Raw genomic sequence first — 272,904 nt, forward strand, 5'->3', positions numbered from 1 at the left:
GTGAGGGAAGCCTGGTTCCCCAGTGCCTGCCAGTGGCTGGAGGGAAACCCGGGTCTCAGGTGCCAGAGGGAAGCCAGTGCTGGCAGCTGGGGCAAGGAAGGCCAACTTTTGCACAAATTTTGTGCATCGGGCCTCTAGTATATACATGTTTATTCAGGCAGGTTGTGGCAGGACATTGGGGGGAACGTTCCCCCTCTTTGGGTGGCTCCATATTTGTCTATCTCACATTGCTTCTTATGCTCACATTTGCCTAAATAAATAAAAATGGAGAAGGAATAAAAATGTAATTAATAATATAAATTTGGTTAATTTACATATTGAATTCTGTAATCAGAAAACAAAAATCAACCACAGGACATCTGTCATGGAGGAGGCGGAGGGGAGGCGAAGGTGAGCACAGGCTGGCTCTGCCCCCAGGTGCATAACAGAAGCCCAGCTCAGAGCAAACACTGGGAAGTCCGAAGGCATGACCGCCTTCAGGCGTGGCTGGATCTAGGGGCCCAGGTGTTGCCTTGGCTTCACCTCCAGTTCGACTCCTCTTGGATGTGACTTTACTCCCAGGTGGGCTTCCTCCGGGGAAAGGTGACCACTAGCAGCCCCAAGCCTCCTTCCTTTCAACACCTGTGGACACAGTCAAAAGTAATGGCTTTTTAAAAGCTATTCATAGGGCCCTAGCTGGTTTGGCCTCAGTGGATTGAACGATAGTCTTGGACTAAAGAGTCATGGGTTCAATTCTGGTCAAGGGTAAGTACTTGATCCTTGGCCAGCCCCAGTAGGGAGGGAACCAATCGATGTGTCTCTTTCACCTCAGTGTTTGTCTCTCCTCCTCCCTTCCATGCTCTCTAAAAATCAAGGGGAAAATATCTTCAGGTGAGGATTAACAAAAAAAGCTATTCATGGGATATCAAAAAATTGACTGTATATAAAACCACATAGAAATTATAAAACATCCCCAAAGTAAAAATAATATAAAATAGCATACTTTGAACAGAAAGCAATATATTAGATATTGATTACAAAACCAGAAAACAAAAGGCTGCTACTCAGAAATCTTAAATTACCTCTTAAACACTTTTGTATCAATGAGGAAAACAAAACAAAATTTAAAAATCTATAGAAAAAAATCCCATAGTTAAGAATCTATAAGGTATAAATAAAGCAGAGAATTCATGATCTTAAGTGCTTATATTAATAAATAGAAAAAATGTATTAAGCATCCAAATCAAGAAGTTAATAAAGAATAACAAACACATTTAAAGAAAGCATGAGGATGAAATTAGTGAAGCTAGAAGCCACATTAGTGAGTGAGTGAAATAACATGTACAGAAGCCAGATTGGGTGATGGAGTGAGCTGCAGGTGAGGGGGTGTGGGGGAGTGCAGACAGATGTGTAAAAACTTCCCAAAGCTCAGCTGTGAAAGGGAAGAAAGACACTGGGCAGCAGCTAAAAATGGGTGAGACTTCGATAGGGAAACACTAACTATTTGTGAGAAGGCTGGGTGCCAATACACGTCAAATTTATAGGAATGAGTAGGAAGCTGAGAGATCACAGCTGGAAATTGTGTTTTTCCTGAAAATAATGAGTAGGGAGGAAGAGGTATCTGAGATTTGAGGTGAGAACCAACAGCAAATGGAACACAAAGACTAGGGAAATACAGAATTATTAGGTATTTTCAAAGGCCCAGATAACTTCTCCCTGGAAGTGTGGTTTTCTCCAGCATGCTTAAAAGTCTGAGTGCAGGAGAAGTGAAGATAGTGGATTGATGTGATGTTGGGATTTTCCTGAGTGAGTGGAACAGAAGGTAAATGGCCAACAAAGGTATAAGAGACAGTGTCTATTTAATTATTCAAAATGCATTCATTGAGCACCTATTATGGAAGGTAATATATTAAAATTTAGGAGCATAGACTCTCCAGCCAAACTGCCTACATTCGAAATATAGCTCCACCATTTATAGATATGTCTTTGGAAAAGTTATTTATTTATGGCCTCCATTGTTTATCTGGGACTCATGTGGATAATAACCTGCCCTCACAGAGTTATTGAGAGGATTACTTCAAAGAAAGATTTTAGAATAGAAATGTCACTTATGGTCATTGTGGAGTAACAAATACTGGGATTGCCTTTCACCATAAACAACTGTAAACCTGAACAAAGACTATGACACAACTGTTTCTAGGTATGGGACCACAGGCAGTGCACTGCAATCTCTGAGAGAAGGAAGCATATAAAGCAAGCCCAGCATTCACTCGCTGAAGACAGCTTCCTGATTATAGCGTAGGTAGGTGGAGCCCAGGAAGAATCTAGCAATCCCACTGAGCTGAGAAAACAAAGACCAGAGTTTGGAGCTATGAAAGCAAATGGAACTCATGGGGTTGGCTGCAGGGAGAAGGGAATCATATAGTGGGGACCCCAAAAGTCTATGTGGACATATATTCATTTTCTAGGGCTGCTGTAGCAAAGTACCACAAACTGGGTGGCTTAAATAACAGAAGTATATTCTGTCACAGTTCTGGAGGCTGGAAGTCTGAGATCAAGGTATCAGCAGGGTTGGTTTGTTTTGAGAGCTGGGAGGGAGAATCTGTTCCATGCCTCTTCCCTGGCATCTGGTGGTTTGCTGTCAATCTTTGACATTCCTTTGCTTATAGATGTATCACCTTGATCTCTCCCTTCATCTTCACATGGCATTCTCTCTGTGATAATGTCTTTGGGTCCAATTTTCCCTTTTTGTAAGGATACAAGTTATACTGGTTTAGGTTAGCTGAATGACCTAATTTTATTTTAAAGACCCAATTTCCATATAAAGGTCACATTTTGAATTAGTAGGGATTAAGACCTCAAAATATATTTAAGGGGAACACAATTTAACCCATAACAGAAGTTTCCTATTGGTGTTTGGTCAAGAACTGGATTGTATAGGTACAGTCTCAACCTTGTAAGATATTGCTTGCTAGCAGAATGTAAATACAAGAGGTTGCCCAGTGCCAATAGTCCCTTCCAGCCAAAGCAGAGAAATCTTATTGGCACAGCACATATTATCTCAGCATTCAGCTGAGAAACCAGAAAAGTTAGGCTTTGGGAAGAAGGATCATGTCCTAGATAAAGGCTACTTTAGACTCATCCTAAGAAGCCTAAAACCGAGATTCCAAAATGGTGGCTACACTGTAAGTGGAAGCTACACTGACACGCTCCCAGGACCAAACTAGAAATACAACTAAAATAAAGAAGAACCACTCTGAAAAATCAACTGAAGACTAGCCGGAGAGAACCCTGATAACCAAGAATGCAAAGTGGAGACCACATAGAGACTGGTAGGCAGTGCAGAGGCACGAGAGGGCTAGCTGGGCTCCCATAGTCAGCAGCTAAAGTTCTGGATGAATATCTCAGCCATGGGGTCTTCCCACTGAGAACTCTGGGGTCTTACTAAACCCCAATCTGGGCTCCCCAGCCCAGAGCACCAGAACTGAGAAAGGTGCACACATAACATCTAGCTGTGAAAAGCAGCAGAGTTGTTATCTGCAAGCAAGAGGTGAATGGAAATGCGGGCACCCTGTTAAAAGGCCAATTCACAAAATTTGATGTGCAGCCACTCACCTTGGGCTTTGGCAGAGGGAAGGCAGAGTGGACTGGAACTGTATGAGCAGAAGCCATGATTGGAGGGTCTGGGGTTAGAGTTTGGAGGGCAGCCACCCTGGTTTCCTGTGCTGAGCCACTCCCTCACTCTGTGGAGGAAATCTTTCTCTGGTGACAAAACTTTGCTATCCAGATGGTTTTTGTCTGGGAGGAAGGCAGTTGTCCCACCCTATTGGAAGACCTCTCACCCCACCCTGTGGTCAATAGCCTGAGGCTATTCAAGTCTGAGTGTCAGTGGGACTACAGGCAGAGGCAGGTCTCTGGAGGCTTTGAGTTTTTGCCTAATCCTGGGAACAGGGCTGGAAAAAGCAGACCCTGGTACACATCTTGGTCCTTTCCCCCAGCCCCAGCAGAGGGAGCCACAAGCTGTGGATTGCTGATAGCTCCAAACAGGGCACTCAGGGCCAGTAGCAAACAGCATCTGACATTCTCCTACACTAGAGATTGAGAGTCAAAGGATATCTACCTAAAACACAGACACAAACTCAATCAGGCAGCCAAAATTGGGAGACAAAAAAAAAACAAGCCCCAATGGAAAGAACAAGAGAATTATCTAGAAGAAGAGATAAATGAAATGGAGATAGAAAATTTATCAGACATAGAGTTTAGAATAATGGCAAAGATGCTCAATAGCATGAGAAAAGATATAGTAACTATGAAGAATGACATGGCACTAATAAAGAACACAGTGGAAGGAATATACCGCAGATTAGTGGAAGCCAAGGATCGGATCAGTGAATTAGAAGGCAGGGTACAAAAAAAAAATCACTCTATCAGAGAACAAAAAGAAAAAACAGGAGGACAGCTTAAGGGAGCTGTGGACAACATGAAAGGTAACAATATTGGCATAACAGGTGTGCCAGAAAGGGAAGAAAGTGAGCAAGGGATAGAGAATGTGTTTGAAGAAATAGTGTTAAAAAACTTCCCTAACCTTGAAGAAGTCATACAAATTCAAGAGGCACAGAGAATCCCAAGAAAGAAGAACCCAAACAGGCCCATGCCCAGACACATCATAATTTAAATGCCAAAAATTAAAGACAAAGAATCTTAAAGGCAGCTAGAGAAAAGCAATGTGTTACATAAAAAGGAGTTCCCATAAGGCTCTCAGCTGATTTCTCATCAGAAACTCTACAGGCCATAAGGGAATGGCATGGAGTATTCAAGGTAATAAAAAGCAAGGATCTGAAACCAAGATTAATATATCCATCATTCAAAATAGATGTTGAAATAAAGAGCTTCCTAGACAAAACAGACTAAAGGAGTTTATCACCACCAAACCAGCACTGCAAGAAAAGCTAAAGGGACTGCTGTAATGAGAAGAATAAATATATAGAGAGAAACCTAAGTATACAGAATTAAAATGGCAATAAATAAGTACTTATCAATAATAACCTTAAATGTAAATGGATTAAATGGTCCAATCAAAAGACAGGGTAGCTAAATGGATGAGAAAACATGAGCCAACTATATGCTGTCTACAAGAGACCCACTTCAGAATAAAAGACTCACAGAGGATGAGAGTGAAGGGATGAAAAAAAAATTGCCATGCAAATGGAAACAAAAATAAGCTGGGATGCCAATATTCATATCTGACAAAATAGACTTCAAAATGAAGGCCATTACAAGAGACAATAAAGGTTACTACATAATACTAAAGGGATCAATCCAACAAGAGGCAATAACTCTGGTAAACATATATGCACCCAAATGTATAGGAGCATCTAAATGTATAAGAAAACTTCCAGAGGATTTTAAGGGAAAAATCAACAGCAATACAGTCATAGTAGGGGACTTTAACACCCTGCTGACTTCACTGGATACATCTTCCAGACAAAAACTTAACAAGGAAATAAAGACTCTAAATAACACACTAGATCAGATGGATTTAATTGACATTTATAGAACATTTCACCCCAAAGCTGCAGAATATACATTCTTCTCAAGCGCACTTGGGTCATTCTCAAAGATAGACCACATGTTAGGACACAAAACAAGTCTCTACAAATTCAAGAAAATTGAAATCATATCAAGCAATTTCAGATCACAATGGAATGAAATTATAAATCAACTGCAGCAATATCACTCAAAAACACTCAAACACATGGAGGCAAAATAGCATATTAATAAACAATGAATGGGTTAGGAGATCAAGAAAGAAATAAAAAATTTTCTAGAAACAAATGAAAATGGACACACCATAACTCAAAATCTCTGGGACCCAGCAAAAGCAGTCCCGAGAGGGAAGTTCATAGCACTATAGGCCTACCTCAAAAAACAAGAAAAATTAATAATAAACTATTTAATGCTACAACTTAAATAGTTAAAAGGATAACAAAGAGAAAACCCAGAATAAGTAGAAGGAAGGAAATAATAAAGATTAGAAGAGAAATAAATTACAGAGGCTAAAAAAAAAAAAAAATCAATGAAATCAAGAGTTGGTTCTTTGAAAAGATAAACAAGATTGATGAACTACTAGGCAGACTCATCAAGAAACAAAGAGAGAGGACACAAATAAGTAAAATCAGAAAGAAAAGCAGTGAAGTAACAACTGACACCACAGAAATACAAAGGATTGTAAGAAAATACTATGAACAACTATATGCCAACAAGCTGGACAATGTGGAAGACATGGAAAAATTCCTTAAAAAATACAATCTTTCAAAACTAAATCAGGAAGAATCAGAAAACCTGAACAAGCCAATAACAACTGATGAAATAGAAGTAGTAATAAAAAAACTGGCAAACAACAGTCCTGGTCTGGACAGCTTCACAGTGCAGTTTTACCAAACCTGAAAAGAACAACTAACACCTATCCTCCTCAAATGATTCCAAAAATCCAAGAGAAAGGAACACCTCCAAGCTCTTTTTATGAGGCCAGCATTATCCTAATTCCAAAACCAGATAAGAATACTACAAAGAAAGAGAAGTACAGGCCAATATCCCTGATGAACATAGATGCTAAAGTCCTCAACAAAATATTAGCAAATCGCATCCAGAAATATATTAAAAAGATCATACACCATGACCAAGTGGGATTTACTCCAGAGAGACAAGGCTGGTACAATATTCACAAATCAATAAACATGATACATCACAGAAAAAAATTGAAATACGAAAATCACCTGATCATATCAAAAGATGCAGAAAAAGCATTTGACAAAATACAATGCCCATTTTTGATTTAAAAAATAAATCTCAGCAAAGTAGGAAAGAGGGATCATATCTCAACATGAAAAAGGCCATATATGACAAAACTACAGTGAACATTATATTTAGTTTCTATGCGCAGAAACTAAAAGCATTTCCCCTAAGAAAAGGAACAAGACAGGGATGTCTGCTTTTACCATTCTTATTCAACATAGCACTGGAAGTCCTAGCCACAGTGATCAGACACAAAGAAGAAATAAAAGGCATCCAAATTGGAAATGAGGAAGTAAAACTCTCACTATTTACAGATGACATGATATTGTACATAGAAAACCCTAAAGACTCCATCAAAAACTACTAGATTTAATAAAGAAATTCGACAATGTAGCAGGGTATAAAACTAATACTCAGAAATCAATGTTCTTTTTATACTCATCTAGAGTCCCGGTGCACGAAAATTCATGCACTGGAGGGGGGGTCCCTCAGCCCAGCCTGCACCCTCTCACAGTCCGGGAGCCCTCAGGGGTGGGAGGCAACGTGGTGATCAGGGGAAGGTGATGCCCCATCACACCTCTGCTGCTGCCACTGCTGGCAGCGCAAGCCTCAGTCAGCCCTGGTTACCTGAGCATCAGGTGGCCCTGGGCTGCTGGGCAGCCACCATCTCAGGCTTGCCAGCACCTCGGGCTGGTCTTGGGCGGCTGGGGGCTGAGGGGACTGGGCACCACCATCTTGTGGCTGTGGGTAACACCATCTTTGAGGGTGGGGCAGTCACTTAGCATATTCCCTCCTTATTGGCTGTGGGCACCGCCATCTTTGAGGGTGTGGCAGTCAATTAGCATATTCCCTCCTTATTGGCTGTGGGCGCCGCCATCTTTGCAACAGCGTGAGGGTTAATTAGCATATTCCCTCTTTATTAGATAGGATAATGAATTCCCAGAAAGAGAAGCTAAACAAACAATCCTATATACCATTGCAAGAAAAAAAAATTTGAGATACTTAGGAATAAACTTAATCAAGGAGGTAAAGTCTTATACTCAGAAAACTACAGGACATTGAAGAAAGAGACAGAGGAAGATATAAACAAGTGGAAGAATATACTGTGTTCACAGGTTGGTAAAATTAACATCATTAAAATTTCCATACTACCCACAGCAATCTACAGGTCCAATGCAATCCCTATTAAAATTCCAATAGCATATTTCACAGAACTAGAAAAGATATGCCAAAAATTTATATGGAACCCCAAAAGACCCTGAATAGCCGCAGCAATGTTGAGAAAAAAGAACAAAGTTGGAGGGTTCACAATTTCAGATATCAAGTAATACTCCAAAGCCACTGTAATGAAAAAAAAAAACCAAACCCTGGCACTGGCACAATAATAGGCATGTAGATCAATGAAACAGAACAGAGACCCCAGAAATCAACCCAAGCCATTACACTCAATATTTGACCAAGGAGGCAAGAACATAAAGTGGAATCAAGACAGTCTCTTCAGTAAATAGTGTTGGGAAAATTGGAAAGATACATGAAAAAACAAAACAAAACAAAAAACGAAACTAAACTACCAACTTACACCACACACAAGAATAAACTCAAAATGAATAAAAGCCTTAAATGTAAGCTGTGAAACCATAAAAATCCTAGAATAAACCATAAGCAGCAAAATCTCAGACATCTCTTGTAGCAATATGTTTATGGATACATTTCCTAAGGCAAAGGAAACTAAGGAGAAAATAAACAAATGGGACTACATCAAAATAAAAACTTCTGCACAGCAAAAGAAGCCATCAACAAAATGAAAAGTGAGCCCACTGTATTGGAGAACATATTTGACAATGACATATCTGATAAAGGGTTAATATCCAAAATACATAAGGAACTCATATAAGTTAACAAAAGAAAGACAATCCAATTAAAAAATGGGTAAGGGACCTAAATAGACACTTCTCCAAAGCAAACATACAGAAAGCCAAGGCATATGAAAAAATGCTCAAAGTCATGATCATCAGAGAGATGCAAATTAAAATAGCATATGAAAAATGCTCAAAGTCATGATCATCAGAGAGATGCAAATTAAAACAGCAATGAGGTATTATCTCACACCTGTCAGAATAGCTACCATCAAATGACAAGTGTTGGTGAGGATGTGGAGAAAAGGGAACCCTAATACCCTGCTAGTAGGAAAGCAGACTGGTGCAGCTATCATGAAAAACAGTATGGCGTTTCCTCAAAAAATTAAATAGGGAACTGCCATTTGACCTAGTGATCCCACTTCTAGGAATATATCCTAAGAAAACCAAAACACCAATCAGAAAGAATGTATGCACCCCTATGTTCATAGCAGCACAATTTATAATAGCTAAGATCTGGAAACAGTCCAAGTACCCATCAGTAGAGGAGTGGATAAAGAAGCTTTTGTACATTTATACCATGGAATTCTATGCAGCAGTAAAAAAGAAGGATCTCTTACCTTTGAGACAGCATGGAAGGACCTGGATAGTATTATGCCACTTAGCTTATATCACTTATGAAATAAATGGGTAGGTGGGACGAGTTCAACCAAGGAACTTGTATGCATATATGCATAACTCATGGACACAGACAATAGAGTGGTGAAGACCTGGGGTGGGGGATAGGGCTGGGCTATGAGGGACCAATGGGAGAAAATAGGGGACATATATAATACTTTCAACAACAAAGATTTAATTTAAAAAAAAGAAGAAGAAGCCTAAAACCAAGCCTTGACAGGGGCAAGGAAACACTGTGATAGATTAATTGACTGCCAAAACAAAACAAAACAAAACAAAACAAAACAAAACACTCTGTAAAGGAAAACAACATGATCCAGACTCCTTTTGATACGCCACTCACAATATCTAGCCTACAATAAAAAATTACTGAGCCCTAACTGATTTGGCTCAGTGGATAGAGCATCAGCCTGTGGACTGAAGGGTCCTAGGTTCAATTCTGGTCAAGGGCATGTACCTTGGTTGCGGGCACATCCCCAATAGGGTGTGTGCAGGAGGCAGCTGATCGATGTTTCTCTCTCATTGATTTTTCTAACTCTCTATCCCTCTCCCTTCCTCTCTGTAAAAAAATCAATAAAATATATTTTTTTCAAAAATTACTAAATATTCCAAGAAGCAGGAAAATGTTACCCATAAAAAAAAGTTATCAACAGATACAGATGCTGAGCTCATCTAGATGTTGAAATTAACAGATGAGGACCTTTTTTATTTATTTATTGCCATTTTATTGTTCATATTATATATGTTAGTCCTCACCTAAGGATATTTTTTCCATTGGTTTTTAGAGAGTGGAAGGTATGGGGAGAGACACAGAGAGAGAAACATTGATGTGAGAGAGACATATATCACTTGGTTGCCTCCCTCACACACACCATTTATATTTTTGAATAGAGCTTATTGTTCATAATTTTTCTTGTTCTTGTTCTTCTTGTTCTTGTTCTTGTTCTTGTTCTTCTTCTTCTTCTTCCTCTTCTTCTTCTTCTTCTTCTTCTTCTTCAAGAAGACCAACATTTCATGTAATACTGGTTTGGTGGTGATGAATTCCTTTAGCTTTTTCTTATCTGTGAAGCTCTTTATCTGACCTTCAATTCTAAATGATAGCTTTGCTCGGTAAAGTAATCTTGGTTGTAGATCCTTGCTTTTCATCACTGAATATTTACCTGGCCTGCAAAGTTTCTGTTGAGAAATCAACTGACAGTTGTATGGGCACTTCCTTGTAGGTAACTACCTGCTTTTCTCTTGCTGCTTTTAAGATTCTCTCTTTGTATTTAACCTTTGGAAGTTTAATTATGAGGTGTCTTGGTGTGGGCCTCTTTGGGTTCACCTTGTTTGGGATTCTCTGCACTTCCTGGATTTGTAAGTTTATTTCTTTCACCAGGAAGGGAATAGGTTTTCAATTTCTTGCTTCCTTTCTTCTCCTTCTGGCACACTTGAAGTTGTCCAGAGGCTCCTTACACTATCTTCATAGTTCTGGATAATTTTGTCTTTTTGCTCTTCTGGTTGGGTGTTTTTTACTTCCTCATATTCCAAATCACTGATTTGATTCTCAGCATCCTCTACTCTACTATTTGTTACCTGTAAATTGTTCTTCATTTTAGTTAGTATATCCTGAATTTCTGACTGGTCCTTTTGCATGTCTTTGATGGTCTTACTGGTACTAAGTTCATTGAAATTCTCATTAAGTTCCTTGACAATCTCACTAAGTTCCTTGAAGCTCTCGTTAAGTTCCTTGGGCAAGCTTATAACCATTGTTTTAAACTCTGTATCTAATAGTTTGCTTGATTTCATTTCATTAGTTCTTTTTCTGGAGATTTCTTCTGTTCATTCATTTGTGACATGTTTCTTTGTCTCTGCATTTTGGCTATTTCCCTGTGTTTGTTTCTATGTATTAGGTAGAGCTGCTATATCTCTTGGAATGGTAGAGTGGCTTTGTGTAGTAGGTGTCCTGTAGGGCCCAGTGGATTGGCCTCTCTAGTCACCTGAGCTGGGCACACCCTGTGTGGGCTGTGGCAACTGTCTTGTTGTAGTTGAGCCTTGATTGTTGTTGGCCTCACTGGGAGGAATTGACCTCTAGGCCAGTTGGCTGTGAGGACCAGCTGTGACTACAGTGGAAGAGCTGCTGTGCAAGAGCTGACCCAATGGAGTAGAACTTGCTTCAGTGCAACTTTGGTGCTCACTGAGTCTGCCCCTTGAGTGTGTTGCTCATGGATGTGTAGAGTTGTAATCTGGCATGGTCTGAAACTGTCTTCCAGGTGCACTGGCTCTGGGGCCTTGGGGATATGCAAAGCCAGCCACTACCTGTACCCTGCCTGGGGCCACCCAGTACCAGCTACAGAGTGATCTGCAGATGGCTGCTACTTGTGTTGGACTTGGAGATGCTCAGGAGAGGCCAAGCTGTGAACCTTGGCAAAATGCTGCTAGTACTGGGCCTAGGGCCACTTATTGAGAGGTATGGGGCATGCTGACACCAGCTGCTGCTTGTTTGAGAGATTTTAGAAAAGTCTGAAGCCTGAGCCAGGATAGGCCATTCATATGGAAAAGCCACCACAAACAGCTTGGGTAGGGCTGCAAATTGGGTGGGGCAGGTCTCAGAGAATCACCAGGGTGGGATGACTGTGTAGACCCTGTTGACAGAGACTCAGATATGGCTGCCAGTCAGTTCTGTTGAGGGGAAGTCCCAGCACTCTGATCTGGGAGAAAGCTGCCCCTGAATTCTTGCCCTGAAGCCAGACAACTTAGTTCCTCCTTGTATGTCCCTGGATCCTTTCAAACTGCTGCCTCAGTGGTGGAGCTCAGAGGGAGTGAGTTCAAGTAAGTCTGTGTGCAGGCCCTTTAAGGGGAATTGCCTGGGACTCCAGCAGCCTCTGTGTCACTCAGCCACAAACCCCACTGTTTTTTACAGCCCAAAGTTATGGAGACTTCTCTCCCTGGCACTGGAACCCTGGGCTGACAGTTCTGGAGTGGAGCTAGGACCTCTTGTTTCTCACAGGAGGCCTCCTCAGAAGACTAGGATATATCTCTTCAGATTAAAAACATGACACACGTGGTGTCAGACCAGCCCAGTCCAAGCCCCCGCCCCTCCTACTAGTCTCAATGTGCTTTCTTCTTTACTTCTCATTGTAGGACTTCCATTCAGCCAGATTTCAGGCAGTTCTGAACGATAGTTGTTCTGTATTCTAGTTGTAATTTTGATGTGGTTGTGGGAGGATGTGAGTACCAGCATTTATTTATGCTGCCTCAGCAGACTAGGACTTTAAAGCAGTTATAATAAGTATGTGTGAGTTAAAAAAATATTAACAAATATTTTTATTGATTTTAGAGAGAGAGAGAAAGAGGGAGAGAGAGAGAGAGAAAAAAAAATGTTGTTCCACTTATTTATGCATTCATTGTTTGATTTTTCTATATGCCCTGACCAGGTATTAAACCCACAACCTTGGCGACCTGGCCTGGGCCAAGAAACATATATTTTTTAATGAGCAGCAAGCAGAAAATCTTAACAGAAAAATGAAAACTATCTTTAAAAGGAAATTCTAGACTGAAAATACAATGTCTGAAGTGAAGAATTCACTGGATGGTTTTTACAGCTGGTTGGAGATGGAGGAAGTAAGGATCCATGAATTGAAGACAAAACCATAAAAATTATCCAATCTGAAGAACAGAGAGAAAAAGGATTGAAACAAAATAAACAGAACTTCAGTAACTTGTAGGAAAATATAAAGCTGTCTAACATATATGTAATTAGAATCCCTGAAGGAATTCTAATTACATATATAATTATATATATAATTCTAATTACATAGAAAAGTCTGAGTATGGTTGTGATGACATTAAGGGGCCATTGCTCATTCTGAAAGGTGTATGAGTGCCTTGAAATTATAGAAACATTCATTTAAAATGCACATATTAAAGTATGGATGGCATGAGGCCTGGGATTCTTTAAAATATTTCACCAAAAACAAAGGAAAGAGAAATGAAAGAAAAAGAAGGAAGAAAAGAAAGAATAGATGAAGCAAGTGTGGCAAAATCTTGATAATGTTGAATCTGGGTGATAGATTTTATGAGTTTATCATATTCTTTTTTTTTTCAAGAAAAATGATTTTAAATATAATAATGTTACATGCAATAAACATTAATATTTCAAGTATCATATTCTACTTTTGTGTATCTTTGAAATTTTTTATTTCAAAAAGTTTCCAACAAAGAACTAAAGTTGTGCCGGGTACACGGCATTATACAGGTACCAGCACATTGTCATAATGACTGTGTAGCAAGTAGCTGCCACCAAGACACAGTTGCAAACAAGACCAAAGGACTGTGCTCACAAAAGTTCCATGCACAGGGAATGGGACCCAGGCCACCACAGGTAACAAATAAAGAAGACAGAATCAGGTGGCAGTAAATGCTATGAAAAAAATAAACGAGATGGGACATCTGGGGGAGGCCATGTTTGAGTGGAATTATATGTGAAGGGGGATCCAGGCAAAGGTTTAGAGTCGAAGAGCTGTAGGCAGAGGGACCAGCACCTGCAAGGCCTGTCTTGTCTGGGAGCAGGTGGAAGGCTGAGGCTGGTATAGAGGCAGAAGTGGGTGGAAGGAGGTGGGTCAGAGAAGTGGGCAGTGGCCACATTACTTAGGACATTTGCTGGCAGCAAGGAGTGCTTGGCTAGAAAAACGGAGTCCCAGGGTAGGCAGGAATAACACATTTAGGAAAACTCTTGCAATACCTTGAAAAGCAGACCAAGTGTCCACTGGGCCATAGCTCTATGAGAAACCGGGAAAGAACCAGAATGTTAGTGTATGTTGGTTGTTCTCCAGCGTCTATAGGAAGATATTATTAGTAAGAGATGAACCCTGGCCGGGTGGCTCAGTTGGTTGGAGCGTCACCCCATACACCAAAAGGTCTTGGGTTCAATTCCGGGTCAGGGCACATACCCAGGTTTTGGGTTCAATTCCCGCTGGGACATGTATGGGAGGAAACTGACCGAAGTTTCTCTCTCTCTCTTTCCCACTCTCTTTCTCTCCCTTCTTCTAAAATTAATTTTAAAACCTTTATTTTTAAAAAAGAGGTAAGTTCAGGGGGAAAACGACAAGTTTCCAAGAAGAAGTGAAAGAAAATAGGGGAATCTAGACATTTGTGTTTCCGTGGATATAGGAAAGCTAACTGCTTCTATGCCCTAAATTACAGGAAGTAAGACTGAAAAGCCTTCAGACAATATCCATAAAGGGATTCAGTCCTGTGGCAAACATCTAATTAAAAGAGTTGCATTTCCTATTTAAGCTCCTTCAGATGGCCCCAAGGTAAGCAAGAGGAAGATGACAAGGAGGCTTGGATTTGAGGAAGAAAAAGTCAACAACAATAACAATAATAAAAATAGGTCTGACAACTGTGTCCAGGAAGGAACTTTAGCTTTGGTTATGAGAATGAGGAATGGATTGGAAGCAAATAGATCCAAAGGCTGTTTTAGAAGAAGGGAATTGCCAAAAGACCCACGCACGTGACCGAATAAAGCCCTGGGCTATTGGAGCCTAAAGGCACACTCAGTACCCCCAACTTGCCCAAGTAGGAATCAGGCTAACGGTGGAAGCTGTGCAGTCCCAAGGGAGGCCCCACCCCCAGGATGTGGCCAGGCTAGATGACAAGCAAGAAACTATTTCCTAGGACTGGAGCTGGGACTTCAGAGGACAATAGATAAGAAATTCCTCCAAGACAGAAAGAGTCTAATTAAATTACTTTCTCCACTACCATGCACAGGTCCTCACAAACACCTCAGGACCATCGTGTAGACTAGAGACTCTTACATGTGCCCCATTCTTCCCATTGCCAGAGGAGGATTTTTATTGTAAAGGGAGCTTTAGTATATTGGATAGTGTCTCCCAAAAATTCATGTCGGCTGTAACCTCAGAATCTGACCTTACTGGAAATGGGGCCTTTGCAGGTGTGATTAAGGTAAGGACTAAGATGAGAGCATGCTGGATTGTGGTAGGCCCTTTATGAATGAGTGTCCTTAAAAGAGACAGAAAACAACATACACAGACACGCAAGGAAGGCCAAGTAAAGGCAGAGACAGATGCTGCCACAGCAGGAAAGCCAGGAGCCACCAGAAGCTGGAAGAGACAAGAAAAAATCCTTACCGAGTCTCCAGAGGGAATGTGGTCCTACCAAACCGTGGTTTGGGATTGCTGGTTTCCACAACTGGAAAAGAATCAATTTCTGCTTCAAGTCACCAACTAGTGGTAATTTGCCATGGCAGCCTTAAGAAACCATGCGGGAGTATGCTGCCTCTTAAAGCCTCTGCCCACCAATGATACACATGATTCCTGCTCACGTGTGATTGTTAGAGAGCAGTTCTTGGCCACTCTTAACTGCAAGGAAAAGAATCTTAATTTGTCCCAAAAGAGAAGAGGAAACCACTGCAGAAAGATGTTTTGTGAAATGGTTCACCATTGCATAGCATGGGCCGTCAATCATTTCAGTCGTTTACCCAGTGGATGGGCGGAGGGTGCAGATAACTTGCTCTTAGTTCACAGAGCTGATGAGGGGCTGTGTATCACCCGGATAGCCTACATTTTGGAAAGGATGCAATGACAGGGTAGAATTTGGGTTGGTTCTCTTTGGGAGTAGGCGTGTTCTATATATCAGAAGAAGAGTGTTAACAAGTATCTGGTGACTAGAAGGACAGATTGTGGCAGAAACTGCTAGCTCTTTACCAAAAGTCAATTATCTTCATCCTCTGAACATAGCTGGAATACATTTCCCAGCCTCCCTTGCAGTTAGGCGTGGCCACATGACTAAGTACAGTCCAATTAAATGAAAGCAAGAAAGATGTCATTACTGGCCCCCGGTTTTTAAAAAGCAGGCAAGCCCCCTTCAAACTCTCTCTCCCCTTCTTCTGGAGAGATGAAGACGACGATGAAAAGGCCTCCAGGGATGGCAGAAACACAGGATGCAGAGAAGAGCCACCTGCCAACCACACGCGCTCACCTCGGACAGTGAAAGGAGAAAACAACTTCCATTACATTTGAGCCGCTGCCTATTTCGAATCTGTTCTAGCAGCTGGAATTATCCTGTGTGCCCAGTCGAAGTGATAGGCATGGATATATGTGGAAACGGCTTCTGATAAGGGCATGTTTAGTTGAAAATGCCTGTTAGACATTAAAATACATGTGTCAACTAAGCAGCTGAGTCAGGAACTCAGTGGAAAACTCAAGACTGGAGTAAAACATTGTGAGTCATCAGCACGTAGTAAAAGCCACAGAAGTAGATGAGACACCAAAGTGGGGAGCAGGTAGACAGGGAAAGAGGGTCACAGACACGTTCAGAGACCATCGAAATAATATCTGAAGTTCCAGCTGAGGAAGACGAAGGAGCCAGGCAGGGAGACTGGGCAGCAGCACGTGGCTAGGAGACACCAGGAGAGTAAGTATCTCCACAGGAGCCAGTTATGTGGAAGCTGCTGGGAGATCAGGTGAGACAGCAAAGCAGCCAGTGTTCTGGAGGACAGAGCCATGCCGAGCTTGACAAGACAGTTTCAATCGGGTAAAAGAGATAAAACTCGGGCCGGAAACTGCTGTAAGGAACATGAAGAAGACGGTGCCGATACACAGCTCTGCCTAGAATTTTGCTGTTCCAAGGAGAAGGGTTTGGATGGTAACTAAAGGGGGATGTAGGGCCAGGGAAAGGTTTGTAAAATAGATGTTTGTGTGCTGATGGGAATAATCAGGTTGAGAGGGAAAAACGGATGCAGCAGAGAGAAGAGAAAAGTGCAGGAGCAAAGAGCTAAGACACAGAGGGTGAGACCCAGAGCCCAAGAGACCTTCGGTAGGAGGAAGGCCACGGAATTCATCAGACACTGTCTCCGTGGGTCTCACTTCCTGCACTGGTTGGGATGACAGATGGCCTCTGTTTCTGGAAGGCAGGCAGAGACCGGCTGCTGTTCTGTTGTTCTTGCTGCGGGTTTTCATTTGTCATCCTTGATACCAGAGAAAGTGACTTCCAGTGTCCCAGCCTGCTCTCAGCTGTGCTCTGGGGAATTAGGGAAAGGTCAAGGACTGGTGCTTGGGCTAGGACAGTGGTAGGCAAACTGCGGCTCGCGAGCCACATGGTTTGCCACTCTGTTGACTAATGAGTTTGCCGACCACTGACCTAGACTCTCGATTCCAATAATTACAGGCTGTTGTTCCTTGGGATTAAGCCCCTATCCCAGTGGTCAGCAAACTCATTAGTCAACAGAGCAGCAAACCACGGCCCGCAGTTTGCCAACCACTGGGATAGGATGTTAACGAGGAATGCTAATTGGCAAGAGACATCTGAGAATAAGGTGAATATCAGTCAAGTCAAATTTGTGAGGTCCAGCCCCTCCCACCCCCTACTCTGCTCTGGCCACCTCCTGACTTCCTCCCTTCCCAAATGGGGGTTTATCCTTCCTCTGACCATGAGATCAACCTTCATTCTTGCATTCCCCTTTCTCACCACCCGGTGTCATCAGAAGCCCACTCTAAGGAGCAGACCATGCTGCTCCAGGAGGGTCAGACAGCGACTCACTGCTTTTTTAAAGAAGCGTTAGCAGGTGATATGGAGCCAGAGGTACCCCTTTGCTCTGAGGATCTTTACAGTTGGCAAGAGTAAGAATCTTAGACGTTCATTGTTGAGAAGGGTCTTCCAAACCATCGAGTTGCATCCATTTGAAATGGCTGGAGGTGCCAAGGGGCAAGGAGAGAGACAAAATGATCCTTCCTAAAACCATTTCCAACCAAACAACCCTTAGACCAGGGGTGGGCAAACTTTTTGACTCGAGGGCCACAATGGGTTCTTAAACCGGACCGGAGGGCCGGAACAAAAGCATGGATGGAGTGTTTGTGTGAACTAATATAAATTCAAAGTAAAGGAGTGGAGTGGAGAGCAAGAGAACCGGATAGAACAGCCAGATCCGGCCCGCAGGCCGTAGTTTGCCCAAGGCTGCCTTAGACCCTCTGCCCACTAGATGGGGAGTCCACTGTCTCCCGGAGAACTCAGTGTTAGCTTGAGCATCCCGTATGAGCAGCCAGAGTGGGGCTGTGGGAGGCTTAGGGACAGGCACGAGGCTCACACCCTACATTAGAAGGGTAGTTCTATTTTAGAGGCAGGAACTGGCTTTAGCAACCGTCCACTGTGGCTGTCCCAGGCTCTCAGATGTTTCTCAGGAGGAAAGAGATGCTCCATGGCCTCTGGACCCTAGGGTCACCTCTCAGGCCCCCATGAGCCAGACTGGAGTGCTCTGTGTGACCCTTCCCCCATGGGCCTGCTTCTCTCCCAGTGACAACACTTTCGAGGGGCTGGGTTCCATCTGAGGTTGGTCTCCCCTCAGGAAGATGAGGCCCAGGGATCCCTGGGGTGCGGCCTGGCTGACAGCAACCTCCAACCCAGCCTTGGGGGACCAGAGAAGCTGCATTTGACCGGGCCAGTTAGCCCGTGGGGGGAAAGGCGGGAGAAAAGGGTCAGGATAGAAATAATACCTAACTCAGGAGAACTTATAGAAAGTCCGACTGAACTTTCTGTCATGTAGTTTAAGATGTTTCTTCTCCGGCATCAATCTGGACCACCTTTTCCTCTTACTCACTCGCCTGGTGCAGCAGGGACCCGAAAGGAAGCTGTGCTTTCGCACTTCCAGACCCAGCTGAGTAGCAGAAGCATCTGCAGCCAGTGCCCACCAGGTGGCGACAGAGTCCCGGCGATGCCAGCAGAGTCCCCGTCCACTCCAGACCCCAGGTTCCTGGGTCCTGGCGGAGGGGCTCTTGCCCTGGAAATAAGTGTCTAGGCCACCACCTCCTCTCCCTGGCCACCCCTGAGTCGGCCGCCATTGGTAACTTCCATTTTTACAGCAGCGTGGTGCTTAGAAAGCCGATTCTTGTGCCTTATATTTCAGTTGGTGGATGTCCTGAGGGTAGGGGGCAGGCATTCCTGCACCCATTTTACAGTTGAGGAAATAGAACCTGAGAGCGATTTTGAGATGTAGTCAAGGCCACACAGTAAATGCAGAGCTGACTCAGACCAAGGTCATCTGGATTCTGAACCCCAGGTTTTCTCTGCCAGACCCCACTGCCCCCTTTCCTTAGGAGTCACTCGTGCTATTTCAAATAGAGCACAACCTGGGTGCTTGATCCCATAAATCCATCCGTGGCACCCTTGATGGGGCCCATCTGGTCTTCAGAATGCTGCCACGCCCTCAGGGCAGGGCCCAGCTCTGCCATGGGGCATAGGACGCTGAGAAGGAGGCAGTGCCTGGTGTGGGCATGCATGTCCCCTGGAATAAGAGCATAGGCAGGACCCTATCGCCAGGAAGAGGGAGGTGGGGGTGTGGCTAAGGCTGGACTTGGGTCTGCCCTGGGAAAGGCTGCTGAGCATAAAGGAAACGCTCCAGTACCTGAATTTCCAGCAAATTCTAGCAAGCATGTAAGTAAGGCAGACAAAGCTGGGAGATAGAGGTTTTGCTTCAACACAGGACCTCTTCCTGGCACAGAGCAGAAGCTATGAGAACATACAACTAGAAGGCAGTCGGCAGACCTGGGTGGGTGGGACCAGGAGAGGGGAGACAGCTCCTGGGCAGGCAGTGTGCAGAGAGGACAGACAGAGCTGTTGAAATTCAGTCTCGGCTGCAAGTCTCACCGTCAGCACTAACAGCTCCGGAGTCCCAGCCCCAATATCCCAGTCTGTAAGAGGTGTCAGGTGCGCACCCCTCAGAGAAGCTGTGGGCGCCAAAGGGCGCTGCGGAATGTATGCAGCTAGATCATCCTGGCTGGCGGGCAGGCGAGCTAGCAGAGAAGGAGCCCCCTCCCTCTGGTCTGGAGTCCGTGTGGACAAAGGCAATGATTTTCTCATTGTTCTCAGGCCCCAGGGACTCTGGGAGGGTGGCAGATTTGGGGGCTCTGTGCCAGGCTGCATCTCTGCACCCCATCTCCCTGGGAAGATGCAGAGGAACGGGGTGCAGCCAGCCGGCACACAGTCGGGAGCAGCTGAAAGCAGCGGCTTTGCTATTAATGTAGTCGGTAAATAAGTAAAGGAGGGCTTAAGCTTCGTGCACTGCAGTCAGCTTAGAACCACAGGGCAATTAGCGCAGCAGGGCTGCGGGCTGCCAGGCAGGTTGAAATGAGTGAGTTCACTTTCACTAAGGCACCCCGGAGCGCAGAAAACACAGCCCAGAGCGGAGCCCGCCCTCCTGCAGCCCAGGAGGGCCATGGCCTGGGAGTGGGGATGGTGGGCCCAGAACTGCTGAGACCATCATGGCAGGGGACCAGGTGTCTGCATGCACACGTGTGCACGTGCACGCATGCGTACACATACACACACAGCAATGCCCAGGGAGCACCCTGCCTGCGATGATCAGTGTCCTGTTCTGGCTGATCCTCCCTTTGCACATGGCAAACGCCGTTCAGATGTCTCTGTGCACTGACATGACACATGTGAGGGAAGCAGGAGTGCCTCCGCTGTGGCCTCTGCAGCCGGGGACGTGCATGCACAAGGCCTGGGCGGACCCATCGTGCACACGGAGTATCCGGTTTCACCATCCTTGGCCACTGCAACCTCAGCCCTGGATGCGCATTGCCTCTCTCCTTTCCTCCCTCTCCACCCTTCTTCCATTTGTTTATTCAACAGAGAGTCATTGCGTGTGTGCCATGCACCAGACAGCGTTAGGCTCTGAGCACAGGAAGACGTGCAAGACACAATGCTTGCCTGCGGGAAGCTTCAAGCCAGGCAATGACAACAGCTAAGAAAGCAGGTGACTGCGTACACAATGGCAGGTGCAGCCTGGAGGCACCATCCAGCTCAGGCCAGCGAAGGTTTCCCCGAGAGAAAGGTGTGAGCTGCGACCTGAGTAATGAGAGGTTGAGGTGGCCAGGCGGAAGGGAGGTGTATGCGTTGGCGCCGTTCCCCCCAGAGGACACAGTATGTGCAAGGTCCACGGGAGGCGGATCTCCGCGTCTTCAGAATCATCTGTGGTCCAGCTGTCCAGAGCAGAGCAGGGGGTGGCCAAGGGCCATGCGGGTGATTCTGAGACAAGGCGGGGCAGTGAGCACAGGGCCCTATCACCAAGGGTCTCGCCAGCCTCGTGAGGAGTTCAGATTCCATCCTGAGCGATGAGGAGCCACCCGGGCCTTTAGCCCAAGGACTGACACGATGCTGTTTGCATTTTTGGATGATCCCTCTGGCTGCTCAGAGGAAGCAGAGGCTGGGACAGGGGCAGGCAGAGCAGTGCGGCCAGTGCTCCTGCCTGCTCTCCTCCTGGTGGGGGCCAGGGGAGCCTGGCAATGTTGAGCTGGATGGAGAAGGCCGTGGCAGTCGCTCAGGCCTTCAGCAAGTCTGCTGGCTCCCGGTTTTGGGCAGAGGGGAGCCTGTCAGAACGGCTGGAAGGAGGGCTGTTAAGGCTGACAGGATGCGACCCTAGGGCCCACCTGAACCCAATCAGCCTTGGCCAGAGGGACATTGTGCGGAGGGGGCTCCCACTTAATATCCTTGGAGACACATTCAGGAGGAATGTGGCCCCTCCCCCAGCTGCCTGACCCCTCCTCTGACCCCAGCAGAGTGCCCTTCTGGCAAGTCCTGTCCGGGAGGAGGCTGCCCAGGGCTTGGGGCTGGGGCAGAGGGCAGCTGGGCCAGGGCTCTGGGGGAGGGAGAAGGATGGAGCGGGGCCACGGAGCATTCTCAGGCTGGCCCCGCCAGGGCCCCTTTCTCTCCATGAGATCATATCTGGGTCAAAGAGCATGTAAAGCAGGCAGACCCTGGCAGCCACACAAAGCCCATTCAGCCAGGGCCTATTCACGCACCTCCTCTCCCCCAGAGCCTGCACCGCAGCGACCCCAGCGCAGTGCCTAAGCCCCAGCTTTGATGTCCAAGAACAGAAAACGGCGATTAAATGTTGTTTTAAAGAGGCAGTGCTCACTCCCTCCCATCTGTCAGGAGAAAGCTGAGGCCTAAGTAGGGAAGAGTGTGGGGGAGGGACAGGAGCCTGCGGGGGGGGGGGGGGGGAGGGGGAGGGAGACCCCAGGAGGGGTGAGGCCTGGGGAGTGCCCAGGACCAGAGAAGAAAGGGATGGATGGATGGCTTGGAGGAGTGGAGACAGGGGCTCAAAATCAAACCCAATATATTTTTGGCAAAGAATTGTTTCCAAGGTGAGAAATATGGGGAGAGGGAATGAATGTGAGACAGAGACACAAAAGCAAAAACAAAAAAAGAACAACAAAAACACACACACAAGAGAAAGGAGGAGTGGAGACAGAAGAAAGATTAGGTGAAAGGAAAAAAGAGATGAAGGGAAGGGAAGATGAGAGAGAGGAGCAGAGAGAAAAGAGAAGGAAGTAGACAGACAGATAAGTCACGGGCTGGAGGGCTGGAGAGAGCCCTGCTGTGTTGTGTCTGGGAAGGGTGTCCAGCCAGTGTGTTCTCAATTCGGTTCCCTCTGCCCCTCGGACAAAGGGGATGGAAGGCCCCTCTTCCAGTCCATGCCCAAGCAGGCAGGTGAGGCAAAGGACAGGGCCCCTCACAGGCTGCGGTGCCGGAGGGTGCAGGGCAATGGCTCCCAGTGACCCCCAGTAATGCAGGTTAGGTGGGCCCCGAGGACTGGTTCCCCACCGGAAGGCGCTGTGTCCTGGGTTGTAGTGAGGAGATGGGTTACTTTGGTCGGAGCAGGGCAGGCAGAAGGCTTTGGGCAGAGGCACTGAGCCAGCAGGTCTAGGACTGGGCAGAACTGGTTTCCTAGCTCGACAACCAGGGCAAAGCTCCCAGCCCCAGGGAGGGGAAAGGAAGGCCTCGAGAGGACACCTTGGCCCAGAGACAGGGAGAGGAGGCGGGAGGGTGCCCCCGGAGTTTGGTGGGAATGCTTTATTTATTCTGCTGGTGGTGATGCTGGGCTTGCACCCCACCTCTCACCTGTGCCTTTCCCTCTGGTCCAATCTCCTTTCTCCATGGGGCTTGGCTGCCACAGACCCAGGGGCCTTAAAAATTGGGTGGCAGCTTCTTGCTGAGAAATTTCTGACGCTTGCTGAAGCTAAGACGTAAAAATGTCTCTATTAATGAAGACCAGACAGAAGACACCCTGCCTCTAGAGTCCCAGAGAGACAAACCTAATTTGGTATCAGGAGATGTGGAAGCAAGTTCTGACTCCGCTACTCATCAGCTGTGTGATCCGGAGCAAGCTGTGCCAACACAAGCCCAGGGAGCCTCGGCGGCCCACCAGGCCAGCTCCCCAGGGCAGCGCACTGGCGCTGCCAGCGCTGCTCCCGGCCTCCCACAGCCACCGGGCCAGGCGCCTCCCGCAGCACAGGGCCAGGCGGCCAGGACTGCCCGGCTGAAGGAACGATGAGCCCGTGCCTACTTCACACGCTGCACCACGGGTCGTGATAGCACCGTCGTGCCCAGTTTTCTTTACAAGTATTAGAAAAATACGTCATGGAGTAGGTCTGTGCCTGGTAAATGGGACATCAAACTGACGCATGAATATGGCTGAATGTGGAGTCCAGAGCTTTCTCTTCCCTCCGCAGATGGAAATCTCAGTTCCTCTATGTCCCCCACCCAAGAAAAGGCAGAGAAGACAAACCAGTTTTTACAAACAGGGACACTTCATGCCAGAGACAACTGAATTAACTTTATTCTCTTCTAACTGCAGATTCAAGGTATACAACTGAACATTGCTATTTTTCTTATGAGACTTATAAATAAAAATACAAAAAAATGTTCACTACAAAAAAATCTACTGTTAGTAGGATGTAAAAAATATTCTCTTTGCTATAGAAGGCACAACTTCACTTAGTGACACATGGAGAAACCTGCAGCAGTAAATTCATTTTTTCCTTTAAATGTTGTCAGAACACTGGAATTACAAAGAAACGCATCCATCTACACGAAACGAAGGCAAAGGCGCAGAGCTCACCCAGGACCGCACAACTGGGAGGGGACGGCTTCGGGGCTGGGCAGATGGGACTGGCAAGCAAACCTGGGGTCACCAGGCTGGGGCTGGGACAGGGGCGGCGGGGGGGAGTGAAACAAACCAACAGAAATGAAAGGGGGTAAGGGGGAAGAGGGACAGAGCAGCGGAAGGGAGAGAGGAGAGAGAGAAAGATTTGTACAAAAAGTAACCAGTATAATTGAAGAAACAAAATTGGGCAACCTCCTAAAATTAGGCTAAGAGGAGGTGCTGAGGTAGACATGAACTAGAACAGCAATTAATTAAAACACTATCTGTAACACAGCGATCGGACTGGCACTTGTGCTGTCACGACAAAAGACGAGCCACAAAAACAAACAAACAACGAAACAAAACATAACACCCAAACCAAAGGCTGGGCTTTGCTTGGTCCAGCAGGGCCGCGGGGCCCCCAGTGCTTTACTTTACATACATATATGTATATATTTATATATATTTATCTTTATATAGATGGGTCGGATGTCACGGTGCACCACCACGGCGCCGTCACCTTACACAGATCATGCATAACGCTAAGTGAACAAGTTCTAGGACACACGCCAGGGGGCAGGTACCCTGTCTGCAAAGCGGGCACCAGGGACTTGGGGAGCAGGGCTGCTGGCTAACAGGCCGGTGGGGCCTGCACCCCTGTCCCCAGCCTATCTCCTGGCCCTCTCCTGGCTGGCTCTGCCTCCCGCCCTCCCCGCCCCCATCCGTTTCCGTGGAGCGTTCGTCTGGCTGTTGACCTCCCGCTGAAATGTCAAGGCAGGTGCTGCCATGAAGCTCCCCAAAGGAGGAAACAAGATGGGAGGGGAGAGCAACGTACCACAGCCTAGAAAAACGAACAGACGGCTTCTTCTTTTTCTGCTTCTGTCTTACATCCCGTGCTTTCACTCCTGCTGGGCTGGCAGGGACCGGGCCACAGATCTGCCCCCTGCCGCTCACTCCCCTGATGGAGGGAGCCCAAAGGCCCTTTCCCTCCCGGGCCTCCACCCGCAGCTGCTGCACCAGCAGCACCCCGAAGGGTGCCACGCACCTTGAGAAAAACTGCAGCAGGTTTTTTTCCTTTTCTTTTTTCTAAACATGGAAAACTCTTCAGGCACCAATATTAAACAAGCCTACATTGCATCCCTGGATTGTACTGAATCACTGGGTCCCCCAGCCTCCTTCCCCACCCCCTCACCCCAGATCCACCTTCCTCACATCCGTGGCCTCCTCCAGAGCAGCAGTGATAGTTACTATTTATATCTCTCTTGCTATATATCTCTCTATATATATCTGTCTGTCCTATACACGTAGGATCTTAATGCTTCGAGCAAGTGAAGGAGGGACTGGGGAAAGAGCACGCGTGAGGGCAATGTCACTGGAAGCATCGGGGACACGCCTGTAGGAGTGAGCCCAGGGAAGGGACTGGGACCAACCTGGACTCTGCAGACTGGAGAGCGTGAGATGCTGGACAAGGCAGCAGCGAGCAGGGTGTCCGCCGTCCACAGCCAAAAGCAGAAGGTGGCCACGGGCCAGATGGCAGAGAGAAGAGGGGAGTAAAGCCACTCAGACCTCACCTGAGGGGGAGCAGCCTTGCCCCTCCTAGTCTCCAAGCCCCCTCTATCTAGACACAGCAAAATCTCCAGATGATTCCTGGCCCTCACCTTGCCCTTAGGCCTGGCCACGACGGCCTTGGCAAGATCAGAATTCTCATCTTCGTGAGCAGGAACGAAAAGGAGGCATGCTGGCCTCTGTCCAGGGTGTCTGAGGCTTTGTGGAGGCCGAGGGGGAATAAAGCAAGCTACAGGTCTTTCACCCAGCGCCCTTCAGAAACTGCAGTCTGGGCCCCTCTCCCTGCCTCCCTACTGGGGTTCCCTGGGGCCCGAGGGGCACAGGTCCGACTTAGTACCGTCCAGTGCTGTGCCAGCAGATGCCACACTGCCTGACCTCACATCGTACACAAGCAGCACACGCACACGCACACACACACACAAAGGGACATTTTGGTGGTGGTGTTTTTTTTTGTCTTTTTTTTTTTTTCCTATGCACATTACAAAAGGAAAGGGCAAGGGCCTGTAGAACTGGCGAAGGAACTAACAAACATTACAAAAATATTACAATTTGTAAGATTAGCTCCACCCTCTTAGCTTTTATGCAAAGGGGAGGAGACCCCGGCTGCTGGGTGGTGGGGCCAGTGAGAGTGTCAGCCAGGTCTATGGAATAGTTTGATTTCTTTTCCTTCCCCACCAAAGTTCGATGACATCTTGCTGTTAAAACACTGTCTCCTGGGACTAACAGATCCCGGGGCCAGCCAGTCCCCCTTTCTTCCCAGACTGGGGGAGGAAGCCATAGTGCACAATGAATTTCTACAGACTGCTCCTCCCCAAAGATTTCCCTCTTCACATTATAAACACAACTGCTCTAGTCACGGATTTCAAGTTTAGCTTTTTCCTTTCCCAAGCACTAACTCATTATTATAATTGCAAAGTAGCATCCTCCCTATTTATCATCTCTAATCAACAGTCCAGCGACATGCCCCCGCCCCCAATACTATACCCCCAACAGTTTTTAAGGCCTTCAAATTGGGTGGGCAAGACTGGAGGGATGGGGCCAAGGGACAGGGGGTGGTCACAGCAGCACCCATCCCTCCGACTTCCCTATACTCCTCACAATGCTTCTCCCCCAACTGCTTCCCTAAACCACTTTTTAAAACCTAAGATAAAAATGCAGCCACAACTTTCTCAAAGAGAGAAAGGAAAGAAAATAACTTTTAGAAATAAAGCATGAGATGAAACAGAGGGCCCATCCCACAGTGAACACAAACATGGCAAATGTGCTTTCCTAAGCTCGGGGCGGAGGCTGGGGAGAGCGGGCAGCACGCCGCAGACCAGCAGGAGGGGACAAAGGAACGGGACGAACATAAGAGGTAGCTTTCAGAAAACAACACCCCACCCAGCGCAGCAGAACCATGACTGGCACATCCCTCGCAGCCAGGAAACAGACCAATTTTGGCAATGATAATGCACACAGAGGCGCGTCGCGCACAGAGGTGGGGTCGCACACAGAGGCGGGGTTGCGCAGATGCAAGGATCTGAATAACACAAGCCCTCAGACCCAGCAAACTGTAAGAAAGGCGGGGATTGTGTCCAGAGTGTTTTAGGCTGAACCGATGTGGGGCATGATGAGCTCATGCTCTGGGCAGAGCCAACAGTGACTCCAAAGGCCCCCAATACACCTCCCCCTCTGCCCACCTTCCGAGGACCCAGCCCCCACACCCAGGTCCCAAGGACTCCATCCTTCTGTGCAGCTCCTTCCAGCTGGAAGATGGTTGCTCCGGGATGGGGGCCTTGGCCAGCTAACAGGTACTAAGCCAACTATTAATTTACACAAGAAACAGAAAAGGACTCCCTCCCCATTCTTCCAACCCCAACCAAAAAGAGAGATGCAGGGGTTACAAAAGCTCACGAGGTCACAAAAAACTGAGGTAATTCAAGCACAATGTGCTAACAGGGGAACCGGGACACACAAAAGAAGTAACACAAGGCCGAAGCGCTTTCAACAACTCCTCTTCCTGTGGCCTGGGCGGTGGGTGGGAGGGAGGCGGGGGGGGGGGGTGAGCCAGGAATTCCGTGCCCTCTCTGGACCTGGGGTTCCCACTGTGCTCACCAGGTCTGGGGTGTTTAAAAGGTCCCCAGAATGACTCAACAGCACCCCCCTTGGCCAGCACCCTGACTCCCGGCAGGTGTCCCCTTCTCCGGGGGAGGGCACACCTGGAGGACATCCACAGCCTCCCCTGGGACAGCAGCCCTCTCACAGATTCCTTCTCCCAGGGACTGAAGGAGGGTGGCAGGGAACCCTGTCCAGGTGTTGGGGGACTCATGTATTTGTATGTATTTAGCTGTTTTTCCATCTGGGAGGCAAATCTCTCAGGACAGGGCTTTCTGAGGGTGGGTCTTCCATTTGCTTTGTGTTCTCAGAGGCTAAGGGTGGGAGTGGGGCTCTGGATCGGACACAGATTCTCCACTAAGGAGCTGAGGCGGGGAGCGGGGGGAGGCTGGGCACTCCCTGAACTGGAGGACAGGAGGCAGGGGGAGGTGGGGACCAGGTCTGGGGGAAGGGCAAGAGCCTTGAGGCTCCTGAAGACCATGAGGGACATGCAGATCTGCAGAGCAGAGGGAAGCAACAGGTGAAATGAGTGATGGGAGGGGAAGAAGCACCCTTCCCCACCCCAATCTGCCCCCAGCAAACCAGCTGCCACTCTGAGTGTCAGCCAGCGACCCCACCATCTGCAGATCCCCTCTGACCCCCTCAGAGCCTCCATCTTCTGAGAAGGCTGAGGATGGCAGGCAGAGACTGGCTCTGACCCGAACACCCCTCACCTTCTTCCCAGACTCCATTTCTGGACATAAAAGAGGGTCTGAGCATAACAAAACCCCCTCCCCCCCCCCCCGACCCAAAAAATTAGGCCAACCTCCAGCAAGGAGAGGAGGGATGGAGGCCCGGGAAGGGGCCATGGCCGGGCATCCTGGTCAACTGGAGCCCCAGAGAGACTCCAAGGCCAGACAGCTATCAGGTTTCCTTTTTCTTCCTTTTTCCCTTATATATAGACATGTATTTTTTGCACAATCCTTCCTCGACTCCATCCTGCTCTAACTCCTCCTCTCGCTCCTGCTCCTCTGACCCCGCCCGGCCTGGCTTCACACGTAGCACAGGTACAGGTACGTCTTCTCTATCCTCCAGTCGGGTGGGATCTCCTCGGGCTTGTGGCCCTTCATGTGCTTCTGCATGGAGGACAGGCTGGGGCAGTACTCGGTGCAGATGGTGCACTGGTAGGGGGAGGCACCGTTGTGCGTCCTCAGGTGCTTGATCATGGCCGAGTAGTCCCGGGAGCGCTGGTGGCACAGCTTACACTCGAAGGGCTTCTCACCTGTGGAAGGAGGGCAGAGGGAGAGCTGTGAGCACCTCCCCTGGGGCGCACTGGGCCCTCGCCCACCCTGGTCACACTTCCCAGCACGGTGGATGCACCTGGCATGGTAGCCGTAGTCATACATGGCAGCTGAGCGCCTGAAATATGCCAGCAACCGGGGCCTAGTCTTCATGGTATTTCCTGTCACTAATTGAACAGCTGCATGCAGCCAGTGGCGGCGGTATGCAGCACAGCCCTAGTCCCTAGCCTTCCTCTTCTTCACTCTCCCACAGGAGGGACATGGGGGTCTGGAAAGGGGGCGGGGAGGCCCAGAACTTCCTTGGGGATGGCCCTTCAGCAGTCCCGTCCAGGGTAACGGGGCTACAGATGGTGGGGAGTAGGGGTGCGGTGAGATGAGAGACCTTGTCCTTCAAACATCTGCATCTGGGCTTGCGTATCGTCACAGGCTCTTAGAACCTGCACTGGCCCCCGCCTTCCCTCTGGGGCTGAATTGGGGGACAGAACGGCTAGAGGCCTCCTGTTGGAGTCCCCTGGAGCTGAGCTGAGGAGTGAGGGAACCTTGTTCCGATACAGTAATTAACTGGCCAGCCATCTCACTATCAATACTCCTCCATGCAGAGGGCCCAGCAGATAATGAAGTAATGAACAGCCAAAGTGATCTAACTATCGACCTGCTATTTACAATAGTCACTGCCAATGCATTTAATGATCCACCTGCCAGGCCACATCCCCAACAAGGGCTAAAGAGGCCCAGGCCTCTGGGGAATCTCTAGGTCACTCTAGTGGCCAGCAGCGGGTACCCCATCCTCGCCTGTGGCCAATGCAAGAAAGCAGAGCGATGACGACACGAGTCCTTTGCTTACTGTCCCTTCTGCCCTCCTCTGAAAAGGGCAGCTACCTCCCCTTGTCACAGGAGGCTTCCCAGGTGGCGAGACTTCGTTCTACTGCATCTTATTCTCAGAGGAAGTCCTTCTGAGGAGCGACCTTCCCCCCACCAGTGGTGGGCTGGTGAAGGAATCTGCAACAAGCGGTTCCCTGCAAGCCCGGATGTGTAGCACTTGCCAGGGCCGCGCTGTGACTACTCCCACCATGGCCAATGCTAAGCAACCAAGGTGACGCCACTGAACTCGCAGTTGGGAAGAGATGAGCAAAACGGGCTTCCACCAGCAGGTGCCCCAGCACCCACTGCCCCCAGCTGGCAGTCCTGGGCACTGGGACGCTTCTGCTGGTCTGCCGACAGGCCCCAGGGAAAAGTGTAACTCATGTTTCTATTATGTAAAAAGGAACGTGAAGTCCCTTTGAAATGGCAAAACATTCTACACTTGGGTTTTTTAAATGTATCTGCTCCTCCAATCTCAGAACCTAACTCTAACTTATGACTTCTCAACCCGCATCGTAACCTAACTCAATGCCCTCTAATTCCTACTTTGTCAAGTAAAAAACTACCCTAACCTTCACATTTCAGCTATTTGGGGAAACCTAATTCGGGATTCACAGACAGACATCATCCTGCATGATCTGGGAGCCACTGGTTAGGGCTGCCTGGAGGGCAGGTCTGGGCTCCTGGGAAGGGCTGTGGCTGATTAGCAATGCCTACCTCAGTCTTGCAAGGGCTAGTAGCACGCAGGTCAACACACAACCCTTAGCAGAACCTGCCCTACTCTTTTGTTCAGCCCTGGCTTCTCTGGGAGCCACCTGCCCGCCACCCCGCGCAGGTTCCAGAGCCAGCTCAGGGCCGTTCTGGCCCTCGGTACCTGTGTGCACCCTGTAGTGCGTCTCCAGCTGGTGCTTGAGGCTGAACTTCTTGCCACAGCCATTGCACTCGTAGGGCTTCTCGCCCGTGTGGATGCGCTTGTGACTTTTGAGTGTGCTCTCATCCCGGAAGCAGCTGCCACAGAACTCACACTCGTACGGGTGGTCGCCTGTGGGGACAAGGGGCTGGTTCAGGGCTTTGCCTATCCCGCTTTAGGGGACAGCAGGAGGATGAGTGCCTGCATTCACCACCTGCAAACACCACTGAAGGTCAGACCCCAACCTCTGCCAGCCCCCAGGGCATCAACAGGGAGCCCCCAATGGTCACCCACGGGCCACGGGCCAGTCCCAGGAAAAGAGAACCCATTTGCTTGAGATACACAGCAGTCCCCAGAGAGCAGGCCCCCTCGAGGCTAGAGCAGGCGTGGGGGCTCTGAGACCTGGCCTTGCAGCTTCTCAGCTGCCTGCCCTTCCTTTCCTCTAGGTCAGGGGCAAAAGCCACTCCAGCCTGAGGACCTACCCTTAAGAAGTTCCTCCAATTTGGGAACAATGAGAAAGTTCTTCCAAAGTGCCTCCTGTCCCTCCCCTCCCCCACAGTTTCACACAACCTTCTCTCCTTGATTTTCTCCTCTCTCCAGTGAACTCCTACTCACCCTTCAAAGCTCAGCTCAAAAATCACCTGTTTGGAAGCTTCTCTTTAGCCCCCCCAACCCCACACCGCCCCGGCAAAATGAGGTTACACTTTCTTCTCTGTCCCAAAAGAGAAAAAACAGTCCAGCATTTTGTTCTTTTAGCAGCAGTGGTATAATTTTTATGGCACTTTCTGATGAAAATGGCCCACATTTTTCAGTGCTCACTACTGTATGAAAAACTTCACATGGCTCCTATCACGTAATCACTGCAAGAACATTACAAGAAAGGTATTACTCTTCCTCTCTTTTTACAGATGAGAAAACCGAGATGCTTAGAGATGCTTAAACATGGTCCTCAAGATCAAAGAGCTAGTAAGTAGCTAAGTCAGGGGTCAGATTCTGGTCTGTTTTAGTCTGGACATGGGACCATCTCAGATTGCTCACTGACAGGCTGTACTGACTCCAGTGTCACGCCCACCAGCTTCTAAATGGAAGCACGTCAAGGTAAAGGGGAGCTCCGTTCACCCTGGAGCCTCAGGACGCCTCTGAGGACCACCCAGAGTGGCCCTCGGAAACGCTGGGCGCATGAACCTCGGGGAGAACTGCTTCTCCTTGCCTGGAATCCACGGCCATCAGCTTCCTTTCTGTGCATCCCAGTGTCCCCTGGAAGGTGAGAGGTTGGGGTCGGGTTGTGGGGGTTAACGACTTCTCGTTTTGTACCTAAAGTGGGGGCTTTGGGGCTGCAAGGTGAAGACTTCAGCTACTTATTTATTACAGGAGCGAAGGCACAGACAATAAAGATAGATTGATCACCCCAGACTTTGTTCATGAATATTTAAATATCGCTGATTCGTCTTGTCACTGTAATTACAATTTCTCTGGGCTGCATCTCCAACAACCACAGTTTATGGTAAAGAATGGCCCACTGTATTTCACTTGTCCCCCTGCAGATGTGCGGGGCTGCCAACCGTGTAATGTCCTCTGCATTTCATACATTTTCTTCAGCTGCTGAAGGTTTAAGTCATCCACAATGACCTACGTTTTTTCATTATCCCCATGTCAAACTGTGTGCGTGCCTGGGCATAAATTGTCCCTCTCGTTATAGACTCGCATGCCTGTGCCTTCACTTCCTCTTTAAAATTATATTTTACTCTCTTCCCTCTCTCCCCTCCTCAGGCTGCTACCCCAAGCTCCCCCGTCTTGATGCAGGCCCCTGTACCCACATAAATTCTCATCAGTTCTGATGGCTCTGAAGGGTTTTTTAATGCTCTATGGGGAGTGGATGCTGGGGTCTGCCCACTGGTGGGCTCTCTCATGGGTGAAAGATTTGCAAGAAGCCCCCAGGGCACAGAGGGGTTGGGGGGAGAAACTCCACCGAGGGGTCGAATTGGAAAAGCTCAGGGAGCACAGCCAGCATATGGGGCATGCAGACCTGGGGGGTTCTCAGCACCTGCCTATCACCAGCCGCCAGCCGCATCTGACCCAAGGGGAGGGCATGCCCACCCAGACCCTGGTCCTCCTTAGCTGTGTGAGGTCAGTCAGTGCCCGTGCCCGCGTGCCACTTTCTGTGCAGACGCTGCACACACAGCCCGTTTGACATCCAACTGCCCCTCCTTACCGAATCAGCAATGATTACGACTTTAATCAAGGATTCAGAATCCTCATCAAGATATAAATAAATAAATAAAGCCAGGGCCACATGAGACTTCAGCCAGAGCTGGTAATTAAAACGTACACCACAGCCACCCGGCTGGGAAGCCAGCATCTGAGCCTTCCCCTGCAGGGGGGGCCCTACGAGTTTAAAAACACAGGACGAAGACAGAGAGGCTTGTTTGATCAGATTTTTATGAATTTAATTATGAAGTGGATCACATGTTAAATAAGTTTAAATAGGAAATCTCCAGAGGTAGCCAGGGAAAAGAATAAGAAAAACTTAGAAGACACACACACACACACACACACACACACACACACCCCTTTGGAAACACGGCAAGGACCTGGTCCAAAATCCTTACCCTGAGAGTTAACTGTGTCAGTGTTGCTGTAATGTACACAAAACTGGCTGCACAACTCCAAATCCAATTTGTGGTATATGTTGATTAACTCTGTAGCCTCTTTAATGAGCTTGACATTAAGTACAGGACAAATGAGACTAATTAGGGCCTCCTCTGGCCCGCCCAGCGCACCTGTGACCCCAGTGGCCTGTCCTCACCTGCGGTTTCCCCGGCACTGGCAGGCCCGGCGTCATCCTCCCCATCCCAGCCCCAGCCCATCGGCTCCTCCGGCCCCTCCACGCAGCACAGCTGAGAGCTTATTATATGATGAGCCGCATGAATCAGGGATCCATCAATGCCAAGAGCGCGGCTGGACTAACTTACCAAACACAGCTGCGGATGCTAAACACCAGGCCCCAGCAGCAAATGGGCCAAGAACAACAGAATATTAATGAGGCATTGTGTGGGGTGTGCTTCGCCTGTGTGTGGCTGTGTGTACAGGGCCTCGCTGGTGGCCATCACTGAATCTGTGCGTGTGCACAGGCGGGGCTCATGTGCCATGCTTCCGAGATTAAGCAAGTGCTTCTCCCAAATGATGCCTACTCCCCACAGGTCTGAGCCCCCAACAACACAGAAGCCTGCGACAGCTGACAGCCGAACTCTCTGAAGGGGCCTGAGCAGAGCAGGGCGTAACCTGGGTAGACTTAGTGGAGCTGGATCATTCAGTCCCAGGAGGCTCGTGGCTGAAGGTGACTGGCCATCTTGGAGAAGGCTGAACGTGGGACCGCAGTGGGGGTGGTGTTGACGGGAAGGTGCATGGGCCTGCGAGGGATGCTTACGAGGCACTGCAGAGACAGTCCTGCCGGCATTCCTTCTGCCTGAGCCCTTCTCGCCAGGCCCCGCTCTCTGGGACCTCCCCTGTCCTGTGCCAGCAATTCTAAAGAGCTCTCAGCAAATGTGGTGATGCTCAGGCCACATGCTCCCCTGAACGGAGTGGCATCCAGAAGTGAGAGCCCAGGCAGGCTCTTTGGTGAGCATGCCCACGGCTGGCAGGAGTGGCTACTCAGTCCACAATAAAGAAAGCCCCGCCCTTGCTCCCCTGAGCCTGTCACCTGTGGAAGGCCTGGGCTGCACATGTAGTCCCGGAGCTGTGACAAGACTCAAGGGTGAGGAGAGACAGTGCCCAACTACCTGTCTGTACACAGTTTTTGTGCCCTGTCCAACAGACAGGAACGTACACCCTGTCACAAACCAGATAGAGAGCCCGCCTGCCTGTCGCCCTGGCCCCGCCCTCTCATCCCAAACCCAGCATAGAACACACACAGCAGAGGCGTGGGCAGTCCTTTATCCAGGAGAGTCAGCAGGGACCCGATTTTGTCTTAGAGAAAGGAAAGGATTTAAGTCATCCATCCCCTTACAATGGGATCTGGGCCGGTTGCAAGGAAGCAGACGCTCTTGGCCCTCAGGGACCAAGCGTGCCACCCCCAAATCTACAGTGTGGTGGCACCTGATCTAGCCTCACTGGCGCACAGCCCCTCTCCTCCCTGGCGTCTAGAACTGGCTAAGCAGAGACATGTCATAGCTCATCGTTTACTCCCCTAAACAAGGTGAAGGCCCCAGGATAGAAATGGCTTCTGTTACTGTGGAGCAATTGGGACCACTTCTGCAACATTCCCCTTGGAGCCCAAGGCTGACTTGGGGAACATGTGTCCATGGGGTGGGGGCCAGGGAGAGCAAAGGGGTGTGTGGTAGAGAGAACCAGAGACCAAGCAGTAGGTTTTTCTCCAAATCTGTTTTGGGTCCACCTGCCTCAGAATCCCTTGGGAATATTTATTAACAACGTTGAAGTCTTGCATCGCAGCCCGTATGCAACAAATCAAAGTTTCTGAGAGGGGGACCCAAGACTGCATCTCTAATGAGCACCCACCCTGTTGAGCAAAGAGAGATGGAGAACTCAAGTTCCCCAAGGTGGATGGGAGAACCATCAACATTTACCTGCACTGCCCAATCCTTGAGTCAAGAGCTGAGGGCTAATTCTGCCCAGCACCCCCACTTTATGTGTTTGGAGGTAAATCCAGACACTGGTTCCCAGAGACCCTGACCCACCCATCACGTGTTGGCCTACCTGTGTGTGAGCGCAGGTGGCGCTTGAGGGCGGTGTGGCTGGGGAAGGTGCGGTTGCACTCACTGCAGATGTAGCTGCGCACGCCTGCATGGACCTCCATGTGCTGCTGGAGGGCACTTTGCGCCTGGAAACGCTTCCCACACAGCAGACAGAAGACAGCCATGTCTGTGCCTGTGGGAGACAGAGCCGGGAGAGCCTCAGGAAGCTGGAACGCAAGACCATTCTTTACCCATCCAGGCTAGGGCAAGGGTCCGCATCAGGACTGGTGCCCTCAAGCCCCCACTCTCAGGGGCAAAACCAGAGTGGCCCAGGACAAGCAATGTTGATGTGATCCAGTGGGACCATGGTACCACAAAACCCAAAGTCTAGTGGAGAAAGGGAAGCATTGATAAAACACGTCACAGTAGCAAATGGGAGTCGGCAGTTGTACAGAGTGCTGTGGAGGGTGGCCTCTGTGAGGATAACAACAATGGAGATAACATCTGCCAGCCATTGTTCAGCTGTAACTAACTTAAAATCACATCACCAAACCGTAGGTGTTCCATCCTCACCCTTCAGATAAGGAAAGCGAGAGTGAAGCGCTTGCCCAAGTTCCATGGAGTTCCTGAGCAGCAGAGCCGGTGCACCCAGCGCCGGGAGGGGGTCCCCTTCCGATGCTGCTTCTATCAGACCCGACGCTCCAGTCATTAAAGCACGTATCTTAAGGGTCCATTCACTCAACGAAGACTATTTCAGTGCAGTCTGCAAGCAGGACCCTCTTTTTAGCACTGGGGCTGTCACCTTGGAAAAGGATCCAAGCCCCTGCTCTCATCACAGATGCTACCCGGCACATGGGGAGGGCGGAGACCATTCCCGGAGGATGGAACAGTAGCTGTGAACACTCCAGGCTGGAGAGAAGCACGCAGGCCGGAGGACCAGACAGAAGAACGGGGCAGCTGGGAGGCAAGGCAGAGGGGAGGGAGCCAGAGCAGCAGGCAGGGCCAGGCCGTGTGGGGTCTTGAAAACCGTATTAAGAGCTTTAGGTTTCATCCCAAGACCAAAGGGCAATTTTCAAAGGATTTAAGCTAATGAGGAACATGAGATGTTCATTTAACTCAGTCCAGCCGTCCTGTGCTGACCTGGGGCACAGCTAGGTAGGCACCCACGGTGCCCTCCAAGACTGGCCGCCACTTCCTGTGTGTTTGAGCCCCTGCCCAGTGCTGCTCTGAGCCACGGCCTCTCTGGGTGCAGCAGCCTGAGGAAGCTACGACCCCCGTCTGGGTCCTAACTGGTGGCTCGTTGCCCACCATTTTGGATTCTGTTTCCATAAGCACATGAGCTCCCCCAGCAAGCCCATCTGCTCGCTTCCCTCTGCTGGCATCTGGGCAATATCACCCGTGCTCAGCCCCGTGTGAGGGACAGAGTGGGAAAGGTGGGCAGGCCTGGCATCTGTCCACCCAGCCCCAGGGGAGGAAGGGGCAGAGCTTTGGCTGCCAGGGGCTGTGGCCTGCTCAGTGTGGAATCGGGGCTCCTGGTGGAAAGTGGGATGGGGAAGGGTCGCATAAAGAGCCTGGCTGCCTCTCCGGTCCACCAACGGGGACGGCAAGCAGGAGGTCTGTTCTCCTGCCTCAGTCACATTTGTGGCTGGTTTGGGGATGGATTAGTGGGAAGGCAAGACCTCTCACTCCTCATAGTCCTCCACTCCTCACAGCCACCTGTGTAGACACTCAGAGACGAGGCACCTGCAGCCATGCTCAACTCATGCTGCCTGCACCCAGGACCAGGCCAGGCTGAGCAGGGAGACAGCAAGTCCCCGGCCTCAACGAGCAGAGGGCAGGGAACTGATCGGGCACTGCGCAAGGGCTTCATCTGTGTTGTCGTCTCATTAACACTCGCTGCTCTCCACCGCAGGCATTCGCATCCCTTTTTACAAATGGGAAAACAGAGATGAAATAACTTGCCTAAGGCCACACAGTGAGAAAGAGGTAGAGCTGAGGTTTAAAAATGCCGAGGTCTGTCTGGTGTCAGAAACCACAGAGCTGGGCCCATGTCTACCTCTGGGGCTGCCACCTGTCTGCCTAGACTTCTCCAGGAAGACAAAGCAACACCAGCAACAGCCAGCGCCAGCCGCGGGTCCAGGAACTCCATGTGCCCAGTGCTCGCCTAGCAATGCTCAGGACCTGGGCGGGAGGGGAGGCTGGGACCGAGTCATGAGCATGGCTCTCTGAAGGCTTCCGAACCCCGGCAGTAGCCAGATCTGAGAGGCAGGGGCACTCGGCTCCCTGATGGAGGGGGCACACCAGGGGGAGTGGGCTATCCATGCAGAAGCCGACCAGCGTTGAGTCCCCAGGGTCCAGTCCATCCTGGCCAGTGCACCCAGGAATTGAGTCCATCCACATGTCCTGTGACACAGCAGCCCTGGCTGCTTCATCCTAAGGCCCCAAAACCAGCAGCCCCTCTCTGCCCCCAACGTCACCCCACAGAGAACCTGATTAAGCCAGATATCAAACAACTGCTTCAAGTCAGTTAAGATGGAGCGGGCCTGCGGGGTGAGCCATGCCCAGGTTTTTCCTCAGGCAGCCCCTGGAGTCGCCAGGGTGGAGGGGCCTGGGTCAGAGGGAACACATGAACGAAATTCCCAGTGGGACACCCTGAGCCTAAAAAGCCAGGCCCAGAGGAGCTCTGAGGGCGGGCACCACCTGGCACGCAGCACTCTGCCCCTTCGGCCTTCCCGTGGCCTGGGAAGCTGCCCCATGATGCCACCCCCCCTTCTTGGAGGTCTGAACCCGCCTGGGGTCCACTAAGCTGACAGTGAATGTGACCAGGGAGATGCTGAGATCAACTAGAGAACGAGGCTCCCAGTCAACAACCACCCGAGGACAAGGCAGGGCGGCTTCAAGAGGCTTTGAGACAATCTGAGAGACTTTCTCAATGGCTCTGAACAATGAAGAGTACTGAGAAGTGAGGACTAGGAGGTGGGGCACTGGACTTGGGCTAAGGAAACACCACAAGGAAATTTCAGAGCAGGCGGGGACAGAGGACAGGCCCAGGGAGAGAGAAAAGCAGGGAAGGTTCCTGGGGGCCCGATGGCACAGGGCCTTACTGGGGTTGGGACAGATTAGACTTCATTCTGAGGCAACGCAGTGCCACGAAGGCTGGGGGTGCTGGCATGATCCTTCTAGTATGTGAGGGCAATTACCCCGGGGGCAGGCTGGGGCCCAACAGCAGAAGCAGGTGGCTGGAGGCAGGGAGAGAGCTGAGGGCTTTTGTGCCCCCACTAGAGAAGGGTGGGAACCAGACCAGGGCAGGGGCTGCAAGGACAGGAGTGGAAGAATGACACCCAGGAGGTGGCATGGCAGGACCTGGGGCCCGGGCTCGAGTCAGGAAGCACCGTGGTCATAGGTTTAACATTAGACAGCCGCCACTCAGGAAGAAAACTCAGCGAGTCCCTCCCAGCGCCTCCCCCTCCCCGCTTCCTGGGACATCCAGCAAGGTGCGGGGCTCTCTCTGGCCACTGACACACTGCTCTAGGCCCAGAGACACAGACCAGGGGGCTCTCAGGCCCTGCATCCACTCTCCTCAGCCTTGTGTCTGGACACCAATAGCTGAAAGAATGAAAAAATATTTTAAAAGAAAAAAGGGCAGGGAAGATGTGGAGGGGACACCAGGAAAGCTGTCGGGCAGCAAGTTAAAAATCGAGACCAGATCCGAGTTATTAACCAATTTGCTACAGTTTCTGCCTAGCTGATTGTCCGCATGTATGATGAGTCAGGGCAGATTCTATTGCACTGGGAGATTAAGCAAATAAATGCTGGCTTTTGGAAACACATTGAAATGTGGGACTATGAAAATAAAATTATCTAGAAAATTATATTAGCAATTCATTAGCTGCAGTGAGATGTACGGCGGGGGCAGCGTCAGAATACGGCTCCAGTCCACGCAGGAGACAAAGGGAGCACAGGCCTCCTGGCTCTGTCACATCCTTGCCCTGTACCCTCAGCAAGTCACTGCACTCCTCTGGGCCAGAGTGTGCCCATCGCTTGCCCTACTGCCTGTGGTTGTTGAGAGCATCCAATGAGATGCCCGTGTGAAAAAGCTTTACAGCTATAAAGTGGTGGCAGACAGGTGCCAGCCCAGATGACGCCTCTGTCTGAATTAGCAAATTGTGTCTCTTGCTCTGGGCAGACACGGATCCTCGCTTGCCTGGGCGCACAGCTCCCGAGCAAAGCGGGCTAAATTCCAGCTGCCACCCCCTCAGCCCGGCGTCCTCAGGCCGCGGACCACCTGGCCACGGCTCACAGCAGCCTGCACAACACACAAGCCCAAGTTGTTTTATCGACTCCGGGCCGCTTCTTCCAGGAAGCTGACCCTGCAGAAGGCATCTTGGCTGAGTGGCACCACTTAGTACTCAGTGCCAAGAACATCTTCCTCTGAGCCCTGGCGCTTACAGCACGTAAAAACCCCGGGTCACATTTATTTCTGACATGAGGCTCTGCCTGCTCGATTGTAAGCCCTCTAAAGCATGAACTATTCTCTTTATCTTTACAGAGCACAGGGCCTGGCAGAGCAGGCACTCACTGCGTGCCAGGAGCAGTAAAGAGTGAGGAGCTGTGGGGCGATCACAAAGGGCAGAGGGACCGGGCGGGAAGCATGGCACAGAGGCAGCCGGCTTGAGCTGGGGAAAGTGCAGACCCACTGCCGAGAGCTTCCAACCAGACCCTCCGTGAAATGAGTAATGCAAAGCGACCCACAGGCGCTGACCTCTGTGGGCCCCTCATGTCTGTGTGGGTAGGACACCCCAGTTCTGGCTCCCTGTCTGACTCTACTGCTCAGACCACAGAAGGATGGGTTTTCCACATCACACAGTAAGGCAGTGAGAAGCCCCTGGTTCCGGTCCAGGGGTGGCCCTCCCTGGCTCCATGCAGCTGCTGCTGGGCCTCCCATCCTGGTCGAGGAAACAGCGTTCATAACTCGCCTGCTCTTTCCAGCACCAACTACACCGTGCTGTGACGAGGCAACTGATGGGCGTTTCTGAGCCCGCCAATCCTAGAAATGTGTTGTTTCCCATCAATCTGTAAATTTTCATGTAAATCAGATACATAAGTTAGCCTTGGCCCAAGGAAACCATTTACCAGGTCAAACCATAGCACTTCCTGCGTGGGACTCCAAGGCTGTCTGCCAGGAGGGAAGTAGGACGAGGAAGAGGGAATGGGTGAGGCAGGCTGAATCAGGGGGGCTCTAAGGGAGGTGGGCAGGGTCCTGCCAACGCCCGCCCTGTTTGCTTCAGTTCCAGCTCTGGAGAGGGTGGCCACCGTACCCGCTCCACCTCCACGGGCAGCAAGCACAGCCAGCGTTGGCGGCACGGCATGTACGGCTCACAGACTCGCAATTTAAAACGAGTTTAATTTTAGCAAAAAAATGGGAGAAAGCCAAGGCCAGGGTGGAACAGGAGGCAGGAGGGGTGACATAGACCCAGGGTGCTTATTTCACCCAGGTGACGACTGGGTCTGAAATTGTGAGACACAAACACACTCGTGTTTATACACCTGTACGATTTCCATACCAATTAGCTCTCTCCCAGGAAGGAAGGAGCGGGAGCAGAGGCACACAGCTGGGGAGAGGCTCAGGTGCCTCACCTTGCAGCAAGGCTCTTATTATCTCCAGCTATAAGCAGTTTCTTAATCAAAAGAGCAGAGGAATCTAAATATACTCCGGCTTTTTTCGGTAAGCCGGCAGTGACAGTGGCATGTGCCGGAGCGTGTGCGTGTCCATGCACGTGGACCACAATGGGCTTCCACGTCCGACCCCCCGACCATCCCCACCAAAGGAAGAGCTGCTTCCCCGCCACCCCAGGGGCTTCTTCTCCCAGAGGAAGAAAGTATCAAATTTAGGGATGTGTGAAAGCCTCGATTCACACTGCCCCCACTTCCCGCACTGTTGTTAAAGATGAAGTCAAGACGCAGGCATCGTCCACTGTGTTGGGGGAAAGAGACAGACACAGACAAGCAGCCTGGGGCTGACTCACACTGAAGGCAGGGAGGCTCTGTCTGCATCTCAAGAGGATGGGGAGGACTAGCGGTGTGTGTGTTGGGGGGGGGGGGCGGGCAGGGAGGAGACAAAAGGAACCAAACACCCAGCCCATGACGCTGGCAGAGGCGTCTGCTGCTTTTGGCTCCCCCTGTGTCATCACGTAGGGACCACCGGAGAAAGGGCCAAGAGCGCCCCCTCTGGTTTTCCTCTTGGGCATAAGCTGCAGGACCCTTTGGGACGTGCTCCTGCACGTCCTCAGCAAGCTAGCTGCGTGCAGTGAGGGCCCAGACTGCCCAGCCCAAGAAGGTATCCTCCCACTGACCCCTGGAGTGGCAGCTGCTAGAGTTCAAGCCAATCCCGCTGTCTCTTTTACTGCCCACTGCCTCCCTCCCGGGAGGGGTAGAGAGGCCGAGCAAACACCTTGGGAGCTTGCCTCAAACCAGCTTAGCTGTAAGCCTGTGCGTGGGTTCGTGTCTCCTGCATACAGTCACTTACTGCTGGGCACTTTCCCATACCCACCCTGACCAGGGCTCACACCTGCAATATGGGTGTGCCCCTGACCGGGAATGGAACCCAAGACCTTTCGGTGTACAGGATGACACCAACCAACGAAGCCACACTGGCCAGGGCTGCGGGCACATTTAACCACATGCTCAGTTACATCTTTCCAAACCAAGCAAAGAGCTAAAAACCTGAACATTTATCCTTCTTGACAATTTCAGCCTTGTCGATGCCAGTCTCTTTACCCAACCCTCCCTACCCCTTTTCCTTTCATTCTTATCTGCTTAGAATCTTGGAAGGCACCCTATACATGTACATAACCTATTTCCTCAAGGGAGAGGGGGTGGGAATGTTATGGTTTCCTAAGCAGAGAACTCTTAACGAATAGCCCAAAAGGGGAGGAGTTGGAACAGCTGATTCAAATTTGTTTTAATACTAAGCCATGGATGGGTGTGTGATTACGTCTCAAAGCACACATATGTAGGCATGTAGGCAGGCATGCACACACACCCGTGCATGCACACACACCCCTCAGTCTCTAGGGAATGTGGGCTCATCCTCAGGCAGCAGCTAGCGACTGGCTCCCAGAGACTGCGTTTGTTTAGCGGCGAGCTGCAGGCACCAGCACTTTCATTACTCGGCACCTCCAGCTACAGTAAACAAATCTGTCAGCTCACCAGCTCATTACGGTGAACCCGGGCACGCGGGATTTATTGAGACCTGCACAATAAAATAACATGAATGGATTTGCTAATTTTGTCAATCACTCCAACAAGCCAGCCAGGAGGGGAAGAAACTGGGGGAGGGGACAAGGAATGGGGTGGGAGTAAAGGAAAGGAAGTAAAAGGAGGGAAAGTGGAGTTTGTTTGCAAGAGAGAGTAAACAGTTAAGATGGAGCCAGGTCTAGGCTTCACTGCCTGGTTACAAGACCATCTCCACCTACTTCCAGCCAGGACACCTTTTTTAGGGTGCAGGCACCGCTGGCTGCAAAGGGGCCAAGGGCAAATTCAATTGGGAGATGCCACGCCCTGGCCTGGCTCCCGGCAGGCCTCACTGATGGGACAAGCTCATTGTTCCTCCCGCTGCGTGGGGTGAGGACTAAGGAATCAAGGGTGGGAAGCCTACCACCCCCCCCCGGCCCCGAGGGAAACAGCAGGTCCTCCACATGAGGAGAGACTACCAGGGGTCCTCAAACTACGGCCTGCGGGCCACATGCGGCCCGCTGAGGACATTTATCCGGCCCGCCGGGTGCCGCTGCCTGTCCTGCTTAGCAGCCGACTCGTCCCGGGCCCGCAGTGCGCATAGGAATTTGTTCATAGTTTTTTTTTTAAACTATAGTCTGGCCCTCCAACGGTCTGAGTGACAGTGAACTGGCCCCCTGTTTAAAAAGTTTGAGGACCCCTGGACTAGCCCCTCTTGGTACCTCCCACAGCTGCTTCCGGACACATTCCAGAATGAATCCAAATTTCTACCACAAGAGCAAGGAAGGAAAAGGGAGTGAGCACATGCATGTGTGTGTGTGTTTGTGTGTGTGTGCGTGCGTGTGTGTGTGCATGTGCGTGCGTGTGTGCATGTGTTGGAGGGGCCGGGGTGGGAAGTAAATCCGGAAAAGTATGCAGGCCTATGGTCTGTAACTTTCAAAATGACAGCAGGACTGGGGCAAAGGTCACGAGGTCCCAGGCCTTAAGCACCTCCGCCAGCTGTAGCGGTGTGGCCAGGAGCCTGCAGGACGTCTGCCTGGATAAATCAGCAGCACGCAGCACCCGCTGGGGATGAGGACAATGGGCCCACTGGGGTTGGGAGGCAGGACAATGGGGCCCAGTCAGTGCGCAGGCCTGGAACAAATGTGCCCTGGCACCACAGGGCCCCCATTTGTGAAACTAATTGGCCCACGATTGAAAAATTGGACCAACTTCAGCAGGTCTGGGAGCAGAGGGCGCCCGCAGTCACCTAACCTGGCCCGTCCTGGGGGACCTGCAACAGCTGCTGCTCTCAGGTAACTCCCTGTGCGGAGGGGTCGGTGCCTTTGAGCCGAAGCCAGTCTGGGAGAAGATGGCTGGGGGGTGGGCATCCTGCTATATTGGGGGACCCACTTCTCCTCCCAAGATGGAGAAGAGAACTACCTTCCTCAGGGTCTCTACGCTGCTTGCTCTGCGGGAATCAAGTTCAGAGGAGACAGACCTGTCTACTCTCTGGGTTCCCAAGCCAATGGGCTCTGCTTCCCTCATTTGGGGGAGGGGGGTTGGGAGGAGCAAACAGAGCTACAGTGGGTTCCTTCCTCAGTGCCCCTCCCTGGTGTGTGCCCAGCTCCGCCTGCGGAGGGTGGAGGCCCACAGCCGGACTGTAAGGAACTGGGGTCCCTCGGTCTCAGACTCATCTGGCCCCCAGGCTTCTGGGCAAAGAACCCTGAGTGTGAGGTGGGTAGTCAGTCTGGCAGGTGAAAGGACCAGCGAGGAAAGTCATCCCGTTGCTGTCCTCTTCCCTGTCCTTTCCTGTGACCTTTCACTACAGGCTCCAGCTGAAGGGGGTGAGAAGAGTAGAAAGCACTGAAGTCTTCAGCTGGAGACCTGCCTTCGAGTCCTGGTTCAGTGACTAGCTTGCTGTGCATTCTTGGGCAGGTTACTAAACCTCTCTGAGCCTGCGTGTCCTCACTGGAAAAATAAAGGTGAAGTAAATTCTTCTTAAAGGGCCTCCACCAGACACACTCCAGCAGCCAGTGGTTCTCAGCCTACTGAAGAGGGCGCTGAAGACGGAAAGGTCCTTTATCCCACTGAGTAGTCTGCCTCAACATCCTTCCTTTAAAGAGACTCTCAAGGCTTGAGTGGGAGCCACCGTCAGGCTCCCAGAGGAACCGTCATAGGCAAGGCAAAGGAAGATCGAACTGCACTGAGCGTCTGCTAGGGGCCAGTGGGGCCTCTCACTCCGCCCCTTCTTGGCAGCCCTGTGAGACGGGTTTCGGGAAGATGGAGAAAGCAAGACTGACAGAACCTGCCATGCCCTCTCTCTCAAGGAACCACCTGTTACCTGCTAGTACCTACAAGAACTGGCCATACACCCAGAAGGACAATCCTTGAGTCTTGGGGTCTGAGGGTACTTCCTAACCTCCCTGTGCAGGGGCAGGGCCTGGCCTGGCTGCAGGGGTAGAGATGAGGAGTAGGGCTTTCTCTCTCATAGCCCCAACACCGGGGTGACAGACAGGACACCCAATGACCTGGCATAGAGAGTGAGCCGAGAACCGGCCCCTCTGAATCCAGTGTTAGGTCTTTAGCACAGTGCCCGGCGCTTAGTAGGCACTTACGTTCTGAGTGGTGGGAGGGCACAGGGGGTCCCCCTGAAGGTGAGCTTCAATTTCCTTATTTGCACACTAAGTACCAGCAGGTCGCTTTCATCTCTGGTTCTGTGCACAGGGCATTTTCTATAGGCACTCGCTGTCTCTGGTTCCAGCCACCCACAGTCAGCCTGAGGCCCCTGGGGAGGAACTGGGACCCAGAAGAGGAGTCTTTTGGGGGAAAAATGAGGCTGTGGTCTTACTTAAGATTTCTTGTAACCCCCAGTGTGTTCCCGGGACTGTGAGGTGAAGGCAGAGGGGGGGCACATAGAAGAGAAGGGACAGATGAGTACAGACAGAGGCAAGACAAAGACCCTGAGACAGAATAGGGTGGGGTTGGGGAGATGGAAATTCAAAATAAAATGAAATACTGATTTCAGAGCCATTTAAAGATCTGACAAACATTGGGCAATGAAAAGAAAACCTGCCCCCTATAAACATAACACAACCAAACCAAAAAACAGAGAAGGGCGTATTCATTTTACTGACATTTTAATGGTTCCTCTCCTTCCCCCCAAGAAGATGATTACAAATTAAGCAGCATTTAAACGTTTTTTACTGTCAACAATTAAAAGCAGGGCGGTGAGCCTGAGAGTGTGGTGGCCATTCATTCCCACGGTAACCAGGCTATCAGAAGCACCGCCAGACCTTCCTGTACTGTACTGCACACAATGGCCAAATGGGGAAAAGTGTGCACTCTGCTAATTTTGCAGGACCTTCAGAGCAAATTAAAATATGAAAAGCTCCCTCCCGCACAAAGGTTGATACCAAGAGTGAGGGCAGGGCAGGTCAAGCTCAGCAGAGTTCAAGCCTTAGAAGCCCCGGCATTTAAGCACAACCTGACCATACCTGTGGAGAGAGGGAGAGGGAGAGAGAGGGAGAGGGAGAGGGAGAGGGAGAGGGAGAGGGAGAGGGAGAGGGAGAGGGAGAGGGAGAGGGAGAGGGAGAGGGAGAGGGAAAGGGAGAGGGAGGGAGAGGGAGGGAGAGGGAGGGAGAGGGAGAGAGGGAGAGAGGGAGAGAGGGAGAGAGGGAGAGAGGGAGAGAGGGAGAGAGAGAGAGAGAGAGAGAGAGAGAGAGGAAGGAGAGAGCTCTAGGCCTGACCCCCGACCTCAAAACTGGCCAGGGAGTGGGGAGGAGGAGAGACACACCGGACACCGGCTGCCCCATCCTGGGCTTCAACTGTGGGCACCAGTCCAGCAACACCCACCCAGGTCCACCCTGCCAGTAGCTATTTCATGGCCTTCCTGCTGGGCCACAGGTCAAAGCCAGGTGATTTTAATGTCACTCTGCTCAGAGGAAAGGATTTCATTGTAGGGTGGACCAAAGGAACAAATTTAATTTTTCAGAAATCAACTGTTTTTTCACTGTCTACACTGTCACTACCAATTCAAGCTCAACCCTGCCCAATAGCACCAATCCTCATGTCTTTCTGAAAGAAAGATGTAACAGCACCCAGTCCTGTTACATCCCAGTACATTTTATTGCTAGAACTTTCTGTTAGCCAGCTCAATATGGATTCTAAGGAACCAAATCATCGAAGGTACCTTTTAGAACAATGGAATTATGAAATCTCACCCCCAGATAGAGGGGGGAAAAGGATTGAAAAGGAAAAGGAGTGGAGAGGGTGCCTATGTGGTGTAGCTACCAGTTTCCTTTCCAGTTCTTCAGAGGGGAAGGTGGAAAGCGACAGAAGCGAGCCGGCTACCAGGTGGAGAGGGAGAGGCTGGGCTTAGAAGCAGCGGGTGCATTTCTACGCCGTAAAGTTTAATATGCAGGAGGGACGACAGAGGAATAAAAGAGACACGTCCCCTTTAAAAGGAAATATAATTTACAGTGTGCAGCCAGGCAGCCCATAGTTTCAATCTCGTTTACTATAGAGAAAACTCTGCTAGCTGTTCTCTATCCCACAAATCCGATTTAATCAGACAAGCCAGCCAGCGTGGCTTGGAGTAAAAACGGATAATTAGTAAACAGAGAGCTACTCCAGTGCTTCATTGGCATTCGAGTTGGGCTACTGTGTCGCATTTAAAATGCAGTCTGATGAAGTTTACAAAATCAAACCATTTGTTACTCCTATTGAAGAGGCTTCAGGCCACTTGCAATTAAATTGGAATTAGTGCTCAGAATGAGACACAGCAAATTCATACTAAAAAGGGGTCTGACTTTGAGACATTCGACTTCAACAGTTTTCTGTGTGTGTGTGGGTGTTCCTAAAAGACTCCTTGCTCATCCTGACTCGGCAGGGCTCCCCGACTTGGTGAGCTTGGCCCCCACAACCTTCCATCTCTGGGCTGGCTGTGGGGGAGGAGGCAGCGGGGAGGGGAGGCCAGCTGACTGGGGAGCCAGGCCTGCATCTCCCCGGGAAGAGACTGTACCCGGGAGAATGTGTTCCACAAAGGACCATATGGCTTCCTTCTGCACGGAGCCTTTGGACAAGGGGGTGGGAGGGGAACGGGAAGCTGCCAGAAGGCACCCTTCCAGGGGGCACTGGCCCTGCCCCCCTCAGACAGCAGGCTGGCAGCTGGGGAAGAACAGGGGCACCTTCCCCCTGTCAGGGGCGGGGGAGGGGGGAAGTTCCTGCGATGCTCCTGCCTCCCCTCCCTCCACAGCCTGTGCACAGGGAGGGTTTGTGTCACCGCGTCCTACTCCCCAGGGCACTCCTGGCCCCACACGCTGTCCTCCCAGCAGAAAGGGTGGGGAAGCTCTGCCCTGGGGGACTTGTTAACCCAGAGTCCACACACCTCCTGCCTGCCCAGGGTTAGGATCCAGAATGGCGGTGAACTCGAAGGAGAAATCATCACATCTTCATTCCCACCCACCTCTAACCGAGATTTAGGAGTTTCTTCAATGGGGAATGAAAGCAACAAACCAGTCATATAGCCTGTACTTGTGACTTGGCCATCGATATTTTCATACTGCATTGGCAATGTTGCAAATTATCCCAAAATATTTATGCACACCACAGACATCCGAGGAGCTATTAACAGGATCGCACATACTCATTACACATGAAAAGATATGTTGGTACCTGTAGTTAAGCTCTCCATTGCTGATCACATGCCACAAACCCTGGTCTCCATGACACAACCTGCTACAAACCCCTGGTCTGGGGGCTGGGGGTGAGGGGTTCTTGTTTAATGGGTACAAAGTTTGGGAAGATAAAAAAAAGTTCTGTGGATGGACGGTGGTGATGGTGACGTGATTGTACTTAATACTACTGAACTATACTCTTAAATATGGTAAAATTGTAAATTATATGATACATATATTTTACCAAATTAAAAAAAAAAAAGACTCCTTAGTCTGGTCAAAAGTTACTTGTTCCTCTCCCACCCCTCTGCTGCCCACAAGTGTGTAGACTGGAATGGTATTTCATCTGTCTCAGCCTTTTGGCCTGCAGGGGGACAGCACTGAAGGCTGGGGCTCCCAGAAGCGGGCGGGGGCTGTCCTGCGTGGGTCCTGCGGCAGGAGGCTGGGGGAAGTCCAGGCTCGCCTCGAATCTGAACCACCAGCCTTGGGAGAGAGAGTCGCTCACTTGGAGGTCAGCGGTTATGGTCTCCTCCTCCTTCAACATGAAAGCCACCTGAGAGCAGGGACCACATTTCTTTCCTAAACCCCGTATTGTGTGGATCCGACAGGTGTTTGGTGAGTATTTGCCAGATGGAAGAAGCTCAAATGGGCAGATGAAGGACTCAGTAAAGGATTTTCTCTCTTTAGACCCCAATCTCATCTGTAACATAAAGAGGGGAGGCTCTGTGATCCTTTAAAACTCCCTCAGCCCTCAGGGGCTCGCCATGCTCTGCCGCTGCCACCCCTGTCCCCCAGAACTAGACAGTGGGTGGGTATACACAGGTGGGGGACAGGCTGACTGAGGAATCCTGAGGGTGGGGCCATGTTCCTCAGCCCAGGACTTGCCTGTGGACCTTAGGGGTGCCTGCACTGGCTCATAGGCCTCATCCCTGCCACCCTGGAGGGTAAGCTGGGGGTGGTACCGGGACAAGGACAGTGAACGTAGATGCGCTGAGCGCACAAGCAAGGAGAGGCGGCCACGTGATGCTTTCACGTGGCGTCAGGGAGGGGGTAGAGCAGGGGTGGGCAAACTTTTTGACTCGAGGGCCACAATGGGTTCTTAAACCGGACCGGAGGGCTGGAACAAAAGCATGGATGGAGTGTTTGTGTGAACTAATATAAATTCAAAGTAAAGGAGCGGAGGGGAGAGCAAGAGAACCGGATAGAACAGCCAGATCCGGCCCGTGGGCCGTAGTTTGCCCAAGGCTGGGGTAGAGGAATCTAAGGCAGATTAAAACCAAAGGGCACTCTGTCTACCAGCCTTTCCCATTTCCCCCAAATCTGAACCTTTCCCAGGAAAGGAGATGGGGCATCTGACAGGCTTGCCACAAGGCCATGCAGGTGGGTGTGTGCCCTGACCAGTGAAGGGCACTGGCCCTCCCCACCATGCCTCACATGCACACGCGTGCACACCCCCCTTACATTCTCTAGGAAAGCATGAGTGAAGCCCCAGCCTCAGGTTCTAAAAATAAGCTAAATGTCACTTAATGGTTTGGGTTCTTCTTTCCTCCCATGTAGGTTTGGGTTCCTAAGTACCTCCCCTTTCAGTTCCTCCTCTGGAGTGTCTGGGCTGCAGCCAAGATTGGCCCCAGAGCAGATGGGAAACCTTACGGTTCACTCTCTCATGCCACATCTAGGCACCCCGTACCCTGGCCATAGACAGTAGCCAGATGATATATCTCTGTTCTCTCTCCCCAAAACTAGCATCACTTGATTGTAGAACCTTCCGGTTCTGTTCTTCCCCTTCCACTGACCTCCATTCCTCTCTCTGGGGGGCAGTACTTTTACTTCCCTTGGGAGATAGTACGGGAATTGCTTGTAGCATCACTCCTCACTCACTCACTCACTCACTCACTCACTCACTCACTCATTTATGCACCTATCATTTCTTGAGTTCCAATTCTTCGCAGGCATCAAATGCCTTAAGAAGACACTTCTTCCCCTAAGAAGCTTATAGTTTAAAAAATATAGAGCAAAAAGCCAGGACTTTGAAGCCAGACAAAACTGGGTTCAGATCCTGGCTCTGCCATTTATTTACTAGCTATAGAACCAGATGCAAATTTCCTACTATTAGTCATAATATCCAACAGGCAAGGTTGCTGGGAAGATTATAGGTAATATATGAAAAATGTCTACCACAGTGCCAGATGGCAGGGAATCGAGAAATGGCAGCCATTTTTAACTTTTTTCATCTCAGGACACATATAAACTAATTACTAAAATTCTGCGGCACACCGAAAATTTTCTTTTTTGTGGATCTGACAAAAATGGGTATGATTTTGATTTATTCACACCAGACGGCTATTGTAGTGTTGGCTGTTGTCATTTCTTTAAATTTGACAGTCTAAGGGAAAAGAGGTCAGTGCCCTTGACTAAACAGGGATTGCATGTTGTGAAGATTCTTGGGGCACACTGGCTGAAAATCGCTGATTCGGTGGAGTCAGGCATGTAAGGGACCGTGGTACTTGAACGCAGGTGCCATGAACTAAACAGCCCCCTCCAGGAGGTGCTTCTAGAGAACACTCTGCCTTTCACCAGTAAGAGCAGCTCCTCTTCAGCATTAAATTTAAACCTCCTCCCCACCCTTCAACTCCTCCCATCCAGTTACTCTCACCAGAACCATTCCTGGATTTCCTAACATCCCTTGCAGGCCCTTCCCTCCCTTCCTTTCTCCATTCAGTCCACAGTTCAAGGCCCATGTTTCAACCGCCAGCTGCCGCCTTGCGGATTCCTGAACTTTCTTGCCCATTATCCTTCCAATGCTCCCATCCATCCTGCCAAACCCTAGCTTCCCACACATGTAGCCTCTGCTTCCCAAGCATGTATCCACTCCTCTGCCTTCCATGACCTCATTCCTGCTTCCATCATTCCTCCAAGACCACAGCTATTTGCTCCGATAACCAACGATGCCCATGTCACCAAAACCAATGAACATTTTCTAGTGTTCCTCTTGGAAGACTTCGCAAAGCATTAAGACTTTTTCGTTCTGAAACCTCTTCCTTTAGCTTCCATGACCCCATAGTCCTCTCTTTCCTCCAGGGACCCCTTCTCCTTCTCCACTGTGGGTTGTGATTGTTCTAGGGGTGGGGGGAATGGGCAGAATATGTTGGGGTTCCTCTGAACTCTGTTCTAAGCTCTCTTCTCTTTCTACACCCTCTTGTTTTGCAAACTCACCCACTTCCAGGGCTTCAAGGATCATTGATAAGCTGATGATTCTGAAACAAATACATCCAGCGATAGTCTTCTGAATCTTAGACATAACTGCACATCCACATGCCTCCTGACTCACTCCTCACCGATGCACACACACCTCATTGTGGCCATGGCAGGACTGCTCCTTATCTTAGCAGCGACAGTAAGAAAGTTCTGCCTCTCTTGTTCCCACTCCAGGAAAGAGTACCTCCGTCACCCAAATACCCAGGCAAGTGAAGGGGCCATCAGCTTGAGTCCTTTTTCCCTCACCCCTCAGAACAGATCACCAGATTTCTTCAGCTCGTAAATGTCTTGAATCCCTTCCACTTCCTCCCCATCCCCACGGCAACTACGCTGCTTCGAGCTACCATCACTTCCTACCTAGATTATGGCAATATTGTTCTAACTCATCTCCCTGCCTTCAGTTTAAACCCCTCCAGTCTATTCACAACCAAATAGTAAAAGTTATTTTTCTAAAATATAATCTGATGCCACTCCCCTAAGACTGTGCATGGCTCCCCACTGCCCTCAGGAAAAAGAACTACTTCCTGTGGTTGTCAGGCCTTTCGCAGCAAGGCCGTTTCCCTCTCCAGTCCCAGGTCTTGGCCCGCTCCCCCACTCCCGTTTTCAGTGCCATGACCTTGCCTTAAACTCTCCCAGCTCGACATTCACCCGTGCTGAGCTCAGCCGGCATTCTTCCTTTTTTCTCCATGACACTGCACTCTGCACTTAGCAACTTTTTCTCATCCTTCAGATGACAACTTAGATGATACCACCTCCAGGAAGGCCTTCCATTCCCTGTCCAAGGCAGAGGCCTCCTGTGGGCTCTTGTCACATCTGACACCTCCAACACAACAATACTTGTCCTGTGTGTGACTTTTCTACTTACGTGTGTGTCTCCCTGTAAGGCATAAGCTCCATGAGAACAGGGGTTCTGATTTGCTCACCATTGTATTCCCGAAGTCTAATATACTACTGGGTATGTAATGGGTATTCAATAAGTATTTCCTGAATGGATAAATAAGTAAATAAATAAATACTTAAAAATTTAACCTATTAATACCTTTGGCAAGTTATGCTTTCTAGAGCCCAAGACATTAATATTTGACTCTTACCAACTCCAAGTAAACACAACTCTTTGCCTTCTCCAGCCATCCACCACCAGCCCACCTTCCCTGTGAGCGGCAGGCGTCTGGGCCCACAGGTTCCTGTACCCTTACCACGCGTGACTATGAGGTGTGCACCAGTATCCACATGCTCTAGAACCAGGGCGTGGCTCACCTGAGCTCAGTTTCTGCTCCCAACCTGGAAGTGCTGGTTCATGTGTGTGGAACCACCCAGACACGTCTCCATGATGGGGAGTCATCCACACCAACAGGAGGGTTTCAGAGTGCAGTCAACCAAACATCACTCCGTGGCCAAGCTGTGAGCTGGCAGCCAGCAAGCACCTACAGGCTGGTGCCCAAAGTCAAACCTGGCCCCCTCCTGGCCACTGGCACAACAGGGCCAGGCTGCAGGTGCCTCTGTGGCACACGTCCTACCCCGTTCTCCTCCAAGACCACAGCAGGCCCTCAGCTCTTCCTGCAGCGCCCCTGAGCTGCCCCCAGGCACACAGGCTAGCCCAGCACCAGAGCCCTCTATGCCCGGGAAATGGCTCCCTAAAAAAATCACACTCTTGGTGGGTTTTCACCCCTTTCCAGGTAGTGATTATGTATAACAGACTATTCAGAGATTCAATTTCTACAGCAGATGGAAAACCTCTAAAACAGAGCTGCTTCTGGAAATGCCCAAAGCCACGTCACTAACATGCACGTAAATTGTGTCCTCCATCCATCCTACTAGGAAAATAAAGATTGCTTTTTCTTAAGGAGTTGAACAGGCTTTTGTAAGATTTGGGTCCAGTGTTGTTCTCAGCCCTGGCCAGAGACCCTACCCAGTTCTCCCAGATTTGGGGATGAACTGTCAGGGGTGAATGCAGTGCAAATGTGACAGGACCAGCAGCCCCAGACATACTAGCTCCCATGCAAAGGCGTCCCCACCCTGCCCATGTCCATTTAGGTCCCTTCCTTTGTCCAAACACCAGGCTCACGCCTACTTCCCGATTCCCCATCTCCCAAGTCAAAGAACCTTTAAAAATGAGAAAGGTAAGCAGTGTCTTCTCAATCATCTTTATGCCTCTTTCCTACCTTGCTTTTTGGAGGGGAGGGAGCCGTGATTTTTGTTTAGACTAGTACAAGGGGACATAGAGAATTAGAGAACATTGATGGTACTTCCTGTTCATTCTGGTTGGAGTAATTGGGTATTTTGTAGTGATTGGGGGATTTTGAAAAAAAGTCAAGAAAGAAGTAGGAAATCTTCAAAATGTTCCTGTTTGAGCCCAGATGGAAGCACTGTGGAGTTTTTGAAGCCTCTAGAGAATCAGTGTCAAACAAAGGGAAGCAAGAAGGACCCTATCCTTGAGAAGACGTCTCCCTCAGCACGGCTGCCACTACCCCTCCCCACACCGGGATGTTTCCTGAGTGTTTCCCATGCAGGGAGCATCAGCTACAACCCGCACACACAGCCTGTGGTCACGGCCACTTTTCATAACATGAGTCTGCCCTTGGCACCAGTTCCTATTCTCCTCAGCTCCTCCATCCTCCAAGCACTCCCCAGGACACAATTCACCTCTCCCGCCTTCCCCTGTCGCTCTTCCTCCTCGTGTCACTCACTGCCATTGTTTTTCTGAAACAATGTCTGTCCAGAGAAGACTGGTTTCCTCCTAATCCCAGCGTGGTCAGAGAACGCTAAGGCCACCTACCTCTTCGCTGGAGGGGCCTGGAGGACCGAGCATGAGGAAAGGCCATGAGGACAGAACAACCCCCAAGTCTCCCCACTGGTACGCTCAAGCCTGGGTCTTCCGAAACACAGGGAGGGCGGCAGAGTCCTTTGTTTAGTATGCACTTAATTTTAGAAAAATCAACTTATTATTATTATTTTAGTTTCACCCAGGGACATTTTCCCATTGTTTTTTTAGAGAGAGTAGAAAGGAGGGGGGGAGGGAGGAAAACATAGGTGTGAAAGAGACATATCAATCGCTGTTGTCTCCTGCACGTGCAACCCAAGCACGTGCCCTTGACCGGGAACCGAATCTATGACCCTTCAGTGTATGGGCCAGTGCTCTAACCACTGAGAAACACTGGCCAGAGCAAAATCAACTTATTTACTCTGAACAGCAGAGTCTGACTTGATTCCCCTAAAGAAGCTCATGGTCCCAAGGATCAAGACCCAACAAGGGATCGGCAGCCTCGTACAATCTGTGCAGAAAGGACAGGGCGTTCATATTAATTAACATCTTCATAGAAAGTAAACTGTCTCCAGGGAGGATCTGCGTGCTTACTCTTATTTACTCAGTGAGCCTAAGTGGCTTCTGCGAAGGAAAAGGAAACCATGCAGCGCTGGACAGAGGCTTGAGGGCAAGGAGAGAGGCCTGGGCCGCCCGCTGCCTGGGCCGCCCTGCACAAAGGCTGCCCGAGCACTGTGACCATCACATCTGCGGTCCTAGGTGCATTGCAACCTGCACCCAGGGGACGGGGCTACCCCTGCCAGGAAACGCTGGAGAGAAAGCCCTGCACCACCCCAACTTTCTAAGTAGTTGTGGTGGGGGTCCCTACCTCATCTCATTCGATCCTCCTAACTGTCCCCAGATGGGAACCCTCTGAGGAATACCTGGACTCTTAGTTGATTTACTTGTGTACTAATTAATTATTAGTTTAATGAATGAATGGGCGGTTACCACACGGCAATAAAAAATTAAAATGTTGCTAGAGCTTTCCTGTCATTGATGTTTACTAAATAAGCACCTTTAGGAACCGGCCGCTGAGCAGCAATGTGGACCGGGGGTACACGGGTGACTCAGACAGGCACAGGCCCTGCCCTCAGAGCTTCCCACCCCTCAGAGGAGACAGACTTAAACAAGCGACTGCCTGTAAGAATCTCCAGCCCGAAGCTAAAGTAGAGAAGGGATGAGGCCTAAGCTTCCCTCACAGCGCAAACCCTCGTACACTCTTCTGGAAGAATCGGAGGCTATAAAATGACATGTTTACATGCACGCACACGCCATCCCCAGTTCCATTACACACAGGAGGGAGATGAAGGGCTGCCATCCGGGGCGGGGCCCTGGCTATGTCCCTGTAGAACAGCGGGCAAGCAGTGGCTCCAACCTCCTTGTCCTGGAAGTCTTCTCCTGACTGAGCTGATTTATTCCGAGGACCATCTGGGCACGGAGAACAATGCGCTCTCCTATCTGAATGACCGGCCGTATTAGTCATACCCTCTTAACGCGACCCCTCCGTCCCCTAATCTTCACATTTTCCTTCATTCCCTTTGACGGAGGCCACAACTGGCTTTCTCGCCTCTCCCTGGGCTGGAGAAGTTCGCCCGGGACAAAGAGCTCTGTCCCCATGCCTGTGGGTCCAGCAGTCAAACTGGGACAGGCGGCATGAAAGGGACTTGTGGCCCTCGACCCCCACCCCACCCCAACGGCCCTGACTGCCCTGGTTGGACATGGGGATAAATTCCCCTGACATGCTCACCCTAGCTTCCAGGCCCCAAGCGGGTGGACTCGAGAATTAGCTTAAGACAGTTCACATCCCAAAAGCTCTCCCTGAACTGGTGACACTCCTTGGGAATAACCCCACCCTCGCTAGCACTTCTGCGGATGGCTCATACACCTCCACACCCCTATTCACACCCGCTTCCCCCTGTCTTCCAGCTGTTTAACAACAGGGAGCCTCATATCTGTTTTATCTTCAAGCTACAGTTCCTCCAGAGCAGGGAAGAAAAATGAACTTCCACTTTTATCTCCCGCACGGCCTAGCATGTAGCTGGGCCCAACGTCCCACTTGATTTTTGCAGGAGGAGTTAATGACCCAGGACAGAAACCTGGAATCTCTGGCTGCACTAGAGACTAGGATCCTGCTGCACCCACCCCCAGCACTCTCCCAAAAGGCCGGGCTTTCTCGGGGGTGGGGAGGAGCAGCACCTCCTCAGACCCCTCGTCCAGCATCATGCACCTGCTCTGGAAGTTCCTTTGTAGAATTTCACTTGGATGCTATAAGTGGCCACTTATGTTGATGACCCAGGGGTTTTGCTGTTGCTTTGTTTTTAAGGCTAAACTACAAAGAGTGAAGAAAAAAGAGAATTCTGATTCATGGGGATGGACCAGTCTTCAACCCTTCCTTCCCCACCCAGGCTCCCAAGAGATGCACCCCCTGTTGTCTCCACCATTCCAATGAGGTGGGTCTCAGTGCATTTGCCACTCTGCCCCAACCTACTGTGCGTACGTGTACACACACACACACACACACACACACACACACACACGGCTTTCACTTTATGCCTTGCCTCGTGCGCCAAGACAGAATTGATGGTGATGAGCGAAGGAGATGGGGAAAAACTCAAGCGGACGATTAGCTGTTAGGTTTATGGCAACAGGCAGCAAACATTCATTTCATGTTTTGCAGAATATAAAAGCGCTAAAACATTTTAATTTTAAATTCTTATCATTGAATTTACTGCTTTTCTCTCGCCATGATTTGTGTTGCTTTTTAATTTTTACAGTCTCCACAGAAGCCAGATGCGACTGCCTAAGGACAAAATAATAAAAGCCTACTGCAGCCATGAGTTACAAAACAAAAAAGAAACAGGCAGTTGACAGAAGTTAATATCTCAATTTAACAGCGCTGCTTTGCTAATGATCCTTTGATATGTGTTTATTTAGAAAGGTCTGATCTTGACCTTGAAGGCAAACTCAACCACAAAGTCTTTATGAGAAAAGAAAAAGACTTTATTTATAGATTGGCTTTATGTCAATCATTCTGGCAGCTGGTCCCAAAATGCCAGGCCCCTGGAAGAGGGCGCAGAGGAGGGTGGGGCACGAGTCCCGGATGAAGTGCTGGTGTGGGATCAGTGTGGGAGAGGGAGAGTGGAAGAAGGGCTTTTAGGGAAAGGGGCGTCCGAGTGGGGCAGGGTCCAGAGGCACTGCTCTCTCTTCCTTTGGAGGAGACGGTGTGCTTATACCCCCTCCAGAAAGTAAGGCGGAACCGGTGCGCTTACCCGCAGGAAGGAGACACGCATGCAAAGGGCTGGTGTGCGAGTCCACGGGGCCCACGGGAAGTCACCTAGGCGTGTCTTTCAGTAAGGTCCTTCTCTAAGAACTTTCCGGGACTGCATGGACGACTGCCCATCCAGTCCCCGAGAAGCAGGAGGGTCGACTGGTAAGCCCTGAAGATCCCAGCAGCCCTGAGGTTGTTCCTTCACCTGCCAGCTTCTTTCCTCCCACCCCAGGCCTGGCCCTGGCCTAGGGAGGTCCCTGGGGTTTGAGGCTGCCCAGAGCTGGGCCATCAGAGCACCTCTCGCCCCGCAGAGGCCCCACCTGTCTGAGGGCGTCCCTGCAGCAGGCCATGCCTTCAGGTTCTTCTGAAAAAGCCCTCTGCACCAGAGGCCAGCGCTTCTGTCTGTGAAGTTGGAGGGCCTGACACGCTGAGGCCCGTCTCTGCTGAACAGGGCCCCATGCCCCCACAGCATCCTGCCCTCTCTACTCCCACCCCATCTGTCCCGGGTGACCTCTATTCTCAGGGTCTCAGGGACCATTTCAAGGCTAACACCACACTTCCAGCCCAGACTGCTCTTTTGAGCCCCAAATCCATAAGCCCAAGTGTCCCTGGATATTCCACAGGCCCCTTAAGCTCAATGTGTCCAAACCCAAAACCACATCTTCTGCTCCCAAACCTGCTCCCCTTCCTGGATCTTTGTCTGTTATTAGCACCCACATCCACTCTGTCGCCCAAGCCAGATGCCTGTGTCACCCCAGAGGCCCAGCTCCTCCTCCTCCTATTTCAATCCAGCTCATCTTTTATTATCTAAGTTCTTTCCCTTCCTCCTCATTCCGGAAAGGTGCTGCCACGTCCAAGCCACCAGCATCCTCACTGGGATTCCTGCAAGAGGCTCCCAGACACAGCCCAGCCCTTCAGGTGACCCGCACACAACCACCAGGGTGGCTGGTTGGAAACTGATCTGACCTCTTAACTGCCTTTCAAAGGCTTCTCTAGACTCCCCATCACTAAGAACGAAATCTAGGGGCCTTCCGATGGCCTAACAAGACTCTGTGGTCTGGGCCTGCCCACCCCTCCACCCTCATCCTCCGCATCTGCCTCAGATGTGATGCGTACGCCATCACCACCGCTTTGAGCACACGGTTCCATTTCTGCTGCTGAGGTCTCCCTTCATTTGGCTAGTTTCCGTTCTTCTTTAAAAACCTCATGTTGTCTTCTCCAGGAGGCTCAGCGTTCCCTGGGTGTCTGCTATGTACCACCTTCCTTTGGGTCCCCACATACCCTGTGGACAAATCTCACCACCACTGCACTCAGTGTTGTACATTATAATCCCTGCCTATGTGTTTGTCTTCCCAACTCTGAGTTCCCTGAATCAAGACACCAGGCTTCATTCATCTTTGTACACCTGGCATTTAAGCACCTAGCAGGCATGCAATGAATGTTGAATGAATGAATGGCCAGTTATCTTGGTTCTTCTGAAAAGAATAGGAGTGGGGGTCATTTAGTGACATGCCAGCTCAGTGAGATTCGGATTTGGGGTGTGTGTGTGGGGGGGAGAAGGAGGCTTCTTATTCCCCTCCATCTGCCTTTCGTAAGCCTAGGAAATGTGTGTGCTCCAGGCTGCCTTCAGTGTAGATATTTTGAGGCTGATAGCACCAAGTTTTGTCAGGTTTTTCTGGGGCCCAAGTAGATTTTTCCAAACTAGCTGAGTCCATCAGTCTCCAAATGCCAGGCTACACCAATAGTCATTCTCTCTGTCCTTGTCACCCAGCCGCCTCTGACCACAGATAATGGCCAAGTCAGAGCCCCTATCGACTAACACCAATTCATTAGCCAGTGAGGGTGGGACAAGGGAGAGAAGGCCCGCCCGCCAGCCAGCCCAGCACAAGGCCAGCTGGGGCAAGACGCACATCAGGGCAACAAAAGTCCCAGCCCACCCCCAGCTCTGCTAGGAAGTATGGCACCCACTCAGACACACGTCTGCACTACCCCCACGACCCCTCCACCAACGCTGCCTTTCCAGGAACAGGTGTGTTCGAGGGAGGAAGGGGCCTGGGAAGGGAGAGAATGGGGTGTCCACATCTCCTCCTCTCAGCTCAGCAGCCCCATGCAAAGGTTCAGGCAGGGCTGCAGGGCCTGTTCTTAGCCAAGGTAAACAGGGGAAGGGATGACAAGCGGATGCCACAGCCTCATCCTGGCCTTCCTTCACTGACGCCCCCTACACCCACCTGCTGCTCTGTTCAAGGGCTTCCCTCTGCCAAAGCCCTTCCACTCCCGGGTTGCTACAGGGGTGGGGGACTGCCCCCTGCCTCTGACTCCCAGGTGGGAGGAGCCAGCCTTTCTTAACCTGAATTCATGGAAGATGCTTACGTTTTATGTCCATCTATTACTTTTAAGATCTACAATCACAAAGTCATTCAAATCCCACTTTTAAAAAATAAAAGACGACGAAAATCTGTAAAAGCAAAGGGTGCAAGGATGTTTACATGCTCAACAGAAGCAGCTCCAGAGCTGAAGGCTCCTGTCTCAGGGATAGCTTTGTATTAGTAATTCTCAGCAGCATCTAACCTGAGCTGCTCCCCCCGCCCCTCTCTCTCTGGCTCACTCACTGCCTCTTGTTGTGGGGCACAGATAAAACGAGTTCCTTCTCACATCCCTGCACATATTCCTCTGCATTTCTATTCTCTTCCCAGCACAGCCAGCAACATCGAGGTAGGATCAGTTACCTGCAGAGAGAGACTGAAATGAGCCCCGTGTCCTCCTCCCCCATCTGGGGAGAGCTCATCTGAGAGATGAGTCCTTGGCATCCTGGGTGGGCAGGCCAGGTGGCCCACCCCCTAACCCCCAGAGTGAGGCCGGGACCTTCCTCCACCAGAGGAGACAGGCGAGGGGAAGCACTACACCCGGGCCACTCCTGAAGAACAAGACGGCAACTTTAAACAAGTCTTCACCGCAGGCAGCCAGCAGCGGGCCAGACTGAGTTACGAGTTCTTTGTGTTGAACTACTACTAGTTATCAGGTAAGTCATAAAGATCATTCATAAAACTAGATTTACCACTTGTTTTTATAGCACTCATTAAGGGACATAAAAGACTGTTCTTTCCACAGCATTTGGGTGCTGAATTATCAATTCAATGAACTGGACACGGTTAACATCATAGACCCAGAAATCCTTATATAAAGAGGCAGCTCCCGACCACAAGCAGAAAACCAAGGACACTCGGCCCTGGCACTCCAGGTCCCTGGCCCACATGCACGGCCTGCAGCCTTGCTCACTCCTGCGTTCCTCCCTTTCACCTGGGCCTTCTCCTCTGCTTCGGGAAAGCAAGTAGGGTTTGAAACCAGGGAAAAGTAAAAGGCTTTGAAAACTTGGGCATGAAACAGAGCCTCCCCGTTTACTCTGGGGGAATAACAGCCATGGGACTGTTGCAAGGGCTAAACACAGCCCAAGGTATACACCTACTGAATACTGACACCGGTCAGCACAAAATGAAGGGAGAGAGTTTTCAACATCATTTTCCTCAAACTTACATTCAGTTCAACCCCATCTTCCCCACTAAACCTCCCCAGTAGTTAGACCAGCATTACGGGGACATCTCATGTGTACTTGGCCCTGGGAATGGAGAGAGGAATGAGGACCCGGGCCCTTACTGCGGCTTCCAGATGTGAGACTCCACACTGTCCTCGTGAGCCTGTCCCTCCTCTGAATACCTCCCCACGCGCCACCTCGGCTGCCACCTGGTTACACAATGACCTTCTGCTGGCCACTGGCTGATTTATATGTGTCTCTGTGTGGCCCCAGCACGCTGATGTGAGGATAGTGGGAGAAGACCACAATGTGAGTGCTGGCATTACAAAGCCTTGGGTCCCAGCCCAGCTCTGAAACCTCGAGGCAGAGTGTAACATAGTTAAAGTGTGAACTGTGCAACCGTTCACTGTGGCTCAAATCCAGCTGGGCCACTTACTACTGCTGTGTGACCTCAGGCAAGTTACGTAACTCCTCTGTGCCAGTTTCATCCTCTGTAAAACCATGATAATAACAGTACCTATCTCATTGGGGTTTTACGTGAATTCAAAGAGATTAACACGGCTTATCATAAGGAAATGTTCAGTACATATTCGCTATAATGGTTACACATACTCCATCTTCTTTACCTGGAACTAGAATGTTCACCTTGCAAAGCTGGTATACGGACTAAAATGATCTCAGTGAAGCATGGGCGCAGTGCATAGCACTCAGCGAATTCTGTAAGAACTCAGCACACATGGGGCTCCCCACTCATGAGCAAGAACCAGCTCTCACACAACTTCAGCATCTTCCTCACAGCAGTGCCTCATCAGTCCAATGAGCATTCACTAGCTTAATGTGAAAGGGAACGGAAGGGACAGAACGGACTTAGGATTTCTAAACATATCCTTCAGGAGAGGACTCTTTGTTGTTGTTTTTTAATTTTTTTTTTTAGTGGGAAAGTTGGGGAGGCCAAAATCAGGAATACAGGGAGCATGAGTTCCACGTGACTCCAGCAAATAAGTCTGTCTAGGCAACTCATTTCTCCTCCTGGTTTCCACCCATTTGATGAGCTGAGCACCAGGGCAGAGTCCCCCATCTGGGTCTCACTTTGCTATCCTGGGACACCACCCGGGAAGGAGGAGCCTCGGTGGGGTTTTCAAGGATAAATACTCCCTGGCGGCAAAGGGGGCGGTGGGGAGCAGCACTGAAGAATGAAGTGTCCTGGCCTGTCCCAGCTCTGGACTGTCCCCTACCGGTGACCAGAGAGAGGGGTCCCACTCAGCCACGACTGAGCCGCAGGAGGTAACTGAGTTAACTGTCCAGGACATCCAGACGCTCAAAGCGACGGGATTTGGGCATAGGGTACTGGTATTTCCTACAAGCAGAGGGCTCAAGCCCCCTCTCTCTGTGGATGGGGGCACAGAGCAAGTCCCCTGGGACCCATGAGCTAGGACGGCCTGCTCGGGCAGGGGGATGAGCTGGGTGGTCCCTCAAGAGTGGTTCCCAAGTCTCCAATACCGAGGGCCTAAAATCAACAACAGCCACAGCACGTTTATCTTCACTTGGCGTCCTAGCCTTGGGACACAACTCAGTGTGCACGACGGAGCACAAGAAGGCAGAGGAGGTCAGATTCCGGCCCCGACTTGGCCACCAACTGGCCGCCTGACTCCGGGACAGTCTTTTCGCCTGTTAGGGGCACGTTTCTTCATCTGCAATAAGCAAGAGTTAGACCAGAGGGACCGAGGTCCCTTTCTGAATGTTATGTCTACACCACCATGAAGGACAGCCTCTTTCCTCGCGCTCCCCTGAGCCGGGGCCACACTCAGGCTCCGGGGAACTTTGAAGATGTCTGGGGAGGGGGCAAGACTCAACAAAAACCCTTACACTCTTTTTCTGAAAGCCACTCCCAGCTTCTTGGGACACAAAAGTATCTGTTAAGGTAAGTTAACCCTTCTCAAGATGAATTTTCCTTCTACTTTTAATTAAAAGTTCTTCAGAATTAAAAGGACACTATTCAGAAAAGGTTGAAAAAAAATTTCATTGACACGCCCCCCACCCCTCCCTCTTTTCCCGAGGCAAAGAAAAAGCTGTTTTGTGCACAGCTCGCCTGTCCACACTGTACAAAAGGAGGTGGACTGGCGGCAAGACACATGAGATGACCCTTTGACCCTGAACCGCTGACAAGTCCTCAATGGCATAAATACCAGATAATCAATCACATGCCAAGAGGGCGCGTCCCCCTGCCCTGGCCAGGGCGGGTTTATGAGAGATACACTGTAAATAGACACTGGCTTCTTAAGAGGCCCCCGGCATTCCAGGGCCGCCATAATCCTGGGGCTGGCCAGCCGGATCCTTGACCATCTCGCTTTACAGCTTTCATCACGAGCTTATAAAGCGCTTCCCTCCCAGTCCCCACTGCAAGTTGGGCTCCTGGTAGGAAATGAAGCCAGCTTTCCTCCCCCTCCTGCATCCACGAGGAGACTCCAAAAACGACTGTAAGGGAAGCTGGGGAAGGAAGGGGCAGGTGATGGGACAGGCCACCAACAAAGGCCCACAGGGTGGGGTCTCATAGGATGAATGCATGAGGCAGGAGCCAGCCCGGACCCGGAGGGCGAGGAGAAATCAATAATGATGATACTGATGACCACAAAAATAATGACAAGAGTAGCTAACAGGTGCTAAACATGGAGTAAGTGCCAAGTGCCCTTCTAAGCGCTTCATGTGTATCCTGATACCAATCCTGGGAAAGCACTCTAAGAGGTGGGCACCATTATTATTAGGCCCATCTTACGGATGAGTAAGCTGCAGCTCAGGTTTCCAATGATCTGCCCGAAGGCAAAATGAGGAAATGACAGGGAGGATGGGATTTAAACCCAGAGAAATGACCCAGGTCCGGATACACCTCCACTCGACCCCCAACCTACAGATCCCTGCAGAGCAAACAGTCCTTTTGGGCCACGCAGCAGCCGGGTGGAAGGATGCATTAAAGAAAGTTCTGATGAATAAATATCACTCCAGCCTCTGAATAGACTCCAGTTTCCAACACAGCCAAGAAGAGCGTTTTAAAATCCAGTCCATAAATTCCAGCCCCACTGCAGGGCCAGATTCTGCCTCTGCCCCCGCCCACCTTGGACCAGCCCGAAGTCTCTGTGCTTCTGGACCCAGACTCTTACTCAGAAGAAGTTCACCAAGATGCTAAACCAGCCCCAGCCAACAGGGACATGGGGGCGGGGAGAGGAAGACAGAGCCTCTTGGTGACTAATTTTGATAATGCTTTTGTGTTGGGGTCAAAGGTTAAATGTGGCCATACTAATCCGCTTCTTCCAGAATTAAAACACCAGGTAGACTTTCTGTAGCTTAGCAAGAGGGCTTTTGCGTATTGCTGGGGAAATGGTACCGACCAGGTCCGCGACCGGGGACTCCTGGCTGTGGAGACACACACTCGGTTCATCTGGACCAAACATCCCAGTTCCAGGTCGTGCAGTTCGAGTTATTTATTATTAGGGCCAAGGCAAAAGGAATGCCAAGTGGCACTTTAAAAATGTAAGAGTCCCTCCATCACCTCTCACCCTCTTCTGAATAATGCTTCCTGAAATGCATTAGGAAAAAGAACGGAGAAGAGAATGCTTGGCAAGCCCACACTCAGAAATGGTGGGCTCACACACAAGACACAGTCTCGGCTCTGGGAGAAACAAGCCATACGTGTGCACCACCGTGCAAAGGGCTGGCGTTCACAGCCATTCAAGAGTTTACTGTGGTCCCATGAGGTCAATGTAGGTTTTTAACCCCATTCTGCCAAAGGGGACTGAATGTCTCACAGGGCAAGTGGCCTGCCCGAAGTCTTGCCCCTAACAAGTAGCAGTGCCAGGGCTGGCGATCATCTCTGCTCCTGTGGCTGCAGGAGACAAGAGACAGGCATCCTCCCTGGAGACACACAGGCTCCCAGGAGAACATGAGACCCTCCCCAAGCTGGGAGGAACTCCGGGCCAGAAATGTGCCCCTGAACTCATCTTCCCCAAGCTGACCCCTGGGGAGGGTGCACTTCTCTGAGCTGACAGGTGAGAGGAGTGAACTGTGGAGAACACTGGGGAAGCTGCCTGGGGGGCCGAGACTAAGGAGCCCCCTCCTGTCCTCCCACTCTGGCCCAGAGCTAATTTCCCTCCTCCCTCACCACCCCCCTCCCCTCCTGGCTGGGGGAACAGTCACTACCCCAAGCCAGAGAGGGAGGCAGTTGCCTTGCAAGAAATGATTGTCCAAGTGTCAACAACCTGCTGCTTCCCAGAGCCCTGGGGTCAGAGGCCAGGATGGCGCACAATGGCCTTCTGGAGCTGAAGGGTCCAGGGAGAGGGGCCCCTGGGGGGTCTCTGGAATGTGGAGGCTCTGAGTCCAAGCACCGGAGTCTCCTGTCTTGCCCTTTTATATCCTCCCTCCCTCCCTCCCTCCCTCCACAAAGCCAGGCACCACTAGCCCAGAAACAGGAACCCAAGAAAGGAAGGGGATTAGTAACACACAAAGGTTCCTTCTACAAGACGCATGGAGCAAAGCATTCACCACCCCCACAAAATAAGTGCACCCCAAAGCAGGAGAGACAAAGGTGAGAAGAAAGTTCTGTTTGAGCCTCCCCTTTGGCCTCCAAGTCTTCCTGCCCACTGCCCCCATCAGGGCTGGGTACCTGCCTCCCTGCATGCTACCAGGGCACGCCTCTGTCACAGCCCTCTTCCAAGCCCGGGGGTGGGGCAGGCTATTTTGGATGCTGGCACCGATGCCCTCGGTGGGTGCTCTAATCCTCGCTGATGAATGAGGAAAGAGTGATCATCTAGGGAATCTCTTCCTTCTGAAACCTTCTCCATACTAGAGGTTATGGAGGTGGAATGGCTTGCAGGTGGAGTCTGTCTCACTGTCCTACTCCGACCACATTTAGTCAAACATCCTAGGATACTGCTCCTCCAAACTTCTGCCCCTCGGGTGACTGAATAGTTAACTACTGAATGGACCAGCCTGCTTTCCTGTTTATTTTCTCTGTAATTAAAAATATGCTATAATGCTTTCATATAGCAATCCTTGTACGTGCAGGAGAGCACGGCAGGTGCAACAGGGGAAGCCAGAGAAGGGGAGGGCCTGAGAGGGCAGGGATGGGAGGCGGTGCAGAGGGCACAGGCTGGGGACACTGGCATAGTAGGGCATCCTGAAGTCACAACCCCGAGGGTAGAAAGAGACATCACAATTATAACAACACCTTCAATGTGAATTGTACTTTACACCTTGCAAAGGTGTTACTTCTGTCCAAGATCATTCTGGCCTCACACCCACCTTTGGGGTCTATAGATAAAGTGTGGTGCTCTAATGCTTCAGACAAGGAATGTGAACCTTGCAAATGTTGAGCGAGTTGTCCAGGACCACACAGCTGGCCAGTAAAGAGCAAAACTTGGAATTCAGACGAGAACAGATTCCACTTTCTGGCTTCCAACCAGGAAGCTCCCTTTACTGCTTTTGGTTAAACACACAATAGGTATTTACTGAGTGACTACTTATTCTAACACAGCACAAGGGCTCAGGGACCAATGCTCTAGACCCCAAGTCATGGAGCAGCAAGATGGCCCCGTGCAGGAGACCAAAGGAGGAAACCCTTTCGCTGCTTAGTTGGGGGAAGAGTGTGACAGAGAAGGACACGGTCTTGCTCTGCTCCAGCTGCTGTAACAAACACCATGATGGTGGCTTAACCAACAGGCCTTTCTCTCTCCCAGTTCTGGGGGTTGGAAGTCTGAGATCTGGGGGCCAGCATGGTTGGGTTCTCGGTGAGGCTCTCCTCCTGGCTTACAGACAACCACGTTCCGGCTGTGCCTCGCATGGCGGAGAGAGCGCGCTTTAGGCTCTTCCTCTTCATATAAGAGCACTAATCCACTGAGGGGGCTCCCCCGCCATGACCTCATCTCCATCTGTCTAAAGGCCCCACCCCTGCAAATCCATCCCATTGGAGATTAGGGTTCAACATGAATCGAGGGGAGGGAGTGCAAACATCAGTCCGTCATGGAAACATCTGAGCTACGAATAGGGCAGGCAGACCAGACATGTGAGAGTGTGGGGTAGGGAAGACATGGAGGAGACAACAGATAATAATAGCAGAGAATGGGAAATTGTACATGGCTCTTTATGAACACACTGTAGGGGACGACAGAGGTAAGGCCCAACTCTGATTGTGACACACTTTCGAGGCCACAGTGGCCTCCGATCTCCCCCATCCGGAAGTTCTCACCTTGGCCAGATGCCCTGGGATCTCCTGGGAGCTGTGAAACACCACCTCTCACCTAAGGCCAGATTCTGACTTAACAGGTTTGGAGTGGGAGCCCTTGGTTGTTTTTTCAAAGCTTCCCCAAATGATTTCAATGTGCAGCTGGGATAAGACAGTGAGGGTATTTTGAAGGATACGCATAGGAGAGGCAACATTGGGTGGGCACATAAGATGCCAACGACATCTGTACCTAGAATCTAGGGCACGAGGCCAAGCACTCACCCTGCCTGGGCCCACTGAGTCGGCATCCACCCCCCTATGCCACCTCAGTCTGGTGGGAATGAAGTGGGAATTGGAGACGATGGGCATTGCACGCCACAGCCTGGGGTCTTAAATGTCAAATAAACCTGTCATCTGGGGTCCTTTCCAGAGTCAGCTGCCTTCAGACCAAGGCTGCAGCCATCCAATGGCAGGTGCTTAGGTGATCGGCAGAGATGCCAGGTGGGCAAACGTGGAACCAGGGGTTTCGGGCGGCAGAAGGAAGGATCTCAGGTTGACAAAGGGACGTGTCCCACTACACACACTACACTAACCCCCAGCGCACGCCATGTTTGGCTGCCCTGCAGCATTAATTATCTTTTTAGGTACATTTGTGTTTTCCTCCCTAGCATTGGTTAGCAGTCTGAAGGCAGGATTTGGGTCTGATTTTCCTATTTTGAAATATTTTAGAGTGCTCAGAACAGCACGGCTGGTAGACAGAGGAAGTCTGAGGCGGTTGAGAGTGTCAGCACTGGGCTCGCTCTGGGCCCTGGCGGCTCTCCCTGGGGGCAGACCCTGACTAACGGGTTGCCAAGGAGACCACAAGGGACAGCATCTCCTACTCTGGAGATTTCCAGGAAAGATGAGGATTATTGTCTGGGGGATAGGCGGGGTGGTCCAAGACCAAGACTCCTGGGATCCAGTGCACAGTGTGTCTCTCGAACGTGCCATGTGACTCTGGAAAAGTCCCTGGACCTCACTGAGGCTCAGGGTCACCCTCCCTGTGCCCTCTGCTCTAGCTGTGAAGTCTAGGAGCCTCCCCATGTTAGAAGCCTAGCCCTAGACCATGATTTAGTTTTTCCCAACCTGGGCCTGGTATATGGACATGATCCTTCCAGGCTCTACTTTTGGAAGGTGGATTAGGCAAGTCCTCTGAGTAGCACCAGGCCCCCTCTTGGCATGCAGGAGCATAAAATGGGAGCCCAAAAGCATTCCAGAACGAGAATGCAAGCTAGGGGGCCTGCTGAAGTCAGGCCCAGACCCCGCCTTCTGGAGCCACCTCTCTGGAGCCAGAGCCGGAGCCATTTCAAAATAGAAAAACACTTGGCACTCATTCATTTGTCAAAAACCTCAAGTGTGCTTCCCAGAGGAGAGACGTCCCAGTGACTCCAGGGCCCAGGGGGCAGCTTTCAGATGCAAAGTCTCCCCCTTTTCAATTCCTGTAACTAAAATGAATATGGAAAAGATAATTACCTTTAAAACATACTTAATACTCCAACACATTATCTCTACCTGCAGAAAAAGAATGTTATCTGATGGGATCTTCCCCATAAGCTTAATCAAATTGCTATCTTAAAACTCTCTGGAGTCCTGTGAAACAGTAATAGAAAATTCGAGCCGGGGCTGGAACATGTTATATTTGTTTGGTTGAGGGGAATGAGCATCCCATCTGACAATGGGCACTTAGAGACAAAGCCATTTCCAATCTGAAATGGATCTTCTCCTAGTGGGGAGCAGGGAACATTGCGTCTGACCCAAACCTGCAACCCTCCGTTAAGTTACTTTTCCGACTGTTCAGAGAAGGAAATTCGGAAAGAAAAGCCCTTTCCTGACACCTGTTGAGGTGTCCTGCAGGAGAGCTCCCCTGGTTGAGCCTGGGACACTTAACATATGTAGATGCTTAACTTGGTACTTAACTCTGGGTTTTAACTTGGCAAAGACATCGATGGGCGCACTGCCATTCCTTAACTTAGCAGAGGAGATGAAATTACCTGCCCAGGTCCTGCCCAGGCGAGTGGCCATTTGCAAGGCTAGAAAACCAAAGGGGAACAGCTTCTGTGAAGATGGAATGGGAGGACCGGGGACATTCCCAGCACCTCCAGCTTGCCTAGAATGGCCGAGTGAACGCTGCCTCTAGTGCGCCTGGCCAGCTCAGGTTGTCTTGTGGACAGAGCAGAGCAGTGGCAGATAAGAAGAGGTGGTATCCTTCTGCCTCTGTCAGTTTCCGCTCCTGCCTGCAGTCCCTGGAAGGTCCTTCAGACATGAGGCCTGGCCCAACCCACCCAACCCCCCCAAAAAAAGCATGGAGGGCAAAGGGGCGTCCCAGCACTCAAGCCAGCACTCCAGGCCTACAGAAAAAGGTGAACGGGGCTGGGGAGACTGCTAGGAAACCACGAAAATACACCAGCAAGACACAGGTTTGCTGGCACTCGAGGAACAGATTACGAAACAGCGATCACCTGAGTATTGTTTACGAAAAAACTGAAAAAGATGGTGAGACTTCAGGGGACACATTTCTTTTGTTTGCATATATTTTCTACGTTCTCTACACTAAACACATGTTACTTGGCTGAGTGATTCTTTTCTTAAAACTGGCTCAGGCTGTCCCATCCTGCCTTTGGCCAGAGCGCTCCACCACGCGTGAGGAAGGCTGGCTTTTCTCTGAGACCTACACGGAAGGCAGCTCCCTGCCCCCTGGCTTTGCGGACGTCGGAGGCACATCCTTCTCCCATCGATGGTCCTGACCCGATTCTCTCCTTCTTCCCAGTTCTGAAAAATGGAGGACTGGGGTACCTGAGCCACCCTACTTCTTGCTGCCTGCGAGGACAGACTGGTTCCAAAGGCCTCACACTGGCTGGAAGGTCGCCCACCGGTATACAAACCGCCCCCGTTCAGAAAGGCCTGTGGTGCAGCAGCGTTAGGGTTAGGGTCAGGCTCGTGCTGAGGCTGTGAAATCCAACAAATACCTGAATCTGTTTCTTCATTTTAGTTGAAATATAATTCACTAATCATAAAATCCACCTTTTTAAGTATATGGTTCAATGGCTTTGAATGTACTCACCAAGTTGTACAAACACCAGCAACACTATCTAATTCCAGTTGTCACTCTCCATTCTCCCCTCCCCTCCACCCTAGTGACTACTAATGTGCTTAATCTCTAGAGGTTTGCCTACTCTGAACATCTCATACACATGGAATCACACGGTACGTAGCCTTCTGTGCTCAGCTTCTTCCATGTTGGTTTCAACATTCATCATGTTGTAACATGTATCGGTACTGAGCTCCTTTTTATGGCTGAACTAGAGGCCCGGTGCACGACATTTGAGCACTGGGGGGGAGGGAGGGTCCCCTCAGCCAGGCCTGCACTCTCTCACAGTCCGGGACCCCTCAGGGGATGTCCACCTGCGGGGAGCGGGCCTAAGCTGGCAGGTGGACATCCCTTGAGGGGTCCTTAGTGCTGCCGTGGAGGCAGGCAAGGCTCCAGCTACTGCCGCTGCGCTCGCCAGCCGTGAGCCCAACTTTCGGCTGAGCAGCGCTCCCCCTGTGGTCAGTGCGTGTCATAGGGACTGGTCATTCCGCAGTTCGGTCAATTTGCATATTAGCCTAGCATAATATTCCATTGTGTGGATAGAACACATTTGTTTATCTGCTCATCAGTTGATGGACATTTGAATAGTTTCTTTTTTTTTTTTTTGTCTATTATGAACCTATGAACACTCAGGTATAAGTTTTTATGTGGAAATATGGTCTCAATTCCCTTGGGTTGGAAGTTGCTTTTTAAAAATAAAATCTTGTTATTAGGTTGTCATTTGTGTCTCACATTAAAGAAAAATACAGGGTATTTAACAATGCTTTAAAAAATCTGAGACTTCCAACTACGTGGGTTCCCAGTAACTGAGAGTTGCCTGTCTTTGTTGCACCCCAATCTCATACACATACTTTTACTGCAAAGTATTATTCTACTGCAAAGTTTTCCACTCCTCTGCCCCTCTACCTGGGCTCTACCGCATCCCCACCTTCCCCCACGGGCCTCACCAGTCTCCTGTTCATCCACTAAGCAGGAATCTGAGCTGCAGCATATGAAATATTTAAGCTGCTTTTCTAAATATAAGCATATTTAGCTTACAGTCTATAAAATATTCACCTTGTTGCCCCTTACAGACCCAAACACCTGCATTATTTACAGTACAATCATGGAAACGGTACGCCTTGCTCCTGGACTTGCGCATTTTCCCGTTCCTGTGTGTCCCTGGTGTGCACCAGCCATGAGAAGCAATTAGTGAGTTCTCTTTGTCCAAGTCACAGAACAGGCCCTGGGACGCAGGAGAGAGCATGGTGTTCACAGCCAGACAGACAGCCCGCAGCCACACCTGCCACCCACATGGGGCCAGGGGACATACACCACAGAATTTCTGGGGGGTCGTTTTAGATGTCAAGCTCCATGACATTTAGCTGCTCCCAGAATTCCCCATTCTGAGGAGTGGGAGCTCACTGCTATTTATCCCGAGCCTGTCACCCATCCAGGTGTGACCTGTCCTCACTGAGGTGTAAGGACAGCCTCTGCTACCCACTCCCTCTGCCAGGCCCTCGGTGAGCTGGGACAGCTGCTGGGACCTGGGAGTGCTGGCATGGGCCCATTCCCAGGGTACTGAGTTCTCCCTCTGGCATTTACCTGTCCTCACAGTGGGAAACTGAGGCACCTGCCAGTGTAACTGAGATATTAATGTGCTGGATCTCTCTAGTTGCACTTGTAGCCTTTTGTTTTAAGAAGTCCTTCTCCATGGAAAAAATGAGACTCAAGGGTGATATTTTTCTTATTTATAGTGTGAAGTTACTTTTTAAATTTATATAAATGATATATGCCTGTAACTAATGATTGTATAATAAATAAAAATAAATAACTATTATTATTTTTTGGTGATTTTTTTTTTAATCCCACCGGAGGGTATTTTTTCCATTGATTTCTAGAGAGAATGAAAGGGAGGGAGGAGAGGGAGAAAGAGAAGCATCCATGTGAGAGAGAAACATTGATTAGTTGCCTCCCACAAGGGCTGGAGAACCTACAACTGAGGTACGTGGCCTTGATCAGGAATCAAGCCTGAGACCCTTTGATCCGTGGGCTGACAGTCTAACCCAGCCGTGGGCAAACTACGGCCCGCGGGCCGGATCCAGCCCGTTCGGCTGTTCTATCCAGCCCGCGGAGCCAAAAGAGCGGAGAGTTCTCTTGCTCTCCCCTCCGCTCCTTTACTTTGAATTTATATTAGTTCACACAAACACTCCATCCATGCTTTTGTTCCGGCCCTCCGGTCCAGTTTAAGAACCCATTGTGGCCCTCGAGTCAAAAAGTTTGCCCACCCCTGGTCTAACCACTGAGCAAAACTGGCCAGGGCAATACTAATAATTATTATTCAGAAGTAGATAAAGCAAAGTAAAACCCTCTTTGCTCTGTAATTCCATTCTCTAAAGATAATCACTGTTAATAGATAGAGCCTTCCATAATCTTACAGGAAGGCTCCATATTTCATATTAAATGGGATCACACTATATAACCATTTTCTCTAACCAGCTTTTATCACCCAAACACCATGGACATCTTTCTAACTCAGGTACCATAATCAACAGATTCCTTACCTTTGGACATGTGGGCTGTTCTCCATGTGTTGTAATTACATATCATGCTGTACTCAGCATCCCTAAGGGAAGCTAGAAAATTGGTCTTTGGTACCTGAAGGCCAACTCTGGGAATGAGAGGACCACCAAGGGTTTCAGAGCACCTGCCACGCGGGCCCCGGGGCTGGCACAGCTCTGCAGCGCACACCTTAACTCAGACGCCCCCGTGCAACGCCAAGAGTGAAAGCAACCCTCACCTCCTGTGGTTTAACTCAGGAGGGGTTCCCCTCCTCCTCCCCTGCCTCCTCCCGCCACCTCCACCACTCTGGTACCTCTACTTACCCTGCTTCTGTTTTGAGTCTCTAAAATGATGTGACAAGTTAATGATGGTACAATTATCTAAATGTTTAACAGACATGTTATCTAAGTGAGTGGGAGCGAGATTCCATCCCGCCGACAATAAACATCAATGGCGGAGCAGAAAGCGATAGGCAAATTATAGCAAACCCTGCAATTTCAATGCCATTAAATTTGGAGGAATAACAGCCTTGAGGCCTGTAAACTCTGAATAAAATAGGCCCTTGTGTTTGTCCAACTATTAAATCAAAATGCTACCAACATCCTAGAAAAAACAAGGCGATTTATGGGTTTTCAAGTTTCGGTTACACATTGGTTTTTATTAACTCCTTTCTGTCACGGGGCAGCAGTGGTGTCTCGAGGGAGAAGGGGGGCAGCGGGGAGGAAGGGGCAGGAGCTGGAAGGCAGCAGAGAATGGAGACAGGAGAGCTGTGGGGCCGGTGTGGGCACGGAGAGCTGAGTGGGTGCAGAGGGCTGAGTGGGCGCGGAGGGCTGAGTGGGCATGGAGGGGTGAGTGGGCATGGGGGGCGCGGAGAGCTGAGTGGGCTGGCGTTGGGCCTGAGGACAGGCGGGAGCTGGAGCGAGGACAATGCTGCGAGGGAAGGAGCAGCTCTGGACAGTGAGGACACTGGGTGCCCAGAAAGTCCCACTGGACTTACCACTGTCCCCAAACCGGGATCCCAGTCCTTCCGTGGAACGAGACGTTAAGCCTCTCTGAGCCCCATTCCTGCCAGCCAGGTAGTGACCCGCCCTGGGAGGTGTAGCGACAACGGCTGCCTCAGACCGTCTCCAACAGGCAGAAGTCTAGGCACAGTCCCACCCCCAAGCAACAGTCCTCAGGTCACATTCTGTCATTCCCCTCAAATTCTAGAATAGGTTTAAAAGGCAAAAGACAGCCCAGCTGGCGTGGCTCAGTGGTTGAGTGTCAACCTAGGAACCAGGAGGTCACAGTTCGATTCCCGGTCAGGGCATGTGCCCGGGTTGGGGGCTCAATTCCCAATAGGGGGTGCGCAGGAGGCAGCCGATCCATGATTCTCTCTCATCATTGATGTTTCTCTCCCCCTTCCTCTCTGAAGTCAATAAAAATATATAAAAAATAAAAGGCAAAAGATCATCTTTAGTCCCTTCGTCACACACAGTGTGCACTTCAATTTTTACTGAAAAAGCTTCTAAATACAATGAAGCACTTACTTACCTGTTGAGGAGGGACAGAGATTGTAGACAGTTGAGGAGGGACAGAGACTGAGACATTAAAAGTAATGACCGAGCAGCTGCACTGAAGGCAGGTGCGCTGCCTCCCAGCCACGGGCTGAGCTCTGTCCACACGTTATTTAACTCAGTCCTTATGACAGCACATATTGTTAACATGTTTTATAAATGTGAAAACCAAGGCTGAGAAAACTGCAGACCATCATACAAGGTCAGAATCTCAGGCTGTGCTTCGAACTGCAAAACCCCCAAACAGCACTTCCCCCTAATTCCTACACCCAACAGTTGAGAGGCAGAAAAACAAAGGATTTTGTCCCACATCATAAAGCAGGCCTGTGACAGGGCCAGGGTAAGAACTCGGTTCTCCTCTTTCTCCTACTTCATCATTGTTTCCAAACGCCGCGCTGTCCCCACGACAATGCTCGTGCCATTTCCGCTGCGAAGGGTGTTGGTGAGGGTGTGGCTGCTGGACCTCTGACCGCCCAGCACACGTCTGGCACAAAGCAGACACTCGTTTCTACGAGTGCATGCGTTACAACCTTTTCTTAACCAAACCCACCTGGGGCCAGTTTTCCTCCTCAAACCTCAAGATCAGCGAATCACCAATGCCCAAAGCAGTGACGCGTCACATAAAAACCACTGGGGTGTGAACAGAGCAAGGAGGGTTTTTAGGACAGCCAAGCTATTCTGTAGGATGCAACTATGGCGGGTACAAGACGAAACCATAATGTAAACTATTGACTTTGAGGGGTGGTGATGTGCTCCTCGGGGGAGGATGCTGATGGCGGGGAGGCTGGGCAGGAGTGGGGCGGAGGCCTGAGGACTCGGCACCTTCTGCTCAGTTTTAGTTTCCCATACAGGAGCAAACTTAAAATTGCCCTAAAAATAGTTTATTCACTTAACAACAGCACTAGGGACACATCCAGAAGGTGGCTAGAAGGGCCCGGGAGCCACTAGGGTGAACAGCAGAGAAGAAGGTCTTGTCTGGGCCAGCAGGTGACAGCTGGGCTGTCCTGCCCTACCCCACAGCAAGCAGCTCAGCAGAGCCGAGCACCCTGTGCTGGGAAATAAAAGTCTATATTAGGCATGAAGCATACCTTTATGGTAACAGCATCAAACGAGGTCAAGACTGGGTCTATGGCGCACACTGTTGGCAGCACACGACTCTCCCTCCCAAAGCGCCTCTGACGTCCCGCGGCCGCCCCCGAGCTCCGGCTTTCTCAGGTTCAATTTCTTGGCACACCACATGAAACGCTATACAAATCACCCTTGATATTTAGAAAAGTCAAATGCTATTATGTTTTCAATGAGGAGGTCACGCCGACCTGCATGGAGCCCACGTGTCTATGGATGACCTTGCCCTCTGGCACGGGCAGGGGAAGCCCGCCCTGCCTTTTTCTCCATGTAAAGTTTTAAGTAGATTAACTTGTTTCTCATCAGCTGGCCCCTCTCCCTTCCCCAGCTTTTCTGGGACCAGGCACCAGGAGGATGACCTTGGGAGGAGAGGCCGGAACAGTTGCTGGTTTTCCTACTGCTGTGGGACCGGGGCCAGCCAACCTGAAGCAGTCGCTCAGTGCCAGGGCTGCCCCTCATTACAGAGCCTGGGCAGGAGAGGAGCAAAGCTGGCAGCCACCCCGAGGGAAGGAATGCTACTGCTACCCTTTAGGTCCCCTCCCTGCCTGTTGCTCCTGCCACACCTCCCACGCTCACCTGCCACAGAAAGTCCTCCAGACAAGGACTTCACGTTCCACTCTGGAGTTCGGAGCCAGAGACTGACCCCGAAGCTTTTCTGAAGCATTGTTAACATGTCAGGAGAGAGAGAGGGGTAAGCAGGTAGCATACCAGAGTGGGGTGCAGCTCTGCACCTTCCACGGGGTGGTCACACAGCTATGGAGTGTGTGCCTCGCCGCCTCCTCCTTCCAATGCTGCAGTAAGGTGCCTCCTAGCCTCCCTCGCAGGGGAAGCGTGAGGGCCCTGGGCAGAGCTCCCTCCAGCCCCTGCTCCCTGCCCGAGGGGCAGCAGATCACACAGCATAGCTGCTGGCCCTCGCCAGGTGTGTTAGCTGTTTCTGGTCTGCAGGACCCTCTTGCAGCCAACATAGAGAGGGGAGAACCAGCATCTCAACATTTGCATCTGCCTGAATGGCTTCCTGTGTGACACAGGATTGTGGGAACTCAGCAACCTTTTCTAGGCCAGTAAAAGAAAGCCCTTACTTTGTAGTCAGGGTGGAGAGAATCTTGGACTGGGAGAACTCATGGGTCCCAACTCTTGCTTGGCTTGTTTGTTCTTAACTGACCCCTTTTGCAAATATGGGCTTCTGAGCCCTGGTTCCCTAGGCTGTTGGCCGGGCAGAGTTGACCCCCTGGTCTGCACATTAGGTTCAACGCTCACACCCCATGGGGAGGGATAACACGGGCTCTGGGGTGCAAGAGCCCGAGGCCCACTTTCTAGCTCCCTCCTGGGCTGGCCTTCCTTAACATGTCCAGGCGTGTTTTCTGTAGTGAAGAATAGGGAGAAAAGAGTGTCTATGTTTTAGGGCTGCCGTGAGGCCTTAATAAATCGTAACTCCTTAGTGTCCATGAGAGTACAGCTATGCACTATCTGTTCCCAAGGCAGGTTCACCCTGCACATTCATTTCTCTCACCGCATTGTAACCCTCAGAAAGGCAGCTTTGTTCACCATTAGGTACTGGGTTTACCAAGGCCCTTCACATAGTAGGTACTTTGAAACTTGGGAAGTGAATGAGAAATAATGAAATGAACCAGCTGCATAGAGTACTCTGATCGGCAGCAAATCCAGGTCACTAACTGCGGGCCAATGGAGCAAGTGAGGGGCTGGAGGAAAGAGTGGAACTGCTTTGGGGCAAGTCTAGAGATCCAGTTCAACCCAGTGTCCAGGGACTCCAAGGCTTCCCTGAAGATTCCTAGCCCCAGAACTCTTAACCTACGGTGACTTTAGCCATCTGCCTCTTTTCCTCTTCTCCTTACCTGGGCACTAGGAGGGCCCTGAATACAGAAGGCAGAAGCTCCCGAATACCCAGGTTCCTGACGGTCATAGACAGGGGCCAGGGCACCAGTAGAGACACAGGATGCGTGAGCCTTCCAGGGCACCAACCGAGGAGGCCTCCTGTGAGATGTTCTTCCGGGGAGCAGACACCTCCTCAGTGCTGTGCTGATCCCAGCTCTGCAGCGTGTCTGACCTGGGTGTCTATGTCATCTGTTTGGGTATTGGTAAGGGATGGTCCCCCTGGGCATTCCATGCACCAGAGCCTTAAAATAAGAATCTGCTCTGTGAGGTTGTTCAACATGTAGAAGAACTTCATTCTGCCCTCACCTCTCCCAACTGCACGTGGATGGGCCCGGTGGCTGTTAGGTCTGTGGGCACAGGGGACATGGCCCAGTCAGAGGACAAGTCAGAAATCCTGGGAGATCCCACCGATCCTGTTCCTCCACCACCATTGCCACCAACCTGGCCCTTCACTGCTCCCGTCTGGTGGTGGGGAACGGGTGCCCTCCACGGCCGCCAATGAAGCATGATGATGATACCACCACACCAGTGTTTACTCTGCACCAGGCCTACACTGAATTATCAAGTTAATCCTCACAATATGCCTTAAGGACAGACGCCATCATTGCCCACACGACGAAGAGGAAACCAGGGCTTAGAGAAGTTAAGCAACCTCCCCAAGATCATACACCAAGAAAGTGATGGGGCTAGCATTTGCCTAAATGAAGTACAAGCTCCCAAGTTCGGGTGTCACCATGCACAGAAAATCTGAACTTCACACTCTGACATCAGCTCCTGGGTCCCTCTTCCCTGAAGCCTGCAAGACAAACCTGCTCTGCTCTGTTAGGGTCCAAACTTGTCTGGGATCAAAGCGCTCTAGAGACCATCCAATCCACTCCCTTCCTTTGGGCAGGTCCATTGTCCCCCAGGAGCCATGTGCACACCTGCCTCTCTTCCTCCATGGGCGCTGGCCCAGCCTACCACCAGCACTGGCCCATCTCCCCACGTTCAGGTCACAGGAAGGGTGGACGCTCTGAGTCCCCTACATAATGGATTAAAAGAGTTGAAGGCTCCTACAGGTCACCCCCAAGGCCTCCTCGCTGACCCCCCTCCCCCACTCCACAGGGCATGCTGAAGACTGCTCCAGCCCCTCACGTTCACTCAGCTGCCCTCTAATTCATGCCACCCAGTCCATCTGCTGCCTCCAGGTCTGTTCAAGTCCCCCATGGGGATATACAGTGGCCCAGACAACGTTATGATTTGTAAAAACCACTCCTCATTAGTTTGACTTTGAATAAAGAGGGTAATTATTTTTAAATTTATTAACTGCTGCCTGGCCAGAGAAGTTTCCAGATCAAATGACATGGGGAAGCTATTTCTGTGCAGTGATGCAGCAATTTATATTACTGATCGGTCATTAAAACCTCTGGCACAAACCCACTTGTGTTTCCTGAGCCAAGATAGTGTCCATGTGTCAAATTTCAAACCTGGAGTATAAATTAAACCATTAATGCTATTTATCAGTTTATCTGCACTTAAAGAACTCCTTCCTAATTTAAGACCTTCCTGATATAGAATCTAAGTGGTGCGCTGGGCGTGTGTGTGTGTGTGTGTGTGTGTGTGTGTGTGTGTGTGTGTGCTTTCTCACTTTTTATTTTGCTGGAAAGTGTAAAAAAGTTCTGATGTGTGAATGAAGTACAAGCATCTCGGGAGCGGCGTAGCTGCTAATTCCTCACTGCTCTGCCACCCAAACATTTTGGAAGCAGCAGTGTTTTGCAATATGTATTTGTCATAATATAAAAGGTGTAAAGTGATCTCTGTTTATCTCCTCAATGTCTTCCCTGTACCAAAACAGAAAACTGAAGTGTGGCAACAAAGCCTGAGCCCAGCCCAACCACAGTGTGGCCTCCCAGGGCCCCAGCTTGAGCTCACCAAGATCTTGGAGGGAGGGGACAGGTGGGGTCACACACACCATGACAGATATCCAGGCTAAGTGGCATCAAAAGGGTCAGATGTTGGCCCTGGCCGGTTTGGCTCAGTGGATAGAGTGTCGGCCCTCAGACTGAAGGGTCCTGGGTTCAATTCTGATCAAGGGCACATACCCTGGTTGCAGGCTCAATCTCTGGGGCCGCCTGCGGGATGCAACCAGTTGATATGTTTCTCTCTGTCTCTCCCTCTCCCTTCCACTCTCTCTAAATATCAATGGAAAAAAATATCCTTGGGTGAGAATTAACAACAACAACAAAAGGGTCAAAAGATGACAGTCTTTTGGCTAAAATGTAAAAGGAAATACTTTTTACTAAGTTCACTTTCCAGTGTCAAGAATACCTATACGGCCCACCATCACCCATCTGACACAATGCTACGCTAGCTCTGTGAATTCCCCCACAGCGGCCTTAGGCAGGGAACTCCAGACCCAGTCTGTTTCAGGGAAATTGTATCCTCTCAGGAGGGGGACTTGGGCATCAGGGTGCTGAAGATTCTTTTTTATTTTTTTTTTGAATCCTCACCCCAGGATATTTTTCATTGATTTTTTTAGAGAGAGTGGAAGAGGGAGGGAAAGACAGAGAGAAACATCGATGTGAGAGAAACATTGATTGGTTGCCTCCTGCACACACCCCAACCAAGGCCCGGGCCAGGGAGGAGCCTACAACCGAGGTATGTGCCCTTGACGAGAATCAAACCCAGGACCCTTCGGGCTGCAGGCTGACGACACTGTATCCACTAAGCCAAACCGGCTAGGGCATGTTGAGGATTCTTAATCAAACGGATCAGAGATCAATGAGCTAAATGGTCTCTGACATGCTCTCTTTAAACAGTAAATCAATGTGCAGGCAGCTGAGGAGTCGTGGAAGAGCACTTAAGTTGGAGTTGGGTCAAGTTCCAGCTCTCCACCTCCTAGTGGGTGGCTTCTAGACCTTCGTTTTCTCATCTGTTAAATGGGTATACTACAGGAAAGAGTTTTATAAACTAAGGTATCAGAAGTATAAGGTGGCACTACCATTACTTTACTCTCTGGGGTCTCGATTCCTCCTCCTTTTCAGAGCTCTCCCTGCTCTCTTGTTGGCTCTCCACAGCCCGGGCACCCGCTGGCTTCCCCAGCACTCCTACCAGCATTCCTCACCATCAGGCCTCTCCCCGTCCTGGGGTCCCTTTTTGAGAACAGAGATGATAACCGGATTTTAAGTTGTGTTCATCCAATGACTGGTTATAGAGAAGTCTGAAGCCGTGTGGGTTCCGTGGAAACGGCGCTAGAAGTGACACGCGAGCTCTGCCACGTGCCAGGAAGAGCCGCCTGGGTGCCAACCCTCCGCTGAGGATAAGGCCGCTGTTGCACCTCTGCCCAGGAGAGCCCAGCCCGGTGGCACTAGGAGGCGCTCCTCTCCCCTGGGGGAGCGTGCCCACACTCACACCCAGGCGGGGAGGGCGCCTTTCTCAAAGCACCCACCTTGGTCTCTCGTCCTTAATTGGGATTCAACTGTTTCCCCTTTCACGAGCTCCAAGTACTCAGCTTGGAGGAGAAGCAAAAGCAAGGCTGAGTGGGCTGGGCCTACCTGTGCCACAGGAGGGATCCGCACTAGACTCCTTTCGCAGGTGAGGGGACTTGAAGGGCAGAAAGACAAGCAACAAGGCAAGGTTACTCACCTACCAGGTAGCGGAGTTAAAGCCCCATCCCAGGCTTCTGACTCCAAATCCAGGCTCTTTCCAATCATCTCTCTTTAAACAGTAAATCACCCTTTTCTGGAAAGGGCTGACCTCTCTCAGGTTCTTGTTATGTCATCAATCCTAGAAAGTCACTGGTTGGAGGACACGTGCTAACTTTCAAAGACAATGCAAAGCCCAAACTCTGAAAACAGGCTGGGGTCATTAGTTAAAAACGGTTAAAATGGCGAATTTATGTTACAGATGTTTCACCACTGCCTTAAAAATTAACAGAGTAATATACCAAAACCACTGAACTGTACACTTTAAACAGGTGAGCTGTACGGTGAGTTATATCTCAAGAAAGCTGTTGGGGGGAGGGGGGGAGGTGTCTGTGTTGGTCACTGTCATGTCCCTAGTGAGTGCCAGGCCGGAAAGTGTGGGGTCTGCTTGCGAACAGATTCCCCTCTGCTCCCACCGCGGGACTGTGCCTCTTCCCCAGGCCTGGCTGAGCGGCAGCTTGCTCCCTGCTCTGCACATGAACCTGATGGACAGAATGCGCTACCTGGCACACTGGCCCGCATGCAGTCTCCCAGCCCCAGAGCACTTCCAGAGTGGGATCCTCAGTGACGTGAGATCTAGAAACTGGCTGGGCCGGGAAGACCTGGGTCCTCCTCTGGCTTTCAAGATAAGCAGTTCTGGGACCCTGAGCAAAAATCATCTGGTCCAGTCACTGTCTCCACCGGAGCCAGGCAGGCCCGGCAGGAGTACTAGCCCGCCTAGAAGGCTCTCCTCCCACTGCCACAGGCCAAGGCCCATGGCACCAGCCCACTCAGGAGAGCAGACCTGGTGAGGAGGCAGGACAAGGATGTACTTGCAACAATAACTGTAATGGCAGCAGCTCACTGGGCTCCCCTCTTCCACTGCAGTCCGCCCCCTGCCCCCATGGTGGCTCAGCCCTGAGTCCAGAGACGACTGCCATTGGTTCCTCTCCGTCTGCCTGCCATCCCTCTGAGAAGGGACTCTCGTCATCCGCCCGGAACTTGGGCTGACCTGTGCCTGCTGTAATCACTAAAGCAAGGCGGAGCGATCCTGCGTCCCCGCCCAGCTTTAGGAGGGCTGCCTGGTGCTGTCATGAAGTCCAGGCTACTCGGCTCTGGAGGGCACATGGGGGAGCACCAATAGCCTGTGAGGGGCTGAGGAGGCCACTGGACACCCAGGCTGGCCGAGTCTGCACAATACCCCAGGCAGACACTCCCTGATTGCAACCCCACCCACGCGAGACCCCAGGTGAAAAGTGCCCGGCTGACCACAGTCAACCCACAGAACTGCCCAAGATAAAAGACACTGTTGCTTCAATCAACGGCTGTACAGCAGCTGACAACGGAAACCCTCCTGTGGTCCCCATCGACCCAGGGGCCAGGGCGCTCTCCCAGACACATAAATCGAGTCATGCCACCCTCCCATTCTAGCCCTGTGGTAAGCTACTGTCTCCTTCTCTATATATGTGTGTGCACGTGTGTGTGGTATGCATGTGTATGCAGCATTACCGAGATGTAATTCATGTACCAAACAATGTACAATTCATGCTTTTAAAGCACAGCTAACCTTTGACCAATGGGGGATTAGGGGCGCTGACCTTCCATTGCAGTTGAAAATCCGTGTATAACTTTTGACTCCCCAAAACTTAGTTGTCCCTCAGGACCCACGATCCTTAGGTCCCCTATATAAAATGGCATAGATCAATGCATACTGCCAGCCCTCCGTATCCGCGGACTCCCAACCACAGAGCACAAACAGTACAGCTATTTCCTGAAAAAGATCTGTGTGTGAGTGGACACGCAGTTCCAACCCGTATTAAGAGTGACTGTATGCAGTTCAATAGTTTCTAATACATTCAGAGATGTGTAACCATCACAGTTTTAGAACATTTTCACTTGAAAAGGAACCCCCATTTCCTTTCTGTCTATGGACTTGCCTCTTCTGGGTGTTTCACATAAATGAAATCGGACACCATGTGGCCTTTGTGTCTGGCTTCTTTCACAGAGCGTGATGTTTTTAAGGTTCACCTGTGCTGTGGAATGTATCAGTACCGCATTGCGTTTCGTAGCCAAATAATATTCCATGATATGTTCATCCATTCATCAGTGGTCAGACACTGGGTTAGTGCTACCTTCTGACGACCATGAATAATGCTGCTTTAAATGTGTGATCAAGTTCTTGTGTAGCTGTGTGTGTTTGTTTCTCTTGGGTGCATCCCTAGGAGTGGCACTGCCCTGTCATACCGTGACTGTGTTTAACCTTTTAAGGAGCTACAGACTGTTTCCCAAAGCGCCCGCAACATTCCGCACTCCCATCAGCAGCATGGGATTCTGACTTCACATCCTCGCCAACCCTCCTCGCCGTCGTATTTTTGTAATAGCCACTTCCTGCCCCTTGGGAAGCAGGACCTCTCTGAGATTTTGATCTATATTTTCTGACGCTGACGGTGCCGAGCATCCCTCCCTGTGCTATTTGTCTATTTTTGGAGAAATGTCTATCAGATCCTTAGTCCATTTTTAATGTTGGTTATTTGTATTTTTATTACTGAGACATAAGAGTTCTTTATATTTTATAACTACAAGTCTCTGATCAGCTTGCGGTCTGCAAGCATTTGAAAGCTCTGTGCAGCTCTCTCCCTCCCTTTACGACTCTGCTCAGATGCCACCTTCTCAGAGAGGCCTTCCCTGACCATTTGATTAAAACACCGCTTTCCCCCCATCGCTCTCTACCCGTATCCTGCTTTATGTGTTCTTACTGGCACTTATGATAACGTGGCAAGGTATTAGACACCTATTTGCCTGTACGCTCGCCAGAGTGCCATGAGAAGCGCTGCCTGTCACTTATGTTACTATCCCTAAATGGCCCAACAGTGCCAGGAATGTTGTAGGGACACAACACATACTTATTAAATACATCTACTATTATGAATTGAATGCTTACTAAGAGCCAAACATTCTGCAAAGCACCCCAAATGAAACATCTTATTTAATCCCTACAACTCTCTAAGCTGTGAGGCAGGGACTATCATTACTCCACTTTTCTAACAGGTGAGGAAACCAAAATTGAGGGAGTTTAAGTAACTTTCCCATGGTCCTGCAAACACAAAGTGGCAGAGCTAAAAGATTAGCTGGGTTTAATCCCAGGCGGTCTAAGCTGTACAACTCAAGTCCTCACTCACTCAGGCAAGTCACCTTCTGTCCTCTGAGCTTCAGTTTCCTCATCTCTGACCTGGGAGTCGCCTCCGACCTTACACGTTTACTGAGAGACTGGCAAGGTGAGGTCAGGGACACTGAGACCAGTGCCTGGCACCTCAGGAGTGTCCAGTGAGCGGGAGGCACACCGATGACAAGGACAGTGCTGGTCACAGAGATGAGATGAGGCTGATGCTGTGAAATCAATGCTTTGAAGTCCAATAACGTGATACCGTTGCTTGTTCACCCTGTGTGCAGACTGCTTTCTCGTAGACCATGACTCTACCCTCGCAGATGGGGGACCAGCCACTGGGCCACGCAAGGGTGTCAGAGTTGGTCACAGGGGATAAAGGGTTTCCTGACCCTTCAGTGGAAGGGGATGCTTAGACAACATCACGGACTTTCAAAGATCCTAACGAGAGTACAAGAGGTCTCTGAGAAGACGGAGCTCAGTGGCCTGTTAGAGACAGAGATTTGGGCTTAATCCAGGGCAATGCTCTTAGGGGGCAAAGTCACATCTGCCCAGCCACCCCCACTGGTCCCCAGGAGATGACTGGATATCACCTTGCTGAAAGTGGGTGTGGCCGAGATGCCTCACCTCCATGTGCTATCACACTGTGGAGGAGCTGGAGAATGGGGATCGAAGTCAACTCACCTGTATGTGTCTGCCTGTGTGTCTCCAGGGCATCCTCCTTCGAGAACTGGGCACCGCACTGATCACAGACAAAGGCTTTGGCGCCCGCTGAAAGAAAGGGGAGGCGGTTACTAATTTCCAAGAATGACATTCCATTAGGAGGTAGGGTCCTGGGCCCAAACCGTGCAGGTGGACCTGGGGCAGGGCGTGAATACCTGTGACGTGTCAGGGGGGATCCAAGGCCCCAGCAGCTAGCCCAGCTCAGCCCTCCTTCAAGATGTAACCACCACCCACATGAACTCCGAATGCCCTGTCCAGGGCCCTCCCAGCGAGAAGAGGGAACAAAATCAGAATGACCAAGACAAACAGAGACGAGCTCCCGATGAGATGCCCCGGTAAGAAGAGACTTGGGGGCTGCTCCAGGTGCGGGATGGAAAGGAGTGAGTGATGCGTGCTCTGCTCCCTAGATTATACTTTAAGGGAATTACTGACATACCTCTACTTGGATAAACCCCTACCTCCGTGTGTCCAAAACTAAACCCACAGCTCCCCCAGCCACCTCCTACAGCTGACCACTTAAAAACCGGAATGACTCCCTAGTGTCTTCTGGGTAAAGTCCAACAGCCTCCTGATAGCTCACAAAGTGCTTCTTTTTTTTGTTTGTTTGTCTGTTAATCTTCACCCAGGGACATCCTTCCCCTTGATTTTTTTAAAGAGTGGAAAGCAAAGAAGGAGGAGGGGAGAGAGCAACATTGATGTGAGAGAGACCCATCAATTGGTTGCCTCCCGCCCGTGCCCTGACCGGGGCCAGGATCGAAGCCACAACCCAGTCACGTGCCCCTGACTGGGAATCAAACCAAGTGACCTTTCGGTGCTGGGGCCAGCGCTTTAACCACTGAGCACCGGCCAGGGCACAAAGTGCTTCTTGGTGTGCTTTGCTTTCCTGCTTCATCTCTGCTTCCTCACTCTGCTCTCCAGGCTCCAGCCCTGTGAGGAGCTGCTCCAGCTGCGGGAGGAGCTGTGTCCTCCTCATCACAAGGTCCCTGCACACCCTCTGCACCCCTGTCTCTGACATTCTCACCCCTCGCCCTGGCCCCTCGGTACAACAGTCTCTACTCCTCATTCACCCATCAGCTTCCCTACCCTTGTCCCACTGTCTGGGGGAGGGAGCCCTTTTTTCTGCTCCGATTCACCCCGTACGGTTCAGTTCCCAGCCGCACATGCTCCTTTACCAATGCCTGTGGGCCCTTCTCTGTCTCCGGACACCTGGCTCCTGAGGGAGGGAGCACAGCATCTGCTCCACCCCCAGGGGGACCTATGACTGTACATACTTGTGGAAGAAACTCATCGATTCAGTGCAATTCAATTTGGTAAACTTGTTTGGAACCACTATTCAGAAGGCTCCAAGCAAAAGTGTCACAATGTAAAGTTAAACAGGACTTTTTACCACTTGCTCATTGTCCTCAGATGTTATCTCATCCAGGGAGCACCTGTGTGAGCCTTGGCAGTTGTCTTTCAAATGTCTGCTAGATGCCTCTCTTCCTCTGCATGTCCATCATCACTGTCCCAACCAGGCCCTTGTGGGGCCGTGCCCAGGACACCCAAGACTCAGAGTGGCCGCCATACCACCACCAGCTGCCCTTGGAGCCAACCAGCAGATGCAGGCCCCTTGAAGGTCACGTGACTCCTCACACTTCCTTGCTCAAGAAGATCCAGTGGCCCTCACTGATTCTCAATTCCTCTCCTCGGCTTCCCGGCCTCCGCAGGGAGCTGTCCTCACTGGCCCAAGTGCACCACTCAACCCTCCCTGAGTATCTGGGCTTGAGTGACGCCTGGTCTCACTCCTCTTCTATTCCAGGCCCTTTCTATTTTCAAAACTGGAGAAAGCACACACGGAGCACCCCGCCCTTGCTGCTCTGCCCTCCCCTGCTGCTGCCTTTGCTCCCCTCGGCATGACTTAGCAGCTCCTTAAGGATGCCTGTGCTTCAGTTTTCTATCAGGGTTCATAAGAGGCAGAATGCTGTAGCAGAAACAATCCAGTGCGTTTTCAAAGCATCTCAGATTTCCCGAGACTTTATCATACACTGCAGGATGCTAAGTCCTTAGGACATACCATTTCATTTGATCCTAAAACCTTCTAAAGTGCATACCATTACTACCCCCTTTAGCAGATGAGAACCTCAAGCTCAGGCAGGTTAAGCAGCTGGCCCCGGGTCCCACAGGAGCAGCAGAGGTGGAGCCGAAGCTGGCAGCTGATGTCAGAGCCTCTGCTCTGCAGCCCATGCCCTCCAGCCTCCTGGTGCCACCCGCAGACATGCCTCCTAGGTAGGGAGGTGAGCTCTGGGCTGCCTTCTCTCAAATCAAAGAAGTGAAAATCCAACTTACCCCTTGACTATATCAAGGTTCTGTGTAAAATTCTATTTGGAAAAATGGTTCTACTGCTCTTTAAAAGTTTAAAACCAGGAGTATTAGCACACCCTTAAGGACTAGAACTCAGAATGTAAGTTGTGCTATCAGTCCTAAATTAAACACCAGAAACCAGTTCTCACCAGGGAAGGGGATAAGGAGCCCGAGGAGATCTGGACTGTCAGGCCCTATAGGGCACTGACCTTCAGCAGGTGCTCAGTAGATATTAGTTGACTGACAGAATGAGCACGTGATAAAGTGCCCCAGGAACGATATGAAGGAACTTTTCCTTAAGTGCTTTAAAAGCAAGCATTGCATCTGTTCTAGGTGGCCGGAGCGAGTTCTGCAGGAGGCAGGGAGAACAGCATGACTCCTCTGGCTTTCCCTTCAAGCTGGAGGGCATCCCTGGGCCCCAGGACCCAGGAGGGGCTTACAGAGCTTTGAAGAAAGCCGGGAAGCCTGATGTCCACCAGCCACCCTGTGTCACAGAGGTGGCAGACTTTGACCCTGGAGATGCAGTGTGAGCCTCAAAGAGGAGACGGGCCAGAGCGGGAAGACCGGGGCGGGGCTGCCCCAGCCCTTCTCAAAGAAGCTGCCCCAGCCCCAAATCGTTAGCCAGGATGCTTTTCCGTGGGTCTGTAAGGGATCTGATTTTAATTGTATTTCTTTCTTTGGTTCTATCAGTTCTCATGGCTCCCTAGAGAAGGGGAAGGGGCCTGAAGAGGGAAGTGGGGACTAGAAAGAAAGGGCTCCCTGTGGGGCCGGGAAGCCCCAGGAAGCCAGAGCTCCGCTTCAAAGGGATGAGGTAAGAGGATTTCCTAGAAGACAGCCCTGGATGTGGTGTCTGGGCTGCTTTAATGACCGAGAGAAGGGAAGGAGGCAGGTAGGACATCAAGGGCCGGATGTGTGCACCAGACAGTGCAGAGGAAGGCAGCACATCAGCACTCACTGCCGAGGCAGCCGCTGGCTTGGCTCAACCTGACCACAGCTGGGCGTCCTCCAAGCCCTCCCCCTCCAAGCCTGTCTTGCTGGAGTCACAAAATTGAGCTGAGTGTGTGCAAGTTCCTGTCCTCAGCCACTCAGTCAGAGCCTTCCTCACACATGGATGCCCTGGACATCAGCTCCCATTCATCGAGCCCAGCACACCCCACCCCAACGCCAACTCCCCCCAGAGTAGCCCAACAGCTCAGGCAGGCAGTCCCAGGACACACAGGCCAGCAGAGAGAGGCAGTAACCCCCTCTCCCAGGGAGGCCAGCACCTTTAAATTGTCTCTGTAATGGCTGGCTCAGAGGCAGAAATATTTGGCATCCCTGAAATTAAAAGTGATAAATGTCCTCGGCAAGCTCTGATCAATAATAGAGGCCTCATCTGTTAATCAATAACAGTCTCTGCCTGTTTACTGTGCACATGCTGTTCGCTGCTCCTTCCGTATAATGTCAGGTTTGCATTCAGAGCAACTCAAGTGTGTATGAACCACATGACAATTCCAAAAATGCATCACGGTGACATCACTCAGCCACTAGTGCACGGATACAGCCTCACTGTGAGGGTGCCGGGGGAAGGGAGGAGGTGGTGCCCGTACCACACAGTGGGTTCATATGGACACATCAGCAGCATTCACCCCCACAGCACTGCCGGGGGCTCCTCCTGGAGTGGGAGAACTCCCAGGCACAGCTCAGGGATGCCCACTCCTGGCCACATCCTCCCTATAAGCAGGCGATGTGTCTTGGGGTCCATTAAATCTATGCCAAAGGGGAATTGCAGTCAGGAACTCAGAGGCAAATCCCTGTCTGCAAGGAGCTTACATTCTAGAGAGGAAGGCACATTTTTTAAAGTAAAAGAAACATAACATAGGTGGTGACGAGTGATAAAAAGAGAAATAAATTAAGTGAAGAGGGACCGAGAGTGCCGGGGTGCCACTTCACACGGCGTGGCCAGGAGCGTGTGAGCTGACGGTGATGGAGAAGTGCAGGCAAGGGACACGGATGCACGCCACTACGTGGGAAAGCCCATCACAGCACAGGAAGGGCGAGGAGGCTGCTGGTGGGAATGGAGCCCCTGGAGAGTGAGCGACGGGGTCAAGTCAGGGATGGGCTGCAGAGAGATAAGTTAAATAGCAAGGAGGGAGAAGCACAGGATGAGGTGGGCTAGACCTCTCCTCCCTGGCAATCGCAGATCTTAGTGAACTAAAGGAGATGACAGCAAGTTCTGGGTGGGGAGGGCCGGGTCCCAGGACCGGCTCAGCTGCACGCTGCTGTGGACACCACACTGGTCATCACACTTCGATGAACTAGCTCCGTCTGTAAGATGGGATGGCCGTACCTGCCTGCCCCACTCATAACTGGTGCAAGGATGGAAGGAGATCATGGACATTAATAAACATACCACGCGGTTCCTCCCCACGCACTCGAAGATATAAGAGCCCTGATGTCATTTCTACCCCAGGAAGCAGCAGAGTCTGGCTAAGAGCTCAGATTCGGGTCAGACAGATCAGAGTTCAAATCCCAGCCAAGCTCATCACCAGTGTGACCCTCAGCAAGGGGCCTAATCTCCAAGGGCCTGTTGCTTCACCTGGGATGTGGGAGCAGCAGGAATCCCAGAGGGCAGTGCGAGGTGGGAAAGGGCCGGCCTGCCTGAGGGCAGAGGCACAGAGCCAGGAGCAGCAGCCCCTCGGCACTGCCAGGGCCACGGCTCCTGGAAGAACGCCTGCGTGCAGAGCACGGCTGCTTCACAGACGCTCGGTGTACAGTTATCTGGGGGTCGTTTATCTTTTGTGAGGTGAGGCTCACATTTGTAAAGACATATTTCACTATAATCTCTCTCACACACCTTGTCCTCTGACTTAAAGGTGAGTGGCTGTCTTGTTGAGGGAGCAGGATTATCTGTCACAGGACCAACCTGCCAGCACTGGCAGCTCCTTAGCACCTGGCCACGAGCAGCGCCGAGCCTGGGAGCCCCTCTGCTGTCCTGCCTGTTGGGCTCCGCTCCACCCCCCGGCAGACGGCAAACTCCCTGAGAGGCCTGGCCCATCTTGTTCGCTCTCTATCCCCCGTGCCCTGCTCCATGCCGGACGCAGTTTCTGTCCACTAAGTGCCTGATAAACCCTCAGCCAGGCTCCTGGGATCAGAACCGATCTGGGAAGGGACAGTGGCCATTCCGGGCACTGCCAGGCTGTCCCCTAGGGGGTGGCAGAGTCCTTCTTCTACACACTCTCCTGGGTTCTCTACTGCCCCCTTTTTACAGCTCAAGGTCTACAGTCTCTGGCTGGAACCCAGGCCACTAAGGGGAGAAGAAAGGAGAGGCTTGGAAGTGGGGCCGTCTGCCTCCTCTGGAGCAAGATCTCCCTCTCATCAGCCCTCGGCCCCCCGCCCCGTTGCCCAGGACTCATGCCCTTGCAGCAAAGAAGCAACACCTCCCTCCAGTCCACGCAGGAGCCACCTGGCCAAGGAGCCCTCCTGCAGCCAGAGTGGACCCTCACCGGGTGGACAGGGGGCTGCGTGACCTCCACTCCCAGCCCAGGCGCTGAGTTTATCTGAGAGTCAGTGTTCAGAGACAGGCATGTGGCTCAGTTGGATGGAGTGTTGTTCTGAGCACCTAAAGGTTGCAGGTTCCATGCCCAGTCAGGGCATGTATGGGAGGCAACCGATCAAAGTTTCTCTCTTCCCACTCTCTCTCTAAAAATCAACAAAACATATCCTCAGGTGACTTTTAAAAAAGAGACAGACAGGCAGACATGTTTGCCCCTGCCAGCCTCCCAGGTGAGGGCTCAAGGATGTCTTAAGCACTACACTGGGGGGAGCAGGCACCGCCTGACCCAAGTGCATTTCCTAGGCCTCTACGTCTCCCTTGACTTCCTGATGCTTCCAGAAAGCTAGACAGGGGCTAGAGGAAGGAGGGGGTTCAAGCAGGTGAAGAGGAAGGAGGCGGTCGCTGCAGCCCACAGGGAGGCTGGAGCTGGTCTAAGGCCTCCTTGTGTGGCAGCCGCGTTCACGCCGGGCTAAGGATCACCCGACTCACAGGAATCAGAGGGGCATGCCAGGAAAGCACTTTCAAAGCCATAAAGCTTTCTCTAAATGGCCAGCATTCCAAGGGCAACAGAGCTGAAATCCAGCAGAAGGCGGGGCGTCGAGCTCCCCGCACTCCCTCCCCGAATACCTCTGGCCTCCCCTTCTTGGCAAAGGACAAGGGCCCTCCTCCTGCTTGCTTCCCCACCAGAACCGGTGGGGAAGCAAGCAGGAGGGGGGCGGTCCCCAAGCATCTAGGAAGGGAGAAGATGCTGAACACCAGCAGATGTGGGCCGGTGTCTCTCTATAATAAATAAGGCAGAAGCCAATGAGAGAAGAAAAAAGCTCGAAACCCCTCCCTTTCCACCCCCCCCAATAAAAAGGGGCGGGGGAACCAGTGAAAAAAACACCCAAGGTCTGCCAGCATCTAATGTTGAGTAATGTGTCCTTTTTCTTTTAATTCCTTGAGATTTTAAAATAAACATCTTGAATGTTCTGATGAGATATGCATGCCTGCTTACATAAGGAAGTACAGAGTGTACCAAAACAGCAGACCCAAAAAAAGCATAAGCTGTCAGAACAATGAGTACAGACCCGGGCACTCAGCGGCGGGCCGTGGCGTACAGTTTTATTTACAGTACCTCTTATCAGACAGAACACACGCTGGCTGCCAGCTCCAGCGAGGCCGGCACTGCGTGTTCTTTCACGCGGGGAGACGCGTGCCCCGGGAGGAGCTGGGAGGCATGCTCTCCCCGACACTCTCCTTTAACAGCAAAACAAAAACTGATTCGGAACCAGAGCCTCCATAAGGTACACACATTCGGGGGACAGGGAGGAGGGAGGCAAGCGGGCAGATGAGGGCTGAGTGGAAAACAGCCGGCCCTGTCAATAGGCCCAGGATATGGTTGACAACAGAGTGGGAAACAGGCCTGCGCCTGGCCTCACTGCGGGACGGAGAGTGACAGCGCTCAGGTGCAGGGCCTCCATCAGAGGCAGGACTGAGAAAGCCGCCTGGACAGGCTCGGCCGGGCAGCAGAGATAGGGAGTCACCGGGGCTGCAGGCGGCAGGGTTTCAGATCTCTAGAATCGCATTCCCATCAGGGAACTGGTAAGTGGCTGGACACCTCACCCTGGGCAGAATGTCCATTCTGTAGAAGATAAGCCCTTGGAATGGATCAAAAGACAACAGCTCTAGTGTGAGAGAACACTTCTTACCACCCTAATAACGCTCGTTCTACCTGGAGGTTCCGTGCTGCCTTGGGGCCGCTGGCTTTCACTGGGATCCTGGGGTTCTGCTCTCCTGTCCCACAGAGAAAACAGAGGTCCACCTTGTCCCTTATTCATGCACTCAGTTCTCAGCCCAGAGAGCCTTGGGCAGCTCCTCTGTTCCCACTGCCAGCACCAGCAGTAACCCAATAGGCTTGGGGACACAGCCCTGTCAGCGCGCCCTCTCCAGCCGCATGCAGGAAGCTGCGAATCCTTCACTCAAACAAACCTGGGCTCAGGCGCTGGGTCTACCATTTCTACTACCGGCCTGAGCAAGTGAATTCCCTTCTCTGGGCCATTCTTCCCCTGTAAAACCGGCGCACAGTAGGTACTTCCCAGGGTTGAGTAATGATGAATTTCAATAGCACGTGTAGAGTCCTTACCACCGCGCCCATCACGCAATACTGCTCAGTAAGTGCTAGTTGTCATGAAGATCATCATTACCATTACTCTCTCCCCAACGCCGATGCCTGAGACCCTCGTGGCCATAAATGCACGCAATAAACACAGCATGTAAAATATTCCTACCACCCCAGCCAAAGCACAAGGGAAAAAGAGGGGAGGAAAGCCACCCAAGCTGGACACGTCTTCGGCAGGTTTTCTCCAGGGGGTGGAAGATAAAGCAAGGCAGATGACACTAACAACTGGCACCTCCAAGACACCTGTCCACAAACCAACAATGCACAAGTAAAGACGGGCCCGCTCACCCTGCCCTGGGAGGAGATCAAAGACATGACACCTCTCCAGCCAGCACCCAACACTCATGGCCAAGTTCTGATGGCATTATCCTCCTCCTACTGAGATGAGTATAAACCTACCTAAGGTGAATTATGTTAAATAAAATATAAGTAGGATGGTGAATTTGTTGCAGTGAAAACAACAACTTACAGCCCAGCCAGTGTGGCTCAGGTGGTTGGTGTCGTCTCAGGCACCAGGAGGTTGCCAGTTTGATTCCCAGTCAGGGCGCATGCCCGGGTTTCAGGCTCCATCCCCAGTAGGGGGTATGCAGGAGGCAGCGATTGATGTTTCTCATGTTTCTCTGTCATCGATGTTTCTATCTCTCTCTCCCTCTCCCTTCCTCTCTCTGAAATCAATAAAAACATTAAAGACAGGGAGAGAGAGAGAGAGAGAGAGAGAGAGAACAACATACAAATCTTCCTGAGGTCTGAGCACTGATTTGGAGGGTCTTCTTACCACTGCCTATACCCATTTCTTCCCCAGCTACTTCCGTGACTGGCTAATCATGGCACTGTGGTGATCAATGCCATGGAACAAAACCTCTTACAATGAGATGAGCCCTGCCATGATGGACTCGGCTGGCTCCCAGACACTCTGGCCAACTTGGAGACCTCCCCGAGAGGAAGTCCTACAGCGGCTTGGGCTTCTGCCACGGTGGTATGGCACTGGCACCAACTTTGTAGTCTCATGTCCCTTCTTAAAATGGGGTTATGAATCCTCAGACAGTTTAAACAAGAACCTATATGAAGTTCCCAGCACATACTGGGCACCTGAATAGTGACTATGAAATTATTTTACTTCATCAAGTTGATAAGCTCTAGGAGGCCAGCCTCCAGCTTGAGCCTTCGAGAACTCCAGCCCATAATATCCCTGCCCCACAGTTCCTGGGGAAAGGTCCCCCTGCAGTGAGTAAATGGCCTAGGGAGGCAGGAGTGCCCGCTCCAGGGCTCCTGTACCCGTGTTATTCAGCTGTTTGGGATGACAGAGGGGTCACTGTCAGAGGAGGGAGGTGGACACCTGGCTCAAGGAGGGCTCTGTTGCTCAGGAGCACCCAAGAGTTCCTGAAGCACCAAAGGGCTCAGTGCCCCAACTCCCTCCCCCCACCCCCCGCCCCTGCCTGAGTGTGTGGCCTTGGCTGAGTCACTTCACCTCTTCATCTCTAAATGACAAGTTTTAAGTCGGGACAACTCTAAACAAAAGATGAACGGTGTTGTGTAAGAAGAAGCTGGAAGCAGGCGACAAAGACAGTACAGTGGCTGTACAGAAGCTCAGGGGCTCACAACTGGATGATGGGAAGGTGCTGGCTGGACAGCAGGGGCTGGGCTCTGGTTCAGCCAGGGATTCCTCTCAGGCAGGCAGAGTGGAACAGCGAGTCCAGATGCTGGGGATCCTCAGCCAGATGAGCCACGCTGAGCCCAGGAGCCTGAGGCAGAGGCTGACCCTGAGTTCCAGGGAGTGGTGACAATCTCTGGTCTTCACAGCTTTGCATTGTTTAAAAAAGGTAGTGCTTGGCATTTGAAAGGAGACTAGGTTAAAGGGCCAGGGAAGTCCCAGGGGGGCTTCTGCCATGATTTAGTGGGACATCCCCTCAACCCGTGGGCACCAACAATCCTCTTCCTCCAGGTCCCTCCTTGGGGATTCTCGGGTGAGAGGTTCAGCATGTAGCAGTCTCAAAGCTGTTTGTTACCTGAGCCTCTGGCCTTCTCCTCTCCACCTCACTTTCCCTGCTCCTTTCTCCCCAGCACCTCCAAGTTCTCTGTCACAGGCCTTCCCTGGAATTGGGGGGCGGGGGCTCCCACATGAATATTGAACACTGGAGAAAAGCAAAACCAGGCTGCTGTTGGGGGGGGGGGTGGCGGTATTGGAGGGGGAAAGGCCAGAATCAAAACGCTGCCAAACCCACACATTTCAAGCTAATGTCTGCCACTGCCTGGCCCCTAACATTCCCCAACCCACTTGCCAATTGTTTTCACTCGAGGCATCTTCTGAGGGAGGGGGCCAGCCCTTCCTCGGCCTACCTGCACTCTGGACCTCCCTTTCTCCTGGCAGGAACCTCCTCCCCGACCCCCCCGGCTCACTAACCAAAAGTGTGCCAAGTCTTCTCCCAACACTGGGATCTCTTTGGGGTCCCTGTAGTGACAATTCCCTCCTCCCCTCTTCTCAGAACCTCCTGCTCTCTCCCTAATCCTAGCACATCTCTTTAATTCCACTTCCAACCATGGGTGTGTGTACTTTGTTTTTAAGTTGAATCACCATAGGTAACCATATTTCTTTTTCATTTTTAAATGTTAGTTTTCAATTAATTGGACAAAATTTTATGTTAGTTTCAGGTGTGCAGCATGGTGGTTAGACATTTATATAATTCACAGAGTGACCCCCGATTCTAGTATCCACATCACTTTTCAACAAGTGACAAGGAGCCAAGCGTTTCAGGGGCCTCAATGCTGTCGCAGGTGTGATGACCAGGGCACCTCCTGGAAACTGGGAGCAGGGGTCTGCATGCTGTCTGTTGACCATTCCTTTGGCTGTGAGCAGATGGGAGCTCCTCTGCCAGCTCCCCCGGGAAGCCACACGCGGCCCCCCTCCCAGACACACAGGCCAAGCTGCTGGCAAGAGGAAGGGCTCTGTCAGCAGAGGAGCCTCACAGTCAAGCCCATCCCTGGCTCTGATGTCAACAGATCCAAGCTTTCAGCTAAGATACCCACCAGCTACATCAAGAGCATGAGCAATCTAACCTCTCTGAGCCTCCGTTTCCTCACCTGTAAAGAGGTAATGATACATTTCTCCTATCCTCCAAGTGGGACTTTGAAGTTGCACAACTCCAGGGACCATCACTCACTCAGAAACGAGGCCACAGGTTGACAGGGGGTTTAAACGAGGTGCTGCACATGAAGGTGCCTTACAATGGGAACTGGCACTGGGCAACTGCACCCTAACACTTCCCTTCCGAGGGTCCTAGGGGTCCCACAAGGGCTGCCCTGTGATGAGGATCAATGCTGCTGCTGCTGCTGCTGCTGCATCGACAGTAATAATATGAGTATTAATAATATGTATTGAGCATTTATTATGAAATGAGAACTGCAATGCTTTACACACGGTATGCTATTTAATTCTCCCATTAATTCTAAGGTTATGCTTATTTTATATATGTGAAAATTGCTTTTGGAAAAGCTTGGTTCACTTGTCCAAGGTGTCATAGATAGTAAGAGTCAACAGTAAAGAAACTAACTCAAGCAGGTGGTAGCAGGGGAAGCCCAGCTAACTAGAAGGCCCTTTAATTATATAAAAGGTTAAAGAGTAAGAAGTTCATAGTAAGGGGAGTAGAAAAAGGTCCCAAAGGCAGTGTGCCCGAGTCCTCTGCTCTTCTCTACTCTCGGGCTCACTCCTTGGAGCTAGGGGATCATTCCCTAGGACCTGAGGCCACCCTCCTCAGTGTGTACCCTCTTCTCTGAGCACTTCACTATTCAGAACTCTCGTCTCTTGGTCCAGGAATATAACATCACTGTCCATGAGAGAGGGTCTGGACTGGAAGCCAGCAGCACAGGGTCTAGATCTGGCTCTGCTGTGCACTTCGGTGTCTTCCAGAATCCTGCTTCATTGGCCTCCATTTATCCATCTGTAAATTGGCCATCATTTTCCTAGCCACTTCCTACCACCTAAAGCTGTTATGGAGAGGAATGAGTTCCAGGACATGAAAACAAGTAGGGCTTTACAGAAGAAAAGACACAGTCAATCTTCAAAACTGACTTACATCACTCTCAACAGTAGATAGATAATCCAAACAGAGAATCAATAAGGAAACAGCAGATCTGAACAACACTATATAGATCAAATGAACCTAATAGACATAAATAGAACATTCTATCCAACAACAGCAGAATACACATTCTTCTCAAGCACACATGCAATATTTTCTAAGACAGACCCTATGTCAGGCCATAAAACAAGTCTCAACAAATTCAAGACTGAAATCATACCACAAATCTTCTCTGACCATGATGGCATGAAACTAGAAATCAATAAGAGGAAAACTGAAAAATTCACAAACACATGGAAATTACACGACACTCTTATGGACGACCAATGAATAAAAAAAGAAATTAGAAGGGAAAACAAAGTTTCTTGAAACAAACAAAAATAGAAAAGCAACACTGCAGCAAAATTATGGGATGCAGCAAAAGCAGTTCTAAGAGAAAAATTCATAGCAATACATGCCTATATTAAAAAACAAGAAAGATCTCAAATAAACAACCTAACTCTATGCCTGAAGGAGCTAGAAAAAAAAACAAGCCCAAAGTTGGCAGAAGAAAGGCAGTAATAAATATTAGAGCAGAAATAAATGAAATATAGAATAGAAAAGATTAACCAAATTAAGAGTTGGGTCTTTGAACATAAACAAAATTGAAAAACCCTTAGCTAGACCAAGGAAAAAAGAGAGAAGACTCAAATCAACAAAATTGTAAGTGTAAGAGGAGACATGACAACTGATAACACAGGAATGCAAATGATCATAAGAGGGTACTGAAGTAACTATATGCCAACATATTGAACAACCTAGAAGAAATGAAAAAATTCTTAGGAACATACAACTTACCAAGATTGAATCAGAAAGAAATAGAAAATCTGAATACACCAATTACTATAAGTGGATTGAATCAATAATAAAAAATCTCCCAATGAAGAAAAGTCCAGGACCAGATGGTTTCACTGGTGAATTTTACCAAACATTTAAAGAAAAATTAACATCACTCTTTATCAAACTTCCAAATATTTGAAGAGGAGGAAAAATTCCAAAACCCATTTTACAAGGCCACTATTCTGATACCAAAGCCAGAAAAGGACACTACTAGAAAAGAAACTACTGGCCAATATCCCTGATAATATAGATGCAAAATTTCTCAATAAAATACTAACAAACTGAATACCACAGCACATTAAAAAGATCATTTGCCATCATCAAGTGAGATTTATTCCTGAGATGCAAGGATGATCAACATATACAAATCAATCAATCTGATACATCAAATAAATAGAATAAAAAGAATCATATGATCATCTTAATAGATGCAGAAAAAGCATTTGACAAAATTCAACATCCATTCTTGATGAAAACTCTTAACAAATTAGGCATAGAAAGAACATATCTTAACATAATAAAGGCCATATATGATAAGCCCAAGCTAATATCATATCAACAGTGAAAGGTTGAAAGCTTTCCTTATCAAGATCAGAAACAAGACAAGGGCACCCTCTCATCATTCCTATTCAACATAGAACTGGAAGACCTAGCTAGAGCAATTAGTAGAGAAGAATAAAGGGTATCAGAAATGGAAAGAAAGAAGTAAAATTGTCTCTATTTGCAGATGGCATATAAAACCAATAAGATACTTAGAAATAAAGTTCACCAAGGTGAAAGATCTCTCCTCTAAAAACTGTTAAACACTGATGAAAGAAACTGAAGACACAAATAAATGAAAAGATACCCTGTGTTCATGGATTGGAAGAATTATATTGCTAAAAGTCAATACTACAAAGCCATCTAGATATTCAATGCAATCCCTATCAAGATTCCAATGGCAACTTTCACAGAAGTAGGAAAAAACACTCCTAAAATTTATATGGACCACAAAAGACCCAAATAGCCAAAGAATTTCTGAAAAAGAGCAAAACAGGAGGCATTGCATTCCACAAAAAGACAAATAGATCATAGGAACAGAACTGAGAGCCCAGAAATAAACCCAGGCATATATGGTCAACTAGGATTTGACAAGGGAGCCAATAATACTCAATGAAAAAAAGACAGACTCGCCAATAAGTGGTGCTGAGATCATTGAATATTCACATGTGAAAAAAATGAAACCAGACCCCTGTCTTACACCATTCACAAAAATTAACTCAAAATGGTTTAAAAACCAGTAAGACCTGAAACCATGAAAAAAACAAAACAGGAATAAAGCTCCATGACATGGGCCTTGGAAATAATTTTTTGATATGACACCTAAAGCACAAGCAAAAAAATCATAAACAAACACTTGGGACTACATCAAACTAAAAAGCCTCTGTACAGCAAAATAAACCAGCAACAAAGTGAAAAACAACCTACAGAATGAAAAAAATTATTTGCACACCATAGCTCTAATAAGGGATTAGTACTAAAATATATAAAGAACTCATACAACTCAGTAGCAAAAACAAAACAAAACAAAAAAACCACCCAATTTAAAAATGGGCAAAGGACCTAAGTGGACATTTTTCCAGAGAAGAGATATGAAAGGTCACAAATACATGAAAAGATGTTCAACATCACTAGTCATTATGGAAATGCAAATTAAAACCAGAATGAGGTATCGCCTCATGCCAGTTAGAATGGCCATCATCACAATGATAAGAGGTAAAAATGCCGGAGAAAGGGAACTCCCTGGGCACTACTGGTGGACTGTAACATGGTGCAGCCCCTATGGAGAACAACAGTATGGAGGTTCCTAAAAAAATTAAAAATAGAACTACTATCTGATCCAGCGCTCCAACTCCCGACGATATATCCAAAGGGAACAAAAGCACTAACTTGAAAGATATCGGCGCTCCCATGTTCACTGCAGCATTATTTACCACAGCCAAGAGATGGAAACAGCCTAAGTGTCCACCAGTGAATGAGTGGATAAGTGAGTGGGCTGTGGTACACATACACACTTACACACACACACAGAACACACACACACACACACACACACACACACACACACACACACACACACACTGGAATAACCACTCAGCCATAAAAATAAGAAAATCCTACCATTCTCGGCAACATGGATGGAACTTGAAGGCATTATGAAATGTGAAGCAAGTCAGGCAGACAAAGACAAATGCTGTATGATCTCACTTCTATGTGGAATCTCGTAGAAAAAGAGCTTAGACTTGTGGTTACCAGAGGCGGAGGGTGGGGGAAGGGGAAACTGGAGGAAGGTAGTCAAAAGGTACAAATTTCCAGTTATATGATAAATAAGTAGTAGGGACGGCATGTACAACATAATGACTAAAGTTCACACTGCTGTGTGGTGTACAGGAAAGTTGTTAAGAGAGTTCTCGGCACAATAAGAAATTTATTTTATTTTCTTCTTCCATCTCTTTATATCGAACCTTTATGAGATGATGGATGTTAGCTGAAGCTATTGTGATCATCGTTTTGCAACATATGTACATCAAACCATCATGCTGGCCCTGGCTGGCGGCTCAGCTGGTTGGAGCATCGTCCCATCCTCGGAAATGTTGCGGGTTTGATTCCTGGTCGGGGAGCATATGGAATCATGTTTCTCTCTTACATCAGTGTCTGATGTTGCTCTCTCTTTTTTCCTCTTGAGTATTAAAAAAAAAACAACACAAAAAAAAACACCACATCGTGCTGTATGCCTTAAACTTATACAGTGACATGTGTCAATTATTTATCAATAAAACTGGAAAAAATATACTTCCAAAGCAAAATACAATGAATTCTTTTTGCTCAAACACATACAAAGACTGACTTACAACAAAACCCCAATTAAGAACACCCTTCCATGACTGGCTCTCCTCCTGAGCATTCTCCTTTTGACTTCTAAGCAAGCATCTATCATAAAAAACTATCAACTGTATTCACTTAAAGTAGAAAAAAATGGACCCTCATATTGATGAATGACAGCAGACCTCAAGACTGAAACAGACAAGATTCTTGGTTAACCTTCAGTTAACCAAAAAGTCCCCCTATCCCCTCTCCTGGAGCATCCTAGCTAACCATGGTTTGCAGAACAGATGCTCACCGGGCTCTAAGGGTCTCCTCCCTTCCCCACCTCACTCTGTAAAGACCCCTTATAACTGGCCTTTACTCACTGCCCAAATTGGACCCCTCTCCCCAAGAACAGCAAGTAAATATAGTAACTTAGGGGTGAATATGTAAATTTTAGGCTGAGGTGTCCATCCTAGTCTATTGCCTTCTCAGTTACTTTAAATTCATTAATACACACACATTCAAACTAAGGCAGAAGCGACCCATCCATAGCTTCCACTGACACTCCATTCTTGATGACAGCTGTGAAAGACACCCGTCACCTGGCTCGCTGTCACATCGACCAATCACCCCACCTCCCTCAGACTCAGGGGACTGCCACCTCCCTCCCCTCCTCAGTGGCACCTCAAGGCTTCTGATCGCTCCAGGCCTGCTGTGGCTTTCTGAAAACAGCATTTCTATTTTTAGCCCTTCTCAGCCCAATAATGCTCCCCACACCCATTCAGCTTAATCACTTTATTGAGGACAAGCAGCAGGCTCTGCAGCCTGGGTGCTTCTGATGTTAGGAAGTAGTAAAATGTTCAAACTGGTTAAAAATGACACTCATTGGCTTGCCTTTGGTGTTTCTGAAACCGTAATTGTGGCTCAGGCTGTGGATCTAAAGAACCTTGCAGGTTTCAGGGCCTCTCTTTCCTATCCCTGCACCGTAATTGAGGTGTTACATTACAACTACAGCACTGACATTTTCAGGCTCAAATTTCAGAAGCATTAAGGACTCTACACTTTTCAAAACAGAAATACTGCCTGTCACGTGTAATGCCCACTCTTAGCATGAACCATCCTGTCCTTGGAAAACAAAACAAACAAACAAAAAAAAACTGATCTTTTCTGGCTGACCTCAAGCAAAAGACTTTCCCATGTTAAGTGTTATTAAAGTGCATCTAACAACTAAAATGACATTGGATAGCTGCTCGGGTACAGGAAGGTTTGTCTGGCGTAATTACGGGACCTGAGAACAGGTGTGTGCAGAAGGTAGCCCATGAGCAGGTCTTCTGCACGCACCTTTGAGGCATAACTTCCAAAGCTTTCAGGTGAGTGTCTGCAAATGTGCACTCTGCCTGAACTCTGCGGAGAGAGTGGGCTTCCTGCAAAGGGATGGAAGCAACTCTGCCTCGGGGCGAAGACCAAGGGCTTTGGAGGCAGGCAGCCCAACTCTGCCTCTTACTCGTTGAGAGATCTGGGCCAAATAAACTCAGTTTCCTCATCTGTCAAATGGACACAATAACACCAACCTTACAGAGGTCTCATGGGGATCAAATGAGACCATGGGGTACAGCGGCTGGCACCTGTTGGCACTCAGCAGGTGTTAACTGCAGTTGTGATTGTTCTCTTTGGTCTTCTTTCTGCATGGAAGCCTTCTGAGGCAGAGAGTTTAGTCTTCAGCCTTACACAAGACAAAAGAGGAATTTGAGGCGCGCATTGCCAACCACAGCCAGTTGCGTGCAGCCTCAAGATGTCCTTGGACCTGGGGAAGGAGCTCCTATGGATTCAAAGTGGCTGATGGAGGCTGAAAGCAGAAGCTCGGAGGGGGTGACTCCAGCTAAGCAGCAGGCCACAGTGGTCCCAGGCCTGTGGACTCCCCTGCACGGAGCTCTTCCTCATGCCTGGCCACTCCCTCTGGTCCTCTCCCCCGTCTCAGGCACGGTGCTCGGAGCACCTTCATAAACTCCCGCTCTGTGGAAGGCAGAGGCAGGATGCCTCATTAACTTCCCCAGCTAATTTTACAATTTAACCAAACACCACATTCCCGCCTCAATGCAGCCAGCCTCTGACTGTGACAAACTTTTATAGTTGTGAGATGGAGGTAGAAGATGGCCTGGCAGAGTCTTGAAGATGAAAGTGGGAGGTGGAGAAGATTAAAAAATAAAAGGGTCAAAACCAGCTCTCCGTGTGTTTCAGAGCAGAGTCCTGGCTGTGCCGGGCGGAGAAGTGAGGAAGGAAGCTGTGCGGGGTGTGAGGCGGCAGAAAGATGGAGTGCTCCCTGACAATGACTCCTCTTGTCACCTGGGCCTGGGGCTATATCTGGAAGCACAGTTACATGCTGTCCTCAAGAGGCATGATTCAATGCTGATGGGCGGCAGGCCAGAGGCCAGGCAGGGCCACCCAGAGGACATGTTGGCTTGGCAAGTCCCTAGGGCCCCTGCCAGAGGGCGCTGAGAAGCCCTTGCCCAGCCCACTTAGCCCAGGACCTCCCCCGCACCTCCCCATGGCAAGTTCAGGCTCCCGTCTCCTGATTATATGCTGGGGGGGGGGGGGGGGCGGGTAGGAGGAGGATAGCGTGTTTAAGGGAGTGTCACCATAAAGAATCCTCTGGGATAGGAAGGAGCCCCAGGAATTGTCCTGGTCCCATTTTCAGGCCCACGCCTCACCCACCCAGGACAGACAGATCCCAATGGAGACAGAGCAGGTGATTCTGGCCTTGTTACCTGTGGTCAGGCCTTGCTCTCAGCGTGTTGGTCAAATATGATGACACTGGCCTGAGAGTCTCCCTGCCCCTGGTCAGTTGTCTCCAGGCTTCCAACGGCTGCACCTGTCCCTCTCCATCCTATATTCCAGAGCATCTGACTCAGGATTCCAAATCTCAATCAATGCAAAAGCAGTCCAGCAGGGCTCTCCCAGATGGCTGGGTTGTTCCCATCAGGCCCTAACAGAGGGAGCAGGAGATCTGGGCTGTTCAGGCAGAAGGCCCTGATGGACAGCAGCCTCCTGAAAGGCCTGGTCTCTGGGCCTTTGTCCTGGGCTCATATTAACGAGACAACTGAGGAAGACTCCATCCAGCAAATCCAGAGTTTCAGGGAGTTTTCTCTGTACCTGGAGTTACCTTGTTACTGCAAACGACTGTGGCCTTGCATAATTACTCCAGCAAAATGTTCATTGCAGCCGCCAATGAGCTCGCGGTGCTCAATTAGCTTGAAATAGTAAGAGCTGCGGAGGTTTCATCCAACTACCCCAGAAGACTTCTTATTCCAACTACCTAATGGAAAGTGTAGGACTTGCTTTCTTTTTTCTCTTCCCTGGCAAGTGAAAGAATCCCAATAAAAGTGTGTGTGTGTGCAGGGGGAGAGCATGTTAACAATAGGGGAAAAGTCTACAAGACGCGTCCTTGTCAGGTTGAATCAAGGAGAGTCCAGGAAGGGAGTCCCTAACTATAGAAGCACCCACCCCTCTCCCTGGCTTCCCACCTACAGGGAAGGTCCTTCATGAAAGACAGACCTAGGGGCTCCATTCGTGTGGTCCAAGAACATGGGCCGGGGCCCTGGGTGTGTCAGCCCTCCTGCCCCTGCATTTCCCTCCAGAACAGCCAAGTCCCAGGCCTCAGCCTCACCAAGGTGCTTCCCTCAACCTGGCTTCGGGGAGCCCTGAGCATAATGACATATCTTGGGGTTCATCAAGTCATGGATGAGAATGGCTAATACTCGGATCTACATCCAATTTTAAGCCTCACTTTCACAACTGTTTGTCTTGTGGACACCTCACAGGGAAGGGCCAGCTGCAGGCTGCTGTTCACGCTTAGGCAGTGTTTCTGAACCTGCAGGCAAGGAGGGTCGGACCTTCTAGAGCTCTGAGGACTCAGACACTGGGCTCTGCGTGGGCAGAGGAACAGGAGCAGCGAGCAGATGCCTGCCTGGCTGACTCCAGCTCAAAGAAGCCCTTGCTTCCTCATGTCCAGGAAATCAGGTCCTTTTCCCACCACAAAGCTCCACCTGGACATTCTGGCCGGAAAGAGTCCATCAAAATCCCATGAAGCTCCAGGCCCTCATCACCCGTCCCAGAAGTTCCTCTTCCCTATGAACTCTGCTGCACTCACTCCTTCCCCTATGAGGATGGTGAGCTCACCCAGCCTTGTCTGTTTCTCCCCTCACTGGGGGCTCACATCACCCACTCAACCTGACCACAGCCCCCGGCAGGCGAGGGCCCTGGCTGGCCGCAGCCCATCTGTCCTGCCTGGCTTTGCCTGCCACTGGCCCTCAGTTCATAACTCAGTTCATAACTGCTAACTGATGAATTCATTCATAGACAGTTTTCCCCCAAGAGAGCCATGGAGTGACCCAGAACAATCATCGAGGCTGCTTTGCTGCCCGACCTTCCCCATCTGGCTCCCATTTGATGGATAACTTGGTCCCCAGAGAAGGCTCCAGCATCCCCAGCACTTGTCTGGGAAGATGCGGTGGTTGGAGAACAGACATGTGAGCCTCATGCCAAGTAGTCCACCTTCACTGGGCAGCATCCACCAGGTCAGCAAGGCCGCGATCCTTCTGACGTGTCCCACTCAGAGGCACTAGAAGTCTTGAAGCTAGTGACAATCCAAGTCGTCCCAGTCCCACATTCCTGGGACACGGCAGCCCCTTTCCCTCTTGACTCAGCACCACAGACACCCCTTCCCACTGAAGCAGAGCACCCAGATGGGTCACCAGGCAGGAGGGACCACGGACAGCATCTGGTCCTGCCCCTCCTCTCTCAGGGACAATGATGGGGAGCAGGAGTGGGGAAAGGACACAGCCAAGCTCTTGCCAGGGTGAGAGGGCCAGATACTCACCCACAGACCCTCAAGCAAAGCTCCCAGAACCATCCTACCCCGGCCCTAGAAGGCGGAGGGGTGCTCAATGACCACGATGTGAGTTGTAAGTGAGCACCTGGGACTCCGGCAGAGCAGGAGAGGCTAAAACGTATGCACCTGCTCCTGGTGGCCCAGGTGCAATGCCCTGAGCATCAGCCAAGTGCTGTGCTGCCCCACCCTGCCCCAAGACCTTCTCAGTTCTCCCTCCCTCAGCTCCCCAGTCTCTGAGACATTAGTTATCTCTACATTAGGAAGAGCAAGCATTCGGGCCAGGTTCAGCAGTATGGCATACCAGAAAAGCAAGAGTGTGGGGGCAGAGAACCCTGGCTATGAGCTTAAGGAAGCTTCAATTCCTTAAGTCCAGTGTCCTCACTTGCAAAATGAAATCAGCATATCTGCCTCCTAAGGTCAATGTCAGATTAGGTTAGTTCAGACATGCGGAGTGCCAAGCACCGTGCCTGGAACACAGGAGGCATCCCAGTAAATGTAAGGGCACCTCCCTCCTTCCCTATCCCTACTGTCCACCCCGAGCCATTCATTCCTTTCACAGATATTCCCTGAGAGCCTGCTATGTGCTAGGCTGTGGGGATGCACCGGAGCACGCTGCCAGTAAGGCCCTGCCTCTGATCCCAGTCTTCTCAGCCGACTACTGACGCCCGGGGCTGGAAGGAAGCAGGGGAGGGCTTCAGGGCTAGTACCTACCAGGCGCCTATCCACACACTCACCCACTCATCCACTAGTTTATTCAAAAAATGACTGAGTTATAACCACCTTGCAGGTTACTCTATTATGGGGGAGGTGGGAATAAGCCACGTGTTCTGACGAAGCTTAGACCTAGTAGGCAAAAAAGGACAAGCAAATAAACAGCCATGACACAAAGGTGACAGGTGCCATAAGAGCAGGTAGATAAATGGCTATGAGCCATCAGCTGGGGGCGGCCTCTTTTTCTGCCCAGACAAATGCATCCATGGTGAGCCAGTCGACTTTAAAAAGAGAAAAAGGAGCCCTCACGGGGGCGCCCGCCCTAGCATGGGAATCGGGCGGGGATCTATTTAGACCGACTAGAGCAGGGGTGGGCAAACTTTTTGACTCAAGGGCCACAATGGGTTCTTAAACTGGACCGGAGGGCCGGAACAAAAGCATGGATGGAGTGTTTGTGTGAACTAATATAAATTCAAAGTAAAGGAGCGGAGGGGAGAGCAAGAGAACCGGATAGAACAGCCCGCGGGCCGTAGTTTGCCCAAGGCTGGACTAGAGGCACCTTTCCTGGCAGTTCCCCGAACTCGTGCTTTCTTGAGCTGACTGGGTAGCTGGGCAGAACCAATCCTGTCCAAGTCCTACAGATCCGGATAAAAGAGGCCGGCATTCAAAGGGTCCGGTCCACACTGGGAGTAAGCAGGGCTGGTGGGGCAGAGGAGGAGGACTCTGGGAAAAATGGGAAATGCCCCGAAAAATGAATGAGGGCAACAAGCAAAGAAAATGTCTGGTATGCATTGTAGTTGCTTTACTAGCTAATTAATTCAGTAATTTCAAAAACAATTTTATTTATCTTCCATTTACCACATCAAAAGTTAAAAAAAAAAATCGTACTGATGCTAAAATAATACCTCAAGGCATCTATTTATAATCGGTTTGAAAAAGGGGGTGGGGTGAAAAAAAGCAGCCCTGGTTTCTATACAACCTCTCCTGGGCAGACCACCAACCCCAGAGAGAGGGAGAGCGAGCACAGCCAAGCCTCTCAGAGCGAGCGAGAGCCTTCCTGGCTGCTGAAAACCGAGCTTGTCAAAAAAAACAAATCCATAATGGCCCGAGGCTCCTCTCCAATCTATTTTCTGCTCAGCTGGTTTTAAATGAAGTTATTATGAGTCATTAAAACACCCGCAAGCCAGTGGAAGTCAGCCAATTACAATTTTAAATTTAGCCTGTTCTCTGCCCCATTCTCTTGTTTTCTTCCTTTGCCCACAGAATGCTGCTGCTATTTCTTCGCTCCCTTCCTTTACCCAAAGTGGAAGAGACAGCTATGAAAATGCAGAGTACTGCACAGAACACAGGATCATTCATGGGAAACTCAAATCACTAAATTAAAAAATGCAAAACTTCAGCCCCCTCCAGAGTCAACCTGTGTCCACCTCTGCGCACTGGACTCCCTGGGAACTCCAGGCACAGCCCTAGAGGTCACGGGGCTATTTTTAAAATGAAAAGGTTCTTCTGTGGGGTCCTGTTGAAAACATTCCCATCCATCACACAAAAATCAACATGTTCATGGTCGAATCCAATAAGGGGAATTGCACCTCCAATATCTGAGAATTAATAACAATGAAGTTGAAATTCAAAGGTAACATGGGCTTTGCAATCAAGCATGAATGTCGGTGGAAGTCGCTAGATATGATGAGCTCATTTAGTTTTAAATCTGCAAGGTAATGGTCTGTGCGGGGCCATTACCACAAGGAACAATTCTGAGTACTTCATGTAAATGCTTCTTCACAATCTCTTTTTCTCATGCATGCATACACCAACATGCCCTCGCACGCACATGGCGGCCCCTCAGTTCTAGGAACATAAATCTCAGCTTTTCCGCACCTTCTAGGGACTAAGTAGCATCCTTCCCAAAGAAGTGTCCAATCCTGCTTCCTCCGCTGACTCATTAACAGATGAGTCTGAATCTGGAAGCTCCAAAGAACAGACCCTTAGAAGTCTACGCACACTTCCCATCACCTCCAGGACCCCTCGCTCTCAGGGCTCCTCTCCAAGACACACGCACGCAACCACGTGCATACACACATGCACACAGGTGCGCGCGCACACACACACGCATGCACGTGCACATACCAGGAGACCAGTGCTCTGCCCCCATCAGACACAACTTGACTGCCCACAGACCCAGGCAAGGGGAGCACCTAGGAGAGGGGTGGATGTTGAGTCGGTTCACGGAGAGTCACTGAAGGCCAGTGTGGAGGCCCAGATGCTGCCATGTGTCTCTATCCGCTGGTGGCTCTGAGGTAGATGGGGCCTGGGGTCTACCCGTACCAGCCAGCTTTGCTGAGAAGAGTGTGTAAGACACAGAGGCTTCCAGGTCCACTGGGAGTTTCCCACAGCGGGTGGCTTGTCCTGGCCCCGGTAGAAAGCAGGCCTGAGGCCTGTGAACGGGCCTGCCCCACACTCTGAGGGCCCTGCAGTGAGCAGATATCCCTATCACATCCTTATCCTTGACTCCCCACTTGGTTGCTCCAGCTGCGGGGCCTGCACTGGCAGCTCCTCAGGTGGCTCACAAAGGCCTGTTCTCCCTGAAGTTATCCCAGTTGGGGTTCCAGGTCCCGCCCTTACACCAGCCCACTTCCTGGGAGGGGCTCTAATGCTGGATAGCCATCTTCTTTTTCTGAGAGAGGGCACCCGAAATTGTTTAAGTCTCTGAGCCGACCACAGTATGATGTGCCCTGAGCGCAAACACTTCAGTAAAAGGTACTTCACTTAGTCAACAAAAACGTACCAAAGAGCCTCTGTGTGCCAGGCACCGTGCCAGGCATGGAATGTGAAGGTGAAGAAAGCACATGGTGCCAGCAGGCTCGGCACTCTGCTTGGTATAGACCTCCTCGAACAAGCGCCACAAGACGTGCTTTTTAGTGGCAAAGGCCGACAGGACCTTGCAGACCTGAATCCTGCTCATCCACATGACCACATTCAGCTCAACTTAAGGAAAGTAGGGACCTAGAGCCAAGCCAGCGAGCCCCGCTCTGGTCCCTGAGAGGCAGGGAACAGAGCACAGAGGCCACAGGTGCTGGGAGCTCTCGGGTGTTTGCTCAACAATGCCCGCCCCCCCAGGCCTTCTGACATTTCGTTCCCCATCTCAATCCCCACGCAACTTCCAAGAGAAGAATTAGAGAGGGGTGAGAGGGGAGAAGACCAACGGTGACGATGGAGACTAAGACACATGAAGACCTAAGCAGGACGGTGGGAAATACACAGGGGCATAAGAAAAGGCCGAGGTTCACCAGATAGGGGCGAAGGACAGGGGTGAAGAGCTGGAGTAGGTGACAGTAGAGAAGAGCAAAACTGAAAATGAGCCCCTGCCACCACAGAGCCCAGAGGGTACCGAGGATGACAGCCCGCCAGCGGCGCGGCGGCCCGTGGGTGGCTGGATCTGGTCTCTGGGGCACAGCCCTGCACACTGGGGCCCAGGCACGGCCTGGTCAGGGGGCCAGCGCATGCGGGCTGAGGAGAGAAAAGGATGACCAGCAAAGAGTCGTGGTGGGTGCATGTCTGGGAAGCAAAAGGAAGGTGAAAGGCCCTGGAGATAGGAAAATGACCCTGCCTTTGGGCAGGTCCCACACAAACATCCCCACCTAGAGCCTCAGAAAACACAAGAGCAGCAAAGTGGCCAGAACTGGGGAGAATGGGGAGGCCAGTGGAGAGGAAAGGGGAGAGAGGAGAAGAAGCAGCAGCTACACGGAGCCAATTTCTCTAGAGCCAATCATTTCCTGATAATAATGTCATCATCCAGCTCCACAAAATCATATGGTGGAATGACGGGGTGAGGATAGAAGAATCAAAGGAGGAGAGAGGCGCACACACACACAGAGGGAGACACACAGAGAAACAGAGAGAGAGGCAGGGAGACAGAGAGAAGAGAAGGTTATTACATAATTTCCACTTTCTTCTCTCCACCCTTAAAGTAATGTTCTATCAGAGAGACAGGCTCCTCTCCGAGGGGGGAAAATGACAAATCCAATCCAAAATTCAACAGCCTGTGTTCTGTTCAGAGAGCACACAGTGTACTGTACAGCCCATAAAACTCCAAACAGCCTCCAGACACTGCCGCAATCGTCCTCCATCAAAACACTTTGTCTTGCATACAAAAATAAGATCCAGCGCTGAACAGAATACGAAATCAGCCCATTACAGTACAGGGAGACTGCTACTTAGCAACGAGGGGGCTCTAAAGCCTCGATGCTCTACAGGAAGCAAAATCTGTCGAGCCTGTTGGGCAAATGATAAACATTAGCAGTATTAAAAAACACAAGAGCCATGTAAATGGATAGACATAATGTGGAAACGAATTTATAGAATAAATGGGGATGGGGGACTTGAGTGTAGGGGGAAAGGCTGGGATCCAGAGGGGCCGAGGCAACGAGCTTCCCAAACTCCTGCTAGGGCACCAGATGGAGGTAGAGACGTGTATTTGGGGGAGGAAGCTATGTGAACCCCTCTTCACACAGAGGTTGTATGTGAAGGGGTAGGAGGGAAGTGATGGAAACACTGTTTAATACAATGACCTGCCATGAACTTTCCAAACTTTCTCTGCTCAGCTGGCCTGACGGGAGTGGAATCTTCAGGGTGGGGGCCAGGGGCGGGCACACACCTCCAGCAGAGAAGCAGGGGAGGGGTGCCTTCTACCCTGGGTGGGCATCACACCCCACACCAGCACAGAACCTGTCCCTTGCTGTAAACAAAACCCCTGGCCAAGAAAGAAAAGTTAAAAAAATAAAAACCCAGATAACAAAACCAGAACCACCCCATCTGGGCTGGAAAAATCAGCGTATTTCATCAGGTAAAGGGGAAAACTACCCTGGCTGTGCACCAGCAGCAGGGGTCCGGATCCGAGCCAGAACAGGAGCGAAAAAGCAAAACCGTGGCCTCCTGGTCTCCATTTAGGTTCTGGAGGCAGAGAGTGCGAAGGGAGGGGTAGGGGCGGTGAGCAGGGTGGGGGGAGGGGGAAGAATGTATTTTTCATCAGCCAGTGTATAATTTATAAACAGCATTAAACAGTTTTTGTTTTCCTTCTCCTCTCCTGCGGATGGGCTTGGACAGCAGTCAAGCCTGCATTAATTTCTGCTCTGGGTACAGTGTGTTCTTGGAGGCACATCTGCAAGTGATCATAAACTCTCTGGAATGCTGGCAGAACATCCAGACCTGCCGGCAGGCCAGTGACGACACCGCTCTGGGAAAAAGTTCGGGAAGCGGGCCAAAGTCAAAGCAGGGAGGGGAGAGGGAGAGAGCTCCACACGAGCCCAGGAGAGTGGCTTCTCCTCGCTGTGTCCCCTTGCCACACCTGGCATCCACACGGAACAAAGGGGAGGTGGTGGGGGCTCTGAGCCACGCACCACACCGCACCGCACACTGGCCTTCTCCATCATGCCCAACCCCCCATCGTGCCCCCTGAAGGCGTGCAGCGGAGTGAAAGGGCCTGAGGAAGGTTCCTCCTGGCTCCCTCCTGGCTCTGCCCTGAGAGGAAAGCTAACCAGAAGGGACCAGTGACATTCCCTGGACAGAAGGCATGAAGTGATCGTGGGCTTGGGTCTGTCTGGACAGCCCCCAATCTCTCACTCTCAGGAGACACCTCATCTGGGAGAAGAGAGGTGAATGAGAGAAGGAAGCTGCAGGTCCTGAGAGCCTCCATGCACCCTAAGGGGCTTCTCCCAGTTCATTTCCTCACCCGCGCAGTCCCAGGGACTCCTCCAGCTATTCTGCCTGCCCCCACCTTCCTTGACTTTGGAAAGAAGAACCCTGAACCCTAAATCTACGTGTTCTGAAAACAAGAAAAAAGGGAACAAGTGCAATCCACACATATTTAACATTTTGTAATTTTCTTTCCAATCAGAACAGGGGAAAGCAATCTGGTTTTTGGCCCCAACCCCTCCTAATCCTTCCTGCCTGATGGATGATGACCTAGGCCCCAGGTGATGTGCCCTGGCCACCCCACACTGCAGCTGGCATCAGACAATCATCACCCAACTCCATATTCTTCTGTCCCAGTGGCTCTGACTATGAGAAGGGGGTATCAAGGGAGATTTCTCAATGGCCATGGTTGCTTACAGTGCCCAGAGAGGGGCACGGAGAAGTGGGCACAGGGAACAGGCCCTGAGGGCACTGGGCTCTCAGGCAGGTGTGTGCCCCTCACCAGTGCAAGATTGCTTTACTCCAGCCATGCCCCCAGATAGCCTGCCAGTCATGCCATTTCTCCATGGGCTCTTATAAATCCTATACTCCTGCCTAGTGTACGTCAAAAAGCCCGCAGTCTTTTCTATTCCGGGGAGGGGGCAGGGGGTGCGGCTTAATCCCTTATTCAGTCTTGCAGTGGCTTTCCAGAGATGCAGGTAAAATGCTTATCGTTTGGCTACTCAAGGCCCTCCACAACCTCGCCCTATCCCTTCCTTCTCCCATCCCCACCACACAGCCTACATCCTAACTACATGCATATCACTCTGGGTGAGCTGGCCTTCCCCTACCAGCTCCTTTCAGAATCCCCTTCTCACCATCCATTAAGTTCTACCACCCTAGAACCCCTCCGCCTCTGAATGCCTCCCAGAACTCTTCCTTGGTGCTTTGCACACGCTAGCTTCTTTCCCCACTTAGAGTCAAACATGTCTCCTACTGGACGGAAGTTCCCTGAGGGCAGGGGGGCTGTGGCTTCTCCAGTGTCAAGTACATTTGCTAAGTAAATGTCCGCTGGCTCCAAAAATGAAGGGCACTCCCAGAATACGAGCAGACCACAGAAATATGCAAACCTCTAAATAGTACACAGCCAAGTCAAAAATAGGGGCCAGCAGTTCTGGGTGTGCTCACTTGTAATCCACCAGGATGGTAAGCCAAGCTGTGGGAGATATTACCCAATAGGAAACCATACACTAGCGAATCACAGAACCAACTGGAGTCACCGCCCGAGGCTGTGGCTTCGCATGGACACCCCAGAGCTAGGAATCACCTCTCAAGTGAGAACAAGGTGCACCAAAGAAACAGCATTCACCCCTACCTCTTCCGCAGCCATGGGGCAGCCACATGTAAGGTAGGGGACTGCAGAGTGACCCTGGAACCCCAAGGGGCTGGGCTCCTCCCTGCTCACTGCCACCATCCTGTACCCAAGGTTCATGCTGTAGGAGGACCAGCTCCACAAAGCATGGGGGTGGCCACTCTTCTGGCCCCAGCCTCTTTCCCAGTCCTCAAACCCTCCTGGAGCCCCCAAACTGTCTCTGAGAATTCGGGGCCTCGCCAGATCAGTCTCATTAGTTAATGAGTGAGGTTAATGTTGGTTAATTTAAACTTATTGTTATCATCAGGTACATCTTGTAAACACTTGACTAGTTAACACACTCAAATCGAAACGAAAGCTTCAATTAAACTGAACATTCACTACTACCATTGAGGGTCTCAGAAAAGAAAAAAAGGAGGAGAGTGGAAGAGAGAGAAAAGAGAAAGGAAGAATTGTCTCTAGGAAGGGCCTCCTACAGGGCAAACTTCTAATTAAACAAATTGTCAATTTTCACACAATGAAAACTGATTTAGGAATGTAAATTTAGCAGTCTAGTCACTGACAGTCTCACACAGGCTGATTTCCGAGGCTAAGGAAATGGAGAGAAGAGGAGAGAAAGGGGGAAATGCTAAGGGATAAACAAGCCACAGCCATCAGCCTTCACAAATAACAGCTCCACAGATTCAATGTGGGCTCGTCTCAAGCATGGGAGAAACTCTTTCCTTGCCTCCTCCTTCACCCCACCCTTTCTCGATTAGAAAAAAAAAAAAATAATCGTGTATGATGACAAACTTGGCTCAGCACTCACTGTACACACTGTACCCACAAGGCTGGCTCCCAGCCAGGCCTGGCCCAGTGCCAGAGCTACAATAACAAACACCCCCATGCTAGCCAAGAGGGGGTGAGGACAGCTAGCACGCAGAGCAAGGGAGGGAGCGAGGGAGGGCATGCTATTCTGCTCTGCTGAGCAGGAGACAACAACAGGAATGTGCCTGTGCAAGAGACAGCAATGACATTCAGGGGAAGCCAGGACGCCAGGACGCCAGGACGCCACGACCCCACCCGGGCCCCAGACTCACTTCTCTATGACCTGCCCCTTTTAAAAACCAGTCCCCAGGGTTCTGGAGCCCCAGCCCGTGGGCATCTTCTGCAAAATGGGTCTGCACTGCTGCCCCTCAGGGAACATGCTTGCTGTCAGCTTCCTGCATGGAGCCTTCAACACAGCGCAGCAAGAACATCTTGCACATCTCCTCTAAACATCACACAGTTCTGTTATCCAGCAACTAGAGCAGGAGCCAGGAGATGGGAGACCCAAATAGGGCCGCCAGGATCTGAGGGAGAGAAGGCCTGGCACCACCAGCCCAGCCCCCGCAACACCAGGTCTCTGCCTTCACTGTTTCACAATTTAGGAAGTGGTCTTGCCTCACTAAGCCCTCGTTGCTGTTTTATTTTCAAGACATCCCTGCGAAGGGTGAGAGATCTTTGGGACAGAACTGTCTCCAAGCATCTTATTGTCTCTTAGAGAAGCAGAGGGAAGGGCAGGCTACCTACACTGAGCACCTGTCATGCACCAGGCACAGCGCTAAGAATCTGATGTGAGCCAAAGCCTCTCCGAGGCAGGCGAATCCTCACCTTACAGATGAGGACACGGAGGCTCACAGAGCTTACATCCATGACCCACGGGCACATGGTCAGGAGGTAGGTGCACAAATTCCTAACCCTGACTACCATGGAGAAGAGATAAGGTAAGTCCACAAAGAGCCATGATATGAAGAAGGAAGAATGTGCCCAAAGATGCTCCAGATAAAGACATGTCGTCCAGAAGAAGGCACAACTGTCCTGCTGGCAGTGGGAGGAGTCAAGGACGCCTTGCAGAAGGGACCTGGAAGGTCTGGGAAGACGGGGACGGTTATTCCACGCAGAAGGAGCAAGGGGTTTGCAGGTAGAGCAAACCCAGAGGTAGAACAGCCTTGCTGGCAGACAGCTCATGAAACGCACACTGAACCCTAAACAGCATGAAAAGCTGAAGGGAAGCAAGAAGACAGACGATGCAAGTAATAGAAACAGAACAAAAGGAGTCATGAGTACCGAACAGACGCTGAGTGCAGGGACACCTGGACTCGGGATGCCGGCCAACATGGGACAGGCAGGCGGCACAAGGATGGTCAGGGAGCCAGGTGTGGGGTGGGAAGGCTGGACGGGAAGGAGGAAGGGGACACACAAAGACAGGTGGACGGACGGGACATGCCAAGACAGACAGCCCCCTCCCTGGGTGTGGCCCGACCCCTGGATGTGGAAGAGGGAAGAACAGGAAGCGAGAAGGGGTGACGGCCCTTCAGGCAAGGCAGTGAACCGAGACACTGAAAACCACCACACGGCACCTACACGACTGTCCGGGTGGGAGATGGAGTGAGGACAGACTGCAGCCCGCCACCGACCGGGAGCTCTGGAGTATGGTGAAAGGAACACACCCCAGGTGACATCACAGCTGGGACAAAGAGGAAGGTGGAAGCAGAAGCAATCGCCATTCGTTACACAGCAACTGTATGCCAGGGAGCGAGATACAGATGCCTTTAACATACCTTCTACCACCTCATACTAAAAGGAAGTATATGAGTGAGCAACACCTGCATTTACAGATGTGGAAACCGGGGTTTAGAAGGCAGATAAGCCCAAGGTCCCACAGTTAACACATATCACAGTGAACGCGCTCCGTAGTGAGCTATATGGACAAGAGATGCTTCTCTCTCCGGGCTTCCAGATGTTCTCAGAACCACAGCGGCTCCCCAACATGCATACCTTCCCCTAAGCCCAGCTTTAGGTCTTCCCGCTAGTCTTGCTGCAGGGTGGGCCCTGACAAGATGGAACCTTCATCTGCCCAACCCAAAGTCCATGCTCATTTCACAAAGGCTAAGCTGCCTGGGGGCCAGCCGCCGAAGCAATCTGGGAAAAGAACCAGCAGACGCTGACAGCTTTTACGAGGGGAGAGCAAGACCAAATAAGAAGGTAGTCCCTTCCTCTCCCCCAAAATGTGCTGCCGAAGCTGAAGGCAGGGATCGAGAAGGAAGCATGCACAGGCCAGGCAGGGGATGGGGGCGGGGCAGGGTGGGGCCAGGCTCTGCAACCGAAGCGGTGACCCTGGGCCTCCAGCAGCACCAGGGGGAGCTGCTGTGTCCTTCTTCCCACCATGAACACCCAGCGCGCGCCGCACCCCCCCCCCCCCCCCCCGAGCCAGGACTTCTCCCCTTTTTAAACCGAATGGGGCAGAGCAGCTTTGCCCAAACACGAGAAAAAATGCCGACAGCCGCCTAGGGTGACCCCACTGGAACTGGGTAAAATTAACTTGCGAAACACAGCACGGCGTAACTAGCTTTGTGTTCCAACCTTTCTATATCTATTTAATTAAAGGCTCCTGTATAATGTGAACCCAATAGTCAGATTCATTAGAGAGCGGGAACCTAATTCCACAGCTGCTTTGCTAATGAGGCCGCATTCTGCTTTGGAAGGTGGAGCACAGCAGCAGGATGGACTTTCTGCTCCATGAACCTGGAGGGAGCACCCACGGGACAATGTGGAGCACGGCCCGGCGGGACGTCCATACCCTGAGTGGAGGAGAGAGGGCAGGAGGGGGCTGGCTGTGTGGGGAGCGGCAGTTGAGGCATCTGTGCCTACCTGAGTGAGCCAGTAAGTGCATTCTCAGTCGCAAACTATCCAGGAACCGCTTTCCGCAGAGCTCACACCCGTATGTCTTCATCCCGCTGTGCAGCTTCCTGTGGGAAAAGGAGAAGACAGGTTGCTGCTGCTCTGGCTGGACTGGAGGCCCTCCCTTGGGCAGGTGACAGGAGGAAGGAGGTGCGGGAGTGGGAGCCGGAGCTGGGTACTGATGGAGACAAGTTGCCTAAAGCATCCCTTTTCCCTATGGATCCCTGCAACGAAGCACCTGTCCCTGGTCTTGTCCAGGGGGGAGGAGAACAGGACCCCTCCTACTGCTCACTCACTGGCACATACACCAAAAAAAAAAACAAAAAACAACACACCCCAAAATCAGATCCAAATTCAGAGGGTGGAGGGAAAAAGCCCAGGACAGTCAGACAGACTGGGCCTCGGCTAGAGCACTGCCCTCGCTGTGCTGCGGCTGTGCAGTGTCCGGCTCCCGAGACGGTCGGACCCAGGAGGGCCAGACCTGCACTCTGCCTCACTCCAGCTCCACTCCAGTGGGATGCCACAGGCAGTGAACGCGCTCCGTAGTGAGCTATATGGACAAGAGATGCTTCTCTCTCCGGGCTTCCAGATGTTCTCAGAACCACAGCGGCTCCCCAACATGCATACCTTCCCCTAAGCCCAGCTTTAGGTCTTCCCGCTAGTCTTGCTGCAGGGTGGGCCCTGACAGAAAGAGAGGCTTCGAGAAACAGGGAATAGTCTATGAATGAAAGGTGGCTGTAGTCGTTTTTGGTTTTCCGAAGGACTGTCATACACGTTATCTCGTTGTACCATCGCTGCAGTTCTGAGAGGTGGGTTTGGCACATGGGATCGCCCCAGGAGACAGAGGCCCTGTCAACAAGTGACCACAGGCCAGCTCACACGGTGCCCTGCCCCTACTCCCAAACCCAGGGCCTTTCCTACCGGCCCCACTGCCCCATCAGGAGCCAGCAATGGAGCAACCATGACGCAGGGAAGCAGGTGGGCTAGTGGGAGCTGCGCACTGGGGAGAGGGTCCGGGCGCACACGGCTAGGCTCTGAGTGGCTGGCTGGTGTGTGGGCCATCTGGCCCAGAACACGAACTTTCCTCCCACCCACACTCCTCAGGCCTTTCCCTGCCTCTGCCAGGATCCACCTCGACCCATCTCTGCCCCTCACCTGCCCAGGGGCCTGGCCCCGGGGAACAGGGTGGGCAGTGGCAGCCAAGGGCAGGAGCCAGGTTGGTGGGGCAGGCAGCAGGCATACGGGTCCCTTAGAAACAACACACTATTGCAATCAGAATGTTGATGGGTTAAGGCCATAGTAAAAAGCTGGAGAGAGAGCTGCTGGTACTGACACTAGATATAACGCGGGAGGTGAGGGAGTGTTATACACTCGAGCCAGCAGCGCGCAGTCTGGGCCCTATGGCCCAAATCATGGCAACTACACTAAGCCACCCTCTGCCATCGCCTTCCAAACCCCACAATGAGAACCAGCAGTGTGAAAACCCTGGGGCCCAGGTGAGCCTCCTCAGCGCAGTCTCTGCCTGAGGCACGTGGTGTTCAGTGTGCACGCTCCCACAGCAGGCACGCCCAGTCCCAAGCAGGGCTCTTTCTCAATCACAGCGCTGTTGCTGGCTTTCCCTTTACTCCTTGCCAAAGACAACAACTGATTTCTCAATCACTCACACACACACACACACACACACACACACACACCCTTGTCCATGATAGTGCAGTGCACCCCACCCCCATGTTATCTTACTCCGGGCCATGATGATCCATCCCAATTGAGAAATAGTAACAGTACAGAACATTTTAACTGAACATTCTTGACTCTAAATGTATTTCACAATGCTGGGCACTGGGACATGTCTTAGCAGCATTCTGGGCAAAGCATGTTTTGGAACACAGTAGCCTAGCCCCCCTTATCCATGAGGGATATGTTTCAGGGATGCTGAAACTGATAGCACCAAATCCTATATGTACTATGTTTTCTCTCTATACATACCTCCCTAGAATAAAGCTTAATCTATGAATGAGGCAAAGTAAGTGATTAACAACTATTAATAAAATAGAACAATTACAACAACATCTATCTATATAATAGAGGAATATGCAAATTAGCTGGGATGCCATAATGTCACGACCAAACAGCAGGGACCTGAGGCTGCATAGCGCCTGGCCAGGGCAAGGGACCTCAGACCATGCCCCAGACCCAGCACCGGGCTGGGGGACCTGAGGCTGTGCCCCCCCCTGCCCAGAGGGGCTTTATGGGGGTGGGACCAGCCAGGTCTGGGTCTCATCCTATGGGGGTGGGGCCGGCCAGATCTGGGTCTCCTGTGTTTCCAAAGTGCATGTGCTCAGTGGATTGGCTCAGTGGATAGAGCGTCGGCTGCAGACTGAAGGGTCCCAGGTTTGATTCCAGTCAAGGGCATGTACCTTGGTTGCGGGCACATCCCCAGTGGAGGGTGTGCAAGAGGCAGCTGATCAATGTTTCTCTCTCATCGATGTTTCTAACTGTCTATCTCTCTCCCTTCCTCTCTGTAAAAAATCAACAAAATATATTTAAAAATATATATATCTCCCTATACTCTACTCACCATTCTTCTGATGGTGAGAGGTGATAAATCCCTACATGGTAAGATGAAGTGAAATGAACATTGTGACACAGTGTTAGGCTGCTGTTGACCTTCTGAACATACGTCAGAAGAAGGGTCACCTGCTTCAGGTGATCCTGGATCACCCAGCCATGATGATGTGAATGGCTGGATGTCAGGAGCAGATGGTGTCAATGGCTGGAAAAACTTAGTATTTTAGGATCATGGTTGACTGTGGGTCCCCGAAACCGTGAACAAGGGGAGACCACTGTACAGCTCCGGGCACACAAGTGTGTGCACGCACAAGGAGCACGTGCATGCATGATGACTGAGTGTCCTGTTGCCTGCAGGCATGACAGATATGTGCTTCTCTAACAGGCGGTCCAGGGAGTGGCCAAAGCTCTATTCACACGTGGTTCAGCAGGTGAACCTCTTGCCCATATTCATGATCAGGGCGGTGGCTGGCAGAGTATGAGTTTCAGTCTTATTATGTTCGTCCTTCCCTTCACTAGTGATCTCCTAGCGCCCAGGGGTGCCCACTTCTCAGGATGTGGCTGTCAGGAGGAATGGGTAGGACAAGCACCATCCAGCTTTATTTTCCCAAAAGGACTCTAGAGGACTCGTCTTCCGTTTCAACAGCCACTACCGGGGTAAATGCCCTCTACCGGCCCTTGCACTCCCACCTCCTTTTCACACCAAGTTCTTCACCAAGATGAACACTTTCTGGGTAACCTCCCTGCCTTTTTTCTAGATGAGAATATCTGATGGGGAACTGGTGGCACTGGCTTTCTTGGCCAACTGCACTGGGGTGGTGTGAGAGGTGTCGTGCTCCAGCCTTCCACTGCCCCACGAGCAGCCCCAAGACCTGGCTCTTTATCCCGACTCAGCCATTAACGTGCTCTCTGACCTTGGACCAATCATGCTATGGCAATCTCTGCAGTGTAATCACCTGTAAAGTGATGTGGGTGATATCTAAGGTTCTGGACCCGCCTGGAACCAAAAGTCTTACCCACATCCTTGTTCCTAGCCTCCCTGGCCACTATTTATTCTCTCGGAGCCACGTTTCCACGTGGGTGATGTCCCATGACACCCACCAGTCAGAATAGGAGAGCCCAAGCAAAAATTGACACCCAATCTCAGAAATCTACTCATTTAAAAACATCCTAATACATGACCTCCTTTCCTCACTTGTGGTGGTCTACCTTTCAGTGAAAGTATCTTCCAGAACTCATCACCAGCCTCTCTTCTGGTACTACCACCCCCTCGCCAGCCTTCAGAGACTCAGGTGTCCTATCCTGCCCAAACCTTGGGGTAAGGACACCGGCCTGCACCTGACCCACTAACTCAGTGCCCCACACAGCTTTCCAGAGGCGCCCATGTGACCCCACAGGAGTGTAAGAACAAAGGTCCTTCCCACGGCAGAGGGACCAGAGCCAAGCACAGAGTCCAGAAGAGAGAAGGGGACACCTCCCAGGCCTGGTCGCTCAGTGGAGCCCAGCACTGGTCTGCTCATAGCTTTCACTGTTGTTCAGACACCCAGGGAAGACTGTGAGGAGGTGGAGCCTTCTCCTAATTCAAAGGAAAAGAACCTGGGTTCATTCAAGGGACTGGAGACCGACAGACTCCACGGCAGTCTGCAGAATGGCCAATGTGGAACTAGAATTCCAGCCAGCTTTGAAGTAAAGTACACGTTTGTATGAGCTCACAGTCTGTCGCTCTTTAGACCACAACCTTCACTGCCATGACCACATTCGGCAACTGAAAAGCATTTTGATTAAAATGGAAATTCTGTCACCTCTTTTTCCCTTCCCACGCACACTCATATTTTCCCAGTCTGGTCCTGTCTTTTCACAAAGTCCAACTGCTCCTGAACACTGGAAGTCATCAGGGAGGAAGGACAGCAGGGGACATCTTTCTGAATATTGCTTGGTTTTCACACTCCTCTAGGAAGCAACATTTCCCTGGCCAGTGTTCCCAGTGGTTAGAGCATCGGCCTGCACATGGAAGGGTCTTGGGTTCCTGCTCAAGGGCACATACCTGGGTTGCAGGTTCAATCCCTGGCCCCAATTGGAGTGTGTGCAGGAGGCAACTAATCCATGTGTCTCTCTCTCACATCCACGTTTCTTTATTTCTCTCCGTCATGCGCGCACGATCTCTCTCTCTCCCTCTCTCCCGTTCCTCTTTCTTCTCCTCCCTTCTTTCTCTAAATATCAATGGGGAAAATATCCTCAGGTGAGGATTAACAAAACAAAACAAAACAAAACAAAACAAAACAAAACAAAACAAAACAAAACAAAAAAAGCAGCAGCAACACTGCTGAACACCATATTGAAAGTAGCCCCGATCCAGGGGGCCCACGCACCTCCACTCCGTACTCAGTGCAGGATCATTCTCCCCCATACGCTCAGGTCTTCACCATCCACTTTTGGGGAGCAGGCTCAAGTTCTCCCCACCCTTAGCTCTTCCCCTTCCCAGACCATACCTGGCCCATTGGGTAAGCTCACCTTGAATTCAACAGATTTTCACTTCTATCCAAAAAGACTAAGAAAAAATGAACAGGTTTCTAGCTATTTGCTCAAGAGAACTGCATCTTTATGAGAAATTAAGTCTAAGCAAGTCTGGACCTTTTAACAAGTAACCAGAGAGAAAGGCTCATTCCTTCTCACAGATTCTCAACCACACAATTCTCACCAAGGTAGCAAGTCCACGCTCCCCCAAACCATTGCGTACTATCGTGAGTCTGAAAACGTATAGAGATTTCATCTGCTCTAACCTGCAAATGATATAATGGCAGAATATAATGTTGATGTACAGCACTATAATGTTTATTTTTCCTTTTCTCCAGAGGCCTAGTTTAGAAGGGATTGTTCAGTTCTGCTAAAGAGGTTCCTCTATCTAATATGGGATCTAGGCACCCTCCTCTCATCCTAACAACATTCCAAGTACAAGAGCTTCCTGGACAGCCCCCGCCGAGTGCTGGGCCCCATCCGGTGGTTCCTGAGGTCCACACAGGGAAAGGCAATGGCTCTTTCATCACTGCATAAAGCCTGAGCTTCAGACCTCCCCAGGCCACCTGGAACAGCAGCTCAGTGAGTGGCAGCAAGGAGAGACCCATCGTCACCCCCTCGGCCTCCAGGCATAGCTGCTCCCTAAGGGGTACAGAAGGGGCTCGCCCATCTCTGTCCCCACAGCCAGGACCAGGAAGCAAGGCTAGGAGAACGAACAGCAGCACCTCGTGCCTGAGAGAGTGGTTCAAGGCCCAGTGCCTCCAATGTTCCATTTTCCCCCCAAGTTCCTCTGCCCAGAGACACTTACTAGTAGAGCAGACCAATGGGCAGGGGATGTTTAGGGGGGAAATTCGGTTCCAGTAACCCAAGGGCTGTGCTCCTGATCTCCTCACAGGAGCTGAGGCTGTCTGAGTCCTGCGGGCAGACCAGCATGGAGATGCAGGAGCTGTCCCTGGGGAAAGCAGTGGGAGGGAACCCGCAGCTGGACCACCCACCTTTAAATGAAGTAAAAATGAAAGAGTAAGGGCTTCGATAAGGCCATGTTTTCCTTGTTCTCAGTTTAACTGACTCCATCCCCTGGACCAGCATCCAGCTTCCTGGTCTGAGGGCTCCTCGTGCAGAAGTCATCCGGGGCCTGGGGCTTTTGCTCTCTGGTCCCGGACCATCAATGTGACCTCACAGTGCTTCTAGGGGAACTCAGCACAGACAAGGACGAGACAGGACATTCTGTGAGCCAGATCCAAACCCAAGTCTAAATGACCCTCTTTTTGAAAAAGCCTGCTGCTGTCCTGGCCGGTTTTGCTCAATGTTTAGAGAATTGGCCCGAGCACCAAAGGGTGCTGGGTTCGAATCCCGGTCAAGGGCATGTATCTGGGTTGCAGTTTTGATCTCTGGCCTGGTCGAGGCACATGCAGGAGGCAACCAATCAAGGTGTTTTTGTCACATCGATGTTTCTCTTTCTTTCTCCGCCTCTCCCACTCTCTCTCTCTCTAAAAATCAATGTGGGAAAAAAACCCTTGGCTGAGGCTTAACAACAACAACAATAAAAATTCTGTTGCTGCCCACATGGGAGCCTCCTGCTCCTCTCTGAGCAGGACCTGGCCGAGTGGCACTGACCTGCCTGCCGGGGCCCCTTCAAAGCGTGTTGCCTCTCAAAATGCTCTCCATCTCCAAAGCGACCAGTGACTCATAAACCCAGTGGGCAGAGAGGCTTCCCCTGGCCTCGCTCAGCTCTCCAAGCAGAAACAGAACTGAAAAGGGACGAACGGACATCCTTCAGCAATGAGCTTACTCTTTTTCCCCAGGCCCTTACTTTCAAAAGATATCTTCAATGTCTATCTACCTTTAATTCAAATGGCGAGAGGGAGGCCAAAGAGTCAGTGACACTAGTTATGCCCAGTGCCATTCTCCTTCTGTACTTTCTTGGAATATCAAGTCCATGACTCAAGACTAAGCCAATTATACATTCTTCCCAACTGTATAAATCTACATCTGCCTCCCAGCCCTCAGCACACGCAGGCACACACATGAGAGGCTGCTGCTGCTGACGCTGCTGTCACCCGCCCCAGGGCAAAGGGCTGCCTGACCAAGGAAACCCTGCCTGGGACCAGAGTGGAGGCCTGCTTCCTCCTGGAAGGACAACGAAGGGTTGGTTCTAATCTTAGCTGCAGAACGGGTCACTTCATTTTCTCCAGGCATAACGGAAATTATCCGTTCCCCCACTTTTTCCCGTATTGAGATTATAGTCATTATAAGCTACAAATGCTTAGCTGGTATTATCACAAATTATCCTTCTAGCAATAGAGTTTGCTGCTCCCTGACTTGTCAATATTAATAAACATTACCAAATGCTTTTACAACACAATTTATTTTTTAATATAGCTCTTTATGTATGCCATAAAGTAAATTTTACCAATAAAAAGGCAAGGATTTCAAGCAACGGATTAAAAAAAGCAACCAGAAACTGACAGTGGTTAACCCTTTATGTGCTGCAGACTGGGGGTAGGGTGGGGGAAGACAGACAAGCGCCGCTCTGCTGGCGTCCGGACCAGGGCAGCGATGGAAGACGTGACTATGCGGTTGCTTTGGAGCCTGTTAAAGGACGGGGCGAGAATAGCAAAGAAGGCACTTTCTCAAGGATCACCTAAAGTAAAGGCGTGACACTAACTGAAATACTGGGCAGAGGGCAGGAGACTCGGTGCTCACCCAGCTCGGCCATGACCAGCCAGTGACCTTGGTGAGGCCAGTCACCCTCTTCACCCCTTTGTTGAGTCCCTTCCAATCGGGTTATGACACAGAGAGGCTGTGGGGCGGACATGGGCCTGTGTGAGCCGGACCATAACCTCCCCCGTGAAGGAGCCAACCAGAGACATCCCCTCAACCTCCGGCACTGAGCCCAGAACAGAGCGGCACTCGGTCCATTTTTGTTGAGTGAATGAGCAAACATGAACGGGAATCCGGAGGGAAAAATGCAGAGGTGAAAACGCCCACCCCCTCTACACACACCAACACACAAACACATCCCAGTACAAGAACAGCGGTCCCCATTGCCCAAAGCCAAGGTCTCCACAGGTTCTTAGAATGAAAGCCGTGCGACCTGCCTTGGCCTGGGATCAAGGCCAACCTGGAGCTGCCCGAAGAGTGGAAGGAGCTGTCCCCAGCTTTGAAAATAGGAGGAAGGACAATGGCATTCCCCTCGGCCATGGCCACACCAAGTACAGTGCTTTCAGACAAGGCTGCCTGAGTGTTCAAATAAGATGGCAGGCGTGACAAAGGCCGGCTAATCTCCCCGCAGCAACTGCTCAAAGAAGGATCTTCATGGCTGAGGAGCACCGGGAGGCCTGGGCTTCTGGCGGTGACGTAACTGGGCCTTTGTTTTAAAATGCTGAGTTCTCCTAAGTCATTTATTTGAAATATCTCTATCAACAAATTTCACCAAGAACAAAAGTTTTTCATTTGTGCGCTGGGCTTTAGGATGATCTTATCGCACACAGTCTCATACAGTCTCTTTCAACAAGGTTTTAGCGTGCTTATCTGCGAAGTTCCTGGTAGCCAAATATGATTGAAATGTTCTATTTATGCTCACTGGATTAAGGCGATGTTGCAAAACTGCACAAAACCTGGCAGATGTAAGCAAGGTATTACAGCCTGGCCAGTTAAGATCTGAGGGAAAGGGATCAATACACACTTTTGTAGTTTTCTCTCTCTCTCTCTTTTTTTAAGAAACCAGAAAAGTTGTGCTTGTAGGGAAGGGAAGAGAAAAAATAGTAAAAGCCTCATGATTTATAGCTTCTCAGAGCTTTTTCCAAACCCAAAACAGAGCACCATGATGCATGCTTGATGATGTCAGCCCAAGGGAAACAAAAATAAATTCAAAATTCTCTCTCCAGGCCCTAAAAGGCCGGGAAAGGGAAACGAACTACGGTTCATATTGATGAACAACGTTTTTTGCTTTTTCTCTCTCACACCCATATGAGGCATCAAACCAGCACAAATAGTCAATTTCTGAGAAAACAGTTTTCAAAAAGCTACAGATTCCTCCTTTGTCTCCCTGTTTTGCCTGGAGTGAGGAACGTCATCTGGTTATCGGGCTCGTCTTTGCATGTTCTCACTTCAGCCGGGAAGCCCAGATGCTACCTCACATCCCACAGACCAGCCAGGGTCCTCAGAGGCTGCTGAAGGTAACGGAGGCTCATTAAGGACCTTAGAAGGAAGTTCCTGTGATTAAACCCTTCTGAAAACGTCCGCAATGCAGACTGCCTCACTCTTTCTGCCTCCGTACATTGAAAATTACACTCCTTTCCTATGAAGATTCTGAGCTGTAGAGCCACCATCCTAAACATCATTTATGAACACACAATAAGAGGTTGGGCAGATTAACCTGTACGAATAACAAATCGCACAGTGAACGTTGCCATTTTAATAAAGGAAAAAGGCAAAAACCAGAGATCTATCTCATTTCTTTGTTTTTGTTTTTTTCTTTTAGCAACAATGTAAAATATAAATAAATCTAGTTCACTGAGGTTTTGTAATAATAATGCTCATACATTTCTATATCACATGTGCCTTTGAAAGGACTTCCTGAGGATCATAGCAACCTCCATGTGGTTGGGGAAGAGAGTGCTGTCCCCATTTTGTGGATGAGGAAAACTGAGACTAACTGACTTACTGTCCCATGTAAGCAGGTCGAGTCTCCAGGCTTTTCGCCTTGGGATCCACATTCACATTTCCCCACGTGAGGAGAGACTACCCACCCTGTCCATAATGTCCTTCCAGAGCTACCTTCTAAAAGTCACAGGGAAACCATCAGCAAGAAAGATATACTGAGAGAGAGAGAGAACACACCTGATATTCCCCTGATCCCAATCAAAGAGAAGCAAAAACAGAGGAGCTAAGAAGACAGGCAAGCCCAATGATGGCACCCAGAGTCCACGGCCAAGCTGAGTCTCTAGGGGACTAGATAACCTCCTACAGGGAAGGCATACTGACTCGTCCCCTACTGCTGTTTCCTCACTATCTATTAAGCCCCTACTGTGTGCCAGGCTCTGGGAAGCAGACTGCACTTGAACTGCAGTCTAAGTAGGTTCTACATCAACACTGTTCTCCATTATTGCACTTTATTGACTTCTAACACAACACAATGTACAGGTATACATTATTGTTGTTTTTTTACTAGTATTCTTTATCCCTGCTAGACTGCAACCTACATGAAGGCAGAAACTATCTTCTGTGCCCTCAGAGTCTGGAACAGTGCCTGGGGTGTGTGTGAGTGAGTGTGTGTGTGTGTGTGTGTGTGTGTATATATATATATATATATATATATATATATATATAGCATTTTTTTATTTTACCATTTTTTTGTTGTTTAAAATATTACAAATAGTATATATGTCTCCTTTCTTTCCCCCCAATTGACCTTCCCCCAGCCTCCCCTACCCCCCGGACACATGCCCTCACCCCCGCAGTGTCTTGCATCCATTGGTTATGCTTATATGCATGCATATAAGTCCTTCGGTTGCTGTCTTACCTCCCCCCGCCCCCCAACCCTCCCCAGCCTTCCCGCTGTCATTTGACAGTCTGTTCGATGCTTCTCTGCCTCTGTATCTATTTTTGTTCATCAGTTTATAATGTTCTTTATTATCCATAAATGAGTGAGATTATGTGGTATTTTTCTTTCACTGCCTGGCTTATTTCACTTAGCATAATGCTCTCCAGTTCCATCCATGCTGTATATATTTTTAAGTAACAGGTTTACTGAGATACTATGCACATACCACAAAGTCACCCTAGTCAAGTGTACCACTCTGTGATTTTTAGTATTTTCACAGAGCTTTGTAACCATCACCCTTATCTAATGTCAGAACACTTAGTAGTCACTCCCTACGCCTCTATCTCCCAGTCTCTGGCAACCACTGATCTACCTCCCTCTATGTATTTACCTGTTCTGGACATTTCATAGCAATGCAGTCATACAACACGTGGCCTTTTGTGCCTGCCTTCTTCCACTTAGCACGATGTCTTCAGAGTTCGGCCACGTTGTTTCCACCTTTTGGCAATTATGATTAATGTGGCTATGACCATGTGTGTACAAGTTTTACCTGTGGATGTATGCTTCACATCCCCTGGGTATATGCCCAGGCATAGTTGCTGGGTCAATGGTAACTCTGTACCTAACCTTTTAAGGAACTGCCAGGCTGTTTCCGAAGGCAGCTGCACCATTTTACATTCCCATCAGCCATGTGTGAGGGTCTGATTGCTCAATACATTTTCGGACTAAATGAATAAATGAATGAAGATTCTGCTGCTGGGAGAGCCCACAGAGAAGGGGATAAATGTCCAAGGCTCCTCCGGTAAACTTGCATCTTCATCTGTAGACATGACATGCCACACTCGTGTTTAACAGAAACCCCATGTTTAACAGAAGGCTATTTATATTTAGTTCATCCTAGAGAAGGAAGCAAATGAAAAATCAAGACAGGAAAATAAAACCCCAGACAGCTCAGAGTGGGCACTGACTTCGCATGTAATTCCAAACTCCCACCCCACCCCATGTCCAGACTCTATAATGTAATAGCGCACAATCCTCAAGTAGATTGAATTGAAAAATATGAGCAGGATCCCAGCTTCAGCGCAGCTGACTCCAATGTGGTCAGCAATGAGGGGAGCTTTATTTGACAGCCCTGCTGTTTCTGACAGGAAGTTTGAAAGTATATTTAATGATACTTAAAATAAAAATACACAAATATCCCAGGCAAAGCCAAGGAGAGGAACCACATTGCTGAGACATGGGCCGGCCAAGAGCAAGGCTGGCTTCCGTCCTGAGCTCCTTTGAGTGGGCGGTGTTCAGAGCAGGCTGTAGGGAAAATCGCGACTAGGGGTCCCCCAAACTTCTTTTTCCCCCTCTTCTTTCTTTGTATAAAAAGGCCACCGTATTCCTTTCTGCACAGACTCCTTGCAAAGAACCAACCAACCAAGGCTGGGACAGAGCAAGGCCCCTCGCAAGCTGCGGGTAATTAAAACGGCCTGTAAATGCCCCAGCAGAAAGCACTTCAAAGAGACAGCAATTCCAGCAACGGCCAGGCCAGGCTCTATGGTGTAAAAATTATGAGTTTTCCCAACGGGGAGCTTTGAAAAGGACAGGGGTTGGTGGCAAAGGGAGGCTGAGCCACACAGAGGAGGCTTACAATTGGTGTCCACACCCCATGTACTGGGGACTGCGTGCGTGTGTTTGTGCGTGTGTGTGGCACGCAGGCGGGCAAAGAGAAAGAGGGACAGTGCGCATGTGTTTGTAAGGGCACACATTTATCAGCGCCAGAGGCTCCAAGTGTGTGGGCATGGAGATAAAAGGGAAAACAAAATAAAAGCAACAAATATGCATCCTCTCCCCCTGCTGGGCTGGCTTTCACGGGGAGAAGGACCGACTGGCAGTGGCTTGCGTGTTCCTCCAGCGCCTCCCGTGCAAGCCTGGGAGCTGGCGGGCATGAAATGCTTGATTCCAGCTACTTGGGCCCAGAACAGCCAGGCCCAGCGGCTCTCTGGATATGCTGGGACTTTCCGACTCAGAGACAAACCTGGCGATGGCACGCTGCAAGCTATGTTATCTTAAAGTGGAGGATGGAGAATAAAAGGAGATTCTTAACCTTGACTTTGACTGCCTTCGTTAAACCCTCCGAGCTGCCTGCCTGGCGCCCCTGCCCGCCCGGGACATGATGACCAGGACGTGGCACGGAGCTGATGCACAGAGAACAGAGTGGCAGCCTCAGAGCAGAGGGACTCTGGCCTCACTCTTACAATATATGATGCAGAAAACGCACCTGACACACATCAGTGATCACCTGACCGTACGCTGCACATCTTGTTAAAAGCCTATCAGTGGCATATTTGTTCTGTATTCTCTCTGAAGGGACCTAATAGCCACAAGGGGACATTTCGCCAGGCAGGAGAGTCAATGTCATCATTAGAAGCCTCCCCCAACCCCTCCGCTCCCAAAGCTAGTCTGCTTTAGCCCGTGGTGTGCGTTTGCTGCAGCGATGGCACTGGGGCTGCCTCTGCCTGCTTGTCTGTCTCTCCAACTCGATGGAAAACTACCTGAAGACGGAGCGCTTCCTCACTTCTGGGTCTCAAACCTCGAAAAGGCCATGTGGGTGCTCAAGACGTGCTGTGGGTGAGTGTGTAGCATAGGAGTGTGCCTCTTGGCCACACTGCAGGTAACAAGTCAGGAATGGATGGGGCATACAGCACAGTGCACCAGGCCCAGGCCCCAGCTGTTCCTCACCCTCACCAGGTAGCCAGCAGTGCCTGCGGCCCACAGGAGCCTCGGGGCCTGCCAGCAAGCCCAAGCCTGCCTGCCTGCCGGCCGGCCGGCCGAGGCAGCAAAAAACCTCCGCGGGCCGCTGGCTTTATTTCCCCATAAACAAAATCCTGCTCTGCCTCCCTCGCAGCCGCACTCACTAACTCCTCCCTGACATCACTGGCTTGAAGCCCGCACATAAAAATGTCCTTTACTATTTTTATTTAATGAGCTTTCATTTTCCTCCCTTTCTTTGTAAATGAGAAAGGAAAGCCCACCTCCTAATGGGGATGGGGGAGAGGAAACGAAGTGGGATCTTTTTAAAATGGGCCATAACTCCATGGAAAGCTTTCTCCCAGCCCACCCCCACCCTTCTGCAAGTCCTCTCTCCTTTCCGCCCCCGCCCTTCTCACATTCAAAACAAGATGCATGGATTTTAGACATTTGATTACTTTTAAGTATATATTTTCTCCTCAAATAGACTAAATACAATGGTTAGGAAATGTGACAGAAAACTATTTGAAGCCATTTATTGCCTTAATACCCACCTTTGTCCAACAGGCAGTTTTGACAACAGCGATAAATTCCAAATTTATGTCAACAGAGCATATGTTGGACACCTCATTTCTGAGCTAAAGCGGCATGCTGCCTTATAAATCACCGTTCTGTTTGAAATGAAAGTAGATTACAGGCCTGTGTTATTGAGCAGTTACAGCTATAGCCATATAAATCAGAACTTTTAACTCTAGGCAATCCGTTGTGCAATTAACTAAAGGGTGCTTTGTCATTTCAAGGCTTCTGCACAGACTTGGCAGGGCTCAGAGCTACCGGCGAAGGGGGTGGGAAGGAAGGAAAAAAGTTTTTAGGCTACAGAAGGGTTCTCGATTGCAGCGTCTATCACACCCCACACAGCCTGCGGCCGAAGCAGCCAAACAAGAGCCTGGACTGTACACTGGCAAAGGCCAGCTCTTCGTCAGCAACCACCACAGAGACAACATCACGCCGAGCACGTGCCACCCAGTCACCTCCGCAAGCCCAAGTGCCTTCTCCTTCATTAAGGAGGCATTTCCTGAGCACAAGCCATGTGCATAACATTGTCTCTGGTGCTAAGATGATGCCAGGGACACAGAGGTAGTAACAGTAATTCAAACAACAACAGTAAGATGATGCTGAGAATGAGGAAGAATAAATGTGTACAAGACATAACACCATGTGCCAGGCACTATTGCAGTGCGTGTTCACGCGCTATCTCATCCAATCCTTGCAACAACCTTATGAGGTGGCGATTATTTTTATTTCTGTTTTGCTGAGGAAGACACTGAGGCAAAAAGGAAGTGAACAACTTGCTCAAGGTCATAGAGCTTGTAGGCAGCGGAGCCTGATACAAACCGAGTTAGTTGAGGAAAGAGTTGAAGAACTCGGACTGAGACCAGCCCTGATTGCAAATTCCAGGTTACAATGTACTAGCCTTAACACGCAGGGGTTATGTAAACCTCAGTTTTCTCATCTGTCAAGTGGGATAATAATATTGTTATCTCGGAGGGCAGAAAAATGAGACTGTGCACGTAAAAAGGCAGCACAATGTTAAGAGCTACGTGTTAAGTAAACAATGAGCTAAATAAGGCTGCAGAAAAAGAAAGACAGACCCTTGTCCCCTGGCCAGTTTACTAGTATAACCTAGCTGGTGAGAAACAGAGGACGAATCCTGAGAGGAGGATGGGGTGATGTGCCAAATGTCAACAAATAACCAACATATGGGTGCTCAGGAGAGCAGCAGATCAACAGTGGGTGGGGTGGCTAGAGGTGGCTTGAGGCTGAGCGGTCCTTTCGGGGGCTGTGTAAACTCTAAAGGCCTCTATCAATTTACCCAGGTCAGGGGAGAATGTAAACCGAAAGGCCTTGGATAAGGGAAAGAGTTCCCAGTGATGGAGGCATCACACGAGCCAAGACTTGCCGTTAGGAGCAAGTCATTCCAGAGGAGATTGGTCTGATTTATCCAGACTGGCCCGGGGGCAGCGTGGGTGGGGATAAGCTTGCAGAGGCCTGAGCACGGCTGGGGTATGGGGCGTCCTAAAGTGGAGGCTGACTTTGACCTCAGCCCTGCTGTCCTTGAGCAGCCACCAAGGTCCTCCCTGGAGCAATGGAGCTGTCTGGGAGTGGCTGGCTCCATGCAGGCAGGGACCACTGAAGGAGAGGGACAGAGAGAAGTATCCCCGTTCTGCACTGAGGATGTGGACATGTCCACAGACAGCAGTTAGGTCGGTTTCCCAGACAAAATGCCAACATGATATCCTTGCCAGGCATCAGTGAGATACTTGTGCTTCCCAAAAAAAGAGACGGAAACCAACCACCTATCCTATCTGCTGGCCGGCACAGGTGCTTGGCTCTGTGGAGTAAGGGCCCCAGGGGCGGGAAACCCTTCTGTTTGCTACCTGGCAGCAATCCACCAATCAAACAGGCCTTGCCCACTGGAGGACGCAGGTGGCAGCAAGGGAGTGCGGCGGATGGTGGAGGAGCGACGCTGAGGCACTGCTTCCCTTAGTCACCTGCTGGGGCTGTGATGGCTGGGGAGCAGGATATCAGGGCCCCTTTCTCTCATGAGCTTAGGCAGATTGAGAACCAATTGTGTCTTTACTTGGCAAAGTGAAATATGCAACCAAAGCAGAGGGCAACAACCCGTCCCCCTAACTCTTGCCATCTGACTGGAGAGAGAAGACAAAACACAAAATCATACAAAGTAGTTCTCACTCATGTGCTCAAATGTCGGCCCAATTATAATCACCACACCCAGAAACTCAGAGGTCTCCCCGAGGAGGTGGCCTCCAGGCTGGGCTCCCAGGACACCAAGGATGCAGCAGGGAGAGAAGAGAAGACACGTCTGACGAGGGTGAAGCAGGCTCGAGAGGAGCATGGTTCCTGCGCGAGGAGCAGCCAGCCCAGAGCAGGGGAGCTGGAGCGGAGGCGAGTACTGTGGAGCCACGTGCAATAACTTTAGACCAGCATGTTAGTGGGCAGACAAGCAGACACAGAAGGCCGCTCAGGTGTGGGACAGAAGGAAGGGGACCCAAGGATGGTGGTGGCACCAGAGCAGAGTCTGGCACGCTCTAGAAGCCCTCACGCCCACCCTTCCTACAGGACATATGCACCGAGGAACAGCTGGCCGTGGAGATGGGCCGGACATTTGCTCTCCGGCCTCCTCTGCCCTCCCATTCATGACAAGTGGATGCCTCACAGGGATATCAGGCGATGGGCCTTCCTGCCACCCTCTGCGTCTGGGCACTGGTCAGGGTGCTCTGTCTTGCCTTGTGGCTGGATGCCAACAAGGCAAGAAAATGCTGGATAGAAACCAGCCACCCTGTGAGTCTCCTGCCACACACGTGGATGAGCGGGCACGTCCCCACAACACACCATCCATCACCATCTGGCTGAGCAAACTGCTGGTGTCTGAGGAAAAAGGGGGGAAGAGAACGTCTTACAGATATTTGTTTAATATCTGAAAAGTGGGGAGTAGATGAAGTACACGAGTTTAATTTAGAAAATCATTGAGGAACTATTATAGTAAAATGAGGCTTCCAGTTTCTAAATAAAACCGAAACAATCCCACTGAGCAGACGGGCAGAGCTGGCGGGTGCAGGCGCTGTGAAGAGGAGCGGCAAGGAAGGGAGGAAGTGCGATAAAAATAATGGAAGGGAGGAAGTGAGATAAAAATAATAACTGGAGGCGAAGAGGAAAGCGTGAGCCCCTCCCCTGTGGACAGAGGGTCAGCTGGACCAGTGAGCAATGGGAAGTCCACAAATCAGAGTGATAGCCTGGAGAAGGCCCCCGCAGTCTCCACACTCCAGTGACCCCTCGTTCCCACGTGTCTATCGGCACCTACAATTTTCATCTTATAAGTCTTCATGAAACCCCTCTTAGGAGGGAGAGGCTGGGGTGAAAACTGGGCATGGGGACAGGCAAGAGCAGCTCTCCTCAGGGGACGGGAGCAGGGAGTGGCCGTCAAAGCTGACACACAGGTGCCACCTACTACATGCCAGGCACAGTGCTGGCCACTGCGAAAGGTTAAAGGAGCTGGAACACACGGGCTCTCCCTCAAGGACCTTAAAACTTAGTAGGCGGCACAAGTCATATGCATGAAAGATTAAACACCAGTTCAAGAGTAAACGGGACAGCAAAGGACATGATGGCTAACCACCAGAAGAAAAGCAGCGAGAGTTTTGCATTCAGACTCCAAGCAGCCAAGCAGGAAACAGCCCCTTTCCCACCCAAGGTTTCTTACTCTCTGGGAACACCACACCCATCTCACCCCAGGCCTCCCTCCTACGGCTCTTCCAATCTATCCTCACTCTGTTGCAAATGTCTAAGTCTATCAAGCTGGAAATACTCAACCCACCCACTCTTCAGTCATACAGCCCCAGGGTCAAACCCCACATCAGCCTCCTGTCCTCCTATGCCACCTGCTTTTCTGTCCGGTGTGGGAATGGAGGACTGGGGGTGGGCTTGTCTTGCTCCCAGGCACCCTTTCATCTTGGTCTCTGACAGGCTGCTCCCCTAAGGTCCTCCAGGTCACTCCTCACTCACTGCCTTCTCCATGAGCCAGCGAGGAGTGCTCACCTGAGTGTCCCCTCTGCACCTCTGGCTAATGCAGGACATGGGGCTCAGCGCACCCAGCACCAGCTAGGCGATGTGCTCAGAGCAATGCCACACAGCTCCCCAGGGCTGAGGGAGACCATCTGTAGAGCAGGTTTCTGATGCACTTGTTTCTCCACAGAATCGCCTCTTACTCTGCCCAAAGCCAGGGACATGGTTGACCTTAATGAAATAAACTGTAATAGAGTGGGCAGGGGACTTCATCTCCCTTCCAGAAGACACAATCTAATTCATGCACTAATTGTTTTGCCGGGAGCCTCCAGGCCTCTCTGCACATGTGCTGGATGGATCGGGAAGTGTCATGGTCTGGAAATCCTTGGGTCTAGTCATACAAATACTTGCTTGCCATCTGAACATCCACATCATGTCACTTCGGTACACCCAACGAGTGTGTGGCCACGTTCCTTCTCCAGTGAGGTTAAGAGAAAGTACTACAAGCAACCTTTTTATCTTTCTCATTTACTCCCCACTCTCTTTTCTTCCTAAGACACCTGCATCTTGGAGAGGCCAGGAGAACTGGGGAGAGGGAAGCAGTAAGTGTGAGTAGGGGCAATGCCTTCTGCAACTGGCTCTTGGTTGTGACCTTAAGTCATGACAACAAGGTTAGTTTCTCTTTGGTAGAGAGATGAGAACAGCAGACTTAACTGATAGATAGGACACCCTGCATATGCAAGAAATAAAAGAAGACACAGACGTGGTGTCTGTTTCTATAATCGTTTAACCTTCTAAGAACCAGAGAGCTGAGAGGGCCTGGGAGGACCTTGGCCTTCTAGGCATCCAGGAATAAGTATACTCAAGCATTACAGACAGAGCACCTAAAATAAAAATTCTAGGTGACCCCAGAAAAGATATGCCACATGGAACACAGGGAACTTGTGGAGATCTAGGGGCAGGAGAATCCTATCTAATAAAGATGGAATATGCAAATTAACCATAACTCCATGACAAAGATGGAGGCACCCACAGCCAATAAGGAGGGAATATGTAAATTGATGCAACAAGGCGAGAGGCCGGCAGCCATGGGAAGGAAGGCCTATTCTTGCATGAATTTTTGTACATCTGGCCTCCTGTGGGACAATAAGACAGCATATAGGACATGTCACCTAGCAAAAAGGGGTAAGTCACAAACCCCAGATTCAGCATGACATACCCCTCAAGGGGGCTGATGCCCTTCAGTTAAATCTACCTTGAATCTTAAAAGCAAAACTGAATCACCCAAGACAAAGTCATCTTTGGTAGACATTACTCTCAGGTTCCAAGATAAGGAGTAAAACCTTCCAAACCAAACCCTTTGGGAGGCGGTATTCTGCCTGATGATTGGTTTCATGTATCTCTTCCAGGGAACTCTGGAAAGATGATCTCTGTACCTACCACCACAATTCACCCCAGCCCCCAAACTGACAACAAGAGATAGCAAGAACCTCAGAACATTCCCAAGCCAGTAGGGCAAAGTTCACAGGTGGGCTGGAAATTGTAAGATCTTCCACAGACCATCTGAGCCCTCTAGGCCTCAGTATCCCCTCTCCCTTATGGGGACAAGATCCCATCTCCACAGTTGCTCTTGGGTGGCCCTAAATGCAGGGCACTCTTACCCTCCAAACAGTGGTAAATAAGCTTCGAAAAATGTCAAGGCAGTACTTGAAGACCAATTGCTATTTTTAGCTCTTCTGGGGAGAATCTACTTATTTTTAAAACTTCACTCAGGTTGCTTCCACAAAGAAGACAAGTTAAAAGAAGGACCTGAGCAAGGGAAGGTGGGGAATGACTTCAGAACCCCAGACCTCACTCTCACCTGGTCCAAGCCTACAGTTGTCTCCCAAGACAGAAGAATTTCTGTTGAGTTCCATGCAACCTTCTTCCCTCACTTAGCCAGAGTCCTGCCGTGAGCTTCGCACCCACACAGTGAATTCACAGCACTGCAGAGAAGAGAGGGGCTGTCCCCAAGAAGGAACTGGGGTACAGGGAAGAGCAGAGTGGCTCTGTGAGCTACACCAGAAGCTGGGTCAGTGCTGCTATGCTTCCCAGGGAGGGAATGAAGGTCATTTCCTGCTGAGGGCGCTCTTGAGAACAGTAAAGGAAGTGCACTGGCTCCCATTTCCCGAGGACCCGCCCGTTAGGTTCCTTCCGCCCTGCTGTATTAGTTTCCTCTGGCTGCTGTAACAAATTACCACACAGTTAGCAGCTTAGAACAATGCAAAGGTATTATCTCACAGTTCTGGAGGCAAGAAGTTCGAAGCGGGTCTCACTGGGGTAAAATAAAGGTATGGGCAGTCCTGGTACCTTTTGGAGGGTCTGGGTGAGCATCTCTCCCTGACCTTTTTCAGCTTCTAGAGGCTGCTCTCATTCCTTGGCCCGTGGCCCCTTCTCTGTCTTCAAAGCCAGCAAGATCAGGCTGGGTTTCTGCCAGGCTGCCATCTCTCTGCCTCCCTACTTCCATCCTCACCGCTCCTTCTCAGACTGACGCTGACTCGTCCGCCTCTCTCTTCCACATTTAAACACTGTGATCACATCAATTGCACTGGACCACTTGGATAATCCAGATAACCTACCTTAACATCAGCGGATTAGCAACCGTGATTCCCCTCGGCCAGTAACCTAACACAGTGACAGGCTCCAGGGATTAGGATGCGGGCATCTCTGTGGAACCAAGATTCTGCCTACACACTCACTAACCATACATCTTCAGGAGCTGGTTTTCCTGTTCTCATCTTCTGCCTGATGCCCTGAGGCTGCCCCACCTTCCACCACAGCAGCCCGCACAGCTTTGCTAAGGAGGCAGAATGTCTCGCATCACTTTCCTGACACCCCCATCAGTGTCCTGTGGATTTCTGGAGCACTGGAATGTATAGCTTACACTGGCATGACCCACAAGCAGTATCTACCTCTGTGTATACACATGTGTATAACCTTCACAGGGGTGTGGTCTCAACCCTGGAAAGAATAGATTACATATATGTTCTTGAATTTTCCATGGGATCTGGCACAAGCCTAGACACCAAATGAGACACTCAACACTGGTGGCTTATCTGATCCTGGGACCAAGAATCCCATCTGTGGATTATGCAAGACCCAGAACCAGGCACTTCCCGAATCTTAGCTTCGCAATTGACCTGCAAAGTACTGATTTAAAAGTACACAGCACTGTCTACTGTACAACAGGCACTTAATAAAAAGTTTTCTCTCTTCTCTCTCTGGTTCCATTTCTTTGATCCATCTTCACTGTTTACTTCAGATGGGGAGGACCAGTTAAAATATGCGTAAGGACCAGTAACGAAGCTTGAGGACATTGGAGGATTTTCAATTCGTTGAGCCTTGCCTATGTCCCACCAACAACTGGGTGGTCAGAAGAACCCTAAATGTCATCTGTGTTAACGACCCTAACTGTGTGGTCGATCCCAATATAAAACGCTGTGCCTGATTTCTCCAGTGAGCCATCGGCTAATCCCATTGCCATTTATTAAAAATAATAAATAACCCTTTCCTCACCTTGACAACTGCAGACACGACTGAGCCTGTGAGCCTACAAAACCAAAGCCTTGCCTCGCCGCCTGCCACTGAGCCCAAAGAGCAGAAAGCAGGAAGGGAGCAGGCGAGCAGGCAGAGCGAGGCTCAGGACAAAGGTGTAGCGAGGAAATACAGCTCCATTTGGCAGGAACACAACCAAAGTGGGAGATCAGACAAAAGCTGCTGGAGGCCTGCAAATCACTCTCCCTGTGCCTACTCTGACACAGGATGACGCCAGAGGCAGGTGGAAGGCTTTACAGGGACACTGCAGAGCTCCCAGAGCACCACTGAGCGCAGAGTGGAATCCATATTCAGAGTAGGCCACGCATTTCTCACAAACCTCCCCACCTTGCTGAGGAAGGGACTGTCCTGAGCCAGTGACAGCACAGCCAGCTCTGCTCCTGTGTGTCTCAGAAGCCACACTTCATGCCCACTACCCCCCCATGCCAACCATCCCCCCACCACCAGTAAAAAGACCCAGGCCACTGGGCCCACATCCGTGGGACGCCTTGGTATTTTACCAGCCTGTGGGGCCTCTGAAGAGCCCGGTGACTAGGAACCTGCGGCCGGGTGTTCTCTGACTCCGTAATCCGGCCGTGAACAGCTCTGTGCTACTGCTGTGGTAACAACAGGCTCCTGAGCACCACCAGGCTGGCCCAGGAGCACCCGTGCGAAGATGGCCCTGCTCTCAGAGGAGTCGTTTCCTAGATCTCGAGCCAGAGCCAGTGCTGCTGAGGCCCCGCTTCCTGCCGTACACACAGGGTCACCGAAAGGACCACGTCAAGGGCGCCGACAGGCAATCTCCGCAGCTCTGTGCTGCCCTGGGTAAGCCGGCCCGAAGCTCAGGCCTTGCCAGGGGAAAGCCGAATGGGCTCGGCTGGGCTCAGGCTCACCTACTGCTTTTTAAAATCAAGATCACAGTGGACTTGGGAAAGGTTGGGCCACGTCCTCCTGTGGCTACTGGGCACTCCGCAAAGCAGGCCTGGCGGCAAATGCCGAGACACCAGGGGCATGCTGCCAGGACAACCCTCCCAGTGCTGGCCAGCACCACAGGTGCCAGCAGGGGTGGGCCGGCCTGGCGAGCAGCCAGCTCCCCTTGTTCAGGGCATTAATTAGCTTGGAAACTGTACCCCACGAATTTGGTAAATGGACCCATTCACCACAAGAGCACGGACACTTCAGCAAGGCAGGGCACCAGTGGGTTTCTGTGAAGAAAGGAGAAACTGACAGGCAACAATTTGATTTTGGAGATTTCTGGAAGGTTACCAGCCTATGAGTAGCTGCACTATAAAAAGAGTCAGACACTAAGTATTTCCTTTCCCATAAAATATTCATTGCCACATGGAAGAGCCAAGAACCCGAAACCTCAAGCATTGCTAACTCTGTCCTGCAGTGATAGAGTTTTACAGGAGCCTCTGATTGTATGTATACCAGGCTGTAAACACACGTGCACCTAAGACAGCGGCGAGGAGGCTCAGCGAGCCCCTCAGAGTGCACTGTAAGGGAAAGACCCCAGGTACACCCACAGCCATGGAACGGCAGATGGAGTGATGGTGACACCAGCTCTTAAAGGAACGCATGCAGAGAGGCTCTGGCTCCTCTCACGAGCAATGCTGGGGATGCTATCAAACCTGCTTTGCAGATGGTACTGCTCCTGCTTAACAATGGACCTTGTCAATGGACCTTGTCGGGAGAGCATGATAATTACTCAGCTCTGCAATTTACAGAGTGCTTTCCCATCCGAGATCCTGAAAACAAGCCTGCGGGGGGCGAGGGGCGGTGGATGCTGCTGTCCCTAGGAGGGTGTTGTCAGAGAGGTTGGCAATGTGTCCCGGTCACACAGCTAGAAGGCAGCAGGGCCAGGCTGGAACCTGGGCCATCTGACTCCACCTCCAGTCCCCTTTCCCGGCAGCCACCTCAACTTATGTACACTGTAAGGCAAAACTCTAAAAGCTTCGGCTGTCCAACTCCACCCTCGGTGGCTGATCTATAAGAGCCATCAGCCCAGCCCTAGCTGGTTTGGCTCAGTGGGTAGGGCGTCGGCCGGCGGACTGAAGGGTCCCAGGTTCAATTCTGGTCAAGGGCACATGCCCGGGTTTCGGGCTCAGTCCCCAGTTGGGGGCGTGCAGGAGGCAGCCAATCAATGATTCTCTCTCATCATTGATGTTTCTGTCTCTCTATCCCACTCCTTTCCACTCTGAAATCAGTAAAAATATATTTATTTATTTATTTATTTATTTTTTAAAAAGCACTGTCAGCCTTGCAGGGGCAGTTCTGGCCTTTTTAGTTTGTATGAAATGATGGCCTCTGACAGAGGTTACCACAGACTGGCAATCTGGACATTCAACCAAGCACTGAATGCTCCCTAACTGCTCAGGCCTTCCCCTGCCACACGGATCTCCTTTCACTGGGCTCTTTCACAGAGTCCTGGGCAGAAAAGGTGTAGGTTAACAAAACGATGCCTAACAGTTCCAGAGCATTTGACATGGAAGTTCCATGTGAGATTAAGTTCACAGTATAAGTTTTTCCTTTATCCTGATGAAGGAGGCCCTCCAGTCTTCCTAGCGCCCCCAAACCAGTTAGATCCTGCATAAAAGAATGGTTTAGTATGTGAATCACTCGCTGCCTTGCAGTGATACCTTTGAGGAAAAGTCAAAGAGGCAGAGAGTGCAGGCCTCCCCAGCTGCCCTCCGGTGCACTCATCACACCAAACCCAGAAGGATTACGCCAAAGGCTCACTCGGGGCGCTCAAAGCCAATGAACATATCTACCGATTCTAGAAGCACTTTTAAGTGTCTAGGCCAGGGCCTCTCTATCCTGCACTAAGCAGAATAAACCTTGTATCATCAGAAAGTTCTGTTGGAAGACTCTGACAATACTAGTATAGTTTGGGTTACAGAGACAAAGAAAAAAGAATAAACTACAGTCCCCTCTGGGGTTAGTTATTCTGCTTAGTTCAATTTAAAGCTATGGTGGCCCTAATGGTTTCTAATGGTCCTAAATGATTCAATGAATCTGGGCATTCACTGGCGGGCCATCTGGGGACAGGCCTGCCTATCTGCAAACTGGCAGCTTCCCTATTTGTTCTGTGCAACAATACATGCCAATGAATGTGGGGCTTCACTTATTCAGAACATTTCCAGCACCTGACTCTTAGGAAAAACCAGGCCAGTGAAAACATAATATTTTACGTGCAAGAATTTAGTAAAATTCTGTGGGCAGAAAATTGTAAAGATATATCCTAAAGTGGGTTTTTTCATCCCAGCAATGCTGACATTTTAGGCCAGTGATTATCTGTAATGGGGTGAGGCTGGGGTGGGGGGAGGTCCTAATCATTTAGGGAGTTCAGAATCATCTGGGGCCTCTGCCCACTACATACCAGCAACAACCTCCCTCAGTTGTGACAAAGTGTCTCCGGACATGTGCCCTGGGGGACAAAACTGTCCCTGCTTGAGAACTGTCCCTAGGGTAAACATGAATTCAAGCCAGGTCAACACCTTCGATGTGGCATGTGCAATGATAAGTGATAACACAAATACTAGCCTTCATGTGCTGCAAGCTCATGACATGTCCAAGGTTCCATTATTTCACTACCTGGTGCTTACATTACAAAAGCAGGAAAATATAACTATTTTGTTTTGCAAAGCATTTCAGCAGAGCTTATAACCAAAAGGGTTTTCTAGTTAAGCCTCAGTTGGCCAGAAAATGTAATGAATCACCATAGCTTCATCCTCAAATATTCGAGTTAACTGTGTTTTATTGCATGAGCTACCCATACACGCTCAGCATCACCTTAAGCTATGCTTATTTAGTCCCATAAAAAGATTCAGCTATCAGCTCACTTCTTGGATCGAATCAAGGGCTGAAAGCATCTATTTTATTTAAGAGCAGTTGGGAGAGGGAATTGGGAAAGCAATTGCAGAGAAGAGAAAATGAAGTTTTGATCACCTCACTGGATACTGGCCCTTTGGTCATCTAAAGCTCCCTGATAAAAGCCAGTGCAAGCCCAGAGACTGCTGCTACCTGCTTCCACACCCACCCCATACATGGCTCACAAGTATCCTTTTATGTGTGTACCTGCAAGCACACACACAGACCAACGCCCACCCGCTGACGCTGAAACATGAATTATACCTGGTCAGGCACACTGCCCTGGCTCCCTTGGGCCACGGCATCAGTCCTGGATTCACAAATGCCACATCTTAACTAACCTGACAAATGAAGGTGGAAAGTGGCCGGGGGGGGGGGGGGGAGGGTATGAAGATCACATGCAAATTCATCTCCGCATCGAAGACGTTCCACGCTGCTGGGTGCACGTGGCCTTCCACATGCCCGGGAGTTTCTTGGCTCTCGCCAATGACAGAACAGCTGGGGACGTACAGATGCTTGTTCTTCCCTAAAAGCCAGGCAGTTTCAGGGACAGCACAGCCCTCTCTGAGGTTGGGTCACACTCTGGCATCATCTGCTCTTTCCTCCCAGAGAGAAGGGAAGCCTGTAACGCAGAGGACTCTCTCCTGAGCTAACAGGCAGAAACTTGTCCAAAGTGAAAAAAAACAAAGGCTGCTTCTCCCTAGGAGGCCTGACTCTCTCTAGAACTACCATTAAGAGACACTTCATTTCCATACACACCTTGCTCGTCCCAGGAAATCAATATGAAAATCAATTCATCCACTGATATATTTTATCAAGATACATGTGGCAATGCCACATTTCATTTACAGTGCAGCACTCGGGGAAGCCAAGGTCACTGGGTAGAAAGCGGGCTGCAGGCGGCAGGGAGGGGGGAAGCCCATGTTCTGCACTGGCTGCAAATAGAAAAGTGAATGAAATAGGAACAGAGATAGAGCAGGGAGCCTGGGGATGCAGCAATCACTGTACGTAGGAGACACAGCGCTGGCCAAGCTCGCCAGCTTGTTTAAATGTGAAATTGTTGGTAGGTTTAGAATCCTAAGTGTTATTCTTCTGACCATGGAAAACAAAACAAAAAACAAAAAGGCTTCACTAGTGTGCCGGTCAGTCAGATATAAAATAGTTTTATCAGGAAATGAAGAGGGAGAAGGAAAAAGGGGTGGGGCAGAGCAGAGGGTAGGAGAGGCCCGACAGAATCTGGCCACAAAGGCCAAGACACAGAATGGAAGGGAGCAGGGGGAGGGCCCAGGAACGTGCTGGGAGCAAGTGTGTGGCAGGAGGCAACTGGGAATTTCCACAGGCCTCCAGGAGGGAAATTATGATATCAGCATGGCTGCGAAGCGGCGTGTTTTTAGTAAATTCGGAAGTGATTTCCACACACGGCCCCATCCCGCTCGGGGGCTCTCCGCCGGCTCCGGTAGCTGCTCCGTGGATCAAATATACTCAGTAATTGCAGAGTCACTGCTACCCTCTTACCTCTAAACAGAGAAGATTAAAATAGCATGAACAGCTATAATAACAGGTTTGGGACTCAGCTTTTTACAGCCAAAAAAATGCTTATGGATCTAAGGATTTGCTGACTCTTTTCAAAGTGAAGAAAGAGAGTAGAGTAGCCCCTGTAGCTGAGAGTGAGCTGTGTGCCTGGTCCCACCGGCCTGAGCCGCGCATTCCACTCCCATGCAGCCAAGGCTAAAAATACAGGCTGAAGAACAGACTCTCGGCACCATGCACACAGGGACCTGGCCCTCTCCTGCCCACCCCCCACACTGGGGCCTGTCCCTGCCCCATCCCCTCCTGCTCCAGGGCTCCAGGTACCTGCTGTGACCCCAGCGTGTGTCTCAGCCTTCCCTTGCCTGCTCCAATGCCCCAAGGAACAGAGCTTGGGTAGGACACGTGGCACTCAGGGGGCAGATGACAGGCCGTGCCCACTTCTACAGAAGACAAAGCAAACTGACTGCACTAGCCCAGACCCCTTTACACCAGCCCAGACCCAACCCAGACACTGCATCCTTTGGGGGCCCGAGCTTCCCTTTACGAGACGATGAATGCCTTGGGAACACAACCACCTTGGCCGGCCAGCGCTCATTTAGCGCCTGCTGTGGGCCAGGTGCTAATACAGGGTTTCTTGGCTTCCCTCACCCAATCCTCCTCTCACACCTTAGGAGCTCACTGCTGGGTTTAGCCATTTTGCAGGTGAGAAAACTAAAGGCCAGATGGTGAAGTCATCTGCCCAGAGACTCTACGGCTAGCAAGTGGAAGTAGGGATGCAAACCCAGTCTTGTCTGATCCCAGAGGCTGAGCTTTCCCGCCCGCCTCACTGTGCCCAGGTGGTGGCATCACCCTTCCTCATCAGAACTATGGCTCAGCCACCTTCCACGTGGCCTCAGAAGCGGCTGGGTGCTGCGGCTGATAGAGCAATAACAGGCAAGGCGCTGACTGCCCTTTCTCAGCCTGGGAGGGTCCCAGAAGAGGTGCTCCGGGTGGCGATGCCGGCGCAGCACCAGCATGCAGGCGAGTTGACAGGGCATCACCCTCCAAATGACCAACACCTGGGGGGTCCCCCAGACCTTCCTGAGGAAGCCAAGACGCAGCTCCAGTGGTTTCTTACTGCTCCTTGTAGCCGTGGACACTGCTAAAGCCAGGACCAGATGGATGGGAGTAAGAAGACTGAGCTCCCAAATTTGGAAAGAAATTTTCCAAAGTCGGACCAGAACTAAGCAAGAAGGGCTTAGATCCAGGCGGGCCAGACTCTCAGCCCCGTCCCCCACCCTACCCCCTGCCCCCATCAGATCTCTAACTTGCCTCATGCGCTAGTGCTGCAGTTAGGATGCTGGAGTAGAGGGAGGATGCCCCTACTCTAAGCACCCGGTCTCTAGCCTTCTGAGGAGGCAGCTCCATGCTAGACACATGCTGAGCTGCGTTCTCAGGCACAAGATTAATCACATTAGCCCCTCCCAAAGCCCCGCTTCAGGGCTGCCAAGAGAGCACATGTGGCATGTGAGAGTCAGATCCACATGGCCTCGGGCTGGCCACGTGCATGGCGGCCTCAGGCTTCCCGGAGATGGAGCAGGCCGCTCCCTAAGCCCTCTCCTCCCCAGCAGCCCACAAGAACCCCTTTTCCTGTCCTTCCCCCCTAACCCCTGATACAAGTCCTAGTTGAGCCCATGTGACTCCACACTCAGGCTCCTCCCTCCTGCCCAGAGATGCCTGGAAGGCAGAGCATTCTCAGCGGCTGTTGAGGGAGGGGTGTGTGTGTGGGGGAATGTTTAGGGGGTGGGGTGGGGGCTTCAGACCAGCTTGCTGGTCCTCTAACTTCAGGGCACATCAGAATGATCTAAAGAGCTTACTTAATAGAGATTTCTGCTCTCACTCCAGGGATTCTGATTCCAGCCCATCGTGTGGCCAAGGTACTTCACCATGAGACCCGTGGCTCAGCAGGTCGCTTTGGGAACCCCTTGACCTATGGGCTGCGGTGGAAGAGAAGAGCAGCTAAGGTGGGCTTCTCATGAGAGGAGCTGCACTAGAGGGCACAGGGCACACGAAGGGCTTTAAAAACACACACATATCATGCGAACACCGCCCCCCCCCCCCCCCCACACACACACACTACCATCCTCGCCATTATCCTGAGACAAGGCTTGACTCTAGGGAGACACTGCTATCACCAGCCTGTGTGGCCCAAGGGAGTAGGCTGAATTACAGGGGGAGGGGGTACAGGGAGGGGAGCAGGTAAGAAAACGCAGGGCAACCCTGACTTGGAGCCAGGGAGCGCTACACAGCTGGTAGAGTTGCTGGTGGAAGGCAGGGAGGGTCAGAAGCCAGCATTCCCTGCCCCTGCTGCATGGGAAGGAGAAAGGACGGTCCTGGCCTTCCGGATGCTAATGTCCCACCTCGGGGAGTTGAGGCATTCACACTGGACAATCCAGGGCTACCACGGCTGCTCTCAAAATACTAGTAAGTGTCATTTTGTGAAGCAGAGATTCTGCTGCGGGTTGGGAGGTAGAGAGATCAGGTGGCACCTGATCAGGCACAAGCAGCTGAGTGGACCCCTGCCAAGGTCATATCCCCTGGGCCCTGAGGACACACAGGGCCTCCCTCCCATAAGGTCTCTGGGGACTAGCTTTCAGAACATCCCCCAAGAGGCAGCAACATCTGCCCCCCCACACACACACACACACACAGCGCTCACCTCACTGCTGTCGCTGCAGAGCAGTCTCCAGTCCCCCCTTGACAAACAGGAGGCCGGGTCCACTCTTAACACTCAGCTCCCTCAAATGGGATGGAGGGGCTCACTACCTCCCCATCCCAGACTACATCTCCAGCTCCTTCATGGCCACAATTTGCAGGACCATCCCACAGGACCCAGACTTACCAGACTTACATCACACCAGGGCCCCTACCACCCCGATCACCTGACACATCCCCTCAGAGAGAAACGAGGCCAGAGGCGCAGCTGACAGCAAAGCTCTGCATAGATAACGGCGCAGGGAGAAGGGCCGCAAGGCTCCCTTCTGGGCATTCCGATACCGAGCTCGAGTCACCTCGTTGCAAGACCAGCTGGGCAGAGCTGACATCAGATAAAAGCACTATCCATGCCCGGGCCAAAGGGATGGATTCCAGTGAGATCAGAGAAGCAAACGGTTCAGAACCGGAAAGTGGCAGGACCTTTGGCACGACATGTTCCAACCCTCCACCCAGGAGCTGACCTTCAGCGAGGCTGGAGGCCTGGGGTATAACCGAGGACTCATCCTCTCCCTTCAAGGACACATCAGTCCCCAGAGTCTGAGTGACAAACGCGGATTGTCAAAAGGCACCGGCAATTTCGACTCTCTGAGGGAGGGGCCGCTTTCTTGTTCTGTCCTATTGTCTCCATCGAAAACAGGTGCATTTGTGAAGTGCACTTCCTTGATGCAGTTTAGGCTGGATCCTGAAAGACCTCATCTGGCTGTCCAAAGCAAAAAGGGTCTGAGGCAAGGTGCCCCTCCCACAACAAGCAGCACCTGGACCCCCTCCCAGCCAGCCAGTCTGCCCCCAAGGGAACCAGACAACGGAGGAGACGGAGCTCACTGGTCAGGGAGGACCATGGGGGAGGACTTCCACCTGCTCCTGTTCCGTAACATCCCCTCCCTGTGGAAGAAATGGAGGTAGTCTATTTTTTAGTCAACCCATATTTATTAAATAGTAATTATGTATTCATAGCATCCCAGGATTAGCAGTTGTCTGACTATGTAGGTGGCTTAGCTCTTCTCATTTTCTTCTTCTTTTTTATTCTATTCTTTTCAGCTTTATAAAGGCATAACTGACAAATCCTATATAATAAAAGGCTAATATGCAAATTGTCCCCTTGACTAAGTTCAACCTGGAGTTCGACCAGGGGGCGGGGCCGGCCAACTGCTGGCGGCCCCTCCCTCCTGGCTGGCCCCACCCCCGATCGGCCTCCCCATTCCCATCGGGGTGGGCCCAGCCGGACTCCACCTGTGCATGAATTCGTGCACCGGGCCTCTAGTACAATTATAAGATACTTAAAATGTACGTCCTGATGACTTACTATACGTAGGCACTGTGAAAGGATTCCTCCCCCTTAGTTAACACTTCCAGGACCTCACATGTTTTCCCCCTTCAGTGAGAATATTTAAGTTCTATTCTCTTAGCAAGTGTCAGTTATACAACAGTGTTACCAACTGCAGTCCCATGTGATACTTTAGCCCTCAGACCTTACTCATCTTACAGCTGAAAGCTTGCACCCTTATACCACCTCTGCCTGTTCCCCCACCTCCAGCCTCTGGCCACCACTTTTCTACTCTCTCTTCGAGTTCGACTAGAAGTCCTAGGAGGAAAGACAAAAACTGAAACACAAGTGACGTCATGGGGAAGGTGCTGGAAGCCTGCCGTGCCACCCGAGAGCTGTGTGACTGTCGGCACATTGCACCACAGTGTGGGCCATGCCTCCGTGTCTAAAAGGAGGAGAATGCCGCCTGCCTCGTGCCTCGTACCACCGAAGGCTGCCTGTGGGTAGGTTGGATGCAGAAGAAACCCAGCAGGCAAATGGCAAAAACTGGTAAACCCCAAACTGGTAAATGCGAAATCAGAGCTCTGTATTTTTCTTGAAACTTTTCTGTAAGTTTGAAATTATTTCATAAAAACAAAACAAGGGTGTCTTTAGAGTAGGGTTGAGAAGGAGGGGGATGCAGGATATTGTTAGTTCTTTACATATCTTTGTATTGCTTCATTTCTTAAAATGTGCATGCTATTGTTGTCTTTCTTGTAAACTCCAACAAAAGTCTGGAGGAAAACAGTTCAGTGGTCTAGGATCTGAGCCTGGCACAGAGAAGAGGCCCCTCGCCGTGTGTGCCCTCCCGCCCCACATGCTGGGCCTGCACCTGCAGTGCTGGGCAGGCAGGAGAGGTACACGCCTGGGCACAGGTCACAGGCGAGCTCCCTGCGGACCCAATGGCCCCTCCGCTGCTCTGAGCCTCCCTCCTGCACAGCCCCTCACCTCTGTGGCGTGCGTGTCCCCACCAGTGAGGATGAGTGAGAGGCTGGAACAGGTGTGCGGCCGAGTCACTGAGGACAGAGTTTCCATCGCCTGCCTTGGCTTAGCTGTCTCCTTGGTACAGCGCTCGGGTTTCAGGGGGGGTGGCCAAGAGACGCGGACTGGCTGGTGGCCGAAATGGCCAGGCCTCTCTGCTCCGGGTCCAAGGGGTTAATGTCTGAGTGCTTTTCCCTCTGCCATCATCCCATTTCCAAATGCCTGGCACTAATCCCAGAGCCAGAGAGGGTGAATTCCAAGCACCTCAGCTCAGACCTTGTTTGGTAGGAGGGACCTTGTCTGGTCGGAGGGACCTTGTTTGGTAGAAGGGAGAGGCTGGGGGAAGAGATGAAGGGAGATGCTAAGAGACAGGAGCTGGCGGGGAGGCATCTGGGTAAACCTGAGAACTCTGCTCAGAATTTTCGGCCAGCACCACCATGGACACATCTGCCTGGAGACCGTCTTCCCCTCACAGCCTCTGCTGTAAGCACTGCTGACACCGATGTATTGAAAAATAAAGCAGGCGGCTGGCTTCCGTGAGCGAGCCTGACCCTGCGGCGATGTGCCTCGCATGATACTTATGGTGACTGGTAAATGGAGCAAACGTGACATGGATGTCCTAAGAGTCACGGGGAGAATCAAGCTGGACTTTGCTCCCCATCACCCTCAACCTCTCTCCAGAGAAAAGTGATCTTAAAAGCAGAGCACATCTGCTGAAACCCTGTCGAGATTATTCCCATTCTGGTTGCTAATTCAGAAATAATCTGTGGTTCATGGATTCCACGTTTCAAAAATACTCATCATCTGATCTATACACACACAGACACACAGACACTTTACATAGAAGAGCCACCCCCCAAATACAGTGCGTCGACAATGAGGTGCGGATTCTGACCTGGCATGTGGAGTTATCCTGGCATTGTGTTCAGCCTTCCCATCTTCTGGGGGCCATTTTATACTACAGGATTCTATGGTCTGTACTGTGTCCCCCTAAAATTCATATGCTGAAGCCCTAACCCCCAGTGTGACTATACTGTATTTAGGAGGTAATTAAGGTTAAATGGGGTCATAAGGGTGATGTCCTGACCCAACAGGATTAGTGTCCTTATAAAAAGAGACACCAGGGAGGCTGGGGACATGGGCGAAGGCAGGCCACAAAAAGAGCTCTCCCCAGATGCGGACCATGCTGATATTGATCTTGGACTTTCCAATCTCCAGATTGTGATAAATAAATTCTGTTGACGAAGTTGTCCAGCCTGTGGCATGTGTTACAGCAGCCCAAGCTCAGACAGGGCCCTCACCAAAAAGCCTGCAGCAAGTTGCTGGCTGGGGCGGACACCTGGGCCAGCTCCCCAGGCAGATTCCTCCTCCTCTTCTAGAAGTTGGGGGAACGTGCAGGGAAAGTGCAATCAGTTCTTATCACATGGGACCCTGGGAGTCCTGGGGTCATCACTTTTAGACTCTGGTCTGCAGAGAGATGAACACGAAACGACGCACAGACTGAAGGAAGGATGAGGACAAGAAAGCGCATATTGCTGGCTGGCTGCTAGTTCTTCATTCCCCTCACTCACCTTCTGAAGGTGGCTGCCTGCCTGCCTCTGGGTTCCATGAAACACTCCCACATTATGACAAGTCCTCTTGTTTAGCTAAAGCTGACACAGTTTTTAGTTTTTATTTACAATAAAAAAAAAGTTCTAAGTAATATACATGAACAAAGTCTTTGAGATCTTTATGAGCCAAGACAGTGTCTTCTCCATGTTCATTTTACTGCCCTACCCTCCGCGGTAAGTGTCCACATTCTACAGAAACTGGAGTGATAAACATCCATTGAACTGAAACCAACAGGTGCATCTGCCAAAAATGTTCCTTAAAAAACAGAAACTAAATACAGCCCAATTCAAGCTCCAGACAAAAATCAGTCTTAAACAAGTACCTCTTCGCTGGGCCACAGATCCTACACAGACTCTAGGATGCCATGCTTTCGCTCTTATGTGCCTCACATACAGGGTGTGGGTTCCGCACGTGAAGAATAAAAGGCCGTTTCCATTTCTGATCCCACCTTCTGCCAACCATACCAGGCACACATCTGCTAGAATACATGGTTGCCATAGAAATCACCATTTTTGGAACAGAAAAACCCAGTGTCTATGAAGAATGTGGCCATATCAGTCCTCGGTGAAATCTGTAAGCTTGGGGCTCAGAAGCGTCTTAGAGGATAGCCAGTTCCTTGCAACCAAACTGACCAAGGATGGGTCGTAACACCTCGCATCTCAGAGAATCTACCTTGACAGCCCAAAATGAAGAGCTGCCATCAGGAGCTGAGGTTGTGCTAGAAGGCTGTCTCTTGGGAGTCAAGTCACACTTGGAGATGTCTGTGATACTTTATAAAGCTGGCAGCAGAATATAGTGGGTGAAGGTTTGGGATCTGGGGTCAGACAACCCTGGTTTCAATTTCTGCCTCTCTACTTAGAGGCTCTGTCACCCTGAGCAAGCTACTTATCCATTCATTCTGTGTCTGTTTCCTCATCTGTAAAATTGAGGCAATACTGGCTCCCATTGCATGGAATTATTGCAAGATTCGATGAGATAATGCACATAAAGTTTCTAAATAATGACAACCATGTACATAGTAAAAGTACTATCTCCCCACAGTGCTGGCAAGAAATCAAAAACCACACGTAGGAAAGCAGAGACAACGAACAGAGCCAGGGGTTTCATGTTTAGATTTTGTGAGGAATTCATCTCCCTCATCGTCCTGGCAGCCCAAACTAAGGATCGGACCTCCATTCTGGAGTCTGACTAGGCTGCTTATATTCCAGTGCTCGTATCCAGGGGCTGTGGTGTCCCAGAGCCAGCCCACGCCACGGGGGGCACCTCTTCCCAACACTGCTTCAGTGATTTCACACAGCAGCTTGACATCAGCCAAGGTGGGAGCTTTATACCATGAAAACTAGTCAATGCCACAAACTATATGCTTTTATCCTGGAGAACTAGTGTTAAACACTTCTTATGGCATCAATGGGAAAGCTTCCTCACCAGGAACACGTGGTGGGAATGACATGTTGTACCTCAGACTCCTTACAATCCCAAGGTTCCTCTGAACATGGGTCAGGGAGGTTTCACAGGACCAAGAACTACAACTGGGCACCCCGTTGGCCCACTATTTTTCCAACCTTTGAACTATGGAGATTGGCCCTGAGGAGGTGCAGCTGGAGAAGCTAAAGGCCACGTGAGTTCCCAGCAGAGGGGAGAGTCCTGAGGGGCCAGGAAAGATGTAGAGATGAAGGCCAATGAGGAGACAGGCACTCCAGGTCCATGCTGGCCCTTCCCCTTGCCACGGTTTTTGTTCAACTCCCAGCACTCCACCTCAATTCCAGACCAATCACCATCACCATCATCTACAGAGTCAGACAAAGGCCCTCAGTCCCTGGAAGGCCCCGAGTCAGTTCCCAACAGGGCACTGCCACCCTCTACAGCCTGTGATTGAGTTGAATACATAAAGCTCCCAAAGAGTAAGAGAAAGAACGTCAAGGAACTCAGACCCAGCAGTTCCCTGGGGTGAATGTGGAGCCCATACCAAGAAGGAGGGCAGGTGAAGAAAATGAGGCAGCTAAGAAGAGAACTCTCTCCCACTGCAGAAGACAGCATGTTTAGAGAACCCAGTTTTATTTATTTTTAAAAATATATTTTTGATTGATTACAGAAAAGATGGAAGAGGGAGTTAGAAACATCGATCAGCTGCCTACTGCACGCCCCCTACTGGAGATCGAGCCTGCAGCCAAGGTACATGCCCTTGACCAGAATCGAACCCGGGACCCTTCAGTTCACAGGCCGACACTCTATCCACTGAGCCAAAGCGGTTAAGGCTAAAGAGAACCCAGTTTTAAAGGATGAGATACAGAACAGACTGAAGAATAGAAGGTCTAAAACAGCAGGGGAGAAGGGAGTTGGAGATGAATGAAGCTGTAGGGAGCTTATTGGAAGTGTGTTCGGAGAGCCTCCACCCTGCTCCCAGCCTGCCGCCTTCATCCTGTCCCCACTGCTCTTTAGAAGTGCTGGTTCTGCCTCCAAAGAGGAGTGGTTGGAGGAGGGGCCACCAGGCTCTCTGGTCCCTGGGAAAGCCTCCCTGGCCGCTGGTACCGCGACCTGATTGGACGCAGGGCCCCACCCTTCCTCTTACAGTGTTCCTCCTGCAAAGGCCTCAAGAGGCTGCCAGCTCATTCCTCCACCTCCAAGACCCTCTGTCTGTGCCCACAGGACTCTGCCCTTCTTGAATCAGTAGAGGAAACTGTAAGCTTTCCTCTGAGTAACCCCCTCCTCTGAAGAGCGAACCACCAGGTGACCAGAGCTTTCCTCACCAGCAGCATCCCAGGCAATGGGCCAGCCGGGGCATCACAGTCAAGATCCCAGCGCCACCGCTTCCTGGCTGTGTGACAGCGGGCAAGGCACTTAACCCTCTGAGTTTCAATTTCTTATCTGTCCTCTGATTTAATGATACCACAAACCTGCTGTGATGATTAAATCAAATGTGGCTGCTAGAGCCTAACACAAGGATGACATATAGCAGAGCTCTCAGTGGAGAGCTGTTGCTCTGGTTCTAAAACCCACACCCCCATCACTGCAGAGACGCAAACCAGTGTTCTATCCAGGTGGGACCAGAGGAGTCCTCCGCCATGCTGGCCAGCTCTCAACTTCTGATCCACCCCACACACAGCACCTTGGGTGTCACCTCTCGCTAGCCTCACAGGGAGGGAGACTTGCGCGTCATTCAGAAGAGCAATGGATGTGGAACGAAAGGGTCCCTAATGGGAATCCTTCATAGGAAACCTTACAAGTAAGTCCCAGGTGGTGGAGAGTGACCCTGTGCACCCACACAGACACACACACTTTCTCTCACACACTCACACACACATACCCACCCCCTGAATTCTTCATCACACAGGTCAACCTGAAATGTCAACTGAACTCCGAGCCACTGTCTGGGTGATTTGTGCACCCCTATTCATTGTTGCTCCAACCCAAAGTCTGTTACATTGAGATCAGTAAAACCATGAAAGCCAGAATACTCTCATCACACACACACACACACCCTCCTTTTATTAGAAACATGGCTCTCTCCCTCACCCCTCACTAGCGACTGATTCTCTGCAGGCTATTCTCCTAGGGGCGAGAGAGAAGAACTGGACTGTGAAGCAAGAGGCCACACTTCCAGCCCTTCAGTTCTCAGGACCTACGTTTCCCCAGGTAAGGGAATTGTGTGATCGCTGCGTTCTAAGATTTCATACATTTGAGAATTAGCCAAGACTATAAGAAATAAATCTTCCCCCAAACCCTGGGCCTATTTTCTCCAGATTCTCTGGATTTTATGGAATAATAAAATATACAATAGATCCAACACACTAATTTCAGACACACACCTGAGTTCCTGCGATAAATACAGTTTTGTCTATACAGCCAAGGATTAAAATTTCAGAGTCTGGTTTCATCCATCACTACTGCAAAGGATTGACTAGGAGTGAGGGAAGAGCTCTTGGCCAGGGAATCCAGACCTAAGGAAAGTATCTATCTCTACTCCCCAGATGTCAGCACACACATGAGTAAAAGCCTTTGATGAAAACACTTTTCATTATTCAGGGGACTCCAAAAATACTTCTTTCTGCTATGGAATTAAAATACTTCTGATTCTTGTACACTCTAAAATGTCATCAAACCTTTGGCTCAGTGAACAGAGTGTCAGCCTGCGGACTGAAGGGTTCTAGGTTCGATTCTGTCAAGGGCACATACCTCGGTTGCACACTTGATCCCCATTAGGGGGCGTCCAGGAGGCAACTGATCAATGACTCTCTCTCATTGATGTTTCTATCTCTCTCTCCCTCTCTCTCCCTCTCCCTTCCTCTCTGAAGTCAATAAAAATATATATTTTTTTAGAGTCAATGAACACAATGGGATTGGTAGACAGACAACTTCTGCTTGTCAAAATAGCTTGGCCCACTGCAAATACACAGACTACCTCTTCATAGTTTTTCCAAGATCTCCCTCAAACAGCTGGTCCAAAACATAGACTTAATGATTTCTCCACCCAGAACTTTTATATCCCATCCACCAGTTATCCAAGCAGAAACTCAGGAGTCTCTCTCAACTCCTTCTCATAATTCTCCCACCCGGTGAGCGAGACCTAACCCTTCACCACTGGAATCTACACCGCCCGCCCCCCCTCCCCCCCCCCCACCTTCTTTGCGACTTCCATAATTCAGCCTGCATTATCTCTCATCCAAACCACTCGACAGGCTCCTAAGTGCTACCCTCGACTCCAGGATGACTCCCACATATCCATTCTCAATGCCACACTCGGAGTGCTCTTTCTAAAATGTACTTCCTGTTATTTCACCCACCTGATAAAAATCTTTCAACAGCTCACCCCAAATGTATAAAATAAAATTTAGGTCTCTTTGCAGAGCAAGCAAAAGCTTCCTAATAGGCTCAACATCACCTCCAACTACCACCTCTACCTACCTCTTTACACATCGCAAGCTCCAGTGAAATCAAACAGCCTGCTCTTCTCTGCTCCTTTCTGCCCCTGGGCCTTTGCACATGCTGTTCCTTCTACGCGGAAAGCCTTTCCCTCTTGTCTAACCAGTGATCTTCTCTCATCTTTCAAAACCCTGCTCAGATGTCACCTTCTCATCTCAGCCCTGTCTGCAGTCCCTCCCAAAGCACAGCCAATCACTGCTTTGCCTCCATTCCCTCTATTCCATGCTGGTCACTTCATTACCACTTTTATTATACTACAAGGTATTATTGTGTCTGTGGCTTTGCCTCCCCGTTAGCTTATAAGATACTTCAGGGCAAGGACCACATCTTTGGATTCCTTATCCCCACTGTCTGGTGTATAGTAGAACTCAATAAATACTTGTTGAATGAATAAGTCAGATATGACCATGCCCTTCTTGGAGCTTCCAATGCATTTTCCAATTGACTTGGAAAACATGTTTTAGCCTATCTTTTATTACAGCCATTTGTGTACTAGGACCAACCCCAAATTAAGAGCCAGAAAAAGAGGTATGCCTCACCATTACTTCTCCATCTGAGCCAGACACATCCCGTCGGTATTCAGTAAATATTTGATGAATTGAACAGAGTTCAAAGCTACTCCCCAGTGGAGATTTAGCTTTCAAACACACACACACACACACACACACACACACACACACACACAATGCTCAATCACCTACTTATGAGGCCCTGAGAGGTTTCCAAATGCCATTCTGACCTAAGAATGAGGAGAAGTTCGGCAAAGCTGAAAAGGAAGACTGACCATTTCAGGTCACTGGTTCCCAGGTATTAATGTCCCATCACCCCTCACTTCACCTAGAATGCCCATTAAACACACTCAAACACATGCATCCATACTCCTTTCTTCTAGCACTTTCTGCCCCAGATTTCAGCAAACCTTGGGGCTGGAAGTTAGAAGTGGAAATTTTCTCAGCAAATAAAAAGAGGAGGCCAGGTAAAGCTATCTCCGGTGGCTATTGTCAGTAGTTTTAAACCCCTGCTGGGTGGACAGGTCAGGGCAGGGTGCAGCCTGCAGCCCACAATCTGAGCAAAACCGTGAAAGGCAACATGGGAACACACGCATGATGCTAGGGGCAGGCGTGGCGATCGTTCCTTAGAGCAGCGACCTGCCCCTCTGTCATCTCCCCTCCCTCCTCCAGGAAAGATAAATTAGCAGGCGGTCAGCAGAGGACAGCCGAAGCAGTTGTGTTTCTGTAAAGGGGCAGTGGAAGTGTCTTTGATTAATGAAACCTTAACACGCGGCTGTTAGACAACCTCTCTTCAGGCGCTCTGAAGGAAGACAGATCCCTGGACAGGCTTTAAAAAGATGGGGAGAAAGTCCTGGTGCACACCCACCACCCCACCCAGAGACCTGCTCCACAGCCTAGGGCCGGCATGGGGACTCCTGCTCCCACTGAATGAGGGGAAGAGGCCAGGAAGGAATGTGGGACCTCTCGCTCCCCTGGAAGAATGTGGGACTCTCGCCTGCTCACTAAAACCAACACCTGCCCATGTGCTAAGAGTCTTCTTGAAGTCCCAACAAAAGACATCAAAGCTGGTGTTTGGAAGTTGAGATAACAAGAAAGGGAGTAAAAAAAAAGAAAAAGAGCGGGGAGGAAAACAATCCCAGCAAAAAGTCTGTCTCACCTCTGACCTCTGGAGAGACTACAGACCCCAAACACTTTAAACTGTGCTGGAGGACGCACATTCCCTTGCCCCTGTCACACCCACATATGAAAGCAATGGCTCCTTTCCCTAGAAGGTCTGTCCCAGAGGGAACACCACAACTCCTCAGGTGCAGACAGAGCAATGAAATGGGCACACAGGCTGCAGCAACACCCACCCTCCCACAACCTCACCTCCTCCCCTGAACAGAAGGAGAAAAAGAAGAGGTCTCAGGACTGGCATTCCAGGGACCACTTTACCTTCCACCCTGATCTCCGTCCCAGGTACTAAGAAGTAACCTACCGTATTTTTTCCATGTATAAGACGCTATTTTTTTCTAAAATTGTTAGGCTGAAAATCGAGTGGCGTCTTACACACGGAAGTCGAAGTCGGCTGAGGTGGGAGCCGCGTGGGTGAGTAGCTGCCCAAACCTTGTTAAACAGGCTTCCTCCAATCACGAGCTTTATTGTTACTGACGTCAACTGATTCTGTAATTGGAGGTGGAGGTGGAGAGTGTGCAGATGCAACAGGGACCAGAGCGTTCTAGCCCATAAAGATGCCAAAAAATAAAAAGATAAATACCAGTAAGTGATTGTCTTACTCTGCAAAATTCAAACTGAATGTAATCAGCTCTGCAAAAGAGCATAGAGATAGAGTTGCAGAGAGACAATTTGGACCTCCTCCCACTGAGTGTATGATCAGACAGTGGAGAAAACAGGAAGAACAACTCCTTAAGATGCCAAAAAAGAAGGAGGCCTTAAGAGGAAAGCCAGCAAAATGTTTAAAATATTGATTTCTTCATTTTTGGGTTGGAAAAGTGGGGGGCATCTTATACATGGGGGCATCTTATATATGGAAAAATATGGTATGTTCTTTCCCAGAAAGAACTGAAGAAAACGTTTTTTCACAAACACTACAGCTTAAATATGCTCCCTCTGTAGCGCTCAGGCTGGACCAGCAGCAATCAAAAAGGTGGGAAAACAGTGAGAAATTTAAAAAATAGTTTAGCGCTGAAACCGGTTTGGCTCAGTGGATAGAGCGTCGGTCTGTGGACTGAAGGGTCCCGGGTTCGATTCCGGTCAAGGGCACATACCTTGGTTGCGGGCACATCCCCAGTAGGAGGTGTGCAGGAGGCAGCTGATCGATGTTTCTCTCTCATCGATGTTTCTAACTCTCTATCCCTCTCCCTTCCTCTCTGTAAAATATCAATAAAATATATTTAAAAATAAATAAATAAATAAATAAATAATAGTTTAGCTATTCAAAAGGTCTAAAAACATTACAACAAACCACCCACACACACTGCAGCCCTCAGTATGCACCTCCCCAATCAGATTCCCTGCCATCCCCCTTACCCCAAAGTAACTGCTCTCATCAACTCCGACCTCCAGTCTTCATCCATTATTCTGTCTCAGCAAACACTTACTGGTCCCCTACTTTGTGGCAGATGTTGTGCTGAGAATCAGTGATACATTGTCCAGAAATCACCTCAAATTAGAACATTCGGTTATTCTAGACCCCGAAGAGAAGAAACCCAGTATTTCTACTTATTTCCTAAAAATATGTCATGGAGACAGAAATAGTACTGTTTCTACTGAATCACCTGGAGTTTGTAAGACAGCCCATGGGGGCTGAGGTTTTCAGTAACAATTTTATCCCTGTCATCCATTATTTCCACTAATAAATCATAATTATAATAGAAAAATAGTGGGAGCTTATCTACTTAAAACTTGACTAAGATAGCCAAAATTGATTGAACAACTTTGTGTTGAATGACTGACTGAAAGAATACATGATACACACAAATAAAGGAAGAAATGCCACGTTTCAGAGCTGGTTAACGAGATGGCTACGTAACTAACTTGTGGCTGCCCCCAATAACCTCAACAGGGATGGTCTGGAAAAAGACAGCCCCACCAGCTTCATTTAGACAGGAAAAGAGAGGATAGGTCATCAAAATAGAATGAGGGATAGCATGGAAGGGTCATTCGCAGAATGTCTGCATTTTTAAAGTCCCCTTTCCTGAACAAATCCCAAACTATGGAATACTTCACAGGAGCAAAGACCATGACTAATCTGTATCTGTGCTACATCAACTCACTCAAAGCAAAACACTTGTCAGGTATTCAGTCAGTTATCTGTTGAATAAGCTGCCACCAACTCACCTCTGGGAAAAGGTCATGATCAAATGCGTTTTATATTGGAATATCCTAGCAGCTCTCGAATTCCTTCTTCCCTGGTTCTCTCCCCTTTGTTCTTCCCAGTACTCCATCCAGTTTCTAATACCTCTAAGTCAACATTATTTATGCAAATACATGCAATGTTGGACATCAAGGCCCCAAATACCTCTTTTGAAGGATGTAGTGGTCTCAGAAGAGTGTATAGAAAATAGGAATGGGTAAGAGTTGTTCTGTTTGGTCTACTACCCATTCATAAATGGTTATTATTCACTGACTGCTAAAGGCAGTTCAGAATTCAAAGAGTAAGACAGTAAGGTCTTTGCTCTCAAAGAAGGAAGGTTAGATATGCAAAACTATTTCTGCCATGAGCTAGAATGCTTTGAGAGGTGAAAATGAAGTGTATGGAAACAGAGGTGGCTTTATGGAGTTTTCATTTAACTAGGTCTTAAAGACTGGGGAGGACTAGAACAAGCACAGGATGAGGCTGCCTTCTGTGACCAGATAATTCTCTTAGGGTCTTTTCAGAATAGCAAACCTTAGTGCTGCAAGTGCATGCTAAAGCACCAGAACACAATCCCCTCAGAGAAAGAGAGGAGTCCTCAGAAGACAGTGCACTTCTTTCCCGAAGGGAGGGAGAAACAATCTTTTTTAAAAACATCGTTCATTAATTCTTCCCTCTTTTCTATCTCTCACCCCCTCTCTCTCCATTTTCTGAATACTCTTCCCAAATTCAAACGGTAAAATATGACCATTAAAGGCTTTATACCATCCATTCTACAGACATCACTGCGACATTTTAAAAGTAAATAAATTATGAAAATATGATAAAAACATGATATAATTTTAAATAAATTATAAAATAAGAGCCATAATCAGAATTACAGGACAGATGATAGCCTGGGAAAAATACTTTCTATGCATTCAGTAGGTAAAGAATTAACATTTCTGATTTATATAGAAAGAGAACCAAAAAACATATAAGGAAAAAACAAAACCCCAAAAGAAAAGCAAGCAAAATGTTTTAAAATTTTTATGTAGTCAAGCTTATCCATCTTTTCCTCTATATATACTTTGGGTTTTGTATCTGACTTTTAAAAATATATATTATATTGCCCTAGCTGGGTTTGCTCAATGGATAGGGAGTCCAGCCTGCAAACTGAAGGGTCCCGGGTTCGATTCCAGTCAAGGGCACATGCCCAGGGTTATGGGCTCGATCCCCAATGGGGGGCGTGCAGGAAGCAGCCAATCAATGATTCTCCTCATTGATGTTTTTATCTCTCTCCCTCTACCTTCCTCTCTGAAATCAATAAAAATATATTTAAAATAAAATATATTATTTAAAATCTATATTTCTCCCCAGACACACCCAAGAAAACACACATGACAACTGTTCACAAGAGAGATTCTTTCTTCACTGAAGTAGGTCTGGGAGCTTCCAAAAAGAAGAGAGGGTAAAAAGGGAAGAGGAAAAACGTGTCTCAACAGTAGCCAACAAAAACACTAGAGATAAATAAATTCAGCATCTGGCATCTGTGAGCCCTGAAAACCTAGACCACAGATTAAATTAATTAGGAAAACCACCCACAACAAACCAATAGCACCGGAGAGGGAGCGGAAGGAGAAGGAAGGGCTGAGTGCTGTCAAAACAGAGGCGTCAGAACAGCGCGTGCAAAATCACTCCCCGAGGAACTTCCAGGCCTTCATAGGACACGGTGGTCTCTAGCTCATTCATAATGTTTGCCTTGGCTGAGGTTCTAAACCACAAAAACATCTGTGCAGAAGGAAGCAAATGATTTCAATGAAATCATTCTGGAAACTTTTCACATGTTTGGAGTCATTTCGTGAGAGGACAATGCAGTTAATGTCATACACTGGAAGGACAATCTTGTGGTTAGCAGCACCAGCCAGTTTCGCTCTCTCTGTCCACTCCCTGCTGGTGTAGAAATGAAAGGAAGAGGGAAGGGGGTGGGGTAGGTGGATCAGAGATGGAGTGGGAGGAGATAAACAATTTAAGGAGCACAGCCAATTTTAATTAAATAGGTTGTTTTTAATTTTGAAACTAGTGCTTAACTACCAATGATATTGCCTTTAGCTCTCTGGAAACTACAGTGTAATTAGGCTAACTCAACTTTAAACATGACCAGTCATTAAAATTTTTCTTGATCCAGCCAAGTTATTACACACACACACACACACACACACACACACACACACACACACCTCTAAGCCAAAAGTACATCAAGTCCCCAAGAAACAGCAAAAACATGTCATCGCTTTCCAGAAACCATGCTCGGGTTTCATGACCTGCCTTAAAGAAAATGTTCTCACGATTAATTAATTTATGAATAGTCCCTCCCCCAAACATGCACAACAGGTTCCATGCAAATTCTTAAGCTTTTAAATTATACTGTTAATGAAAGCAAATAAAGGCAGTTAAAAGGCAATTTGCTCAATTGGTGTTAATATTTAAGCACAGCATGTGTAAAAACAAGATCAAAGAATTCCATTTTTACCAAGAAAACTTTAACCCAACTTCATTTCCAAAAGATCAGACACATTACAAAGAATCTTTTTTCCTTCCCTCTACCCTTCAGCATCAGCTAATGAGGCTTTTTATTAAGTTAATATTTCACATTAACCTTATCAGTTTCTGTCACTTAGAAATTCCAATCTATAAAATCAGATCAGCTTAATCATGTTTAGATTAGATCCCACATCCTGAAGGCGAACTAAATTGTTTACACCTTCCCTCTCCTTGGCACACTCCAGCACCGGGATTCCGAGATGCCAGAATAGGAAGGTTCGTGCTGTGGTCTCCCCTGATGCTGGACCCTCAATCCTGGAACCTGCACCAGTGACACCACGGGCCAGTCCCTGCAGCCCTGCCAATGCTTTTAAACCAGCTTCACACTAAAGCCCTGAAAGGTGACGAGCCGGGTGCTGCTGGACCCTCAATCCTGGAACCTGCACCAGTGACACCACGGGCCAGTCCCTGCAGCCCTGCCAATGCTTTTAAACCAGCTTCACACTAAAGCCCTGAAAGGTGACGAGCCGGGTGCTTGCTGTGGCTTTGCCTGGAGTGTGCCCCAAACTCCCTGCAAAACAGAAAACTACCCAGGGCAGATTAGCAACATGGAACTTCCCCTTGGTGACCCCGGAGAGCTGCTTTGGCAAGGAGGGACGGGTATAGGCACAGGTGCTGCAGAAGGCCACTCTGTGCCATCCTTCCACCTTAGGGTGTGGGTGAGTACCCAGAATCTCCCAGAACCCCTACACCCCTCCCTCAAAGGAGACGAAAAGAAGTGGACACAGTGAAGGCCAGCCTCCCTGTGACATCCAGGTCCTCACCAAAAGTTCTAAGATCTCCCATCACACACACACACACACACACACACACACACACACACACACCCTACACACACCACACACAACTCTTCCACATTCTCAGATCCCTTCTCTGGGAGTCTAGTTTCCTCAAAACTTCGTGTGTCAAAGTGGTACAATTTTGACTATGATGCTGAAGGCCCCTGAAGTGCTTGAATTAGTAGGCACCCTCCAGAAGTACTCGTGCGGCCCGCACCAGCTCTTTCCCAAGTCCTGGCTCTTCCTGAACACCTCAGTTTCCCTCTCCACTCGTCCGGCTGCTCAATAAATCACACTAACAGAACCAGCTGGTCTGCACTACACCAACTCCGGAAGCGAGTCCCTGTCCTGCAACTGCCTGAGACCCCACTAGGAGAGCAGGCACATATCATCCAACCTTCCCACCCCCACACCCAGTTTCTGAATTCAATCGCTAAATCTCTCCCCTCTCCTCTGTCCCTTTCTTCCCTGCCCCACCTCCAAGCCCACTCATCCTCAAACCATTTCTATTCTATTAAGGGACTGGCCTCTGCAAGGATGTTTACCAGTACATTAGGCTCACTTCCAGGCCATAACCCGTCCTAAGGGAACACATTCCTGACCAGGGCAATGGAAAACCTATGCAAAACATCTGGGCCTCTATGTGCTTCCAACTCCGGCCTAGGGAACTCCATCAACCTCCGGGTCTCTCCAAGAGTGAGCGGCACCGGGCATGGGGGACAGGGCCTGGCTTCAAGGGTCAGGGTGGCAGACACTTTCTGTCCAGCCAAAGATCTGGCAAAGAACCAACCACAGACCAGCTATTACTTCTGAAGAACCAGCATTTTCCAGGCTAGTCGGCACTGGAACAAGGTGCCTTAGGCAACTGCCACATTCAAATGGAGAGCTACTGAGAGGCCAACAGGAGTCCCGGGGAAGAAGCGACATCTCAGTGATGGGGAGGTACTCCACAGGTCCCCTCCCAAGTGCCAGGTCTCAGCTCAACTAAGTCTGTCGTGGGTTAGGACCGCGTGTGCCCCACCTCCAGCCCCCAAATGAAACTGACCCACTGAAGAAGCAAATGCTGGAAGTAGCCATAACTGGAGTTTAGTGGAGCCAGTTCTGTCTGGGTACCCTTGTCTACCCATCAACGCTGAAGCCAGTCTATCCCAACATCCAGAGGAAATCCAAGAAGGCGGTAAGAGCACAGGCTAAGCAATTAGCCCTGGGTTTGCTTTCCAGCTCCCAACACAAAAGCATGGGATAAATAGCAAACCTCTTTGAACTTCTCCTGTGTCCAAATGAGGCTTCTCATCTCTAACACCGGGATGCCAAAGGCCTGTCCTGGGGACTGAATGAGGTCATATGTACCAACACTGGGCTCAGAGCCTGCCACACTACAGGTGGCCCGCCCACGGGAGGCACCGACCCCACGCCTAAAGAACTCGGCCACCGCCATCTACCTTCATCAGCTCCTACTGGCATTTCCCTAACAGCTTAGGTGTCTTTTAGAGAGTCCAGTGAGGAAGGGGAGAGAAGGGGAGGAAGAAGAACTCAAAGTTTCCCCATGATGTTAAAGAGAATTCCTTCCAGAACAGAAGCCAGAGAGCAGTGACTGCAAACAGCCGCAAGCAAGCACAGGGACATCAATTCCACTCTCAGGTCAGAGATTGTGACCGACCACTTGTCTGTAATGGAAGCTGACTTAGCAATTCACGCTGGGCTTCTTATGAAAAGGGGGGAAGACAAGGAAAAAGATTCCCAAGATGCTGGAGACCATAGGTGTTCCAGCTCCTGCGTGCCAGACTCGAGGCTGCTTGCTAATGGCTGCGAACATTTAGTACACTCAGCTGCTCCGTGCCCTCTGCCAGGCCTGGGGTCTCGGCGCTAACGCTTGCACCAAAAGACCATCTGGGCTGCCGTCTCACACACAGGAGCTTAAACAGCTCACTGAATGAACCCAGGAATTAATGAATGATAAAGCCGTATGGTCCCCATCAACCTCTCCTCTCACAGCAGCATTCAAAACCATGGCAGTGTCTTCTACAACGGATGCTTCCTAAGAATAAAGTGAAGGCAATAATAATAACAAGGTGAGAGTGGAAGAGGGGTCCCATTACCAGGAAGGCAGATTTTTTAAAAACCTAGACCCATCTCTCCTGCTATCTTCTCTATTCATTCCAGGTTAATTTGAAAATCTGTCTCCCCAAATAGAACAGAAAACAAAACAACAAAAAAAAGTGCTATATTGCACACTGTCCCCACCTCCAGCCTCTCACGCTAGCCCTGTCCCTCTTTGGGAAACATCCAGGTCATTCTCACCAACACAGCACCGAATGGAGGGTATACTACACTAGTTCACTTCTCCCAAGATGTGCGTGTGTGTCCACATCAGACAGCTGATGAAGTGCTACACACCCAACCGCAGGAAAGAAGCCCTTCCCATCGCTTCTGAAAATGTCTGGTCGCTTCTATACAACTGTTTTCCCGGGTGGGAATTTTAGCACCGCAATCACTTCGGGAGGCTCACAAATCATGCTCTTTGGAGAAGAGACACCATGGGAGAGAGGATCCCTTTGAAGAGTGACCTGCACCAAAATACAGGCAAACCCTCGGCCGACTCACTGGATGTTCCCTAAACGGCCGAGTGCTTCATTGCCAGGGAGGCCAGAGCCTGAGAAAGCAGGTGAATCAAGAGAATTAAATCAGATCTAATCGCAAAGTGTTCTATAGTGTGTGCGGCAAGGTCTAAACGCTCTTCCCCAGACACTATCAGAAACAAAATATGAGGGACACACAAGCAGCCTTCCAGGCAGGTGAGTGAGTCACGTGATTCCCAGGTCCTTCCCAAGATCTGTTCATAATCCACCAGAGAAAATCCAAGAAGGGAGCAGGCGTGCAGGCTAACCACCGCCCAGCAAGCCGAGCTCATCCCGGCTCCGACCTCGTGGCAGTGAGAAGTCCTGGCCCTTTGGGGTGCCATGCTTATCTCATCTCCAAGTCCCTCCACCATAATACACGTGTGTCTCCTTCTGTGTGCACTCTTGCCCCTCCCCAAGCCCACTGGTGTAGATAAAACTTGTCAGAACAACCTCACTTTCAAAAACCCATCTACTGGGGACTCGGCTATGAGGGCTGGTCTGAAGGGTAAAATTCTGGCTCTCAGAACCTCCAACAGAGAAGCAGACAGACCAAAGACACGAGGAATTCACCACATTTCTGGTGGTGGTGATGGCATAAAAAAGGAGTGAGAAAGAGCTGGGTTTCTTTTCCCTCAGAAAAGAGGAGATGGTGAAATCATCAACCCTCAGGCCAAGGAGTCAGGGCCAAGTTAGGGTTTTCTTTTTCCTATAAAAGCCATCATAATGATGCTTGTTTTTGTTTTTTTTCCTGTCCTCACCTGAGGGTATGTTTATTGATTTGAGAGAGTGCGAGAGAAAGAAAGAAACATTGGTCAGTTGCCTCCTGTACATGCCCCAACTGATAATCAAACCAGCAACCTTTTGGTGCACAGGACAACGCTACAACCAACTGAGCCACCCTGCCAGGGCATCATGATCGTTTCTGAGGGGCCCCTTGACCTCCCAAGAGGGTAGAATTAGCCATGAATCAAGCCAAGGCAAACGGACGGACGAGCCCTTCCTCTTCACCGACGACACAGGACATTTCAAAAGGCGTGGCGGCGGTGGCGCTGTTGAGTACTCAGGGGCAAGCGGGGGCTGATGCCCCATCCAGACCAGCTTTCTCCTCCCACCACCCCTCAGCAGTGAAAGGGAACACAGAGTGGAGGGGTGGGGTGGAGAAGGGAGAGAGTGAGGGGAACGGAAAACATTATGCAATGCTAGAATGCTACTTTTATTTTAAAAGCCATCATGTGTAAAGCATTAGTGTTTTTGAAATTGCATTCCTGAGTTAATTAAATGGACAATCTTTTATACATAAAAGTGAGAGAAAGCAATTAAAAGCTAAACGAAGAAAAACTGCCTTCCCCTGGTGATCTGGGCTACCCCAGTCCCGCTGTATTAACATAGAGCAAAGACAAAGCTCCCAGGCACCACTGTCCCAACGTCTCTTTTATGGCACCCTTGGTGACAGTTTGAGAAGAATTTGTCTTCTAAGTTTACCTCTGAGACTATCAGGATGAGAGGAGGAGAGGGCAGCGAGAGGAGGAAAAGGCCTCATTGAAGCACAGTTTATAAACAAACAAGGGAGCCCAGGAGAGGCCAGATCTGGGCCTGAATAAAACCTAAATAGATACCACACCTCTTTACGGTCACCTACACCAAAAGCAGCCACACCCGGGGCTTCACCCAGAGAAGCAATTCAGAGTTTGGGGCTGTGCAGCCAGCCTCAGCTCACAGGTTTGTTGTAAGAATCAGAGAATATTCCGATTACAACAAGAGAAACTAAGATTCGTTATCAGGAGGAACTTCCTAAATACACTGCTAGGTCCACCTATGCCCACGGGTCTAATTTTCTACAAACGTGTCTTCCCTGGATAGGTGCATGGCGACGGGGGAAGGTTGCTAGCTCCCTGGGTGACAGCCAACCTGAGCTCAGGGGAAACGGGAATGACAAGTACCCCTTCTGATGCCCAAACAGACTCAATCCTGTCACCCTCAGAGGCTGAGCTTACCCTGGTGCCCTGACAAGAATGTTCCAATGACAAGAGGCACCACCTTTCTCCTTGGCATCAGCAAGAAGGAAAACATGAAGTCGTCCATGTCCATTCAACAGAATGGCTTTTCAATGGAGACGTGATGCAGAACTAGAATGGTGTTCTCTGTCTTGGAGGCCAAATGGGCTGAATTCCACAGTGAGTTGCTCCCAGGCCACAAGATCTCCTACCTCTGGGCTTAACAGCACCAATCCACTCTCCCAACCCCGCTCACCCCTCACCCCAGTAACGGTGCTGACTGCTGGCTGTTCCCGGGTGCTGCTCTGTCTCTTCCTGCTTTGGGGAAGGGAGAGGTAGGGAGAAAAAGCACAGCAGGGATGGCCAGGCCCAGGGCAAGTGAGGGATGCTGATATCTCGGGTGCTGGATGTAAAAGCTGATGGCTCTCACCAGCTGCGTCCTTCCCAGCTCTTAGGCCGTGTCTGCAGGCCAGTCATGCCTGCTGTTTGCTCCCAGAGCCAGGCTAAGCCACTCTCTATTTCGGTGCCATCATTTCTACCTTCAAAGGAGGAACTCTCGTGGGGCTGGAAAGTGGAACATGGTTAGTTGCCAGTTTTCTATGCATGTTCAACCTGGGATAAGACAGGAAATATAAACCATCTAATCCAAGTGCGTCAGTGCAGAGAAGGGCTCGCGCTGCTGCAGCGGCGCCCACCCCTGCACACCCTTGGCAAATGGGCTCAAACTGAGCACCTTGACCAAAACGCTGGTCCGAAAGGAAAGGAGGATGAGAAGAGAGAAGAAATTGGCCTGCCTAACCCACAAATTCAATTATTCGGCCCCCACACAAGAAAGAAACGTTTATTAAATTTCTCTTTGATTCCCCAGGCTCCAAACCCACACTCTGGTGTCAGGGAGGGGTGTTAAGTAAGCCACCAAAATGCAGCTCTCCGTGCCACCCCACCACAGGCACCCACGCCTCCCTTTGAGATAGGAAGAACCAGCATCGTTTGCTCCAGCCAAACCCTCCCTCTGTTCTGTGGCTGAGTTCATCTGGGGCCCCTACTCTTGAAAGGAATTCAGGATGAGTTAAACGTTACCTCTATCTCTGCCCAGCATCTCCTAAGCCATCTGATAAGCGCTAGAGAAAACATCCTGTGTACAGAGGCTGTGATGCTGACATAGGGTGGGGGAGCACCAACGACGGGGGTGGGGGTGGGGGGCAGGAGGAGTCAATTCTCCGAGAGATAGGGGCTCACTCTTTGGAAAGTTCAGAGAAAGCAAAGAGAAGAAAGATTCCACCGAATGTTACATGTGGTCACCAAAACTCAAAGCAAGTAGAGCCTTCTATGTCCCAAAGCTAAAAAGAAGAAAAAACAAAAACAGCCTCCTTAGTCCCAGTAGACGGCGCACCCTAAAAAAGAAAAAAGAAGTGTTGAACAGAATCTCAGCCACTGCAGGCTGCTGCGCCCTGCCCTCTGTGCCTGCAACTGTGCTTTGGTCTCAGGCTGGGGGTGAGTTGTTGTGGGGGGGGGGGGGTCCCCTTCTGAATTCCAGGCATTATCTACTGTCCTCCCTACACAGTCTACCATCTCCTTCCCTCAACACAGGGCCTGGCCTAGAGGCAAGAGAATGCCCTGATGACCTCCCCTCCAGGCTCTCTCCATGCCTACCTTTTGGCCTCATCACCCAGTGTTACAGCCTCGAGCAGGAATAACTCCCAATGCAGCTGAGGTGCTGCTTCATAGATCTCTACTTTCAGCATCCCTGGTCCAGTAAGGTATGCCTGAATCACACCTTCTACTGTTCCCAGCCGCTGAGAGGAGCAAGACATGATGGTGCGGGAGGGCCCCCACATTGGACGGGATCTGTTAACATGAGTGTGTGAAATGCAAGAGCTTTGGCTGACTCTGGTCCCCGGCTATTGTAAATGTCAGGCAGCATCAAGGGCTTCAGGCCCAAGAAGGGAGTCGCAGGAGAGGCTCCAGGACTGACTTTTTTTCTAGAACTGCCCTCGGCTCTTCTGCCTGTAAAATTCCCCAGGTACCCAATAAACAATTAAATGACTGTTTACCTCTTCCTCAACCACACCTCAGGGATACAGGACCAGCCACAGGGCTATGGCAAGAAGCATCCCTCTTCCGACATATGCCAAGATCATCCCGGAAACAACGACCCAGGCATTTCCCAAGTGGCTCACTTCCAGAGAGTACCCAGAAGGGAAAAGTGAACATCCGAGTCCACCTTGTCCCTCCAACTACTCTCACTGCAGCTGTGATGGACGAGGAGCGTGATGATGAGCGACAAACCTTCCTCCTGAACAGTTCACCAAGGAGCCTGAGGACAGCCCAGCCCGCGCCCCAGAGGCAAGAGCGTGTCAGGAGTAGCAGTTGCATGCCTCAAACCCCAGGAAGATTCAAACCCCAGCTGGGCTGCCAACCGTGTGCCAGCACTCACAGCCCATAAAAGAACACCTTCCCAAAGCATTTGAAAGGGTTTCTTTTTTCCTGGAAAGGGAAATCGCAACTGAAAGCAAGTCTGCAGAGTGAGGCAGCTGTCGCAGTGTCTCAGGCCTGTGAGGGAGAGGGAGACCACCATCAGGGTGCTCAGTGCCAACCCCAGCAAGCTCCCGAGATCCACACAGCTGCACAGACACCCCGAAACCAAGGACGAGGTCCCTGCTGCTGAGTCAAAGGCAAGGAGAGACACGACCACCCGGGGGTTTTAGCCGTGTAGGCAGCCCTATTTTCGTAAGGAAGAGCAATAAAAAGCCACTGGTAAAACCCTGCCTGCCCCTCCCCATCAGGGTGCCACTAACTCCTTTCTCACCACCATGATGTATATAAAAATGAGCCACAGACACAGGGATGTATCTCCATTGTGTGCAGTGACGTGAAAAACACAAAGAAATAAAAGTGGGTCCTCTTCTCTCCAGAAGAGAAAGGAGGATGAGGAAGCTGATGTTTATTGGGCACTATGATAACAACAAGGAAACCGACATGTTTTTTCATTCATTCACAATCACCTCAGAAGTCATGTCCTATCAGCCCCATTCCACAGGAGCCTCAGAATGTGTACGTGACATGACGTATCTAAGGACACACAATTTAAAAAGCGGCCCAGTTCTCAACCTAGGTCTCTCCTGATTCCATATTAAGGTTCTTTCTACCACATCATGTTCCTTTCTTCAGTCGCTCAAGTTATCAAGAACCTCTCAAGTAAACCTGGTTAAACAGACAAATTAACCAGCTGAAGGAAACATGCCTCTGCGGCCCCAGACACTGTGAGAACTGGAGAGTCCTGGGAGGGCAGGGCCACAACTGAGTGAATATTCCAAACCCCTCACAGGAGGCAACTGCCCAAAATAAACAAAAACAAAAGACCCAGTGTGCAATGTTCCGGCAGTAAGGGTCCCCCTTCTGGATCCCCTGAGATGCTGCTGACCTGAATATCTCATTAAAATGCACGCTAGGGCCTTGGCCCATGTGCTCAATGGTTAGAGCATTGGCCCACACACTGAAGTTCAATTACCAGTCAAGGGCATGTACCTGGGTTGTGGGTCTCTCCCTTCTCTCTCTCTCCCCCCTCCCCTCCCTTTTCCCTCCCTCCCTTTCACTCTCTCTGTTCTCTCTGAAAAAGCAATTGAAAAAATGTCCTCAGGTAAGGATTTACAGAAAAAATAAAATAAAAATAAAAACCCACACTAGGGTCTCTCACTATTCTGGGAGTCCTTCCGGATTCCCACATCAGCATTAAGTTCTATGAAGGCAGTAAATACTTGATCTTCTGAGGTGAGGAATCTGACAGCTGTGGTCTGGCCTCAGTCTACATTTATAATCATCTCAGTCTTATAAAAGGTTAATAATTTCATAAAGCCAGATGTGCCTGATCTCACAAAAGGGTCTATCAGAAAGGGCAGGCCCAGCTGGCGTGGCTCAGTGGTTGAGCATCAACCTACGAACCAAGAGATCACAATTTGATTCCCGGTCAGGGCACATGCCCAGGTTGTGGGCTCAGTCCCCAGTGTGGGGCATGCAGGAGGCAGCTGATGAATTATTCTCTCTCATTGATATCTCTCTCTCTCTCTCCCTCTCCCTTCCTCTCTGAAATAAAAAAAGAAAAGAAAAGAAAGCAGTCACTTCCGTTCTCACCACTACTTGCTGAGAAAACTCTCCGGGAAAACTAAAATCACTAGAAGGGTCCTCCTGCAGTTCCATCCTTTCCTGTCTGTAGCTGAGTAAACTCGGAGGAAAGAGGCCAGCTTGCCGATACCCACAAATTAGCACATTGTGCTGTGACCATACTCCCTGACAAGCAGGATGGAAGGAGATACTTGCTTGAATAGGTCTTGGTTTAGACACTTTTGTCATTCAGCCAGGCCAGAACCGCAAACATTAAACATATATCAAATATGCACTAGCCTCCTCAAAATAAGTCAACAATCACACCTCCTACATTATTGGGGAAGAAGGGCTGGGGAATGTTTCGACTTGAAAAACCTGATCATGAACCTTTCAATCAGCTGTGGAGACACAGCTGCAGCACCCCCCCATCCCCAACCCGCCCAGCACCCCTGGGGTTTGTGCTGGTGGGGCACCACTCACCAAGCACTCCTCCAAGCCACCTCCATCCAATTTTGAGTCACCTTGGGCTGAGCCAAAGCAGAGACTGATGGTTGGACAAGCCTCATACTATCACAAGGGAAACAGAAAGGAAAGCAACTCTTTGCCCCTAGTGATTAAGGAGAACCCGGCAATCTGGGTTAGAAGGCACACAAACAAAAACCGGGTCTCAGAATAGATCAGGGTCATCAAGAGATCGACTCTCCAGTTCACAGGAATCCCAGCGCAAGGCACCATATCTCAGCCCAATAAGCAAGCTCATGTTTCTTTTTAAACCTTTAACTCACTTTTCAGCAAAACAAAGCAGAACTGACTGTTTATGTGTCAGTCCATTTGAAGCCACGGAACATTCAGGGGGGGACAGATGGGTACTTCTCAGAAAGGTACAGAAACACTCCGAGGAGGGAGTGTGCCACCAGCACCCCACGTACACCAGCACAGCAAGGTTTCACACCGACACCCAAATGTCCTTGAAAATGTATTTCATACTACTGAATGTAAGGCAGCGATTCTCAGCCTTTCATCTCGTGGTACACATAAAGTAAATACTAAAACCCGAGGCACACCAAAAAATATATTCTATTGTTGGCTGAACTGACCAAAAGGTATCATTTTGATTCACTGACACAGGACGGCTATGGTTGTGTTGGCTGTTGTCATTTTCTAATTTGACAATCTAAGGGAAAAGAGGTCAGCGCCCCTCACTAACAGTCAGGTACTGCCAAGTTTTACAAGTTCCTGCAGCACTCGAATGAAAATCACTGCTCTAAGGCTATTGCTGCTCTTTTCCAAAATGGACAGCCAAGTGGATCGGGCTGCCTCCCTGGTCTCTCCAAAGCTGACTACCTCATGCTCCCTCACCCCCACTCACACACACACACACACACACACACACTCATACTCACACTCGCTCACACTCATGCACACACTCAATACACACACCCATACTCATACACACATTCACTCATACACACTTGCTCACACACACTCGCACACATTCACTCATACACTCATGCATATTCATGCACACACTCACACACACACACTCTCGCTCACTCCAGTTGACACTGCACAGCTCTAAAACCAATGAATCACCAGCAGGCTGGATCCCAAGACAATAGTATCACCCACTAGTTAAAATAAAACCCTACTGGAGACTTATGTTCAAAATGCTTGTTTACCAGCTGTGTTTCTTGTTGCTTTTTGTAGTTGTTGGAAAAGCACTTATCAGGGAAGATCAGGAGTTTGGTGGGAGCCAGGTACACGGAAGAGATCAATCTAAACAACACCTCAACTTCCTTATTATAAGCTACACGCCTTCTTTTACTGACCACATCATAAACATTGTAAAAGGGATTTATGATAGGCCTACATTCAGAGCATCAACCTCCCCTCCTCAAGGGGCAAAAGCATCCCAGGCTGTGACCCACTGTTCAAAAGTGCAATCCCACACTCGGAAAAACTAAAATCAATATCTGCTGTGGCACCTCTCTCCCCCCAGTAAGAGCATGGTTGTTTTAGGAGGATACAAGCTTCTGAAATGCAGCCTTAACAAACAGAACATTGCTCAACTGTTCCAGAGGCAGGTGTCATAAACAAGCAGCCACATGGCAAACATATTGATTTCCCAGCCCTTATCTCACAGCAACCAGTGCTCAGTTACCAGGCTACTTTAATATGTAATTTACTGCAGGGAAAGGAGAGTGGGGCCCGGGATATCTGAAATATTTACTGGAGAATTCTGGAGGCTTCCCACAAGGGTGGCGATGTGCAAGCAAAGAGGAAGAATTCTGGGCTGGAAACCACAAATGAGCATGAGCATTTCCAAACTGTCCAGTGACAAGGCCAGACCTACCTCCCTCTCCCCAGCCAAGAACCCCTAACTCCGGCGAGGATCAACTGTTTCTCCGCTATGAAAAACCCTGCTCAACACCGCCGTTATTTGAATACAGATATTTAGTTTCTGCCAAAACAGTACAAGGAAATTACCTCCATCTATTCTGTGGGTTGCAGCGGACTCTTCACTTATTCCTCAGCCCACCTGACTCAAGATAAAAATAAAGAGAACAGGGAAGTTAGAATTTTAAAAGCTCCCATGCTGGCTGGCTTCTGCGGGACTCGTGAGAACACTGAGAGTTTGCTTTTTTTTCTCTCTCCTATTTTTAAAAATTTAAGTCAGACTTTTTATATATCCCAAGCTGCAAAGCACCAAAAGAGAGCCAACACTAATTAAAAGCAATCGATGTATAGCTACATTAAGTGGGAAAGACGCGCTGTGTCTGGCGTTAAAGGTTGTAGGTTTAAAATTAGACCTAGAAATGCCAAAGTTAAGCTTTTGCGGATCAGCGCCAAGGCGCCCACACGCCTGGCACTATATATATGGGGAGCCCCATACCTTCAGATGCTGCCCATTAAACCCTCAGCAGCACAGAGAAGGCCGCTGGGGCGATGCCACCACCAGGCAGAGGAAACTTCCAGCTCCAGGAGTTAGATTTCCATCTTGAAATTCTAACTTATTTGGGCATAGATTTTCGCTTTTAATTTCCTTAGGAGTTTTTCTTTTTATTGCATTTAAATAAAAACCAAGCCCTCGCTGGTTTGGCTCAGTGGATAGAGTATCAGCCTGTGGACCGAAGGGTCCCGGGTTCGAGTCCGGTCAAGGGCACTTACTGCAGTTGCAGGCTCCTCCCTGGCCCGGGCCCTGGTTGGGGCTCATGCAGGAGGCAACCAATCGATGTGCTTCTCTCACATCGACGTTTCTCTCGGTCTTTCCCTCTCTGTTCCACTCTCCTTAAAAATCAATAGAAAAAAAATATTCTCGGGTGTGGATTCAAAAAAATTTTTAAATAAATAGATGCCAAGCTATGAGGAAGGAAGAAGCTGAAAAGGTTTCTGTTCAGAAGCTCCCAGAATCCCTGGCTACGCCTGCCACCAGCCGCAGGGGCAAGGCCACCACAGACAGTGAACATCAAGCCTCTGGAAACCTGACTACGAGGGACCAAGTCTGAACACATCAACAGCCCTCCAATAATTTTCAGAAACTCTGCAAACCGACAATGAGTTTCCTTCCTCACTGAAACCTCCGTGTGTGGTACAGCCTCAGTCATTTTTGAAATTATTTAAGTTGGATAAAAATCAGAGTGGAAGATTTTCCTGACTTCCCTCGCAAGAGGTCAACTAGACGGGATCTCAAGACCCAAAGAGGTGAAGCCTTTCTAGAATCATATTACTAAACACACACAGGGCCTCAACAAGTAATCATACCACATGAGAGGCGGCATCTGATGAAAATAACGTTACCGAGTGACAGTAACGATGCTTAAAGGTAACGATAGGTTGATGACTGATACTCAAGGCTCTAGAGGTAACTGGGTTTTTTAATTTAGCAAAGGGTTGTTGTTTTTTAATGGTATGGTGTTCTAGGTCTTTTCCAAGAAATCTGTCTCAAACAGTATCACAATTACCATAAAGTGCTCTCAGTGGTAAAACAGACATAACATAAAATGTACTTACTATTTTAACCATTTTTTAAGTGCACGGGTTCAGCAGCATTACGTACATTCACATCATCCAACATAGAGCTTTTTGCATCATCAAAATTCTGCAACCATTTAACACCAACTCCCCATCCCCCCTCCTGCCCAGCCCCTGGCGACCTCTATTCTATTCTCTCTCTATGAATTTGCTTCATGTAAGTGTAGGTGCCTCACATAAATGGAACCATACAATGCTTACCCCTCTCCTATGTGGCTTATTTCACTCGGCATAATGCCTTCAAGGTCCAACCATGCTATAGCAGTGAGTGTCAGCATCTCATTCCTTTTTGAGGCTGATTCATATTCCAGTCTATGTAGTTACACATTTTTATCTATCCATCCATCCGTCAGTGGACATTAGTTGTTTCCACCTTTTTGTGATTGTGAATAATGCTGCTATGAAGATGGGGGTACAAGTAAGTTACCGGCTCAAGTCCCTACTTTCAATTCTTTGGGGTACATACCCAGAAGTGGCACTGCTCACACAACATATTTTTGTTCCTTTAAAAGCAATTCGTTGTTTGCATTTTCGCATCTAAGACCTTCATCAGACCCAAAAAAAGTAAAACAACAACAACAGACACACAGAATTAGGTTGGAAAAGTAAATGTCTACAATGTTGCTGAAGCAGAAAGTCACAGAGAGTGCATATGTGGCCGCAGCAGTGCCTGCGAGGGCTCCCTGCCCCGCACTGGGGCTGCAGCCCAAAGCCCCCACTTCCTTTCTTGATGGGGGGGGGGTGCAAATTTTGAGTTCAATACCAGAAGTGCTTGTAGGGTAGAAGGAATGCAGCTGACCAGCTTAATGGCGATCTGAATGGGCCATTACTGCCTGGCACCTTTGTGAGCCAACAGTGTTAAAAACAGGTGTGTTTTTTGACACGACCTTCTTTAAACCTGCCTGGTCTCACTGCGCTAGGCAGCAGGTGACCTGTGGCTGACATTTTAGGACATGCAAGCATACAGGAGACCACAGGTCTGTCTTCCCACCTCCCAACAGCTTCACATAAAACGCCAAGAGAAAAACTGCATGTATGTCTTTAAGGGAGGCCTGTTGAGAAGTTTACGTCTAACCACAAATCAGAAATAACAGATAATCCACACCCTGCAAATGTTAATGAAAACCGAGACCACCTCAGCTTTCCACCACCCAAAGCCTGGCAACCTATGACTCAGAAGTTCAATTGGAGATAAAAACTGAGACAAGAAAAAAGGCAATTTTAGGTCTGCAGCTTTAATACTAAGATGTCCCTGCGATGCTTAGACCATGAGGAATTTACTTTTTCATAGAATAAACTTTTCTTTTAAACTCCTTTTTTTTTAAAATATAGTGACTTAAGTAGATCTTTTGGAATTTACAAGATAAATACTAGTAATTTGATTCTTATCTTCTCTAAATCCAATTCTAAGCCAATTTTGTGTAAAGGACACTAATTATAGCCTACAGGGAGAGAAAAGGTAACCTATCAGAGAGAATACACTTGAAACATTTAAAAGGCTTCGGGACCCTGAAAGTTAAATAGATTTCAAATCTATTGGAGTAAGAATAATAATTAGTTAAATGGAAATGATTCTCAGGCCCTGGTCTACTTACCATGGGCACTCGGAGTCTTGGCAACAGCATCCCAATGTGCTCAGGCTAAAGGGACCTCGAGTTCACTCTCATCCTCCAGGCCTAGGCCAAGCAGTTACTTTAGAAAGCCCCAGCCCTGGTGAGCAAAATGATGAGAAAAGGGCGGAGAGAATCGGCTCTTCTTGCAAAGGGCTGACTTCTGCCTCGTTAATTGGTCTCTTTCCCCCGGCTCCATATGTGTGTAGACGAAACTGGTTGCGTAAGATGCTGCGCTTTTTCCAAGCTCAACCCTGAAGACTGCAATGACGGCTGTGGAGTGTGTGCATGTATGCCATCCTTCTTCACCACTCCTGCCCCTTGCCTGTTGTCTTTTCTCAGCCTTGGTCACAAGAGACAGTTACACTGAAAAGATGCCATAAACTCCACTTGATTTTCTGGCAGCTTTAGCGATGGTGGAATGGCATGGAGAGGCCCTCGCCGCCGTGGAGTTGAGCCTGCAGCCTGGTGCAAGCACTCTGGGGAGCTCTGGGCTCATGGGAGCACACGGGCTGGTTGAGGGAGCAGTGAAACAGATGCCAGGAGGCCTGGGCCTTTGGAAACTATCGCTTCCACCCACAAGCACCCAGTGAGCTGATGGTTCCAAGCATCTCACCAGCCCCTGGCTCGAGTGCTCGGTTGGTTGGAGCATCGTCCCTTACACCAAAGAGGTCGCGGGTTCGATCCCTGGTCAGGGCCAGTGCGGGAGGCAACTGATTAATGTTTTTGTCTCACATCAATGTTTCTCTCTCTCCCTCTCCCTTTCTCTCTATTAAAAAAATAATAATAACAACAACAAATACAATCTTTAAAAAATCTCACCAGAACAGCTTTCATTTAAGGACCTTTCTAACCGCTGTGTACCTGACTGAGTGGCAAGCAGGTCTGAAGTCAAGCCCCATCCTGGCTCACCAGTCATGGGTCCTGGGCCCAGGTAGGAGCCACATCCTCCCACAAGAAGGGGCACCTTCTCTAAATGACACTAAAGTGCCATGTGGACCACTAGCAACCATGCTTGAGCCACAGAAACTTCTAGAGCAGCAATGGCTCTCTATGGAAGCCATCACCTCCTTCCCATTACCTGCATGTCCAGGTTTCCCAATGACCCCACAAGCCAGTGTCCAGAAAGCCACAGCATTGCAATCCACAGGATAGCCCAAGCCCTAACCAAGGAGCGAAACTTTCCAGTGGCTTGTTCCAGTATCCCAATGGGGAAATGAACCAACCTCTCAGATGATCAGTGGGATCGCTTGGTTTTGTTTTACCAGAGTCAAAAAAAAACTTTACAGGCCTATATTAAAGACTTTAACCAGAGGAAGGCTCCAAATCTGAACCAACAATGTCATCACCATTTCAAATACAGAAAGAAAAAGTATCACTTGAGAATGCAAAAACCATCCAGAACCAACCCTTGGATATGACATACTGTCCCAAAGAGCTGGTGTGATGCCCTTGCCATAAACCATCTACAAATGGACATGGGTTACATGGTGGGAATCGAGTTCTAGAATCCCAGAGAAATGTGGCAGCAGAGAAGGCAGTGCTAGCTAAAAGCGAAAATGGCTTTTACTGCATCTTCCCTATCTCTGTATAGGCTCTGCTGCTTCCAGAGGCTGGGCAAGGGCACAGAAATGGCCCAAGGTGAGTACATGGCAGGGAGTTTCTGAGACTTTAATTCTGCACTTCAAGCCAACACTCCACCATCCTTTCTGGACCTTTCACTAGTGTCCTTCCAGGCGTCTTCCACTCGTCCCACTGTTTGTTAACAGCCTCTCTGGAAAATGTGCAAGGACAAGGGCAGGGCTGCCCCTCAGGTAACAGGGGGAGGAGGAGGGAGATCTGGAGGACAAAAGGCTGAAAGGCAGACCAGCCCTCTGACTGGGCGTAGCAATTCCATCACCTCCCACAGCAACCGCCCGGGCTTCGAAACAACCCACGTGGGATGGGCTGGAATTCACCTTTCTGTACCACTGTTAGTCTGTGGCCCTGATCTTCGCTTCTGAAAATATGGTCTCAAAGATACAATTAAGGGGCAAAGACAAAAACATGTGAGGCTTCACCATCCATCGGATCTCGGCTGCTGGAAGTCAGTGAGTCAGGGAAGGGTGTCACCCAGGTCGGCCAGGCCCCGTGCTGTTCATCTTCTTTTAAAGGACAGTTTGGGGTGTGCTGTGGTGTAGGAGTGTCTTCGTACATTCTACGCCCTCCAACTTTAGTCCTTTGAATGTTCTTCTGGAAAACTTCTCTTCCCTTTACCACACAATGCAGATCAGAGGGTGACAAGTACAAAGAACCCCAAGAGCCAGGGAAGGCTGGAGGAAGACGAGGGGCACCACAAAGTGGAGTCCCCAGTTTGGCTCCTCAGACTCACAAAGGGGCCAGGGCCTGATCAGTTGGAAAGAAAGGAGCCCTGTGCAAGCCAATCTCATGTGCAATCTGACCGAATCCTCACAACCACCTGTATGTTAGAGGCAGGTGCTGTCACCACCACCCCCATTTTAGAGATGGGCAAACTAAGGTTCAGAAAGGTAATACGGGGAGAGGAAGGACCAGGAAATGGCAGCTGTAAGGACCACAGAACTCAGAAGTTCTTCGCTGACCATGACACTGCTCTTTGGAGAGAGGAGAATGAGGGAGGAGAGTGGGGACCCCTCTACTCTTTACCCCCAACCGCAGCTCAAGTGAGGACAACTGGACCCTCAGGAGGAACATCAGGCAGAAAGGAATCATTTGCTTCAACCAAATAAGAGGATCAAGGCAGAGTGCCCCCCACCCACCCCAGAACCACAAAATTCGTTTTAAGGAGAAGCTTCGAGCTGCCCACACACACGCCTGCGCACAACCCTGGCAGCGGCCCCTGCACTCCTGCCCTTCTTCCACCCAAGCCAACTGCCAGTGACAAAAAACCCCCTCAGGCTCCGGTGCCCCCCTCCTGCAGCAAGTTCTGGAAGGCCTGAATGCACAAACACAGTGCCCTTTCACGGCAGCCTGGGCTCCTGTTTCACGCGGCTGTGAAAGGGAGCACTGTAAATGAGAGGCCTATCTGACCTGGCCTCCAGCCCCCGACCCCTCTACTGTACTCTAACAGCTGCTGGTCAGCACAGCCCCAGCGGCTCTGCTTGGCCCGCGGCCTGCGCCCACCGGGCATCAGGGGCCAGAAGACAAAAGGCTAAGGCCCTGGCTGATTTAGGGGTGACAGTGGACTGTATAGGCCTGGTCAGCCCCAATGATTTTCAAGCATTGAAACACTTTTACAAATGGTTACAGGAAAACCACCGCAGCAACCACTGCCTGGCTGGTTTCAGAGATGGGGGAGGGGAGGTCATTTGCCTTTGTTCTCTCTGTCCAGCCAACTGGACAAAAACAAGGAGAAGGGGAGTGGGCTGAGTGACTGAAGTCCACCCTCAATCGCAGCCACAGGTCACTGGCCCAGCAAGTTGGAGAAGCAGACAAGAACTATGTCACATTGGGCGTAGCCACATACTTTTAAAAAAAGTAAAGATGAGAAAGAAGGAATAAGAGTGGAGGAAAGAAAAAAGGCACGAAGAAATGCAGAAGTAGCAACTCAACTCACATACACACAGAAAACGTAGGCTAGACTCCCAGGTCCACTCAGCCACCTATCATCCACTCAGCACTGGCATTGCAGAAGCTGGCGTGCACAGGTGTTTGCGTATTGGTGGTCCTGCTGGGCTTGACGGGGAGGAGGACAGGGAAAGACACGAGATTATGGTTAAAGGTTCTTTACTAAGTGTCCATCGCCTGTGCTCTCTGCAGCCAGTAGGAGGATACACGGACCTTTAACCACCTCATTGCACCCACGGTGCTTCTCACTAATACCACCTTAGGGTGGGCAGGGAAGGGGGTAGGATGAAATCTGAAACTTGGAGGAGAAAACAAGTAAGCAAAAACACAAGGCCATGTACATGTTTCTTAAATTTCCTACAAAGATAAAATTCTACAGAAAGAAACAAATAATCCGAGAGTTTGGTAGAGATATTAGTATTTCATGAGAAAGGGCACATAGCCTCGGGGCACGCCCTCCTGGTGGGAAAGCAGAAGTGGTCTGGGACCTCTCCCAGTGACAGCCCAGCGTGGCCCACAGTATCCAAGAGCACGCAGTCCTTTGGGATGTTTTAAATGAGTCTCCCTGGATCCAGGAACAAAACGGCTGGGTCTCTAAAGCACGATCGGGAAGTTCTTACCCAGAGAAGGCCTCAGCAGCACACATCCCAAAACTATCTTCTCACCCCCAGAAATCCCAGGCATTTCTGTGATGTGGGGTTAGCGAGGGGAGCCTGGCACTTTCTGACTAAGCTAGGCATCCTTACTTTGCTTCCCAAGCCACCAACAGCCTCCCAGGGCTAGCCAGACAAGGCCTCAACTCGAGAAACCCCAAAGTCTTCCCACCACCCTCCCTGCATTGCATAAGGAATAAAGCCTGACCCTCTAGGAATAAAGCCTGACCCTCTCGGGCTTCAGATGCCTCACCCTCCTAGAAAATGCACCTCCCTCCCCCCACCATCCAAAGCATATCCTGGCAGGAAACAGAAGAGAAGTTCATAGGAGCCACATTGAATGACCTGAGGGCCACTCTGTCATCCTGGGCCTCTGTTACTTTCCATGAAATGATGCCACTTCTTGCCTGAAAGCTGTGCGCTGAACTGAATGACCTCCTCATGTGCCCTCCGATTCTCAGTTCCTTGATTATAGGAACAATCTCAGCGGCAAACGAGAGCAGCCAAGTGACCCAGAATCTGCCACTTCCTGCCCCAAGCCTGGCAGCTGCCCCAGGGAGGGCCCAAGCGGAGTCGCAGGATGCCTGTAAAACCTGCACCCGTAACCTATACGCTGCACACACAGTGGGGTTTACCGGCAACACCTAAAGGAGGGAAAGGGGAGCAGCAGGCCTCCCTGCCCCTCTCAGATCCAGCTCATGCCTGCACCAGGTTCACAAATCCTACAGAGAGCCCACAGCATCCACAAGCATGGCTGCAAAAGGATGCTTCCCAATGGGTACTGTAGGGCTGGAGCAACACCACCAGCCCCTCTGCCTCCCGACCAGCTTCTTCAGCAGCCGCTGTCTCCCTCTCTCCAAGCCCCAGCTGGGAAGGGGATGATTTCTAGGGGCCTACAGAGGGCAGATGCTTGGGTACCAAAGACCAGAGGTGCCTCTACAATTCAACGCACTGAACACATCATGGATCGCTACTGCCTTGTGCTCCCTGCCAGCGGGGCACTAGGACAAAGAAGAGACAAAGCCACAGTCCCTGGCCTCAGAGAGCTCCCGGTCTCACAGGAGAATGGCATGGCTATAAACACGCTGGTGTAGCCAATGCACTAGCAAAGCAGACATGCCCGTCTGAGTACATGCCCTCAGGACCTGCCCCGCGCAGGGCCTTCAATCCGAGGCAAAACCGATGATGGAACCAGCAAATGTTCCTTTCGCCCCTTAAGTCAGGCCACCCCCTCTGCAAAGCTCCCCCTGATGGCTTTTCCTCAAGAGCTGTTTCTCATGGGACACGGCCCGGCAGAGTGGGTCCTGGGCTGGAGGGCGGGAAGGGGACGGAGGATCCAGCTGCAGGGCTCTCGGTCCTTGGCCCAGGGAAGCCGGCCCGCTGTCACCCGCCCAGTAGGCCTGCGCAATAGGCTCTGTGTGAATGGCCCCTGCCCACCTCACTCACTCTGCATTCACTCCCCAGCTTCCCCTCTTGCCTGGATTATCCCAGCCACAATAAAGTTGCCAATTAAAACAAATTTTCCACTGATAATAGAGAAAAGAAAGATAAAAGAAAAAGCCCCAAAGCACAGATGGTTCTGCTTTGATGATACTAGAGGCTGGGTCCCTTACTGCCAGCTCTGCCCTGGTGGTTACCACGCTGCAGACTCAGGAAGCCAGCCCACCCCTTCTGCACAGACACTGCTGTGCACAGACAGCCTCCGATTCCCCCAGCCCACGCGATCCACAGAACACCTCCACATCCAGGGCACCGAGCAGACTTGGGAGGGAGGCGTGGAGAGGGATGGATGGATGGAACTGAGAAGGACCCAGATCCTACCCACAAAAGCACCGTGTGTCACAGGAAAGAAGTGAACAGAAGTAACGACAAGAGATCACGTTTTCTCTACACCTCTTTGGCATGGGAGTTCAAAGGATGGAAATATTATTTCCAATTGGAAGAAAAAGAAGGAACACATCAAGACAGACTTTGAGAGAGACACTTCTGCTGGAGCCAGAAGCATTGCCTCGTTTCTATGCGTGGAGGAGGAGATGGCAAGTGGAGGAAAGAATATGCCCTTGACCGGAATTGAAATGCCCCCAGTGCTAGCCAGCATGGCATTCACAGCGCTCCACGGCCTGGCCCCAACTCACTAGGGCTCCTCAATGGCTCTGAACACCAAGCTGAGAATTTTCTACTTGATTCTCTGGGCCACATAACAGAGACCCACTGCAGCCGTGGTCAGAGCTGCTCGGGAGGATGGGTGAGAGCCAGTCAGGGACACTGCAGGAAGGCTGGTCAGGAGACCGGGACAACCATGTGGCAGGTGAGAAGGAGGAAATAAGGATGGGGAGGCAATGGCGACGGGGAAGGCAAAGTAACGCAGGGCCACCGAGGTCGCCAGGCCTGGGGAAGAGGGCAGGACCTCTGCGGAACCTGAGGCACAGAAGAAGGTAAGAGAGGAACAGTGTGGAACTCACTCGACACACACATTCTAGTTTCTGGCAGGACTGGTGTACCCAACAGGCAGCTAGAAAGGAATGTGTGGGAGGGAGAGGAGGGGAGGGGGAGGGGGAGGGAGGGAAGGGGGGGGAAGGGGAGGGAGGGAGGGGAAAAAAGGGAGGGGAGGGAGGGGGGAAAACTCTAGAGATAGAGATCTGGACGTCATCACAGAGAGGTCAGTATGGGAACCATGAACTGCCCAGGAGGAGACTGGAGAGAGAGGAGAACTGGCAAGGACATCTTCCTAGGAAGCACCCCCACTGTGGGATGTCAGGGTCACACTCGGCCGTCAACTGACTCACTAATAACCCATCACCTTCCCTGTGAAGAAAAACGACCAGCATTTTGCAGATGAGGAAACAGACTGAGGGCCAAGGTGCTTGCCGCTCAAAAAGAGGCGGCATCCGGATTCACACCCAAGTCCCGCAGAGCTCCAAGCCCAGGTCGCACTGCCTCCAGTGAGAGCGCTTCAGGAAGCACCAGAGGTAGAAGGACAGAGGTGGGGTGATCAGTGCTGGAGTCCAGGAGGAGCTGCTTTCTAGACCAGGAGGTCAGAGCGGCCCTGGAAAGAACAGTGCCCGCGCAGTCACCCTGAGGAAAACCAGACTGCAAAGGACTGAGGAGCTCCTCGGGGCAAACGCAAGTTCAAGGTTGGGGAGAGTAAGCTTGTGAGTACCCACAGATGGGCGGCTGTGAGGATGAAATGTGTGCATGAAAAGAAGTGCTTAGTGCATAGTGAATGCTCACCTCGCTATTATTTACTGAGCACCTACTATGCGGGCACGGCGTCAGATAGCACAGGAGGAGGGATGAAGCACGAGCCCTGTCCTCACGGAGCCCATTTCAGTTAGGGAGACAGAAACAAGCTCCAACAGTTTAATAAGAAGGCAGAGAGCTCATCATCAAATGATGCAACTGTAGATGCTGCAGGACACCCAAGCGAGGCCAGGCTGCCAAGACAGTGGGGCTGTGCTGTCCACGGAAGCCTGACCTGAGTGGGTGCTGGCTGGGACCAGGAGGCCAGGGAGCTTGGGAAGGCCAAGCGGGTGGGGATACGGAGGGGGTTGAATGCCAACAAGAGCACTGTCATTCCCAACCTGCTCTGCTGGAGCTGGCCGGCTTCTCAGAGGCCCAGGGTTGAGTGTGCACTGCTGCCGTGTGCACAGGCAGAGCATGAATGTGGGAAAGGACAGGTGTATGCCAAGTCTAATGTGTCCCCACTCAATTTTGCTGGCATCCCAAGTGGATCGTGGTATGCAACGGGCCTTTGGACGGGGGGGGGGGGGGGGACGGGGGGAGAGGCACTTCAGAAAAAAAGCAAGCATCCAATCAATCCAGGCAACCTGCCAAGTTCCTTAGCACCCCCACCCCCACCTACTCAGAGAAGCTGAATGACAACAGAGAGGTGCAGCTTTCTAAGCAGCCACACTGTCTTGTCTTCCTAACCTCAGTTATCCAGCCTCCAGCCAACCAAGCCCGGCAAATGCCCACAGTGCTAGCTAGCATGGCATTCACAGCGCTCCACAGCCTGGCCCCAACTCACTGTCCTGCCTGTGTTCCAATCCCACCCATGCCCCCCATTCCGCCACACTGTGCATGGGCTTCCCACCCCCACTCACACACGGCTACACCTTTGCTCATCTCCTAGCTAGAAATGACAGCTCCTACCTCCACTTGTCTAAAGCCTAGCCATCCTCCAAAGACTGGCCAAATGCCACCTTCTCCAAAAAGCCCTCCGGAAGCTCCAACCAGACGCATTCAGCCCTCCGTGGACCTCACTTACATAACGGAGCACGGGATGATGCACACACAGCCATATGCAGGGGATGTATTAATATCCCTGCACTGCCCACAGTGCTCTGCAACAAGCTAGCACACATCAGGTGCCAGTACATGTTTTCTGAACTGAATACCCATGGCGAAGGCCTCACAGTGTGGGGGTGTTCTTCAAACTGTGGGTGGCAGTCCATTAGTGGGTCTTAATTAACATTTTAAAATAAAACAGGCCCTAGCCGGTTTGGCTCAAAGGGTCCGCAGGGTTCAGTTCTGGTCAAGGGCACGTACTGCGGTTGCAGGCTCCTCCCCGGCCTGGGCCCTGGTCTGGGCTAGTGCAGGAGGCAACCAATCGATGTGTTTCTCTCACATTGATGTTTCTCTCTGTCTTTCCCTCTCTCTCCCACTCTCCCTAAAAATCAATGGAAAAATATCCTCAGGTGAGGATTAACAAAAAATAAATAAAAATAAATAAATAAAACAGGAGGCAGAACAGAAGAGAAACTATCAGAGTCCATAGCATCTATTAAAGATGAAGTGACTTCTCTGAACCTTTGCTTGAGGGATTTTTGTGTGTGCACTGGGTTTGAATGAAAACACACTGTTCACTGTGGGCCACAGCCTTCATTCTAGGAAAACACACAAATAAAAAACTCGTGGAGAAACCTGAGGGGTTAGGAGGGTCACTACATGCTCTGTTCATTTGCCGATACCTCCCAGCTTCAGAACAGAACCGTCAAGGAAAGGTTTTGTGGAATTTGGACCAGAGTCCTCACTCACTGATTATTCCAGCAAGTCCCCCAGACACACTGACCATGGCTGGACGGCACAGAGCTCCGTAAAGGGTGACCACACAGGAAGGTATGGAGCTCCGTGAAGGGTGACCACACAGGAAGGCACGGAGCTCCGTGGAAGGTGATCACGCAGGAAGGCACGGAGCTCCGTGGAAGGTGACCACACAGGAAGGCACGGAGCTCCGTGGAAGGTGATCACGGAATAAGGCACAGAGCTCCGTGGAAGGTGACCACGCAGGAAGGCACGGAGCTCCGTGAAGGGTGACCACACAGGAAGGCACGGAGCTCCGTGGAAGGTGACCACTCAGGAAGGCACAGAGCTGTGAGGAAGGTGACCACACAGGAAGGCACGGAGCTCCGTGAGGGATGACCACGCAGGAAGGCACGGAGCTCCGTGGAAGGTGACCACGCAGGAAGGCACGGAGCTCCGTGGAAGGTGACCACGCAGGAAGGCACGGAGCTGTGTGGAAGGTGACCACGCAGGAAGGCACGGAGCTGTGTGGAAGGTGACCACGCAGGAAGGCACAGAGCTGTGTGGAAGGTGACCACGCAGGAAGGCACGGAGCTCCGTGGAAGGTGACCACGCAGGAAGGCACAGAGCTCCGTGAGGGGTGACCACGCAGGAAGGCACGGAGCTGTGTGGAAGGTGACCACTCAGGAAGGCACAGAGCTCCGTGGAAGGTGACCACAGAAGAAGGCACGGAGCTCCGTGGAAGGTGACCACGCAGGAAGGCACGGAGCTCCGTGAAGGGTGACCACGCAGGAAGGCACAGAGCTCCGTGGAAGGTGACCACGCAGGAAGGCACAGAGCTGTGTGGAAGGTGACCACGCAGGAAGGCACAGAGCTGTGTGGAAGGTGACCACGCAGGAAGGCACAGAGCTCCGTGGAAGGTGACCACGCAGGAAGGCACGGAGCTCCGTGAAGGGTGACCACTCAGGAAGGCACAGAGCTCCATGAAGGGTGACCACGCAGGAAGGCACAGAGCTGTGTGGAAGGTGACCACGCAGGAAGGCACAGAGCTGTGTGGAAGGTGACCACGCAGGAAGGCACAGAGCTGTGAGGAAGGTGACCACGCAGGAAGGCACAGAGCTGTGAGGAAGACCCTCTGTGACTAGCTTTATGACCAATGGGGATGTAGCAGTTAACCCTTGGTTAACCAGACCACATTCCTGAGTTAATCTAAACATTGTATTTTAAACCCAGAAAGCAACATCCCTAGAAGATCCAGGGCAAGGTAAGCTGCTCCCAGGACTGCTAACTTGGGGACCCCTCTAGGAAGGGCATCTGATCTGGGTTGGCTGCATGGGCTCTGGAGTGAATCCCTTTGCCTCGCCTTCCTGACCAGCATTACTCCTTCCCCCCTCACCTCTCATCACCTCCTTCCCCCAACCTGTTACCCAGGAATCACACAGCCTGGGCCCAGATATCTCAATTGGTTCAAAAGCTGCCTTCCTCATGAGCTCTTATCCTTCTCAATAATGAATTTCCCAGCCCTAAAGTATGCAAAGAAGAGATGATATACATTTCTCTGTTGCTTTAAGTTACAGTTAGTTAGACACCTTGAGGGAAGAGCAGCCTCTAGCTAAAAGGTCAGATAAGCTAAAATCAATATAAGCCACCGCCTCCTCAATCTTTGAAATCACCGCCTTTCCTCCCCTGACCATCCCTGAGCCACAACCTTGCAGTGGGCCTGGCGCAACCTCCAAGCCTGCAAATGACCATCCACTCAGGGAAATCGGAAGAGTGATCATCTCCTGATTCTTGTCACCGCCCTCCCGCCCAGTTCCTTTCCCAGGTAAAAATAAATAAATAAATAAATAAATAAATAAAATCACTGCCATCGGTGGCAGCGATCAGAGAGCCAAAAACAAGGAAAATAACGTCAGAGCACACAATGGAAGCAACAGAGGGAGGTTCTCAGAAGACACGATTAACCTAAGTGTAGCATCTTAAACCACGGCGTGAGAGTCTGGGTCTTCTCCAGGTGGGTCAAGCCTACCTGGTTATGCCACTGTAGATCATCACCCTGACGTGATCCCTTCAACAGTAACAGCAAATGTACATATCTGGAAGTATATAAAAGAGGGGGAGAGGACCTGACCCTGTGGGCTAGGAGAACCCACTGCCTAAATGGGGACTCCATGCAGCTTCCTTACAAATATCTCAAGGGCTGTGGCTCAGCGTCCGTGACTAGAGAGCAGAATTAGTGAGGGCATTAAGAGCTCTTCGGAAACAGAACTAGCTGCTCAGAAAACAGTACTATCCCTGGTGTTGGGGGGAGAGGGGGCCCAAGCAGAGACTAGGTGGCACAGAGCACATGGGGGCCAGCCACAAGCGTCCCTTCTAGCCCATCATCCGACAGGGCAACACCAAAAGCCAGGGTCCTGGTCCATCACCCCTAAAGGGGCAGGGGCACAGTGCTCCGGCTCACCTATTCATTCTGAAAGGGAAGAGGGGAAAGATGGAAGGAAGAAGGTAAACAACACACAAGATACTCTTTACTGCCACTCTCTGGGCCCAGCCACTGGGATATTAAATGTTGGCAAAGCCTGGCTGGCATGGGTCGGTGGTTGAGCGACCTAGGAACCAGGAGGTCATGGTTTGATTCCCAGTCAGGGCACATGCCCAGGTTGTGGGCTCAATCCCCAGGGTGGGGTGTGCAGGAGGCAGCCAATCAATGATTCTCTCTCATCATTGATGTTTCTCTCTCTCTCTCTCTCTCCCTTCCTCTCTGAAATCAATAAAAATATATTTTTTTAAATGTTTGCATTGCCGGCCAGCATGGCTCAGTGGTTGAGCATCAACCTAGGAACCAGGAGGTCATAGTTCGATTCCTGATCAGGGAACATGCCCAGGTTGCAGGCTCCATCCCCAGGGGGAGATGTGCAGGAGGCAGCTGATTAATGATTTTTTTCTCATCACTGATGTTCTATCTCTCTCCCTCTCCCTTCCTCTCTAAAAATCAATTTAAAAAAAATTTTTTAAAACATTGGCATGGAGTTAACATTCCAGGACAGGGGCTTCTAGCCAAGACCCAGAGTCCCCCAAAAGAACGTCGAACACCGGCCTCTGGGGACCAGTGGGTGTCACGCAGAAAAGGACAACGTCTCTACCGCCTTTAAATTGTAACTGACGTTTAGGAATTGTTTGTTGTTTTGGGTTATGGGTGGCAGTAGGTGCCAAGCAAGACTGTCCCCCTTTCAGCTTCTCTTTTTTAACAAAGACAAAGAAAAGAGAAAAACAAAACAACCAAACACCGCAGCCCAAGCCCCTGTCTATGCTGTGGGCGGCCGACATGAGTTTCCTTTATCCAACCACAAAAAGGCATCAGGGAGCCAGCGAGGGGCCCTGGAACGGCCTTGCCAAGCCAGGGCCTGCCACTCCGTTGAGGTTAGCAGTTAGCCGGGGCCAGAGCCACTCGGGCAAACAGACCGGCTCCCGTTGCACAAGGCCAGCCTTATCTCGCGCCACGGTCGGTTTGCAATTGCGTAGCACGGCAACCACAGCCCAGACCCGGGGAGATAGCTGGCTCCCCGCTTGCTATCGCTAGGCACGGGGGCGTCCGGACGGTTAGCCTGGATTCAGACAGTCGCCTTTCTCCTAAGAGAGAGTCAGGGAATCGGGAAACAGTCCAGTGGCCAGTGTCACAGCGTCCCTTCCTGGGAACCTGATGCCGAAGCCCCTCCCCAGCCCACCTCCCTCTCCCAGGCCCGCCAACCAATGAGAAGAGATGGCAAGGGTCCATTTCGTGTCAGGTCATCAAATCTTGGTAGAGCACCAGGTACAGGATGTGGGGAGAGGGGCTGGTGGGCACCCCTGAACTCCTCAGACAGGCTGTGGGAGGCAGGCCAGGCGCAGGGGCAGCAGGACAGGCTCGGGACCCTGTCACCGTGGGAGTGCCACTGTCACTCCTCAGGCGCCTTCAAAGCCGCCCAACTGCCCCAGAATAAAGTCTAAAACTAACAGCAGTGACAGTTCTTGAGCAACAGCCTGGTTCCAGGCTCTGGGCAGACATGTTGCTGCACTCCATGAGATCCCCCCCATGAAACCTTCAGGCTGCCCCCCACAAGCGCCACTCGGGGTGAGGAAAGCATGGCTCCCGGTGCTTAGATCATGCAGTCTGCAGGCGGCAGCGTTGAGAACCTGCCCATGGTTCCCCACTTCTCCACGCTGCCACCTCCCCAGCCCGGTCTGGCATTTAGGGCACCTCCCTCCGAGCCCATCCCACCATTGCAGCGTCAATCATCCTCATTCCAGTCAAAGGAAGGGACTGTATCCGGGGTCCCAGCTACGCTTATGGTAACTGCCATGTCGTCGTTTTTTGCAGCACTGCTGGTGAAGTCTCTCTCCCCCTAAGGAAAGCCCGCAGGCAGAGGCCCTGCCTGCCTTGCTCACCACTGAATTCCCAGGGCCCAGCCACAGTAAGTGTTACATTTTTTTAACTAAAAAGGAATCCCTCCAGGTGCAAGGCATTGCATATCTGAGTGTCTTGTGCTTTCTCTGTATATCTACCAGAATCTTTCCATTATCTACTTTCTATCAGAGTTATCAACATGCGCATACACATTGTTTTAAGTATTTTAACTTCTCTGTTCAAATTTAACTTCTCTACTCCATAAGAGTTAAGTCCCGTGTCTTACTCATCTTTGTCTCTTAAACCCCGGATACAGTGTATCACCTATAAATCTAAGGACTCAGTACATTAGCCGACTCCGGGTGAGCAGTAGACAGGTTAATGAATTCCCCAAGAGGTAAGTCGCCATGCCAAAATCCTCCCTGCACCCCTCACCCAAAGATTTGAAACTGCTCTCAAGTCAGACACTTTCCCTACCTTCTCCTTGGTGGAAGTGGGGAGCAGACCTGGATAGTCATAGGCAAGTTTGTGAGGGAGGAATTAAAGCAGGCAGGGAATGAGAAGCATGGTTCCAGTCCTGGTCTTGCCAGTAGTTTGCTGTGTGACCTTGGGCAAATCACAGAGCCTCTCTGGGCCTTCACGTACTTCCCCTCAATGAGCACGTTGAAATGAACCATTTCGATGGGCCCTCCCAGCTTTACCATTCTATAGTCCATTGTTGAGAACCCATACAAAGCAGATGACTAGCTATGCATGACTCCTTCAACAAGTGGTAAGAAGAGGGTAGAGGGCACTTAGGTCCCCCCTTACACTACTCCTCAACCCTCAGAACCCCTGCTAGTGAAGCCCCCCACATTAGGAAGGATGACAACCGTGATTTTAACATGGATCTGAAGTAAATAAGAAAGCAGAGACTGAAATGGGTTTTCAATAAATAACCTCTCTCTAGTTAAACCTGAATTTTTCCCAAATACGTAGACTTTCACAGATCCAGTTTGGGAGCATTCAAATTAGCACAACCTGGTCTTAAATACTGTGCAAAACACATAGTAAGCATTTTGCTTTTATTTATGTCATCAATGGTTTCAATGGGGATGACTCACCCTTCCTCTTTCACACTCTGTTCTAATATGGTTACTATAAATACTGCGGTGGGGAGGTGGGGAGAGAAGGAAAGAGATATGGGGGACAGATTCTGAGCAACTGAGCCCTGCCTGGGCCTCTGCACAGCAGGTCACAAAACATCCAGGTCTGACAGGCAATCCCAAGGTGAATGGGAGCTAACCTGGCTGCCCAGGGCAGTTATCATCAAGAGGAAAGGCAAACATTGTTCCCTCCACACTCCAGGTGTTCAGGGCACGTTAGAAAAGGGACTAATACACACGAGGAGGGCTCCTTTCACCTCCCCAAGCCTTCCCAACAGATCGAGGAGGGGTCACATCAGGCCACCGTGCCCCCCATGCCTACTCCCTTAGAGTCAGTTCATGTGTCAAAACTCAGGCCATTCTTCCTGAAGCCAAGCTACATCTACTGGTCTCGATTGTTTTTAACAACAGAAATGCCCCTCAAGACCCCAAACTCACAGGAATCCAAACCACAGAGGCAAAACCATTTCGGCAGTAGGAGACATCTGCCCGGGACCGGCCCTCGGTAGGGGCAATTCCTTCCAACCGGAGCAGCTGGGAAGCATGTGCCTGTCCACCTCCCACCTAAGCAGTGAGGCCAATGTTCCCCCGGGGACTGCGCCGGCAAGTCCTCTACACATTCTTTCCAGAACCTACCGTCAGGGTCAGACAGGCATCCCAAGTCATCATCACTCTATTCACCAGATTTGTCACCGAATTATTTTGACCATTTCCAACAGCCTAATCTATCCTCCCAAAGAACAAAGCAAAAGAAAGAGGCACAGACTTCAGAAAAGATACCAAATAAAGCTTTCCAAAATGTGCGGGGCCGTGGCCACAGCACTGGATTAAGGAGTCCCTTATTCCATACGTGGGCCTCTTTAGGACCGTGGCCACACTTCACAGACAAGGCCTCTGCACTCACGATGTGCTCACATTATTCATCTACTAGCTCACCTGCTGGCGGTGAGCACAGGGTCAGTGTGTTAGCAAGTCCCAGTGCCCAAAGCAGCAGCTCTCACTAGCTCCTTTCAGAGTTTCTCCCTGGGCCAAAGCAACAGGCTTCCAAGGGTCTGCTCCAAGCTCACTGGTGCCCGTTTACCACGGACGTCCCTTGTGCTGTGCACTTTATACATATTCCATTCCCGTCACCACCTTAAAGGTGCTGGCCTCATTTTTCACAGAACAAGGAAACTGGCTCAGAAAGGCTGCAACTTGCTCAAGGCACGCAGTGCCTGCTGGGCCTGGTTTTCATCCAGGATGCCTTGCTCTCAAGCCTGAGCTCTCCTGATCACTTCACACGCTGTCCCTAGACACCAGCACCTCCCAGCAAGCCTCTTTCGTGCGCGAGGGCACCCCCTCCCCAAGAGGTCCTGGGCTGTGGACCCCTATCTGCAGCATCTCGTGGACTTTGGGCTAGCTGTTTCAACTTCCCGGTAAGTCTATTTCAGCAGGCACTCCTGCTCTCAATAGCACCTCCGTGATCTGCAAACATTACAAGGACATCAAAACAAAGCTATCAGCTGTGTTCCTAGCTCGAGCAGCCAGTCCAAACTCTTTTGTTTGATTCTCAAAAAGCTTACTGACTAGGGGATGGGGTCAGACGTTTTCCTGCACCTAGCCTCTTCCAGAACCAGGCAGCCTGCTTTAAGAAGCAAATGCAGGGCAGATGGGAAAAGTCCACCCATGTAAGATTTCAGATTTACAAACATTTTTGGTAAGCACCAATTATTTACCGGCCAACAACGTGGGGAAGCAAGAGCTGGGGGAGAGAGAGAGGGTTAAGGGAGAAAAAGATCGAACTAAAGGAGCCAAGATTACCTACATCCTTTCCCCTCTTGTATTAGCACAGGCATCCGCAACCCACTCAGTGAAACGTTCTCAGACTCTGCATGTCCACATAAAGGAGGAGAAAAGTGGGTGAGGGCAGGAAACTGATAAGCTGTGCGATAAATGCAGCTGCATGTGTTACCAGGTACCTGTTTTCTTCCATCAGGTGCTTTCACACATCTCCACCCCCATCTGCAAGAGGGTCCTGTCTACCCGCCTGGTCCCCCCTTCCTAACTCACCACCCCTCACCCTGACCCCAACAGCTTATCTTTGCATATTGGAAAACCGGCATTTATCAAGTAATCTACTCCTCATAGATTGTTAAACAGACCACAGGGGTTATCAGTGGAGTTGATACAGAAAGATAAACAGCAACCCCTTATGCAAATAGCACTAAGAATGTGGGGCTGGCCACAGGACAAAATCGGAATTCAGGAGAGCATGAATCTTAACACTTTTCCTCGGCTTCAACCCTGGAAACCCGCAGGAACCCGGAGAAGATTCTCTGGGTGGAGTTTCCTCTCCATCTCTTACAGAGAGAGGCAGGTGCGTGTGTAGGTCCCACCTGTTTTTGCAAAGAAGAGTGGTGGCTTCCTGTCTAATATGACTCTTTCCTGGGACTACAAACTTCTCCTCCTCGCAACAGCCGTTTCGTTTTTCTGGGCTTTCAGGCCCCCTGGAATGTGCTTTGTTCAGAAAGGGAGAAAGGGGTATTCTCCAAATTGGGAGTAGAGGTCAGAGGGCAGGGGTGAGAAAAGCCATGGAAAACCAGGAGTTCTGGGTTCCAAAACACAATCCGCGTGACCGGGATGCGCCTGCTCCTGGGCCCTGCAGGGCTGCCTCTGCGCAGAAAGAAGCAGGTCCGGTGGCATCTTTTAAAACTCTTCTCATTATTTTAAGGGCAAAGTCACATCAAGAAGCAAGAGGTGAATGGCTCCAAGTGACAAAAGAATTGTACCCAGAGGGACAGACAAGCTGCTTCTCACACCAGGCTGCAGGCTGGGAGGGGAAATGGGAGAATGACAGAATCCAGGGCTGATGAGAATGAAAGACTGAATGGAATAGGCTAATTTACACAGGAAGCAAGCACTTACCAGACCCTTCATCTCAACACACAAAACCCTCGGCCATATCTGGAAGCAATTACATCCAGTTAACATGATCTGCTCGCCACTAAAATTAACTGCAAACAGAAATATTTTTCACTTTTGCAAACAGGGGATGCCAAGGTCTGGCCTCTCCCCTCCAGCCACCCTCCCTGCCTCATTGAATCAACTGCTAGAGAAGATTTAGCAGCTACTCAGCACAAACAACAAAAGTCACTCTTGCAGCTGTGAGAACACAAAAAGTAAAAGAGTGGATGGTTATGAAGGGGTAAGAGGGGAGACAGGGCAATGAAAACCACTGTGTTAAAAATTGAGGGGAGGGGCAGGCACACGGGCCCTACGGGGTCTGCAGCGCTCACAGGGCCAGCCCTGGGTTTCCACACTCAACGTCCAAGAAAGAAATTTGTTTTTAGAGTCACTCAATTTAGCAGCCGCTTCACATTCTTTTTAGGTACCATCTTTATCCCCTCTGCCAAGGGGAAGGGGGCGGGGATATGTGGGGAGGTAGACTCACAAATAGATCCTTAATTTAGCAGAGCATTTAGGGGACAACTGTCATGATTTAGCTTTGCATTGAACATTTCCAATCCCTACTCCACCAATGCTTTGAAGCAACTTTCACGTGCTACTTAATCAAGACATGCACTGTTTTCCAAGTGGAGGATAAAGAAACGGCTGAGAGGAGGTGAGAACGTGCTCCCCCCAACCCCCCGGTGAGTGTACCCTGAAACGGGCTAGTAACCCATTCTCCAAAACTCGGCGTCCAGCTGCCTCGACAGGCTGTCCTTTCCCTTGCGCCCAACCGTGCAATCAGATGATAACGTTTTCCCCCTTGAACTACTGTTGACGATTCCATAAATAACGGGCAGATGTTTCAAGTTCCTAAAGGAGGTGTCATCTCTGGCCCGGTCCCCCACAGGCCCATCTTTCTGGGCCACACTCTGCACCTTCCCTGAGAGCTTGGTTCACTCCTTTGTCACCAGGGGCCTTTAAAACGGCAGCAGCAGCAAAAGTTACGCATCCGTTTGCCAGACAACTCACAAACACCTCTCCTTAAGAAGAGTGAGGCAAAAGTTTCCCGCAAGAATAAGGTCAAACACTGCTGTTCTCTGCAAAATTCACATTTAGAAACAGTACTCACAGGCCAAAAAAAAAAAGGAACAACTTAAGTAGCCTTTCTTTAATGACTCTAAGGCTACGATGAGGAAAAAAATGGTCTCGGTAAATTAAACAGGAAAAAATGCTATGCCATACTTTCCAATGTTTAAAACAAATTTATGTTGAGAAAAAAAAAAAAAAAAAAGAAAGAAACAAGCACATCCTCTCAAACACTATAACCTGACACCACACAGCGTTCCGAGCTGGGCTGCATATTCCGACTGCATCATCCTATGGACAATGTCACAGCAACACTACAAAGTCCAGGCTGTGACTGCCCCTCCCAGACGAGGAAGCGGGTGCTTGGGAATCTTGCCGCAAGACAGAGCTTGCAAGACGCAGAGGATGAATTCAAACCCAGGTTCAACATAGTGCTTCCTAGTTTCCCATCACTGTGACCAACACCCCCAGAAAATTTTGAAGCTGCAGGAATGCAAAAGCAAGCAGATAATGACACCCCCACCACCACCACGAGGTCCCCTCTCACAGAGATGAGCCCTGCTAGCATGACTCCTCGCACACATCTGGGCACGGACACACAGCTCTGTCAACACACAGCCGTCCGGCATGGCAACAGTTAAGTGGCCCTCAGCAAATAAATCAAAAGTTCAAGGCTGCAACATACCACAGTGATTCCCTCTTTACATATGACAAGAACCAGAGAGGGGCTGAAATCCCAAGCATCCTGCGCGGGTCTCCCCGGCCAGCACAGGTTACACCGCCAGGGTCAGGGCCGCGGACCTTTAGCAGCAACATTCATTTCCTGAACAGGACAAGTTCTCCTGACCATAAAGCTAATAGGAACTTCCTCGCACGGCGAGCCCCGGCTGACAGGGCTACTTGTCACTGGCCACGCAGGAGGAGAGCACTGGTTCCCATTAGTGGGTTATGATGCCAGGTGCTACTAATAAGGTACATCGGCAAGAAACAAGAGCCTGCTAAGTTGTCTCTCCAACTCTGGAAGTCATCAGGCCTGGGCTCCGGGGTTGGGGAGGGGCCTTACTTAAGGAGAGGGGTGTGGGGGCTGGGCAGTTCAGCCACAGTAGACCCCGGCAGCATCTAACCTGCTGAAGGGCTTAAATCAATACATTTCAAACACTCCCTCCACGTTTCCCCAGCTACCAGAAGAGACTCCCCCAAATTAACACTCGTAATGTTTCCCCCGGCACTCCAGGCCTGATGGATCACCGAGGGCCATTATGGTCGACCACATCTGCTTCTCACTATGGCAAGGAGAATTGTGCCAATAGGCCTAATGACATTAAGATCACAACGCTCTGCTAATCCGCTTAGAGACCGGAGCTGGGTGAGGGTGTGACGGCTCAGAGAGCGACTCCCTGGTCAGGAGTCACGGGAGAAACGGGAAGCAGGGAGGCGGCATCACGTGGAGTCCCTGCTGTGTGCTTTATGTTACGTGGTACAGGCACTCACATGTTTAAAAGCACGTTGAGTGGTAAGAGGCTAACCTACTTCACAGGAGAGGAGCCTGACATTCACACAGGTGAGAGAGTTCCCAAGTTCACATCTCAGCTCTCGCATGCAACGGGACCCAAGGCCAGTCTTCATGCCTCGCCCCACTTCCCTCTGGTCTGGTGGTGCACGTGGCTTGTTCTTGGCAGGCCTGGTGGTGCTGGTTTGTTTGTGTGTCTAAGTCCTTACTTATTATATCGGGAGGATCTAAAAGACCCTAAAGCGGGAAAAACTCTAAAAACCATTTCCAACTGGCCCACAATTCTCCTCTTCCTCAAAATTTCTGTGACCAAGTCTAGTAACTTCACCAGTAATCCTCCACGGTTTCGGGAAGTTCTTTCTCTCATCTAACTTGGATTCTTCCTACTGCAAAGCTGAACACAGTCTCTTCCTGGTAACGAAAAATCACGCCTTGAGGACAAGAGTCAAAAGTGAGCTAGGAATTAAGAATTAAGCAAGTTTTTGCAAAGTTTCCGTGCTGATAATAAAGTATCGCAGATTCCCTCCTTGCAGCTGCAGAGTTAAACCTCACGTAGGCAAAACCCAGCCACAGTTTTCCCAGAATGAGCCAGTATAATAAGCATACCGGGGCTTTTAAGGGGAAATGGCAGCAAGGGGAATTTTTGATTAGGCTGGCATGAAATAACAGCATGGAATTTTCATTTTTTTGAGTGGGTTTCTTTTTCTCTCCCTTTTTTGTTTTTCGGTGTTTTGTTTTGTTTTCAGGCAGCACAAAAGGCCTCTATCTGGAGAAGCTGGTCTCGGTGTCAGTAAGAGACAGTGTAGGAGATGCAGGTCCTTGGGCCTCGCTGGCCCCAACCACCACACTCCTGGACCCCAGGCAGAAGCTGCACTCGCACAGCTTCGCTCCGCAGCAGCCCCAAGAGGCAGCCAGGCCGGAGCAGGCCGAGCAGCACGAGCCTCCTGGTCACTGGCTACAGGGAGCACGAGCTGAGCTGGCCATCCTGCATTCCCCTCCCATTCTGGTCCCACCAGGGGCCGAAGGGCCAAGCAGTGCATTATGGAGAGAACGGGGCGAGTGGAGCCCGAGGCCTGGGGCACAAGCCCTGGTGCCACTCTTGCCTGTCTTACCACGGACAAGTCCACTAACCACTTGTGCTTCCCCCTGCCCATCTGAGATGCAAAACTAATACCCACCTTATAGGGAAGATTCTGACCACAGATGCGCTTAGCACAGAACCTGGTATGTATCAAGCACTCAAAAGAGCATTTGCTGAATTCACCCTTAGAACCCTGCTGCACTGCAGTGGGGAAAGGGAGGGCGCTCTGGAACAAGCAGCACCCACGGCCGGGACTTCCTAGGTGGGTGGTGTTGTGCCCCCCCGTCTCTGCACGCTTGGCCATGAGGGCAGGCAACAGGACACTGCACCCATGAGCCGCCTGGGCACTGGGAACTGGGGATGCTGGAGAGTGGCCCAGCTAAATTTAAATGTGAACTGGAATGACTCATCAGGCCTCGGGTCAATGGGACAAAGAGTACCCTGGCCACCAAGGTACAAGAGATCAATTTCTGGAGAAAACACCAGTGCTCACTGTGGACCAGCCCCACACAGTGCCCGAGGCAGCAGCTTTTATGGTGCTGAAGGAACCAACGCCTCTGGGGAAAAGAAGGACCTGGACCAACACAAACATGTTTTTCGCCTTGCACCACCAGTGTACCCACTGCACAACAACAATGGCAATGAAAACACAGTAGCAGCCCTGGCGGGTTGTCCAGTGGTTAGAGCATCGGCCCACACACCGAAGGATCATGGGTTTGAATGCCCCATCAAGGGCATGTAACTGGGTTTGCGTGTTCGATCACCAGCCCCAGTCAGGGTGCATGCAGGAGGCAACCAATCGATGCATCTCTCTCACATTGATGTTTTTCTCTCTCCTTCTCTCCCTCCCTCCCTTCCACTCTTTCTTAAAAAAATCAATGGAGAAAATATCCTCAGGTGAGGATTAAAAAACACACAAAACAATAGCAAACACATATGGAGCACTCACCCTGTGCCACATTCCTTGCACTTCACAAATATTTATTAATTGATCCTTATAACAAACCAAGTATTTGTTATTATTCCCATTTTACAAACAATCAAGCAGGCACAGAGAGGTCAGGTAAGGTAACCTGAGTCACACAGCTGGCAAATGGTGAAATTGGGATTCTGAGCCAAAAATAGTCTCATTTGCTCAAAATATGCATTTACTCTGTATAAAATGTGGGTTGCCCTGGCTGCGGTGGCTCAGTGGCTGAGCGTCGACCTATGAACCAGGAAGTCACAGTTCGATTCCTGGTCAGGGCACAGGCCCGGGTTGCGGGCTCGATCCCTAGTCGTGTAGGAGGCAGCCAATCAATGATTCTATCTTACTATTGATGTTTCTATCTCTTTCTCCCTCTCTCTTCCTCTCTAAAAATCAATAAAAATATATTTTAAAATCAATCCATCAATCAATCAATCAATCAATAAAACGTGGGTGGGAGGTGGGGCAGTGGGGATGCCACAGTACATTTTTCTTTCTATCAGAATAACTGCCATTGAGTCAGGGCTCTCACCGAACATGGCCAACACAGAACCTGACTAAGAAAACCTTCTGTTACCGTGGAAAATTCAGAAACCCTCCACTGGACAAACTGAGACACACCTGTATTTATTTACAAGACTCTGAAGTCTCACACTTGGGCTTTCCATTGGACGTGTTTTAAAGTCATTAATTTATAAAACTGAAATGATTGGAAATGTTTTTCTCCAGAATTAGCAACAAATCAAAGAGTTGTGAATGGAGTTTAATTTTAACAGTTTAGGATAATCACTATCTTAGATTCATAAATAGGGTTCTCAGAATAAGCGGGAGGGAAAGTGTGGCTGAACTAAAGCTGTCTCCCACTCCCTCCCGCAGTTCACGGCACCAGCCAACAGTGACAGCAAATCAAAGTGGAACTTCTCACTGAGATGAAAGAGCATACAAGCTTCCTCCATTGGAAATAAAATAAATCATCTTCAAAATTTCCAAGAGTTCAGCCTCGATCCCAGGTGACTCAGTAACAACCCTAAGCAGGCTTCAGTGTAGAAACGACGTCAGAGCAGACAGACTCAAATCTAACTGGCCCCCTATTTTAGCTGGAATCCAGACTCCAAACCAGAGCAAAATTCAATGAACCAAGAGGACTTCATGAAGATGAAAGTGGGTATACCAGTGGTAAAAGAACTACTTTTTAAAGAGCTCAACAATCCAGAAACAGTGTGTCCAAGTGCCTAAGTTTACAAATGAAGAAATTAAAGCTCAGCATGAAAAAAAGACTGACAATGGTGACCAGAGTTTAAAAAAATAAAATAAAGAAAATAAAAGTAAAAAAATAAATAGAGGTCTGGGCCTCAGGGCCTGCCTCTCCGCAGCTGCACACCGCACACACAGTCTCCTATCTGTACACCCAATGCCCTCTCCCAAAGACTGGATTTCCAGGAGCTCAGGAGGTTATAAACTTGAGTCATTCATCACCCCCAAAAGGATACTTCCTGGAAATAGAAATGGATTCAGAAAGGATTTGGGCAAATCTGTGAATGACAGAACAGCCATAAATAGATCCTAAGAGGAGCTGGACGCCACCTGACCTTTAGGATTGACGTCAAGGAAGATAGCTGTAGCCTCCTATGGTGGCATCTCAGGGACAGGGTTGGCAACCGAAGACTAGGTCAGATGGAACTGACCCAAAATGGCATGCACATGTTCTTATATGGCCTGGCGGAGAGCACCCGGGGCTGTGAATTAGGTAAGGCTGGTCCTATCCATTTATAGCTATGCAACCTTGGGCAAGTCACTTACTGGCTCCAAGGCTCGTTCTCCTCATCTGTAAACTGGGACTGCTAATAGCCCTCAACCCCTTATCCAAAACCCTGGGGTGCTTCAGAAATCCAAATTGTTACAATTTTACAAAGGAACTATGGCGCTGATAGTGTTTGCCCAGTCCCAGAAGAGTCTAAGGAAGCACTCTATAATCAAACACATTAATATTTTTGCAGCAAAACAAATGAATATTCAAAATAGACAGGATAAATATAGCCTCACATCAGTTCAGATCAGGTTTTGCCACTAAATGAGTTTGCAGCAAACTTACAAAGAACCTATCAGCAGCTTGCAGCGTTCTTCAAACTCATAATCACAGATATGGAATGATGGACCTGTCTCCCCTTGGGGGAGGATTGAAGTTAAGAAACACAAAGTCATTAAAGATGCTTTGCAAAGGAGTAAGAGCTACAACTGATAAAAGGCATGAGCAACATTATTGCTGTTGCTACCATTACTCCACAGCATACTCTTTTCCAAACAGAACTCGGTTTGACCTCACAGGTGCCTAAAGCTGGTAGGATGATGAAAAGGGGCCAAGAGTTCAGGGCAACTTCTAAACTCCCCAAACTGGCCAAAACCAAGGTCAACAGCTAATGGCCCTCTACATGGTCAACCACTAAAAACAGAGCAACTGGCCACCTGAGAGAGACCAAGGCAAAGGGCCAGGCAGAGCTCTGACATCTCAGCTATATGGCTCAGGCACCCTAGAGCTGGTCCTAGGGAGTTGGCTGAGACCATTCCTTTTGATTCCTGAGCATCTCTGCAAGAGCCAGGCAAGAGATCCTACTTGGTGTGTGCAGGACACACCCTGTAGCTGGCCTGAGGGTTTGTCTGTAGAAGATCCAGCACTCCTAGGAAGCCAGATCCCACTCTGATCCTGCAGCGTTGAATTCAGAAACATCTTATGACGAGGCTGTATGAGCCTGGGGAGGCTGAGGGCTACAAATGACGACTGTGTTCACACTTAAGTCAACATACATATCACATATGTATGCAACTCTGAGAATGAGAAGGTGCGTCTGGCCCACAAGCCTACGTGCAGAACTGCTCCAGCCTTTCAGAAGAGAAAGAGAAAGAAGAGAGACTGAGTCTAGAGTGAGATTCCAGTCTTCCAGAAGCGTATTGTGACCCTCCCAACATCACCCTCTTTCTCTCAGTCGTATCTTCTATAATGTGGGCCTCCTGGGAAAGGTTTTGAAGCCCAGAGCTTGCTCCTCCATCTGCCTAAGAATGCTGCTGATCAGGTCTTCTAACTGTTCTGACTTCCTTCTGGACCCTTAGGTAAGTAAGCCTCACATGATTTATTCAGGTAGTGTCTTTGTCTGGCCTTTCCTTCAATCCATGACTACCTCTGACATTGTTTTTACATCTTGCCGTGCACTGTGGGGACCACCACTTCACTACTAAGTTTCATTCCAACTTTCTGTCATGCTAACAGGCTCCTCTCTCACCAGCTTGGGGCCAAGTCATGAGGAATCCTACCGATGGCATTCCATAACAAGCACTCCTTCCTGCCCCACTTCCCAGCAACCTCCCCTTCCTTCCTCTCCATGCCCGTCTGCTCTCCAACAACTGCAAGGTACTTAACCTTTACCAACACTCTAGCCTATGGGCTTAAAAATAAAATGGGGGGAGGGGGCTGGGTAAGAGATCAACCAAAGGACTTGTATGCATGCACATGAACATAACCAATGGATACAAACAGTAGGGGGGTGAGAGCATGTGCTGGGGGGTTGGAGCGGCTGGGGAGAGGTCAAGGCGGGGGGAAGAAAACTTATGTAATACTTTAAACAATAAAGAATTTAAATAAAGTTTTTTTAAAAGACTAAATAAATAAATAAAATAAAACCTGCCCAACTGGCATGGCTCAGTGGTTGCACCTCAACCTGTGAACCAGGAGGTCACAGTTCGATTCCCGGCCAGGGTACACGCCCGGGTTGTGGGCTCCATCCCCAGCCAACCCAGCCAATTCAGTGATCATCATTGATGTTTCTATCTTCCTCTCCCTTCCTCTCTGAAATCAATAAAAATATATCTGTCGCCTGTTATTTCACTATGTTCATCACTGTTATATTATTGCCAATTTCAGTCTCCTGATGTCAAAGTCTCCCACTGATTGCGTTGTGTTGTTCCTCTGTTTTTACTGGTAGTTGGGATGTGGGGGAGGAACAGAGAACCTTAGGAAGTAGGGAAGTAGTACCTTAATCCAGGAGCTCTGAGCGAGACAGAGGGGGTAAGACCGTCTGACCAGAGCTGAGGGGCCGGGCAGCGCAGGAGCATGGTGTCCCCTCCTTGATCTCTTTAGACCCTCATAGCTTTCCACCCCGGCACTGCCCCAGCCTCTGGGTTCCTGGGTTGCAGCAGCTTACTCTCCACCCTCAGTCAAAGCACATTCTCCAGGTCAGCAGCCCACAGCGTGACACCAACGGTCCAGGACCAGCGCCTCAGCACCCCAAGTCCATGGACAGGGCCACTCCCCATAACGCCTGCAGCCAGCACACCCCACGGACGTCCACGCTGTGGACACTAACACTGGAGCTCGGATCCAATGGGGTCAGGCAGACGTGAGACCCAAACAAGACAGGGACAGAGGGTCAGTTCTTCACCTTCACAGTTACTGGGTACTGTCACAGCTGTAGGGACTTCTAGCTATTACTTCATTAATTCAGCACCACACCCTGCCAACCACCTCCATTTTAAAAAGTAACACAAGAAAAATATTTTTAAATAAATAAATAAAAAGTAACACAAGGCTCAGAAAAGGTTCCTACACTCCAGTTTCACCACCTCGCTTCATGGAGTATCGCACCGCCAGGCCCCAGCCCCTCCCAGGGGGATGGAGGGTCCCGCAGGATGGGAACTTGTGAGTCCTGGGAGGGTGGCAGCTGTGGTGCCCCCCCCCCCCCCCCCCCGTAAAGAGATGCAGCCAGGCCTGAGGAGAGCCAGCAAAGCGTTTCCTTTCCACCAGAGCCCACTTCTCACAGCACATCACTGAAACAATTCACATCCGGAGAAGACGAGAAACCTACCGGGTCAAGTTTGAGGAGGGGGTTTCCTCTTTAGGAAAGTTTGAGCAAAAACAAACACTAACTCGGTCTACTTCTGAGCAGCACAAGCATCAAGACACACCTTAGCGGTGGTTGTTTTTCCGCAGCCACTGGAAAAAATCGGCTAACATTGAGCTCAGCAGCACTTTCCACAAGGTAAGTAACCCTCAGAGCCATGATGAGGTACTGTCACTGTCGGAATCCGGCTCAGCTTGGGGTCATCAGTCAAACCTCCAGACGCCTCCCCCTCTGCCCCACACCCCCTCAGTCACATCCCCTCCTACACTAATGAGAAATGGAGGAATGCGGTAGACAGAGAGGGGTGCAAAAGTGCGGATCCCCCAAGAACAGACCAAGAGCAGGCAAGAGGGCACACAGGCAAATGTTACCACAATGACGACAGAAACTGGACTTCTCCGTGCCACTTATGAGACCCTGGGCAGGAGGGGAAAATGATGGGCATGTCCTTATGACAGATGCAGGCAAACGCCAAACCCTACTGATGAGTAATTCTCAGAACCCGCTGTGCTAGCAGCACAATCCTCTTCAGGACTGAATGGCTCCAAAAGGTAGCAACGTGCAAAGAGGTTAGGAGCTGAATTTGAATCCAGCTCTGCCTCCTACTCTCTCTGCGATCCTGGTAAAAGGTCTCAGTGTCTTCCCATGTGAAAGCAGCACATGGCCTACACCTCAGAGGGTCATAACAAAAACGTGACTCCACAGCAAAGCACTCAGTATTGGACCAGACATGTCCTAGGAGCACAGTGGATGGTTATTTCACAGAGAAGGGACAGAAGCCAGAGGAAGCCAATGCTGGCCCCAAGTCTCTCATACCCATCCTTCACCCTCGATTAATATGTAAATCGGCTCCTTCTAAACGTGCTTCTGGAAACAGAGAATGAGAAGGGAGAAAGCCACATTCCTGGTGTTGAACGTTCACCAGGAATGACGTTCGGACCGGCAGCTGCTCTAGCGCCCTAAGCAGCATCCGGCCCTTCCCATCCTCCTGAGCTGCAGATAGCCTGCCTTGGCGGAGACCACTGATGGGAACCGAGTACCTGAAACCGGGCGACATGACCAGATCCAGGCCGTGGGAGACCTTCATCCTCAACCCCACCTTTCTTTTTCCTCCCTCCACTTTATCAGTCACTCCAGGCAAAAGAGAACAGGTCCAACAGCAGAACAAGCAAATGGGAGCCCGAAAGCAGAAAGAGTCAAGAGCCTAGTAAGATCTGGGTCCATGCGTTCCCCAACACTTAGGAAAAACCCTAGGCCCCTCACCACACTTGGAAAGCATACCCCAGTCCCAAGACTTAGAAAGATGTGGGGTTTTTTTTACAAATAGCAGGGAGCACAGGTGAGTAGGGCGCGAGGACTCGGGAGCAGCCAGGTATGAAGTCAGGCTGCCAGGGCCAGAGGTTTGGGCCGGGTGACAGTGGGGCTAGGGAGGGACCTACCTGTGCTGCTCTACAGCCTCGTTGTCAGGAAGATCCACCCCACACACGCTGCACGGCTCCCCGAGGGTCCGGCTCTCCGACTTCATGCCCACAGCCAGCTCACCCAGCTTGCTGAACAGCTCCCTCTGGATGAAGCCCTGCGGCAGCAGGCTCCCGTAGGTGCTGAAGTCCATGGAGACAGCCAGAGCAGGCTGCACCTGCACATGAAGCCCAGAGGACACCGACGATGGCATGTTCAGCACAGAGTCAGCCTTGTGGTTGGGCAACACGGAGTAGACGCCCAGATGTTTCTCTGCTGTGGGCACCAAGTGCTCCTGTCGGCCTGGGGGACCCTGGCCAGCCTCCGCGGGGGTTGGCAGCGGCTCGGCACTCTCCTCACGCCCATAGTGCAACTCCCTTGCACTGGTAATGACACTGCTTCGAGTTGGGGTCCCGGGCCCCTCTTTGCCCCTTTCCTCAACCTTGTCCCCCAATCCGCCTGAAATGCTGGACTCGGCTGTCCCAGGGCTGTCCTGGCTGGGCACCTCATCCACCTGCATCATCTCTGTCTTCACCTCAGCTACCCCAGGGAGCCGCCCAGCCCCAGCCAGAGTAGGTTCGTCAGGCCCTGCAGGGGGCTGAAGAGTTCCCTGCAGGAGAGACTGTCCGATGGTCATCAAACTGTCCACTGCGGCTTTGGTGGGACTCATGGCTGAAAGACCAAATGAGGTGGACATAGACGGGCTCTGGTCCGCCATGGGTCCGGGGAGGCTCTGCGCAGCCACACTGGCATACCCACTCTCCTCGCTGGAATGCTTTGAGATGAAGATGTTCTTGAGGTACCGAGACTTGCGGTCCTCTTCTTCCTCCACCCCACCATCCGCCATGGTGGCCTCCGTGTCATTGTCATCTGTGGCCTGGATGGTCTCCAGGATCTTCAGGCACTGCTCCTCCAAGTACTCGATTTCCAAGATCTCAGCGGCGTACAGCAGGTCATCCAGGTCCTCTGCCTTGGCTTGCAGCGTGGCCGTGTAGGCATACTCCAGGATCTGCTGGAAAGTCTTTGGCGAGAGGAAGTCCAGAGTGTAGTGCTGGCTGTTGCGGTGGAAGAGGATCTCAAACATCTTGCTGGTGCAGGCCAGCACGGTCCGGTGGGCATGGAACTCCTGGCTGTCCACCATGATGACCACATCACACAGCGTCCCGGCCAGCCGCATCTGGTTGGCCTTGCACAGGAGCCCCGAGGGGTGGCTGGGGTTCTGCAGCTGGATCATGCCCATCTTTGTCAGATCCATGGTGCTCCCTGCGGCTTAGGCATGAGGCTCTCTTTCCTTCCGGGCTTTGCGTGGTGGGGCAGGCTGAGTTTCGTGGGCCAATGGAGAGGGCTAGAAGGGAGAAAGGGGGAAAGAGGCAAAAGAGATGACAGAACAAAAGGTAGATTAGTCAGTGTCCTTAAAAGTAAGAATTCAAACAGTGCAAGCCCACCTTCATTCAGCCAGCAAGAGCATCCTGGAAATTTTAAGAGGGGAAGGGACTTCCTAGAAATCTAGGAGTCTGCCTTTACAAACCCACCAACGAGAGCAAAGATAAATTTCTGCCATAACATATGCCTAATTCACCGGTTGATGAAGTAAAATGAAAATTACAATGAAGTCCGCGGACCCCTGGTCTTAAGTCCAAGAGTGGGGGCGGGCAGGGGGGGTCCTGTGCCAGGCCAACATGTTAGGAGGAGGTGCCAGCACTTACTGAAAATCAGTAAGAACTGAGCCACTTCCTTTAGTCAATGTAAGCCCTCAATTTCACTCTCAACCCCCTGTGCAGCAAACTTCTTCAAGACAAAATTTGTCTTAACCCTGCTTCACTGTGGTAGCCCCAGGAGCAAAGCCACGCCTAGCTGGGCTAGCAGCCTGCAGTCTGGCCCACAGAAATCCAAGGGCAAGGGCTCTTCTCCAGGCCCATCCTAACACATGGGCGCATACTTATATACGATGCCTCACTAACCCCTGCCCACAGTGCCCAGCGGACAAGAGGATCTATAAAATGTAGGCGGACAGGTTGTGGAGGACCTAAGAAGAGAGATGATAGGAAATATGGACCCTTATAGCCAAGAGTGTAATCTAGGCATATGAACTCCAAGTGTGTCCCACGGGCTCTCTGGAGTGGGCAAGTCTTGTGACCAGGAGCAGCAACTGCTGCTGGGCATGGCTCCCGGTGCTAGAAGTGACACTGGCACCAGCATCTATGGTGCGAATTACAACCAGTATGAAGGGAAGACAGGGCTGGGAGACAAAGGCCTCCCCCACAGCAAGCTGTTCAGGATCAATAACAGGGCTCTGGGGCTCCCCCCGCCCCCTCCCCCAACCAACCGTTTAAAGATGTAAAAGACCTCGCAGGCCCAGTTCCCTCCAGCCTGTGCCTTGCTGTGGCCAAGACATGAACTGGGAGCAAAGGGGAACAAGGGTTCTCCCTAAATCTCCCAACGCTACTTGTTTCTGCCCCCAGAAGGAGCCCTACGGGTTCCAGAGCCTAAAGCTCCCACAGAAAGGGTAGTAGTATGTTTCATCAAGACCGTTGGCTGCCCAGCCCTGGGGTGGGGACTGAGGCCATTCATCCTCGCCTATGGCTTTTCCACAGACTACTTAGGGGTTTCCGAGAGCAATGCAAAGAATGGAAGCTGGGCTACTGAATTCCTTCCCCAAAACAAGCTCCTTGGGTCTCAAGGGAAATCAGGGTCAGTCAGCCGTCCCTCCGGCCCGCGGCTCAGCGCGGCGATCCTGGCGGCGCCGGCTGCAGCGCCCACCTCGGCGGAGCGGTGGAAAGCTGGCGCTAACCCGCCCGAGCTCTAGGGATCCACCGCGCTCTCACACACCCCGTTCCCAGCCACCCCCACGGAGACTTGGAGACGACTTCGGCAAACTTGGAGAAGCAACTTTTCCCGGGGATCCAGACGGCAGAAAGGAAGGGATCCGGTCTAGGGAAGAGGAAAAGCAAACGGGACCCGGACGAAAAGCTAGAGTCCGGGCGGGCCGTGCTCCGGGGCAAGAGCCGGCAGGAGGTGGACCGCCTCGCCGCTAAGGGGCAACACAAAAGCCCCACCGAGAGTTGTAGGAGGAAAGGCAAGAAGGGATCGGCCGGCCCTCCCTCGCCGACCCAGGGCCGTGACCCCCGGGAGCGAAGGGCAGGATCCCCGGCCACGAGCCGGCACCGCCAGCAGCGGTGTGCCCGGCCCAGGCACCGTGCGCGCGTCCTGGGGAGCGGGCGAGTGAGTCCGTGCTGAGTACGTCTGAGCGCTCCCGCGGGTCCGCAAGCGGGGGAGACCGTGCGCATTTCCAACGCCCGCGGGAGTGTCCCGGGGCTGTGAGGGCGAGCTGCGGGCGCGCCGGGTGGGAAAGGCTCCCGAACGCATCAGGTGCAGAGCCTGGCACCCACCAAGTGCGGCCGGGAGCGCACAGCCAGTTCCGGCGTCACGGCCAGTCCCGCCGGGAGCCGAAGAGGGCCCGGAGCCCTGGGCGCTGCGGAGCTCCGCCACGGCCGCCCCGCCGCTCCGCCACGGCCGCCCACCCTCCTAAAAAGAGGGGACCAAGTCTAATCAAGAAAAAATGGCCCACCACATTTTCCAAAGAGAAACAAAACCCAAGCGAGTCCCAGTCCTGCTCCCCTCCGCCCCCAGATCCACTCCTCGGATTCTCCGATTATAGCTTCCAAGCCGACCGGCGAATAAACACACAAATAAGCCACAACCCTCTCTCGCGCCCGCGCATCGGTCCGCATACATATGAGCACCCACCGCTCCCGGCACCCCCGCCGGCCCCCCGCGGTACAAAGCCTCGTGATCCCCAACCCTCCGCTCCCGCCCTCAGTCCCCGAAGACCGCTCGGCCCCCACCTCTCACCCCGACCGTGCCCTGGAGTGGAAAGGTTGGGGTGGCAGCTGTGCCCAAGCTGACAGTCGGGGCTCCCCCTTCTACCCGACCCCAACTGGCGGCGGCGGCGGCGGCTGCAGCAGCAGGAAGGGAACAAGCCGAATAAAATCAGGCGCAAGCCCAGCGGCCGAGTGGCCGAAGCGAATGCGCCCCCCAGACCTCTGCAACCCCGGGCGCCTCAGCAGAGGCTCTCACTGGGCAGCGCGCCCCTCCCCGACCCCCCAACTCACCGCTACCACGCCGGGCGCTGTGGGGTGGGCGTGCGTGCCTCCGGGGGTGTGCCAGTGTCGGGGAGCGGGGTTGCTGGAGAACTGTTGCTCTCGGTATCACGGCGGCAGCGGCGGCGTCGCCCGGCAGTTCGCAGTACCCGCTCTCATCGCCCTCAACTCCTCTCTGCTGTGAGGTTAGCAAATCACCACCGGCTTCGGCGCCTCCGCCGCGTCCCACGTCAACGCCGAGCCCCCTCCCCTGCGAGGCCCCGGCGCCTCTCCATCTTTAGTGCTGGCGGCGGAGCCGGGCTCCCTGCCCACAGCTCCCCCCTCCCGCTGTCCCCCGGCTCAGCCCGTCCCCACCCCACACACACCTCCCCCGCACTGGGCGCACGCTCCCGCCCCACCCCTCCCCTCCCCTCCCCTCCCATCCCCTCCCTTCCGCGCGCGGGGATCCAGGCTTCGCCTGACATCTAGCTGCTGCTGGGGCGCCGGCGGCCGTCGTCACCGGCCAAGCGGAAAGGAAAGGAGCTCACGGAGGAGAGTGCCAGGGGCTCGGAGCCCTTAGTGGGGCAGTAAAGATGAGGTGCGGGGGCCAGCCCCCGCTTTCAACCCCCAGGTTTTTAATTTCCCCTGGACACGGTTTCGCCCCTGCTGCTCCAGGAGGGGAGTTTCGTCCCGGGCTCCAATGTTTGCCCCAGTTCCGTGCGTGTCATCTCGCCTTTCACTTTTGCTCCAGGCTCAGGGCTGCACCCCCTGTAACCCGAGGTCTGTTTGGGAAGGTCGCCTTCCAAGCCCAAGCTCAGGCCCTGCGTGCCTGCCGGCCGCCGTGTGTCTCTGGGCGAGGAGCTACCGAATTGCCGAGAAGTCTCCCGGCGCAGGATTCGCGGGCCCTGGCGAGCCAAGTGCCTGAGGGTCCGCGGGATCCGTCCCTGGAGGCAGACGTCCGAATTGGGCTGTCGCGATCCCTGGGGACTGAGGTCGAAGCCTGAGAGAAACTTTTATCCTCCTCAGTCTCACGCGTGCCCTCGGCTGTGCCCCCCAAGTGACCTGGTTGGAAACAGTTCCCGAGAGCTGCGCCCCGCTCAGCGCAGTCTCCAGGAAGCGGTGGAAGCTTGCCGAAGTCCAGGCCGGCAAAGCGCCCCCTCCCGGCGGGCCGCTCCACTTCAGAGTGGAGATCACTAACCTGGGGGTAGAGCATCCAGAAGAAATCTTTCCTCCTCGGCGGCGGGGAGCCCCCACTGCCCCTTCCCCTGGAGCGTGGCGAAGCTAGGGGGCAAAAGAGTGGGAAGCGCACAGCTGCGTAAGGCAGGGGTGACCCACTAACGTTCAGGAGCAGAGGCTGAGGTGGGGGTGGGGAGAGCTATCTCTGGGTCTGTGGACAGTCAGCCCCTCAGGTCATGCAGTCTTAGCAAAGCCGTGTTTCAATCAGGGAGTCCTGAGTCTCCACATTCCGTCCCTGGCACGCGGGCGGGTCAAAGGTCTTCCGCAATACTCACGTATAATCGCCTCCCGATGTGTGCCTCTGGCACCGCGCCAGGCGGAGAGTCCGGCCCAGGAACTGTAGGGTCAAGAAAGGTGGCAGAAACCAACTAGAGACAAAAATCCGCTTCCGGGTGCGAAAGGCCAGAAGGCAGAGTTTACAAATCAACTGATCTGGGTTCCCAAGACTTAGGACAGGCAGTTCCATCCCAGCCAGCACTGCTCCGGCCTCTCTTCCCTCCAGGACAGTGCTGGGACCTGCAGGGTCCGGGAAGGGGAGAGGGCAGCCGGGGGCAGAGAAGCCACTTGGAACCACAATGCCTACCTGGTGCCCGGGAAAGCCCAGGCCCTGGGTGTTCTTTTCGTTAACAATAAAGAGCAATCCTGTCATAGATGACTTTTCTAGCCAAAGACCATGCAGTCTGTAAGAGGAAAGAGATTTCAAGAAAGTTAAGAAAACTGGTCTGCTAGGAGAGCAAATGGGGAGAGATGTCAGAAGAGGAGAAAAGGCCCTCCTACTGCCTCATCTCGGGAAATAGGGAATCCTTACACTTGTGTTCCTGGTGCCTTCTGAAGCTTACGGCCTGGCTGTCCACACCACTGCCAGCCACTCCCAAATGCAGTCTCAGGAGAAGCACACTCTTAGCCCTTGGTCCTAGGCCTATTAATCCTCAAATCAGAGAAAGAGAATCTCTGGGAACAATGGGAGAGAAAGAACAATTCCTCCATGGCTCGGACTCCCCCACCGCCATACCATACTCACTCTATGTGAAAATCTCCCTTGCTTCATAAACTCTGCCATTAAAAAGCCCAGCCCTTGTTAGTAAGTGTTAAAGAGAGATTAATGTCTGAGTTTAAGAGGTGGAGAAGGTAACAAAAAGGAGGAAGGCAGGCTGCATGCCAGCGCTGGGCTCTGAGCATTTCCACTTAGCGCTGGAGGCTGGCTGCACAGCAGTTTGATAAGGTTTATTGGGCCCAGATAACGCGACAGCAGCTCCACCACCAAAACTGGCACCGTTTACAGCCAGAGCTACGTCCTTGGAGCCCAGGAAGGCTGATGAGAATCCCCAGTTCAGAGATTTCATATGGCAGCACCTAAAGCAAGCAGGATGGAAAATTACAAGCGTTCTCTCTCTCTCTCTCTCTCCCCATCTCTCATATATATTTGTACTGATTTCTTTTTTCTTTTTTATTTATTTGAGAGAGAGAGGAAGGGGGAGAGAGAGAAACATGGATTGGCTGACACCATGCACACACAACTGGGATGGAACCCGAAACCTGACTATATACCCTGACCAGGAATTAAACCCCCTACCTCTTGGTAGTGGGGACGACACCCTGACCAACTGAGCCACACCAGCCAGGGCTTTCCTTTTTTTCTTGAAGGGTAAGGGAAGGGAAGCTGGGACATCAGTCCTAAAAATAGAAGAGCCCTCAGTCTGGAGGGAGGTCATGCTGGAGACAAGGGAACAGATGATTTCACTTTTGGATGGAATTCTATTGCCAAATCTTCCTCTTTTATTCATATACCTCCCACTGGTAGCAACCGGCCAGAGCTCCGCTTGTGGAAAAGGAGGGTGTGTAGGTCTAAGGGATCTTACAGGGAGGAGACAGTAGGAACAATAACGCATTCTGAGCACTGACTAGGAACCTTAACACATTACCTATGCTGTTTTATTTAATGCATGTAACAGCCCTATTCAGGCAGGTACTATTATTTCCCCCATTTCTGCAGATAAGAAAAGAGGCTCAAAGAGATGAAGAAGTGTGTTATCCAAGACTATAGAATTTATGAAACATCAGAGCTGAGACTTAAAATCCGACCATTCTGACTGCAAAGTTCTTAACCTTAGATTATACGGCCTCCAGTGGGGTAGAATAGGGGAGCCAGGGCTTTTAATTTCCTTCTCTTCTCCACCCAGGCCAAGTGCTGTGCCGCAGAGGGCCAAACAGTTCTCCGTGGAATCAGACCCCCCCCCCCCTGCCCCGGGGTAAATAGACTCACATCCGCCAGGATCTCTGCTCTTTCCCTCCTTCCTCAAAATCGCAGGCAGAAGTTGAGGAGGAAGTTTTGAATTACAATAAAACTTGACCTAAACAGATACCCAGGAAGAAGGCTATAAGGTGTTTTGAGTATTCTGATTGAGTATTAATGGAATGTAGTAACTCATTTTATTCCAGCTCCTCATTTGGAAATAGTTTTTAAAAAGGTAAGCTTTCTTACCGTGATAAATAATTCAAGGACTCATACCTTTGGGGAGAAAAAGTACTTTGCATTTCCCCAAACCTCGTGATGAGTGGGGCAGGAAGCTTTTGCAGAGAAAGACACAGGCGGTGGAGCCCGAGTGAAGGCAGTCCCCACTATAACGGAGAGCTCCAGGCTGCCACTGGGGGGGACCTGGCATTCTCGTGCTCTCAGATCACCTCACTGGGGCCCCTCCGGGAAGACACAGCAGACCTTTTCTGACGGCAAAGGACATTACAGTACTTCAAGGTCATCACTGCAGATATCGCCTAGCTAGATGCAGATGAGGTGAAAAATTAGGCAGTCTGCTCAGTGTGGCTCATTGGTTGAGCGCCTCTGCTTCAATTCCAGATCTCAGGGCACATGCCTGAGTTTCGGGCTTGATCCCCAGTAGGGGGCATGCAGGGGAGGCAGTGGATGTTTCTATCTCTCCTTCTCCCTTCCTCTCTGTGAAATCAATAAGAAACATTTTTTTTTTTAATTAGGCTGAGTCCTGGCGGGTAGCTCAGTGATTAGAGCATCAGCCTGTGGACCAAAAGGTGGCAAGGTTCGATTCCGGTCAAGGGCACGTACTTCGGTTGCAGGTTCCCTAGCCCCCGGTAGGGGCACATGTGGGAGGCAGCCAAACTATGTGTCTCTCTCACATGAATGTTTCTCTCTCCCCCTCCTACCTCCCTTTCTCTCTGTCTAGAAATCAATGGGAAAGATATCCTCATGTAAGGATTATTTTTACAAAATTAGGCAGGGTCGAATTTGTCCTCGATGCATTTAGGATGGGGCAAAAGTAGGCTTACAGTTGCTCATATGGAAAAAATACAACAATAAAGTGTTTTATGTACTCATAACTGTGAACCTACTTTTGCCCCACTCGGCATGTTAGTATGTTTCTTTGGTGTTTGCGTTTTTTAAAATGTTAATTCTTTTTTTAAAAAATATTTTTATTGCCGAAACCGGTTTGGCTCAGTGGATAGAGCATCGGCTTGCGGACTGAAGGGTCCCGGGTTCGATTCCGGTCAAGGGCATATAACTTGGTTGCGGGCACATCCCCAGTGGGAGGTGTGCAGGAGGCAGCTGATCGATGTTTCTCTCTCATCGATGTTTCTAGCTCTCTGTCCCTCCCCCTTCATCTCTGTAAAAATATCAATAAAATATATTTTTAAAAAAATATATATTTTTATTGATTTCAGAGAGGAAAAGAGATGGAGAGAGAGAGAAAAAAAAACATCAATGATGAGAGACACATTAATTGGTTGCCTTCTGCATGTACCCCGACCAGGGGTGGGGTGGAGCCTGGAACCGAGGCACGTGTCCTTGACTGGAATCGAACCCAGGACCCTTCAGTCTGCAGGCCGATGCTCTATTCACTGAGCCAAACCAGCCAGGGCTAAATGTTAATTCTCTTATGTCACTTCCTTAGATCCCCTCTCCAAAAAACAGAGGAGGAAATAATCCAATGACTTGTGGATTCTGGTTAGTTGAAGCCCAGAAGAGCAAATAAGAAGATGATTTCTTTGATTAATAATAGCCATCTTCCTGCCCCCTGTGGAGTCCTGGTTAGTGGTGTTTACAAACGTGCGCTTCTTCTCCGGATTCTAAGGACACCCTTCCTCTCACCTTCAGGGCAGAGAGTGACTTTTCATAGGGGGAACAAGAAGAGTTATTTCTCTTAGCCCCTGAGGCCTTGGCTTACTGCAACCCCAGATCTTGTGCTTCAAGAAGAGAAAGCGTTTTCTACCCTCTCTCTCTGGCATATTGCAAATGGTGTTGGGACCTCATGTTGTCAACTCAAATAGCAAATCTGAGTTGTTATTAGTGCAAAGATGCCCTGAAGGGGTAGGCAGTGTGGATGAAATCTGCAACGGATGTTATGGAGAAGTGTGTTTATAATTATCATGGAATTTAATGTATACTGGGACCAGATGATGGCTGCCATTTAAAAAAGAGATGCTTAATGAGAGAGGTCCCTTAATGACAGGCAGCAGGGCCCAGGTTGTTATGGAAGAAGCACACAGTTTCATTGGGTGTCACAAACCATGGGAAGCACACAGTTTCATTGGGTGTCACAAACCATGGGGCCAGGTTTTACGGGACTCCTAACAAAGCTTTGGGGTGAGACAGAGCAGCCATTGCTGCCAGCTGTTGGGCATCATGTCTTCGTGTTGTCTTTGAAACATCATTTGCATGGAAGAGAAAGGCATTTTCTCCCTTTGCAGACACATAAGCACCAACACACAGATCCTGAGCCAACATTTATTAGTTTTTGGTGATTCTGGAAATCTGCCTTGTTCTAAGAAAGTCAGCTTCACTTTTTTTAAAAAAATATATTTTATTGATATTTTACAGAGAGGAAGGGAGAGGGATAGAGAGTTAGAAACATCGATGAGAGAGAAACATCTATCAGCTGCCTCCTGCACACCTCCCACTGGGGATGTGCCCACAACCAAGGTACGTGCCCTTGACCGGAATTGAACCTGGGACCTTTCAGTCCGCAGGCCGACGCTCTATCCACTGAGCCAAACCGGTTTCAGCTCAGCTTCACTTTTAAAACTAAAATTTTGTAGCTGTCCAGGGGTGCGGTTCCATACAGTGTGCATGAATTGGAGCCTCCGGGCATTGCACCGAAAATTAACCCCCAAGTCCTCAGCAGAAACAGGGGCTTTTCTGACACTTTGGTGCGTCACTGTGGAGAGGCCAGGAAGAGGAAAGTATGTAACATTTTCTTAGGCTAGTTAACTTTAAATAGCTAACTGTTTAACATGTGAGGTGTTTACAGGTACAGATTTCAGTTTCTATAGATTTCAATCCGTGGCAGCTGTGTTACAACAGGAGTGCCACAGTTATGTACAAAGCCTGGAGGGATGTGCAGGGGAGTGTCACACTCATTGGAGGTGCCTCTGGAAGCACCACAGTCCATAAAGACAACGTGTGTCTCAGTTGCACTATTCTATATATTTCTCCCCTGACGGACCTGAGTGCCGTATGTGCATCCTGACCACCCCCTGCACGGTGCGTTTCTGGAAGACAATGTCTCAATCTTGTTCAATTTAATATTTCCATTCCCAACCCTCAGAGTAGAGTATATATCTGCTCTGAATGAACTAATTGAATGAATGAACATATACACCAATTCAGGAGAGGAGGTACTATTCTGTATCCCAATATTTAGGGCAGAACTTTTTATAGCTATGTGTTTTTTACTCAGCCTTGAAAAATCAGTGGGATATAAATAAGGGTTGGGGGAAGCTGTTGAATTGAATTGTATACAGCTCTTTAAGGATATAACAGGGTTATATTCCAATTTATGTCTCATTTAGGGGCCTAGGACCAAGCTTTTCTCAGTATTCTAGGGACACATTAATAAATATTTATTAAATTGCATTGAATAAAATGAAGTGATTTGAAATGCACCACTCATTACTCCCACAGGGGCCTTGTACTCCAGCCCCACGTAGCTATTAGTTACCCAGCCAGGCCTGAGAAGAGAGCCTCTGGCCTCCTGCTAAGGACGCCAGTGGGTGTAGGACTGCTGACCGGACACAGCACTAGCCTATGAGACATGAGTGTGCACAAGTGTGAGCAGTTAGCGCTGCTGTTACCAGGTGTGGCAGAGCCTGGCCAGCCGTTCTGCACAGGCCTTCCCGAGAGCACATGGGTTACATTTTCCATTTGACCTTGCTGTTAGGGACAGGCCATGTGACTGAGTTCTGGCCAACGTTTGAATTGTGAGCAGACGTTCAGTGTGCCACTTCCAGAACTGGGCCACAAAAACTCCCACGTGGAACCCTCTATGCCCTTTTCCTTCTGTGACTTGACCCCATGACCATATAGATAGTTACCTTGGAAGTTAAGTGATGAAGATGGCAGAGCCATGATGGAAAAAGCCTGGATCCCTGAATTGCAATTTGGATGATAGCTGCTTGCCTAGTAAGAACACCCATTGTGGACTTGATATAAACAAGAAATAAACCTTCGGTGTGTGTGTAGAGTTTGCCAAATAAAACTCAGGACACCCAGTTTAATTTTAATTTTAGACAAATGATAAATAATTTTTTAGTATAAGTATGTCCCAAATACTACACAGAGCAGTTACACTAAAAAAACACCAAAAACCAAGAAGAAAACCAAAACGGTATCTGAAATAAAAATTTAAATTGGTCTTTTTAAAAAATCCAGCTACCCTAGTTTTTTAACTATTATATATTGGGGGTTGTTTATTATAGGAGCTAGCATTACCTTAATGATCACTTTGTTTCATTTGACAGAAGCAGCAGGGCCACCGGGTCTGAGCTGGAATTCTGGCCTCGTCACAGTTTGGTTATACATACAGCAGGTCCATCCAGAGACCGGATCATCCTGTGTGGACAGGGCCAAGGCAGAAACTGGGAAATATCCTAACAGTTTCCATGAACCTATTTCTCTCCACTTGCCCCTTCCCTTAGACTATGAGCTCTGTGGGGACAGGGTGACTATGGGTTTTACCTCTGTGTCTGCTGCACTTGGCACACGGTAAAAGTAAAAGTTGAGAGTTTCGTTTGTGACGGGAAAGCAGATAGGAAGGCATCTTAATGAGGATCTCTCTGAGACCTTAGGGAATAAAGTTAGAACTGTTGAGAACACTGTCAAGTCAGTGATCTCCTCATCCTCCACTTCCTCCTTTGTCCTTAAACACCCAGTGCAGCATAAAGGCTGAGAGCCTGGGCTCTGATTCACTCACAGGGGTCTCTGTTCAGATACCACCACCTCTTAGGTCCTGGGTCATCTTGGGTCAATTACTTGAGCTCCCTGAGTTGAGGTGTCCTCATCTGTATTCTGGGGACAATAATGGACCCACCTCACTAGACTTGCCAGGAAGATGCCCAAGGTGGCCCACAATAAAAGATCTGAAAATGTTAGCTGTTCTTAGCAATGACATCAGGTAACCTTTCTTTCCATCCTCCTCCTACAAAATGCCTTATGAAAATTGGGAGTAAAGTCTTGTGATAAATTTTAAATCTTTTTTTTTTTTGTAAGTTCACTATTGGTGTATAAAAATGCCATAGATTTCTTGTAAATCTTTTTAAGAGTGAAAGGTGATCTGTGAGTATTGACATAATCGGAGCTTTGAGCATCTGTTTGTGGCCTTATTCTCCCACTCTTGTCCCCTTCATTGGGTTGGGATGAGGCCAACAGGCAAATGCTGAGGGAGGTGGGGAATGCAGGAGGTGGTGGTAATTTTCACCTTGTCGCATGACGTGTTTATTAGTGTGTATGTACGTTAAGCACAGCAGCCTGGTTTCCTTGCGTTAAATAGCAGTCATGCCCAACTGGCTCTCCATGTACCATTACTCCAAGTGATTGAGCCAATTTCTCTCTCTGCCATGAGTTTAAGTTGTAAACTTCTCAGCCAGACGGGGGGCAATGCTGGGCTGCCTCTTGTGATCATTATTAACCTTTAGGGTTATGCTTACAAGACCCAGGGGTCTGTGGAGAAGCCAGGATGAGGCAGGTGCAGACTGCGGACTCCCCACAACCCCCTGGGTCCAGCCTACACATGTGCGTGCACTCTGGCCTTGCAAAGAGGCTGCTGCCTGCCAGCCAGATGTGTGGTCCCTTGTGAGGGGGCCTGGTGGTATGCTGGTGTCCTGTGCTCCGTTTGGCTGAAGATAGGAAGGGGAGTGGTGAAAGCTGGAAAAATTGTAAAAAGCTGGGTGCCTCGATACTCAGAAGTCATTTGCCAGTTGTAATTTTGTCTCTTTTCCATATATTTATTAGCCAGATCTTAAATTATCCAGCGGAGACCTGCAGGGACAGTGGCCACCTCCTAGTTGCCTGCTAATTCACCTGGACCAAGTATATTTTGCATAAAATACAAGAGAGCCAAGAATAACAGGGAGCTACAGAGCTGTTAGAACTCATATATGGGTCTCAGATCCAAACCTGTCACTTCATAGCATGTAAATTTGGCAGATTTCCTAAGTCTTGACTGCAATGAGGATACCTAGGATACCTAATGTCTCTGTAACCACAAAGAAGTTAAGAAACTTGGCCATGAACCCACAGCTCCTAAGGGACAAAGCTGGCATAGAAACTAAATCTACCAAATTCCCAAACCTGCCTCTTTCCTGGGTACCTTCTCCTACACCCCATGTTTAGGGGAGCAGGAGGCAATTCCCAGTGAGAAAGGTGCCACTAGGACTGGAGAGGAGGCCCACATCTCCCCGTCTGTGCTTTTAGAGAGAGAGAGAGAGAGAGAGAGAGAGAGAGAGGACGCGAGGGGGAGGGGGGGGAACATCAATATGAGAAAGAAACATCGATCAGTTGCCTCCCGCCCGGGACCACCGAACCACAACCTGGGCGCATGCCCTGACCTGGGCACCTGCCTGACCCAAATGCAACCGGCGACCTTTTGGTGCACGGAAGACGTTCCAGCTGAGCCACACCAGTCAGGGCCCAGTGGTGCTTTTTAAAGCCACCTCTTATACCCTGTGTGAAAGAAGCAATAGGCTAAGATCACATATGATTTTGGTGAAATCATGTTAGATTTCAGTAAAAAATAATTAAAAGCCCCCCCACTCCTTTGCCCATGTCTAAAATTAAAATGCCAAAAGTGCTACCAGGAAGAGAAATTTGGTGAAAAGCAGGAAAGCCTATAAGCTGACTGCAGGTCAGGGTTTCTCTGGTTGACAAGCCCCATTCCGCAGGAGCTCTGAGGGAAGGCACCCAGTGAACTGTACACATATTTCAGTGTTTAGAAGCTCTTTTCAAAGACTTCGTATCTCCCCAGAAAGAGACTTTTCCTTCTATTGAGTTTACTGCCTATTGAGTGCCCGCAGAAACAAGAAAAAAACGTAATCATGAAGGACGGTCCTTTTTTCTCCCCCAACATCTCTTTGGAATGTTCAGAAATGTTTACCTATTGATTGGTTTTCTCTTGGGCAGATTGGAGAGAACATGGTGAAATCATAAAAACGCTGGCTTTCTGGTCAGAAGACCTGGATTCAAGGCCAGCTCTGCCCAACTTCCTGTCTAAGTAACCCTGGCTGAGTGCTTCTGTGTCCTCCTCGCAAATGGAGATGTCACAGGGGGAACGTTTCTAACCATTTCTAAGTGCTTGCCCAGCTCTCTGAGAAGAGCCCTAAGGCCCGTCTCTGGTGTCCTGCCTGGCCTTGAGCAAGTTGCTTTCCCGCCTTGGGGCCCAGGTACCTTGTGGAAAATATGAAAATACTGGACCCTCTTATGGCCACGCGCACTCTAGCTTCTGACATTCTATAATGCTCTGTGAACTCTGTCAGCTACACCAGAATTAGGTGCTAGCACCTTCTGGCTGAGGCACGTTCTGATGTGGGTGTTTAAAGTAAGTGGTCTCCCCCTTGCCGGTTTGGCTTGATGGATAGAGCAACGGCCTGCAGACAAAAGGGTCCCAGGTTTGATTCCAGTCAAGGGCTCATCCCTTGGTCACAGGCTCCTCCCCAGAGGCAACCAATCGATGTGTTTCTCTCACATTGATGTTTCTCTCTGCCTTTCCCTCTCCCTTCCACTCTCCCTAAAAATCAATGGAAAAATATCCTTGGGTGAGGATTAACAAAAGAATTTAAAAAAAAAAAAAAAAAAGGAAGTGGTCTCTCTTTATTATAGCTTCGATTCCTATCATGAGGGAACCAAAGTATTGGGAAACCACCTACCTCCACACAGGAACAAGCAAAGTGGAGGAGGAAAGAGAGAGTGCTCTGGGCTTCAGCTTGGGCAGGAAATGGCAAGGTGCTTCTGCTGGGGAGGGCTCTCTGTGGTTCTAAAAAGAAAAGGAAATATCAGTGTGAAGCCATGGCCAGGTCATAGAGGAAGGAGGGGGGATGGGGCATGGCAACTGTAGTTAGGGGAATGTTTAGCTGTGACCCAAATAAGGTGTCCTGGGTACAGAGAGGGGGATGGAGAATTAGGTACAGACATAGATACAGATATAGACCTGCCACTTTGAATCAGGTCTAGAGACGCATTTGTTCCTCTGGTGCAGAAATCCTCTCCAAAATTGTACACCTGACACTAAGCAGATAACATAACTGAAGGGTGCTAGTTCCCACCTCAGGGCCTTTGCACTTGATGTCTCATCCTCCCCCTCCCACCATGCAAGTCTCTCCTCCCAGGGACATCCTGCAGCTGCCTGGGCTGAGCCTCCTGCCCCCTAGAGCCTCTGCAGGGGGGGGGGGGGGAGCTGTTTCCTTTGTGGACCTGCTTGTTTGTTTCCTGGCCCCCTCCCTGGAGCCCCCCTAGCTTCCCTCTGGTTAATGTAAGTTGCACGAGGGCAGGGGTGGACTCTTCCCCTTTGTATCCACAGCACCTGGAATGACTATGCCTGTGTATAGTGGACTCCTAACAAATGTTTGTTCAAAGAATGAAAGAACAAAACAAGGTAGACGTTTAAACAAACAGGCAGCTGTTGCTGAGAATGAGGGATCTGAGCCCAAATAATGAACAGGCTGGGAAGTGAGAGGAGTGTGTCCTTCCCCAGGCTCCGAGGTGCCCATGCTGATTGAGCTGCACCTATTTTTACTGCTACTGTTTCCAAAGGAAACACTGAGGCAGCGTGACATCCCACTCTCCCAGGGTGTGCCAGCCAAGGCCAAGGCAAAACAAGCGGCAATGCCTGGAATTTGTACAGCCCTGTGCCCAGTACTTTCACATCATTTTTACAGTTTTATAGATGAGGACATACAAGTTCATAAAGAGTTAGGACCTTAGAGCGTTGACCTGAGGACTGAAGGGTCTCAGGTTTAATCCCAGCCAGGTCAGGGTGTCTCTCTCTGTCTCTTCCTCTCCCTTCCACTTCTCTCTAAAAATCAACAGAAAAACATCTTCAGGTAAGGATTAACCAAAAAAGAGGATTTAGGGCTTAGATCCAGGTCTGCCCACAGCTAGTGTTCTTGCCTTTGCATTTAAGCATTTTACAAATGAACACAGGCTTGCCTCCTGGGGCTGGTTAGCAGGCCAGGAATAGGGTGAGCAGGTGAGGCACCCAGGGCGCAGAGTTTGAGGAGGCATCACCTCTAGGCATTTGCCTGATTCTAAGAGTGGTGCCTGCTTAGATATTGCGCTCTAGGCACCACACTGGCCCTGCTCATTGGAGCGTCCTGCAAATTTCCTCTCGTGTCATATGGAACTTCTTTGTCTAGAAACATCGGCAAAATAGCTAGAGTGCAGATTGGTCTGGGGAGGATTGGGCGCACTTTGTTTGTTTCTAGCTGCCTCTTAGCAACCTTTCCTTCAAATGGCCCCTGGAATTGTTTTTCTAAGGACAGATCTGTGTCACTCCTGGAATGAAAACCTTCAGTGGTTCTTCTCGTGTCCTACACTTAAGAAAAGAAAGGCCGTGGCATGGCCTTAAGACCTTTACAGGCGGGCACCATTCTGCCTCCTGAGCGATGTCCTGCTTCCAGGGCTTCGGACAGGCTGTGCCTCCTGCCCTTTCCTGTCTGTCTGAGACAAGGCCATTGCCCTTCAAAGTCTACTTTCAAGGTCACCTGTGCACAAGATGGCTCAGGAATTAGAGCAAAGCTGATGTGAACTTAGCTCCTCACTGGTGGTCGCATGGGTAGTCTGGTCTAGGAGTGTAGTCCAAGGCTGAAGGCTGAGACTTAGCAAGTCAGCCAGGGCCTCCCAGGGCTCCTTCCCCACATCCCTGCACTGAGGGGTGGGAGGGCACCTTCAGAACCCAGCCGGGCAGTGCTAACTTTACAGCCCAGCTAAGTGTGACTCCACCCTTTAAACCAACTGGTTTATATTTTCCTGTGGCAATGTGGCTCCATGTTGATGGTAATGAAATGAAAGCAGCTTCCCAAGCGCCCTGAGACCTCTCCATCCACCGAGGGCCTGTTTGTGGATTTTGTCCTTCGTCATCCAGGCTCCCAAAGCCTCCAGGGTCAGGGATGCGGAACTATCTTGTACTTTAATAAGTGGGCTCGGCCCAGCCTTCCTCCTGGCTCTCCTCCTCCTCACTTTTGGTCAAAGTTAGCGGTGGGGAACCTTTTTTTTTTTTTTACCAAGGGACATTTGGATGTTTATAATACCATTCGCGGGCCATACAAAACTATCAACTTAAAAATTAGCCTGCTGTATTTGGTCAAGCATGTCATTAACTCACTCCTAATGCCTTGGCAGGGCCAGACCAAATGATTTTGCAGGCCTTACACATCCCTTGGGCCAGACGTTCCCCGCCCCTGGTCTAAATGCTCATTTATTCGCTTTCCTTCCTCTTTTGTGTCTTAACTTATCTGTCTCCTTTGCATGATCTTGAGAATCAAGCCAAATCTGGCTGACATTTTGGCCTGGTCTCCCCAAGGAACTCAGATCTAAGATCTTCATTCCTGGAAAGAAAATTTATGTACATGTTGGTTTGGGAGAGGCACTAGCGAAGAAAGAGTATGCATCTATGTTGTAATAATCCTATCTAATAAAAGAGTAATATGCAAATTGACCATCACTCCAACACACAAGATGGCTGCCCCCATGTGGACACAAGATGGCCACCACAAGATGGCCAGCAGGGGAGGGCAGTTGGGAGGGACCAGGCCTGCAAGGGAGGGCTGTTGGGGGCGATCAAGCCTGCAGGGGAGGGCAATTAGGGGTGACCAGGCTGGCAGAGGAGGGAAGTTGGGGGCAACCAGGCCTGCAGGGAAGGGCAGTTAGTGGCAAACAGGCTGGCAGGGGAGCAGTTAGGCATCAATCAGGCTGGCAGGGGAGTGGTTAGGGTTGATCAGGCTGGCAGGCAGAAGCGGTTAGGGGCAATTAGGAAGGCAGGCAGGCGAGCAGTTGGGAGCCAGCAGTCCTGGATTGTGAGAGGGATGTCCTACTGCCCGTTTAGGCCCGATCCTATCGGGCCTAAACTGGCAGTCAGACATCCCTCGTGGGGTCCCAGATTGGAGAGGGTGCAGGCTGGGCTGAGGGACACACACCCCTGTGCACGAATTTCATGCACCGGGCCTCTAGTAACTATAATAATAAACAATAAGGACACCCACATTATGTGCTGAGTAATTTTTCATGCTTTTTCTTATGGAGCCTCCCAACAATCCTAAAAGATAGGAAGTGCTCAGCTGGTGGGGCTCTGTGGTTGAGCATCGACCCATGTACCAAGAGGTCATCAGTTCAATTCCCAATCAGGGCACAAGCCCAGGTTGCAGGCTGGATCCCTGAGGCCATACAGGAAGATGTTTCTCTCTCACCGATGTTTCTATCTCTCCCTCTCTCTCTAAAATCAATAAAAACATATTTTTTTAAAAAAAGATAGGTTGAGACTGCTGTATACCCATTTCAAAGTGATTCTTGTTATACCCATTTCCAAATGAGAACGTTTAGGCCCAGAGCGTTACCTACTTAGCCTAAGGAGGGCTGGTGTCCAGGTGGGCCTGACAGGCTTTAGCTCCAGCTATTTGGGAGTCCCTGAACTAGTCATTTCACCTCTCTGCACCTGTGACAGAAATAAGAAGAGACAGCCCTCTTACTTTATAGGATAGGTTGGATACCTAGGATAAGGAATGTGAAGTGCTCTAGTATTAGTAATTATCCTTACTAAATATTTTTTTAAATATTTTTATTATTTCAGAGAGGAAGGGAGAGGGAGAGAGAGATAGAAACATCAACCAGGGCATGTGCCCTGACCAGAAATCGAACTGTGACCTCCTGGTTCATAGGTTGACTCTCAACCACTGAGCCACACCAGCTGGACTATCCTTATTAAATCTGAAACCCCATGAGATTTAGGATAGGAGAGAAGTACATAAGACACTGGACATTTTTTATTACATGTGAAACTTATTTATATGTGTCTTTGTTTTAATTTGAGCCTGTATTCTCTATCTGGAGAGATCCTTTACATTCTAGGATCTTTGGTTTGCCTGTAGAACTTTATGCTCCTCCAAAGATGGTTCTTTTTGAACCTCTGACTACTCCGGAGTTAAGTAGACAAATACATGATCCCCATTCTGCAAGCAAGAAAACTAAAATAAGAAGTTGCTGTCAGGAGATTGCTCAGAGCGGGGATATCCTGACATCTACTCTGGGCCAGGGACCATGAGTATAGATGGGCAGGGCCAGGTGGGGTGGGGATAAGGAGCCACTCCCAGTTCATCAGAATATTCATATGCCCCTCATTAAACATCACTTGTATCAAACTCTAAGATGTGAGCTGTGGTTAACTAGTTGTCATAATGTGTGTTGTTGTCATTTAAATAAGTGGTTTTAAACATTTTAATTTTGTCATTTTCTCTTTGTATTTTGGACACAATGCAGCTTTTCAATGTCAAGCAGTTTCTGAGATCTCCATTGGCCCTCGGGCACTTTGCCTGGAGACATCCCCAGGGAAAGTAATGCCATTACCTTCTCTTCCATTTTGAGGTGGAGGTTTGGAGCTTTGGCCAGACAGATCTGAATTCAAATCCTATCTCTGTCACTTACTCTACACTGAGTGGCCAGATTATTATGATCTCTGAACGCATAATAATCTGGCCACTCAGTGTATTTCTATCTCAAATGGATACCAAAAATATTCTAGACTTTTGCTGGAGATCAACCACCTATTTGCCCTGAGCTTTCTATCAGTCAGTGCAAAGGGGAAAACTGATCAGGTGCACGATTTATAGTTTTTTGATATCAAATAAATGAGGTACTCAAGAGAAGTACACTGAGTGGCCAGATTATTATGCGTTCAGAGATCATAATAATCTGGCCACTCAGTGTATAACTCTGTGTCCCGGGAAATTGTTTAAGTTCTCTGACTCATCACCCAGCCGGCGTGGCTCAGTGGTTGGTCTATAAACCAGGAGGTCATGGTTCGATTCCCAGTCAGGGCACATGCCCGGGGTACAGGCTCGACCTAGTGGGGGACATGCAGGAGGCAGCCAATCAATGAATCTCATTATTGATGTTTCTATCTCTGTCTCCCTCTCCCTTCCTCTCTGAAATCAATTAAAAAAATGTTTTTTAAATAAATAAATTCTCAGACTCACCTGTAAAATGGAAAGAGTGATATATGTGTGGCTACTTTTCAGTGTTGGTATATGTATGTTTTTATGTAATGTATATTAAGGTGCCCAGTCCAATGTCTGCAATGAAGTAAGTGCTCAATAATTGAAGTTATTTTACTGTGGTTTTTGTCTCCCCTCTCCCCCCACCCCGCTGAGAGGTGGCCTTGTGGACAGTGTCTTTGTGAGAAGGGAGAGTGGGCTGTGGAACACGTCTTTGTCCTGTCTCTTTGGAGTGGTTACGAAGAGGACAGTGGCCAGGTGAGTACCAGGCTGATGGTTGAACTTTAGGCCCCCAGGCTCCTCTTTCGCCTCTGGCTGCCCTGAATCCCTTCATGCCATTAACACCAGGCTGAAACCTGGAGCCACATCCACAAGAACCCCAAGTTCAGCCCACAAGACATGTCCCAGAATCCCACACAATAGTCTCCTACTTGGTGGGATAGGGGCCTGGCACGTCCGTCCTGCCCCCTGGGATTGGTAAGGAACCCGAGGAAAGGAGTAACTAACATAAAATAGGGGAGAAAAGAAAGCTGTGCATGGAGAGAACCAAACTAGGTGGAGCAGAAGAGAACCCTGATTGTTCTCTGCTGGAGGCCATGGACAGAAGTCCCTCTGGGTGCATCGAAAGCTGCCCTGGCCTATCTCCCTGGACTTCACACTCATGGTGAAGTCAAGGCTAAGGACAAGCCCAGCCAGGAGATGGAGGTGGGACTGAGGAGGGGAAGGCTCCTCCCCTAACCATTCAGAAGCACCTGAGGCACTTGTCAAAAATGCCTGTTCCTGACTCCACCCCAACACCTACCCAATCACTGCCTCTTGAGGTTCAGTAACCTGCATTTTTAACAAATTTCCCCCAAATGTTTTAGGGTTAAGTACGGAGGGTGGTGGTCTTTGGAGCAGAATAGAGAAGGATCTAGAAAAATTTCTCTGTGGGTTAATTTTAAATACTATTCAAGATAATATTGGCAACAAACATTTTTAAAAATATGTTTTTACTGATTTTTAGAGAGAGAGGAATAGACCGATAGAAACATCGGTGAGAGAGGAACATCATCAATTGGCTGCCTCCTGCATGCCCCTACTGGGGATTGAGCCCGCAACCCCAGCATGTGCCCAGACCGGGAATTGAACCCGCAACCTCTTGGGTCCTGTGTTGATGCTCAACCGCTGAGCCACACTAGCTGGGCCAAACATTTTTATTTGACAAATGGTTATTGCACACCTCTATGTGCCAAGAACTTATTCTTCCATCAAGTAGCCCGGCAGTTTAGAGGGGACAGTGGGCTTTGTAAAGGGCAATCATGACACCGTGTTATGGGCAGTGCTAGGAGCACGCATGTGCAGTGCCCCAGGGTTTCCATGGCGGGAACTGGGAACCAGGAGTAAAACAAGGAGGCCTCCAGTTTTCATTTTTGAAGTCAACTACCGTCAATACCTGCTTTCATTTTTCTTAAGCTGAAATGTAGGAAAGCTTCCTTTTTTCTACCCCTGACATTCTTCTTGGAGATGATGAAAGATTGAACCACTGGCTCACTTCTATTTGTGCTTCTGAAATTTGGCCTCTGCTGTGTTCCTTATGTGTGCCACATTCTAGCCAAAGTCAAGGAACTCTCTGCTTTACTCTTCTCCAGCCAAAATAACAGTTGAGTCAAAATAAACAGCCCTTGAAATCCAAACGCTGGCTTGTCCCACGGAAAAGGCAAAATATTTCTCTTTTCTATTGATGTTGGCCCCCCTAATTTCTGGGCACGGTGTGTGTGCACAGGGTACCTGGCAGTGACCACGTGGGAAACTGTGGTGCAGAGAGGCACTGGCTACCACAGGCCTGGATTGTGAGATTTTATGGGGGATACTTTTTAAAAAGCATGTAAGTGAAACTGACTCTGGCTCACAGGCCTGGATCCTGCCAGCAGGCCGCCTCCACCCCTTGCGGTGCCCGCACTCAGCCCAGGGCGCAGTCCACGCCCACCCTCCCTTCCGGCAGAGCCCACGAGAGGGCCCAGAGCTGGGCAGGAGCTCTGTGCTGGGCCACCGCGGCCATTTCCCCCAGGCCCTGCTGACCTCTAGTGGTCACAAGGCAGAACTGACCAGGACGCTGGGCGAGGGTGGAAGTGCAGGCTCCTCTCCCACCTTCGTGGTTCCCACCCTGGCTTTGCATATTAGCTTCACCTGGGAGCTTGGAAAATACCCCTTTCCAGCCCCACCACAGTCAAGTCAACATCTCTACCAGTGGGACCTTGACGTAGGCTTTATTTTTAAAGCTCTCCAGGCAGCTTCTAAAGTGCAGCCTGGATCCAGAGCCCTTGGTCAGAAAGAGAGAGAGAGAGAGAGAGAGCGAGAGAGAGCGAGAGAGAGAGAATATGGCTGAGTCCTCAGGTTTGTCTGATCCCCAGTTTGGGCTTTCGTGCCCCCACTCCACCCCCAGCCTGTCCCTGATACCAGTGCCCATGTCTGACTATGGTGGTGTGTTTGGTAAGAGCAAGGGATCCTGTCAGCATCCCTCTGTCCCTAGGAGTAGGAGGATACGGTTGCAGTCTCTGTCCCCCATTCGCAGAGCTCACACTCTGCTCCTGGGAGTTCTTCCTGTTGTCTCACTGCAGTCCCTTCTCAATAAGAGAAAGGTCTAGATTGAAAAAAATATATACTAGTTTAGTGAAGTCTGCCTGGGGCTGCAGTACCCAAGGCTGCCTGGGCGGGGAGGGGGATGGGCCAGCACTTGGGCTCTGCATTCCTTCAGGCCCTCAATGCAATGGGTGGAGAGGGAGAAGAGCCAGCACCAGCAGTTAAATTCATCTCCAGCAGCTGCATGGGATTGAAATTACCCACTTCTCTCTGGTCTCTCTCTAATGTTTCTGAAAACAATCTCCCGATCCTCTGCATGTTTCTCTTCCTCACAGCCACAGCTTTTGGCCAGTTTACTCCTGATTGCTCTGCCCATCCTTCCTCTAGGCTAGGCTGGAGGGCACAGTCCTGGAGAGACCTACCCTAGGTCTGACAGCCTTGACCCTCCCCTTCCCAGACACGGAGGGAGTTTCGGGAGTGACAACTGGAAACAGCATGATCCCCAGGAGTGGGACAAGCTGAGATGTGCCTCAGCACGTAGGGAGTTCCCAGGGGAAGTGGAGCCTTGCACACCCCATTCCTGCCCATGCAGGGAGCAGAGGAAAGACAATGCCCTGTGTTAGAAGGAGCACCAACTTAGAGTGACAGGTGCTTGAATGCCTGGGCTCTCATTACCTAGCTGTCTCCTCTGAGCCTTCCTCTTGCCTTCTGTAAAATGAAAAAGAGAATACTCATATAGGTTGTTGTGCCGACTAAATAAGATCATACATAGGAAAATACATAATGTTGATAGATAGAACCTGACCCATGGCAGATGGTCATACATGATACTAATGGTTCTGGTGATCACTAGCACTTACTGAGGCACGTTACAGGACAATGGCTTGAGCTTTTCACATGTATTGTGTAACCATCACAGCGATGCTCTGAAGAGACTTCCTTTTATTTTCCCACTTACAAATGGGAAAATGAAGGAGGGAAGTATTGGGAAATGTGCCCAGAGACACTTACTTAGTGCTAGCGGCTGCCCCGGCCCAATCGGGGGACCTGGCAAGTGAAAAGTGATCTCTGGAAACCTGATGGCCTGTCCTGGGAGAATTATCACTTGGCGGTGCACACCCTGAGGCTAGGACTTGCTGGTATCTGTGCATGTGGTAACATGTGCGTGTGCACCTTTGCATATTGTCACTGCATAACCCTAGGCCCTACACTTTTCCCCCTAAAAGAGTTTCCCCAAGGAGGCCACCCCTTGGAGAAGCAAAGGGGGAAAAACTAGCCTCTGCAACCAGTAGGAGCAAACCAGCAGGAAGGGAAGCCAGGTGCCTTTGGACAGAGGGCGAGAGTCATTGGACAGGAGCAATCCTACAGGGTGGACACTGTTACATCCCCGTTTTACAGATGAAGACATTGAGGAAGCTGCTGGGCCGACAGCGTGGGCAGGAAGTCACCAACGCCTGGAACTGTGAAGCAGGCTAGGGGGATGGAAAGGGCTTCCTTTGATGATGTCCTCGCCCAGATTAGCCTGTTTCTTTCTAGGGACCATGCTCAGCAGGTTGAGCATGAGGAGCAGCTCTCCTTCCCTGGCTGTATGACTGTGGCCACATCACCTCCTTCTCTGGTCATGTCTAAGGTCTCATCCAGTCTGGCATTCTTCGTCCATGTCCATGATTCCAATCAGGTCACCCAGCCTAACCCATCATGGTTGGGGTGGGGAGTGGCAGTAGGGTGTTCAGGGGTGTCATTGCATTTGTGATCCCCAGATGACAGACAGGGTGTGATCACAGCAGAGGAAATGGTGTATGGGTAGGGGCAGGTGGCACCCTGGCACTGCCCCTCCCCACATGGCTTGATCTCAGGCCTAGAATCAGGATTGGGGCTGAGGCTGTGTGGTTATAGAGTGAGGAGCATCAAAGGAAATATCAGAGCAGAGAAGAGGGAATACACAACTATTTCTAGTCACAGCTATCCCCTGTGTAGTGCTTGCTTTGTGCCAGCTGCTGTCCTAGGCCCTTTGAGAGGCCAACTTATTTAGTCTTTGGAACAACCCTACAGGGTTGGTACTATTATGATCCCTACTAGAGGCCCAGTGCACGAATTCATGCATGGATTGAGTCTGGCAGGCTGGGCCCCAATCTGGGCGGATAGGGGCCAGGCTGGCTGGGGGGAGGGGCCGAAGGCAATTGGCTAGCAGGCCCCGCCCCCGGTTGGAGTGTGTGGGGGGGCTGATCAGGGTTGGGGCTGGCCGTGGGGAGGGGCTGTGGGCAGTGGGCTGGCCAGCCCCAGCCCCAAATGGGGTGCGGGGGGCCAGTGGCCTGGGGGAGGGACATAGGTGGTTGGCCAGCCAGCCCCACCCCCTATCGGGGTGGTGGGGCTCATCAGAGGCAGGGCCTGCTGTGGGGAGGGGCCACAGGCAGTTGGCCGGTGGCCCTGCACCAGATCGGGGTGGGGGGGCCAATCTGGGGTGAGACCGGGCAAGGGGAGGGGCTGCAGGAGGTTGGCCGGCCAACCCCATCCCACCCTCCCCCATCAGCTGGTTCGCTGGCCACAGTGGGCATCATAGCGACTTCATTACAGTGGGTCTGGCATTCTGGTTGCTGGCTTTTTTATATATGGATTTTACAGATGAAGACACAGCTAGTATGACAACTTATCTATTCAAAACTAGGAAGTCTAGTCTCAGTGTTTGTCATTTAACCTTATCTTGCTTCCCAAGGAGTGTCTCAGGTCTAAGAAGTCATTGGAGAGTAGGTAAATCACAGTGTCCCTGGAACCTGCACTGACTACCCAGGCCGACCTCACTCAGAGGAGGCTGTGGCGTGGCGGGGGTTGGGGGGTGGGCGGCTCAGAGCTGCAGGACCTGCTCATTGCACACTGAAGACTGGCAGAGAGCACCTCCTCTATGTACCTTTTGCTTGTAGTCCCCAGACATAGGCCCAGCCTCCCACAGCCAGGGGACAGGGAAGAGGGGTGCTTTGTCCTTCCATGATGGCGTTCTCAGGCGGGCCCTTTGAGGTGTGCCTCTCCCATCCTCCTCAGGTCTTCACCCCCTGCTCTGGCCCTCCCAGACCCACCCTCCACAGCCCACAGCAGGAGACTGGCAGAGCCTGGGCCGTAGAACACCTGCTCACACTGGCACGTGCACCACTTCCCCATTTTTGCTGGAAATACCAGCTGAAGCTAGAACTGGGAGAGAGAGCCCTGAGGCAGGGTTTGAGCAGAGCGGGCAGCAGGCCGAGGTGGGAGCTGTGTCGGACCCTGAGGGCAGGTGAATTGTGGGAGGATCCCATGGGCAGCCCTCACCCACCCAGCAGTGTGCCCCAGCCTTGGGGAGTGTTGGCTGTGGCTGGCCTCGTGCCATCGAAGTAGAGGAGTAAGATGGGGAAAGTGAAAGTGAAGAGAACCCCAAAAGAGAGTGGAGAGGAAGATGAGTGAAGTCCTAGCTGATGCAAATATTGGCATAACCATTACAAGAGTAAATAAAACTCCCATGAGTGCTATGCAAGGGCTACAGTCTCTGAATACTTCTGTCTTGAGGAAGTTTTTATTTTGCATGGAAGAAAAATGTTTTCATATTCTCTCCCTCCGCTCAGACCCAGAACCTAGTGAGGCCTTGTGCCCCCAAGAGCCATAATATTATTTGTTAACATTTTTATGATGCCAAATGGTCTGTAGGAGAGCGGGCGCCATCCTTTAGCTGGGAAACCATATGGCACGACGAGTAATAAATAAGGTATTGTGATAGTTAATGAACCTAATTGCCAGCAAAGGCTTTAATGCAGAGACTGTGCTGCTGAGAATTTAGCACCGCATTAGGGATGCTGCGGAGCTCCCCTGACTTCTGAGGCTTAATTTAAGTTCTATATTGCAAACTCCAGAAAATAATTCCAAACCCTCCTGCTGGAAAAGCAACCTGCTGGTAGACTGTGATTATACCGAATTACTAAAATCGCAATCAATTTTATGCACACAGTTAACCCGTGCCAGGAAGGACTCCTGGAAAGGAGAGGAGAGGACCGGACAGGAGAGGAGAGGACAGGAGAGGAGTGAGAGGAGAGGAAAGGACAGGACAGGACAGGACAGGACAGGAGAGGAGTGAGAGGAGAGGACAGGACAGGACAGGACAGGACAGGAGAGGACAGGAGAGGAGAGGACAGGACAGGAGAGGACAGGACAGGAGAGGAGAGGACAGGACAGGAGAGGACAGGACAGGAGAGGAGAGGACAGGAGAGGAGTGAGAGGACAGGAGAGGACAGGACAGGAGAGGAGTGAGAGGACAGGAGAGGACAGGACAGGAGAGGAGTGAGAGGACAGGACAGGAGTGAGAGGACAGGAGAGGACAGGACAGGAGAGGACAGGAGAGGAGAGGACAGGAGAGGACAGGAGAGGAGTGAGAGGACAGGAGAGGACAGGACAGGAGAGGACAGGACAGGTCAGGAGTGGAGAGGGCAGGAGAGGAGAGGAAAAGAGAGGACAGGACAGGAGAGGAGCGGACAGGACAGGAGAGGAGAGGGATCAATATTTCAGCCGCTCTACCTGTGGCTCTGGACTGAGGAGGACAGTGAGAGGCAGGTCAGGGGTGGTATCTGAAGAAAGGGCCCAGGGCCCAGGGTCTTGTCCCAAAGGGATGAAGAAGGGAGGTGCTGATGGAAGGCCTGGGCATTGGGGAGGCCTGTTGGACTTCCCTTGTCCTGTAGGGCCCCTTCCCTGTGGGACAAGAAGGCAGAGGTCTTGGAAAGAAGGGTCTGTGTTCACCCACCACTCCCAGCAGCAGGAACTTGTGGCAGGAAAAGGAGCTGAGCCATTGCTGCTATCATTCCTTAAGTCAAGGTTATTAACTGGAGACGATCAAATCATGGCAGTCAAATAGCCTGGCACTGTGCACATGTAAATGTCAAACAGCTGCTGCTGAACTTTCCGTGGGGCCTGGAGGTTCCTGGGCGAGAAGAGAACACCACAACAAGGAGAGGAGGCAGGAAAGGCATGTCTTCCTTTTGCCTTTTTTTGAGCTTGCAACAGGCCTTGCTCGCCTCCAGCCCTGCCGAGATGGAGCAGAACGGTCAGCCACGGAAGAGAGTCCTCTCGAGCAGGACAAGCCCCGCGGAGGAGAGCGCGCTCCGGGGACGCGGCCTCCCGAGCAGGTGGGATCCCAGGGCACGGCTCATCCACCAGCCACGCGCACAGCGATGCCCAGGCTGTGGCTTGAAGCTCAGAAATAGCCTTTTCAGAAAAAGATGGGAAACCTCATTAGTTGCTCCCTGTGCTAAACCCTCTTGCATTTGTGAGAAGAAACAAGTCATCTTTTCTGTCAAATAACAGTTTAGACAGCCACCATTTTGGACTGTGTGACTTGGTGGCCACCACGTTGGCTCATGACTTGCAGCTCCCTGGGGACCGCCATCTTGAAACGACAAAGGCCAACCCCTCCCTTTGAATTAGCCAATCGTGAAAGACTGCGCCTGAGCTCCAATCAAGAATGAGGGACAGGTTACAGGTGCGTCAGGAATTATAAAGCCAAGCAGACCGCCTGCTTGGCGTGCACGTGCCTCCAGACCATGTGCTGCACACCCTTCCACGTAGAAGTAAAGATGTTTGCCTTGCTGCCTGGCTCCAAGTATGCTTTGTGTTCTACCAGGACCCCTGAATTTGGGGGCTTGCCTTATTTCTCACACATTGAGAGAGGGGCGAGTGGAACAGGTAGTGAGGCAGGAGTGGGGAGCAGGTGGGGAGGCAGGAGTGGGGAAGAGGTGGGGAGGCTGGAGTGGGTACAGGAAATAAGGAATCTTCCCATAAGTCATGAAGACAATGGAAGAAGCTCAGGCCCAAGAACTGGCAAAGCCAAAAATGGACAGAAGAATCCAGAAGGTCATTGAGACCAGAAACAGAGGGAGGCATAGAAGAGGGGTCTGGCCCAAGATGTGAGGTCCTATCAGGGGTGAGCACGTGTGGCCATGTGGCTCCTTCCCAGAGAGCGCAGGACAAAGCACATCTCTGCTGTGGACCAGGGTCAACTCGGCTCACCTGGGCTCTCGGGTGGACTGTGGAGTCCCAGCAGGAGGGTGTGTAGGAGACAGGCCTCATGAGCCCTGGACTGGGCATTCTGTGCACACAGCAGAGTCCAAGGTGGGAGGTGAGATGGAAGATGAGACCTTGCTGTCGGGGTTAAGCTTCTTGGAGTGAGGAAAACTGTCTGGTCTTCGCAGCTAGCCTGCATACACTCAGGAACTTGCATGAGGTCAGTGTCAGAAGAGTAAACTCCACAGTGACCAGGACAGGAAGCCCGCCAGCCCCTGAGCCAATCCATCCAGCCTGGCGGTTAGTGTGCGTGACAGCTCCCTCCGGTGGAGCTGGCAGGGCATGAGATCACTAGGGTCTTCTCTAGAGGCCCAGGGGCAGCCTCACAGCCAGCCCCACTCGGTATAGGCCCATCCCCGCTGCCCTAGGCTTGTCTCAGCAGTGGTGTCCAGCCATGGCGCTGGTGCTCAGCCATGGCCGTGGTCCTGAAGCAGATGCTGTCAGCTGCCTTGTGCATAAGTCCTGCTCTGCAGCCCAATGACAGGAGAAGCTGAGGCCCCAGAGGCTTCTCCCGCCCCTGCCTGTGGGCTTAGGGAGCCACGGGACCCCCACAGGCCCTCTGTGATCCTGATGGAGCTTCGGAATTGACCAGGGAGCTTTTTAAAAAGCCACAGATTCAGGGACCCAAACCCCAGAAGCTCTGATGCAGCAGATCCAAGGTGATCCTAATGTGGCATTGGATGGAGAAGGGTCAAAGTCACAGGTAAGAGTGTTGAATTTCCACCTCTGGCAGCCTTTCCAGAGTAGATACATACACATCTGGGGGCAGAGGGATGAGCCCACTGGCCACTGGATCTTTGGCTTGTATAATACTGTGGAATGTTATAAGCATTTCCATACTTGATAGGTGAGGAAATGAAGGATAGAAAGGTCTGTGACTCTAGGAAGGGCAGTGAGGGAACTGACTAGAATGCAGGTGTCTTGACTCCAAGTCTGTGCTCTTTCTAGAACACTTTGTTGCTTCTTGCTTCAAGTTGTGCAATCTGGGCACCAAGAAGATAGAACAAGAGCAGAATAAAACCTCATTCATAGGTTGGATATGAAGGGGACGGAGGGACCCCTGAGGAGATTGCCAGCCGGAGAGGGTAAGATATTGCAGAGTCTTGCAACATCGTTAAGCCATTTATTAACTACTAGGGGCCAGGTGCACGAAATTTGTGCACTGGGGGTGGGGTTCCCTCAGCCCAACCTGCCCCCTCTCACATACTGGGAGCTCTCAGGGGATGTCCTACTGACGGCTTAGGGAGAGGACAGGGGGGAGCGGGCCTAAGCTGCAGTCTGGCCTCCCTTTGTGGGAGGTGACCAGGCTGATCAGGGGAAAGCACCAGCCCCATCACCCCACTGCTGCAGCCACTGCCAGTCACCAAAGCCACCAAGGTGTTTTCATCAACACGGACTCCAGTCCCTTCACCATGAAAAAATGACAACTTTCTTTAGGCATTTTCAAGATGTCTCTTTCATAGAATATGACATTTCTTTCTTTCTTTATTTCTTTTTTTTAATCCTCACCTGAGGATATGTTTCCATTGACTTTTAGAGAATGTGGAAGAGAAAGGGGAAGACAGAGAGAAACATCAAAGTGAGAGGAACACTTTGATTGGTTGCCTCCTGCATGAGCCTTGACCTGGGCCCCAGCCTGCAACCTAGGTACATGCCCTTGATCAGAATCGAACCGGGACCCTACGGTCGGCAAGCCTAGGCATTATTCACTGAGCCAAACCGGCTAGGGCAGGATATGACATTTCTTAGCCCTCCAGCAGCAGACCTTCATTTTTTTCTCCAGAAGTGTGGTGGAAAAACCCTAGATCATCTTTTTGGATTCTTATTACCCAAGTTACTAAGAATATTACCAGTGGCATACAGGAAGCTTAGCCAATGAGCAGTCAGAAAAGGTGTTTCCTCTGTAGTTCACACCAATCGCTGGATGGGCCCTGCCCAGGCCTAAAACCTCTGGCCGAAGCTTTAGGCCTGGGCAGGGGACCCCCAGCTCCCTCTGATCGCCGGCTCCGCCCCTGCCCAGGCCTGCCCAGGCTGAAAGCCTCTTGGCGGAGGCTTTCGGCCTGGGCGGAGGCTTTCGGCTCTGGTCGCAGGCTTGGCCCTGCCCAGGAGCCCCCTGGCTCAGGCCTTTCCCAGGCTGCTCAGGGCCCACACGGGGCCTACCTCAGAGTGACCTGGGTGCCAGGATGTTCCTGGGACCCAAGTGCTGGGCGCCTATGTATGCAAATTAACCTCCATCTTTGTTGGGTTAATTTGCATACTCACTCTAATTGGCTATGGGCGTAACGGAGGTACGGTCAATTTACATGTTTGTCTATTATTAGGTAAAATGCACATTAATGTGGTGTGAGGGGCACAGAAGGAAGGGCCTTATCAGAGCAACTTCCTGGAAAGGGACTCAAAGCCGTAGGACTGACTAGGAATTGCGAATTGATCCCCAGCTCTGTGCTAAAGGCTCAGGGAAAAGCAAGAGAGGGAAAAGCTATGGTGCTGCCCACAGGGAGCTTTCTGTCAAGCTAGGGAAGCAATAGACACAAGAAAAGCCTGGAGGCACCAAAGCAAGCGGGCAGCTGAGCCCTGGCTGTGGGGCCCAGGTGCTGGCTCCCAGTGGGGGCCCTCGCTTCCTCTAGGTCCTAAGAAGTGGGAAAAGTTTGACCAAGTTGGACAAGACTCCTCGTGGCAGAGGGGGCTCACTGGGGATCCTGGGCAAAGAGGTTCAGGTCAGAGCATGTTGAGGTGCAGCTGGACATAGGTTCCTGAGCTGGCATCCCCATTCCCGCGGGGCCTGTGGGCTGAGACGATGGCTTCAACGACCCCAGCTCTCCGTCTCCCAACAGGAGGTGGTGGGACCACTGCAGGCCCGGAGCCCTGCCAGATGCAGCCAGTGCTGAGATAAAGAACTACTGGGCGTGGATTTAGTACCGAACATAAATACACTTTACAATCACAGAGGAGGCTGCTACTCAGAGGAGACCATCTATTATTGTATAGCAATGCAGATCAAGCAAAAAGAATAAATAGAGGGAAGATAGTTATTTGATGGCGTTCTCTTAGGATATGCCACAGCAGGAAATTCTTACAAGGAATGCGTATTACTAGAGAGACACAGCTATTCAAGCATCCAACTAACCTATAAATTGTCAGAAGTGAGACTGGGAGGAAAGGCTGAGAGAGACGTGGGCGCCCATCACACCGTCAGCTCTGGGGTTCGCATTCCACCTTGCTGGCGGCCACTCCGCACCAGTCGCAGCGCAATCCCGCAGAAGGAGACGCGCCTAATAAATGTCTCCGCAGAATTACGACTGTACCGCTACAGTAACAGGAAGGCGCCGTTCATCTCCGCACCATCTGCCCAGGCTCGTTTATGGCTCCCGAGGCAGCCCACACGCACCCAGGGAGTTTGCAACTCTCCAACACTCGGCGTGTTTGCTTCACAAGGATGCCGAGGGGCACAGAGTGCTAATTTACTCTGGCTTGGCATGGTCAGCAGGGGAGGAGCTGGAAGAGGCCGCACCTGGACCTGCTGGTTGCATGAGCCCCTACTGCAAAGTCAGCCTGGACCTCGGTGGAGCCCAGAATCCTTTCCATGCAGGGGAACAGGAGCCCAGGGCATCGTTCGTTGTTCGTTTATTCCTTCATCTACTCCTCAGACCACACGGAGCACCTGCTCTGTGCCGGGTGCGGGGTGGACATGAGGGATACCTGCAGAGCTTGCTCATGCTTCCTGCAGGTTGTTATTCAAATGTCATCTCCTCAACGAGGCCTTCCTGCCCCGCATCTAAAATGGCAACAACCCCTTTTGCAGCCGCGCTGTTCTGCTCTGCCAGTCTCCCTTTGCCATCGCTGTGTGCACAGCCCCCTGGTGTGCTCACCCCCAGCAGCCAGCACCGGTGTCTCTGTTGAGGCTTGTCCTCAGGCTGAAGATCCTGCTTTGCTGCAAGTGCCTGGGGACATATAACCCGACCCCTACCCCATGGCGGGGACCCTCTACCAGTGGCCGATGGATACAAGCCTGTAAACACTCGAGCACCCTTGCCCACAATGGCTGCAACACTATGATGGGTTTGGTATTGTTGAAACATAAAATATTGAGGAGAGGGTGAGTGGTTATGAGACTAGGACTATGCAACTGCTGTACTGCACAGGGTCTGTGGGCCTTTAAAGGGCTGGTTGAGCTCAGTGGCAGCTGAGAGGGAGCATTGCTGGAAGTGGCAGGCTGAAACAGGCAAGGTCCAGGTGTGCCCGGAGGGGGCTACAGTCTCTGTGTGGACCTCAGGCCATTTCCCACCTGCCAGGATGACACAGGCTACTCTCTCATCCCTTGTAGTCTCTTCTTCCGTGGGCTTCTCTGCCCACACTGAAATGGAAACCTCTCTCTTCTCCCTCTGCCTTCTCTCCTCTCTCCTCACACTCAGCCCAAGAACCTGAACTTGACATAGAAACACCCACCTTCACTGCCTTCAGGAGAAAGAAGTACTATTCTCCCTGTATGTGTAGAAGCCCCTCTCAGACGGCGATGGGACTCAGTAAACTAGTGATGCCACTGCAGGAGTTGACACTGGAGCAGGGACGGAGTCTGATGAGGCTGGGCTGCGCTGGGCTTTTTCAGGAGGATGCAAAAGTGATGGCGTCAACCTGGGCCAGACCTGAAGGGAGCTGCACACGAATGAACCAGCTTGAGCCCAAGCTGGTGGTGGGAAGTCCGACAAGGGGGCCCTGGGGTAACCCGGACAACTGTGTGTGGTGACGATGGTGTTACCCAGTAGCCTTGGAAGTAGCACTTGGTGGTGGGGAGAGGAGGGTCTGACGAATATTCAGGAAGTTTAATGAACAAAATTTAGTGACTGGTTATAAACACCTAAGCCTCGTGGGGAGAAGTCTGGGAGGAAAGCAGGGTTTTGTGGGAAAAAGAATGAAGGACAGAGACAGAGACTGAGGAAGGGAAATGGACAGAGGAGGGACAAGGAATATTGGCAGGATTATAGAAAGACATACAGAACAACAGAAACCAAAAGATGGAAAAGAAGCAGTCAGGGGTCAATGAAACTCCTAGTGAGACTTCTTTTTTTTATGTTTCCAATGACATTTTATTTATCTTCTTTTTTTTATATCTTATTATTTTGAACTAATTTTAGACTTACAGAAAAGTTAAAAATATAATACAGAGAATTCCCACATACCGCTTCCACAGCTTCCCCTAATGTTAACATTTTACATAACCACAGCCAAGTTATCCAGACCAGAACATTAACATTGGTGCAACATTACTAGCTACACTACACACTATTTAACCCTCAGCACCTTCCTAGGGAGGTCTGCAGAGGGAGAAGCATGAATACACAGCCAGAGAGGGTGGAGGGATTGATAAAAGAGCCAAGTCCCTCCTCCCGGAGAGAGTTTAGGGAGTTACTCCATCAGAGCCTGAGGAACATATAGTAGATGCCACATAGTAGGTGGCTATTTAGTAAATGAATGGATGGAAGTGCTCCAGGCACAGAACCAGAATCATTACATGAGCATCACATACAACCATGTCTGTTCGAAGCTTCCAGTGTCCAGACTCCACAGCTTCACCGGCAGACATTTTCAGGAGCTTATGGGAAGGGCTTCTTCTAATGTCAGGTTCTCAGCTTCATCCTCCAGAAAAACGTCCCTCTATCGATGCCCTCCACTGAGCCTTTCTCCTTAAATGCCTCCCGTGGCACATCCATGGCAGCCAGGATCTCAATCGGATCATTTTGAACCTATGACTTAAGGGCGTAGGAGAAGTTTATTGCTGTCATGCAGAAGAAAGGGGGCTTTTACCCATCACTGGGGTCCTGGGCAACCTTGTCCCCTTAATTTGGGAGCCAGGCAGCCTAGGGGTAGGTGGACTGTCAGTCACTGGGAAGTTCATTAGCTCTCCACGCCCCACCCCGACCCCCAATCAAGCTTGGAGGAAAGCCAGCCCCAGCAGAGAGCAGGTGTTGAAATAGCAACCTCTTTGGGGCTCACAATGCCCCCTTCTCAGGCCAACTCCAAAAAACCATAAAACAGCCCCAAGGACAAGCCAGCCTGTTTCCAAAACAATGACACTTCCAAGTCTTTTTAAACAAGACCCATTTCTGCAGCTTAGTTGCATTGAAGGGAACAAATCTGCCATTTTGTTCCCTCTTGACTTTCTTATTTTCACCCCTAGTGACTGGGAAGCCCTTAGAGTCTCTAGAAAGCTAAGGGCAGCTCTTAGGGGGCGGTGCCAGAGGACAGCTAATGTAAGACTTGGATCAGCAGCAGACCGTAGGGCAAAGCTATCACACGTCCCCAACACCGAAGGAACAATGATCCCAGACCAATACAGATTGCCATTGCTGGACCTCCTAGTCCATTTGAGAATAGACTCTTTCTTTCCCTTTACTTTCTCTTCCTTCCTTCCTTTCTTTCTTTCTTTCTTTCTTTCTTTCTTTCTTTCTTTCTTTCTTTCTTTCTTTCTTTCGTCTTTCTGTCTTTGCATGGTTAGGGGAAGAAAGGGACTAGGAACAGCATTAGTTGGAAGATGTTTCAATAAACTTAAATGAAACGTTATCTCACACCCCTCCAGACTCGAGGAGTGTGCCTTCTCATCCTAGCACTTGACCTTTGGGTGATTCCCCTATATATTTATAGCTAATTCTGATCTGTCTCCCAACCTTGTGGAGATATGTGCAGAAATAACAAATGAGGGAATTAAGGACTGGAAACAAAATTTTTCAGATTTTCCATGTTCCCGTATCTGACTCAAGGCCCCAAATAATCATACTTTGGCTAACTTGCATCTTTCCTGCTAATACATGGGTAAGGAAGAGCTAGTTTATATAGAAAAGACAATTCAGTTTAGCTTAGCTATAGTGCCCAGCACATTGCGTGGCACATAATCGGTGCTCAAAAAATATGGTAACTGGAGGGTAGCTGAATGGATAAGAAAACAAGACCAATATTTTTGCTATCTATAAGAGACTCACCTCAGAACAAAAGATACAGACAGACTGAAAGTAAATAGATGGAAAAAGACATTTCATGCAAATGGAAACAACAACAAAAGCTGGAGTACCAATACTTATATCAGACAAAATAGACTTCAAAATAAAGGCTATAATAAGAGACAAAGAAAGACATTACATAATGCTAACCAGATCAATCCAACAAGAGGATATAAACCTTGTAAGCATATATGCATCCAACATAGGAGCACTTAAATATATAAAGCAAATCTTGATGGACATAAAGGGAGAGATAGACTATAATACAGCCATAGCAGAACATTTTAACACCCCTTTGACATCAATGGATAGATCTTCCAGACAGAAAATCAACAAGGAAACAGCAACCTTAAATGACACATTAGATCAGTTGGGCTTAATTGATATTTTTCAGAGCATTTCACCCCAAAGCAGCAGAATATATATTCTTATCAAGTGCACCTGGAATATTCTCTAGGATAGACCACATGTTAGAACACAAAAAAGTCTTAAACAATTCAAGAAGATTGAAATCATATCAAGCATCTTCTCTGACCACAATGGTATGAAATTAGAAGTCTATTATGAGAAAAAAACAACCTGAAAAACATGTGAACACATGGAGGCTAAATAACATGTTATAAACAATGAATGAGTGAATAATAAGATCAAGGAAGAAATCAAAAGATACCTTGAGGCAAATGAAAATGAAACACAACAACCCCAAATCTATGGGACACAGCAAAAGCAGTCCTAACAGGAAAATTCATAGCAATACAGGCCTACCTCAAGAAGCAAGAAAAATCTCTAATAAGCAACCTAACCTGAGGAACTAGAGGAACTAGAAAGAGACTAGCAAATAAAGCCCAAGGTAAGTAGAAGGAAAGAAATAATAAACATCAGAGTGCAAATAAATGAAATAGAGTCTAAAAAGAAATACAAAAGGTCAATGAAACTGAGCTGATTCTTTGAAAAGTTAAATAACAACTGCCACCAAAGAAATACAAAGGCTTATAATAAAACATGATGAACAACTATATGCCTACAATTTGGACAATGTGGATGAAATGAATAAATTCCTAGAAATATGCAATCTTCCAAAACTGAATCAAGAAGAGACAAAAAAAAAATCTGAATAGACTGATTACAACTAATGAAATTGAAGCAATAATCAAAAGACTCCAAACAAACAAAAGTCCTGGATCAGATGGCTTCACAGGTGAATTTTATCAAACATTCAAAGAAGAATTAACATCAATCCTTCTCAAACTATTCAAAAAAATTGAAGAGGAGGGAAGACCCCCAACCTCATTTTACATGGCCAGCATTATCCTAATTCCAAAACCAGATAAAGACACTACAAAGAGGAGAAACCAAGATGGCGGCACAGGTAAGCACCTAAACTGCTGCCTCGCACAACAATTTCAAAACTACAACTAAAAGACAGAACGGACACCATCCAGAACCACAGGAAAGCTGGCTGAGTGAAAATTCTACAACTAGAAGGAAAGAGAAAAGCTCACAGAGAATTGGAGGTACGGCAAAGGGTCTTTGTGCACGCAGAGAGGAAGGGCGGCTGAGAGCCTGGCTGACTTTCTCTGGCGGGAGGGGGAAGGAAGCCCCCGACCGCACTGAACCCCAGTTCTGACTGCACTGAACCCCAGTCCCGGGCAAAACCCCGTGGACCCAGACTCATACAGGGGAGTCTGGACTGTCAGGTAGAGAGAAAGGCACCCGGAGACTCGGAGAGCCGGGGGAGACCCGGGGGGAGCCCCGGCGGGCAGGAGTCTTGAAGCGCGCGCACCAGTGTGCACAAAGGCTGCAGAGGTTGCCACAGGCTTTCCCTAGCAAAAGGGAGTCGGAAGCACCTGACTGCACTGAACCAGTTCCAGGCGAGCCCCTGGGGACCCACGCTCTTACTGGGGGGAATATGGACTCTCGAGCCGAGACTCGGGAGCCGGGGAAGGCAGAGGTCTGAAGGCGTGTGTGGGAAAAAGAATGAAGGACAGAGACAAAGACTGAGGAAGGGAAATGGACAGAGGAGGGACAAGGAATATTGGCAGGATTATAGAAAGACATACAGAACAACAGAAACCAAAAGATGGAAAAGAAGCAGTCAGGGGTCAATGAAACTCCTAGTGAGACTTAACCCAACAAAGATGGCGGTTAATTTGCATACAGTTGTCAGAGGTGGTTGGGAGCACAAGAGAATGGACAGTTCTCTTCTAAGATTATTTGCAGACAGCCCTGCGCAGAGGCAGAGGACAGGTGAAAGCTGTAGCCCAGCCTGCCTTGGGATTCCATGGTCTGGAGCCCCCTGGCCTGTGGGAGGTGCTTGCTTCTAACACCTCTGTGATGTCTGCTGAGGTTCAGTCTGGCCTCAGAATCCCTCACAGCCAGAGCCAAATGAGAGACACCCTCCTCCAGAGACTGTGGGTGAGGGCTCAGGTGCCAGTCTACTTGGACCCTCCGCCCTCCAGCACAGCAACACTTGTGGGGTACCTTCTGTGTGACAAGGTGTGGTGCCAGTCACTTGAATGTACCGTATCCTCACCTAATGCAACAACCCCGCAAAATAGAAGTTTTCTCCCCATTTTTTTTGGATGAAGACAAGGGAAATGACTTCAGACAGTGGCTTGAAACATTTAGCTTGCACCTATAGGGCTTGTTACAACACACTGCTGGGCTTCTGCCTGAATTTCTGATCCCCCAGGTCTGGGGCAGGGCCTGATAACCGGCATTTCTCTAAGTTTCTAAGTGACCCAGATGTTACTGCTAATGGCCCAGACTTTGAGGACCACCAACTCTGGGGTCGTGGCTAGGAAGTGGCAGGCAATGAAGCCCGTCCACCTCCCCTGTAGAGTGCCTGGGTGGGACCTTCATCAACGCTTTGAAATCTCTCCACCTGGAAGTCAGGTAGACAGGCTGGGTCGCCGTAAATCTAGAGGGCCCCAGGAAGTGGGCTAGCGCAAAAGTGAGCACCAAGTGCTCTGGGCTCCAGCACAAAGGGAGAAAGTCTGGACGGAGACCCCAGGCACCAACTGGCCCCTAGAGCTTCGTTTACAGGGTTTTATGGGCAAGTTGTCAGTGCCAGCATCGGAGGCGGGGGAGTGAGGGGCTCAGCCCTGCCAGAGTCAACAGCAGCCTGAACAGGCAGGGAAGTTTAGCCCATGGGGCCCCCCATTGAAGGGCAGTTTTAAATTGCTACTGTATTTAATTTTTAATCAACCTGCTTAATTGGCTGAGGGAGTGGGAGAAGGGGAGGTGGGCAAGCTGTAGAAGGAGCTGTGAGAAGGTGTATTTCTCCCCAGTTGGGGCTCACAGGGACTCTGTACATAGCAGCCCCTTGGGGCTCAATGCTGAGGTTTATGTCAATCCCAGTGCTTGATGGGTTTGAGGTTCATGCCTCCTGGTTAGTGGCACCCAGGAGGCTGGGAACCCAGCTGCTCCCAGCATGCATCTCACCATTTCTGAAGGCAGGGACTGACTTTGACTTTTGTGGGTCCTGAAATAGAAGCCAGAGCTGGCATGAAGCACCATGAAGCTTCTCAGCAGCCACACGCTGTCACCCAGCTCTTCAGGCCTCACACTAGCAGGGAATGTACAAAAGGGCCTCCTTCAGGCACAGGGGTGGCCACAGGGGTCTTTCCAGGGCACTGCCATCCTGGCGTCCCAAGGATCTTCATGGCCCACAGGTATCATTGCCCCTGAAAGCAGGGCATGTTCCAAACACTCATCATTCTCTGCCTATTCTTTCCCCCTAAGCCCCCGGCAGGAATCTGCTCTATTCCTGCCTCGGAGCAGTTTAGCCCAGCTGAGCAGTGTGACTCGGGCCTGAGGAACCCACCCCTGGAAAATGGTAGTAATAATAGCTATTGCTCTAACTCACTCAGGGCATACTAAGGGCTGGCCACTGTTTACATATTGATTCATTTCATCATCTCCATAACAATGACTTGTGCTGTTATTATCTCAATTTTGCAGGTGGGAAAACTGTGGCACTGAGGGGCTAAATAACTTTGCCAAGATCACACAGCTAGAGAATGAGTGAGCCTACATTTGAACTTGGGTAATTTGACTCCAAATGATGTACCCCTGACCTCTCCTTTTTACTGCAGCCCAGCCCCACCCCCACCCCCCACCCCCACACTGCAGCTGCCCAGGCAGTCTCAGGAACTCCCAATCCCAATGCCCTCCAATATGTGTCATGGTTGCCAGTGTCCAATGGCATGTAGACATATGTCAATGTCACTTTGCAGAAAATGAAGTGACAGAGAGATGGCAATGGGGACAGAGAGCTCCAGATAAGACCAGGGGCTGGGGGCTGTGGGCTGTGGCCCTGGAGACTGTGGAATGTAGCAGAATGCACCAGGACTTGATTCAGACGACCTAGAGGCTCAACATGCTGCCTGAGTGACCATGGGCAAGTGCCATAGACTGAATGTTTGTGTCCTCCCCTAATTCATATGTTGAAGCCAGATTCCCCACATGGTGGTATTTGATAGTGGAGCCTTTGGGAGGTGATTAGGTCATGAGGGTGGATCCCTCAGGAATGGGATTACTGCCCTTATAAGATAAAATATAAGAGACACGATCCCCTTCTTGGCCATGTGAGGACACAGGGAGAAGGCAGCTATCTACAAGGAAATGGGCCCTCACCACACATTGGATCTGTGAGCACCTTGATTTCAGACTTCCCAGCCCCAGAACAGTGAGAAATACTGTTTTGTTGTTTAAGCCACGCAATTGACAGTAGTTCTGTTACAGCAGTCCCGGATGCACTAAGACAACATGTTATTGAACTCCTTTGGGTATCAATTTCCTGCTATATAAAATGAGGATTCCACTGTAACCAACCAAAAAGAATGTATTTTTCTAGGGGCAAGGGAACTAATTTGATGGCTCAGCTTCATTCATTCATTCATTCACTCACTGATTCATTACTTATTTAAGCAACAGTTATTGAATGTCTGCTCTGTGTGGGCAGCCAGCCTTGGCTGAGAGCATCCAGGAAGGCTTCCCAGTGACGCCTGAGATAAATCCTGAAAGATGAACAGGACTGAGTCAGATGAAGGAGTTGGTGACAGCTGTATGGCCACCATTAGGTTTGGGCTGAGAAAAATAGCCAAGTGCAGATTCCATTTGGGTAAATCAAACAGTTTCCTTATTTATAGAGTAGGAGAGAACTCAGGACACATGGCAGACACCAATCACCTTCCCCAGGGCAATGGCCCACAGTTGCAGGTGAGGACTTCTGAGTAAATGAGGGTCACAGATTTTTTTTTTTTTTTTTTTTTTGGAAGCCTGGTTACTTCTAGCAAGGACATATTTCTAGTTTTTTGTTTTGTTTTTTATAACTTTTTAAGATCGATTTCAGAGAGGGAGAGAGAACGAAACATCAATGATAAGAGGGAATCATTGATTGGCTGCCTCCTGCATGCCCCCTACTGGGGTTCGAGCCCACAACCCAGGTATGTGCCCTTAACCAGAATCGAACTTGGGACCCTTCAGTCCACAGGCGGATGCTCTATCCACTGAGCCAAACCGGCTAGGGCATATTTCTAGGTTTTATGGGCATGAAGCTTATACAGTTTGGAAGGGCCTTCTTTAAGAAAAATAATAAAATTATGAGTATACAATTAGGTACAAAAGAAATATTAATTTAGAATGAAAAAAGAAATCAGAGTAAATTACACATTTTAAAAAGCTAGTAAATAGAGCCAACATCCAGGGCATTGGAAGGGGCTGTGCAAATGAGGGATCCTGAAGCTTAGCCTCCAGTACCTCTGCAGATGAAACCTGTACCCATGTCTAGACATGAGGCTAGACAGTACACGGTCTACACAGCATTCTTGCCAGAGACCCCTCACCTGAGCCATGTGCACGGCCATCTCAGAGTACATTGGCTGCAGTGTATATATACCCGGGGCAGTACGGCATAATCAAAACCTGATTCAGACTCTCCAGCACAACTGGAGAATTAGAACAAGGGCTAGTCACACAGCAGGCTCTGAGTCAGACCATCAAGCCCTTGGCCCAGCTGTGCAGCCTGCCCAGCATGGGTATTCCAGGCAGGAGGCAAAGCCTGGGCAAATACCTAGAGGAAGGGGTGGCAAGGCCCTTCTGACAGATACCTGGTTCAGTGAGGCTAGAGTATATGTGTGTGGGCCAAGAGGTAGAAGTATACAGAGAAATTGACACTTTGGAAGGGGCCAGTCCTAAAGAATTTTGCATAGATGTTAAAGAGTTTTAATTTTATCGAAGACAATGGGAACTCATTGAGGAAAGCTAAACATGTGAAAGGCATATTCAGATTATGTTCTGGGAAAACCACTCTGAAAGCAGTGTGGAAGGTCGAGGTGGCTTAGTAAGGCAGGAAACCTGCAGATGGCTTAAGAAAGCAGCCTGCTGGGAGGTTGGAAGGGGAGCACCCTCGCCACTCTGGCCGTGAGGCCGTGTGCAGTGAGAGTCACATCCACTTGCAGAGCCTCGTTCATTCCTGCCATCCTTAGGTTCCGAGGGTTCTTCCAAGCCATTTGCCATGCAGCCTGTACCTGGATCAGTAGCTGGGTCACTGGCCTCCTTTGATCAAGAGCCTCAAGAGTTGCTGTGAGAATTGCTTTGGGATTTCGGGAGCAGAATTGCTGGCTTGTTATTTATGTAAGCTGTGTCAAGTTACTCTCCAAAATTTGCCTTACTCTTTGTGAGTGCTGTGTACATTTCAGCTCTAGCCCACCTGGCACACCTGGGGAAGAAAAAGAAGGCTGAGAACAGAAATCATGGAAGCACAGAAGTCAGGGAGTGAGCAAAATGAATGGTAAATGTTAGGTATTTTCTTTTCTTTCTTTTTTTAATCCTCACCTGAGGGTATTATTTTCCATTGGTTTTTAGTAAGAGTGGAAGTGGAGAGAGGCTGGGGGAAGAGAGGAAAGAGAGAGGCCCAGGATTGAGCCTACAACCCAGGTACATGCCCTTGACCGGGAATCCAACCTGCCACCTTTCGGTGCATGGGTCGATGCTCTAACCACTTAGCACACCAGTCGGGGCAGGTATTTTATTTTTTAACTAGAGGCTCGGTAGACAAAATTCGTGCACTCGAAGGCAGGGGGTCCCTCAGCCTGGCCTACACCCTCTCACAGTCCAGGAGCCCTCAGGGGATGGACCTAAGCCGTCAATCGGACACCCTTAGTGCTGCCGCGGAGGTTGGAGAGGCTCCCACCACCACCGCTGCGCTCACCAGCCTTGAGACTGGGTTCTGGCTGAGTGGCGCTCCCCCATGGGAGCGCACTGACCACCAGGGGTCAGCTCCTGCATTGAGCGTTCTGCCCCCTGGTGGTCAGTGCGCATCATAGTGACTGGTTATTCCACTTTTCGGTCGATTTGCATATTAGCCTTTTATTATATAGGATAGCTTTTCATTCAAGCACTTCTCAGAGTTTGTGGTGGTTATATCGTCATTGCTTATTTGATTAATATATGTATCCTTCATTAAATTGTATTCTACATCATGGTAGAGACTTTGTCTGTTTGATTATGATTTTAAATTATGATTTAATACAGTGCCTGGGACAGAGGAAACACAATAAATATTTATTGAATTAATTAATGAGTAAAATACAGAGGATAATTATGGATTGTAGCAAGTGCAACAAAGGAAAAGACAGCATGCTGTGTTAGGGAATAACTGAGATGAGGGAAGAAGCTAGATAGGTCTGCAAGGAAGGCTTCTTTGAGAAGGTGATATGAGCTAAGAGAAAAGTAGAGAATGGACCATCCATCTGGAGAGTTGAGGGAAGAGCATTTCAAGCAGAAGGACAGCATGTTCAAAGGTCCTGAGGCAGGTAAGGTTTTGGCACACCATGGGAAGTCAATGAGGGATCTTAGTCAGGAAAGTGATATAATAAGCAAAGAGAACAGTTAGGAGACTATTGCATTTGGGAGATGATGGTGGCTTATACTGAGCCGGTGATGAAAAGATGAAAATGTGGTGGGTTTGATATGCCTTTTAGAAGTGTAGGTCAGGACAAACATACATAAATCAAAGTTGACTTGGGCAATTGTGTGAGTGGTGGTGCCATTTATTGGAAGAGAAAAGCTAGGAAGAAATTATTGACTACTGGAAGACCATGAAGATAGTCTACATTTTCTTTTAAAAGCTTTATTGATTTGTCTTTCACATTCAGATCTACCATCCATATAGAATAGATGTTTGTGATCGATATGAAGTAGGAGTCAAGATTCAATTTTTTTCTCCCATGTGGACACCCAATATTTTCAAAAGACCATTCTTTTACCATTACTGTGCAGTGCCATCTTTGTCAGAAACCAATTATCCATATATGTTTGAGCTTATTTCTGGACTTTCTATTTTGTTCCATTGGTATATTTTTCTATGCCTGCCCCTATTTCAATCTGTCTTGTCAGTTTAATTATGTAAAAAGTCTTAATAACCAGTAATGTAAATTTTCCAATTTTGTTATTCTTCTTACAAGATTTTCTTGGCTTTTAGCATTTAAAAGAAGTGAATGAATTGAGAACCAAGATGGTAGCATAGGTAAATGCCAATACTTGCTGACTCCCACAACCATATCAAAATTACAATTAAAATACAGAACAACCATCATTCAGAACACCCTGAAAGCTGGCTGAATGGAAGTCTTACAACTAGAGAAGTAAAGAAGAAAGTACACTGAGACTGGGGGGAGGGCAGAGGCCTAGAAAGGGCTGGTCTGACATCTACATGGACTGCTTTCCTAATGGGGATGGAGGTCATCTCTGCAGAGATTACCCATGAGGATCAAGGGTTCTTAGTCCCACACCAGACCCTCAGCCCAGGTTCCCAAAGCTGGGAAAAGAAGTCCCCATAACTTTGGGCTATAAAACCCAGCAGGGATTAGGGCTCAGTGACATGGAGGCTGCTGGAGACCAGGTGTTCCTTTCAAAGAACCGGAGTATAAACTGAACTTACAAGGTCCCGCTTCCTTTGAGCTTCAGCACCAGGGCGAGGCTCTGGAGGATGCAAACACATAGGAGGAGCGACTGGATTGTCTGGCATCGGGGCAGGAACTCGGGGGCCTCTTCCTCCTAGGTGGAGATAAAGGTCATTGTTCTTGTGCTGGGACCTGCCCAGTCATAGGGCTGTCTTCCAGCAATATCTGTTTGCTCCACCCTGGAAATTCCCTGAGACCCCACCCCATCCAATTTGCAGTCCCACCCAACCTGTTTGCAGTGGCTTTTGCATATGAATGGCCTGTCCTAGCTCAGGCTTCAGACTTTGCTAAAATCTCTCAAACAAGCAGCATTCCCCAAACCTATCAATAAAAGGCCCAAGACCCTGTACTAGAAGGAGCCTGCCATGCTTTACAGCTGGGCCTTGCCTCGGCACCTCCAAGCCCAATACAAATAGCCCCTGCAAGGTGGCCCCAGGCAGTGGCTGACTTTGCACCTCCCTGGAGGCCCTAGAGCCAGTGTACCCACTGGACAGCTTCAGGCCATACCAGATTACAACTCTATATATCCACAAATGACACACTCAAGGGGCAGACGCAGTGAGCACCAAAGCCCCACTGAAGCAAGTCCTGCTCCATAAGGGTGTTTCCTGCATAGCAGCTCTCCCACTGTAGCCACAGCTGGACCTCACAGCCAATTGGCCTGGAGGTCAACTCCTCCCAGAGACACCAACAGCACCCAAGGCGCAACTACAAGACTGCATACAGCCCACAGAGGGATGCACCTAGAACTCCCAGCTCAGGTGACTGGGGAGGCAGAGCCACTGTGTCCTACAGGACATCTACTACACAAGGCCACTCTACCAAATCCAGGAGACATAGAAGCTCTACCTAATACATAGAAACAAACACAGGGAAGCTGCCAAAATGTGGAGAAAAAAAAACATGTCACAAATGGAAGAAATGGAAGCAAGCAAACTACTGGATACAGAGTTCAAAACCATGGTCATAACGTTTCTCAAGGATCTTCATGAGACTTTCAAGGATCTTAGCCAGAAGGTCAAAGACATGAAAAAATATCAGTAAAAAAATTAAGCGTACACTAACTGAAATAAAAATAATTTACAGAGATTCAACAGTAGAGTAGTAGAGGAGTCCGAGAATCAAATCAACTATGTGGAATATGAGGAAGTAAAACACACCCAATTAGAAAAGAAAAAAGTATAAAGAAATATGACAATATTGTAAGGAGCTTCTGGAACAACTTCAAGCGTACCAACATTTGCATTATGGGAGTGCCAGAAGGAGATGAGAGAAAGCAAGATATTGAAAACCTATTTGAAGAAATAATGACAGGAAACTTTCTCTACTTGGTGAAAGAAATAGACTTACATGTTCAGGAAGTGGGGAGAGTCCTAAACAATAGGAACCCAAAGAGGCTCACACCAAGACACATCATAATTAAAATGCCAAGGGATAATCTTAAGACAGAATCTTAAAAGCAGCAAGAGAAAAGCAGTTAGTTACCTACAAGGGAGCACCCATACAATTGTCAGCTGATTTCTCAACAGAAACTTTGCAGGCCAGAAGGGAGTGGCAAGAAATATTCAAAGTGATGAAAAGCAAGGACCTACAACCAAGATTACTCTACCCAGCAAAGCTATCATTTAGAATTGAAGGTCAGATAAAGAGCTTCACAAACAAGAAAAACTAAAGGAGTTCATCACCACCAAACCAGGATTACATGAAATGTTGAAGGGTATTCTTTAAGAAGAAGAAGAGATAAAAAATATCAACAATAAAATGGCAACAAATACATATCTATCAACAATTTTATCTAAAAATCAAAATAAACAAACAAGAAATCTAATGAACAAAATAAACTGGTGAATAAAATAGAATCAGAGGCATGGAAGCATGGAACAGACTAATGAATCTCAGAGGGAAGAGGGGAAGCGGGTGGAAAGAGATTAACCCTTTGGACACAGACAGTGTCCTGGGGCAAGTTGGGAACTGGGTGGAGGGGAACATCTGTAACACTCTCAACAATGAAGATTTTAAACTAATAAATAAAATAAGCACATGAAAACAAAATAATAATAAAAAACACAAGATTGTTATGGATTGAATTGTGTTCCCCCAAAAGATATATTGAAAACCTATTTCCCAGTTTCTCATAATGTGACCTTATTTGGAAACTGGGTCTTTGCAGATATGATCAAGTTAAGATAAGGTCATACTGGAGTAGAGTGGCTTCTACTCCAATGACTGGTGTCCTTATAAGAAGAGAAGACACAGATACAGGGAGAAGGCCATGTGACAACAGAGGCAGAGATTGTAGTGATGCAGCTGCAAGCCAAGGAACAGCAAACACTGATGACCAGAAGCAAGGAAGAGACAAGAAAAGATTCTCCTGACAAGTTCCAGAAGGAGCATGACTTGCTGACACCTTGACTTCAATCTTCTAGTCCTCAGAACTGAGAGACAGTACATTCCTGTTGTTTGAAGCCACCAATTTTGTGGGATTTTGTCACAGTAGCCCTAGGAAACTAATATAAAGATGTTATAACAAAAAACTTTATCTCAGTGATTAATTTGTAATATTCAATGAAATAGACAAATTCATAGGACAATACAACTTACAAAATTAACACAAAAAGACATTTGGAAAAATTCTATATATATTAAAATAAGTCGGATCTATAATTATAAAAAATTATCCATAAAGAAAACTACAGACCCAGATGACTTCATCATTAAATATTATCAAACTCAAAGAGATACATTTACAAAAATATATGTTTTTATTTATTTTAGAGAGAGAGAGAAAGGGAGAGAGAGAAACATTGATTTGAGAGAGAAACATCAATCAACTGCCTCCTGCACGGGGGATCCAGCCCGAAACCCGGGCATGTGCCTGACCGGGAATCAAACCTGAGACCTTTTGGTGCATGGGATGACACTCAACCAACTGAGCCACCCAACCCAGGATAAGAGATGCATTTTAAATCCTCAGTAATATGGAGAAATGTTCAAGGCCAGAGTTACAATATCCCGGGTGAAAACTTATAAGAACGATGAGAACTTACATTTTATTTCAGTGAAAATGGGGATGGTAAAGAGAAGATAGATACAAGAGATAACAGGGAGAAAGGAAGAATCAACAGAACTTGGGGATGTTCTAAACATGAGAGGAAGATGACAGAATGACACCTGGTCAATAGTTGGACATCTGAGTGAACAGTTGTGACATTCTTAAAAACTGAAAACACAGAAGCTCTAATAACTTGAAGGAGGGGTCGATAGGGAATTGAAATTTGACATGTTGAGTTTTGATCTTCAAGGAGGGGTGTTCACTACATGCTAGGTATGTAACTCCCGAGTGCAGTGTGGGTTAGGGATACAGGCTTAAAAGTTAGGTATCCATTGAGTAATACAGTCAAACCTTGTTTCTTGAGCATCTCCCATCTTGAACTATTCAGTTCTTGACCAAGTTGTCCACAGAAAAAAATGTCTCAGTTGTCCACCAAAGCTTCAATTTTTGACCTGACAGCCCTTTCATGCTGATACCTCAGCATGACAAAAAGTGTGTCTCAGGCAACAAACAAAAGAGAGAATGTTTTTGTTGCTGGCTAAATCAAAGATTAGCACAATTTTAAAACATAAAGAGGCCCTCAAGAGTGCTAATGTTACTAAGGGTGTGAAAGTGTTCACAAAACAACAATCACAGGCAATTGAAGAGGTAGAAAAGCTGTAGTTGACTTAGATAAATAAAAAGCAGTCAGCCTGTGATAGCATTTTCCAGGTAGTGATATGAAAAATTCATTTAAGGCTAGTAGGGGGTGGTTCCATAAATTTAAGAAAAGAAGCGTGTTTATAGATTAATAGTACATTAGACAGGTACATAAGAAAGGTTAAAATGGAATCATTTGGGAGTCTGGAAAGGATTAATTCAATTTATATTATTTCTAATGATTCCATTTCAAACAAGTCGCTTCTGAAACAGCCTTCTGAGATGAATTAAGTTTGAGAAACAAAGTCCCACTGTATTTGAAGCTTTGAGCATGGATGAGCTCTCCTCAGAAAGGAGGGTGAAGTTAGAAAAGAAGAGGGCCAATATAAGACTTAATGGTTATCCGTCATGCCTGGCCGGTGTTGCTCAGCGTTTGAGAGCGTCAACCTATGAACCAGGAGGTCAAGGTTGGATTCCCAGTTAGGGCACATGCCCAAGCTGTGGGCTCGATCTCCAGTGTGGGGCGTGCAGGATGTAGCCGATCAATGATTCTTTCTCATCATTGATGTATCTATCTCTCTCTCCCTCTCCCTTCTTCTCTGACATAAATAAAAATATATAATAAAAAAATGGTTATCAGTCATGAAGCTATTGCAATCTAAAAACACAGACAAAAAGCCCTATCCAACTATATTAAATGGTAAAAGAAAATTGTTATTTCATATAACAAGTGATTTCAGTGTAGGGCAGCTGTAGGTCAGTGGATAGGTTGGAATGGTCCTATATTACTCTCCTAGGGCTGCATCACAATGTCACACTCACTGGATGGATTAAAGTAATAGAAATGTATTTCTTACAGTTCTGGAGGGTGGAAGTCCAAAATCAAGTAATCAGCAGAACCATGCTTCCTCTGTAACCTATCATCTTTCTGTGTGCCCCCTCTTCTCATAAGAATGCCAGTCATATTAGATTTAGGGCCCATCCTACTCCATTATGATCTTACTAGAGGCCTGGTGCACGGATTCATGCACCGGTGGGGTCCCTCAGCGTAGCCTGTGGGGATCAGGCTGAAACTGGTGTCCAATGCCACCTGCCACTCCTGCCTGCCGCTCCTACTCATCCTGGTCCCACTGCACCTGCCGCCGCTGCCTCTCCGGGCTGCAGTAGCCAGCTGTGAGCCCTGCATCTGGTGTCCATCGGTCAGCTGAGCAGCGTTCTAGCTGTGGGAGCGCACTGACCACCAGGGGACAGCTCCTGTGTTGAGCGTCTGCCCCCCGGTGGTCAGTGCGCATCAGAGCGACCGGTCGACCAGTCGTTCGGTTGATCGGTCATTCGGTCACTTAGGCATAGATATAGATATAGATATAGATATAGATATAGATATAGATATAGATATAGATATAGATATAGATATAGATATAGATATAGATATAGATATAGATATAGATATATAGATAGATTTTAACTAATTACATCTGCAACGACACATTTCCAAATAAGGTCACATTCTGAGGCACTGGGAGCAAGGGCTTCAATATGTCTTTTTAGGGAACACAGTTCAGTCCATGCAGACCCTTTCCATCTTTTTTTTTTTTTAAATAAATCTTTATTCAGATTATTACAATTATTTCTCCTTTTTCCCCCCATAGCTCCCCTCCACCCATTTCCCACCCCACCTTCTGCCCTTACCTCCCCCCCACTGTCCTCATCCATAGGTGTATGATTTTTGTCCAGTCTCTTCATGAACCCCCCATACCCCTTTCCCCCTGAGAATTATCAGTCCACTCCCTTTCTATGCCCCTGATTCTATTATATTCACCAGATTATTCTGTCCCTCAGGTTTTTAATTCACTTGATTTTTAGGTTCACTTGTTGATAGATATGTATTTGTTGTTCATAATTTTTATCTTTACTTTTTTCTTCTTCCTCTTCTTTAAAAATACCTTTCAGCATTTCATATAATACTGGTTTGGTGGTGATGAACTCCTTTAGCTTTTTCTTGTCTGTGAAACTCTTTATCTGCCCTTCAATTCTGAATGATAGCTTTGCTGGGTAGAGTAATCTTGGTTGTAGGTTCTTGCTATTCATCACATTGAAAATTTCTTGCCACTCCCGTCTGGCCTGCATAATTTCTGTTGAAAAGTCAGCTGACAGTCGTATGGGTGCTCCCTTGTAGGTAACTAACTGTTTTTCTCTTGCTGCTTTTAATATTCTCTCTTTGTCTTTTGCTCTTGGCATTTTAATTATGATGTGTCTTGGTGTGGTCCTCTTTGGATTCCTTTTGTTTGGGGTTCTGTGCGCTTCCTGGACTTGTAAGTCTATTTCTTTCACCAGGTGGGGGAAGTTTTCGGTCATTATTTCTTCAAATAGGTTTTCAGTATCTTGCTCTCTCTCTTCTTCTGGCACCCCCATAATTCTGATGTCGGTACGCTTGAAGTTGTCCCAGAGTCTTCTTACATTATCTTCAACTTTTTGGATTTTTTTTTTGCTTTTTGCTTTTTCGGTTGAGTGTTTTTTGCTTCTTTGTAATTCAAGTCTTTGACTTGATTTTTGTGTTCCTCTTGTCTGTTTTTGGGTCTCTGTATAATATTTTTTATTTCAGTCAGTGTATGTTTAATTTCTAGTTGGTCCTTTTTCATATCTTCGAGGGTCTCGTTATATTTATCGGCCTTTTCTAGGATATTCTTGAAAAGCCTTATAACCGTGGTTTTGAATTCTATATCCAGTCGTTTGTTTTCCTCCATTTCTTTCGTTTGTGATCTGATTCTTTGACGCCGCATTTTCACTGCTTCCCTGAGTTGGTAAGGTAGATTTGTGTGCTAGGTTTCCAATCTGGCCCAGTGGGTCTGCCTCCCCAGTTAACCTGAGGTGGACACTCTTGGTGCACCCCTTTGTGGACTGTGTGTACAGCCTTGTTGTAATTAAGTCTTGATTGTTGTTGGTATCACTGGGAAGAATTGACCTCCAGGCCAGTTGGCTGTAAGGATCAGCTGTGTCTATGCTGGGAGAAGTTCGGTGCTGGAGACAGCCTTATAGGATTAGACTTGCCAAATTGCAATAGCCTCTGTGCTCAGCTTGGATGGGGTGGAGTCTCAGTCTTGGCTTCCCGTCAGCCTTGCCCTTGCGTGCACGTGCGTGCCTTCAGACCTCTGCCTTCCCGGCTCCCGAGTCTCCGCCCGAGAGTCCAGACTCCCCCCACAAGAGCGTGGGTCCCCAGGGGCTCGCCTGGAACTGGGGTTCAGTGCAGTCAGAACTGGGGCTCAGTGCATTCAGGAGCCTCTGACTCCCTTCCACTAGGGAAAGCCTGTGGCAACCTCCACAGCCTTTGTGCGCACTGGTGCGCACACGCTTTCAGTCCTCCGCCTTCCCCGGCTCCCGAGTCTCCGCCCGAGAGTCCAGACTCCCCCCCTAAGAGCGTGGGCCCCCAGGGGCTCGCCCGGAACTGGGGTTCAGTGCAGTCAGAACTGGGGTTCAGTGCGGTCGGGGGCTTCCTTCCCCCTTCCGCCAGAGAAAGTCAGCCAGGCTCTCAGCCGCCCTTCCTCTCTGCGCGCACAAAGACCCTTTGCCGTACCTCCAATTCTCTATGAGCTTTTCTCTTTCCTTCTAGTTGTAGAATTTTCACTCAGCCAGCTTTCCTGTGGTTCTGGATGGTGTCCGTTCTGTCTTTTAGTTGTAGTTTTGAAATTGTTGTGCGAGGCAGCAGTTTAGGTGTTTACCTATGCCGCCATCTTGGTTTCTCCCCTTTCCATCTTTTTGCTCTGCCATTCTCCACCTGCCGCTGGTCTTTATGCTGCTCTCTGCATGGTCAAACCTGGTCCCAGGCATCACATCAGCACCATAGTGTCTGTCAGACGCAGAGGGACCATCTCTTTCTTCTATCTCTTTTAGAGGCAAAGAGGCCTTTCAAGACCCTCTCTGCTGCAGACTTCCTCTCATTTCTCTTTAGTAAACACTTCATCAAATATGCACGCCTAATTCAATCACTGGGAAGGGGAACAAGGCTATTGGCTTGAACCAGTGGTTCTCAAATTTGACATGCATTGGGATCGGCTGGAGAGCTTGTTAAAAAACACAGGTTGCTGGGCTCCACTCCCAGAGATTTCCATTCGGTGGGTCTGGAGTGAGGTGTGAGGATTTAAATTTTTATTGAGTTCCCAGGTAAGGCTGGTGCTCCTGGTCCTGGGACCACACGTTGAGAACCAGTGGTTTGGACTGATCAGGATTCATCTCCGAGGACAGCACTCAACCCCTGGGAAATGCGCTGTCACAAGGAGGAAGGGGAATACCCAAACAAAAGGAGGTTTTTATCAGAAAGGAGCGAGGTGAGAAAACTGTGGGGGCTGCTATGGAGTGGCCAAAAAACAGTCTGGAAGAGCCTGAGAAGGAGTGTGTCCAGACAGGCAAGAAGAAAGTCAGAATGAAGTGATGTCAGGGGTCGTGGAGCAGAGATTCAGGGAGAGAGTGGCCAGCGCTGTCAGTGTCACCAAGAGGCCAGGAAGGAGAGACTGAAATGTGACCATTGGATTGGACAATGAGGTCTTCATTGATCCTAGCAAGAGCAGCTTTATTTTGAAAACAAGACATTGGAACACTTATACAAAACACAAAGTTATACCTATATCATTGTCTGCTACTGATGTCAAGTGCTAGAGCTAATTCCTAGAGTCGGGATTGGCTTTCCTGGAATCCAGATAACTAGGTGAGTGATAAGGAGTAATGGGTTTTGATTTGCTGCTAAGCAGTAAAATAAACTTACTGAGACAGAACTCAGTGTTCCGAGCTCAGGTTCAAACAGCTATATCCTGAGTCCTGAGTTCCAGACAAGAGGCTGTGACTGCGGGGGAAAGGTTGGCACATTCTCATTTATTTGCTGATCCACACATCTGTCTCCACATGTGTTCAGATATGTCTACTTACCCAGCAATTCCCACATACTTCTGTCTATCTATGCACATTTATTGTCTAGCGTCACATATGTACTTGCTACTGGATTGCCTCTCTTGGTCTCCATTTCACATCTGTGAGATAGAGATAGAATTGCACCTCTCATAGATCTGTTGTGAGAATTAAGTGAGATCATGTTGACAAATAAAAATGTGTATGTAAGATTGTTATTATGATTACACATCCGTTACTCTCTCTACACACAACATCATCAGCTAACTAGCAATTGATTCCCAAGTGTTGGATGAGTACAATTTTAAAAGTATATTTATCTGGTATGATTCCAACTATATGGTATTCTGGGAAATTAAAAACTATGGAGACAATAAAAATATCAGTGGTTTCCAGAAGTTGTGGGGGTTGAAGGGGGGATGGACGAGTAGGTGGAGCACAGAGGATTTTTAGGACAGTGAAACTCCTCTGTAGGACACTATAATGGTGGATACGTGTCATTATACATTTGTCCAAACCCATAGCATGTGCAACACTAAGAGTGAACCCTAATGCAAACTATGAACCCTGGGTGATCATCATGTGCCAATGTAGGTCCATTAATTGTAACAAATACAGTCTGGTGAGAGATGTTGAAATGGGGAGGCCATGTGTGTGAAGGCTATCTGGGAAATCTCTGTACCTTCCACTGAATTTTGCTATGAATCTAAAACTGTTCTAAAATAACAAAGTATTTTTTAAAAAGTATATTTATAGCCCTAGCCGGCTTGGCTCAGTGGATAGAGCATCGGCCTGTGGACCAAAGGTTCCCAGGTTCAATTCCAGTCAAGGGCACGTACTTTGGTTGCAGGCTCCTCCCCGGCCTGGGCCTGGCCAGGGGGCTTGTGCAGGAGGCAACCAATTTCTCACATCAGTGTTTCTCTCTGTCTTTCCCTCTCTCTTCCACTCTCCCTAAAAATCAATGGAAAAAAATGCTTGGGTAGAGATTAAGCAAAAATAAAATAAATAAAATAACCCATTGATGATCCTGTAATTTTTAAAAAGTATATTTATAGCTATCAACTTATACCCACCTACATATGCTATACCCAGAGGTACACATAAATTTGCTTCTAGCATTGCATGTACACATATTCCCATCTATTCTACCTGTCTAGTGTCCGTCTAGCAGCTATCTGCATAAATAACATGTAGGCACAGAGTTTCCATCCCAGACACTGATGTATACAACTCTTTCCTTATGTAAATTAGAAGTGTGCTAGTCCTGGTCCTCTGAGAATCAGATGCCAATATGGGATTAAATGTGCAATCATTTTATTAGGGGAAATGCCTGTTAGGGAAAGATGGAGAGGGAGCCAGCATAGGCCAGGGGAGCGCTCCGATTGCTCTACAAGTCTGGTTTCAGCGAAGGAGGAAGGGAGGGAGAGCGGGTTGGGCGGAAGCTTCATAGATTGCCATGCAGTGTAAGAAAGGTTTGGCAAGGCTGTTGGGGAGTCCTCCAGCCAGTCAGCGTCAGAGGAACCCCGCCTCCTGGGAGTGGGCCTCTCTTAGCATCCCTGCCACACTCAGTCACTGGCTATGAGCAGCCCACTGAAGGCGTGACCTCAGCTCAAATGCTGCCATGGAGTTCAGAGCAGCAGTTAGAGCCCTCGATCAGTTACCCCCAGTGCAGCTGGAGGTCCAGGGCGGTGCAGTCTCTTGGCCACCAAATGAGGTGCTATCCATTTTGGCATTTGACCCAAACAGTTGGATTTAAAAAACAGAAAACCAGCTCCAACTTGGAGAATTCACCTGGGGACAGGAGTGCCTGTGTGATCCTCATTACCACGGCTGTTCTAGACAGAGCCTCTGCTCAGAGAGGCCCTTGGGCTGGCACCTCAGGAAGGCCAGGGCGTGGCTACCCATGAACTTGGCTTGTGCTCTGCTCCAAGCATGCCTCGGGGAACTCTGGCTGAGTTTATTGCTGCTGCTTCCCAGCTACGTTCTGCGAGGACTTCTTACCCAAGGATGGGAGCAGCCAGGATACTTTTACCAGTGTCTGCAGGGGCTCAAACCTCAGATAAGGCACCAGTCAAGTGGGCACCATCCCCTCTGGGATTCCTCCTTTCGTCTCCCTCTGCCTGGTCCATGACCTCCCTCGTGGCAGGGCTGCTGGGTCAGCCTGATCAGAGGACAAGGGACGGAAGGTGGCCAACCAGCCCAGTGGCTCCATGTGTCACCTTGTGTTCTAGGCCAAATCCCATCGATGAAATCATGGAGAGCCTCAGTGGCCCGAACCCAGTACTGTACAGACGAAAGCCGTATTTATGGGAAAGATATATCTGCAGAGGGAACAATAAACTGCAAAGTATGACGGTTTGCAGCAAACGCTGTAAAGTTTTATATTCCTGAAAACGAGGGATAAAAGATATAACCATTTAAAGCAAAGTAGATAAAAAGGGCTTCCACACAATTGTAAAACAGCCTTATAATAGTTAATTGCCGGTTTCTTATTATAGCAGAGTCAAAATAGCCTTTAAAATACCCATGGTTGGAAAATGAAAGGAGAGAAGAAGAGGACAGGAGGGGTGACCTACCAGAAAGAGCGTTTGGGCCCCTGCTCCCACGTGTTCTCAGAATAGGGACCATTGCTCTTCCTACTAGCCCACCCTGGCCCCAGCTCCGAGGGGCTGATCACTGCCCGAGCCTCTAGCACATTCCCATCACTGCCACAAAGACCTGAGTGACTGTGCAATTGCGTTGCTAAAAGGAGAGATGGATCTGCATCTCCCCTAGCTTCCTGACCATTCCCAGGGGAATCCCCACAGTTTAAGGGTTTTACTTCCTTGGGCCATGGCATCTTCTTTACGGCCAAAGAGTACACAGCGGTCTTGCAGGTCCTCCCAGCTGACCGCTTAGTCAACACTGTTCACTTCACAGTGACGCTGCTCCTGGCACTGGAAGGTGGAGGAGGAAGGTTGCAAGGAGAGCAGTGGGAACAGAACTGACAGGGGTGCTGCACGTCTGTGCAGGACGCTGTGAACAGAGGCGTGTGAAGGTGTGGTGGATGCCCAAGGAAAGAGGCCCTCAGAACTCAGGAGATGAAATCTAAGCTGGGTCTTGTAGGTTGCAGGGAAGCTTGCCAGAGTGACCTTCTAGGTACAGGGACTAACGTGTAAAGGCTTGTGACCAGAGCTTCTGGTTGGCACATTGGGGTCCACGGAAGTGGTGCCCCTGAGGTTGTGCCGCGCACAACCTGCACGTCCTAACACAGCAGCCCTGTCTACCCAGGCCTGGCTGCAGGCAGGGGATGGGGATGGGACCCCCAATCCAGCATACAACACAGTTCAGGCTTGGACCTCTCACCCCACCCCCACTTCCCACCTTATGGGCTACTGCTTAGATATGACTGGGCCCCAGGGGGTTTCTGCTCTACTCCCAAACTGTGGGGACACCCAGGGAGTGGTCAGGAAGCTAGGGGAGACACAGATCCATCTGTCCCCTTAGCAACGCAATTGCACTTCCTCTCTACTCCGCAGGGGAACACACCAGTGTTTGTGGGTCTCCTCCACGAAAGGGGTTCCTAATGGGAGGCACACCTCAAAGGCAATGGCTTACCTGGCATTCCTGTCAGTTCAGCCCAGTTCAGCCAGCGTTCAACCCCATGGGCATGTCCCTTCTGCCAGCAGCGACCGTCCACACTGCGCCTCACTCCACCGTCCTTCTCCATCTCCCACGGGAGGGAGCCCCCAGAGCCATGGCCTTGGTGTGTGTGGCCCCGGAGCCTGGCCTGCTTGCCTTGGCCTGCCCATCACTGCTTCCTGCTCCAGAAGCAGCTCATCCCTCTTCCTGGGGCCGGAGTGCAGACGCCCAACTGGCTCTCCACACAGCTCTGCTGAGACAGGCGGCCTTTGACCTGTGACCCCACAGGAAATTCTTCCGACCTCCGAGGTGAAGCTCAGGAGGAAACCATGACCCCACAGTGGACAGGGCAGTGCCGAGGCCTCCCTGCCCCAGCCTGAGGTCTCCTGACTAGAATCTGTGGGGCAGAAGCACTGCTGGCTTGACCTGCTGGGGTAGGACTCAGCTGTGGGTGGGGCCAGGGAGACTCTAAGGAGGTAGGGTGGCCGTACACCCTGCTCGCCTGGGATAGCCCCAGGGTACAGCGTGTTGTTCGTGAGCGATGATGAACAGAAATGCTCTGGTCTGGACGGTAAATTATATTGTCATCCAGGAAAAAGGGACTTGGGTAGAATCTACACACCTCCTTCATTCAACAAGTAAGGAGCCTGGCCCCCCAGCCCCACCCACCCAAGGTGCTCCCCTGGCCCTGCAGACAGAGCCGAGGAAGAAGCTGCCTTGGAGCTCCCGACTTGGGCAGATTCAGCCCCAAACAGTTACACCACAATGTGGACGTTCTAGGGGAGATATTTGTTCTCTCAAAGGATTTCAGAGAAGGTTCACTGAGGAAGGGACATCAGGGGCTCCAGTGGCCACCCAGCCTCTGAAGCACCCCTCATGCCCCGGGATCCCCAGGGCCTCAATGCCCAGGTCTCTCGTGCCTTCCTCCCGCTTTCACCCACAGGCAGTGTCCCCAGGGCTGAGGAGCAGGTTCAAGAAAGAACCTCGGAGAAGGGCTTCCCTCTGCATGGTGAAGGTCTCGTTCCCCTTGTTCATGCATTGATTTGCTACCCAAATGCAAGGCATGGACTAATGTCAGCACTGTGAGTCGTGAATGGGACGAGACATGCCTGCCTCTGGGAACTCACAGAATAGGAGTCAGGACAAATGTTAAACAAATCATCTGACAATAAATAAATGAATTAATGACTGTTGTGAGTAAAGATATTGGGAGGGTGTTGAATGAGCACATACTGGGTTAGGCTAAGGTAATAGGAGAAACACTACTCACCTTCAGAAGACTTAAAAATGATTTGAGAGAGAGAGAAAGGGAGAGAGACTGAGAGAGAGAAGAGAAACATGTCATACTCAGGGACTGAACCCACAACCTGGGTATGTGCCCTGACCTGGAGTCGAGCCTGCAACCCTTCGGTGTAAAGGATGATATTCCAACCAATTGAGCCACCCAGCCGGAAGACTTTTGAGGAATGAACCCCTTAGTGGGAATTTTAGGTTGATGACAAACCCAGATGGCAGATTTGAGTTTCATTAGTGAGAACCAGAAAAAATGAGTCCTTAGGTGAGAAGGGCAGGGGGTGACCATGTCAGCAAAGAGAAAGGGACAGAGCCCAGAGCTGGCAACTTGCTCCACGATTAAGTGTCACTTGGATGGACAGGCAGGACTTCCTGGGCCTTGAGCTGGGAAGGGCCTCCAGGGGTTTCCTGTCCATCCTCCTCCCGCACCACTTCCCCAGGCAAAGGCAGTGAGTCAGAGAAGAAGGCAAGGTGTCTCTGTTAAAGGCTCTGAGGGAAGTGATTCTGCACCCCTTCTGCGTGACACCTCTTGCCTCAGGAAGCCCTTAGCACTGCCAAGCATCTCTCCCTGGAGGAGGATAGGCAGCCCTTGGGTGTGGGGCAGAGAGAGGAAAGAGAGAGGCTGCCCCCAGCCGGTGCTATACCTCTAGCCAGGCTGGCGTCTTGGACTCATTGCCACCAGGTTTCTGCTTTCATATCCTCCGTCTCTTAAGGTTATAAAGCATCTCAGTATTCATCACCCTGATGCTATTGCACACATGAATGTTGCCTACTAGAAACTATTGTCTTATGTAGTACTAATTAGATGGCTGTGAGATGGACCACATCTCAATTTTGCCATGCAGGGCTAGGCAGGCAGGAAGCCTCTAATTTATGCATACGGGCAATGATGCAACCTGTGGACCCTGAGGAAGAAGATACCTACTAAAGAGGCTCCCAGTGGCTAACTGGGCTCCAATTTAAAAAACAAACATCCTGGCCAGTGTGTCTCAGTGGTTGAGTGTTGACCTATGAACCAGGAGGTCACGGTTCAATTCCCAGTCAGGGCTCATGCCTGCGTTGTGGACTCGATCCCCAGTGTGGGGTGTACAGGAGGCAGCCCAAGGATGATTCTCTCTCATCATTGATGTTTCTATCTTTATCTGCTTCTTCCTTCCTCTCTGATATCAATAAAAATATATTTAATAAATAAATAAATAAATAAATAAATAAATAATAAATAATAAAACAGTGCCTAGCAGCCATTTCTACACAGGGGCCTCTCATGCAAACTGCACTTCAGGGATAAGCCAGCATTGAACTGCCTGCCTCTGCACTGACCTGCCTGCCTGCACTGTGTTTTTGCCATCAGAGCCAGGCCTTATAAAGCAGTTCCTGAAATTCTATTTGAACCAATAGGACTGAGGCTTTCCCCATCCAATCAAAGCTGTGCAGCTATAGGCCAATCAGCTTCTTCACTGACCAATCAGAGGGGCTCTATTCTGACCAATTAGGACAGTGCCTTTTGGACCAATCAAACTGTGAGGATTTGAGTCTTCATTTGCATGAGGACAGACCAATCAGGGACCAGGAGCAGGGACTTCTGTCTATATAAGTATGGCTTATATGGCTCTAAAAATGCATTTTTCCTTTCCAAGGAAGAGTGTGTTTTCTGAGCTGATGCTGAAACAGCAAACGTGTCTGCCCCGAGCTGAGCTGTCTAGCCAGAGAAGGGCCTGGCCCTGGGCCATCTTGCCCCAGCGCTGCCTCACAGCCAGTGCTGTCACAATTGAGCTATTTTGCATTGAATAAAGTTTCCTTCTTCACTGCATCCCAAAGTGGAGGTTCCTGTTGGCCTTGAATTGGCAACAATGATTGAGGAACCATAGTTGAAATTTATCAAGTGTTTACTTTGTGCTAGACCCTTTACTTGTGTTGCTTTTCAAAACATTCCAAGTGTTTGGTGCTTTTTCCATGCTCATTGAATAAAAGTAGGAACTGTTATTGTATGTATTTTATAGATGAGGAAACTGAGGCACAAAGAAGTTAAGCAACTTGCCCAAAATCTCAGAGTAGTAGACAGAATGATGCACACCCCACCCCCACTCCCCGAAAGTTAATCACTTCCAAATCCTGGAACGTATGACTGTGTTTCATTACAAGGCAAAAGGGACTTTATAAATGTGACTAATTTAAGGATCTTGAGATGGGACATTATTCTGATGATCTGAGTGGGCCCATTGTTATCACAAAGGGAAAGAGGGAAGCAGAAGAGTCAGAGGAGTATGAGAAAGCAGAAAAATCTGAAGATATTACACTCCTGGCCTTGAAGAGGGGGGAATGGGAATATAGGCAGCCTCAAAGGCAAGGAGCTTCCAGAAAGAACATAGCCTTGCCAATCCATTTTGGATTTCTGACCTCCAGAACTACAATATAATGGCTTTGTGTTTTAAGTTGGTAATTTGTTACAGCAGCAGCCAGAAACTAAGATGCACAGCTAGCATGTGGCATCAGTAAAGTTATGAGCATTGCCCTGGAACAGGTAAAAAATATCATGTCATTTAACCCCCATGTCATTGAAGGCAACGTCACCTCTTCAGTCCTTACCCTGGAGCCATTGGGTGAGTATCTCCCAGCGACCACCCTCCCTATCTAACTACTGCTCCTACCCACCTCCCCAGCTCCTAGTCTGGGCAGCACCTTACTCTCACCCTTCTTTTCTAAGGACCATTGATGTCCATCTCAGAGCCAGTGTGGGATGAGCTCCATGGGCCCGTGTATGTATGGGTTTTGGGTAAAAGAGTTTCTTCACCTTAAGGCATCAATATCTTCCTCGCATAAGCAGAAAGTGGAAAAGCAACTAAATGTGTGCTGGGGGTGGGGCCCATGACTGAACACAAAAGCGAGAGGGGCAGTTGCTCAGGGATTAGTGTGGGCACAGCTATGTGATGGGGGAGGGGCATAAGCATTCTGGAACATGCTCCTTAGTGCTGCCCAAAGGAAAAGGCTGCCCTAGAAGGAAGGGAGCTTCAGAGCCCTGTGGAGAGACATGGGGGCATATGGAGAACAAGGGGGCAATAAAATATTTCATAGAACCTCTGGACTTTGCTGCCACCTTGCGGACAGAATTAGAAGGACAGGGTTGTGACTGCTCTTGGCTGAAGGTAGATACCAATAGTTTAGCTCTCTTTGCCGGCAGGAAGACAGGATGAATGGAGCAGGTGAGACCCAGCCGCCATAAGGCTAGGCCACCCAGGTTTTGCCAGTATATATACACGTTTCTAGAGCAGGAATTCAAAGCTGTGGTTTTAGGGAAGAACTCCTTGGAAAGGAGCTGAAAATGTGCAGAGTCAAGGTCGGGGGAGAGAGGAATGGGAGAAAGTGACATGGAGGAATGGGATGCAGAGGTCTGAATCCAGCCTGGTGGGGACAGGAACTTTAGGCCTCACTGGCCTGTGGTGCGTGGCCAGTTCACTTTGTCCTACCCATATCTGAAATGGGGACAAGAAGAACAAACGCTTCTCCTCCGCCCTCCCTTGGGACAAGTTCTCACCCATTCAGAGTGTGATGTGAGCAGAGGGAGGAAGGGCTGACACGCCACTAGACATCTCTCTCCTCCAGCTTCCTGATTCCCTGGGCTTCTGCCCCATTTGGGAGCATGATGCCCCGCATCACCCATGAGGCGGGTGCTGATGTGATAGCCATTTGACAGGTGAGAAGATTGAGGCACAGAAGACTCAGTACTCGTCGGAGCTTTCACAGCTAGCATGTGATGGGAGAAAAATCCAAAGTTTGGGTAGCTCACTCTTATATTGTTCCCAATAAATGTGTTGCAAAAAGGAATGAGAGTGGCCAAACTTCAGAGGTCCAAGCTCTGGAGCGCGTACCCTCCCAAGTCCAGTATAGTCGTGGGACTTGAGGCAAGTCTTCTCTCCAACCTGGTCTGCCCCTTCCCAACCTAAATAAAGGTTTCCCTTTTAAAGGCTTCTGGGAAATGAGATTCCACTCCTTTCCTTCCGGAGTCCCAATCTAATTCATGTCGGGAATATGAGTATCAGGAGGTTCTTCCTACAGTCTAACCTTCACACCTCCTCCTGCAGGTCAAGTCCATTTACACTGAATAGCCAGATTATTATGATCTCTGAACGCATAATAATCTGGCCACTCAGTGTGTGTGTGTGTGTGTGTGTGTGTGTGTGTATACACACTAGAGGCCTGGTGCACGAAATTTGTGCATGGGGTGGGATGTGTCCCGCAGCCCAGCCTGCACCGTCTCCAATCTAGGACCCCTTGAGGGATGCCTGACTGCCCACTGGGATCGGGCCTAAATGGGCAGTCAGACATCCCTCTCACAATCCAGGACGGCTGGCTCCCAACCGCTCGCCTGCCTGCCTACCTGATTACCCCTAACTGCTTCTGCCTGCCAGCCTGATCACCCCCTAACCACTCCTCTGCCAGCCTGATCACCCCCTAACCACTCCTCTGCCAGCCTGATCGACACCTAACTGCTCCCCTGCTGACCCAATTGCCCCTAACTGCCCTCTGCTGCCAGCCCGGTCACCCCTAACTGCCCTCCCTTGCCAACCTGGTCTCCCCTAACTGCCCTCCCCTGCAGGCCTGGTCCCCCCCAACTGCCTTCCCCTGCAGGCCTTGTCCCTCCCAACTGCCCTCCCCTGCTGGCCGTCTTGTGGCAGCCATCTTGTGTCCACATGGGGCGGCCATCTTTGACCACATGGGGACAGCCATCTTATGTGTTGGAGTGATGGTCAATTTGCATATTACCCTTTTATTAGATAGGATATTAGAGGCCCAATGCATGAATTCGTGCATGGGTGGGGTCCGACCAGCCTGGCCAGGGGGAGGGGACATGGGCAGTTGGCTGGCCTGCCTGCTGGTCGAACTCCTGGCCAAGGGAACAATTTGCATATTAGCCTTTTATTATATAGGATATACACTGAGTGGCCAGATTATTATGTGTTCAGAGATCAAAATAATCCAGCCACTCAGTGTATAAGGTCTGTTAAACAAAAAATTAAACTTTCATGGCTGAAAGTCTTTTTAAAAGAAAGGGTTTCTTAGGCCATTGTTGGCAAAAGGAGGAGGAGGAGGAACTCTTTTTTTGTTTTTTAATATATTTTTTATTGATTTCAGAGAGGAAGGGAGGGAGAGAAAAAGAGAGAGAAACATCAATGATGAGAGAGAATCATTGATTGGCTGCCTCTTGCACGCCCCCACTGGGGATCGAATCCACAACCCGGGCATGTGCCCTTGACCGGAATTGAACCCGGGACCCTTCAGTCCGCAGGCTGACGCTCTATCCACTGAACCAAACCAGCTAGGGCAGGAGGAGACTCTTCTGCTGCTGCTGGGCCCCGAGCACAGAGTCCGTGTCACAGCAGCTTGGCCAGGTAGGAAAGACGATGTGTTGCCTGGAGTTCTGTGTGTTTGTACATCAAGTAGAGGGCGAGATGTAAGCCTTTCTGGAAGGACTGACGTTGCTGTGGACGAAGGGGCTGCAGAGGCTGAAACAGGGCAGTTCAGGGGCAGGCACGGAACCCAGGAAGAGGAGTGCCCTCTCGGGCAGGTTGTAGGCAAGGCTGGAAAGTTCACGTGTAAATCAGAAGCAGAGGTTCCTGGGGTTCAGAGGTGCCTGGCGGTTCTCTCTGAATAACCGAGGACACAGCCACCTGGAAATGAACCTGACATTCCTGCATACACTGGGGAGTGTGAGCAGCCTTTTGTCAGAGCTGGCCCACAGCTACAGACCGGCAACAGTCTGTCTCTTTCTCTCACTCTGGCCGCTGGGATGGTAATTTAGAACATCTGGGGTGGGGGGGGAGAAGTTTTTTGTTTTTGTTTTTGTTTTTGTTTTTGGTCAGGTCCTAGATAGAATAGACAGAGGATGTGAAAGCAGGCTTCTATTTCAGAGAGGGTATTCATGGTATCTAAAACCAGGGTTTAATTCTCTAACCATGCAGTCAGGGCTGGCCAATCACAGGCCTTCATGGAGAGCTTAAATTATAGAGGACCAAGTTAGAGGGAAGAAAAAAGCAACAAAGCCCACCCCACTCCCAGCCACTGGGCTGCAGCTGATTGGCAATTATCTGCTGTTTGCCTGGCCGGCTCCCGTCCTGACTGCCGGGTGGACAGTGTGGCTAGGGGAGGAGGCCAGTGAGTGCATGTCAGGTCAAGACAATCGTGTGGGGGCGTCCAGACCCCTCTCCACTTCTTCCCCCTTTTACCCCTGCACTCCCCTCCAATCAGGAGAGGAGCTGCCCTCTCTTGCCCACCACCCCTCCCCAACCCTCAGAGGAGAGGGGAGTGATTAGCATGGGGCATTGTCCTGATAATGGGCCCCAGCTGCCGCTTCAAAGAGACAAAGCGCCTGGTGCTGCACACGCATCATTCCCTCGTTAAATCTCTGTTATTAGATTAGATTCCAAATGTATTGATTTGGAGGCTGGAGGGCGATGGGGGAGGGAGGAGAATCTGGCTGGGGATTGCTAAAACACCTCTCCTCATGCTTGCCTCCCCTTCCCCCTCCCAGGCAGCTTGTCCTCCTGTTCTCTCAGGGAAATCGCCCTTAAGCCCATCTCCTAACTCTGAGCTCAGCCACTCCCCCTGGACTACTCCTGCGAGGGGCCCTGGGTCACTGAGCGAGGCTGCCATCTTCCAGTGGGAAAGGTGGCCTCCTGGGATATGGGCCACTGGCTCCGCTGCTTGGAGCACTACAGAGGGCTAGGCACTTTCAAGACCTTTAATGGGAGCTTTTGAGTAGAACTGACAGGTTTTGGAAAGCAGGTAAATGGGAAAGGCAGCTGAGAGCGGGGAGTCTCTGTATGTGAATAGAAAGGAGTAGAGATGAGTTAGAGAACCAACAAGCTTCTCAGAAGGAGGAAGGAAGCAGATTCCGGGAAATATAACAGTTGGGAGAGACGTTCTGGGCCTTTTCATGTCCCGGGCAGGGTAAAGGTCTCCTTGGGAGAAGTCTAAGGTCAATACTGATGACAAGAATTAGTCCACTGGGATTCCCTGTCCCTGGCCTCAGTTTCCCATCCCTGGGTAGCACAGCCTGGATATGGATCAATGAGCTGATTGGCTGTGGCTAGTGGAGCAGAAGATGTTACACGTGGCAGCTCATTCTTAAGGTGGTTAATTAGCTGCCGCAGTGCTGGGCTCTGTTGCTCCAACGATTGTGGGTGAAGGATGGGGAGGGAGAGATGAGGAATCAATAGGTTGATTAGTGTCTCACCAGCTCTCTGGTTGGACACTTTGTCAATAGCCACCCTCTTACTGACCTGCCCTGTGGGGCATCAACAGTGCCAGAAGCATGACTGGCCCAGCAAGTCCAAGTGAGTGAGCAGGACTTGTGCAGGACAAGTCCAAGTGCAGTGAGCAGCTCTTTCCCAAGACCAGGCTCTGAGGTGCTGCTGCAGGGATCATCCTGGGAACGTCAAGATGAGCCGTCTCTACTCATCAGGAAGCAACAATTGTGAGTGGGGCTACTCTCCAGCCCCACAATCTCCTGCTTTTTTGTTGAGAGACCCTGATACCTACCCAACAAAAAAACAAGTATAAACATAAAGTCCTTAGCTAATCCCAAAGCCCGCATGCCTGGATGGAATTATCAGATGAACTCCCAAGGCAGTTCTCCCTCTGTGAGTTC

General features: G+C 49.9%; 1 protein-coding gene across 3 annotated transcripts; it reads right to left on the reverse strand.

Annotated features, from left to right (window-relative positions):
- Window positions 1–26,265: 26,265 nt before the first annotated feature.
- ZBTB16 (zinc finger and BTB domain containing 16) lies at window positions 26,266–210,827 on the reverse strand. 3 transcript variants are annotated; one of them, XM_080641802.1, is made up of 7 exons: window positions 210,463–210,827; window positions 206,332–207,695; window positions 117,531–117,628; window positions 85,341–85,427; window positions 35,656–35,826; window positions 30,907–31,074; window positions 26,266–29,152 (listed from the first exon to the last, which is right to left on the reverse strand). In XM_080641802.1, exons 2-7 carry the CDS (start codon window positions 207,603–207,605, stop codon window positions 28,923–28,925), a joined length of 2,028 nt encoding a protein of 675 aa, XP_080497928.1. In that variant the 5' UTR covers window positions 207,606–207,695; window positions 210,463–210,827; the 3' UTR covers window positions 26,266–28,922. The 3 variants fall into 3 exon arrangements, with proteins under 3 accessions (XP_080497928.1, XP_080497929.1, XP_080497930.1); XM_080641803.1 differs by lacking the exon at window positions 210,463–210,827 and adding an exon at window positions 209,740–210,077; XM_080641804.1 differs by lacking the exon at window positions 210,463–210,827 and adding an exon at window positions 209,919–210,059.
- Between the last annotated feature and the right edge of the window lie 62,077 nt (window positions 210,828–272,904).

The sequence above is a fragment of the Plecotus auritus genome (genome assembly GCF_963455305.1).
Source record: "Plecotus auritus genome assembly, chromosome: 9".
NCBI lineage: Eukaryota > Metazoa > Chordata > Mammalia > Chiroptera > Vespertilionidae > Plecotus > Plecotus auritus.

Excerpts from the sequence above, each read along its gene's own strand:
- ZBTB16 (XM_080641802.1), bottom strand. The coding sequence starts at position 207,605 with ATGGATCTGACAAAGATGGGCATGATCCAGCTGCAGAACCCCAGCCAC. Across the intron at positions 31,075-35,655 it reads CCACCTGCGCTCACACACAG|GCGACCACCCGTACGAGTGT; the intron begins GTAGGCCAACAC and ends TTGTCCCCACAG. Across the intron at positions 29,153-30,906 it reads GCACTACAGGGTGCACACAG|GTGAGAAGCCCTTCGAGTGT; the intron begins GTACCGAGGGCC and ends CTCCTTCCACAG.